Genomic DNA, 280,835 nt, shown 5'->3' on the forward strand with positions numbered 1-280,835 from the left:
TGGACTTCAGAGATTCTGAACTGGAAAGTGCACCTTTGGGACTTGGATGTGGTTGCCAACAGCACTGACACCTTAGAGTGGGTGCCTGTAGGCTCTTCAAACATTATCAGACTCCAGCTCCCATCAGGCCCAGTCAGCATGGCCGATGAGCATGACTGCTGAGCATTATAATCTAGGGACACCGAAAGAGCCACAGATCTTCCTCTCCACTTCCTCGGAGGAAAGCCATCGCTCAGTGTTTTGCACTGCCTTTGCAGGCAGCAGGTCTCATCTTTAATTCCTCAGCATCTCCAGGTAGGGCTGGGGAGAAGTCCTGCCTGAAACCCTGGAAAGACACTGCTTGTCAGTGTGGACAAGACTGAGATAGATGTACCACTGGTCTGGCTCTGTGTGAAGCAGCTTCTATGCTCCTTCGCTCTGCATACAATCGGCGTTTCCATGCACTCTGGTTTCTGTCCGTTGTGCCAGAAGTGGTTTAGTCATGCTGGCCACATGACCCGGAAAGCTGTCTGTGGACAAACGCTGGCTCCCTCATCCTGAAAAGTGAGATGAGCACCACACCCCATAGTCGCCTTTAACTGGACTTAACCATCCAGGGGTCCTTTGCCTTACATACAATATAGTTTACATTTTTCAAAGGAACGGTAGCGCTTTCATTCTCCAAAACAGGAATCTGGTACAAACAAGTGCTGCCTGTCTGACATCACACAGACTGAGAGAAAAAATAGGGTCAGTAACTTGGCAAGGATAGTTTTCTCTTGAAGGAGTGTAGTTCCACACAATGAGAACACATTCCTTGATTCTCCGCCATATGAACTACTCATTAATGAGTCATGTCTTTAACTGCAGTTCTTATTATGAATGTTTTGAGTTTCTGATTTGCCAAGGACAGTGGTTTTAAAATGCTCTCTAGTGAGCATTAGACGTAAAAGGTTGAGCAACCTTTGCCTAGTCAAGCTACTCATTAAATTCATTTTTTTTTAAAAAAAAAGGTTCATATGAAAAATAAGGCAACTGTGTTTTTTCCACAGGTCTCCTACAGAAGCAGGAGCAAAACAGTTGAGGGAGAAGGTCCTTATTCCAAGGATGGGAAACTGGTGGACCCTGCTTATGTTCTTGGACTTACCTGGAACATTAGCCATGCTGGCTGCAGTTGGTGGGACTTGGCATAGCCACATGTTCCCCCCTCCCTACCTTATTCCATGCTTCAAATAAGATGTATATCTAGTACATGGATATGTGGTAGTAAAGAAGCAGGTTGACAGACATTTGAACAGAATGCTGCAGGTACTCCTGGTCATAAATGTGTATCACATTGTATTGTTTCCCCTCCATTATATTTTTTCTCTTGCTCAAACCTCTGGGTTTATCCTCCATTGCTTTCAACAGCATTCCCTCTATGAGAGGCCGAAAAACCTGCCTGCCTCCTCTTTCCCTCCCTGTGTGGTGAGCAAGAACAGGGCATGTTGTGTGAAAGGATATAGCCATATAGCATCAGTTCACACAGCATGTTATAGAGTAGCATAAATACAGTGTGTGATTTAAATTCAGAGGGCATGGGTGAGAGAGAACAAAGAGAAGGAAGAGAAAAGGTTAATAAGGGATACGTGCAAGTAAGAGCGCCAAGAATTCGTTTCATTTATATTATGGGTGAGGATTGAGATGTGCAGTCGAAGGCTTCATAAAAGAGGGGAGCCAGAGGTGCATATTTCAATAGAAATGGTGTTTCCAGCTGGCTGCCAAGAAAGACCCATCTCAGGCATCCAGCGTGCCTAAAACCCAGCTGACTGTGTGACATTCAGCTTCTAATCTACACAAGAATGCCTGCAGGAGAATCACGAGATGCTTGCTATTTGGCAGGGTCACCTAGAGCTGCTAGCAAACTCACCATAAAGGACACAGAATTTAACTGGCAGTTCTCATGGCACCTGCTCTCCTCCTCCCTCCTCCTCCTCCTCCTCCTCCTTCTCCCTCTCTTGCACTAGTTGACCAGCCCTGTTTTTTAAATGTAGCTTACAGCTTATCAAAACAAGCCTGCTTACTATCTTAGTACTATTACTCAAGCTAAGTGAAACAAATCACCACTACTGCATGTCATAGTTTGAGACCCAGTGTGGTGTTTAGTGGGCAGAGTGCTGGACATGGATTAGAGAAACCTGGGCTTTTTTCTTTACCAATCTAGCTGAGTCCCTGGGCTCAGATCCTTGCCCAGCCATGGAGTTCACTGTATGGCCTTGCATGACCCACTTTATCTGCAAAATTGCACCTTGTGTGACATCTATATTGCTTTCAGACTCCTAAAATTTAATTTTTCCTCATGCTTTTTTCTAACAAAACATATTCTTCTCCCCTCACTTTGCTTAGTCTTCCTATTCCTACTGATGATTTCTGTAACCTATTGATGATTCTAAGACTCTTACTGCTCTCATGTGCAATGTCTACTTTGCGTTGTAAGGTTGCAGTGAGGATTGTATCTAGCCAACATGGACTAGTGAGTGCCTGGGAGATCTGGGTTATAATGATCCCTGCTTGGCCATGGACTACCTTGGGCCAATCACATTCTCTCAGCCAAACCTACCTCACAGGGTTGCTGTGAGAATAAAACAGGACATCGTCCTGAGCTCCTTGTAGGCAAGGTGGGATGTAAATGAAATAAAAACTAAACAAACTAAACAAAAACTAAAGTATATACTGCCTACCACTTGAAGGTAGGGCATCCAATTGTGCAAATGGAAATCCTTGCACTAACAGGCCAGTGACTTCACACTGCTTTGGATGCAATCCTAAATACTTTAAATTATTAACTCTATGTATGCCACCTTTGCCAGAGTTTACCAGAAGAAAAATGAGAAAGATAGAGAGAAACAATACAATACAATACAATACAATACAATACAATACAATACAATACAATACATGAAGTCAATACAATACAGATTAGAGAACTGGGCCAAAACAAACAAGATGAATTTTAACAGGGAGAAATGTAAAGTATTGCACTTGGGCAAAAAAAATGAGAGGCACAAATACAAGATGGGTGACACCTGGCTTGAGAGCAGTAGATTCTAAGTCAATCTACTTTCTTAGTAGATTCTAAGTCAATCTACTTTCCAGCTTGTGACTTCTAGACACTTCAGAGATTGTGTTTCTGCATAAAATAATGAGTCCTATCTATGGCAATATTCATTCCTTTCTCCACTGTATTAACAGATTTGAGAAATATTGCTGTTATCAGCAAAAGTTTTTTTAAAAAGTTTGCTGATGGGACAAGTACAGTGCATTTTAGTATATTGATAACCTTGATATTTGGCAAAAGAAGATTCTGGAAAGTCAATGAAATTATCTCTGAAACAGCATTAACAGAGAATAAAATAAAATAGAAAGGTTTCAAAGTCACGAAATTAGGAAAGAATTCATAACCTTGGGGAAACTGTTTTGAAAGAGGAAGGCCACGTGGCTTTCAGCTAAGATATCTAAAGGCATGATTCAGAAAACAATCAAATCAGCCCATTTTTTAAATAATCTAAATATGTATACACAAAAGAAAAGGACTAATCTGATTCTCAGATCAGCAGCATGACTTAGAAGAAATGCTATGTTGTAAATCAGAAATGTGAACCAACTATCATGTCTTACCTCTTATAAATCAGGTATCTTCATAAAGCAATGTTAATCTTTACAGTGGTATGATGGCATCTACCACAAAAAACCACGGGCTTCAATCTCCAAACCACTTGTAACATTCAGAAACACATGGAAAATCTCAGGAAAATCTCTTTTAATTATCTTCCTCCATAATCTCAACAAAGGACAACGGAAATTTAGTTATCATGTGTATTTTCCATTATTTAATATGAATGTACACTTTTCTTGAATGAACTTGCTGCAAACAGCGGCTATAACAGATAAAAATGGACATTTGCCATAGATAGCAGTGAGTAAAATTACTGTTCCATCCATGTCCTAATCAACAAATACCTTTTGCCAGGTTGGATTACTACCTGCAATAAAGCAAACCACCTGTTGGTATAAGAGTGGGTTTTTGGGGACAAGATATGCTGATCTTTTACTTATATTTGGACTACTGCAGGCTGGGAAAACTCTGACTTGCAAGCCAGTCTTGGCCCACAAGGCCATTTTCTCCCAACCATGCCCACCTGTCAATCAGCTGGTATCACTGGGTAACATAGAAGCCAACTCCTAGGGGCCGAGGTCCCTTCAGCGCCCAAATAAAATATTTGAGGGCCCCCCGAAAAAGTTGATGGGCATTACCATTCATTCAAATGGTGTGTGTGCTGCGACTTGTGATCAATTAATCAGGGCAGGACTTACCTGCCCCCCCAACAATATTTTATTCAAGTTGGCACTCCTGCTAGATAATATCAGCTGATGAGTGTAGGGTGAGATACAATCCTTCTTCCCCAGTGTGTTACTTGTGGTAACTGTTGGGAAATCCCATTCCACCTTAAGTTGCAGACATGTGAGATTGTTACATGTCACATGTCTGTTTACATTCCAGCACAGTTTGCTGGGAACTTCCCTTGTGTATAGCTTTTGCTTTTGACTCTCTCTCTGAGGAGGAGATGGAAAGAGAGACGGCATGTTTCTTTTGTCCTGATTTAGGCTTAATAAATCCGTAGCTTGTTAGTATGTTTCCACAAGCCTCACGCCTCGTACAACTCTCTAGATTCTGTTTCATGGAGACTTTGGCTACTTAGACCTCCTGATTTGTAATCCTCTCTTGATTCTCATGCGTACCAACATGCCATGACTGAAAGTTCTGCTGAAATGTATCAACATTTTTAAATGAATTAAAATGAATTTTACTAGGGGGTGATTGACCCACCTCTGATGTGTTCCTTGGACTGCTAGACCTTAATGTTCTCAACTATGCAGCATGTTGCAAAGTAATAGCAGCACTCTATCCTGTATTCTTCACCCTGGTGGACTGTCAGGGACCGTGCTGAGGAGGGCTGCACTGAGGAAGAATGGTGGGAGCCACCCCTCCCCCTGATCCTGATCCTGAATCTTCCCAGGATCCTGATCCTGAATCTTCCCAGGACACTATAGATTTGGAACAGTGGTTTGCAGAGGGGCATAGTTCAGAAGGCAGAAGCTGGGAAATCCTGGATGGAGAACAGCTAGGAGAAGAAACACTGGAAGAGAGAGGGTTATTCACGGTCTTTGGACAGCATTCCTCCAGCACCTTCCCCAAGGTCGAGGAGAGCTCAGTAAGTCTCAGAACAGAAAGTGCAGAGGGTACAAGGTCAGATTACAAGACATAGGAGTGATGTAGATTAACAGGGATGGAGGGGATGTGAGCCTTAATTGGAAGTACTGCCATTCTAGGTAGATGGATTCTTTTGTCTCTCACTGTGATTACTAATGAATCTAACTGGTAAGAAGTTCCTTTTGTTTGATCTCTTCTTATTTACTGCCACAGGGAGGAAGCCAATTCCCCAAAGCCTGACATGGACACTGTTCAAGGGCAACACAACTATACTCTAGGAGTGTCTACCTGAGTTGAGGAATCTGTGGCTCTTTGAAACACTTGGAGAGGCACAGATTCGCCACCTTTCCCCAGGTGGTCCTTTCCAAACATTGCATGTATATGTTACCCAATATTCTTCTGACTGGTCCCTGTGCCTTTGGATGTGCTGGCATTATCTCTTGGTACCTTCCCCAGATTTTGTCCTGTTCCAGAGCCAGTCAACTCTCACCCTTTGCCAAGAATGGCAAAAGCAGACTCTGGCCATGATACAATCTTGAGTAAACACTTCAAGATTAAGAATTACACTCATTGTGATTGTTCTTTTCTGGGGTAAAGGTCTTGTTTCAGGTCTTTCTGCCTCTTGGATTCATTTAATTGCTGCTTTTGTGGGTTTAAGTGGGTTGTAGATTTGCAACGCAGGTGCTGCACTACCCTTCTTCATTAAAAAAATGAATTCCACCTTTCATGTTTGACAAATGAAATATTAGATCTGTAGACATGGAAAATATTTTAAAAGATCAGCAGTGATTATGGAGATAATTGTATGGCTCTGCCCTTGAAGAAGGCTTCATTAAACCACCATTTAGAAGAAGGAGACATGCCAATGATAATTTCATAAAGTGTTTTTAAATGCTTTTCATTAGCCCAGGAAACAAAAAAAAATCTCCTTAGATGAAAATATAATATTAATATTTTGAGACATTTGCACAATTCTTACTCTTTAAGTAATGAGATAAGCTTTCTTCACATGTTATACATAGAGGATAAGCGTGTTCAAAGCAGGCTCAGGGCCACAAATTTAGCCTTTTCCCCAAAGCTGCACTTGCTCCTACTGTTGCTGACATCGTATTCAATTACATATCTGTTGCATAGAGGAGGCTCCCTGCTGGATTTAGAAAACTGGAATGTATGAAGTGTCCTATGGGTTGGGAAGAGAGAGAGAGGTCTTTTTCAGTGATAGTCCCAAGGTTGCACAACCTTCTTGAGAATTCATGGATGGCTCCTTCCTTGCAGACCTTTAAGCAGGCATTAAAGAGTCATCTGATTCAGGCTGCTTTTTCATAAACACTATTGTGGTGCTACAGGATTTTAAATTGTCTCTAAGGTTTTTAATGCTTAGCTGGTTTTAAATGGTATTAAGTTGGTTTCATATATTTATCATTTAAGTATTTTTTTAAAAAAACTGTAATATGTTTTACTGGGTTTTGTTTTTTGTTTTTAGATTGAATCCATCTTGTGAGAGTAGTGTTTTATCTCAGAAGGCGGCTTATAAATCTTTTAAATACGTAAGTAACATAAAAATTACAGGACATCAAAGAATAGGGCTGGATATTTTTAATGGGATCTATTGCCATCTCCAAATGTCTGCACAGAAGTTCAACATCTCTTTCTTCTGGTGAGATGTCTTTCTGTCTCAGTTTGTGACTTCTTGATTACTTATATTTCTAACTTTTAAAAATGCTCATCTGATTCTAAGGGAGCAATATGATGAAAATTTCAGCTGGGATGAGCAGGGTTGGGATCCAGTGGATCTCCAGCTGAGAAGATAGGTCCTGGTGACAGCAAAGTCAGAGCATTTTTCAGCCAGAGCTCAGCTCTGGCTCCTCTCAGATGGGCGCCATTGCCATTATAAGAAACAAGAGAGAAGTTCATTTTCTAGAAAAATAGCACTGAGCAAAGCTATGCTAGCTTAACTACCTCATTCTCTGCTCAGCAGGAGGAACACCAGCATACAATATCTCCCATCTTTCTTCTTCTTTTTGGTGATCACTCATAGCCGAGTAAGATTGTCTTCCATAAACACGGTTTTAACAATGAGCCCATAAGTGACTTTGGAGGCCAATTCTGGATCCACACATCCTTCCACAGTGGGGACATTGGTTTTCGGGCTGGAGTTGATCACGGTGTGGATTTGCCAAGCATGCCTTCCTCTTAGCATGTTTCTCCCTTGCGTCCTGAGTTCGAGTGTCTTCAAAGCCCATGTTACTTTTGGTAAAGGCTGTTCTCCAGTTGGAGCGCTCACAAGCAAGTGTTTCTCAATTGTTAGTGTTTATACTACATTTTTGGGATGTGGGTGGCTCTGTGGGTTAAACCACAGAGTCTAGGACTTGCTGATCAGAAGGTCGGCAGTTCGAATCCCCGCGATGGGGTGAGCTCCCGTTGCTCGGTCCCTGCTCCTGCCAACCTAGCAGTTTGAAAGCACGTCAAAGTGCAAGTAGATAAATAGGTACCACTCCGGCAGGAAGGTAAATGGCGTTTCGTGTGCTGTTCTGGTTCGCCAGAAGCAGCTTAGTCATGTTGGCCACATGACCCGGAAGCTGTACGTTGGCTCCCTCGGCCAATAAAGCGAGATGAGCGCTGCAACCCTAGAGTCAGTCATGACTGGACCTAATGGTCAGGGGTCCCTTTACCTTTACTTTATACTACATTTTTTAAAAGTAAAGGTAAAGGGACCCCTGACCATTAGGGGAAAAAAATTGCTTATATCAGCTCAGTCAAACCCAGTGGACCAACCTAAACCTAGTGGATCTCAAGGGGGTATAAGCCATGAAAAGGGGTGTTCCAGGCAGCTGGATTTTGAGTTCTTTCAGCTAAGTCATTGATCTGGCAAGCTGTTGTTAGGTGAAGCCATGAAAAGCGTAGTGCAGCTCTAACACTCCTTTAAAGGCTTGTTTTCCCTTTGCCAGGCTTTGACCAACAGTAGCCCTGCTCCAGTGTAAGCAGATTTGGTGTACTTATGCCACCAAACCTACACTAGGCTTGCTTTACACCAGCTTCCTGTGTATAGGTTGCTCTCCAAATTAGTTAGTCTTCCAGTTCACTTTCAGCTTCCTCCTAAATATATTTTTCTCAGAAATAAATCCCCTTGATTTAGATCTCAAATTGAACTTCAGTGCATGCAAGGGTTCAGGGAAGGGACTCCAATCCAGCAGAAACTCCTTTGGCAGAAGGGGGGAGGCAAAAAATTTACCGATTCCCCATTCCTCCACAGTCCCCTCTCAACCTATTTCAGAAGTTCCCCCCAAACTCCCTGGAGCAGATTTTTATGGGGCACAGGAGAGTGCAAAAGAAAGGAGGAATCTGTTTGTCTTAAAAAGACTATTTTTGCCCACGGTAGCAAAGAAATATATGTGGTGTGCAAACAATGTATTATGCCAAGTTTGGAACATTAAATAGGAAGGTGGATGTGGTGATGTGATAAAGAAATTTTGCTTTTCTATTCACATCAATCCCAAGACAATTAAGGCAGGCAGGCAGAAAAAATAAAAATGACTTCGTCTTGTCATCTGAGGATCTTAATTGCCTTGGAAATTAGGCACACAAGCGTTTCAAAGAGGCCTTAAGCACTATTATTCTATTGAGGCTCAGAGAAACAGGATAAACTTTTCTAAGCAATTTAGCATCAGAGCAAAAATTGCTTTATATGTTTCTTTAAAAAACATGTCTTTGGTAGCATGAAGAGTGGCACCAGCCTCTGTTACGTGAGCTACTTTTCTATAACATAATAACTATAGCAATGTTATCGATGGAGACATTGTGTTCTTTAAAAAGAAGAGAAAAGCATCTTTGGGTGTTTTAGCATGCACTCCTTGGTTCATAAGCCTATTTAGTTATTTAAAACAATAGTCATTCAGTGAATAAAACAAAAGAGTTATCTAGATAAAAGGAGTAACAACAGCCAGTGGAGATACGAAGGTCACTGGCCTGATTCAGCAAGCTCTTCTTATGTTTCTGTCAGTTTTGGTTTCTCTCAGTTTCTCACTTTTACAGTCTTAAGTTCAGATCACCACATCAGATTGTGTTTATAAAAAGGTCGTCAAGGACATTTGTCAGCACTTTAGTGTGCATTTCTCATTATATGGACATTTTTGAATTCAATTTTGCCTAATACAATTTCTTTTGCAAAGAGTCTCCCCTAAAAAATAGGAGAGAAGGATAGATTTCTTTCCAATTGTCTCATCAGTCAATGAGTAGGGGGTTAAATCCCGTTGCTGATGTAGAATTGAACCCTGCCCCCATCCATAACATCAGTTGATTGACAGGTGGCATAGTTTAGGTAAAATAGCCTTGCAGGCAAGTTAGAGCTCCTGGCATATCAAGGGAGGTTCCCCACCCCTGACATACTATAAAAGCCCCCCAAGGTACTGGAGGGGTACATGACATAGTGAAAAATATATTCATTTACACACCGCTTTGTATGTGAATTTGCTTTGCACAGTTTATCAGATAAATTCTGATGGCTAAGCTGAAACTTGAATAAAATGGAAGCACAGGTATGCTGGCAGGTTGGCGGGGTGTGTGTGTGTTAAAATTTACCCCCTAGCTCGACCTTTGTTTTAACTTATATACAGTAAATTGAGATTCTGGCCTATTAAACATTAACAGTACATAGACAACAACAATACCCAGATGATAGATAGATAGATATAGATGATAGATAGATGATAGATAGATAGATGATAGATAGATAGATAGATAGATAGATAGATAGATGATAGATAGATAGATGATAGATAGATAGATGATAGATAGATAGATAGATAGATAGATAGATAGATAGATAGATAGATAGATGATAGATAGATAACGCACTATATTGTACTCAAAATATACACAAGGGTATAATCAATACCCAAAGGAAAACAAGTACAACTTATTGAACTTTAAACCATCTTGACTTAAGACAAATGCTTAGAGGGTTTCTTCTGGAGAAACAGAAGGGGGGACAATAATTTCTTTCACAGCTGTTCCAAATTAAGCACCAAGCAAAGTTTAGTCATTAATGCAAATAGAGCAAACAGTATTGTTTACCTTGGTCTTACATTCACCAAAAATGTGCCTTTTCGTCACTAGTGACCAGACTTCCCATTATATTTATATAAAATGAAACAATCAATGTCTTTGTTCTCTGGTAATTAGATAGATAGATAGATAGATAGATAGATAGATAGATAGATAGATAGACAGACAGACAGACAGACAGACAGACAGACAGACAGACACAGGAAAAGTTTGCTGTCACAACTGGCCTCTTTTAGCACAGCTTTCCATTTAGGCTGAGAAATGGAGGCTGTGCAAGTTCATGATGTGTGGACTTTATAAAAGTGTTTGCCTCCACTGAGGAAAAATATACGGGATCCCTTTAATACTGATGATGTCAGTGCATGCAAATGAACCTTCAGAGTCATGTCAGTCCTATGACATTTCCAACTTACACATAGCCTTACTTCTCACTAATAGCATTTGAAGTGGTAAATATGTTTAGTGGCTGTACCACTTCAGACCGCAGCTGAGGGCTCACATGGCTCCATGCAAAATCAACAACACATGTGGAAAACGGCAGAGTCTGGAAGACATCTAGACTTTTCCCTGACATGCTTGTGTTTTCTATACAGAATTTCTCTGTGTGGAGCAACATTTAATCATACAAGCCCCACCTGTAGACTGAAATGGTACAGTCCATTTATCAGCTCATCTTCAGCTTGTGGGGGGGAGTCTTTTGCCTTTCTACAAGAAGTCCATGAAGTAATGATTACCGTAGATTTATTAGTTGCCTGGAAACTAAGTTTCCAAACAACTTACATTTAAAAACAGAAACATATGCCCTACAACATTCATTCAAAACACTTACATTCTCATATAGACACCTGCAATTCACACACAAACACATACAGAGAGGGTGTGTGTTAAATATGAATAGGCCATCTTTGCTATGTCTGGACCATAGACTTTAGGCTTTAATGCACTAAGGCACTGAGGTTATATGCAGATTCAATATTTCCATTCTGGCACTTGAATAATCTTGTTGACCAGCTTTGTGTACCTTTAAGATGGAGAGGCAATTATAATTAGAAGATTTGGCAACTGGGCAGTTAAGTGACACTTTTCACCTGTGTTGCTTCCCTAGAACTCTTAGACTTGCAAGCAAAGTTTGTGACCATAGGTCCAGCAACATTTTCTGGAATGATTCAATATGCGAAGTGGAAGAAGAATCAAGCTATCCCAGCTTGAGGAAGTCTGACTTCAGCTCACACAGGAGCCCTGGGGGTTGGGTAAAGACTCTGGGTGGTGAAGAGGCGAAGGGCAAAACAGGACTGCCTCATAAAGGCATGCTTCTACCCCCAGCATCCCAAAAAGGAACACTGCACTATCCTGCTCATGTGCTCATTTCTGCCACATGGAAGGGCCAAAACCACCCACTGTGTAGCTCTGTCAGAGCACCCTTCTCCCAACCAGAGCCTCTTCTGTCAGAGCTCAGCAGAGGGAAAAGTGAGTTCAGGGGACAGATTGTGGAGAGGTGCCCCATTTCCTCATAAAATGGAACCCCCCACCCCTGTTTTTTAAATGTTTAGGCCAAGCACCCCTTTAAAGAGACTGGTCCAGCACTGTCAAGCTTTGCTTGGCGATTCAATTCCCAATTTACTCAGCAGTGTTTCTTTAACTTCCCTCTTCGGTTTAATAGCAGATGTTTTCCTCCAATAAATTTGGCATGAAAAGGAGCTGCGAGTGCCTCAGCTTCTGCTGCTAAGGTATTTACAGCCTTCAAAAGTGGTAGCACTTGGGACAGCATGGAGAAGAACAGAATGTTCCTCTCACTGCCTTCGCCCTATATTCTGATGGGAAAGAACCAGCCCATTTGTACTATGTGGTAGCGACAGCAGACAGGGTGGGCTAAATCTTCATAGATACAAAAAAAGTCTGGTTTTCCTGAAAATACTGGGGAGTTTCTGGTCATGATTGCCATTAAAACAATCACTTACATTGATTGTAATTAGTGTGTATTCCGATGAAATGAACCCAAAATGTTCCCTTGTGGATGTTCTGCAGTTTGTAGGGTTATGCATGTAGCACAGTGACCTAATGCAAAATAAAAAGGTGCTAGTGGAAATTGGTAGATGTTTTCTCAAGGCTTAAAATAATGATGATGATATAGATTCTATGAGAATATTTCCCATTTAACCCAATTTGTCCTTCTCTTCATGACCAAACCAATAAATGTTGCTACCTGACACAAAGTCTATGTACACCCAGTCTGTGTACAAAAGCTGACAAGACTGGCTGTTTAATCTTACTTCAACATTTCCTTCACCTCACCTGAGGGTAGAAGGCTAGCTTAAGGGGCACAGGGAAGGCCAGGTGGCACACACAGCTCTGTCCAGTTCCCATTTGCCACCTGAAGCAGTTGCCTCACTCTGCCTTGTTAGCACAGGCCAGAGCTGGCTTTGCCATTAAGCAAACTGAGGTGGCTGCCTCAGGTGGCAGAAGCCAACAAGGCAACAGCCCCACAGGTGTATTGCTGTTGGCACAGAAGCGATGCCAGTATCAGCACCAATATTGGCACTGAATTCAGGTGAAATTGCTTACAAAATTGCATGAGATATTTTCAGCACACAAAATCCTGTGTGATTTTGGTGAGATGTCACCTGAAATTGGCACCAATTCCAGCACTCCTTTTCTGCCAGAAGCCAAGACAGCAGGGAAGGTGGAAAAGCAATGCTGGCAGCAACAGGTATGGTGGCGGGAACAGAAGTGGCAGGTCAGGTCAAGGTAGCACTTCCTGTTTCACCTCAAGGGGAGAAACAGGACACACCACCCCCTTGCTACTCCTGTGTTGTGCTTCGCCCGTATTAGAGAACATGAAACCACAAGGCTCTTTCAGACAAACTAACCTTTAGCCAAATTCTGACTTTCGCTCTAGCTTACATTCCAGCAGCATGATACATTGTTTTGCTGTGTGTTTTTTTTTAAAAAAAAGAAAAATCTCCAAGGCAGGAAGAGAAGGAAAGAAAATCTGACACCAAAAAATTCTATTCTCCAGAAAAAGAGATTTTAGTAAGGAGCCCAGAAGAACACCAGATTAACACATTTGTGGAAAGTCAGGCCTGGTGAGAGGGTCTTTACCGGAGATCACCAGCTTTCCTAAAAAAACAAGGTGCATTTTGTGGGTGTACAGACCCTTTCAAATCTAAGTGTTGCAAGGAGTGTTGTTCCTTGACTGTCTTGTGCTACACATGAGTTTAGAGACTGATGTGAAATCCAGATAGTTTTCTACTCCTGCAAACAGGTATGAGAAGGAGGAACTGCTGGTTTTGCAGCACTTACTTAGGCAGCCTTGCTAAGGTTTTCTCCACTGTTAGAATTCCAGGAGGCCTTCCTTACAAGTATTCTAACATTACCTCTCATCTCTTTCAGGCTGCAAGAGACCCTGATCTATGTCACTGGAGGTAGTTAGGATTTCGCAGTCATCCACATCAACAGGCCTCTGTCAACAGGGAGATTTCACCACCACAGAGGCTCCTGTTGCAGAAAGCATGATGAGGGGTGGCATTATCAACAGTGAAGTGCCACAAAATGGGTTGGGGGCAAAGCTGGGAGGGCCATGGATCTGCTGAATTCTTAGCCAGTCTGAGCCCTTCCACAGCAAGGAAGACACAAAAAAGACCCTACCGAGGAGACAGAAAGTTCTGGAAGGGGTGGAGCATCTGCTGCCTTCTGGTCCCTAGTTAGGATTCCTCTGTCCTCCTTCTTTCCCAAGTGGGTAAACTTTACACACTGCAGCTTGGGTACTTAAAAGAAAAAATGTTTGCTTAAGGTACAGTAATTTAGAATTCTGAGGCAGAATCAAGAAGCAGCAATTGACAGTGGCACGAGGATGAAATCAAACTGTCTAGTCAAGCAAGATACATCAAAATAATTTCTGGATGTTTTTGAAGAGGCGCTCTTTGCCATCGTATATATGTACTGCCTGAGGCAGTTGACTGGGACCTAAAATTGGAATCAAAAGCTTTGTGCCCCTCTCGACTGTCGAAAAAACATACACAATCCTCACCACCCAGCCCCATCCTTTGTAAAATGTGTGTAGATAAAAATGATAGAATGAGCACACATTGTAACTTTCCTCTAATATATCCAGTCTTGGTGGGATTTGCTAAAAGCAGCTCGGCTTTGTCTTTAAAATCTATAACATTTCTTTCCTTTTTAAAAAAACATGCACACACTTGAACTTTTATCTTTTTCAAATAACATGAGAAGCATAAGGGAGAAAACAGCTGTGCTCAGGGGTGTTGTGAGGAAGGGGCACAGACGGCTGTGTCCTAGTCTTATGTAGTTGAGCTGGATCCTCTTTGAATCATAGAAATGTAGAGTTGGAAGGGACCACATGGGTCATCTAGCCCAAGCCCCTGCAATTTGGGAATCTTTTGCCCAACATATGACTTGAAGCCATGACCCTGAGATTAAGAGCCTTATGTTCTACCAATTAAACTATCTCCTCCCCCCCCCGCCACTTTTTAAAAACTTTTTTAAAAAACTTTGCTTAAGAGGACAGTTGAGTCACCGAGTATCTTAATTTCACAGAGGCATGTGTACCCATAAATCAGCATGTGTGTATGCAAATTTTTTTCATGGGGCTGCACCCTGAGTCCATTAAGTAGCTAGCCTTGGTCTTGTACACCTGAAGGAGCGTCTCCTCCCCCCATCGTTCTGCCCGGACACCGAGATCCAGCCCCAAGGGCCTTCTGGCGGTTCCCTCATTGCGAGAAGCAAAGCTACAGGGAACCAGACAGAGGGTCTTCTCGGTAGTGGCGCCTGCCCGGTGGAAAGCCCTCCCTTCAGATGTGAAGGAAATAAGCAGCTATCTTCTCTTTAAAAGACATCTGAAGGCAGCCCTGTTTAGGGAAGTTTTTAATATTTAATGCTGTATTGTTTTTAACACTCGAAGCCTCCCAGAGTGGCTGGAGAAATTCAGCCAGATGGGCGGGGTATAAATAATAAATTATTTATTATTATTATTATTATTATTATTATTATTATTATTATTATTAACACTTCAGACTGCCATTAAAACAGCAGGTCTATTGATATGAGTTCCACCAGGGAGAAATGTGATGTCTCAGGGATTAGACCTCATACCCCAGACCAGGCATAGGCAAACTCCGGCCCTCCAGATGTTTGGGACTACAATTTCCATCATCCCTAGCTAACAGGACCAGTGGTCAGGGATGATGGGAACTGTAGTCCCAAACATCTGGAGGGCCAGAGTTTGCCTATGCCTGCCCCAGACACTAAGGTGGGAAAGAGAGGAACCTTTAGCAGCCTGGCATTTTCAGGCCTGTTCATATTTCTGTTGTGGCATATAATAGGGACAGAAAAGAGTAACCCACGTGAGTCCACCACATATGAGAATCATCTGCATACTTCTTTTCCTATGTGTACATGTGGTGTGCATTATTGGGAAGCTGGTACCAAGTGAAATGTATTTTTGTGTAATCATTATGCATGATCTCAGCATCTGGGTTGCATGCACAGAAATGTTTTCTTATTTATTCATTTTTAAACAAATGCTTTCTGTATATTTCAGCTTATTTGAAATGGCTCTCAATGACTAAGCAGCCACCAAATCAATGAATGAACAAATGCCAGCTATCACTATGATTAGCAAGTTTCAAAAATGCTATCAAATAAGCATATTTTGGTAGCAGTTCTGCCTTCATTTGTCCATGATAAAAATAGGGACTTGTGCAGAAATCCACAAAACCAAACTATTCCCTTATACCCAGCTCTACCTCTATCTTAAATCAGAACCAGTGAAGGTGGTGAATGTCCTGTGTGAGTGTCTGGAGGTGGTTGGAGGATGGATGCCAGCTAACAGATTGAGGATGAATCCTGGCAAGACAGAAGTACTGTTTTGGGGGGACAGGGGACGGGCAGGTGCATGGAGGACTCTCTGGTCCTGAATGGGGTAACTGTGCCTCTGAAGGACCAGGTGCACAGCCTGGAAGTCATTTTGGACTCACAGCTGTCCGTGGAAGCGCAGGTCAATTATGTATCCAGGGCAGCTGTCTACCCGCTCCATCTGGTACACAGGCTGAGACCCTATCTGCCTGCGGACTGCCTCGCCAGAGTGGTGCATGCTCTGGTTATCTCCTGCTTGGACTACTGCAACATGCTCTATGTGGGGCTACCTTTGAAGGTGACCCGGAAACTGCAATTAATCCAGAATGCAGCAGCTAGACTGGTGACTGGGACTGGCCACCGGGACCATATTACACCGGTCCTGAAAGACCTACATTGGCTCCCAGTACGTTTCTGAGCATGATTCAAAATGTTGGGGCTGACCTTTAAAGCTCTAAACAGCCTTGGCCCAGTATACCTGAAGGCATGTCTTCACCCCCATCGTTCAGCTCGGACACAGGTCAAGCTCCGAGGGCCTTCTGGTGGTTCCCTCCCTACGAGAAGTGAGGTTACAGGGAACCAGGCAGAGGGCCTTTTTGGTACTGGCGCCCACCCTCTGGAACACCCTCCCATCATATGTCAAGGAAATAAACAACTACCTGAGTTTTAGAAGACATCTGAAGGCAGCCCTGTTCAGGGAAGTTTTTAATGTTTGATATTTTATCATGTTTTTAGTATTCTAATGTTTTACCATTTTTATGTGCTGTAAGCTGCCGGTTATGTACTGTAAGTTGGCTGGGGAAACACAGCCAGATGGGTGAGGTGTAAATAATAAAATTATTATTATTATTATTATTATTATTATTATTATTATTATTATTATGAAGTCACTTTCTATAAAAATTCAGGAGAAAGCCATATGGCAAAAAAAATCACATCTGGGTGCATTTCTTCCAGGCTGGATATTAAGCATGCTAATCACTACAGCTGTCACCTCATATGCAGCCTAATTTACATGCTTGTAGAACATGCAACCCCACAATGTAAGGAACGTGTTTGTTTATTTATTTAAATGCATTTCTATCCTGCTCTTCTTCCTAAAGCAAATCAGTGTGGCATACAATAAAAACATTATAAAACATTTTAAAAATTACAGAAAGCAATATAACTCACAGCAGCCCAAATAACTAGGAAGGCATAAAAGCCTGATTAAACAGGAAATGCCTCCAAAAGAGAAGCACTGAAGGAGCCATACACTTCTCCCAGGGGAGTTTCAGGGGTTCACCACAGAAAAGGCCTTCTCGCACCATATGAAGGGACAGTAAAAAGGGCCCCTGAGGATAATCTCCATTCTTGGGCAGGATTATATGGAAGAAAGTGATTCTTCAAGTAGCCTGTTCCCAAGTCATTTAAGACTTAATAGGTAAAAATCAGCAATTTACACTCAGAAATGAATAGGCAGCCAACAACAGGCAGTACAAAAGGGGGTTTAACCAGAGTCTTTTTTTTTTATTTATTTTGTAAAACATATACACCATTGTTTAAAAAAAAAAGCCTGAAAGCTGTTTACAAAAATAATAAAACAATGCAATTCTCAGTACAGTAGTACCTCGGGTTACATACGCTTCAGGTTACAGACTCCGCTAACCCAGAAATAGTACCTCAGGTTAAGAACTTTGCTTCAGGATGAGAACAGAAATCATGCTCCGGCGGCGCAGCAGCAGCAGGAGGCCCCATTAGCTAAAGTAGTGCTTCAGGTTAAGAACATTCAGGTTAAGAACGGACCTCCAGAACGAATTAAGTACTTAACCCGAGGTACCACTGTAAATGCAAAACACTGGGCCAATGATATGCTGGGACAGACCCACAGGTGTCAAGGCAGCCATGAAGTCCTGAGCTGTCCCAGAGTTAATGGCTTTAGTGTGACTGTTCAAATCCCTCAGAACCAGCACTCTGGGTGTCTGGGTATATTAACCCTATTGATTGGCAAGAGGAATCCTGTTTTAGCAGGAAACTGACAATGCAACTCCAGGGTGAAGATTCAAAGCAGGGTCTTCACAGTCCCCAAAAGATTCCCACTTGAAGAGTCCATGGGCAAAAACCCCTCTTTCATTATATACCTCAGCTACTTCCCCTCCCACTCCCCAAGCTGTGACCATGAGTTCCCTCCCACCTAGTCTGAACAGCAGCTGAGGATATGGCAGTGCCTTGCCTTTATGCATTTCAGCTGTTGCTTCCTGTATGCGGGCCAAAACAAAGCAAATGGGAGGCAGCAGCTGAGCTTTATAAGATGAAAAAAGAATTTCCACTGCTATTTTCTCATCTGGTGAAGAGACACTTGACATAGCTGGGACTTTCAAACTTAACTCGTGCATTCTCACAGCAGCCTTTCGAGGTAGGCCACTAGTTTTCATATTTTTTCCAGAATGGAAGCAAAGGCTGAGAAGTAAAAACTTGTCCTAGTAGTGTTCATGGATTGGAGCCCAAGATGCATTTCCCCAGTTTAAAGTCCATCTGGGGAAGTGAAGAGAAAAGAGAAATGCCATATTAAGACTTCCAAGGACAAGCAGAAACACTACACTAGATTTAATATAAAGAGCATGCAGGGCCCTACACAATGTACTATTTGAATAAGACAAAGTGGCTGCATAAGAGGTATTTAATTGTGTTCCATTTCCTAAGAAATCTGTTCTCTTCTTACAATCCATGAAATTCACCAGAAGAAAAATACTAACCTTTAATATTCATCCATGCTCCTAACCACCAACTTCTCCAAGCTTGTCAAGATAAAATAAAACAGGAACAAAAAATTTATGTGCTGACCTTCTAAAACAATCCCTTGTTTTATATAAGTTAAAAGTCCCTCTTTTCACATTCGGATGGGTACTTAAGTTTGCCCTTGATTTTTACACAAAGCTCAACCATCTGTACGAAGGTCTAGATACATTTTCCAGGTTTAAAGTCCACCTGGGGACATGGAGAGGAAAGAGAAATACCACATTAATGCTTTGAAAAATCTCTTCTGAATAGCTGAGAGCTCCTGGAAAGAGGTAATTTTTAAAATTTAAAGCCTACCTGAGAATTGGCCAGGGAAAAAGAATCACCAGATGAGGGCGGTTTTTTCCCCAAAATCCCATCTGATTAGCTGATGGTTCCTGGAGACAGTTAAATTAACCACTTCCTCTACTGGGGAAGGGTTATAGCAACAATTGCCAGCTGTCAGACAGATAAGTCAGACAGAAGCGACATGCTATGTCACCCTATGATTGTTCACTCAGATGGCCTGTTGTATTCAATGGGATTTCTCCAAAGTAAGTGTGCCTAGGGCTGAGATTCCCATCACAATGTCCTTAGTAATACCTAATTACAGTGGTACCTCAGGTTAAGTACTTAATTCGTTCCGGAGGTCCGTATTTAACCTGAAACTGTTCTTAACCTGAAGCACCACTTTAGCTAATGGGGCTTCCTGCTGCTACCGCACTACTCGAGCCTGATTTCTGTTCTCATCCTGAAGCAAAGTTCTTAACCTGAAGCACTGTTTCTGGGTTAGTGGAATCTTTAACCTGAAAGGTATGTAACCTGAAGCGTATGTAACCTGAGGTACCACTGTAGTGAGAACTACTTTTGCCCCTCCATCCTCTGTATTTGGAAATGCAAGCAATAGTGTTCATATATTATTTTAGCCTCATCATTCTTTATATTTCGTGTTCTTAGAAGGGTTGCTCTAATGTCCTGTTTTGGACAGTTTCAATATGAAAAATAGAAAGATGCCATCCATCAATTATAAAACGTAATAGTCGCTCCCATGTTTTTGGTATTAGTGTTTGCAGTGCTCTTGCCATAACATTTGCAAATAAATTCTGGAATCACAATATACTATACTATAGGGAAGCTATGGCTTAGTGGTAGATCACATGTTTTGAATGCTCTTAAATGCGTACTCAGAATTCGTACACATAGAGATCTCATTGCGTTCTTGTAGCAATCCTGGGTCTTCATGTAGATAAATTGGCTGAGAAGCTGTGCTTACATTTGTAGGAAATATCCACAGTCCATATATGTTGCCTATGAAAATAATGTCATTAGTCATTATATCTGCCTAACCTTTACTAAGTATGATTGAACCCTTTACCCTCAAGAAATATCCACATTTACTCATAAGTAGTCCCATTACGAGCCTTACATGAGATGTATGAGAGAGTTTATGTTGGCTAATTTGCAGATATCCAATATGCAATTGGGAGCTGGAAGTGAAATATTTTTGTCTTACTTGTTGCTAAGCTCTTTACCCTATTTATAAATCAGGAGCAACAAAATGGCAGATACCCAACTGCGACTATTTCTCCCTTGTGTATTTAAAACATCACCCCAGAATTGATGGAGTTTTAGTGGTAATTTCACTTGATCAAACCCTGGTCCGCTGACATTCAACAATAGCTTAAGTTAACAGAAATTGAGATAGGGAAAAGACGTGCAGCTGAGCTGTGCCTATCATTGCTTGGCATTTTGCTCACACATCTCCTCCCGAGAAGAGGTCCATATCTTTGGGATACAGAGAAAGCACAAACACTTGTGAATGAACAGGTCTTTCACAGCAACACCACAAGACCCAGAACTCTTTTGTTGACAGAATAAAATGACCCCCACAAGCAGGTGAGGTATTATGAATAAATTACTACAGAAACTCAAAGGCAACAAAGACGATGAAATGCTACATCTTCGCCAGCATCAGGCATTGCACAGTTGCACAGCAGGCAGGAGACACTGAGTTCAACCCTAGGACTGCTAACTGGCCATCAGCACCTTGCGTGGGCTGCTGACATTAGCCATCTTCAGGCATCATAAAACTCTTCAGGCTGATGCGGCTCTTGCCACCCTTGACCATGTGTATTCAAGTAAACATACCTGCAAGTGTCTTTGTGACTGGGAATCTTGACAGTGTAGGGCTCTTGACTGCAGGAAGGCTTGTCGGCAGGTTCAAGTGAAGACACCCACAAGCCCCTATCAGACCTTGCCACTAATTGTGGCAAAGTTGGGGGTGGCGGATAAATGGCTTGCATGTGCTGCCCCATGCATCCAACATGGATTCAGTTTCATGAAGCCTGAAGAGGGCCTAATGGCTGTGTGCACGACCAGTGCACTGCTATGCACCTGTACCGTGTTGACCTTGCCACTCTGGGGCTCAATGCTAGTTCTCAAAATCTTTCAGTAAGGCAGAAATGGCTAGCTCATTTTATGGGGAGTCATAGGTTAGCCACTCCTGCAGTCAGAGCACAGATCCCTTTCCATTTCAGTCATTGCAGACTGACAATTGTCATTTACTCACTAAAGACTAATGAAATTGACTCCAGAAAAGTATTGATTAACTTTTCCCTCCTCAGACATAGGGAGAGACAGAGAGAATGGAAAAAGCCCATAATGGTGTAAGCCAACGTTTACATATATGAAAAAACAAAAAAAAAAAATTCCTTCCAGTAGCACCTTAAAGACCAACTAAGTTAGTTCTTGGTATGAGCTTTCGTGTGCATGCACACTTCTTTCGTGCATGCACACGAAAGCTCATACCAAGAACTAACTTAGTTGGTCTTTAAGGTGCTACTGGAAGGAAATTTTTTTTTTGTTTGTTTTGACTATGGCAGACCAACACGGCTACCTATCTGTAACTGTTTACATATATGATAACTGTCTCATCATGTGTATGCAGTACATGTTAATAAAAGTTGGTTTATCAGTGCATAAACCTATGATTTGATTACTATCATTTGACTGTATGAATTGGCCCATAGCCAGCTGGGACTATTATATTGACTAGAGAAAACGTCAACAACTCAAAGGATGGAAGCAAAATTTGCCTTAAATGTTCATGTATTAAATCCCCTCTTTGAAACAAGCATTCATTCATACTCGATGTGAAAAAAGCAATACACGCATCCCCAAATTGGTCTGTATATTTTCATATCCCAGTGTATTCCTAATGCCTCGGCTTCCTGTTGCTTTGTTTTGAAAGCCTTTTCCTTCTATTGCTTTCTGCTCCTCTAATGAAGGCAAATGAATAAACAAATGACATCTCAACCCCACTTCCTAACCTCCCACTGACAATCCCACTTCATTCTGATGTGGGATATAGCATTTAGCAGAGCTAGCCATCTGTGATGTGGCAGGATATGTGGTGTGCGCTCCAGGGTAGCACAAATGCTGTCTCACTGGAATATGGCTAAGAGAGACTGAATAAGCAGAATTTAAATAGTTCGAGATCTAAAAAAGACCCCATGCAAAATCCTTTTTTTAAAAAGTTGTTTTGTCCAAGAGCAAGGAGGAGCATTATCCATTGAGACCTTGAGGTGTAGCAGGGTGGCTAGTTCAATGAAAAGGCTGACCAAGTGTGCAGTAGCTGTGAAAAAGCTAGGTATCATTGGGGAATGGAGTAAAAATGAAACTGCCAGGATCATAATGCCTTTATGCTAGTTTAGGATGCTACTGTGCACATTTCTGGTCATTGCATCTCAACAAGGATCCTGTGGAACTGGAAAAGGTGTGGCCAAAGGCAACCAAAAGAAATAAAGGGTTAGCCAGAGTGACTTCCCCATGAGAAAATGTTTCAGTGTTTTGTGCCTTTTCCCATGAGGAGACACAACGTTACATGCATTTTTATGCACACTCTCCCCTAATATATGTACAGTGGTACCTTGGGTTACATATGCTTCAGGTTACAGACACTTCAGGTTACTGACTCCACTAACCCAGAAATAGTACCTCGGGTTAAGAACTTTGCTTCAGGATGAGAACAGAAATTGCGTAGCGGCGGCACGGCGGCAGCGGGAGGCCCCATTAGCTAAAGTGGTGCTTCAGGTTAAGAACATTTTCAGGTTAAGAACGGACCTGTGGAACGAATTAAGTTCTTAACCCAAGGTACCACTGTACAGACAAATGGATCACAAAGTTTCAGTTTGCAAATTGTTTCAGAGAGTAGGTTCATGGGGAAAAAATGCAAGTCCTCTCCACCCTCAGTTCACATGAAGGGCAATTATGCCATGATTCGCAGGGAGCCTAGAGAATCAAATGAGATACAGGATGTGTGCATTTGTTTGCATTGATGTGCATCAATTTACGCTTTGTCGCAGTTAAACTCCTTGCATGTGGCCTGAGAATCCTGCTTCAGTGCAAGGCACTGGAACAGATAGCCTTAGGGCTTCCAGCAATACAAATCTGTGCTTCCATGATTCTGAAAATCCATTTTCCCCTCCCAGTTTTCTATGTTTAATGTGAATGTGATGTTTGCATTTCTTAAAAGCATTCCATGCGTAGCACAGAGTCCTATTGGGGAGAGTCTACCGATTTCTTAAATTGCATTGAGAATATTGACTAGGATTCAGTACGGTTGGTTGCCATGGCTGCTGCTTTCCTATTTACTAATATCTCACTGAGAGACAATGGTGGGTATTACAGAGGCATGGAATAAACACTGCATTTATGTGTATATTGACAGAATCTCTCTTTAAAATAATTTCTTTGTTTTGCTTTCTCCCTAAAATGGCTGATATTGCCAAGGCTTGAATCGAAGCAAACATTACCATTGTTCCTATTTGCTTCAACATCTTAATAGTTAATTCCATTTCCTTCAGGCTAAATGTCAAATCTGATAGTATTATGTCTGTAATTGATCAGCAAACCAAATTTCTTGACAGTACTTTACATGTTTTTTCCAAAATATTTCACTGTTGTCTGTGAATACCTATCTATCTGTTATTTCCATTCAACCTTTCTTTCAAGATGGCATGCATGCTCTCCCCCCCCCCCTTTCTCATTTTATCCTCACAACAAGTCTGCAAGGTAGGTTAGGATGAGAGACAGTGACAGGTCCAGGATCACCCAGTGAGCTTCATGGCCGACTGCAGATTTGAATTGTGGTCTCCTAGGTCCTACTGCAACATTCTTTTTTTTTTTTAATGATATTTATTCAGAATTTCATCAATACAAAAACAAAAACAAAAACAAAAACAAGAAAATCAGAAAAATACAGCAAAAAATAAAACAAAAAGAGAAAACCAAAAAAAGAAAAAAGAAAAATACAAATCTCAAATTACAACTTTCCATTTGCTTATTTCTTGAACCTCCTCACACCTCCCTTTTTGTATTCTAGTTTGATTCGTTATTCCAGCAAATTCTTCCCATGTTTCTCAATTTTAATTTAAATGATTAATCTTCACAATCTATCTTATCAATTAATTCAACAACACCTTTCCATCTTTTAATATAATCTGTTATTCAATTTACCTTAATCTTTTTAACCTTATCTTATCTTAAAAATCTTAAAATTTCAAAATTTACATCATATTCATTCATATCTCCTTAAATCATTTCTGCTAAAGCCAATTTGGTTCCTTTCCAGCATGTTCCCTGATATTTCATTAATGTTACACTAATTCCAAAATTAACAAAAGAATTTCCCTTAATTTCTCTAATTTTTATCCAACGTCCCTTCTTCCTGGTTTCGGGTCATGTCAGTCCTTTCTGTCCATTACATCCAGTCCATCAATCTGGTGTTCTTATATCCGAGGCCCTTAAGTCTCTTCTTGGCCCCCTCTGCACATTTTCTTGTCCTTGTTTGTGCTTGCGCACTTCTTTGTCTATTGTTAGCTTCTTGGGGAGTGGGTCTCCGGAGGGTTCCATCCGGTAATAATTTCCATTTTCCTTCGTCAGGCTGGCCCCTTCCCCCCAGTCCCACTCCCCGTCGTCATCTTTGTAATCCAAAAAGTATTTATCCAAAAGATAGTTGTTCACCTGTTTCATAGTCCCACTAGAGTTAAGAGCTTCCTTGACTTCAAACACTTCCCAGCACTCTCCAAGTTCAATCAATAACTTTTGTTCCTGCAGGACTTTGGATCTCTCCATTTGTGTTGTTTGAGGAGTAATCACTGCCTCTTCCTTCTTCATCTGCCCTTGGACTTGCCTTGTCAAACCAGATTCTTGAGTTGGTCGCTGTATAACTTCTTTATCCTTATTCCCTGTTAAATCATATTCGCTGGCCACAGCGCTCATCAAGTCCAATTTTTCATGCATCAAATTCATTTTCTCATGCAGCTGCTCCAGCAAGGCATTTGTCATGCCAAGGGCAGACACTAAACCTTCCTTCCAACACATTTCTGTTCAAGGTCAAACGGCTGGTCCCACGATCCAAATCTTGCAGCTGTAGAGTCCAAGTAAACTACAACAACAAACTGACAGGCTCCCTCTAGGGGACACAGTTTCTTTTTGTATCCATTTTTAAAATGTATCCAACAAAGGAGATTACTTTCGATTTCAAATCCTTTCGATTTTCAAATACTTTGTATCTTTAAAATACAGAAATGCAGAAGGTAGCGTTGAAGTTAATTTGTTTCTCTTCTTTTTTTAACTATCTGTCAAAGCACTCAACTTTCAATCAATGGACGTCTCAAACAATTTCTGTCCCGACACCCCGTCCCCAGGTTTGGGACGATGGAAACTTAAATTCCTTTACTCTCCTCCTGCAGGATTAAACAGTCAAATTCCCCCCCTTTCTCCTGCTTCCAAGGGGGTTTTATTAGTTGTGGATGCGGGAAATTTCCAACTTTAAAGCAGTTTTCCAGGCTGTTAGTTTGCAAGGTCTTTGCTTCAGTCTATATACAAAAAGCGGAAGGCGGACTTCCTGTTTAAACCTTCCCGCTTGTGCCTAATTCATAAATTTTGCAAATTTCTTGATCTAATTCTCCGTTTTTACTCACGGGTACTTGATTTAGAGTCCAAATGTCATCAGGAAAAAGTCAGCGCTCTCCGGCGATGGCTGCGCGGCTTCCCTCCATGGAAATAGCGATCGGTTCGCAGCACCGCGCTGCTCACCCCACTTCACTCCGGAGCCCCGAAAAGGGGTTTCCTCGTGAGTAGGGGAGGCGCTCTTGGTGCTCTGCCGAACCCCACGTTCCCAGGCTTCTCCGCCTGGGATTTCTAGCGGGCCCCCACCTTCACCACGGTGGGAAGACCCAATTTCCACGGAGCCCGTTCCTCCGATCGGAGGAACTCCGCCATTCGTCGTTGGCGCTAACCCGGAAGTTTCCCTAGTGCAACATTCCAACCCAGAGATCACCAAACATGGCACAATGGGTATCGGTTTGCCCAATAGCACCAAGTGTGGCACCTACAAAAAGTCTCGGTAAATATCCCCTAAAAAATTCACAGTGGACAAGAGACAGTTTGCTCTTCCTGTTCACTTCCTCTTTGCATTGCTTCTGCCTCTTCTGCACTGAACACATCTCCTTAAACATACTCACATTTCATTGGATTCCAGGATTCGGTTCTAAATAGAGGAGAGGTACAAGGAACTTCTGTTTGCGAAAAAGCATGGGGTGACATGAGGGACTTTTTTCTTAGCAATGGGGAGTGGATGAAGGTACCATTTTGTAGTATGAACTCTTTTTCAGCTCTTTTATGTTCATTTATTTTATTTATCGAATTTATATACCAACCTATACCTGGAGGCCTCTGGGTGGTTCACAGAAAAAATCACAATATATAAAATCAAAATAAGAACAAGAACCCAATAACACCCCCACAAAGAGAGCCACATTTTAAAAGGGTATAGGATGTCAATCAGGTCAACCAAAGGCCTAGTTAAAACGGAACATTTCTGCCTGGTGCCTGAAGGTGTATAATGAAGGCGCCAGGCGAACTTCCCTGAGGAGAATATTCCATAGATAGGGAACCACTGCAGAGAAGGCCCGTTCTCGTGTTGCCACCTTCCAGACCTCTCAAGGAGGAGGCATACGAAGAAGGGCCTCAGAAGATGATCTCAGGGTCCGGGTAGGTTCATACGGAAAGAGGCGGTTCTTGAAGTATTGTGGTCCTGAGCCGTTTAAGGCTTTATAGGTCAAAACCAGCACTTTGAATTTCTATGTGATAGCCATTTTGTGACTGGCACCCACAGACCTTTCTCAAAACTCCAAATATGCCCACTGGACTCTGCTGCAACCACTACACCACACTATTCCCTCTCTGTCTGAAAATAGGCAGTGGAAATGTTTCTCTGCCTTTGTGACGGCTGGGCATTTTGGTGTCCAATTGCTCTGCAGGCACAGACATATGCCTCCCATACAGCTCTGGCCTGAAGGGAGATGACCAAGGAAGCTGGAGCACCAACCATCAGGCAGCACATAGACAGAGACAGCACCTCCAGGAGTGACTTGAGAAAGTGCTTCTCCTCACTTAGCTTTTCCAGTGGAGGAGGAAGTGCACATCATTTGCATTCATACCATTTGTAGTATTAAACAGACATGGTGGCAGACAGATCAGTTTATTTATGATCTGTGTCACTGTTCCCTTAAAAGCCCTTTCTGTCTTGCTTCCATATTAATCTGCAAGAAAGAAAATCATTTAAATGCTTGCTTAAAGTGCAATGTATTTTCTCTCAAAATGCTCATTTCTACATGTAGGGGTTTTTTTTGCAAAATATTGGGTGGTATGCAACTAAACAGTTCCACTAGCATTAGAAGTCTCAGCTGCACAATGGGACTTCCCTGCCCTCACCACAGCACCCCATAAATCTGCTGTAGGGGGTTGGTGAGACCCCTAAAATTGACTGTTTATCTATCATCTCTCTTCCACACAGCTCATGGGGATATAGGTACAATGAAAACAGGTTCAGCGCCGCTAAGAAGGAATCAGAAAATATCATGCACCCACAACAATCCAAAATATACACCCATGGTAGAGACCCATTCATCCTGCTAGGAAGGCTCTTCACAATAAGACTGTCTTCAGTTGTGTCCCGTACATACAGGTAGTGGTTACGAGCTGAATCTCAACATGAATGCTACTTCTCATAATGGGGCGGCCAACTAAAAGCTCTGCTCTGAGTTATGGTATCCTTGGAGCTTGCAGGAGAACCTCTCGTGTAGACCACAGTGACCTATAAGGGATAAGGTGGTCTCCCCAGAACCCTGGTCCTGGCCTTGTAAGTGAGGGCAAATCCCACAAGCAAAGTGTTATATTCTGGTGGTAGTTTGCCCCCACAAGCAACCTAGCTGCTGTGTTCTGCACCAGCAAGATACATGGGGATAGCAGAGGGTAAGCAAGTTCCATTGTGCAGCTAAAACACTTCACTGTTTAGCTGGATACCCCCACTCATTTTAAAGAGCATTCGGATGCATTTTTGACCCGAGAACTACATCACAGCTATTAAAAGGAACACTATCCAGCCATGTCAGACAGGTGTGGTTGTTTTATCTCCTAGAAGTGTGCCCAGGAACGAGGCATCCTTCAATTTAAAACCAAGTTTGCCAGACTTTTTAAGCAATCCATCTTTCCCAGCAGTTGCTGCTCCCTTCCTTTCTCATTTACTGACCAGAATGTGTGGCAGTTTACCACCCACATATGCAGGATCATATGGTCTGGCCGTTAGTCACAGACTTTAACAGAGTTCAGTGAACCAGAACTGTAGAGTCACTGCTCTGCACTGTGTGATTAAGTGAAAGACTCCACTTTGAACTTACAGCACACAAATAATTAAAGGAGGGAGAGAAAGGAAGTGAGAAAATGAGAACCACCCTAAACTTTAAGGCTGCAGCTCTGATGTTGCTGATTCTGAATGTCTGCTTTAGCCGAAAACAAATGCTGTGTTTAAAATTATCCTCAACCCTATTTTCCAAATATGACATTTCTAGGGCAATCTAGTCTTTTTTCCCTCAAGAAATGAGCAGAGATTTTTTGCTATAGGAATGTTGCAAGACAACAGCAGGATAACAAACAAGAAAGAACATTTCCGCCATCAGTTTGTGACATGGTTAATCTCTACGATTTAATCCTATCAGCTTCAGAATAATGAGCCGTCCAATTTATTCCACAGCCGGCTTTAATGAAAATACAAAGTTCTATTGGCTGAAGTCCAAAACAATCACATTCTGGTCCTGTTGTAATCAATAGGATATATTGAGATCTTTTTCTGGGTATCCTCACTGAGTGAAGTGTTGTGGGTGGTGACAGGAAAGAGAGAGCCTTTTCTGTGATGGCTCTTCACCTTTGGAATGCCCTACCTGAGAAGGCTCACCTATAGATCTCATTACTATCATTAGGTGCCAGGTAAAAACATTAGTTTACCTAGGCTTTTAGGAACTGCTAGTGCAAGTAAGCATTTTCCACTGAAATCACTTTGATTTTACTGTCTACTTGAATGGCCTGTTACTTTTTTTTTTAGTTTGTTTCAATTTTCTGTATTACTTTGTAATATTATTGTCCATTTTGTTTCTTACTACTCTGTTAGCTGCCCTTGGAACATGAATTTATGTTGAAGGTGTGGGATCCACAAGATGTAAATAAATAAATAACTGAATGCACAATAAAGCTGAACCAAGTTTTCGCAAATACTCAAAATCCGACAGAATTTCCATTTTTGTTTACTTTCTTAACAAGCAAAATCTAAATTCACATTTTGAACGTCAGCTTTTAAAACTCTAAAATGTTTTATACTTGTTGGCATCTCGTGGTTATATCTCAAAGATGACAGGCCTGGCCACTGCCATTATGCCTTCCTGGTTATACTATTCTAATAAGCTCTACATGGGCCTGCCTATGAAGTCTGTTATACCGGTTTAGATTGCAGCCAAGAGACTGTCAATTAGAGGAAAGCAAATAATGTGGGTTACTTCAGTAGTGTGTTTTCTTCATTGTTTTTTTTTTTCCGGGACCCAACTGGCTTTTATCTTTAAGGTTCTAAATCCGGGATGAGGAACCTGTGGTACTCCAGATGTTGTGGGACTCCAACTCCCATCGGTCACAGCATTGCTAGCATGGGCAACAGTCAGGGATAAAGGAAGGCCCAGCAATATCTAGAGACCCACTTGCTTTTCTATCCTTGCCCTAAGTAGTGTAACAGCACAATCCACACCCAGTATTGACCAGGGTGAGAGGGTTTGGATTTGGTGGATCTTGGGCTTTTTGCCAGAGCACGTGCCTCACCCTGGCACAGCTGGGAATCAACTGGCGTATCTTAAAATCCTGTAATTTATGCTGGCGTAAGTCCCCGCAAAGGGGCATTTAGGGAGCGTAGCAGAGGCAGGACAGGACAAGATGAGGTTTACAAATATTCTAAACCTTGTACGTTTTAGTCATGTCACCTTTTCCTTGGATATTCATGATCTCAGAACAATGTGTCCTAGGACCTCTTTGGATTTACAGTGATGCTGCAGCCCAAGACTGCCCCATGTGAACTGAGTTTGCATTCTAGGACAGTCTTCACCAGACTGGTGCATTCCAGCTGTGCTGGTTGGGAACTGCAGCCCACAACATCAGGAGGGTTTGCGAAACGGGCCATGCAAATCTCAGAGGCAATGTGGCCGTCACACAACACCAGCCTTTGGTAGCTGATGTTACAAAAGGGCTTGTAGGAAGTTCAGTTCTGGTGACCTAGCAGCTGATTCAAGTTTCAGCAGGGTTTAGGTCTGCTTGCTTTCCTCTGGATTTTGCTCATTCCCTTCAGATAACCATTCTGGAATAGGCTGAATCATGTCACTTCTGTTCAGTGTTAAGTGTAATTTAAACGGATGGGATTGTCTTGGTTAATCTGTTGGACAAAACACGGTCACTAACCCCCATTGCTTTTTTAAAAAGTGTCATCTTTTAAATACATAATATAGTACTGGTGAATTCCTGTCCTCAAATTACTGTGCTTAGCATAGATTATTTATTAAGCTTAAAGGTTTACCAGGTTCCTGCCTTATCTGAAGTCTGTTTTCAGAGCAGAGGGAGTCTGTATAACTTAAGCCTCTGAATTACTCTGAAAAGCTGCTAGTCGTTTGGCTAGAATGTGCCAGTATTTTTACATGAGACAGAAATAACATTCCACATAAGAAAGTTGTTGCTCAACAGAAAGTACTCATGCCCTTATAAGGCTACTGGAAGTATTGCGTGAAGGTAAAGCTCCCCCCTCCCCAAAGTTTCAGATTCCCAACCAGTGGAAAGACGATTGTGTTTCCGAGTGACGTAGTTATAGTCGTAGTTGGGAGTCCTGTCTAATGGGAAGGGGGGAGTCAAGGCCCAGATTAGTAACATCAGCAATGCTTCCTTTTCCTGTAAATGTTTGGGAGGGGAAATGTGCACTTATTCACAGAAAGCAATAGAAATATGTACCACATGGGAATGAAACATTAATGGAGCATTCTCGGATACTTGGAAAGTTATTTCCTGATGCAATTCCTTACGTCAGCTAAGTTTTTGTTCACTCAAGCTTCTTTTCTTTAGAACCCTTAGAATCATGAAGGACTGGAAAGGAAGATGTTCATCAAACTTTGGAGAATAATCAGAATAACGACTACTCACCCATGCCAAATCTATTCATAAATAAAGGACTTCTTGTGAGGGGGAAATAGGAGAGCTGGTTCGTAGGGTTTAAAATGCTTTTGGGGTTCCTTTCTACAGTGTGTAAACTAACTGATTCTTTAAAAGTGTACAGTGGTACCTCGGGTTACATACGCTTCAGGTTACATATGCTTCAGGTTACACACTCCACTAAGCCAGAAGTAGTGCTTCAGGTTAAGAACTTTGCTTCAGGATGAGAACAGAAATTGTGCTCCGGCGGCACGGCGGCAGCAGGAGGCCCCATTAGCTAAAGTGGTGCTTCAGGTTAAGAACAGTTTCAGCTTAAGAACGGACCTCCGGAACGAATTAAGTACTTAACCCGAGGTACCACTGCACTTCCACTGATAAGCTAACAATTTCAAGGTATTATATTGCATTGGGATTCCCTGCTGATACCCTAAACATTCTCAAAATATAATCTTGCATAAGGATTTTATCTCCAATGAAGTCCTGTTTTTAATATTTATATATAAAAGTATTACCATACCACAATATCATAAAATATCAAGGCGGTGCACAACGAATGTTAAGACCATAAGAAGAGCCTTCTGGACCAGGCTAATGGTCCATCTAGTCCAGCATCCTGTTCTCACTGTGGCCAACCAGATGCCAGTGGGAAATCACTAAGCAGGACCTGAGCATAAGAGCACTCTCCCCTCTGGTGGCTTCCAGCAACTGGGACAAAAAACCCCCAATTTTTTAAAAAATGCAGATAATCATTAAGGTGAATGGCTAACTGGGGGGGGGGGAATCAAGCAGCTGCAAAGGCCTGTCAATATAAAAAGTTCTTCAAGAGACACTTGAAAAGTTAGGATGTCTGCCAAATCTCTGCTGGAAGACTGCTCCATACCACGGGACCAGTGACACTCAATGCCCGCCTTCTACAATGTGCTGTGGTGCAGAAACCAAGGAATATTAGTACCAAGCAATGTTTTACTAAATTGATTGTTTGTGAAACAAATTTAATCATTAGCATTTCTAAGTGGTATGCATAAAAGCGAACCGTAAAGAGAATAAAATAATGGAAAGTTATCATAAAACCAAACGCTACCTTAAAATGCCTGATGGAACAAGAAAGTTTCTGTGATACCCCTAAAGTTCAGCAAAGTGGGTGGCTGTCTAATCTCAGGCTTAAGGAGTTCCACAAGTTTAGGACCAGGACACTGAATACACAGTTTAAAGGAGTACTACAAAAGAATGTGAGAAGAATCAGAGAGCATAGCAAATGGAGAAGTTTTTAATGTGTGACATTTTAATGTATTTTTAATCTTTGTTGGAAGCTGCCCAGAGTGGCTGGGGAAACCCAGCCAGATGGGCGGGGTACAAATAATAAATTATAATAATAATAGTCTGAAATGGCCTTTGGTCTTAGCACATAGTAGGATCCCTAGTGTGAATGGTTAGAGGAGCTTTTCCCAAACTAGTGCCCTCCAGATGTTGCTAGTGGAGTACATCTCCCATAAACTCTAACTACTGGTCATACTGGCTGGGGTGGATGGGAGTTGGAGTCCAATGATGTCTGGAGGGCACTAGGTTGGGGAAGGCTGAGGTAGAGATTTGTGATAGAATACTTGTCACACAGGTCCAAATATATGATCAAGCTTCATGGTTATATTAATGAAGTGTGGGCAAATTTTTGCTGTAGCCTTTCATCTCGTGATAAGCTTCGGTGCAGGCGCATTTTCCCACCCCACTGATTTGAAGAAGCTTATGCTGTCATTCACTGTTTGTAACCTGTCATTTGGAGAGGACAGTCATTTTTCCTGCTGTGACGCTGCCACCAGCACTGAAATGATGATGGACAGTGAAAGCTCTCATTAATGTTTCAATCCCAAACGTTACATTTCTGCCTCTCCCTCCGTGGACCTTGGAAGTGAATGCTTGTCACACACAAAGTGCTGCTTGTAGCTTTTTGCAAAGTTTCAGCACACTGAATAGTATTGTGGCAATGTGCTTAATAAAGCATTTTCTGCAAATTACGTGGAGAATTGGAATGCACTTGAAGAGCAGCTTCAGCTCAGGCACAGAACATCTACTTCCCAAGTTCAGTCCCTGACTCATTAAAACAAGGATGAGGAACCTGTAGCCGTCCAGAATTTGTAGGCCTTCAACTCCCACAAGTATCTCAAGTGCCCCAAGTTCATCATTCCTAAGCTAGAAATTTCAGGTGCCAGGGCTAGGAAGGGCCTCCACACAAAACTTTGGGGGGTTGCTGATACTTAAGTCACATGGTACTAAAATACATTGGATTATTGCAATGTGCTCTACACGGGACTGCCCTTGAAGAAGGTTCAGAAATGTCAACTGGTCCAAAACACAGCTGGCCAAGTTTTCATTTATAATGCACATTGTCCCTGTTTAGAAGCAGCTGCACCGGTTGCCAGTGAGTGTCCGACCCCAATTCAAGGTGTTTACATTGGTGTTAAAAGCTCTAAATGACATAGGCCTCAAATATCTGAAGCCCTTCCCTACAGAACCTTTCGAGTTCTATAGGAACCTTGGAAACATGGGGGATGGCAGTCCAGGAAAGGGCAGTGCCCAATGTGTGGAACTCCTTCCCCACCGAGATGCATCAGGCATCCTTATTCAGTTTCTGTTATTTCTCTGACACTTCAGATTTGTGGGACCACCTCTGTTGTTTGCTGGCTTGTTTTAAATTGTTTTATTGGGTTTTAAGGTTGTATGGTTGTAACCCACCGGGGGATTATATAGTGAAGAGTGGGGTAAGAAAGACCTCTATATAACGTATTAATACTTATATTTCACCTTTATTCTGTGAAACTAATTATAGCATCTTTAGGATTCCCAGTGGTTTCCCATCCAGCCACACAGAAGCCCAGTGTAGTTTTAGCGAAGTTGCTACACCATGAGTCTTCCAGCCTTGTTCTGGAGCTCCATTTGTTTGGCACAGGGTCAGAGACAGTAATTGTGCTCTACAGCACACCAGCAAATGATTCCCGCCCCCCCCCCCCCTGCAGGAATGTTTCCTTCAGGAGAAAGGCACCACTTACTGTACTTTACGACGCCTGAAACAAAAACATGATGTCATCCCCTGAAGTTTTAAAACCTTGTAATAAACTAATTGTCAGTGTGCAATTTCATACCCCAGATCTGCCTCCTGACACAGACTGCCTCACCCTGCCTAATGATAGGGCTGGTTTTCAGCCCTGTTTTCATAGGGTGTATTACATTCCCTAGCCTCCCTATTAGAGTGACCATGTGGCCTGCTTTACAGTGGGCAATCCTCAATCTGAAAGCTGTCCTGCCCCAGGTCCAGTAAAAAGTACCATAAGATGGAAGAGCAGGAGCCTTGAAGTCATCTGGTCTTCCCCACTATGATGTAATGTATTGTATTTATTCTTTAATTACGATAATTATTTTTATATGCTCTCCAGGCCTTTGTATCTGGTCCTCTCTTCCTAGGCCCGCCCCACTTTTCTTTGGCTCTGTTTTGCATCTTCCAGGAGCGTTTTTGCCTGGCTGAAATATGCCCTTGAACTGGAAAGTGTCCTTGCTTGCCTGGGTGGAAGAGAAAGAGGGGTTTGTGACGGTATATAGAAACTAGCTTACTGTAAAAAGCTAAAATTAACATTCATTGCTCTGCTCATTTTTGCCTCTGGCCCTGCCCACCTCGGGCATGTGGCTACCCAGAAAAGTACCCGAAAGGGGGGGGGATTCTTATATAAGCAAATTGTATGCGGATCTGTGCCCTCTTTTGTAATGATGCATTTCCTCTTTTTTTGGCGATGCAGAAGTGGATAGCCTGCTGCCCACACTGTGACAACCTGGGCTCTGTTATTCTGTATAAGCATATGCTCAACTCTTGCACAGCTCCAAATCCTCTTAAGAAAGCCCAAACTTTGTTCAAATTCCTAAGTATCTACGCCTATAATTCTCAAATGATGGGTAGGAGCATTTCAGTAATCTATGGGAATTTTGTGAGTGCTTTTCTTTTCGGCAATAGGTATAGGGGCAATATATGGTACAAGGAATAAAAGTGAGCATAATTAAATATTAGATATGTAGATAGTTTCAATTAGATTTTATATATATATATGAGCCATAGCTAATCTCAAAGGAAGGTAACAGTTCACATACTGTACATAGCAATTTGTTTCTTGGATTTCAGCAGAAAAAACAGCAACCTCTCAGCACTTATCTCTGAGATATGAACAGGACTAATCACTTGTTCCCAAATAAAAATTAATTCCAGTAAGTGCATGCTCTCAGAGGCATACCTCATAGTTCAAAGTTCCTGTATTAATTCACAAGACCCTTAGCAATTTGGCTCCAGGGTACTTCCAAGGGTTGCCTAATCCCTTATATTCCTGCCTGATCACTGAGCTCTTGGAGGAAGGGACTTGGATGCATGGTTTGTACCCACCAGGAGCTGTGTGTTTAGCATTATGGACCCAATTTTATGGATTTCCCTTCCAGTTAAGGTCATACAGGCCCCCTCCCTAGTGAATTTCTGGTGCCTATTAAAGACTTTGTTATTCCAGCAGCCATTTTAATTGTAGTTTGTTTTTATAGTTTTAACTATATATTTTTTTGTTTTTTACTGAAACTTTGAACATTGCTTAGAGACTATTTAGCAAAGCAGTATATTGCTTATGGACTATTTAGCAAAGCAGTATATAAATAGTTTAAATAAACAGTTTGTAAAATAAACTGGTACATTTTACAATGTTTAAAAATGTTGTGTACGTTTTATTTTATAGTATCTCTTCCAAAATGTCCAGTCTCCCTTTCTTTTTCATTTCTGATCCACTTTGAAACGGATCAAGCCACATTTTCAAGCACAATTTAGCAAGTAAATGTTACCAATGTTTCCCTCTATGATTGAAGCAGTCAGGATGAGACTTCCCATCACTGTTTTCTCCTTGCTCGCCTATGTTACGTTCTTACAAGACAGGAACAAGAGGCTGCTTATTGATGAACAAGTTAGCACTCAACTGGTTAGGAAACAAAAAGTAACCACAAGAACAAAAGGTCTTAGCTGCAACCCTTAATAACTGAAACTCTATCTCACCTATTTCTACAGCCTCAGTGCTCTAGATGCAACTGTCCAGAAAGGAGATGTTAAGCTCAAGGTACAACTTCTTCTATTAAGACAAACATTTGGTCAGGGAATGTGAGCTTTTAGTTTTCAAGAATTTTGCTTCATAAGGAGACAGGATTTTCTTTTTTCTGTGAGGTATTCTGTCAAGTTGAATATATAAAACTATAATGATTCCTACAAGAGATAGGACTGGTAGAGGCAAATGTAACTATTAAAAAATGGTAGTTGATAGATCTGTTTGAGGGGTCAATGTCAGGGTCTTCTCCTGGCACTCCCCCCGCCAATTGCCCTTTGGTCATGAGGCTGTGAGAATGGTTGCCCTTTTCTCCCTTGTGTATAGTTACATAGATGTTAAGGTGGACCTGTGCTACAGGCCTCCATGTGACTGTACTATCCCAGAATGCAAATCAGAAAAGTGTATCCACATAAAAGCATCTTTGTATGAGAAGAGTTACAACTCCAACGGAATGCTCGGCTAGCAACTTTTATTCTGGCATGTAAGCTTTCCTTGTGCAAGCAAATTTGTGGGTGGTGCTGGTAAACCACTTTGTTGAGAAACCAAAGTGATATCGCTGTGTGGAGGACTATACAGTGCATCTTTCAACTTGTGAATAAAATGGAATTGGTCTGTGCTACTAACATTAAAAAATAAATAAATAGCTGGTTTCATTAGCATAACTCTCTTCTTATGGAGATCTTTAAGAAACAGTGATGCAACTGGAAAATATTTTGAGTCTCTTATTTTCCTCTAGTTAATCATTTAGGGCTCAGTCATAAGCAGACATATGACTGGGGACTTTGTTCTGAGTAAACGTGCCTCATTCTCAGTGGTATAGGAACTAAGAGTAGTATACCTCCAGGAATTAAGAGAAGTTGAATAGCACAGTTAGGTAACCCGTGGCCTTCCAAGATGTTGCAGAACTACATCTCCTACCATCACTATTAGACATACTGGCAGGTGCTTATGGGTGTTAGGACTTCAGCAGCATTATGGAGGGCCAAACAAGATGCCCACCCTTCACTCACGATGGAGTAAACCCCAAAGCAATGCCACACTGCTCCTACATTTCCTATGGAGATAATCACCTCAGTGTCTTTTCAGTTGGCGTACACTTAAAAACAAGGCCAACAATGCTTGAGAAAAATAAGAACAAAAATGCCACTGCCTCCCACAGTTGCTTTGAAGGTTTCCCGTTTGACATCTGAGGGTTTACTGCAGTGGTGCACCTGGCGATCAAGAGGTGTGACTCAGAACTTGCGTCTACAAACGAGAAGTGGAAATCCCTACACCTGGTGAAACGGCAGGGCCACAGGCACATTCCTCATGAGCCCCACACAGACAGTGCAGCAGGTGATGGAAAGGAGCGACATTCTCTTTGGACTTATAAACAATAGGACCCCATCTGACATGTGGGTAGTTCTAGGGTTGCCATACGTCCAGAATTTCCCAAACATATCCGGAATACAAGCAGTGTCTGGGCAGAAATCAGCTAAATGTCTGGGAAAACTGGACGTATGGCAGCCCATGTTGGCAGTGCATTTCCCCTCAGAAATAGCTCAGAAACATCCAATTTCTTTGCGATTTTGCAGAAAAAAGCTGAACAAGTTTGGGCAAAATGAATAAAAGCTAAACAGCTTCACTGATGAGGTTTTAGGTAGGGCTGATGGGCGCAGTCCATGGAGAATGACTGGCATCAAATTCCTACTCAGTTCCATTTGCATGAGGCTCATCTGCAGGCTTCACTGAAACAAACAGAAGTTGTGCAGAAGCAGCCCTTGGTTTGCTTGAAGGCTACAAATAAAGCAGGTAGAATTTTGAGGAACCGGAGAGAACCTAATACAGCAAGGCAAGCTGCTGCGGCAACCTTTGGGTTTTCCTTTCTCTGATCCTCCCACCAGCAGAGTAAGATTTATTGCACTGCTGTAAGTTAATTGCTTTGTTTTGAGCATTTGCTAAACCTACTCTGATTAAGACTGATAAATAAAGATGACGCTCGTCTCTCCTGAGGATTCGTGGCATATTAAATTTGTGTGTGTGTGTTAGCAATACTGGAGCAGAAAGGTCTCTGAAAAGATTGCAGGTTTCATATTTGCAGAATTCAGAAACAAGAAATTTGACAACTGCACAGACAGATTGCCTGCGGTTCGAGTTATCACTTCCTTTGACATTAGCAAGGCTAATTCAACTGAAAAAGGGGAAGCCCCTGAAGGCAAAAACATCATGGACACTGACTGTTAATCATTTAATTATATCTGTTTACAGTGCAATCCTCCAATTGCTCTGCTTGAAACACAGACACAGCTCCACACAAAAATGTCTGAAACAACTGAAGCTTCAGAACTTCAATTCAAAATATGTCAGGAGAAAACAACACAGGATTCTACTTATCATTCTCCCTCCCCTTTTTGAACTGAAGATAAGCTCACATGGAGGTTTTAAATCTGATGTGCTATGCTTCAGATACTGTCACATGCACAAGATCCAGCATTTTCTTAAATGAATAATGATATCTGCATCCCACCAGAAGCATCTTAAAGGCGTGATATTTCAGATGCAAGCAGCGTGTCATTTCTGAGAACTAGTCCTCTTCTTTACATATTTCCTGGCCCTCCCTTGCTTTCCTCAAATGTCATATTTGCTTTTGCGTGCAAACCTGTGGGTAGAGCTCATGTCTACTTCTGTGCACAGCCAGATGCCCTTGATAAATATTATGCTGAAGAACCAAGGCATTAAATCACATTCCATGGTCTGAAAAAATGTTATTTACTGCATTTGTTTGTTGCTTTAAACAAAAATAAAAATTATAAACAAAATCAATTAAAAACCAACTCAAAATAAAAGAACAATGTACAAATTCCCTACCCCCAAAAAAGTGTTCATCTAACAACATACTATTTATTTATTTATTTGTTTACTTACTTACTTACTTATTTACTTACACACACACACACACACACACACACCCTGCCCATCTGGTTGGGTTTCCCCAGCCACTCTGGGAAGCTCCCAACAGAATATAAAAAACATTATAAAACATCAAACATTAAAAATTTCGCTAAACAGGGCTCCCTTCAGATGTCTTCTAAAAGTTAGATAGTTGTTTATTTCCTTGACATCTGATGGGAGGGCGTTCCACAGGGCGGGTGCACTACCAAGAAGGCCCTCTGCCTGGTTCCCTGCAACCTCACTTCTTGCAGGGAAGGAACCGCCAGAGGATCCTTGGAGCTGGACCTCAGTGTCCAGGCTGAATGATGGGGGTGGTGACACGCCTTCAGAACAAACCCTGCCCCACTAAAAAATGAGCAGCACAAAAGAGACTAAAATAATGCATTGATGAAGTGATGGTGCCAGGTATGTTTTCCTGGGAAGAGTATTCCACAAATAGGGAGATACCACTGAAAAAAGCATGTTCTCATGTCACCACTCTCCACATCTTTCTGAGATGAGGTACAGGGAGAATTGCCTCTGATGAAGTGGCCAAGGGTCCATCCTGGTTAATGCGCAGAGGGGCTGCCCTTGAGGTATTGTGGCCTTGAGCTGTTTAAGATATTATGGGTTGAAACCCGAACCTTGAAATGTTGACTTTAGTTGTGTCAATAGATCTGACTAATGACATTTTTAAAGTAAACAAAAAAGGTGAGGAAATTACCCCTTGTATAAGGGTTTTTAAAAATTAAAAGTACAGAACATCAGTAACTCCATGACGGTTCTACTCGTAACTGTTGTGAAGTAAGTAGCGATGACCACCAACCTCAATACACAAATACAAAATTCTGCAAACATTTCTCAGAATGAATTATGTATTAAAATCTATGTTACTGATAAAATATGAATGATGCTCTATAGATTTTAATTAGGCTTCATCTCATACATACTGCTGTTAAAAGTAGAGATTGGGAATAGTAAAAATAATGCAAAGAATTGGAGGGATACAAATGAATCACCAGCAGCCACGGTTGGAACTAATACCCTTCCAGCCTGCTGAAAATTCAAAATATTAGTCATCCAAATCAAATAAGTGTGACCCATTACCAACACCCTTTTTAGTATTATTGAGCTGTCTGCAACAATCACTTGTCTTTTTACAACGTAAAAGCGATTTTCACTTGGTCTTCACTTTAAGACTTGCAACTTCAGTTCAGTACTAGGGTAATATATGCTGCCTTTTAATTTAAATCATGACACAGCAAAAATAAACAGATAAGAACAAACGATATGTGTTAATCAATGTTTATGAAAGGAGCGGTTGGCTGGTACAACTCAGTGGTCATGTTTTGTAAAATGAATATAGTGCTTAAAGGGAAGAATATATCCCCAATAGTAGCATGAATATCAGTTTAAACAGACTATGGCTTCAGATTGTGATTTGCTGGCAGTAAACGAAGAATAGCTAAGCCACTGGACAAACTTGACATATAACACTAAACCGTGGTTTAATAAATCATAGTGCTATGCTTAAACCAGGCCTAACAGGTTTTGCAAAGTATCCTTCTTCATAACTCTCAACCACAGAAGCTAATAATCACATTATCATACTGGATCAAGCTTGTCAGGCAGAAACATTATCACAAATGTTTGGGCTACTGGAGCAAGAAAAATGAGTATATTCTGGTAAGCAGGCAATGAACTTCATCTTCTTTCCCTCAATTCCCTCAACACCGCAGGTGAGGAACTAGAAAAGAGGAAACACATTTTAATAGAGGAAGTAAAACAGCACTGCCCAGCTTTCTTGTCTGTCCAGTTCCTCTTTAATGAGTCAAATTTTAACCTCTGGTTTACTGTTGAAGAACCAGAAGCTGACGGTCGCTCTACAAAATTCCTTTATTGTACCACAGCACCACAAAAAATCATAATAATCAGAAGGTGCCATGCTAATCAATGTATATACCGAAACATGGCTTCTTCCCTAGAGGTGATACTAGCAGGACTGACCTTACTGTGTGACATGGTCACTTTGGGGTGCTAACTAGGGCCAGGGGCTTTTCGGTACTGGCCCCGACTTGGTGGAATGCTCTGTCACAAGAGACTAGGGCCCTGTGGGACTTGACATCTTTCTGCAGGGCCTGAAAGACAGAGCTGTTCCGCCTGGCCTTTGGTTTGGACTCAGTCTGACCCTTATGTTTCCCTCCCCTTATGGTTTTGATCTATGGGCTACTTTTAAAATGAGGCTGCATTTAAATTGCATTTTAACCTGTATTTTAAATTGCCCCCCCCGTTATGTTTTTACTGTAATTTTACTGGACACGGGTGGCGCTGTGGGTTAAACCACAGAGCCTAGGACTTGCCAATCAGAAGGTCGGCGGTTTGAATCCCCGCGACGGGGTGACCTCCCGTTGCTTGGTCCCTGGTCCTGCCAACCTAGCAGTTCAAAAGCACGTCAAAGTGCAAGTAGATAAATAGGTACCGCTCCGGCGGGAAGGTAAATGGTGTTTCCGTGCGCTGCTCTGGTTCGCCAGAAGCGGCTTAGTCATGCTGGACACTGAGCTGTACGCCGGCTCCCTCGGCCAATAAAGCGAGATGAGCGCCGCAGCCCCAGAGTCATCCGCGACTGGACCTAATGGTCAGGGGTCCCTTTACCTTAGGTGCCCTGAGCCAGGCTCTGGCCGGGGAGGGCAGGGTATAAATAAATATTATTATTATTAAAGAATGGCAAATTGTCAGTTACTGGCAGAAGACATCAGGCTGCAAGTGGGATAAATGGATTGGGGTAAGCTAATGGTATATGACACAAAATTCAGGAGAGAGTCAAGGTTGACGTAGGACCTTACCTTCAGAGCCTCTTCTTCATGTTACAGAAGATGCTGTAAGGGAGGGCAAGAAAACTTGGTACCTGGCACTATGGGTCAGTGTGTCTGGCTGTTAACCAGAAGACTGGCAGTTTGAGCCCACCCAGGGCCAGCTTGTGAGCAAGACTCCTGCACTGCAGGGGGTTGAATTAGATGGCCCTTGGGGTTCCTTCCAACTCTATGATTCTGTTCTGTGACCTCAGATAAGTTTGCAGTCAGTAGCAGGGCAAAATGTCCAAGAACTTTATTTCTGACCACCCTTCCAGTTCTTTGCAGGGAAAGAAGCCATTTGGATTCTCCACCACAGAAGACCAGATCTTTGGAGCGCAGACAGTAGTGTACCACACGCTTGGCCTAAAAGTAAGCTTGGTGGCCTGGACTGATTCTAGTGTAGAAATCTCCCTGCCACAACAGGAGCAACTTCTGCTGGGCAGCCACTTTTATTCTCCGATCCAGCTCAACATGAGTCAGCTGAGAGAAGTGGAACTGCATGTAAACCAAGGTCGCAGGGAACAATGGATCAGATTGCTTTTTCTCAGACACCTTAAGAGCACTGGAAGCTGAGTCAGACTGGTAGAGCCTCTCCAGGATATTAGACAGGGATCTCTCTCAGCCCTACCAGGAGATGATGGAGATTGAACCTGAGTCCTTCTGCATGCAAAGCAGATACACTATCACTGACATACAACCCTTCCCCCAATTCAGCCTTGTACTTTAATTGAATGGAAATGTAGGCAAAGGTCTTCTAAAGAAACCTTCATTACTGAGGTCCATGTCCAGGAGCTTAGTCATGGTGTCAATATGGCTGACGTGGTGCAATTTTCTTTTTTGCAACTTAGCTTATTGTCACCAAATTCGTTCTTTTGCTCCATTTCCTCCTAGTGCCCAAGGACGTTGCTGTTCTTTGGATATGGGCCGTTGCTGGCACACTCTTTTTTTCCTGCAGTTTGTCCTTTCATTCATCCTGAAAAAGCTATGTCACTGCTGTTCAGGGACATTAGTATACGGATATCAAAAGCAGTTCTTTCCATCATAACAGCTGCGTGAGGGACGGATGGATGGCACTGAGTCATTTGGCTGGCTAATTAAGGGCTTAACCTTAAAAGAGTTTTCTTAAGGATCTGACTCAGCTTTATATTTAGGACGGCCAAAAATCCACATGATTTTAAAGCTCCAGGGAATTATTTTGGCCAACATTACCAAACTTTTAAGTGGGACTCAATAAATAAACTTCAACAAGTCTTAGCAGATGAAAAAGTTTCTCGTTTTTATATGGATGGAGATTCATTCAGTTCCTAGAGCTGAAATTGAACGTTAAAAAATAAAAATAAAGTGGGGTCCCCAAATTGTCATGTCATATTGCCATGCAAACATTCTGATATTCAGGCTGTAAAATGTGGTATTTGAATTTTTAATTGTGGTGTGTTTGGGGTTTTCCCCCCTAGTGGATGGTCAACATTTGACCAAAACTCTAAGCTGAAAAATATATAGAATTACTCTGACTTTTGAGAGACCGACAGTCTACATCTACTCAGAAATAAGTTCACTGAGCTTGATTGGGCTTGCTCCCGTGTATAGGATTGTGCTTTTAAGCAGCAACAGGGAACTATTCTTCCTCTGAAATAAATCAGACTTACTCAAGTGATGCACTTTAGCTAGATGGTGCCCAACTGTCACACAGCTGCAAGCACTGTATCCTCACAGGATGTGAACAGCTAAGCTAACCTTGTTCTAAGGAAGTGCCTTAACTGCAGAATGCATTTTTACAGTCCGTACTGACAAACCTCCCTGTGTAATCTGTTAGCTGTGATAACGAAGAACTCATTTCATGGAAGACTTCGTTTCTACACCAGAACTAAAGAAAATGTTGGCCTTTGCTTGGCACATTACTTGACGCTGTTAAGACACAGTGTAAGTAATAATGTTGACACTGGACTCTTTGTGACATGATTGGGTGAAGAGAGCTTTTGGGGCAAATGCTACAACCAGTGAAATTCTGGCATGTGTAAAAAGCTGAAGAACAAATTTACAACATCATTCTGTGGCTTATAGAGTTGTAAAATCATTTTGCTGGATGCCAGCTGCATAAATATGAACTGCTTAACCCTAAAAGGGAAGATTAATCCTTAATCAATATTAATACACTGGCTGCCAGCCTCAAATGCACCACACCTTCTGCTAGGCGTTTGCTTCAAATCCACTCCCAAACACAGGAACACATTCAGAGAATTTCACATCCCAATAATGTGAAATCCCAACAATATCCCTATTTGCTCCAACCACTCTCCCTGTAACCAGAAACCCTGCACTATCATGGTTATTGATTGTAGGCAGGTTTGTAAGTGTGCTCAACTGAACATGCTTAGAAATACAACTCTTCTGACTTCCCTGCTCAATGCAGGAAAGTTGAAATTAGAATGGGCTGGTGTGTGCAGTGGAATATGCAGGCCAGCATATTCCCTTCATACACATTGGCTAACAGCAAACCATTGATTGAACGTAATGGATCCCAGTAATGAAAATCTGTATTCATAAATGCTATTCACTCTTTTTCATGTGGTCATTCAATTTGCAAATGTTTAGAATCGCTCTCGATTGTGAAAGGTGCTTTGTGATCTACATCTTATGAATCTGCATGGGTTGAATATGAGGCAGTGATTTACCTAAGACCACCCAGCAGTAGTCCTAATAATCTGGCAGTGCAATAAATTTATCAAAATATCCTAGGGTAAATAATATTCAGTGGCTTTGGTTTTCACACTTTCTACAAATTAAAGTTTCAACATTGACTTGGCTTCCTGGTAATTCCTGAACCTCAGCCACTGAACCTTTGCAGAAGATTCATGCGTTTGTGTGGGATACTGGCCAATCACAAGTTGCCTCACTACATGAACTAAGAATGTGCTCTGGAACATTCCCAAAGGCCACATATTTCAAGTGGATAGAAAAAGCAGTGGACAAGCTCCTTTCTTCAAGGAAGGTTGTCTAACTGATACCTCTAAGAGCTTCATGGAAAACCACTAGGGCAGGTAGACCCATGGCTTTAAAACAGCTTTCCAGATATGCAACATGTTCAGCCATTTGCTTCAAATATAAAATCACTTTAATTAAACAGTGCTATGGAAGCTGGATAGGATGATCTACAGCCTGCTGCATATAAGTACACATTACCCCTCATCCCAGACTACTTCCCCCCACAAGACCAGTAGGACTATTACACATTTTTAATACGTTATGGTACATTATCCTTCAATTTAATGTTTTGGAAACACATCCATTCATTTTATATTCCTTAGAGCGGCACAAATTTCAACTATGTCCTTTACATTGCATGTTACTATCCTCTTAAGCAATGTAATTCTGCTTTCTGCAGAAGCACTATAAAATGACTAGTTTGCATGCAACTTGGTGGGTTTTTTTGAGGGAGGGCGTTCATTCATGTTGTAGACTACGCATTCACTGCTGCAGAAAGTATGAATACAAATGATTCCCATTAAATAATATCTAATAATGTATTTAATATAGGCAGAAATAATTATAATTTCAGATAAAACAGAACTGTCGCAACCAATGTGCCAGTAGGACTTCTTACAAGTAACGGGTTTCATTCCAGTGTACTTTGTTTTTTTAAATGAAACTTTAAAAGCAGAACTGAAATCCTGCATCTGGTAACTTCAAAGAAACTAATTATGTGTAACTGGGCATTAAATTCTGAAAAATAACAAGAGCTGCATCTTAAGTTCACAAAAAAAAAAGAGTGCAAAGGAGTTCGCAAGGGCTGAGCGGCATCATAATATTAGTCAGAGTGAAAACTAGAAAGAATTTGAAACTGCCACTCTGCATCACTGAAACTGAAACATTTTGAAATCATTCAATATATTTATTTAAAAATAAATGCAGGGTCAAAATTTCATTTTACCATATTGAAGTGTGTGTGTGTGTGTGTATGAAATAAATGTTTATGCACCATTTAGAGTTTTCGGAGTAGTGAATGCAGTTACAGGTGATGGAAGCTTCTGTGACATTCCAAGGAAGACTTGATAAAATAAAGAGGTGGTGTGAGGCATCAGAATGCATTGCAACATCTTGGTTAGAGCCCTCTGCACCTGCTTCAGCAGATGGAATGGAATTATTAAAAGAAACGACATGGCAATGAATACAAAAGTATTCCCTCAGGGGCAAAGATGTTTTGAAATTAAGTTGACACATTTTTATGTTATAAATTAAAAGGGAGGTGCTCTCAAGGAGTCTGTACTTTTATAGCCTCAATGTAAACTTACTGCTCTCCGTGGTGTGTTATTGTAATGCAAGGGAGCACACTTTGGCCTGCAGGTACAGATGCACTCTAAGATAAAGCACCATCTAGCCAGTTAATTGCCCAAGCTATGCATGTGTGCATATGTAGAAGAGGCAAGCAAAGGAAAGGCTCTCCTTGCCTTGTTCCATCTCACTCATCACCAATTTTGTATTTGTGCAGTTTTAAGTATATGTTAGTATACGTGTGCAGGTGTGTGTGTTTTTATGTGCCTACATGAGTATTTATGTACAGGTGTGTGAGCAACACTTGCATATTTGAGCCAAAGGAATGTCAGAATCCAGATTCATCTGCAGTGCAGGTAAGATGTCCTGTAAGGGGATTTCTTTTTGGAACAGCCTATGCATGAAGATGAAGTCTTCCTGCTCAACCAGACCTTAGTGCAAGCCCTTTGTTTCCAGTAATACCCTCCCGAGGTATATTGATGTCCAAAGGGTGGCTGTCTCTCTTCACCCAACTAGGGCCTTCACATTAGGAAGACTTGCATCTGAGTTCACACATTAATTCCTGCCTTCGATTCTGCCACCCTCATATTATCATGTGAAGCAAGTTATTTCACCCTGCTTGCATTATTGTGCAGCCCAACATGTACTATTAGCTCCAACGTTAGATGATTCCTTTGATTTTGGCAGCTAAGTAGTTAGCCTGGGTCACTGTCTAGTCTGAGAAATTTGAGCAAGGTACCCTCCCTGGGCACTAACCTTATGTCCCCCACCCCCAAAAGAGCTCACTAAGGGGCAGTATGTACAAATGGGAATGGGTGGTAGGATTGGGTGGGTAGGGGTACACTTTCATCTGCCCGGTATTCTGAATGCTACTGAAAAGAAAGGCCTCTGGACCCCAATGTTGGGGCAGGGCTCAGAGACACTGTAAATGTTCTCTTCTCGGGGCGTGGCCGTCATCTTCTTCTTCTTTTTCTTCAGAGCAATGCCAGCAGATGTGGGGTTTATTCCCTAGCAACTGTTTTTAGCATTGTAACCCAGATCATGTTATGCTGCTCTTTTTTGTTGTTTAAAAACTATACATGCTAGTGAAATGTTTTTGTTTTAGGAAACTAAACATGTATTTGGAAAACTCATAAAGCTACAATAACCCTCTTTATTTTAGTAAGTGTACTGCTATTCAGGTTGAATTCCTTTCTATTAGTTACAAGTTGTGGCCTATTTCTACAAAAAGCAGGGGAGAGTTCCAGTGGGTGGAAGTTTTGAGTTCTAACTACCATTAAAGCAGCTACTCTTCTTAGTGAGATACAGTCAGATTATATCAACACTTCCAAGCACAGTAAAAGATTTACTATATATGTTCTCTTTTAAAAGACTGAGTTATACAAATATTCCGTATACTGAAGAACAAATGTAATTCAAAACATTTTGAGACAGCCAAGAGAGATCAAATTTTTCTTACAGAAACAGCAAGCTGAAGATTGGAAATAATTTCCCCTATACATAAAATGAGAGTTTCACCAAAGTGCTGAAAGCTATTCTCTCAGGAAATAACCCATTTTGAAATAAACATTGAAGGATGAAGTTCTTCCTTTACATCTACACAGCAGATCTAAATGCTTTGCCTCCTATTCCCAGGCTATATGAAGCTTATGCTTAAACCAAGTAACATTTAGTTTCTCTGAAGGGATGAAGATATTTTCAAAGCCCTCTTTTAGCTGATTTTTATTCACACTTGTCAGAATGAAATTCCATAAACTGTTTTTGGTAATGCATTCAAGAGAAATAGAAGCACAAAAAGGGATGAATGCTGAAGTCCCTAAAAATGTACTGGTAAGTGATTTACCTTTTCTTCATATGAATTTACCCAATATAATAGAAATACTTGATATTACTTGACTAGTTTATGGTGGAGTCAAAATTGTTATGGTACTTAACCCACACATTCCAAAATCTGCAATTGGCGTGGCAGATGAAGGTGATGGACTATATGGAACTGGCGGAAATGACTGGCAGAATCCGAGACCAGGGAGAAGAGTTGGTGGAAGAAGATTGGAAGAAATTTAAAGACTATCTACAGAAATATTGTAAAATTAATGAATGTTAAAATGATGATTGGATTGAATAGGAGGTATTAGCAACAAAGTTAATAAGAATATGCAAAAATGAATTGATAATGGATGAAAATATAGTGTTATAATATGTTAAGATATAGAGTTAAGATAAATGAAAGAGGGTAAGGATTTGCTGATTTGATTATCTAAATGGGAATACAAAAAGGGGAGGTGTGAGGAGGTCAAGGAAACAAGTTAATGAGCATAAAGTTATAAAAAATGGATTTGTTCTTAATTCTCTTTTACCTATTCGTCTTTTGTATTTTTATTTGTATTTCTTCTTTTTTATGTATTTTTTTAGGTTTTCTTTTTTTATTTTGTTCTTTTCATATGTTTTTTTTGTATTTTGTAAACTGATGTTTTTGTAAAATTCCAATAAATATAATATATATATATATATATATATATATATATATATATATAAATCTGCAATTGGCGCATGCAAGAAAGGCCTTAAAATAAGTGATTTGTATGCTGCTTCCTTTTAAAAAGTTTTTTTATTTTTTATTTTCATTTATAACAAACATTTCAACAAAAATAATCCTTACATATCAAGCCTCAACTTCCCTCCCCCTCTTTCTGTGGTTCCTTAAATTTATTCCCCACCCCTACTGCATATCCCCATTTGTATGCTGCTTCCTTGCTAAGGTAGAAGCACGAAGTGTAGGTAGAAGCACCTCTGTACTAGACAGAAAAATGCAGGTTTATACATATAGGTATGAAACATTCCTATGTGAATTCATTTAAGTGTAAGCACCACAGCTGAATACAGTGGAACTTACTTCTCAGTGAATATGCATAGATTGCACTGACAGTCTAGGGGAGTGGGGAGCAAGCCCAAAATTTCTCTCACACAGCCCTTGCTCTGCCTTCCCAAAGCTGGCTAAGCTGGGTGCCAGGCTTTGGGATGGAGGCACAAGGGTCTGGCAGGGTCTCAAGAGCCCTCCCAAAGCTGGGAAAGTGCAAACTAGGCTTTGAGAAGGAGCTGTGAGCACTTTAGGACCCTGTCAGAGCCCTTGTGCCTCCTCCCCAGAGCCCAGCGCTTCACTTACCTGGTTTTGGTCTAGGACACAGTAATACATTGAAATGTGAAAATGGCACTCTTTGACATCTAATGGTCAACATCTGTGGTATCAACTGTATCTCACAGTAAACTGATTACTTGTTATGATGGATTCTTAACTCCAAGAAAGCAACATTAATATCACAGATTATGTTTTAAATGAAAACATTTCTCCCTTCCTTAATCACCCTTTTGGCACTTTGTTCTAACTCTGGGTTGTTGCGAGTTAAACGCATTGCTTCAAAGTGCCCTTTTTGAATTCACACACTATTAACTTTGGTGGGCGAGATCAAGTAACAAGAGACATTGGAAAAAACCACGCATGCTGTTCTATGGGGAGCAGTGAAACTTGTGCAGTGCACACTTCTAAAGTTGCCCTGCTGAATTTAGTGGGGCTCACTTCCAAGTCGATGCGCAGGAGACCTCAGCCATTGATTGACAGGCAGACCTAGGGTGATTTCTGCGGCACACAAGGTTGTGCATGTCTATTTCCTCAGAAGTAGGCACTGCTGAGAGTTCGTGTGGGTTTTACTCCCCGGGGCATGTTGACAGGATGGCAGCCTGATGTCGCCTGGAACAGATGGGAGGGAAGGAAATGTTGAAAACTGACGTGCTAGTTTTGCTCGGGAAGCAAGCCCACTTGACCTCAGCGGCACTTACCTCTGAGTAAAGGCGCCCGAGGTCGAGTTGCTTTGCTGCGGTTCTCGTGCCCCGCAATCCTAATGCGAAGCGAAGCCCCGCAGGCTGAGTGTGCCTGGCAAGAGCGTCAAGTCAACTCTGAGCAAATGTGTTTAGGATTAAACTGCGCGCGGGACCTGAACCAGTACGATCGCCGGGGGGGGGGGTAGGCCTGGTAACACGCTACTGAATCCGGTGTGGGGAGCTTACTTCGGAGCAAAGAAACACGCAGAGGTCCTTACGTAACACTCCGTATCCAGACTCCCCCCGAGGCGGTGCCTATTCCTATTCCCATGAGCCTCCCTTGCCTCAAAAACCGGATACATTTCCTTGTCTCTATCATACCGCCCCCCCCCCCTCGCCGGCCTCCTCGGTCCTCTTTCACCTGCTTTCCTCACTCCCACAGACCCCCCGTATACTTTCCGGAGACGAAGTTCCTTTGGCTCTCTCGGCCCGATTCAAGAATCACAGTCGGGGGAGGAGGAGGAGGGAAGGGGGAACCCCCCCCTCAGCGCCGGAAGTCCTTCTCCGTCCTCTTATTGGCCTATATCCTTATCAGTCAGGAACTGGAGGACCAACAAACTGCCCCCTCCTCCCCCGCCCCCAGAATTCTTAAAGTTGGGCGGGGTGGGGGGTGGGGAGCCTTACCAAGTTGTCAGCTTGGGCTTTTCTTTCCTCCTCCTGACTCCCTCCCCCCCCCCATCAGCAGTCGCGCGCTCACCTTTGATTGGGTAATGTCAAGGGAATTGAACCTTAGCACCGTTAGAGAGAGAGAGACAGGCACCCCCCTCCTCGCTCACAGTACGCAGGCGCGGCTGGCGCCGGCTGCACGAGCTCTTTGCCCACTCGCTCGCCTCTTCCCGAGGAGGGCTCGGCTGCGGGCGGGTCCTAGCGCCGCCCGGCCCGGCCCCTCGAGCGCCGCCCCCGCACGCCCCTCACCGGGGCAGAGCGATGAGCGAGGGCAGCGGGGCTGCTGCTGCTGCTGCTGCTGAGGAGACGGCGGCGACGACGACGGGCCCGCCGGGACGGATTAGCCCCCCATGTTTCCCCGAGGAGCCCCAGCGACGGCACAGACTGTGGTGGGGAGCGGCGTCCCGTCCTCTTTGTTGGCTGTGCTGCTGCAGTCCTCGCCCCTGAGGCTCCGGGCGGGGGACGAGGCTTCGAGGAAGGGAGAGTGCCGTGTGGCGGCGGCGCCCGCCGCTGCTGTTGCTGCGAGGGACAGAAAGCGCCCGAGGAGCAACCGGAACCAGGAAAACTGCTGGGATTTAATACGGCGGGCTGCGCCGAGGGATGGCGTGTGCCTGAAGGAGGACGGGAGGCTCCGCGAAGAGAGGGAACAAAGTGAGGGGGCCAGAGAGACTCGTCAGGGGCTGCTTCTTGGGGGTCCTCTTTCTTCACCCCCGACCCCTCCGACATTCCCCGTGAGGGGGGACTTTGCTGCTGCTTGAAACTGACCTTGGAGAGAGTTGGGATCTACAAAAACTAGCAACGTTTTCCTTTGGATTTTCCTTTCCCCCCACCTCTTTTCCCCCTCTTAAAAACCACATTTTAAGAATACATATCTACAAATATCGTTCCAGGTTGCTAACTTGTAGGTATATTGAATGTAGCTGGCATAAGAGATTTTATTGTATTTATTTGTTTTAAATCCCCACCCCACCCAGACTTGGTGTTTGGGAACTTGCCACTTGAAAACAACCACCACCAGTGCCTTGGTTAGGTATTGGGTGTTGTGTGGCCCTTGCAAACCATGTGTGGACAATCATTTATCTGTGAGAGCATGTAGGAGGGAGACAAAGCATGAACTTAAAAAACGGAGGACAGTGTTTATCACTGTTCACCAGTGACTTTAAATTTTGAAGGTATTAAGGAAGTTGATGGGTAAAATCGGTGGTGTGGGGTTGTTGTTTTTTTTGTAAGATTGTTAAGGCGGTATATTTCCATAAGTTGTGCTAAGGTACCGTCAGTGACTGTGTATGACGTGATCCATCAAAGATCATTTCCTTCTGACTAAAAGTTACCATGGGTGGGTGATGGGAGGGGGGCTTATAGTCAAAAGTTAACCTGGTCTTTCACTATACTGTGTGTTTGCCCTTTGGTGATTAGCTAGCTGAAGGTGGGGTGTGGGTGTCAATTTGGGTGAGGAGATTTCATGATATTATACATTACTCTTCTTTTTCTTACAACATTAAGATCCCAGATGGCCAATTCCCTCAACGGCCGGAACCCAGGTGGCCGAGGAGGAAACCCCCGCAAAGGGCGTATTCTGGGCTTCATTGATGCTATTCAGGATGCAGTTGGCCCCCCCAAGCAAGCAGCTGCTGATCGCAGGACTGTAGAAAAAACTTGGAAATTAATGGATAAAGTGGTGAGTCTGTCAGTTGAGTCCTTGTACCAGAAAATAGTCAAGACTATTTATATGTGTACATGTATGGTCAGATCAGTTTGTGTCCTTGTTTGGAAAGAGTGAGTGTTTTCACATTTATGGCAGATCCCCATTTAACCTTGGCTCATGTTTTCTCCTTAATACAGATGAGGGGAAAATCCATTTGTTTTAAATGTACCTTTTGATAAGCACAGTTCTTTAAATAGTAGAGATTTGTAGGGTTGTGAATAAGCAGCTTGTTTCCTATGAACCAAATGTTCTTTGGTTCCCCACTGGAACATGTTGTTACAATATCTTCTTGAAAATGAAACTTCAGTTAAGGTAATCAAGTTGTGAAGCACTCTTACGTTAATCATATGCATGCAGTTCAATTTGCAGTTTAGGGGAATAAAAAACCCCCTGCTTTCTCTTATAGGAATGAACAAAACTTAATGGCCTTGGCTTTCAATTTTAATGGTTCCTTAAAATGTATTATGTGATTTCTTGAATAGTTATTGGAGAGCTGTTTACCATGGAGGCATGGTGTACGACTCAAAAATTATCTGTTAACCTGTATTTGAATCGGAATCACTTATTTTGTTAAATATTGCTGTAGAATAGTTAGCACGTTTGGTCATTGCAACTTCTACTAAGTTGTATGCAACATCCCTTTTCTCACTGCAGAAAAATATGGTTCATTACTAAGGCAACAGGACAGATATTTAATTAAGTGTGCAGCATTGGCTATGAGGATGATTGATGGCATTCTTTTTAATCCTTCACAACTGAACAAGCAACATCAGTTGGCATTAAATTCTTAAAACAAAAGAATAGTCTTTACTCATGGCTTTATGGCTGGTATTTCACCTACAATGAATATATGAAGTTTCTATATAGGTAAAGAATATTATTGCATATAACTAGGTGGAATTCTTACAACTTTGAAGTGAACGTTTATTGAGAGAGCAATAGAACTTTCATTTGTCAAGCAGTAAATGTCTCCATGAAGATGCTTAAATAGCCACAACTGATTCTTAGGCCTTTTACAATTATTATCAAGCCTTAACTTGGAATTCAAGACTAATGTATTGCATAAAAGTCGCACATTTGATTCCTGGTGTTGAAGTCTAGAAATAAACTTCTTTGGAACTCAAGTTCTGATTGTATGTGTTGCCAGCCTAGAGATTTCAGAACAACTTTAAAGGTTACTACTACTGCTAAGACTGGCAGTAATTCAGGCTAAAGTGTGTGCCTGTAATACCTTATCTACCTACCTGATTAGGGCAAGTTACTTTAGTCTCAGTTTAGATATCCTATAGATTTTCCATAATTTATGCTATGCAAGTTGCTCATCAACCCTCTTTTCTTTCTGGAGTTACACTTTTGTGCCTGCTTGATACAGTACAAAATCCATAACATGAGAACTGAGAAAACTGCATTGCTTAGGCTGCAGTGCTATGGACATTACTTGAGACTAACATCTTATACCAGTTCATGTCTACCTTAGAACAGTTCATACTATTTGTCAATTTAGTCCAGTCCTGTCTGCAGTAGCTCTCTAGGCATTTTTCAGGTGGAGTCTTTCACTTCATTTGCTATATAATCCTTCTAACTAGAAATGTCAGGGATCATATCTGAAATATTCTGCATAACAAACATGTGCTCTACCATTGATCTGTGGCCATGCTTTCCAGAGTAGCTCCAGCTGGATTCAGTAGAACTTGAGTAAAAAATGGTTAGAGTTGGGCTGCTCAGTCCATAACACAAAGCAGACATCTCTACAGACTCTGTGGATCTTTGTTTTGTGACATACATTGAGGCCATGATAATATAGACATTCCTTATTGTGCTGTTTGAGTTCCATGGGTCAGGTTTTTTTTAATGTATTCAGTTTAAAGATGCAGATATCTTTTTGCTTTTAACATGTTTCTACTAAATTAAGATTTCATTTTTAACATTTCCCTTTTTTTACATTCATGTTACTTCCCAAAAGCCTTCCTGGAGGAAAATGAGGATTTTTTTTAGTTGCCCCTTGTGAACCTAGGTTCATTTATCCCTTGTGCATTGTTTCTATATCTAGCACTGTCACTTCCTCACAGCTTTATCTTGCCAATCTTGCTAACCATATTTATCTGATTTCAATGGGACTGATGTCCAAGTAAGGTTTTTTTTAGATTTATAACTTTAAATAGCAAGCCTCCTATTTATATAGCCAAACAAACGTATGATGGAAACAATCATAGTTGTCTGGGATATATGTACAGTTAGTGGTGAAGTAGACTGATTAATTTACTGAATTATACTTGCGTATTTGGTTATAGTAACATCATACTTAAGGTGTTTCTCTGAAGCAGCAACTGTTGCCCCATCCTAAGCACTGATTTGCTGACACTTCAAAAGTAGTATGAATGACTAGTATTAACATAGTATCAGTTCATAGAATGGCTAAATGCAGTACTGTAGTTCATTACAGTGGCCCTATCCATACAGCTGTAATTGAGCCCAGATTTAGTTACAGTACTTGTGTCTGTGTGCTGTAGCTGTAATGTAGGAGAACAGGAAGTTGCCTTGTGGGTATAGACTTTAGCAGGTGTGTTCTGAATGGCAAAAAGATACTGTTATTCAGGTCTAAAAATTAATGTATTGCTAAATTGTCTATGTAAGGTTTAATTTGGACATAACTTCTATAATGCCTTATAACTGGCATTCAGTACTATAACACTTGGAATGTAAAATTATTAGCAGTATTCATCAGATGTAGGGATGTAACCTGAGATTTTTTCTCTAAGTGGTATTAGGTCTAAATCTCAGAAAGCTTTCTAATGTTGTTTTCTTGTTTCAGTTACTATGCAAACTGTGAAAGATCTCATTGTTTACATCATTACTGCTTGATTTTTAAAAGCCTTGCTACAATGGCTTGTATCCCTTTAAGTTATGGAAGTTCATGAAAGAAAAGTTTCCTCATCCCTCTGTCTTTTCCAGAGGACTCCCCTGCCAACAGTGACAAGGCAATTGTCACAAATTGACTTCTTTAACTTAACTTATTTTAGGGCCCAAGCCAATGTTTTTGCCCACGAGAGTATAGGGTCTGTTTTACAGAAGGCTTTAGGAAGTCTAGATGCTATACCTTCCCCCACCCCCCTCTTCCATTGGTTAAGTGTCCTCAGTTGGATCTTAATGTATCCCATTTAAGCTTTTGTCAGTTAATCACATTTTATCTCCAGATTAAATTAAAGTATACCAGACAGGATGATGTCATGATGTTAGAATCCTGTTATTTGTATCTAGAGTTGAGTATTTGGTACTTGTAGTGGAGGAGATGCATTTGAACAAACTCTATTCAGCCATCTTTTGTGTTAGCAGATGGCAAAGGGATGTTTTTTCATAGTTAAAATAAATACTAGATTGTAAAAGCATTTCCAAAATTAAATGCAGCTTATGATTTGATCCTGCAATGCAGTTCCTGCAACAGAATTCTGTGGAGGAAAATACCAGAGACTGCTCAATATGATGAGGTTGTTTTTGTGATTAGAGTCTAACTAGCCCAAGTACAATTGTAACACTCAGCCATATAAGAATAAGCCATGGTAACCCTTATTCCGCCCCCTCCCCCCTTTGAAAGTTCTATTTTTTTGTTTTGAGTAAGATCATTAGCTTGGTTTGCACAATATGGTAAACAGAACTGTAGCTTCCTGGGGTCACATAAATGCATGGGCTCCCAAATAGGAATTCACAGCCCCTTTGGTCATCTCCAGGACTTTTTGTTGGCACATTGAGCTTGGTAAGTGTTTGGTTTAGTGGGTTTTCCAAACCCAGGCTTGTGTTTAAGCTTTCTCCTAGCTATAGCATGTGCTTAGTGGGGAAAGAGTTTAAGTATACTAACCTGCATCTTCTTTTTATTATCCTTCATTAAATTTGTAGACTGCCCTTCCCTGGGAGATTCCAATGTAAAAATACAAAATGAAAACGCGAAATAGATAATAAAACAAACCAACCCCCCCACAAACACATTTAAAAGAGCATAGAATGTTAATCAGCCAAAGGCTCAGTGCAGGGAGGAATAAAGTGGCTGTGGCTGCAAGTTTCTCTCTAGGAATCCACATGTTTGTGTGGTCCTGGTAATGGTAAGCTGTAGTTTCACATAGCATGTGTTGCAAATGAAGCCTTTATGCCAAATTTTGGGAAGTTTGGATTATTCTGCCAATGCTTAGTTAAGAAAAAGCAGAATCATGTTTGCTCCAAATATAGTTAGATTAAGCTACTCCCCCCCCCCTCCACCACCACTACCTTAGGTAACGGGCACATCAGATTTTACAGAACTGAAAGTGGAAGCTTTTAAACTCCTTCCCATGTGTGTGGCACATGAGGGTAAGGCTTGCCATGGTTCATTTTCAGTCACATAGTGCTAAAGGCTTCTCTGATTTGGAGCTGTATTTAAAAGCCTGTTATTTATCGTCCAGATGATCTGATAGATAAGCACAAGTTTGTTGCATATTCTACAAAAAATCACTATACAAATTAAAATGATGGTCTATCTTTTAAATATCTAAATAGTCACTATGCAGTTTTTCTGTATATATTTCACTCCAAGCGTTTCATAACAAAAATGACAGATTATTGTCCATAGCTCCATATTAAAAAGTTTCATAATAAGAGATATGCAATAAAAGTCTGTTAAAACAAGCCATTAATAATTCCTTGCAGGAATGGTGTGATATCCTGTGTCCTAAGAGATGGTAGCACAATCGCTTAAGATGTTAATGCTGTTTTTTGGTTGTGATAGTGGTGGAGATAAACATCCCTAGACAACTTTGGAGATAGTGTTTGGAACTCTTGGAAGCTACACAAATTATTGTTCATTTCAGTACCTTATTATGTAAGCAGAAGGTAACAGGCATTTTGATTGTGCTGCCTGAATTTGATAGGATTCAGTAAGTTTGTGTCCAGTGCTATGTTCTACATGTCAGACAATATAAATCTATATGGATGGCAAATGTAGAACTGTATAATGTGAAATAAACAAATTGCATACACTTCATAAAGGTAAAGGTAAAGGTACCCCTGCCCGTCCGGGCCAGTCGTGTCCAACTCTGGGGTTGCGCGCCCATCTCGCTTAAGAGGCCGGGGGCCAGCGCTGTCCGAAGACACTTCCGGGTCACGTGGCCAGCGTTACAAGCTGCATCTGGCGAGCCAGCGCAGCACACGGAAACGCCGTTTACCTTCCCGCTAGTAAGCGGTCCCTATTTATCTACTTGCACCCGAGGGTGCTTTCGAACTGCTAGGTTGGCAGGCGCTGGGACCGAGCAACGGGAGCGCACCCCACCGCGGGGATTCGAACCGCCGACCTGACGATAGGCGCTGAGGTTTTACCCACAGCACCACCCGCGTCCCTGTTATACACTTCATAGGAGAGGCTAATTGCAGTTTGAAAAGCCACTTGGATGTTTTGCTTGTTTATTTAAAATATTTATATCTTGCATTTCTGCTTGACATCTGGCCTCCAGGCTGGATGACAATAAAAGAAAGCTAACACACAGTGTAAGAATAGGGGATGGCTACAGCTTAGTGGTAGAGCATCTGCTTTGCACACAGAATTCCTGGTTCTATCCCTGGCCTTTCCAGGTAGGGTTCAGAATACCCCCTGACTGAAAGACTGAAGAGCTATCTAGATAGAACTAGATAAACCCAACATTTGAAACTCCCATTGTTCTCGGCGCGTTTTGCGAACGGGAATTTCATAAATGCGAGCAGTTTCTGAGTTCAGGGTGCAGTACTGTGCCTAAGATTGCCACTGTTACTTGGAAGTAAATCCCAACCAAGTTCAGTGGGGCTTCCTCCCAAGTAAAACGTGCATGGATTGGGGACCTAAAAACTTTCTTTTCTTTTAAACCCAACATGTTTTGTTTAGGTTTAAGTTGTCTTGTTTAATGTACTTTTAATGTATGATGTGCTTTTAATTTGAAATACAATAGCCAGTTATCTACCTCACACTCTCACAAATTTTGGAGTGGGATCATTGGAGGACCCTTAAATCTTAGGTTTGCGAACTGAACACTCAAGGTGGGTGTCTCTGCCATCAGTTGTAGAGGCCTTTAATATGTGTTCATTTTGGTGCCAAAAAGATATATTTATATGAAGGAAAGGGAGTGTAGGGAGAATCCAGGGCTTGTCTGCAGAGTGGAAGGAAAGGAGGACCTTTTTCTGCCTCCCCACTTCCAGCCTCTTAAGAATATTAGGGGGGCAGGCAGGGGAAGCATGGCTTTGTTTTTGAAGTCTTCAGATGAGGACTAGACCATGTGAAAAATGAACATAAGATTTTAGCTGCCGTTCATTCATTTTCAGCTTTGTATTCTTGTTATAAAAAAGTGCACCTAGACATTCTGTTGTTGAGCCCATAACCTAGGTTTAAGGTGCCATTTAGCTCCTAGCTTTCATATCTCAGTTTCTAAACTGGATAGACCAATGATTTGACTAGGGTATGATGTAAAATATCCAATCCCACCGTGCTCAGATATTGTTGCTGCTGCTGATTCCAGTAGGAAACTATGTTTCCACTGTGGACACTACAGAATATTTAAAGAAGAGTAGCTGGAGGAGTTGTGTGTTCAAATTTCACACTTGAAAGTTAGAATGGAGCTCTGAGAGTGTATTATCTATGACTGGGTTGCTGCTCAGTATTTTGTTAGTAGATGAAGTAAGTGCTTCAGTCGTTTACATTTTTTCCAGCAATGACTTAGCATTTTCAGTTTGGGATGGAGTTAGCCCTTTGGAAGAATGGTTTAAGGTAGAATGCTTCAGAGGTGCTATTATTACTATTATTATTAGTGTAAGGTGGCACATGCACTCCCCTCCAGCTCCATTTAACACTGTGAGGTAAGTTAGGCTGAGAGATATTGTGAGTGGCTCAAGGTTACCCAGTGGGCTTTGTGGCTCTGTGGGGATTTGCACCTTGGTTTCCCACTCTAACCACTACACCACACTGGCCTGGGACGAAGATCTCATAGAAGCCTGGTCAGGCACTCTCAATCCTCATAATGTCTGAAGCAGGTCTTGCAGCTTCAAATATTGTGGTTCTTCTCCCTCAAAAGCTCAATATTGTGATTTCACAGAACCAGATATTTGACCCTTGCTAACATTTTAACTGGCCAAATATTTATTTCCTGCATAATTTTGATGTAGTCAGGAAAATATTTATCACTTGTTGCATGCATGTTGTTGTTTAATTGCATATTACTTAAAGCACTAGGCACTTACTAGAAAAGAAATATCCAACCAGTAAAAGTTAATGAACACTTACTACCAGAATAAATGTTTCCTCAGTTTGGAGCATGTTTTGTAATTGGTAACTAAGCTACAGTTGAATGGGTCAGTTTTTTTATTGCAATAGCTGATGACTTCTTGCTTATTGTTAACGCATATATGTTAATGCATATATTTGTCATGTTGGACCATCCTCATAGGACAGGCATAGGTAATCTCTGGCCCTACAGATGTTTGGGACTACAATTTCCATCATCCCTGACCACTGGTCCTGTTAGCTAGGGATGATGGGAATTGTAGTCCCAAACATCTGGGGGGGGGGCAGAGTTTGCCTATGCCTGTCATAGGATGTAGAATTAACAGTGGTGTTTTATATATATTCCCCCTTTCATCTTAAGTCTTGATTTCAGTAGTTTTCTATTTATGCATTCCTGCTGTTGATAGCTTTTCACATGTTTATATCGCTAAAATCTTTATTGAAGTTTATGTCAGCAATGGATAGCATCCAGCATTGTTGCATCTTGAATGAAGAGTTGAACTTGTATGAGTACAACTCTCATTCCATGAATGGTAGCTCCTTTCCTTCATAGTGTGACATCATCAGCTGTTGCCTCATAAATATACTTAGTCATGCTGGTAGTGAAAACAATGTTAAAAGACTGCTAAATTCCCCCCCCCTAAATTTTCATGTCATTAACCTGGCATCAGTTATGTGTTCTGTAGTTCTTTTACTTCGCTTGATATACAACTCATTGGTCTTGGATACTGCTTCCAATTGTTGCTTGGGATTTATATTTTTCAGTCTTATTTGAATGTTTTATCTTGTCAACTCCATTCACTTTGACAACTTGAATCAGTTCAGAGGTAACAGGAAATCGTTTCCCAGTATAAGAATAAGCTGCAGTGGGCATTGGGTTCACATGCACTCCCCTTCTTTTCTTTCATGTCCACCAGGAAATAGAAAGCATTTGTTCTTGATTTTGAACTAGCCATATTTCCATGTGACATCTGAACCAGGATCAAACCATGTTTTCGGCCCCCCAAGTTTGGACATCATGTGGTATTCTTAGTTTTCAAATCAAGATTGGGTTTCCTTGCAGGAATGAAAGAAGAGGTGGGAGGAGGGAGTGTGAAAGCTGTTGTTTTCCTCTACGTTTGAAATTAGGTATTTTATGTTCTTCAATGCTACAAATGTCTGCAGCGCATTCCTGACCAAATGGTTCTTGTTTCATCAGCAAAGCTAGGATTGCTTGGGACAATATACAATGTGTTGGCTTAAATATATGCTTCCAGATGCTGTCTTTGATATACAATAAAGTTTTATCCATTTAGATAATTTATCATTCACGTGAAATTTAATTGTTCTTTGGTTCTAGGTGAGACTGTGTCAGAACCCCAAGCTTCAGTTGAAAAACAGCCCACCTTATATACTTGACATTTTACCAGATACCTATCAACACTTGCGACTTATATTGAGCAAGTATGACGACAACCAGAAACTTGCACAGCTCAGTGAAAATGAATATTTTAAAATCTATATTGACAGTCTCATGAAAAAATCAAAACGGGCTATAAGACTTTTTAAAGAGGGGAAAGAGAGGATGTATGAAGAGCAATCACAGGACAGGTAAGAAAACTTTGTTTGGCCAATTGGTCATGGCCAATTCTAGCACAACTTTATTTGTATATTTCAGCAGTATTTGGATACTTAACTATTTAAGGAATCATGCAAGAGTGAAGGGACGTGGATGTTAAGCATACGTGGAAGATTCAAATGGAAATTAATGTCTCAAAGTTTTTTAAACTATGGAAAGGGTGTTCTTCATTTCTGACTTAAAACAAATGCACCCATAAAGAGTTTATGTGTAATGGAGCATTTGTGAACTTTTGAGTGTGTGTTAAAGAGCATAGTAAAATAGTAGTGCTTATGATACTCTTTCATTCTCAAAGTGTGGTTCTGTTGTTGACTTTAATAGGCCAAGCTGCAAATAGCAAGTTAGTCATGCTACTTTGCATTTGACAGGGACATTCCTCCTCCTCCCCTTTCTTTATAAAATCCTTACACAGTTTGTAGATCCCATGTAATGTCAGATGCAGGGGAAAACGTCACTTCAAAACACAGGTTTAAGAGTGGGGAAGTTTTTCTATAATAACTGTGGCTAGCACCATGTGCTGTTGCATTTGAATGTATGCATCATTGAGTGATGCCAAGTAAAATTCAAATGGAAATAGATGATGTAGGTTGCTATCCGAAACATACTTAGTAGGGAATAAATCCCATTGAATCCAGACTTACTTCTCGCTAAACTTGCATTGGATTGTACTTCTTATAAATCCAGCTTTGGGAAACAACAAGAGCCAGGTAATAAGCATTCTCAGTGAACCTGGACATTTACAGATGTAAAAAAAACAACAACCTTAAGTTCTGCTGCCACCGCAACCCAACCTAATGAAATCTAAGGATGCTCAGTGTCTTGCTGGAGTGGGGGTGGAAAATCAAGAAAGAGGAGGAACGAAATGGAGTACAGGCAACTACCCATTTGTTTGGGGGTTCCATTCCGAGGCACCGTGCGCATCAGTGGGATGCGCTTAAGCCCGCCCTATTCTATCCTGCTTCCTTTTCATGGCAAAAACAGTGTGCAAAAGAGTTCATATGCGTGCCAAACGCATGCAATTGGGAAGTGGCCTGTATCTTGAAAGAGGAAGTGATTGCCCGGCATGAACACTGAAAGGGAACACTGTGTATATTTATTTGCAAGTCCCACTTCTGCCTCCATATTAGAGAGCAACTACGAAAACCAAGAAGCAGTGGAAACATAAGTGAGTAGTATACTGATCTGGGTCTTCAGTTTCTTTGAGAGAGGGTAGATGAACACTGTCTTCTTCATGATGAAGGACCTCTTCTTACTCAATGTTAGTGACTCAGTTCAGATGTAACAACATACCATGGGTGAGCTGGCACATGCTCAGGCAAGCTTGCTCCCCCTTATTTGTGTTCAGTAGGAGGAGTTTTGAAGTTTCCTAGCTTATTAATAAAATTGGTTGAATAAATTACCATTTGCCACTTGAAAACAGCAAGAAACTACAGTTTGTTACTGTTAATGAAAGCTTTGATCTTTGTCCCTTGCATACACAGGGGGAGGGGAAGACACATTTACTTGAGGCTTGTGCTAGGTTCTTGCATCTGAACTGGACCACTGACATACATAACTAGAAGCATGAAGTCCTCCATTTATATTCATGTAACAAACTGTGGTTGGCTTGTTATGTCTGAACTTGGCCAGTGATTCTCAGTTTACTTCCTGTTGTCACACAAATCATTTCCCTGTTAAAGCGAACAGGGTAATGTTTTTAAAACATTTTTAAAAATGTTTTTAAAATAGGTATGGCTAATCCTTTGTGAACTTTACAATTCATGGCAAAGGAGAGCTCAAACTGGTGAATAAATATCCCTAAGCTGTGTTTAGTTGTAACTTAATGTTGCTTATTTGAACAGTTTTTCAGAACAGAATGTCTTAATTAGAAATATGAAAGCCTGGTAGAATTTTTTTTAAAAGAGGAAGTACTTTGAAGTGGCACATTGCTGTCTTTTTCAGAAATATATTCTGGCAGTCTATGAGAAAAACACATCAAAACCTCCTTAAGTCCAGGCATACTGCAGTGATGAAGTTATTGCCTGAGTGTTTTATGTGCATTCTAATGTTAAAATGTACTTCTTAAAATTGCTAATTTAAGCATATTTAGTTGCTGTTAAAGAGTTTGATAAGAGAGAGAATAGGAAATGATTCATATCTGAAAACATGGAGGCCAGCCAATTCAGCTGACAATCCCACAAAATCCCTGGTTGATCTGTGGAATGGGAAGATGACCTGGATTGGTTGATAGGATCACTCCCAAGTGCCCCTGCTCATTGTATTGCACTCTGTTCCTTGGTTATTTAATGAAATGCTTAGGAAGAGGACTAAAACAGCAATTAAACACAGGTGATTATACAACCTTTTAACCATTGCCTGGATGCCGTGATGGACTGTAGATGGCTAACAGGTGGAAGCTCAATCTAGACAAGAGAGAGGTATTGATGGCCAGTAGACAAGTTGATCTGGATTGGGAGTACATACTGTTCTGGATGGAGTGGCATTCCCTGTAGAGGATCAGGTTTGCAGTTTGGCTGTGCCTCTGGATGCCCAGGTGAATGCTGTAGCCAGGAGTGCTTTTGTTCTGCTTTGGCTATTGTGCCCACTACAGCTACACCCTTTCTTGGAGAAGACAGATCTGGTCATAATGTTGCATGCCTTGGCCATTTCCAGATGTTACTATTGCAGTGAGTTCTGGATGTGCCTTTGAGAAGTGTTAAAAAACTGTGGCTGATGCAATGCGCAGTGGCTCGGATTCTTCCTAGTATATGTTTCTCAGATCATGTTGGGGGTGTTGTTGGTTTGCTTTTGTTTTTATTATGTATTTTGGTGTCATCATTTTGTCAAAATTTCCTGAGTGTGCGTTAATCCAGGACAGGGGACTTGTGGCCCTCCAGTTTTGGGGATCTAGGCAGCATGATCAGTCGTCACATCTGAAGGATCACATTTCTCCATCCTTGTCCCAGAGAAGCTGTTTGCATGCTGCCTTAACATTAGAGTAGACACAGATTTTATTTGAAATATGAAAAGGAAGCAACATCCTGATGGTATTGATCTTTTACTTTTAATCCTATTAATTAATACTCTGTGAAGAATGAATAGTAATGTCTTTCAGAGCTTCATAATAAAATCAGTGCTGATCACATTTAGTGATATAGTTTGTTGTTGACTCAGTTGGTATCCAGATGAGAGGTTGTCGCCTATACAGTAAATGTTTGCATTATCCCTGTTGTTCATGTAGCCCAAACTATATTTTTCCTTTTTAAAAGCACCACATTGTTTGCAAGCAGTGATCCTTCTGATGCCAAATAGTGTGTAATCTGGTTATGTTACAACCTGCCTAATCATTGTTCTATGATAAGAGCAATAAATAATAATGTGCTTGTGGAGTTAAACCCTTTCCCCTCCAAGTTAGCTATTAAGATTACCAGTTAACTACTGTTTTTGCAGTGCAGAAGCAATGAGCTGGTGCCGTTTATGAATAAAATCACTAGGTCTAGTTCCTTCTCTCAGTGATTAGAACAGTAGATGCTTTAAGGTCTGCAGTGCAAATAATCACCAACAGTGCCTCCTCTAAAACCCCTTAAGCTAATCAAAATGTATCCAATCTTCAATTAAACTTAATAAATGAGTGTTGCTTTTATGTTTCAGAGCTGTTGATAACATTTGGATTGGGAGAACCTTAAAGATAGGCAGCATAAATTAAATACATTAAGTCAGTCTTACTGCTAAGAACTTAATGATTTTCTTTTTCCTGTCCCTGCTCACCCCACCCCACTTTCTGTACTGTATCTGTATGGAATATATGCATTCCTTTTATGGTTAGCATTGTAGAATTGTAGAGTTAGAAGAGACCCCAAGGGTCATCTAGTCCAACCCCCTGCATTGCAGGAATCTCAACTCAAGCACACATGACAGATGGCCATCCAACTTCTGCTTAAAGGAGAGTCCATCACCATTCCATTGTCAAGCAGCTTGTGCTTAGATTTTTCTCCCTAATACTATATGCTGAGATACTAATAAGATAAGCATAAGCAAGGCAACCAACCCCCACTCCCATTAGATATAAACTTGCTGTTGCATCTGTATGGGGAATTTTTTTAGTTTCTCTTCTGTAGGGAAACTCAGCAAAATGGTCTATCCTATAGCTTTTTGTTTAGGTTTCTGTTGAACACAAAAGCCTGGAAATGTGCTGTGTGTGGTGTTCTACATGCACACTGTGAATTATATTCGTCAAGTTGTGAGGAGCTGCAGCTGGAAAGGAAAACTGGCAGTTATCCCATAGGTACACACAAGTGCTTCCATACAAGTGTAGGGCTCTTTGGATCCTGGTCCAATTTAAAACATTATTGAGGAATTTGCCGTATGTGTTTACAGTGGTACCTTTGGTTAAGTACTTAATTCGTTCCGGAGGTCCGTTCTTAACCTGAAACTGTACTTACCCTGAAGCACCACTTTAGCTAATGGGGCCTCCTGCTGCCGCCGTGCCGCCGGAGCACAATTTCTGTTCTTATCCTGAAGCAAAGTTCTTAACCTGAAGCACTATTTCTGGCTTAGTGGAGTGTGTAACCTGAAGCGTATGTAACCCGAGGTACCACTGTATAGAATTGGCCTTTCATTGCCAATCTGATCTGATCTGAACATTTTGTTCCCTTTGATAGCATAGCAGCACAATTACGTGCATGTCTCAGAAGAAACTCTCATTTAGTGCAGTAGGACTTATTCCCAGGTAAGTCCCTTGAATTCAGTGGGTTCTTTAAAGATAGATATATTTAAAATAACAATAAAATAATAAACCGAAAAACCTTGCCTAGAACAAATTAGTGGAATGTATTTGGGTCTTAGCAGTATAGACCTGTAGTGTGAAGATAAGTGTATCAAGCCTATACAGGTTTCTGAAATCTTAAGCTGGAAAAGGGACGCTGTTGGAAGCAACTCCACTGCAGGTAAATGATAGGCAGGAATGGCTTAGCAAAATGCAAATTCAGCAGTAGCAGCGTTTTGAACAAATGAAGAGTGTGAGCATTCTGCAGGCCCACAGAATATTTTTTCATAGACATATAATTTGTGGTTGGACATGGGATTCCTACTGCAGTGGAATTTCTAATTACCTGCACACATTTCTTGTAGCTTTTTCTCTAGTCGTTATTTCTTCCATCTTAAGCATCTGATGTAACTCATTTATACACGCTATTTGTGGGCTTTTGAATCTGAGGAAAGAGTGTTAGGGAATATAATGCACTGCAGCTTTCAGAAGAAAAATGGTCATACTGACTTAAATTATTGGTAGCATATTGCAGCTTACACATCTTTCACTTGAGTTCTGGTATAGTTTGCCCTTTCAACAGTAGACACTATGCCTTCTGAGTTTGAAGACTTGTATCTGAACCATTTTCATAATAGTCAGGAAATCAAGATGTTGGGAACTGCTTAGTAAGCTGTGTTGGCTCTGGCACTGTGAATACATAGATACTCTTGGTAAATGGGATATATAGATATTCCTCCCAAACAAACGTAGTGCTTGGGAAATTTTGTTTTTGACATGTTCGCTTTGGAATAGAAGAAGAAGTTGTTTATATGAAGATTAGTGAAATGGAAATAAAGCAAGTGCCTTATTCACAGCTTTTATCATGATTTGCAAAAAGTGGAATATTTGTTGTGTATGAATATTTAAAGTTGGTAGGCAGTCTCAAGTAGCACATCATTTAACAATCAAGCAAAATACTTTTGCAGCATGTAGACCTGTGTCTGATTATTTCCTTGTATGACTAATGCCCACAGTTAAACAAGTTGCAGTCTATTGATAATAGATTTCCTATCTTATTTCCTGTGATTATTTGAGAAGAAGGTGAGTGGCTCAGAGGTAGTGGCTTGTACTAGCCAATTACAATTTGACATGCTAAGAGACCAAATGGCCAGCAATGTTACCGTGCTGAATGCTTGCGCTGAGTTTGGATTATCTAGTTGTATGACTCATACCAATACCTTAATGAAAATGCCCATAGCCTCATGGGGAGATCAGGCCTTCTCTCCAGTCTTACATTGAGTAATATGGCTTATAAGAAATTAGTGTTGTGAGAAGTTGTGTGGGAGATTCTGTATCTGTAAAAAAAGGTTCCATAATGTGAGCAAGATGCTTGAGCCACAAAGTGGGGATTCAGTCTTGAGAAGGAGAGTGTAGGAGGGTTTTCCTTTCAGCTTTATGAAAAGAAACAAAACTCCTATTTTCCACTTTAATCAGTGCTACAAGCTCATTACTGAAGAGCAGTATTCAACAAGATGCTTATGATGAAAGGAAAACTTGCTCTATTATTTCCTTTCACTTTTGAAGTCTTCAGAATGATATTAAGAGAAGACAGAGCACTTCATATGTGTGAAGATGGAAAACATACAGGTGAAAATAATAAAGAATAGTGGGATTTTGGTCCTGAAATAGCTTTGTAAGACATATGTGCCTTTCATGATATATAGATCAAAATACTGAGTTGTAATAAGAACCCATTATTTCATTAGAAAGTTAAATGTAATCTGTAGTACTTATTTTATACAAACACACACACAAAATTTAGACAGGCACTATATCCGATGGTATTTTGGTACCTCCTTAAAATATATTTATTAAACTAGACTTTTGCAGTTAGATAATTCTGTTTCTGTTCTTTTTGCTTCTGCCTCATTGCAGCTGCATTTTATTTTATTAGTATTAATTTGTATCCTGTCTTTCCACTCAAAGGAGCCCAGGGAAGGAAGCAAACACCAACATGATAAAACAATGCAATTTAAAATAAAATAAAAACATATTTGAAAACATATAGAACATATAAAAACATTTAAATACAATTGCATACCCAGTGCATGATTCAGGATTGCTGACACATGATCCCATAAGGCTGACCCACTTACCAACCAAGCAGTCATATTCTGCACTAGCTGCAGCCTCCAGACTTTCAGGCCAGCCCCACAAAAGAGTACATTACAGTAATCTAAGCAGGTCACCAGAGCATGGACAACTGAAGTCCCATCTATTCCAGTCCAGAATAGCTGTAGCTCTCAAACCTGCCTAAGCTAGAGGATAGTAACTCTGGGCCACAGAAGTTACTTGAGAATCCATTGACAGGTTAGGAGAGGGTGAGAAGAAAAACTGGCCTTTTTGTCCCTCCTGGGATTCCCCACTCTACCCTATGAATTCCAGACTGGCTTGTGTATTGAACATGAACCCTTTTATTGAAGGCTTGAACACACAGGGACGTTTTGTTGCAGATACCTTATTTAAAGTATTTTAAAGGTATTTATTCATGTATGTTGGTGCTCTCCTCCTTCCTGCCCACAGTATATTATTTCAGGTTGTGGTTGTAGTAGGGTGAAATAAAATGATTTAATTGGTCAGTACAGAGCACAAACAACACCTGACTGAGGGGAGAAGGGAGGATAGATGTGAGTCCCATCCTGACCAGAGCTGGAGTCTGGGAAGAAGGTATTTAAAGAGAACCTGTTACAGTATATTTGTCAATTCAACCAAGTTAAAGTCTGCTTCAAAAGCTAAGCTGCAAACACCAGGACTAAAGGAAAGTGATTGCATGCTGAAAGCTGTTGCCCCTAGATGTGTGTTCTCTGTAGGCTAGTGCGGGTTCCTTGAATTGCATCCAGTATACAGTGGTGCCTTGGTTTAAGAACAGTCCTGTTTATGAATGATTCGGTTTACAAACTCCACAAAACCAGAAATAGTGTCCCGGTTTGCACACTTTACCTCTGTCTAAGAATGGAATCCGAATAGTGGAAGGGCACCGGCAGGAGGCCTCATTAGGGAAACTGCGCCTTGGTTTAAGAACGGTTTTGGTTTAAGAATGGACTTCCAGAACAGATTAAGTTTGTAAACCGAGGTGCCACTGTACTTTATTGGCATATTAAGGTTATGTGTTGCTAAAATGCATTACATAGACATGAATATTAAAGATAGGTATCAAGAGCTGTGTTGAAGCTGAATAACTGCCCCCCTTTGATTTCTGGGCAAACAGGTTCGGGGGCGAGTGGGGGGGGGAACTGTCGTTTCTCCTGCTCCGAAGTCTCTTCCCCACCCTTTCCTGAGTACCAGCTTGGCTTGTGGTCTGATCAAAAAAACACTTGTTCTAGGGCAGGCATAGGCAAAATCAGCCCTCCAGATGTTCTGGGACTACAACTCCCATCATCCCTAACTAACAGGAACAGTGGTCAGGGATGATGGGAGTTGTAGTCCCAAAACATCTGGAGGGCCAAGTTTGCTAATGCCTCTTCTAGGGTCTGTGCATGCAGATACATTTTCATCTGTGTTTCATTGGAGTTTCTAGTGCTTTTGGGGTGGGACATTACAAGGAAGGAAAAGAGCATCCTTTCAAATTATGACCACATCTGGAATACCACGTGGAGCTGTGTATATTTTTGGCAAATTGGAAACAATATAGTAGATGAGTTATAAAAGACTATAAATGTTTCAAAGGCAAATCTTAAGAAGAGCTAAAGAAACTGGGTAAGTTTAGCCTAGAGTAGAATATTAAAGAGAAAATATTAAGAGGTTGTCAGGGGAAAGATAACAGATCATTTATCTTATCTGCTGAGGTTACAAACAAGATGCAGTGGTTTTCATCTACAAGTAGGAGATGATGGTTACACACTTTGGGGGGAAATTCTAGCTGTTAGAGCGGGTCAGGGCATGCCACGGTTGACATTTAGAAATAGTTGTTTGTGCTTACATAGGCTGAAGATCTAGTCACTGATATCACTTATTCACCACCTAGTTGTTTCTCACCCCTTTTCTATCTGAGTTTAACTAAGTTGTTTAATTATGTTGTTTATCTACTATATATTTTGGAAAGTAGTTTGTCCTTTATGAACTTGGGTGCCTCTTGATGTATTGTCACATAGATGGTTCCCAAGATAGAGCTGTTTTTGTCTACATTTTGAAACCACTGGATACCATTTTGAATCAAAACGGTGGGACAAACCTTTACAAATGGCACCATTTTGATACAACAGTTCCCGAGCTAGAGGGGTAGATTTGGGTCTGTGTTTGGAAACCATTGGATACCCTTTTGAATCAAGATGATGGATCAAATCTTTCCAAAATTCATTGATTTGGGCACCTTTGAAGATACTGTTGCTCAGTTTGGTATGACAGTTACTGAATTGGAGGGTTGGGTTTTGGTTTACATTTGGATATTGTCAGACACAATTTTGAGCATTACCAGAATATGTGCATTAAATTTGCCTTTGGGGCTCAGGCAGCTCCAGAACCTTTTCTGGGTAGTAAGATATTTAATTAACACTGAGTTTCTGGTACAAGCATTGTTTAGGACGTGTCTTAGCACTTTTCCTTTTCTTAGTGGACCAAGATGACTTTTTAAAAAATACAACTTGATTAAAGAATAGAATTTACACAAGAACGAAAAGGAAGAACACTACAAAGTTAATAATACATACACTTCAAATATCAACGACATACCACAGACTACTTTGAATAAGAAAAGTGTGCTAGTTTGGAGAGAAATATATGTTCGAACGCACACAGGAGAGGCATCATTGGCCATCTGTCAGGGTCTCACTCTGATGCCAGCCTTGTGCCTCCCTGTTCAGGGTCTGTGTCTCTGAGCTGCCTGTCACTTTAATTAATCACAATACCCCCAATGTAACATCACTCAAAGTCATCATGGGACATTAAAATGTCAACCTTGCTTTTCCAGTTTCTGAATGGTTCCCAGATTTTGACTGTGTGCTCCCTGGGGTCAGAATTTTTCTGTTTCCTTGCTAATGTTACTGCGTGTAAAGTACTATGTACGTTGAAAAATACAAGTCTGTGAAGCTTCCCTGTGTGTTAATCACTGAAAACTGCAGGCTGTTGAAAAGCTGAGATCAAGGCCAACCTTGTAATTTGCTACTTGCCTAAGACAATTAGCAATTTTTATCAAAGCAAGAAGCTCTCTGGGCTCACTATCTGACCTGTGACATGCATGTGGACATTAGTAAATGGGCTAGTAAAGTATTTTTGCCTGCATTTCTTTTTGTACACCTGGAACATGTTTCATTTTTATTTGAAAGTAAACTGTGCCTCTGCAGGAAGGAATGTGAAATTTAATGTTATGTGTACATTAAATAAATCTATGCTAGAAAGAACTTTGTGAAAAGCAGTTTTGCCCTTAGAATAACTTAATGTGTGGTTTAAAATAAATTCCACTTCCTTTTGTAAAACCAGTTGATTTCCCTGGATATCATTCAATAAGTATCAACAAGTTGTTTTCCTTTGTCTTACTATGTCTTACAAATCTTCTCTTATATGGTGCTGATTGCCTACAGTGGCTACTTGAGGCATTGTTTTGTAACAATAGAGCTATCAATTTTTGCTGTTTCTTATGACATAACCTCAACAGTTTTATGAAACAACTGCATTGAATATGGCTATATTTCACCTTTTAAAGTGCAGTAACTTCCCTTACCGAAGATTTTTGAATCTACATAAACAATTTATCAAATTTAATATATGGCTTTTGTTTTTATTTAAATACCTTAAAATGTACCCAAGAAGTGGCATTATTATTTAGCAAATGTTTTCTAAAGCATTGTTTAATTGTGGTATGAATGTGGTCTTAAAAATAAGAAAACGTGGGACACATGTTGCTCTTTGAATTTTTGAAATTCAGGTCTTCATTTTCCTTTCAAACAAGAGACTTCTTTGGTATATTTTGCTTAGTTTACCCCCTGTTTTATTTCATTGAAAGGCGAAATCTTACAAAGCTGTCCCTCATCTTCAGTCACATGCTTGCAGAAATCAAGGCAATCTTCCCTAATGGTCAGTTCCAGGGTGACAACTTTCGTATCACAAAAGCTGATGCTGCAGAATTCTGGAAGAAGTTTTTCGGTGAGAAGTAAGTATAGTCAATTTTGCAAAAGTTTTTTGTGTTGCATATGATTCCCTAGGATGTCCTGAAGTCTCTCCCCCCGCCCCATTTTTAGTATCCTTTTAACATTTATGTATAAGGACAAGTACATAAGAGACACTTGTCACGTAAGGATTTGACCAGATGTGGTTAAAGTGCCTTGCGAACTATTCATGGCAGACTTAATTGCCTGAAGTAAATGTTAACAGACCCCAGACAATACAAAGAAGGTGTGCTGGACAGTTACTTGAGGATGCAATGGAGGAAGAGAAGTGAGACACCTCCTCGCCACCACACAGTAGGCATGTTAAACTTGTACTCAGTGAAATTCACAACACATCTTTTGCCGCTTGTGTTCTAGCCTTTGTTTCTAGACCAATTTGCTATATAATTGTATATGTTGAAGCAGATTACAGTAAGGAGTCAGAGACTCAAAAAACCCACAATAAAACTCAATATTGATATTCAGGTAATTGATATAAAAGTTCAAAAGGAAAATCAAAAGATGTTAAACGATATAAAAAGTTCAAAAGGAAAATTAGATTACTAAAACTAACAATATTGAAACTAACAATATGAGGCTGTACATTCTAGTGGTCAGCAGTTGAGGAAAGCTTGGACAGAAAGGTCCATTTTCAGTAGCTGTATTCAAATGGTAGGAGTGGGTTTGTGATTATTGATAACAGGTTTTATAAGGTAATAAATTTGAATATTCCACAGTTATCATGATAGGTGTTATCTAAGTATTACATTTCCTGATGCACAAAAATACTGTATTAAAATTCTCAGAAAATATAATACCCCTGAAAAAAACCAGACCATATATAAGGTAACATGTTGACTTTGCACAAGTAAGAAAATGTGCCTTTATTGTACTAGGAAGAGTGATTATGATCTTATTTAGTGCTGAAGATTGTGTTGAAATTCAGCATGATCTGGAAGACTGAAGCTAATTTCTATGTAATCCATATATTAACGAACCTGCTCACCTCTGCGAATTTGATCCCATCTAAAATTTCATTCTGTGAAGTTTACTACAGAGTTCTTACACAGCCACTCCCTGTGAGCTATTTTTGCTTCAAGGTAGGAAATTCCTTTGGCAAGACTGCTTATGGCAGGTCTGTGACTGTAACTATTTGAGTATAGGCTCTTCAAAACCTCACACCCTACAACCTATCTACCTACTTGTCTTTCAGCAAGTTGCATTATTGAAACATCTGGGTATATTAGGAAAGAATACATGTGGTAATAAATCAAAAGGAAAAAAATCTACACTATATATTAGCTGGGAAATTTGCTGAGATGGCACTAAGACTTCAGAAAGCTTACTGCTAAAATTTAGCATTCAGCTACTGTCTGGATATGAATCATGATGGGCAGCATCTTCCTGGTTTTAAATATTATTTAAAGGTGGGGATATTAACTTTGAAGCCAATAGCAATATTTTCCCCTGTAGTCCACATTTTCAATTAAATAATTGTTATCTATTTATTTAGCATTTTAGTTACTCTGTTGTCAGAGAGACAGTTGAAGTGTGAACAAATAACAAGAATAGCAAATGGGACATGAAACAATTTTGCAATGTCGGCTGCTCTTGTACAGTGTTTCCTTCAGTCAGCCAGTGCTGTTCACCCAGGATGCTCCATTGCTTTCTCCTTCCATCCAGTTTTCCATCCTCCCTCAATAGTCAGTCATCCTTCAGTGTTCACTGAGTCCTTGGTGCTGTGTTGGGTTCTCCCCTTCCCTACTTTCAGTTTCTTTTCCTTCTGCAAGCCTCGGGGCTTCCCCAAATGTATTGCTGCCTCTCATTTGTGGGTGATGCATTCTGGGATCTGAGCAATAGTACTCATTCCTATAAACTGGAAACCACAGGAATGATAATGTCATCATACAAGTGGAAAATATTTTGAAAAGAATTATGTGAAGATACCAATTTTAAGAAGCCTCCAAAATCTGCACATTATTTAAAGGGCTGTGAACCAGTATTAAATGTTTTTTTCTGGGCAATCTATTTTTTACAAAAAGGAATTGGCCAGGTATATTTTCACTATGTTCCAAAGTGTGGCTTGCCACCACCAAAGGCACATATCCATGCCTTTGTGTATCCTTTACGTAGACACAGAGCCATGTGCAGTGCTGACACAAGTAATTTTGCCCCATGAAGTAGACCTTGAATGGTGCTCTCCCCTCCCCCCGGTGCCAGCTTAAAATCTTGCTGCGCCGTTCAGACACCAATTCCTGCCATCATCTATCTTCTCTCCTCGCCCCTGGCCATGGTGTTGCCAGAAGAAGGTTGCTGGTAGCCCTTTACCTGGAGTTGTAAGCGAACATGATGTGTTATCATGAACCTGCATGGCTCTGATTTTACAGGATGTGATGTTACTTAGAAAATGGTAGCGTATTGTGTAACACTTCAATACTGTTTTTGCATTACAGAACCATAGTGCCTTGGAAGGTGTTCCGTCAGTGTCTGCATGAAGTGCATCAGATTAGTTCTGGTTTGGAAGCAATGGCTTTGAAATCTACTATTGATTTAACCTGCAATGACTACATTTCAGTCTTTGAATTTGATATCTTCACCAGATTATTCCAGGTAAAATATTCAGCCTAATATTGAACATCCTCTTCCTATGTTGTCTACAACCAAGTATGTTTCTTTAAACCCTACAAAGCATTCACTAATTGTTGAAGTCAATATGCCATTTTGTTCAGTTAAAAACAAAAATCTTTGCCACGTTTTGTTCAGAGAAAATGTCAAGAGAAAAGTCTGATTGAAACTGAATAAAAGCTGAGGCTTGGTTTATCGTGGAAACTTTATCTGTGTGAATTATCTTTGGCTTAACTTTTTAAATAAAAAAACAGTTTGCTTATTATGCTTAGAGCTCCTCTATTACTTTTTTCTCACCTTCACAATAAATATAATGGTGTAAGGGGAGAGTACAGATGAGAAAAGAAAAAAATTCTTCCCTTTATGAGGGCAGCTTAAAGACTCAGACAAACTAAACATCTGGGTATGGGAATATGAGATAGGATCTGTTTATATTCTTGGAACTTTATATACCTCCAAATAACAATTGTAATAGTTGGCAGGTTTAGTATATTACCATGCATCACTGCTGTGATAAATTGCATACTTAACACTAGGTAAGATTATAGAAATTGCTGCTGTATTCTTGGGCCCCTGATGTTGGGTACTACAGCTTTCTATTGTGTTTTATTGCATTGTTTTATTGTATTGTGAATCATGTTAATATTATTTTTATTAAAGACAGTATATAAAGAGAGAGAGAGAAATAGTTTTGATTGAAGATCAAAGTTTTGATAGCTGCTTCATGAGGACCAACAGTTTATATTTAGCTGACAGTAGGCTTTTCTTCACCTGCTGTGAACCTAGGCATGTTTCCCCCAGTTAAATTGTATCAAAGTTAATCACATATCTTGCATACATTGTGAGACACTTTGATATGGTGACTGTCTGGAATGTTGAGGATAGCTGAGCAAAAATTCACATCTAGCCATGAAGTTTACTGAGTGGCCTTGGCCCAGTCACTATGTACTGGTTTAGACACAAAGATCCTGGCTTAATAAACCATGATTTATTAAGATGGATACAATTCTCATGCTCCCCGTCCTCTCATGTGCTGGTTTCAGTGTTTTTTAAAAATCATGCTTACTTTAAAGCACTTTCCCTTTATTTCCAAAATGATAAACTGTGATTTAAAGTAATCATGGCAGAAACCAGTAACACAGAGAGAAATGCAGGGAGCCCACAGGCATGAAGCTCATTGCCTGCTTTACCAAATCATGGAACAAAATCCTGACTTACATGTTTTAGTAAGCTTGTTACATTCAAGCTGGCCCTCTTTCTCAGCCTAATCTACCCCACATGGTCACAAGTGTAGTGGGGAAATAGCAGTGTATGCCACCACAATGATTGGAGGAAAGATGGGACAAAAATACAGTATTTTTTTCACTTTGTGTTTAGCCTTGGGGTTCAATATTAAGAAACTGGAACTTCCTAGCTGTAACGCATCCTGGATATATGGCATTTCTGACTTACGATGAAGTTAAAGCACGGTTACAAAAATACAGCACCAAACCAGGAAGGTAATGCATTTTTGCTAATACTTCTTAGAAGAGAGTCATTTGACCTTTGTGTTCAGTAAAACCTTTTGCTCTTTGTGCTATTTTGACCAGTGTTCACTTGGTATATTTTCTGAGATTCCTATCTACACCGGAAAAACCTGCAATCCTGGTGTTGCTCACCTGACTGAATTTGCATTTTAAAATTATAAAATGCACTTATGTGAACATAGTAAAGTCTAATAAACATAGATCCCTTGTTTTAAGTGCTGAGCCTTTTAAATGTGCTGCTTTCAGATTTTTTTACCTTTCTTTCAGAACTGGGGGGATTATTACCCCTCTTTCTATTTTTAAATGAAAGTTTTATTAACTTTTAACAGGACCCATGTTTTTCATGTAGAGGGTGGGCTATAGGCACCACATACTGCAGCTTTAGTGGAGAGATGGTTAACCTCTGGCCCTCCAGATGTTGCTGGACCACATCTCCCATCATATTTTTGAGCTAATGGAAATTGAGGGTGAAACAACATGGAGGGCAATGGGTTAGATGGGCCTTTGGCCTGATCCAGGAGATCTTTTCGTATGTTGTTAAGTGTGTTTTTGTAACATTGCCTTATAGCTACATTTTCAGATTAAGCTGCACTCGACTAGGACAGTGGGCCATTGGATATGTCACTGGTGATGGAAATATTTTACAGACAATACCTCATAATAAGCCTTTATTTCAAGCTCTGATTGATGGCAGCCGGGAGGGATTGTGAGTATAGATGTTTACTACTTTAAATACAGAATCTTGGTTCTTTGACAGATGGGATGCGCCTAAGCGTGGTATGTACAGTGGTACCTTGGGTTACATACGCTTCAGGTTACAGACTCCGCTAACCCAGAAATAGAACCTCGGGTTAAGAACTTTGCTTCAGGATGAGAACAGAAATCATGCTCTGGCGGCGCAGCGGCAGCAGGAGGCCCCATTAGCTAAACTGGTGCTTCAGGTTAAGAACAGTTTCAGGTTAAGAACGGACCTCCGTAACGAATTAAGTACTTAACCCGAGGTACCACTGTATTTCAGTCTGACCAATGTTTAGTTATCCAATATAAAATTAGATCTTTATTGCAATGAGTGCTCATAATTTTCATGCAGGGAAAGGGAAACAAACACTCTTCTTTAGTGTCCCAAATGTAGGCAAACTAGAGTCTATGTTGCTGACTTAACAGTAAAACAAGGAGACGAGAAGAGGTGAGGGTGAACTTATATGCGACAATGAAATGAAAAATGGGCTACAATTATCAGCAGATAGTGCATATAGAAAAACAACATAAACATGGATATTGTAATGAATGGCAAGAGGAAATGGAAAAAGTTGTTGGAAGCAAATGCTTAGTGTGGGGTGAGAAAACCTTTGGAATCCTCATCTAAATTTACCATTCATGAATAGCTTGGTGGTAGAATGCTTTCAGGTGTAACTATTGTGATTTGTGTTGTCTAGTGACCTTGTGAACTAGCCCCAGTTTTAGCAAATTCATTCAGAAAGCCATATATTTGGGTTTTCTTAACTTGTAGCTATATACATGTTAGTGCACATTGTGTGATTAAATCTTAAAAAATTTAGAAGCAATGTAAAATTGTAAACTTTCATTTCTTTGTAATCCAGCTATCTGTACCCAGATGGAAGAAGTTATAATCCTGATCTGACAGGACTGTGTGAACCCACCCCACATGATCACATAAAAGTTACACAGGTATGTTGCATATTATCACTTCATTTATAGCAAAAGCATTAATAAAAAACAATGCAACAGATTTAAATGCCAGATTTTAGTAAGATGTTCATTGACACCCATTATAATGGGCACTCACTATTGAGGTGTGGCTGGGGAGTGGAGGCACTTTTGGTGGGAAATATGAGATGGGTTTGCATAGGGGCTCTCTGAAAAAGTTTGGATTTACTGTATAATTAAACTAAATATAATATAATCATTCAATAGTCTCAAAATAACATCCAGATAAAATCATCCTTAACCTCAAAAATATAATTAATTGCTTTACAATCTCTATTCAGTTACCTTCATGAAAAGCAATTAGTGTGTTTGTTGTGCACTGTAGTAGGGAGGGTGTTTAAAACCGTAATGATCTTGGTAGTGAATTTATTTTTATCAAGCGGCTTGACCCCTCTGGATGCCTCTCTGGTGATAATTACATCTTAGGGCTTGAGTGACCTTTGGTCATATATGGTGAAAGGATAAAAAAATGAGGAAGTGTTGGCCAGAAATCCATATCTCTTCTTCTCTGCACCATCCATTGGTAGTTTTGTCATATTGATGAAGGTGGTCTATTCATTCTCTGTAGCTGTTGTGGACTGGCCAATACCCTGGCTGCATTTTGAATGTTTCTGATGCATATGTCATGTTGTTAGACTTGATGTTTTGATAGGCATTACAAAGTATTTTTTCATAGTAAAGATAAATCACTATCACTTAAAATGGAAAAACAATAACAAACAAACCCTCAAATACCCCCCAAGTTGCCTATACATGCTATGTGGAGTATGCTAACAATGCTGTAATTACTGCTTGCATTGTGACATTATTTTTTCTGACATTTAAGGAAGAATTGGCACCTAGAGTACAAATGTTATGAGCACTTAGGAGATAATTATCCTTCTAGCAGTGATGACATGCTGAAGATGATATTGGAAGATTATAATTTCCTTACACATCTTTGATTGGTATTTCACCTACTATAAAAATGAAAAGACAGGAAAATTAAGGAAGAAGAGCAGAACTTTGGCAAAGACAAGATTTTGTTAGAAAAGACTAAAATATAAGCTAGAGATACTTCATGCTGTCATGCAGTTCTAGTTCCCAACAGGGGAAATGGATACAACTTTCTAGCTGGAACATGAACTTTCACTTGCCATGGCAAATTAGGAGGAATTAACAAAAAAGATAATTCCTTTGCTGCTTTCAGGTATCATTTCCAGGTCTTCTGGGTATCTCCCCAACCCCATTTGTTTTTAAGTTATGCCAGTTTTGAAATAGTTTTCTATCATAATGTTAACCAGTAACTGTAGCCAGTAACTGTGAGTTATTTTCTGTCACATGAATGTCTTCAAAAATAGGTGATCTCAAACACTGTTTTGCTTAAAAACCTCAAACTGTGTTAGAAGCAAGCTTGTAAACATACCATCCCACAGAGCCACTTAACTGCAATAGTCTTGTTTTCAGGAACAATATGAATTGTACTGTGAAATGGGTTCCACATTCCAGCTTTGTAAAATTTGTGCAGAAAATGACAAAGATGTGAAGATTGAGCCTTGTGGGCATCTGATGTGCACATCTTGCCTTACAGCATGGCAGGTAGGTTGTCTTTCATGTATTCATTCACCATATGTATATATTTAGGTAGGTTTATTTTCCAACTTGTTGTGGTCCTCTTTTCACTGTTCATTTTGCTGGTTTATCAGCAGTATCGGCTTCAGGAGTATGCTTTGAAATATTGCTACTTTGCTTCCATTTTGTCAGGCCAGTCCTATAATAGGCAAAGTGAAAGGGTCACCTCAAGTGGCAGATGCTGAGGTACAGAGTGGCAGCTATTTCCCTTTGTTGGAGGACAGACCTGTGTATGCTACATGGACTGTCATAGCCACTTCAGACTACTGTGCTGCCTCAGGTGCTGTGGACAATGCTATCGTGTTACCAGCATTGAAATAAGCTTTAGTTGCCAGCCCAGTTGTGTTCTTTATATGGAATGGGGTGGAGGGCATCTGGCCCTGCACTTTGACACACTTTGTCATATATGAAAATAAATGCAGGGCTCTATTCAAAGCTAGATCAATAAGCTATTGAGAATCACAAGTAACAGCATTATTAGGTGTGAGCTTGTCAAGGAAGATGTTTAAAAATTATTGGATGGAGAAGATAAGTGGCGGTGTATGGGTGGAGAAGAGAGAGACTTCTCAAATGGTCAGCATTCCTAAGAACTTGTATGATAAATAACTCACCCAGCAATAAAACACCAGCCTGAGGAGGAAGCTAAGATGAATCATCTCTCTTTCTCCTACCCCTCTTCCTTTGCTTACCAAATCTGGAGAACCCTTACTGTAGGGATGGGGAACCGCTGGCCTCCAGGCCAGTCATAGTCCACAAAGGGATCCAATTTTGGCCTGCAAGTCTATTTTTCCCAAATCATGCCCACACTAACGGATCAGTTGACATCACTGATGGACAGGATTTATAATTCCGCCATGGCTTTTTGCTGTATACCCAGCAGAGAACATGATCATGGGTACAAGGCAACAGGATGTAACCTCTGCTCGTCAGCTGATGGACAGAGATTAAATCCTGCTCAAAATGGCTATTTGAAGCAACTCACTTCAAAATAACTTTTTCGGCTTCTCAAAATGAGAAAACTTAACCAGGAGTGAATGTTTATGTGAAAGTACAGTACGCTCTGCTTGTTTCTAGTAATGAAAACAAAATTTGCTATGCTCAGTTGTGCTCAGAGGCTATATGTTAGAATATTGTGCCAGGCTCTTGTTGGTAGATCTTGGGGTTCTCGGAAAAAGCAAAATTAATCTGACAAGCCTGAACTCTGCCTACTTGTACCTAAATTGTACCTAAGCATTTAAAATAGAAACCATTCAAAGAAAGTTAAACACACTTAAATCTGATGGAAGCTACCAGCGAGTCCAGTCCTATTACTTCTAGCAGACTCTCAGGAAGTAAACGCTCTCAGATTGCACCCAGTGTGGTCTTTGTGTGTATAAATTTTAGGCTCTGTTTTTACATGCTTTTGTTTGTCTGGTGGAATCTAAAGAACTATTAAGGATGCTAAGAAGGCTGTAGAAATGGTGGCAATTGAATTAAAAATATCCCTTTCCTCCTTTCACCAATGGGGATTGCACTCTCTGTTGGGTCTTTAGGTGTAGCAGCTGTAAAAACAAGTGCAGAGGCAAATTGCAGGTGTTAACTTTCCATTGGAGTGCTGTTCCCCCTTCTACGCCTCAGTGGGGATGAAGAATATGGCCCAAACCAAACACACAGATCGTGTATTTCCAGCTAAAGTGTAACCCTTAATAAGTGAATTCTAATGAGAAAGAGAGCATTGGGCTTTTCTTGCATTAGCAGCCACATTTCCTATTTAATCAAACTTCATTGCAAATTTAACTTCTGTATAATTAATGAGTTGATGAAAGGAACATACTGTAGCAATGTCAGTTGATACTTGCTAGTGGTTAGTGTTTAATTGCTGTCATAATGGCTCATTAGACATGCCTAAGGAGAAATTGCCAGTCCCCTTTTCCCATAGTGAAACATCTGCGTTATTAAATAAAATAAGCTACTCCATGTCTTCAGTTATTCTGGGTATTCTGTACTGAATGTCAGCTTTCTCAGTACTTTTTAATGGAGAGAAAACTAGGATAAATAAACATTGAAATAAAAATTAAAATGTATAAGATAAGAAAAAGGAACTTATCTTGGGTTTTTTTAAAAATAGTTTCTTTCTCATACTCATGCACTGCCCTAATATTCCTGTATGCTTATAACATTGAATTGAATTTATATGTGTGCGTAGCTAATCACTCATTTGTATAGAATCATTGCTTATTTTAAAGCCCAAAGTGGGTATCTACAAATACATTGTCAAGGTTGCTAGTAATAGTCATCTCTTTTAATGTGACTACCTCCTGCACAAAGTGAGACCAAGTTCAGAGTTTATTTTTTTGCATTTTGCTTCAGAAGCATTCCCTATGCCTCTAAAGCTTTGAGCAATTTCAGACACAGGACAGCACTCCTGTTCTGATTTTGAGGATAAGGCAGAGTCAGAATTTGGTAAGTTATCAAGGCCTGACAAAATGTGGAGACTCCTTTCCAGTAGGCAGTGTGGAAAGTCACTTGTATATTGTCTTATTTTAGCAAGTCTGACTAAATAGATATAATTTACATTCATATTGGTGTGAGGATGCATGTGATATAGAAATAAATAAACAAGAGAGAAAGAGAGAAGTTTCAAAAGCACTTGATAAAGCATAGAGCCTCTGGTTAAAAAGCAAAAAATATTTCTTCTTTTCCCCTCAAATACTACCTCTATACTGTAAAGTGATATTCTCTGCCTGCCTGCCTTTCTTTTGCTCCATTCTTTAAAACATGTATTTTTTCTCTGGTTGTTTATGTTTGTGTTGCATTTACTTATAAATGTAAAAAACAACCATGCACAATTAAAAACTTACTTCTTTAGGGAGAAAAACAGATTGGGTAATTTATGTTTATTCCTCTTAACAATTTTGGTAACATAATACCAATGATGTTCATGTGCAAGGTAAACAAATATGACCTTTTGAAAGCTATTAGATAATATGTCCCTAATTGCTTAGAAATGTTTGTGGAAATTCATTGGTATGAAAGCTTTTGACCTAATTTTTGGAATTCTACCAAATGAAAGAGGTTCCCATTAGTGTAGCTATTCACAATACTGCAACATGTTAGTGAGAACTGCAAGTCCAGATGTATATCTGAACGTTCATGAAGAGGCAAGCCTGGAAGACAAAATAAAACAGAACTATATTTGAATAACAGACATTCATTTGGGTTTTCTTTTGCAGTAATTTTAATTAACAATTAAAATTCTTTCCACTGATTTCCCTTTTCTTGAGGAATGTTCTATACATACAAATAAAAATAGTGCTCAGAAATTAAGGACTTTGCTTTTCACCCATATAGGAGTCTGATGGTCAAGGGTGTCCTTTCTGCCGCTGTGAAATCAAAGGAACTGAACCCATAATTGTGGACCCCTTTGATCCCCGAGATGAGAACACAAGGTGCTGCAGCATTATGGATAGTTTTGGTATACCCATGCTCGAATTGGATGACGACGACGACAGAGAAGAATCTTTAATGATGAATCGATTAGCTTCTGTGCGGAAGGTATATATATATATATATTTCCAGATATATCATGTGCTTTAAAATATAGCTCTGGAGGCTGACATGGGAGTGTCAAGGCTGTTTTAAGCACTTTGCAAAAGTGCTGCTTAAAACAGCTGACTGTTCTTCTTTAAGTGAATGGGCAGGCAGCAGCCAGGTGTGTGAAAAGAGGAGTCTCTGCTGCCATTACTACTTACTGATGAGCAGGGATTAAATTCTGCTGCCTTGGCTATTTGATCCTGTTCCCTTCAGACAGGATACACAGCCAATGTAGAATTAAACCCAGTGAGGTCAGTAGATGGGCAGAAGGGAGACGTTTGGGGGAAATGGCCTAGCAGGCCAAATTGGAACCCCTAGCAGGCCAAGATTGGCCAATGGGATGGAGTTTCCCCACCCATCTCCTAATTTAATAAAATGAATCCTGTTTACCTTCTAAAGCACAATTTGCACAATTGCAGACAGAAATACCTAATTTCATACTCAGAACATTTAACAGAAATCATGATCTCCCTACCCACTTGCTGCAGTCTCAGAGCAATCTGGGAATTCCATGGTGCTGTGCATCATGCCGAGTCAGTATCCAGATTGCTTTGCATTGTGAAACATTTATACCATCTGGTTTGCTACTCTTTTGCCAGAACCAGAGCAATTGCCTTGAGCATATTTAGTAGCTGCTTTGTAGTGTCTGAAGAGAAAGTAATGAGTTTCAGATATGTTTTTCTGTTTCATGCAAAAAATGCAAATTTGTAATGTCTGAGGAATAAATCACAAAACCAAAGTGACAATCTTTCTCGCAGGAAAACTCTAATGGGAATAGCTGATACATTAAACTTGTATCAACCCAACCAACATACCATGTGCAAATGCTCTCAAAGCACAAGTTGTCATACAATATTAAAGTCTAGCTACTGTAATTGGTCTGGATTCAGAATGCTAAAGCTGATGATTATTCAGTTATGCCTTTTTTCTATGCCTCCGTTCCATGTAGTCTAATTTGGGCTCAAGCCTGCAAATTCTTAAATGTCTATTCATTGTGTACAAACACTAAATAACAAAGTGTGGACATGTTATTTCAATTGCAAAAGTTTTAAGACTGAAACTGTAAAGTATTTCATGTTTTACAGACTTTGTTTACTTATAAGAAAGTGGTAGAGATGGGCAAACACTCAGCTGCTCAGCTGAACTTGCAGTTTGACTACTTGTTTTCAAGTTGAAAGTTTGAAAAACCATGATGGGCTTTACAAGGGCTTGACTTATAAGCAGCCTGATTTCCTATGCTCTGCCCCACCCTCCCAACTGTCATATTGAAATAATGCTTACCTTAATGGAAAGGGGCATTGCTCAGCAGCAAAGCTTCCTAGATCATGTGCCACCATATCATGAGACATTGTGCATCTCATTACAAATGTTGTATAAAGCAAGATGGCCACCAAGAAGAGGCCCTCTTGGGTTTCATCTGACCTATCATCCTTCCCTTCTCCTCCTGGCACCTCCTTCCTGAAGGTAAGACCCCCCCCAAAGGGCAATAGCTCAAACTCAAAAAGTAGTCAGTCAGTTTGAGCAGAGGGGCCATGTGGAATACTCACCTCATCCACAGAAGTAGGTTTTAAAGCTGATAAGCTACTACAGTGGTACCTCCGGTTGCAAATGGGATCCGTTCTGGAGGTCACGGCCGCATCCCGAGGAATTCGCAACCGGAGGACCGCTTCTGTGAATGCGTGCGGCGCGTAGAGTGCTTCTGTGCATGCGCTCGGGGCGAAACCGGAAAAATACTTCCGAGTTTGCCACATTCGCATCCCGAAGATTACATATCCAGAGGGATACGTAAGCGGAGGTACGACTGTACTATTGATGTGATAAAAAAGGTAAAGGTAAAGGACCCCTGGATGGTTAAGTCCAATCAAAGGCATCTATGAGGTATGACACTCATCTCGCTTTCAGGCTGAGGAAGCCAGCATTTGTCCACGGACAGCTTTCTGGGTCATGTGGCCTGCATGACTAAACCGCTTCTGGTGCAACGGAACACCGTGACAGAAGCCAGAGCATACAGAAATGCCGTTTACCTTCCCGACGCAGTGGTACCTATTCCTCTGCTTGCCCTGGTGTGCTTTCGAACTGCTAGGTTGGCAGGAGCTGGGACAGAGCAATGGGAGCTCACCCTTCGCATGGATTTGAATTGCTGACCTTCTGATCGGCAAGCCCAAAAGGCTCAGTGGTTTAGACCACAGTGGCACCCATGATAATGGAAACAATTTAAATGCATTAATACTAGTTAGGCAATAATGGCTCAGGAACACAACTGAAGAGCTAAAAAGCTCAGCAAAATTACAAATAATCACTTATTGTGAAGGATAGCATGCACACTGCAATATCTCCAGCAATAAATATTTTCCAAAAACAACACAGGTTAAAAAGAAGTATTCAAAATGACATCAGTGTCAGATAATGTGTGTGAATTAAATGTTTAGGCTTCTGTCTATCACTGTGGAATATATGAAATATATGTATATTGTATATATGTATATATATGGAATACATGTATATGTATATATATATATGGAATATATGTATATTGCAGTGAATGCACATTGTTGATATGTGAAATACCAAGGATTTGATCTTCAAGCAACTTTGCAGGTGTTCCAAACATAGTAACATTTCTTGGGTATAGCCCTACTTGCAGAAACCAAGTACTGCTCTAATAAGTTTCATTTCTAATTAACTTAAAACTTCAATGGGATTATGTATCTAAGAATTCCAAGATATTCAAGTGTGATCAGTTTTAGCTAAAGTGTCTTTCTTGTAGGCTTTATTAGTACATCAACATTTAAAAAATGTAATATAAAAGAGCAAAGAAATTGGTGTTAAATTAAATTATTGCCGTGCATTAAATTAACTGTATTTTGAAAATATTGCTGGAGTTTGGAATAGAACTCGACTACAGAGGCACCAGATGTCGTCACTTGAAGCAATATGCTACCCTAAAAATCCCCAACTGAGCAATCTTAAATAATCTTAAAATTAAAATCCTCAGCACTAGAAAGTTCGTTCCCCTGAACTCAGTGGGATGTTTAGTGTGAGAGTTGCCACCTCCAGCAAGTGTATTTGTTAAGCCCTGGTGTAGGGTATATTTATGCTCTCATATGGAACCAATTTGTAATTACATTTATTTGTCTTTATTTCTCTTTCTTTGAGCAAATATCTTTATCTTCCTCATAATATGAATCTATTTAATACTTATTCTTCAAAATAAATTGTGAGCATCATAGCAATACAGCCAGTGTAATTGTTGATAGGTGCAAAAGCCATAAGAATTTGAAAGTGTATATGAAAGTATCCCAATAAACAAAACCAAAACCGTTTTATAACCCTTATGAATACTTTGTTGCAGTGTACTGAAAGACAGAATTCCCCAGTGACATCTCCAGGATCTTCTCCACTTGCACAAAGAAGAAAGCCACTTCCTGAACCCCTCCAAGGACCTCATCTTAGCCTCCCACCAGTGCCTCCTCGACTAGATCTAATTCAAAAGGGAGTTGCTCGATCCCCTTGTGCCAGCCCTACTAGCTCACCAAAGGTAGTCTTATTTACTCATACCATTTATGGTTTTGACACCCTCACCCAAGAAATTAGATGAGATCCGTAAGTGTTTACATATGTGATGCCTCCTGGTACATGGGTAGGCTTCTCAGGTTGCCCTTGCTACTTTCACCATTCTTGCAAACTACTGCTTTAGGAGCAGGCTGCAGTGCACCACAAGAGATTCAAGCCAGCGGTGAAACTGTTGTGTCAACACACAAATCCTTTCTCTGTCTTGATCACTGTCTGTCTAGCTAACTATAGAGAGAGAGAGAACATCTATTGTATTTTTCACAAGTGACTACATTAACTAAATAATAAACATAACAATTCTAATCAAATACAAATAACTCATATACCCATAAAGAACAGTGTTATTCTTGTTGAATCAGTAATAATTGCTTCTACAGCTTCCCAGTCATTTGGTGCTGGCTGCTGCTGTTGCATGACAATGTTCTCTCTGGCTGAAGACTGGTCTACCTCTGCCTCTTTTTCTTTCACACTTAGATTCTCATCCCCACTGCTTTCCCTTTGCTTTCTCCACTGCTGCTCCTCTTCATCTTTGATCTTCTCTGCTTTTCTTCCATCACTCAACTGACTTGTCATCTGTCACTCCATACCTCTTCCTTCCCCCATCCAATATTCATTTGCCTTTGCAGGAGCAGGCAGTACAGTGTGAGTTCCTATCCTCTGTGCATGCACTTGGTAAGGATGTAAGAAAAAGGGAAATAAATTTTAAAAAACAGTTGTAGTTTAATATGGTTTATTCTGGACTGTTCAAACCCCCTCCCCACAAAAAAACACATATTGTTCTCCCACTTTGTAGACCCGCATACCCTGCATCCAGAGTTGTGTTAAAAGTAATTTTTACTTACAGAGCTATAGTAAAGATCCCCAGTGACTTAGTAAAAATACCACAAAGCATACATTAAGTTGGGCATTAGAATCTAAGCTATATGTTTGACATAGGCATCCCTATGACATTTTAAAAAAACATGTTTCTATTGTAATATCCCCCATCCCATGCCATACCAATTTAACGCAGTAGAAATACTGGTGTCAAATTTTACTTGTATCTCACCTTCAATGAATACTTAAGTATACCAAGAGAGTACACTATTTATTATTCCAGTTTGCAAAACTAAATAGCAAGTGAAAAACAGTGGCCGTGTTCACACATAACACAAAGTCATAAAGCTTGGCTTAATCATTTGTGCACAAGCTACATACTGGTGCACACAGTGCAAGCATTCCCACTTTTGGCCTCTTTCCAAAGCCATGGAGAAGCCAACTTAGTGTTACATCTGAATTTGACCTCATGGTTTGCTTTGCCCTAACAAACCACAACCTTGGGTGCAACACTAAGCTAGCCTGTTACATGATTTGTTTACCCCCATGAAGGAAGGGAGAATTGTGTACCAGTGTATAGTTTGGCTTAATAAAAGATGGTTCTTGGCTCTGCATTACATGCAAATGCAGCCTTTGAAAAATTGATTATCTGACTTACATTTAAATTGTACAATGTTTTCAAATTTATCTTCATTTCCATATGCATAGAGTGGTATCAAGTGAAAATGTTTCATTAGCAGAAGCATTTCCATTTGCACAACAGATTTTCACCTCCCTCTCCTCTTCCTGCACATACCCTGCACCTTCTCCAATTCCATTCCAGATAGTTGGAGGGTTCACCAGAACAGATTTAGAGGGTTTGGTGGGAGAGGAGGGGGAGATGAAGCTCCACTGTGCAGCTGGAAGCTTTTGCTCTACTTCAATGAATACCATCCATAATTTGTACTTGTCATATGTTGTTGAAATTAAGGTGAGAAACTGTAAACCCATGGTTTACTTACAGTTACATAAAGGGAAAAGCTGTACTCTCAGCAAATTGTAAATTCTCTTTAAGAGGGAAAGCATTCAGAAAAATATGCTTTCTTTAGGGCAGAAAGAATAGTCAACAAAATAGTACAGTCATGCACAAGCATTCTTCCTAAAGCAAGATCACTTGGGTTGTAATTGGTACACCAAATATAATTAGATTTTTAATTGAATGTTGAAGGCATGCTTTGAAAACTGTATTAGTGAGTCTGTGTGCCTGCCTGTATGTGTGTGGATGACCAGTGATAACTTACAATTTACTTTTTATCAGCATTTTGCCTTCAACTTGGTAGTTCTATTTGCAAATTAAATTTCATTCTAGTTGCATAATGCTTAGACAACTGAAGTACATAAAATATTTATTCATTGCTATCATAATTTTAATTAACTGTCATTTAAACTGGCAGTGAAGGGTCAGTGTTGCTGGTTTTTAGCCATGAGTACAGACATTAGTTTAAGATGATGAACATGATGGTGTATTCTGGGAATTGAGTATATTGCTGATTTTCTGTAATGAATACTTTATAACTCACATTACCTATTTTATAGTATTTTTATTTTTAAAATTTTCAACTGGTTATACTCTGATCATTATTACTTAGCAAAAGTTTGGTGCTGCGTGAACATGCAAAGAATATTCTATTCTCTTGCCAATAAATGTCATAGATGCAGAATATCGCTTCCCACTTATATGGGAAAGAAAATAGATCTTTTAAATTTCAACTTCCTGTCAAGAATTATTATTACAATCTCACTTGGAATAATTGGGATTGGGCTGTGTGGGAAATGAAAAACATTGCAGGTAGAGAATAGTTTTCCCAGCGCTTTAAAGCCTTGCTTAGTTTTTTTCTGAAGATAATTCTGTGGATAAAGCAAACCTGTTTGTAATGCATGCAGTTATAGATATATTGCTTTCTGTTGCGTCTCCCTAGTCTTCTCCATGCATGATGAGGAAGCAAGACAAGCCTCTTCCTGCACCACCGCCGCCTGTACGAGATCCTCCCCCACCTCCGCCAGAAAGACCCCCGCCCATTCCACCAGATAATAGGTTAAGCAGACACTTGCATCATCCTGATAGTGTGCCTTCCAGAGACCAGCCTATGCCGCTCGAAGCCTGGTGCCCCAGAGAGGTGTGTGGAACAAATAATATCGCAGGATGTCGAATAGTAGGAGGCGATGGTTCTCCCAAACCTGGACTCACAGCAAGCTCAAATATTAATGGTCGGCACTGTCGAATGGGTTCTGATCCAGTATTTCTGCGAAAACACAGACGCCATGATTTGCCTTCAGAAAGTGCCAAGGTGAGAGATCCATGGTGCATGAAGCTTAATTTTATTTCACACTCTGGCACTGTGGCCCACAAGTTCAAGTGCCGTTTTATTGTTCTTTTCTTACCATTTGACAGATATATAATTGAAATTGAATTGTTAACAATCAAAGAATAATTACATCTACTCATTTAAAGTAACGCTACAGCTTGTACACTTTAATTTGTGGGTTACTTGGTTACAAAAAAAGGCCAGAAGAGGGAGCTATTAAAAACTTTAATCAAATTATTATGATAGTGACTTTCTATTGCTAATAGCTTCATTTTTTCCTGTTTTGTGGTTTTCTGGAGATTTCTTTGTGTTTTTATAAATACATTTATTTAAGTAAGAGAGAAGAGTAAGACAGAAAGGAACATAGAATAAATATATAGGCCTAGTTTGCACATCAGATTAAGCCAAACCATGGGTTGGTGCAACCTCCTGGGGAAGAGATTGTGTCTACTTTGCTTCTTCCCAGTTATTTTGCTGCTTTGCCATAGTGAGCTCAGCAATAGTTTAGTGTGTCTTTCAAACTCTGGCTCATAGTTTAGCTCTCTCCAGACTAACTATATGCTGTGAACAAAGAAGAAACCTTGGTTATGATTCATGGTTACTTTGGAGAGAGCTAAACCACAAGCCCTGGTTCAGATTACATATGACTTAGCTTATGTTGACACACAACAGCTGAACAACCAGAGAGGAACAAAGCAGCCACAATATTCTCCTCAGAAGCTTGTTTGTACACACTAAGCTGTGGTTTGTCTTCGCATGATGGCAAACCAGTCTGTGTTAAATGCCTGGAGTTCCGAAGAAGACCACTTTTTGTGTAGAATTATGAGCCTAGGGCTTGCCTATCAGAAGGTTGGTGGTTCGAATCCCCACAACAGGGTGAGCTCCCATTGCTCGGTCCCAGCTCCTGCCAACCTAGCAGTTCGAAAGCACGTCAAAGTGCAAGTAGATAAATAGGTACCGCTCCGGTGGGAAGGTAACTGGCGTTTCCGTGCGCTGCTCTGGTTCGCCAGAAGCGGCTTAGTCATGCTGGCCACATGACCCAGAAGCTCCCTCAGCCAATAAAGCGCGATGAGTGTCGCAACCCCAGAGTCGTCCGCGACTGGACCTAGCGGTCAGGGGTCCCTTTACCTTTACCTATATTGGTATTGGACTACAAAGAGCAGATTGAGATACATTAAATTTGAGGGGAAGGACTTAAATAATGCATCCAGTTATTGATTTTACCTACACATTGTGGAGGAATTATAATACTGAGAAATCCATCCTGTGCAGATATTTTCAAATGGCCATCTAGGAAATGAAGAGTATGATGTTCCACCTCGGCTCTCACCACCTCCTCCAGTTGCCTCAGTCTTGCCGAATATGAAGTAAGTTTTATTTTAAAGTTAAAAATACTGCTTACAAAGTATGAGGGAAAAGAAAGTTGGCTTGATTAAGTTAACAAATTAAATTTCTGTTAAAACTAAAATGTACCTTGTCTAAATAAAAAATTAAAAAATAGTCCAGTAGCGCCTTATAGACCAACTAAGTTTGTTCTGGGTATGAGCTTTTGTGTGCATGCAGAGTTCTTCAGATACACCGAAACAGAAGTCACCAGACCCTTATATAATACCCAGAACAAACTTAGTTGGTCTCTAAGGTGCTACTGGACTATTTTTAAAAAAAATTATTTCGACTGCGTCAGACCAACACGGCTACCTACCTAAATCTATACCTTGTCTGTGTGTGATTTTAAAACACCCTAAAAAGATGCATATTTACAAGAAACTGGGAATGAATTTCCTGCTGGAGTAATATGAAATGAAAAATCAGTATGCTCTAGTTCCTCCAAATCCCATTGTGGGACAATGTGTCAATTATACAAGAGATGAGCATCATTCTTTGGTCAAGTTCTGGAAAAGCATGGATTTGGTGGCGCATACGACAGGGGTGTTGTAAAAACCAGAATTAGCATGTGGTGGAAATGGGAATTTTGCCTCTCAAGGAGATACTCTAAAATATGAAGAGACCTGTCAGAGCTACTCTGCTTCTTCCCCTACTCCCAGTTCATTGTGATAGAGGAAATAAGCATGTTAGCAGTTCATTTTTTATATTTTGTTGAAGCAGCTCCCCAGGAGGCATTTTTGCCAGGAGGAAAAAACCCACCAAATGTATTCTATGCCCCATTCGATTAGATCCTATGGTTTGCTTCTCATAATTGAACAAGAAATACACTCTTCCCCACCCCCATCCTTTATTTCATAGAAAGATGCAGCCCAGCCTCAGATACTAGCCAAAGGCAAATGGGAACTTAGGGTAAATGCATACTAATGAGCCCAAGAAACCGCTTCTTTCAAAGGAGTAATAATGAAGTGTTTTCTTGGGTTCATTAGTATGCTTTCCCTGCCTTCTAATGGTCACAGTTTTTATCTTGGTTTCCTACTGGTCATAATGCGGCATGTACATTCTTTTATTGTGCACATTTGTATTGAATTAATATAAAGTCAATGCATCATGTGTGGAATGTGTTCTGTGTTTAGGTTATTGTTCTTGGTAACCTCTTACGATACTAATATTATGCTGTGTTTCCAGATGTTCTTTGTTTTAACTTCTTGCTTTGCTGACCCAGTAGCAGGCTCTCAGAACATGATACTTCCTCATAAATAGCAAAAGTGTTATATAATAGTGTAGTGGTAGCGTAACAAGTGTCAGCATACATAGGTTAGTAGTTGCAAGAAACAGCTTTTTGCTATATGTTTGTTGCCTTGTAAGCTGGATGTGCCATGCTGTTTAAGCACAGCAGATCCTGTTAATGGCAAACAAACACTTTCCATGAGCTTTTACTCATTGTAAAGCTTTGGAAGATGGAATGTTCCTTTTCAGCTGATTGGAAAACAATTAACATTTCCAGGGCAAACTATATGATGTGACTCTCTTGTGGAACTGTGGAACTTTAATATGCTTAGAAGTCATTGTATTGGCTTAACATTATTGAGTGCAATCAATCAATCAATCAATGCTGGTTTGTTTATTGATATGTTGCCCTTAATAGGTTTTTTGAAGAGTAGGATATAAATGCTTAAAATAATTAGGAGTACATTTTAAAGCATACAACATTTCTTGACATGTTTATTAATAGCATTGTAAAATTAGCCATATCCATTAATAATATTTTATGGCTATTGTAACTTAGACGGAAATTCAAAAGACTGGTGCAAATAGATTAGTAGGGAGATTTGATGAGGTTTCAAAAGCTATTTGCAGAACATGGGAGTCACCTTTAAATAAACCAGTCCTACATGGTTAAGGTCACAATCCTAGACCTACTTACCTGGGAGTAAGTCTCACGGAGTTCCATAAAGCTTAAAGCTTCCTTCAGCATAGTTGTGGGTAGGATTGCAGCCTAACATATCAATGTATGCCAGGAAACTCAGTGAGATCCCATCAGATAAATAAGAGGCTTTAGTAAGCCTCTTTGAGTTCATTAACAATAAGATCATTTGATGGGTTCAAAGTTAAGTTAATTTGGATGTACCAAATTGGATTGAGTGAACTAAGGTGGGTAATTCCCCTGAAGTAAAAATACACTAGATTTTAAGACAAAAATTAATCTATTCAGATGCAATAGTCAACCTCATTTAAGGAAGGAAAATGAGGATTCAACATGGTTTAAACTAAGTCCAGAGAAATGGAAGGGCTTTAGGAACACACAAAGCTTTATCCTGTGCTCCTGGTTTTGTGAGTTAGCAACATTAAGTTTAAAATTATGCTAACACTTTTAGCTTTGAATATTTAGTTGGGGGACAGACAAGAGGCAGAAACCTCTTTGTTTGAATATATGATGTGCTTTGGCTCCCTCTACAGAAGGTGGTTAAATATTGCACTGCAGGAATATTTAAATTTCAGATTCTCATCTTCTACTGAAAATCCATTTTCTGTTACTGTCAGTTAAATTTCTGCTTCACATTTTTTAAATGTCTTGAGTTCTTTTAACTGACTTTCTTCTTCTTTTCTTCTTCAAACTTTGGAGTATGTTTAATATATGTAGAACTCTCACTCTACTTGGCTTTTACTCTCTTAACTTCCCCATAATGGCCAGGTTGAACATGTGGAATCACCTTACACAGTTTATGTAGTGCATTGAATGAAGTGTAATAGTTAAAACAGATATCTGGAACCCACCCTGCACAGAGGATGGGAAGAAATTTGAGTGGAAAAGCCATTGATAGGAAACAACTAAGCATTTCCTATTTTACCCTTCCCTAGTTCTTTTCCACCCAAAATGGCTGTTGCTTGTCTTTTTCTTGAATCAGGCTTTCTTAAACTTGCATGTAGTTTGTTCCTAAACTAATGAAAATGGAAGTGTGCAGATCTTGCTAAACATGCCATCTCTCTGTCATTTAATATTGGGCACCTACATTATACATTTCAGGATCATTTGATGAATGATTTAAAAAAAAATTAAGTTCCCGTTATCTCTCTCTCTCCTTTGGGACATCAGCTGAAGATAAAATTACTATGTTAAGGGTCAAGTGTCCACTGCTTCTAACATCTAGCTGAGGGGGCACCAGAAATCTCATAATTTTCCTTAGCTTTAACAGGAAAACGTTATGTAGCTACCTTATCAATAAGCATCATATTCCATTCATATTTATGCTGAACTTATTGCATATTTTTGTTACACGCAGTGTGAAAAATCACCAAATGAGTGTTGCATTTGGATCCAGGAAAGTTGTTGGTTCAAATCCCTCCTCAGTTGGAAAGCCTATTAGGTGACCACCTGCTAATCTTAACTTAACAGCCCTGGAAAAAGCTCAATTTAAATCACCAATAAATGTCATCAATATCTGCTACTATAACAAAGAAACTTATCTGGGTTTGATATACTTTTCTCTTGAGGTCTCCTGTTCCTGTTAAAAATTCCCTCCCTGAGAAACCAAGAGAATGTTTAGAAGAAGATGAATACAAGATTCCTTCATCCCATCCTGTTTCTTTGACTTCACAGTCACCTCATTGTCATAATATAAAGTCTCACATTCGGTAAGGCATGGTTTGAAGGCAATGGTGGAATCATTCTTTGGCATGATAGTATATCTAGTTTCAGTTTAATTTCATGTTTTAATTTATTGATGCAAATGTTCAAATTAGGGTGATACCAACTACTATCATTTTCATACAAAATATGATGTGGTCAATATAACTTTTTAAAAGGTGATCCTCCAGATGCTTGTTTGTTTGCTTAAATAATGTCTCCATTGCTTTATATTTAAAACATCATCATAATCTCAAAACTGTTTACAGACTGAATCAAGGCATCAAAAAAAAACCATTACAAAATAAAACAAAACATTACAGTACAAAGTTAAAATATTTAAAAATGCACATTTAAAATAACTTAATTAACAGGAAAACAAAACATAAACATAAAATATTAGATAAAAATCAACTGACTGCAAAAGAACTACATAAAACAGTATAATTAGTAACTAAGCAAAATAACTGAAATAGAAGCTGCAGTTCCATTATACCCACACATCCCTACACCTGTAACCACTCCCAAATACATCCTTAACCATCTTCCACAGCCAAACCTCACTCACATTCATTTATTCCAGCCATGCAGATACCTCAACTAATCCCCAGTCAACCAGTTGTTACAGGGCATTAAAACCATATAGCAACATTAAGCATAATTTAAAACCAGCTCATTCACCCAGCTCCATCTGGGGCAATGTAATGCCATGCAAACAGCCACATGACATCTCCCTCCCCATCTCTTGCCAAAGTAGGGTCATGCCTATATTGGTTGGGTCTCTCACACTGTGTGGTGTACAACTCTGAAAAGCAAAAAATAAAAAATAGGGCAATCCAGACACTTAACTCTGGGCAGCAAAATTTCCATTTTCCAACCAAAAGGGGGTGGCACCCTCACATTGCTCTTGAATTATTTTCTGGAGATAGTATTTATTTATAAATAATTTTTTGTACCACTTACTGTTACAAGTGCACCTTGAAGTAGATTACAAAGATAGGAATAAAAATTACATTAAAACTATTTCAATTTTAAAATTTGTTATTAATTAGTAATGTTTTTAGTTTTCTGACCCCCATCCCCATTTTAGAAAGGTGAACCAGTAGGTTTTTTTAGAAACACAATGGCTTAATGAATTAATGATCATCTATGGTGAATTTCCTTTTTCTGTTTTCATATAACTAACATGCCAGTGTTCAATCTCTGCTTTCAGTGTGTGTGAGAATGGAATAATGAGCGAAACACACAATTCTGCCTCTGAGATGAAAAGATTGAAACATCCAGAGATGGGTATGACTTCTAAACTTTGTTTTTCCATGCTTAGAAGACAACCAGATTATTTTTTAAGGTGCAGTTTTAAGAAATCTGCTTTTGCTATTTAGGTGATACCTTTGAGCCTACTGTTCCAGTACCTTTACCACCTGCCCGACCTCCTTTGAGGGAAAACTTAAAACATGGCTCAGTAGTCAACAGGACTCCCTCCGATTATGACCTGCTTGTGCACCCTCCAGGTAATGCATTATTTTACATCTAATTTTGTAGCATAAATTATGCAGAGGAGAGCTGGTGGAATAATGAATTTCTATTCTTTTATGAATTCATAGTTGGGCTACTTAAACATATTAGACCAAACAATGCCACAAATTGTAGGTATATTGTATATGTTTAAACTTGACATAAACGAACACACATGCATATACAACTAGATATATTTTAAATGATAAAATGTAGCACAGCAAAAATATCTTGTAGTCAAACAGTTTAATACAAATGACTCTAACATGATACTAGGTGCTGCTTTTTAGAAGGGAAGAACTACTCTCCTGCACGTGGACTTCCCTACATAATTCTTTGTATCCCAGGCTAAGTAATACTTAAGTAATGCATTTGTAGGTGAGAAGATTATTGCATAAAGCAAAGTTTTAAAAGCACAATGGAATTCAAAAGCTCTTAAGAAATGACATCACAAGCCTTATTCTACTTCGTTATACTATGGTGCTCGTTTTAAAGTCATTAAGATTTCTTGTTTTGCTGCCACTGTATTTTCCCACTGAAGATGTTCCATGGCTCAGTGAATTGAGCTGACAGGTCCATGGATCCTGCCCATGTTTCTTCTTGCTGTTTAGACCCTTGCCTTGTTAATAAGCATTTCCTGGTAGTGATGCTACGTGCTAAAATTACAGCTCATGTGAACATTCATATATGTACTTGTTTGTGGGTTTAATTATGATCTGTCATAATCACCTGAAAGAAAATTCATCCTGCATTCATCATTGAACCCACAATGCATGAAAGCTCAAATGCAGATGTACAGATAATTTTACAACACAGAGAAAACTTCTAAAAACGATACAGCGAAAGGTCATTCACAGCATGTGTTAAGTGTTGTTTGGAAGCTTCACTTTTATGATGCACAATTTCATTACTGGAGTCACTGAACTCCTTGATAAACCTTTGGAGGAAGCACCTCTCTTCCTGGCCAGAGAAAATCAATTTTAAGATTCACTTTTGATCATAGCATTAATGAAGATTCGCTTATGTAATGAGTTTTCTCTCAATGCAGGCGAAGATGCATCTGACAACCCGCCACCCTCACTTCCCCCTCCGCCACCCCCTGCACGCCACAGCCTCATTGAGCAATCAAAGCCACTCATTGCAGGAAGCAGACCTTTGTCGGGACACGAACTCTACCTTCCTCCTGCAGGTAAGAGTTTAAAAGGGAATACATTTTTCATCTTCTAGTAGAGACATAGACAGACGGGGGTGGGTCATCAAGTGCTAGCTAGCTTTGGTCATATTTCTAACTATAAACTTACCATTTAGACATCGTAAGAAAATAGATGATTTATGTACGGTATAGTGAATGATAAATTGCAAGGAACTTTGACAAAAACAAATGTATGCACCACTTCTGGATAGGGCACTTGAGGTTCAAAGAGGCACATTGGAGAAATCACGCAGCAGGTGTCTGTGTGCACGTAACTAAGTCTCAAACTGAAACTCTTTTTCTCATTCTGAAGATGAAGAAGCATATGTTACAGAACTATTGCAAAATTATAGGTTTTTTTTTCTGAAATGGTGAGGTAACAGTGTACAGCACCTACCACACAACATTGTCCAAATCTCTTGAAGTAGCCTTATATTGTCATAAACCTTCAAAAATACCACCATTTGGATCTGATTCTGTTCTCACTGTTTACTGTTGATACATACCACTCTGTTGCTATACTACAGCAAAGAGCATCCCATCTCATTTTGGAGAGTCTTGTATCCTCAAGAATGACTTTTCAGGGGAACTTGGGAGCTGTAGTGAGGAGGAGGAGGTGGTACAGAAGCCCTGTTGTCTGAATGTATTTCCACTCTTGCTGTTCAGAGTTGTTTTTGTTTTTTAAAAAATGTGCTGCTGCTCAGCGGGTGGAGTGGGGAGCAATGGCTGCAGTACTGAAAAACAGCATGAGAAGGTTTGATGTAGGGTAGCCACCAGAGGCCTATTTGTATTTTTCACCTTGAGATTTGGAGGCAAAAATGCACAGCCACTCTAGCCCAACCTTCCTTTGAAAGTATATGTTGAAATAGGTTTGCAAACCATAGTTTAGAAGAAATAAATCCTTTTTCGTCTGATTGTGATTTTCATAGCATGGGAGGAAAGGAGAAATCTGCATGTAGGTATGTATGAGTGCACAATTCCATAGCACATTTTGTGACATTTGAATTAAGCCTATATTTATTAGTCCACCAGTGATCTCATTTGTATTCATTTGTGATCTTCATATTCTTTGATTACTATAATTGTCCTAGGAACATAAAATTTCCTTTTGTTTTAAAATTGTATAGATCTTTTCTTTGATCCTGTAAATGGCTTAGTTCCTTTACCTCCAGTTCGAAGATTAACTGGTGAAAATATGAAAACACACAGAACATCGCAGGACTATGACCAGCTTCCATCTTGTTCAGGTAAGCAAAGCACAGTATAAAGAACCATTTCTTTGCCACCTTCTCCCCCAAAGAACAAATTGATAACTTTGTCCTTTTTGTGATACTGAACACAATGAATTTCTATAAGGAAAGAAAACATTTGAAATTGGTGATCTATGGCATTTACCCTGTCCATCTTTATCTGAACTTCTATTGTAATTACTTTATTAGAGAGATAGCTGTGTTTCTCAGGCCCACACTACATACTGGTTTCCCTCCCTACTCGAAGGTAATATTACATATAGACAAACGGAAATCATACTATATGAAATAAGGTCTAGGAAAATATTGCAGGAACAGCACGAGGGGTGTGCCACAACTAAGAATAGCCTCTTCTAGTCCCTGCCTGTCACATCTCAGATGGCAGGGCAACCACAAGAATGCCTCAGGAGAAGATCTTGGTGTATGGTCCGACTGATGGTTTATTACTAACATTATGTATATACCTTTCACCACAAGGCCCCAGGAAGGGTTTCAACAATTTAAGCTACAATGTTAAAAGCAGTTTTAAACAAGTTACAATCACAATATAGGGTGAGTCATGTAAATATACATCTCAGATGTCAAAAGGCCAGGATAAAGAAGTGTATCTTCAGTATGTGACAGAAACTGTATGATGAAGATATGAAGATGCAAGATGCACCTCTGTGTGGCCATTTTAACATTTCCACTGCCTCACCTGAATTGGGTGTGTTTGTTCAAGAGCCTTGCCTGTGTCCTGCTGCTACTGCAACTGAAATTCATCCAGTAACAGAGGATCAAACGGGGCACTTTATCATGCTGGAACTTTCACAACATTAGCATCAAATCACAGCGTACATGAGTGAGCTTGTCCTCAAAGTAGTATACACATCATCACTTAGTAAATGCATCAAACTTGACTTTGTCAGCTGGGCCAAGTCAAAGTAGGCCATGAATCACTCAGAAAAGCTCTTATAAGAAGCACTGTAAGGACACAGTAGCCGTGGAGAAGTATTACTTCTTCACTGTCATCACCACCACAGAATAGGCTTGATAATGAGCTCTGAATTTTGTTAGGTCAGAGTCACAGTGAGTTTTGCTGCTTATTTTCTGGCATTCTCCCTGCCTGCTTAGTTATGTGAGGTAGCTGAACAGGCTCTACCTAGCAAGAGAAGGCACTTGGGAGCCATCCTGTCAACCACTTAAGTGATATCAGCATTCCACAGAGTAACCTAAGATATTAAGAAGAGTGCCCATTATGCCAACCAGAATTCTCCCAAGATCCCTCAGGAATGTGCAAAGTATGTGATTTGTACTCCACGAGTTCATAGTTTGGACAGTTATTGAATGCAACAGCAGCTGCCTAGGCAGCATATGCACACTGTGAAAACTTGACCCTACATTCCCATGATGTTAGATGGAAATGTAGTTCTGCAAGCCGAAGCCTAGTATTAATATGTATATTTTTAAAAATCGGACCTGGTTGTATGAGGCATTTAAATACACTTGCCCGTTTATCATTTACACACCTTAGAATACAACACTTGAAAATAGAAAGGCCACCAACATAGATATATATTGCATTCCACCAAATAAGATTACACAGTGCAGTGTATTGAATGTTCATTTGTATACCTAGACTAATGAAGTATAGTTTCAGGTACAGTAGTACCTCAGGTTACATACGTTTTGGGTTACATACGCTTCAGGTTACAGACTTCGCTAACCCAGAAATAGTACCTCGGGTTAAGAACTTTGTTTCAAGATGAGAACAGAAATCGTGCGGCGGTGGCGTGGCAGCAGCGGGAGGCCCTATTAGCTAAAGTGGTGCTTCAGGTTAAAAACAGTTTCAGGTTAAGAACGGACCTCCAGAACGAATTAAGTACTTAACCCAAGGTACCACTGTAATTGGAAACAGACATTACAGACAAAACATACCTAACTGAAGATAGTTCCTTTTTAGATAAACATAGCTGGTGTTGGGAAATGAACTCCTTATTCCTAAACATTTCAGTGATAAATATTAACTGGGATTTTAGAAGTTTTCCCCTCAGAAGACCATGGCTGCAGCTGCGCTTCTTTCATTATATTCCAAGAATTGATACATTATTATTTTTTTACTCCAAGGGGCCAAATTTGAGAGGTGGGTGGGCCTGCCTAACTCTCAGTCACATATTGTCATTATTGCATGACAAGATGAACAGGTTGGTTGTCCCGCTGACCTGCCAAAAGCCCTTGCATTGTGTTCCCAGGTGCCTCACAGCCAGCTTGCTGTCAGGCTTTTAGAAACAGCAGCACAAATGCTGTTGTGAGCCCTATGCGCAGCACTTCACAAAGCACAGGGGTAGCAAAGCCATTATTTCTGCTCTACCCATTGGAGGATGGGGAGAAAGAAGCCAGCATTTAACAGTCATCTCATAGCCAATCTGTCACTCACCTGCATCCAACACGGCAGGATTTAACCCATGAATTGGTGCCTGTTCCCTGCTGGAATTCAGCATTGCTCAACCTGCAGGAAGTGCTGAATTCCCTGCCCTCCCACCATCCGCTGATGTCACAAGTGATGCCAACTGAGGCAGTGCCAAATTGGACTCCCTGGTGGGCCAAGATTGGCCCGTGGGCCAGAGGCTCCCCACCCCCTGCTCTAGTCCACAATGAACACAAAACAGTTCTCTTTATAAAATGCCACATTAAAGCTTGCATAGTTAACTTTATCCATGCTTTAACTTACTTAGGGTATGATTCTTTAACTTGAACTAATTGTTTTCCATTATTGGTGGTCCTTCTGATCCCAGCCAAATTTCTTTTTTAAACGTTAACCAAATTGCTGCATGACGTACTTATAGTCGTCTTGATATTTGTGTGGGCTACATTATTTTGAAGATTTCTACCACAATCTTCTAAAATACGCACGAGTTTCAACCAGCACTACAAATAATGATGCAGTGTGAATTGTATCAATACTTTCAATTTAAGCTGAATTAAATGAAAATCTGTGTACTAAATCATGTCATAGTATAAACTGGAAAGTTTTTTATTGGATTTATAGTCTGTGCAATTAATAATATTCATGAGGAACTGTTCCACCTTTAACCTGAATTGAATAAAACACTTGTGGATAGCATTTGTATTCTGGAACAATTCAACACATAACGCACATTTTATATTCATTCCAGCTCATTTTATGGGCGATCAGAATCTGTTTAATTATTTGGCAGAATAAGAACCTTAAAATATGACAAATTAATCACTAATTTATCATGTGTAAAAATGATGGGAGTGGTCACACTCCAGATGTTCTAAGACTCTGTGTTCCCCATCCGTGATATATAAGAAGACAGCCCTTGCCCTTGGGTTTATAATCTGAGAGACACAACCCAATAGGAAAAAGGAATTTTTTTGGGGGGGGAAGGGGGGGACAAACTCAAACACGAGGTAAGAGCTATAGAGCCCTTGTAGTGACCAGCTGAAAGGCAACAGTTCAAAGAGACACCAACCTTTGCTGGTTTCTCAGCTATGTCAATGGAGCTGTCCCCCAGCCTTCTCTCTCTTTCTCTCCCTCTAAATTTATTTTTATAATTTCCACAAATTATTACAAATTAAACGAAATTATTTTAATTTAATACAATTTCTTAAAATCAGGTTTTCCGCTCCTGTTGCAAACACATGTTGATCATTCCCTCCCATAGCAACATCATTTCTTATTTAGTGTCCAGTTGTCATCCTTCACTTGGTCCAGGAGCGCCTCTTGATTAAAGCCAGTTGTTCAGATTAAGGAGGAACCATCCGCAAACCATGCCAGTAGCGGAGGATCATCCATAGCAGGGACACCCCCCAGGTCACTCCCACTCTGCCTTTCAAGTTGGCAGACACAGGATTGCATGGCACTGCAAGATATTGTAAACTCCCCAGACTCCACTGGGGAGCATTGCGAGGATTTATGCCTCATAAATCCTCTCTTTCCCCTGCCTGAAATTCTTTGCAGCCCCCAGAGGGCTATGAAGAACATCCGCCATTGATCATGGGTGTGGCCGGAAACCCCAATCTTCTCTCTTCTTGGAATGGCTGTTGCAATGAGGGAGGAGCCTGATTGGGCTAGTTTTTCAGGAGAGCTGATAGACAAGGTCCTCCAGTGCCATCTCTTCCTCTTCATTTACTGGCGAATGGGTTGGCCATGCCAGTTCCTGCTTCTTTCCTAAATATCAGCCATCTCTCACCATAGAAATTGCTTTCATGGTTTTTTATGTTCTTTGTAAAATTTCAAATTGTGTGGTGAAGACATAAAGATGAACACTCCATAGTTGATATCCATGGAAGATATTTAAACCCTAGCTTAGTTCTTGCACTGAAACCAATCGGATTTAAGAAGCTTAATTTTGACTGATTGTGTCCTTTCTTTTTCTGCTGTTGGCTACAGGCACGTATGACTAATTCTGCCACAAAATAAAATGGAAAATCATTTTGATCTTACCTATACAGAATTTAAATGGAACTGTGGATTGTTTTGGTACATGGCCTTGTACCAGATTTCCAATTCCATTCAGGTTTCATTGTGAGCTTTGATAACTATGTAAGATTGGTCCTTAGATTTAAAAAGGCAAGAAGCCAAATTTAGTCCCAATCTTGATTATCAGTGATCTGCTGTCTCATATAACCTTATTCTTCATTAAGTGTAATCGTATGGTGCATTTAGGAAACAGTATGTGTAAAAATATAAATGACATATGATGATTCAGGTTTGCTGCAAACATTTCCCCAGCACCCTAACAAATTAAGCTAATTAATAAAAAATTCCACACAGAAACATTGGCTGTGAATAACTATGAATGTTGGTTCTCGTTACATTTATTGAGTATCAAATTGTGTTTTTCTTTTGATTTTCTTCTTGTGCAGATGGTTCACAAGCACCAGCCAGACCTCCTAAACCACTGCCCCGCCGGACTGCTCCAGAAATACACCATAGGAAGGCACATAACTCTGACCCATCTATAGAAAATGTTGATGCAAAAATTGCAAAACTTATGGGAGAAGGCTATTCCTTTGAAGAAGTGAAGCGGGCGCTTGAAATAGCCCAAAATAACCTTGATGTAGCACGGAGCATTCTAAGAGAATTTGCCTGCTTTCCTCCGACCATTTCCCCACGCCTCAATCTATAGCAGTGTGGAAAACCTTGCAGCAAGCCTGTCCTTCTGAAGTTTGTGAGTGTGAACTTGAGAGCTAACATGCAAGTGCAACACTGCGTGCAAGAGAGAGCTTATTCTCAAGACATTTTCAAAGAGTAGAGTTCCAGCAGTTTTTCAGGGAGGGGAAACTGCTCCTTTCAAGACATAAGTGGATTTGATCGTCTGTATTTTTGCTAGCCATACTTTTTTGAATCAGGGTTGAACTGACAAATAATTTAAAGAAGTTTACTTCCCATAAACTTTTAATCTGTGAAATGCATTTTCATGTTTACAAGGTGGTGAGTGACCATTTTCAAGCTGATAGTCCTCTTTTGTTCTTGTTCATATTTTCTACTCTTGTGTAGCATTTCCAGCTGTTTTTGTACTGACTTGCCCCATCAGCTATAAGTCACTTATTTCTTCTCTCCATTTTTTCTTTTAAAGAAGCTTTAATCTCTCCCCCCCCTTTTTCTTTTCTTTTGCATTTTAGCATCAAGCAAATGCAAGGGGAAATGTGGCCTTCACTACTGATTTTTCCCTACTGTTGTATCTTTGCTATTTAGAGAGAGAAAATTGAATGTGTAATACATTGTTTTGTCTTTGGTCTGCCTCTTGGAGGGCATTTTGACTGCAACAGTGGGCAGCTTTTCTTTGACATATGGCCGATAACTTTCAAGGTCTAGATGGCTTCAATTTTAAAATAAATTAAACGTTCACAATATTAAATTGCATTATATGATAGTTTCCCTGAAATGTAAATTGTACCTGGAACATATACTAAAAATCCATTTGTATGCATTTCAGATTAGCCCTTCATTCCATGATGAGCTTGATGAAAGGTGCCCATGTTCATGCCTTGAATATTATCAGGCATGCCAAATAGATCCATTGTGTCGAGTTATATTAGCAGTGACCAGGTAGACCAGGTGGGATCAGTTAATTTCCTGTGTGAAGAATTATTTGCTGATTCATCACAGCTTTGGGGACAAGTTCATATTAACACAGGTGCTTTGAATCTTTGCACTGTTGAAACCAAATGCAATTATTGTGGCACTATTTCTTCAAAGCTCACATTATTACCTTAAAAGCACATTCAGTGCCAAGATCAACCAATTGCGCAAGATTTTCCTTTTTGGAGATACTTTAAATATGTTTGCCTTGAGTTCCTAATGGTGCCCCACACTGTGACGTTCCAAAGCACAGGCTAAATCAAGACCTTCAACTTCTTAAATGAAGTGTTATTGGTAACTCCAGAAAAAAATCCACATGTCCTCTCATTCTTCCTTCTCTTGTCAACATTGAAGACCCCCCTTTACTTTCACATACACTCCCTGACATTGTTTAGCCGGAATGACAGGTGGTCCAAATGAATTCAAGCTTTGAGATGGGGAAAATGCATATCGTCTATTGCTCATGCAGCTGTTGTGAAGAATACAGTCTGAATACACTGACTGCTCTGATACCACAATTGTGTTCAGAGCAGGAATGAAGGAAGGTGTGGCTACACAAATGTTGCTGGACTGCAACTCCTTTCCTCCGTAATCGTTGGCCAAGTTGGCTTCGCCTAAGGAAGCTGGAGTTCAACAACATCTACAGCGAGGGGTGGGGATCATTTTTCAACCCAAGGCCTACATTCTCTTGTGAGGAACCTTCTGGGATCCGCATACTTCTGAAGAGTGGGGCAGCAGCAAAAGTGGTGAAGCAATGGATGTGGCTCTTACCTTTGAATAATAGGCTACATTTCGTCCATGCAGACAGAAATTTATGTACACATCTGCATCCTTGATCAAGGCAAGCATGACATGGTCACTGTTGAAGGCTACATTCCAGATGAGCACAAGCACTCAAGGAAGGCATGGAGCAGGTCCAGTGAGGAATGTGGTCTGAGGAAGGAAGGGTCCAGGGAGTGTCCCAAAGCCAGACAGAGAGGCCTGAGGGTTCTTTTCTAGATGTTCATAGGTTCATTGCCCCTGGTTTAGAGCCAATATAAGGCACCCATCTCTTCAGCCCTACCACCATATGTGACATGCCCAACATCACCTGGCCTAGTGGTTCAACATCCAATGAAGCTGTTGTGACTTTATAAAAACAGATGCAATCATTCAGAGGAACTCCTGTTCCTAATTGAATATAGACTAGTGGAAAAAAGTACTGCAAGGAGGGAATCAGGAACCAGGTCTCCAAAATTAAGGCTGTGACCCAATTTCCAGAAATCAGATTAGGCAAGATCAGCGACATCTCAGTTTGTGGTGCACATCCTCAGCCCTTTCCCTTGGGTCAGTTTTGAGAAGGGCTTTCACCTAGCAACCCATTGTCACAACACTACTTGATTTGATTTTGGCACTCTAGCTCATTTATGGTGACAAATTCTAAATATAATTTATATTGGAATTCCAATTTTTCATATCCTATATTCTTTCATAAAGATCTGAACATATGACATACCCACTTCTAAACTGTTCAAATTGTAATTCTGTGCAATCATACTTGGCTATCTCTTTGGTCCTCATGAAGAGACTTTTGGATAAGTCCCGAAAAGGATCATTAAGAATGGTTTTGAGCCTTCTAATTCCTTGTTGATGTGCTGCTAAGTTAAAAAGCTGCAATTTTCCTACAGAAAACACAAGTTATATTCTGCCATTTTAAAAGATTAATATATTATAAAGAGGGAAAGGACTACTTGCCATAGCACAAGACCTTCAATTGCAGTAGAGACGATTGTTTTTAGCATAGGTCAGTGGGTCCAAAACTGTTTGGGGGCACCACTCTCTGGGTTCCATAAACTCAGCCCCAGTGCCCTTCTACCCTACCTTATAAAAAGCATTATTCAAATAGTGGTATGTACAACCCACAAAGGAAGAGAATAAACAATAAAATTCAAAACAGTAACGATTAATTGCACATTTATTCACAATCCGATTAAATTATTTAAAGTAAATTTTTTTGATGCGTTTGATCCAGTGATGCCTGCTTTTCAAAGTCTGACAGTCATTTACACCTTCAGCATGCCCTTGCCTCTTAATGCCCACGCTAGGTCATTCCACCATCCCTTCGCGGGCAGTACTGCCCACTTTGGGAACCACTGGTATGGGTATTTAGGAAAAGCACTAATTCTACTCTCCTAAAGTGCGCAGTGGGGTGTTTTGTGTTACTGGGATGACTCCAGTAGATGAAGGCTTGTGAAAGAATATGTCAACATACTCATAAACCAGGCTTCCTCAAACTCGGCCCTCCAGATGTTTTGAGACTACAACTCCCATCATCCCTGACCACTGGTCCTGCTAGCTAGGGATCATGGGAGTTGTAGGCCAAAAACATCTGGAGGGCCGAGGTTGAGGAAGCCTGTCATAAACTGTCCCAAGTCTGGATCTAATGAGTCTAGGATTCATAAAGTCTTTGAAGAGGTTACAAGGCCATCATATCCCAGTGAAGAATGTCCACATTAATGCCTACTCAATCTAAGTCACCCCATGGATGACAGAATGGTCCTGAAAAGCATTCTTAATAATATAGCCATGCAAAATTAGCTCTCTGATGGTTTGGTTATTGCTCATGAATTAGCAGAATAATATGGCAAGAGTTCTGTTCTGAACAAGGTCTCTACATTACCACAGAAAAAGGGCTTGTTCATACAAATATTCACACATATTTAAGCACACTGTTGTGTTTGGTAGCACATAATTCTCAATGAATTTCAGAGGTATTTAAGCTACTCAGAATGGTGGTCCTGTTCCTACATCCAAGACTCACTCAAGAGCTTTAATTAATCATTTCAACATAATGTCAGCTTTCTGCTAAAGAATTCTAAAATTGCTGACTCAGATGATGGGGCACATCGACAATGCAGACATATGTAATGCAAGCAAACTCAACGTCTGTTAAATGAGCTGCTGTTTTAGTGCTTGATCAGTGTCCTCAAATAGCCAACTAGTCTTGTGCCAGGTTTGCTTAAATCCCATGTGTGTGCTTGAGGATTTTTCATAATGTGAATTTATTTGTACCAGAATCATATTTCCAGCTTGAAGCTTTACTTTGCACTGACCTGGTAAATATTTTAATTTGTGTCTTAAAAGCTTGACAAACTTGGAAGCAGATAAGTGTGTTTTTAATCAGGTACTGCCTGTTGACCTGGAACATAGTGCTTCTAGGACTGGTTTCTTGAAAGGACTGCAATAGTTTTCATTTTTGAAGGTTTATCTTCTAAATAACTATTTTATCTGAAAAAAGCCTTTTTATAAACTTGTCTAACGTGGCAAACATAGTGATGTGATCAATTCCTATTTTATTCAACATTCTTTTTTCAATTCTGAATATTATGTAACCTCAAATTACTTTATCTGTTCTTGTAAGGTATTTTATAAAAATGTTAACAGAATCATACATTTTCTTGGAGTGTGTTTATTAACTTGTTTTACCCAAGCATCGTGTCATTTCCACAGTTAACCTGCAAGTGGATGGATTTGATATTATTTATATGGACTTGTGAAGATGAACAATTTTTTAATAATATGTTGATATCCAGGAAACCTCTGTACCACTGGACTTAATAATCATGTTCTCAAGTTCATGTGTGTGTGTTTGCATAACAATTGTGAGTTTCCATTGGTCTTGCATAGGAATTGTGTTCTTGTTAAAGTTCTGGTTATAGTCCTTGTATGTTGAGTGAATACACCATTTGCATAATAGATTCCTTAAAAAAAAAAAAAGGTCAGACTCCAAAGAGCGATGATAGACATATTTGAGGACTTCACATCATGGCATTTCCGCCTTTAAACAACAGACCACTGTGCCATAACACAGACTACTTTTAAAAGGTGTATCAGTTTCAAAAGTGTCTTCCTTTGTGGCATGGGGGCCTATTTGAGAAACTCAAGTTTGATGAGCAAAATAGGATTCGTTTTGTTTTATAAGACTAGGGATATGTAACAATAGTATGTTATAGTGTGTCTGGGACTACCTCATAAATTGTCTAGTGACAACTGTATATAGAATAACTGGCTTCTTTCTCTGAGAATGGGATCACTGATGAGATACAATTGTTTTATTCTCTTCTATTATCTGGTTCCTCCAGCATCGTAGCACTTCACTTTCTCTGTCCGAATCCTTGTAGGGATGTGATCTGTGTGTGTGGACTTCTTGCCCAGCTTAAATCACTTTGCATCTTTTTAGTCCCTATCTTGGTGGCTGGCATTTCAGTTTTCTTAAGGAAAAGCTAGCACTCATTCTGGTTTCATCTTCAGAGGAGATGTCCACTAGATAGCACTCTTAACACATACTACTTTTGGCTTAGAAGAGAGTTGGGCATTTCATCTTCTGTTAGCAATTAAAAGTTGAGTTGTAATAATACTATGAAGCTATTCAAACAAGTATTTGAAACAACTCAGTTCATGGTTTTCAAGAACCCAATGTAAAACAGAAATCAGATCCATTCTCTTAAGTTAGAATAGACTGCTAAGTCTTAATGCAAGATAAAGGGTTCTGCTGAAGCAAGGAACCTTAAGTGCTGGGGAACGATAAGCAATCATTTTACAAAGGAATTGCATAATGCTCCTTTTGACAACACTTTTGAGAATGCTATGGAGCCTGTGGAAGGCTATCAGTTGATATGAATGATGAGTAATGTACCAGGTGGAAAGTTGGCAACTTACTCTTTAAACAAGTTACTGAAACGTGGGGCTTTCATGAGCCTACAGTAAAAATAACATTGATAGCCCCAAACTCCATTCTTGAAGCAACTGTATACTATACCTTGTTAGATTTGTTTGTAATGCAGTGGTAGCTTGGGTTACATATGCTTCAGGTTACATACTCTGCTAACCCAGAAATAATACCTCGGGTTAAGAACTTTGCTTCAGGATAAGAACAGAAATCGTGCTCCGGCAGCGTGGCAGCAGGAGGCCCCATTAGCTAAAGTGGTGCTTCAGGTTAAGAACAGTTTCAGGTTAAGAATAGACCTCCGGAACCAATTAAGTACTTAACCCGAGGTACCACTGTATTTGTCACGGGTTGTAATGTGAACTTTCTCCATAAAATGGCAGGTCAATGGTTGGCAGCTCTCATCCACGGCAGCCAGCATGAGGATCTGCCAATGGTGCAGTTGTTGGAATCAGACTGAAGAATTTATTTTTAATTCAGCAGATTTTCAAATGTGCCCCATGTATGATGTCCGTCATACAGGGAAATGTGGCTATCCACAACAATCAAATCAGAATGATCCACAATAAAACAAGAATTGTTGTCTAACATAAGCATTTTCCCCACTCATGCTTTCAAGGGTAGGTATTAGACCAAATGGAAAATCAATAAACTCTGAAGACTATTAGGTTGTCATGTATTAAGATGATTGAATGCACATTTATCTTTCATGGGCCCCTGTAGTTGGGCCAGCTGAAGGGTGTCCGTGCTCTTTGCTCTCAGGACCTGTCGGACTGTCCTCCAAATCTTGGCTGTGTGCTCTGCATGAAGGCTAACCATGCCCTACTTGGTGTCTATCACTGCTGCCCAGTGCACCATGATCCGTGCTGAGTCCCCCCCCCCCATGTTCACCACAAAGCTGTGGTTTTGTAGACACTAGGGTCTCTTATATACTTGCAACTTGTTGAAGACAGTCTGAGCAGATATCCTGGTTCAAATACTGATTGACCCTCTTGCGATCCAGGATGGCCTTCCATTTTTACACCTCCTTTGGAACCATTAACAAAATGGAGTAGCAGCCAGATCACCTCTGTGGTTCTGCCACATGCTCTGTTGCCCTGATATCCAGCAAATGCTGGAGTGCCTGAAGCATCAGGAGCAAAGGGGGGAAATGGGGAGGGAGTAGCTGGTCAAATTCTATCCTGTAATCCTGGTGGATGGTGCTGAGCAACCACCGGTATGTACCGTATTTTTTGTCCTATAGGACGCACTGTCCCATAAGGCGCACCTAGTTTTTTAAGGGGGAAATAAAGGAAAAAAAATTTATTTTCCCCCCAGGTGCAGGGCTGGGGCCAACAGAACAGGCAACTCTCCACAAGCCGTGGGAGCCCACGCCAGGCTCCCGCGCTTTGCAGAGAGCTGCGCAAAGTCTGGGCGCGCTGAGCTGAGCGCGCCCAGCTTTCAGCATGCAGGCAACTCCGCAAGCCGCGGGAGCCCAGCTCCCTTGCGGAGAGCTGCGCGAAGCCTGGAGAGTGAGAGGGGTCGGTGCGCACCAACCCCTCTCGCTCTCCAGGCTTCAGCAAAAGCCTGCATTCGCCCCATAGGACGCACACACATTTCCCCTTCATTTTTGGAAGGGAAAAAGTGTGTCCTATAGGGCAAAAAATATGGTAGTTGTGGCCTCCAGTAACTGAGGAAGTGCTGCAGCTTCCCCCTTCCCTGGAAGCTGGTCGGAGTCAGGTCTGTTGCTGCGTCTTGTAGTAACTATCTTAAGGCCTGTTGAAGAAGGAGTTCTGGTTATTCTGGTTTCTGTTTGAGAAGAACCCCACCTGCCCACCCAGAGGACTTCTAGGCCTTGTTGTTGAAGGAGACTTTGTAGGCGCCAAAGGAGGAATAATTTCCCTTCTTACCCTTTCTCTCAATCCTTACTTCAGAGTTAACATGGTCTCTGCCAGGGTGTCTTCCAGCCCCTCCCCAAATAGCTTGTCTCCTTCGAAGGGGTCCCTGGCCAGAATGGTGTTGGCATCTGCCTGCCACTGTTTAAGCCAGAGCTGTCTGCACACTGCCATGGCCCTTGCTGAGAATGGGTAGTGGCAACCCACACAGGACCCCCTTCTTCCCTATGGAGAAGGAACTTATCACAGTAAGTACCAACATGCACTTACCTCTGATGAGGCACTAAGTCTCAGTGAATCCAAAATTTGCAACTTAGCCTTGATGTAGATGCTGAACATGACGTAACTTCATTCAAGTTGGTTTTAGTATGTGATAGTTCCTACCTTTGATTGTTCAGGCCAGTGCTACTCAAAGGGGTGGTCTGCAGACCAGTTCTAAGAAAATTTTGCAGAAGGGAAGTTCACAGAAGGAAAATTTCCCTGGCTCCTACTTCCCTCTGTAGCTACCTGCACCCTCAAAAAGTCCTACCTGAATGTTCAGATAGCTTGAGAAGCACTAGTCTAGACCATTTCATCTTACAAACTTGGGCCACAATCTACAAAAGCGAAGACTGCAATAAAATGCTAGGATGCAACAGGTTTTCCATTGTTTTTGTTGCAATAGACTAACCAGGCCACTCTTCTAAAAACTTGTGTTGCATATGAATCGTGTACTGAATTTTGAAGTAAATCTATATGTCTATCCTCACCCTCAAAACTCATGCCTGGCTCTGTGCTTTTGTGAAAGATGCCTGAGTAAAAGACGTATTGGCATCTGGACAGAGTAAGCTGTCTGTTTCATTTCGAGTTATTTGAAATGCTTGCCTTCAGCAGCGGTAGTCAATACCTAATATATCTGGGGTAACACAATGGGAAAGAAGAAAGGCTGGACGGAACAAAAGCCCCGGCTCACCTATGCTATTGATTTCAGTCCGCATCCTCTCATTAGTTTCAGTTAAACATCTTGTCCCACAGCTCATATCATAAATTAAATCAACTGACTTAGAAGGAAAGCTGCAGCTCTGTCAACTGTCCCATAATGAAGAGTTCAACTGAGAGGTGAAGGCCGTGACATTCCTCTCATTGTCTCAAGAGCACAGGCATTACTATGTATTGCAAGGGCTTGGCTCTTCTTCAAGCAGGCCTCATCTCTTTCCCTTCCTTTGTGCTAAAGAGCTGGCCTTCCTTTTCAAGAGCTTTTTTTAAATCGAAGTTTGAAACTCCTTTCAGCTGCTGCACTCTTGCCTGAAAACACCGGTCCACAACCCCTCCTGACCAGTGTTTAAGGTTTCTCTTAAAAGGCTCCTGTGTGGGAAGAAGCAACATTGTGGGGGCTGCAAAGTACAAGAGGGTTAGATACTTTAAAAGATTTAAATGCATGTGTCTTTTGTTTAATTGCAAGTCTTCTATTGTGACAATATTGCTTCAAGCACCTTCTAGATCAGTGGTTCCCTTTTTTGGCCATGCCCCACCTAAACATCTCTAAAATCCTGATGCCCCCCCCCCCCCCGGACATATAATTCTTACTATTCAATAAGTAAGAATTCACATGGAGGAAGCCTAAAAGGCCACTCACTGTTAATAACTCATTCTCAAATTTCCCCCCTTAAAAATCAAATTGCCCCCCTGTGGGGCGTGTGCCCCACGTTGGGAACCTTAGATGGAAAATGTGATATTGATGTAATTCTGTGTTCATAACCTCTACGGTCCTGTAAAGCACTCTGAATTGAATGAATCGCTCCCCACCAGCTTGCACCCTCAAACTGGCCAACATAACAAGAAACACACAGGAAGAAGAAAGTACACATGGGCGTTTCTTATTTTCAGCATGATAAACAGATTTGTCTGGAGGATGAGGCAGTAACCAGCTTGCAGGTGAGTGCATCTGGCTAATCCTCAAATCAGATGATGGAGGAAGCGATGTTGATGGAGGGTTTCAGCCTAAGCCTAAGGGATGGTTCCCATATGAACGGTCAACACTTCATGACTGATGCATCAATGGTGACTTCTGTTATGTGTGGGAATTTTAATTTCTCGCATTCCTTAAACAAGGCTTCACCAACCTGTTGCCTTCCAGATGTTGTTGAACTACAACACACTGCTGGCTGGGGCTGATGGCCTTTATAGTCCCAACAACATCTAGAGGACAGACCAAAGTTCTATTGAGGTGTTAAAATCATAGCATTACAAGGAAGAGAACCAGACACTGCCTTCTGGTCCTGTCATTGCTGCTTTGACTCCTGCCAGCTGCAGGACTCCAGATCACAGAGAGAGCCTACACATCTCAGGTGGGTTTCCTTGTTGGAAGTATTCTCCCAATGTGCTTATGGTGCAAGATCATGGCAGGCCAGTAAGGGCCATTCCACAATATGTCCTCATGCAACGGGGTGATTTTAAATGCTTGAACAGGGCAAAAGTGGCTCCTAATGGAGCTGGTTGCAATGAATTTATTGTCAAGTGATCAGAAATCAAGTGATTTAGACATAGATTTCCTGCTTTGTCTAGCTAACTCTCATCTCAGAGTGCAAATCAATCCTAATGACATTATGCAGAGGTCCTGTTCAGTTTTGTGTCTCAAACTGCATAGGACTTTAGCATAATGTCATTAAGGATTGTATTATTAATGTTGAAGCTCGTACTGATTACTCAGTGATTAGTGACATAATTGGAAATCTGTGTTTTGTAACAAATATCTTGCCCCGCGGCTAACTATTATATCTATGTTTTATGAAGTGTATTTCCCCTTCTGCCTTTTTTTTTAAAGCACCTGAAACCATGTAAAACTTTTAAATATATCTGAACAGCAGCAAAAGCAACAGGCAATAAAGGAGCACAAAATATGACCCCAAAAGACTTGCACGTTGATTTAAAATACTTTTAAAATAAAATAAAATTTTGGTCTGCACTGAACATCATTAGAAAAGGTGGTCAGGTGATCTTCACTAGCAGGTGCAAATGCTGTGGTACTTGTAGACTATAGATCTCTGCTATGCCTCGCCATTCTTTTGTGAACAATAAATAGTTCTGTTCATCTCCAAGAATAGGGTTAACATACTTAAATAAATGTGTTGTCTTGCCTTTCCATTAAAAATTGGGGGAAAGCCCTGAAGCTAACTTTGCAACCAATAAAGCAATATAGGTAAAGGTAAAGGTAAAGGTACCCCTGCCCGTTCGGGCCAGTCTTGCCAGACTCTAGGGTTGTGCGCTCATCTCACTCTATAGGCCGAGAGCCAGCACTGTCCGCAGACATTTCCGGGTCACGTGGCCAGCGTGACAAGCTGCATCTGGCGAGCCAGCGCAGCACATGGAATGCTGTTTACCTTCCCACTGGTAAGCGGTCCCTATTTATCTACTTGCACCCGGGGGTGCTTTCGAACTGCTAGGTTGGCAGGTGCTGGGACCGAACGATGGGAGCGCACTCCGCCACGGGGATTCGAACCGCCGACCATGCGATCGGCAAGTCCTAGGCGCTGAGGTTTTACCCACAGCGCCACCCGCGTCCCATAATAAAGCAATATAAGGGTTATCAAAGAATAAAAATCACAAACAATAAAACAAGATGTTTCAATTTAGATGGAAAACAAACTAACAGAAGGATGCCAGACGAAACCTGAATAAAAGAACCAATAAAAGTTTTAGTGGTATCTTCAGAGATATTAATGCAGTTTAGAAATATTAAGCAACTGCTAAGCTGAAATGTACTGTAACATCAGTGGACTTGCTATCTATGCAGGCATACAAACCCACTAAAATAAACCGTTTGTGTATAATTTCAGAACTGGCGCCCAGCTTCTAGATTCAGCTTTGGAGTTTGATGCACAATATTAGCTTGTTGATGTTGCCTTTTTACAGTTTGGAACTCATTTCCTTCAGATATTCCCAGGCTCGCCACTTTCCTGCTCTTTAAGGAGCATCTCAAACGCATCCCATAGGTTTTATGTCCAAAGTTAACTCAAGGACATTCGCAGTAAGAAAATAAACTGGCTCTTTCTCCCTCCTGCAGCAGCTTGTAAAGCCTCCCTGGAGGCCAGGGGAACCTGAATGAACCATCTGCCCTGTGGACCTGTGATTGGGTCCTGTTTTTGGGTATCCCACAGGAATCTGGATGGCCACCATGAGAACTGGATGTTGAACTAAGATGGACCTTTGGCCTGATCCCGCAAGCTGCGCTTATGTTCTTACATTAGGGCTGTTGCTGTACTGTTTGCTCTGGTCGAGTGCCTATCCTCTAAACCTATCCTGATGAATCTAAAGCCATACAAACCCTGTGGATGTGTGGAATGATTCCTCAATTGCCTTTAACTTTTGTGTTAAAAGCAAAACAAAGAGTTGATCAATTTTGTAAGTAACCAGCCATCAGAACTGGACCAGTAGTGACGAGCTTTGAGGTGGAACTGGGGATCTGTGAGATTCTGGTTTTTGCAATTCTGGCCAGTACTGGAGAGAAAAAACCCTCCCGAACTTGTACTGCCTCTACGTGCATCTCTTTGTGACAGACCACACATTGACGTCTCTAGGCCACTTTATGTGCCATAAGACCTTTGAGCCCCCGTGACCAATAATTGCAAAAAGATTAAGTTTTTCCATACTTCTGCATCCTTGGGAGTTCTTTTCTATTCTTCCCGTTTTAAATGTAATCTCATGCTCTTTGGCTTGTGATTATTTTTGCTATTGATCCACTGTGGGAACGAAGCCCTGGCAGCCCAATTTCCTTTCAATATTCTCCCGTGAACGTGATTAATTTTGGTTGCACGGCTCTCCTGTCTCTGTGCTACTTTCAGGCTGTCATGCCTGCCAATGTGTGTTCACCCCTTCCATCTTTCCTTTCTCTCCCCCTCCCTCCTCCTTGTGCCATTTCGTAATGGGGAGCTTTTATCCACCTGGTGTGCCCTCACTTTGAGTCTAACTGCCTGTGCCAATCACTTTTTTCTTTCTTTCTTTCTTTTGGAAAGGAGACTCCCAGATTGTCTAATTAACAGTGTTTGACCGTTAAACTGAAAAAAGCAAAACAAATTAGAGATCAACTTAGAAGAAGACAAATGAGCGGAGGGAGGTGTAGGGAAGGATGGGGAGAATTTGCACCACGAGTGAAGATAAATGATTTTTTTTAAAATCCCAAATATGAGTCCAAGGGAAAAAAGATTTATAGGCTTCTCAAGATCTGAGAGAGGGAAGTTAATGACTGGCAAGTGGTGCTGCTAGTGCAGACGAGTGAGCGGCTTGGATTTTCTTTTCGTCCTGTGAAAGGAAGCAAGTCCTTGAGACATAAATTTCTACATGGGTCGATCAAACTGAAAGTTGCCAAATTTGAGATCGGCTCTTCCCCGGTTGTGTTTAACAATATAAAAGCAAGATAAAAAATTTAAAGGGATGCTGGATAGCTCAGCTGGTAAAGCATGAGACTCTTAATCTCAGAGTAATGGATTTAAGCCCCACTTGGGGGGAAAAGATGGTCCTTGTAGTCCCTTCAAATTCTGCAATTCCATGATTGGGGCTTTATAAAATAATAGGCATGTGTTTTGCACAAGTGTTTCACTGGGTGAAATGAGTCCTTTAGTCCTGTGTACTGAGCAGGCACATCCTTCAAGGAATGGCCACTGGGATGTCTTAAGCACATCCCTCCTCTTGTACCAAGCACCCCTTCTCCATCCAATTGCACACAAATAAAAACGTGAGAAACGGTCACGGTTGAATTCTGTACCACCTTGGGAGAGCCGGCCCTGAATATAAATGAGGCAAAATGCTTTCGTTGATGTGCTTCCATTCCTTCCCATCTCCCAACAAATAGCTTTGCATTAGTCATCATAATAATGATAAGTAAAGTTGCTGTTTAAAATCTGAGATATGTCAAAGTGTTAAACTCGGGGTTTTAAGCTGTCGTGCTTGACAGATTAATTACAAGGGCTGGGGATGGCAACTCAGGAAAGAGATGCCATAACCTTTCTTTCTATCTTTCATTTTAGGAAAGCTCCCTTGTAATGCGAGATGCATCATGCCATAACGTAACTTTTCTAATCAGAATGTGTGTTAATTTGGAGAGATGAATCCTAAATCCTTTTAAACCTTCTGAGATTTGCTGTAAATAGAATGAGTGTATCATACTTTGTTTACCAAGCTAGCTATCATGCCACATTTGAAGAAGGATTTGTTTACAAGAAGGCTTAATTTCAAAATGAAAAGCACATCCCTCTGGTCGTTTGGGGAAGAGGAAAAAAAAGTGTCGCAATTGCAGCGCTGCTTTCAAATAGTGTCCATATTGACAGTGGGATGTGGAAGGGAAGCAACACACTCCCTTTATGAACACACAGACTCCCTGTTCCTTCAATCTAGAAATTCATAGCATGATTTGATGCTCAATTGGAGCAAATTTGCAAAATCGTTTAGGATCAAATTGTTGACTGTTCGCTTCATGCTAATTTGCAGCAGTTGAGGTTGTGGCTCATAAGCTCTGAGAGAGTGCTGTTCTCCTTCTCTCTTAGAAATGTTTAATGAGTTATTGCCACAATTTGATTTTGTCATTTAAATGTTCAAATGAGTTGAACAAAGATCTCGAGCTCCTGGATCATTGCAACTGTTCACAATCCAGTGTGTGGTATTTGGCACGCTAAAACACTCTGTGCCTAGGCAGTTATCTACCTGCACTTGAAAAAGAGAGAAAGCAGTGTGTATGAAAACTGGCTACCTTGGCAAAGGCTTCCTGGATATTTTCATAGTTAACTTTTTGAAGAATTCTGTGTAGTTCCATAAAAATGTAGCTTTTTGTCTGAAAGTAAACTGATAACACTTGCACACATGCGACTATAGGATACTTAATCATGGTTACATTTTGTATAAAGCATACATGATTAATTCCTTTCGCCAAGCATAGGAGAAATGTTAAGCATATATGGAGCCTGATATCTTCAAGGTTCCATAAAAGGATACACCTTTTGAGGGTTAACTATTGTTTTATGGGGAAGGACATACAGGGAAGTAGCCAAACAAGAATTGAGCATGCTCAGTGAGCATTTCATGGGTGAGGCAGGAAGAATGAAACAGTGTGTCCTGGAAGGGGGATGCCCCCATATATATATATATATATATATATGGCAACATTTTGTAGCAGGACTCACTTGCTGATTTTCATTTGAAACAAAGATGAAGCAGCTTGCCTTGACGATCCCCTTTTCCCCAAGTTGCTAAGCAACAGATTGAGTCGGCAGTCATCGACAAGCAACTGGGCTAGTGAGAAGGGGGACTGAGAAGGAGGAGGAGGAGGCTTCTGATTGTGCCAGGGACAGGGCATAATTCCAAAAGTGGACGAGAGAAGTCTGGGGGGACTGCTCTGAGAGGGGTGCTGAGGAAGTCTGCATGGGACAGAATCTGAAAGATAAGTGCTAGCAGCCTATGACAGAGAGAATCGTCAGGAGCACCACAGCTATCTAACCCCGGTGGTGAAGTGCAGTCTGCTGGGTTTCGGATGTTATTGATGTTATTGGCCTTTATTGGCATAAGTTTAAACAATAAAACCATACAAAGTCATGTAAATACATTAATAATCCAAAGACATGCAATATAGAAAAGACTGGATAGCCACCACTGAATAAATCAGGCAATTTTAGCTTTAGCTCTAAAGATCTCTGCTAGATACCCCGAAACAATCTTCTTTGTTCCGGGCGTATCATCCTTCAACAAATATTGGATTACAGACTCTTTGTAAATCGTTTTCTTTTTTTTTAAAGCTGTAAGGGAGTCACTAGGAGATCTTTATGAAGGGTGTTGAGAAGAGGGCAATCCCAAAACAAGTGATGTATTATACCTGGTGTTTTCTTATTACAGGAGCGGACTATGTTCTGGAAGGGTTTTTTGTTTTTTTTAAACCTACTGAACAAAGCAGATGAGGGGAATGCATTTAGACGAGCTAGCACAAAAGCTATGTGATGGAGTATATAAGTTATAAAAGTAATTAGGCATTATTCCATGGTGGGGCTGCAATCCTAAGTAAGCAGATGAACATACAAAAGGCTGGGAGGGGTAGAATTTTTGGATCTCATGGTCTAGCAGTCTCTGCTTGATGAGGGAGAAAATTTGTGGCCATTCCTATAGAAGAAGGGAATCTATTGCAATCCCTATATTCCTAAATTTGAGGGCAACATGAGAAAACCACGTAAAATTATGTGTATTTATCAACAAAGAGGTTAGTGAACTCTCCAGGTCTGTATTAAAGTGAATTTTTAACAAGTATTTGGAAGTCATAATCCAGCCCCTAGATTCTAAGAGATGCTGGCCTAACTCTGCACATATAGCCAGACAGAAGAAACATTTTGGAACTCCTATGGTTTGTTGGAAGAAGGATGCCTGTACACCCTTAACTTTGTTGTTAAAGTCAGTTATCCATAAGGGAATCCCATGAAGGAGTTGCAAAACAGTTTTTTTGTACTATAGGTCCTAACCTAACCACTGCAGGCACATTCTGGTTACCATCCAAAAAAAAAAGAATCATTTAATTCATTCTGCAGAGCATTTAGCTAAGTTGGTTATCCTGTTATGATGGGTCACCCATTTTAGATTGTAATAAAAGGTGATCCCTAAGTATTTAAAGCTTTTAACTTGTTCAATTTCTTGATCACAATACACCATTTAGATCAGACTTCCTCAAAGTCAGACCTCCAGATGTTTTGAGACTACAATTCCCAGCATCCCTGACCATAGCTAGGGATTGTGGGAGTTGTAGGCCAAAAACATCTGGAGGGCCGAGCTTGAGGAAGCCTGATTTAGATGGATGCCAACTCTTTAAAAATACCAAGATCTTGGATTTTTAGTAATTAATTGCTCGGTGATTTCCTTGGCAGTAATGAAAGAATGCTTTTAGAAACCTTTGGAGCCCAACTCTGGTGCAGGAGAGGAGAGTGTCGTCTGCATATAAAAGTATAGCCACTGCCTTAGGTCCTAACCTAGGAGGGTGGCCATTCACGAGGAGTAGATGTTGTTTCATATCTTTCAAAAATAGATTAAATAGATGTGGGGCCAAGAATACAGCCTTGTTTGGTGCCTGCTGGGAACTTTACTGGTACTAATAAAAAGTGGACATTGTTATTATATTTTGGTGACGGTTCTTTGTTATAGATTCTACTTTCATTAATCTCAATTTGAAACTTATCTGTAGCATTGTCGTGTTGGTGTGTGGGTGGGTGTTACTCAATTTCTCCTCTCCTCAATCTGTTACAAATAGCCCACGTTCCTTTTTTTAATGTACAGTGGTACCTTGGGTTAAGAACTTAATTCGTTCTGGAGGTCCGTTCTTAATCTGAAACTGTTCTTAACCTGAGGTACCACTTTAGATAATGGGGCCTCCTGCTGCCGCTGCGCTGCCACGTGGTTTCTGTTCTCATCTTGAGGTAAAGTTCTTAACCCGAGGAATTATTTCTGGGTTAGCGGAGTCTGTAACCTGAAGCGTCTGTAACCTGAGGTACCACTGTATATAACTTTCTTCTCCTGTTTTGCAAATTTTGGATGCTAAGGTAATTGCTCTTAAGGAATATAACCTTGGCCACAGGATCCAGGTTGCAAGGAAGTCTGTTATATTTGTAATGTAACCTGGCCTTCACATGCCACAATAGCAACAGCTGAGGATACATATGGAATATTTAGTCACTTTTCTTGTTGAAGAATATCATTGCCACACTGTCTACACTGGTGGGCCAAAATCTGCTTGCAGTCCAACCTACTTTGTGCCACCTTTTCCAAAGGTCTCAGTTGACATGTTGCCGCTTGGGCCCTCTAAAACCTGGGAGTGAGGAACTATCTCCCTCCTAGGCAGAGCTCCAAAGAAACTATCACCCAATCCCACTTAAACTTGCAGCACTATTAACATTTAGTACAACCTGCTGTTGGCACCTCTGAGTCTGTGGAATGTAGCAGAATATAAATAATATAAAACTTAATTATAATAAAAGCCACATGGGTTTCTGTGCCTTTAAAACTTGCATAGGTGGGGAAATCGGACCAGCTGCAACTTCTCCCATCACTTCAGTTTTTATGGGGAAATCCCATAATCTGGATCAAAGAGAAATAACTCAAAGACCACTCGGGCTTGTAATGAATACAGACAGTGTTTTGTTAAAAGCAAATACAATCGATACTTGTGGATACACAATTTCACAGTTCTTGCCAGAGTTATTGGAGACTGATGGGAGGAGGGCAATCAAAATTGTTGCCAGGCATCCCTGGGGAAGAGTCTGATTAACCATAGATCGATCCAATACATTAAGGATATAGGATGCAAAGCGGGAGCAGATAGGCACAAAAGCAGCATGGATCAAAACGACATCTTTAGTGTGGCCATAGGCTTATATGGAATACTACTATGTTCTGCAACAAAATGGTGTAGTGTGGTGTGTTCCTGTTCAGCGTTACAGCTAATCCATCAGTGCTGCCTTCTAGGACACTATTCCATTCACTCTATATTTCTCTCTTGACAGGCTCAGCCCCTCACACCACCACCACTACTACTTCTTCTTCTTCTTCTTCTTCTTCTTCTTCTTCTTCTTCTTCTTCTTCTTCTTCTTCTTCTCCTCCTCCTTCTCCTTCTTCTCCTCCTCCTCCTCCTCCTCCATTTTGCACTTCCCCAAAACCAGCTGACCACTCTCTCTTGCACCATTTTGGCTATGTAAGGAGCAGAATTTGGAACACTGAGTTTGTTTTTAGTAGATACAATGCCATTGCGTAGGCTGCCCTGAGAAAAGGTGCAAAATGCAGAAGAATAGAGAGTGAGCTAGATAAAGGCACTAAATTATTGAGAATTATTGAGCTATCTATTTTTGAAAAAGGCTGAAAACCCTGTTCAGGCCTTATGCCCAAGCAAGATGTAACACTCTAGCTAGGAGCCTGAGGCCCTGCCCCCAAAGGCTACATATGCTTGAACAAGGAAAGAGCTGTGTAAGGAGCCTTGGGTGGCACATGGCACCCATTTCGCCAACATCTGTGTCTGCTGAGCCCCTAACTTTCCTGCTTCAGAAGTCTGGAGGGGGCTTCTATGCACATTCATTTCAACGTGAGTAGAATTTGCTGCACGATTGGGAAGCTTGCTTTATCTGGGTTTCTGGTTGCAGGGAGAGTTCTACTCTCATTCAAGCAAAAGTGGGTAGAAAGCATTGTGGACAGTGAGGCTGATTTGCATGGCACACCCAGTCTCACTCCCATTGTGAATATTTCCTGTTCCTGTATGGAGCTTGAGTGACGACAGTTGGTAAATTGGAGGTTGTAACCTGGTAGGGACCCAAAGTCACTTTCCTAATAGAGAGGAAGCCTCACAGCCCCTTTTTTGGCTTTGTGCCCCATTTCATTGCCCTGTGTGGTGTAGTGGTTAAGAGCAGTGGACTCGTAATCTGGTGAACCGGGTTCGATTCCCCGCTCCTCCACATGCAGCTGCTGGGTGACCTTGGGCTAGTCACACTTCTTTGAAGTCTCTCAGCCTCACTCACCTTACAGAGTGTTTGTTGTGGGGGAGGAAGGGAAAGGAGATTGTTAGCCACCTTGAGACTCCTTAGGGTAGTGATAAAGCGGGATATCAAATCCAAACTCTTCTTCTGTCCTTCCAAGGCCTAATCCATTCTCTTCCTCCTGTCGCTCCAAACCTGCCTACTGGCAAATGTGGTACTTCCTTTTCCTACAATCTTTTTAATACTGTAACTGAATTTAACATAGCCCAATTTTAAGTTTCTATATTTTTAACAATTTTTTTCCTTGTCATCTGTCACCACTTACAAACAGCAAAGGCCTCGTCTGAGCATTTACCCTGTCCTCTGTCCATGAGTCAGACTCATTCTTTAATCACAGAATGAAAGGGAAGTCAAAGAAGCCTGCTTACCATTTTCCAACCAGCTATACTTGCATGCACAGGTGCATAAAATATGAAAACACACTGCTCTACTGACCCAATTAAATCAGGACATCCCGTTTTGGGGCACTGTGTTCTTGTGGGGGAGCATGGCCGGGAAGATGCACATCCCAGTTTTTGGCCTCAATATGTTGGAGAGCCTTTCAGAGTTCTCTGGGTAGCTTGCATCCATGAGACTTGGACCTTTCCCAAGCTCTTTTCTAGTCTTTCTACCCAGTATGCAATATGCATAATTATTCTTCCCTATCTCTTCATGGGCCAGACCCAAGCCAAGGGACACCGGTGGAGCTGTGGGTTAAACCACAGAGCCTAGGGCTTGCCGATCAGAAGGTCGGCGGTTCAAATCCCTGCGATGGGGTGAGCTCCCGTTGCTCGGTCCCTGTTCCTGCCAACCTAGCAGTTCGAAAGCACGTCAAAGTGCAAGTAGATAAATAGGTACTGCTCTGGCGGGAAGGTAAACGGCGTTTCCGTGTGCTGCCCTGGTTCACCAGAAGAGGCTTAGTCATGCTGGCCACATGACCCGAAAGCCGTATGCTGGCTCCCTCAGCCAGTAAAGCGAGATGAGCGCCACAACCCCAGAGTCGGTCATGACTGGACCTAATGGTCAGGGGTCCCTTTACCTTTATCTCTTCATGGGCCAGACCCAAGCCAGCAAAAGTTAAGTTCTTTTAAAAAAAATCCCAGTGGAAACAATAGTAGTTGAGTTCTCCACTGTATGCTGTGGTTCCCTGATTACCATAGGACTTGAGTCTGTTACTTTCTCTGGGTTGCACCTGAATGTGTTTTCTCTGCTACTTTACTATCCCCTTTTGTCTTGTCCATCTTTTTGTCCTGCTGTGTGCATGAGTAATACATTCATGGAGCTTCCCAATGTCCTCTGTACTACACCTCCCAGCTGTCCAGTCTCTTGGCACTAACAAACTGAAGTTATGCATGTGCAAAAGCATCTGCCTGACCGCAACCCATGCCAACCAAATTACTGAGCTATTTCATGCAGGTATGAATATCCCACTTGAACTGAAATGTCAGACAGGAATGTGAAAACATACTTCACTTTTATTGTCTTTCAGGCATGAATTGCAACAATTAATTTGTACTGTTGATTCCTGAAACATGTCTGATGTCAACAGTGAAGAAACACCCCCCAAGAATTACATTGGAATGGCCAGTAGGAATTCAAAAGGTGAGAGTTTGGTTTCCCACAATGACACTGGATGCAGAAGTTGAGCACTTTCAATTTTTGGTGTCCACTCTTGTTTCAAGTCTGGTCAGTTGCATGGCTCTCTTACAGATCAGGAGAGATCCTTTGTTAATGGGACTACTTTTGTATGCTTACGTTTCATAAAACTTAAAAGACATGATATTGCAGTGCAAGTCTTTTCCCTTTACTGTACTCACACCAATTGAATCTTCTCTTATAAGCAATGATGTCTTCACGCCAAAACAAAATTATATATAATCTTTTTTTGTGTGTGTTCACATTTTATTTTGGAAAACAGGTGCTTAAAAATTTTAGATTTTTTTTAAAAAAAACAAAATTCTAAAAAAAAAAGAAAAGAAAAAGGAGAAAGGAAAAAAACAAACCACAGTATTTACAAAGATATCATAAATGGCTTTGCCATGCAAAACAAATGACTTTGGTTTTATCCCCCTTTTAACTTTGGTTTAAACATTGACCAAGATTAATTTTTTTGTTCCCCTGCCAAATAAAGCCTTAACCAATGCAGAGAGGACTTTAACAGTTTTTTTCTGTAATATTTTATACAGTATTGAATTTATAGGACATTTCATGTATTTAATCCATGCCAGTACACTACAGGAAGCTTTTATTTAAGACATCAGTCACTACTGCCCAGACATTTAACATTTTACAAATTTACAACAGTGTTTTTCCCCCCTAAGTGGCAAAATACATTTCCTAATTTCCATCTCCATTTTTCTTCTTCTTAAACTCCCCACAATCTACAGAATCTTCCTGTTTTCCTGGCTCGTAAATCTGTAAACAGAAACTTCCATTCCAGTAATATTTTCCTGCCGTTATCAAAAATTATCTAGCACATTCTCCCAGATGCTATTCTTCCGCTAAAAGAGCACTGCTAAATACTGCTATTTGCCCCAATCTATTCAAATGTTTCTTTTTATGCTAACTTTCTAAAAAAATTCTCAAGCATAAAACAGGTTTATAAAGTTACAATCTTGAATGTAACTAAAGATACATAGATTTCATTTCATTGTTACAATTTCATGTACTTTTTTTGATAAATTATGTACCAGTTAAAAACACTAAAATTATCTCAAGGTGCAATATCTGTAGTGTAGTTAACAAAAACGCACACACACAAAAATATATATTCTATTTTGTGGAAAAATGCAGCTTTGATATGACCACTTAAAAAAACCCAAAAACTTCCAATTTCAACTGATCTTTTTTTCTTTTAAAATAAAAAGATAGATAATATTTAAGGCAGTGGATAACAAAAATATTTCAGAACTAATTCTTAATTTCAGTCATTCACACTATATATCATGGAATTGCAATAACAATTAGTTTTCCAGAATGCTATCAATAAAAAGATTTTCCTGTCTAAAAAAGACTTGTTAGTAGGACATCTGTATACATGACAACATGAATCTTGTTTAATACCTTACTCTCCTTTTGTAAATTATATACATGTCCTTTGTAGTTGAGCAGGTGTTCATTATTTCAAAAACCGGTTAGTTTGCTTTTACTTACTTTTTTTTTACAGATTTATTCCCCCCTTTTTCCTTTAGTGGTGATTGAAAAACATAGAGAAGTGTCTCATTTTCCCATAAGGCAATCTTATAAATTAGATACTTGCTGTGCAAAGTAAGAGCTTTACTGATAGCAATCAGAATTAGAAATGTACCTCTTTAAAGGGTGCAAAAAACAATGGAAATAAAAACATTACACTATACATCAGATTACCAGCGACTCCCAGAACAAAGCCTTACAGTGTATAAAAATAGCTACGTAAAAAATTTACATAAAGGCAAACCAAAAGAAATCTTCAGTGCAGACATTTACAAAAAAAGAAAAAAAAAGAAAAAAGATATTCAAACAGAACACAAACTTGTGACCTATTATCACGGCTGCCGCCAAAATTAGTTTTGCTGATATTTTTGTAAGCTTGAGATAACTGTGTAAATTCCTCTGAAAACTTGATAGAATGATCTGTGTAATACTTGAACCATGAATAGCTGTCATGTCTTTGTATATATCTTAAATACAATCCATGTTCATGCTTCAGTTGGTCTATGTTTATTCTCTGAAAATGAGAAAAAACAAGGTCAGTCAAGATGAACTTGTATGCTGATGATAATACACAAATGGGGACGATGACGACGGATATTAGTTTTCCCACATAAAATGCATGCCATAAAAATAAAAAAGGAAGAAATAAATGAAGGCTACCATAGAACACCGTGAAACGCACAACAATGAAGGGTGCATTATAATTTGCCAGCAAGTGTTAAAAATATTTTCCAAAATCATAAATGGTTTTGAATCTCTCGACTGACTTTTCAAAAGTTGCCATGACAGTGCGGAGCAAGCCCTCGATCAGTGCTGGCCCTGATGCCCGAGGCTCTGTTCCTGAGGCTTTCCTAAACATTGCCTGCCTTCTCTTTTTTGCCTTAGCTCTTTGTCTTGTCTTGCATATAATTAAAGCATCCTTCCCCCACCCCACCCCCAAATATTGGTAACTGTAGATTGTAAAGTGTGCTGGAAATTGCAGCTCTCTAAGGGGTAGACTACACTTAGTCCAGGATGTACTTTTAATGCACACAGTCTAACTCTTGAGTCTTGGTCCAGTGTTACTCATTCTGAAATGTTTCCAGATTATTTTTTTGGACCGAAAATCTATTCATACTTTGTTTCTGGAGAGTGCTAGCACAGGGCTTCTGAAAAGAAAGTCTCCTCACAGTGGTATCAGAACAAACCCAGAACAACCACCATCAGAACAAACCCAGTCCAACTTACTGCTTTGAAGCAGTACAACCTACATGTAATCTGTCATGGCTAGATATTCTTTGGAACTTTTGTCCTTCAAGAAAAAGATTAAATAGCACTGAGCCCCTGGTGTACAGAGACATATAGATAAATTGCAGTGATTGGTGGTGGACAGAGTGGCCTGTTTGAACCAGGAGTTCATATCCAGTCAAAACAGGCACACTGGTTGACCTAGAAGACACCCAGGAGTTTATACTTAGCCCTGGAGTTGCTTCCGTTATTTTAGTGAACAGTGTGTGTTATTTTAGTGAACAGTATGGTGCTAAAGTGCTTAGAGGTCTTAGGAAGTCCAAGATAGATTCTATTGATAGCAGATTCTATTGATAACAATTGATAAGATTCTATTGATAACAGTTTGTCTCTTGGTGAGGTGACAACCGTTGTTTGTTTTCCAAGTAACACCACAGAAAGCCCCAAGCAACTGAAAGCATTTCTGAAGGCATTCCAAATGTTGAGCAGATAAACCTAGGTTCATCTTGATGTGAAAATAGTACAAACACTTCAGCAATGCAGAGACTAAAAGCCATTCAAATCATATACAGAGTACAGATAGACGACATTATGAAGTTGTTCACACCTACCTGGAATGGTGGTGACTGACAAGTTCTCAAGCTTCCGATTTGTGATTGTTTTCTTCTAACTTTTTGTTTTCCTCTATATTTCCAAGGTCTTTATCTACATGTTTTGAGGCTGACCTAAAATGCAAATAAAAGTAGTGTGACATCTTGCTTTGTTATTACCCTTTGTTGCATCAATGAACAATGTTTCCTGCTTTTCAAGAGAGAGGATTCTTACAGTTCAGCTATCAATACATGAACATTACTACGCTAGCAAATGAAACAGCTTAATGTAGTGAACTGTGCCATAACAACACATACGCTTAGTGTGAATTGAGTTTAAAATTTCTGCCACCCTCATTTATAATCTACACATGGACTGAGCTATGCTTGCTTTAATAATTTGTACTTCTTCATACAAATTCATTAGCAAGATTTTCTTCATGTTTCCTTGAGAAGGTGTTGTTGCTAACATCAAAGTGGTTTTTATCAACATGGCAACCCCTCCTTGTGCATTAAAAACCTTTTTGAAGTTTAAATCATACAGTGGAAAAAATAATAATGAATGAGGACTTGCAAAACACTTTAAAAAAGAATACACACCCTTTTCTAATCTAGCTTTTGCACAAGAAGTAAATTTGTGTGTGGGATTTCTATTCATTATGCATGATAGCTACTGGGAACAGGAAAAAAAAACCTAGGGCCCATTTCATATAACTGGAGTCTCCATGTGGCTTCATATGTATAGAATACCTTGTCTGCCTGTACAGGTCTCCACATGACCGTTTCTCCAAGACAAGGTTTGCACTATAATACCTTTTCCCCACGGACATATTTAAGCAAGGATACTAAACACACTTATTAGGAAGAAAACCCCACTGAACACAGCAGAACTTTCTTCTGAGTAGGGGTCCTCTGCCACTACAATACATAGTTCTAATCTTTTAGCAGCCTATGGCCTCTTATCTCCTTGTCTCCTCCCACCCTGTGGCAGCTCACTTGATTGGGTGTTTGCTTTTCTAAAGAGGAAACCAAATGTTTTCAAAGCGGAACCTTGGTTCTCAAATGCCTTGGTATTTGAACATTTCAGCTTCCGAATGCCGAAACCTAGAAGTAAGTGTTCCAGTTTTCGAACATTTTTTGGAAGCCAAACGTCTGATGTGGCTGTCGGCTATTGTTTCTGGGGTGCCTGCGCCAATCGGAAGCCACACCTTGGTTTTTGAACATTTCGGAAGTCAAACGGACTTCCAGAATGGATTACGTTCGAGAACCAAGGTACGACTGTATCCTTATGCTGAAGTGACCCAGGCTTTTCCTGCAGGGAACAGTGCAATCCCGTTTGGGCTTGTGAGTGTCTGATAGAGTATACCTGACACTCGTAAGCACCCATGCCTGGAAATGCCTTGAATATTCAAGAGAAAAAGGAGGCATGACTCACTCAAACCAGAAGGTGCCCTTTTTATAAAGGTAGATGTATTAATTGAGTGCAGGAACAGGGTAGCTTAAACATAATGCCATACAAAAGTTTTCATTACATGTGAGAGCAGCTTTCAGAGACTGGTGAAGTGAAAGACCTCCTGTATTAGTGTGATAACATTTTAAAGACTTGGGCTTTAAAATGTAAATGCACAAATCCATATAAGTGATACAAGCAAAATCCCTTGTGTCAAAGGCAGCTTAACACCTGCACACCTTTTATGCAGAAAAAAGAGTTGTGACTGCAGATGCTCAACATGGCCTTGGGTGAGAAGGCTGAAGTGGCTTAACTTTTCAAATGCATAGCATACAGAGAGCAGCATATACAGGTATGCTGCAAAGTAGGCTGTAAGTGTTCTGCCTAATGGTTAAACCCACTAACAACCAGAATTTGCAGGATGCATTTTAACATTTCCAAGACTAGGCAGAGTACGATGTTTTCTTTTTCTTTCTCTGTTACCACTTTATTCTACAAAAGGATGGTTTCCTAGGTTCTTTTTTGTGCTGATTCTATCTCTGAGTGGTGCTTTCACCATGCAGAGAGGATAAAAACATGCAAAGTCAGGTGGCTTTATCTTCTTCCACCAACATATTTCTGCTGCTTTTTCTTGGCACTGTGATAGTGGTGCTTATTGTGCTTTGCATGTTCCCTGTGGTATTCTCACCACATAGACCAAACCAGCACAAAAGTGAAGGGATGAAGCTGCTCCCTGTGGGAACAACAGGAACAGAGAATCTATTTATGACAACTGGGGAAGTGAAAGGAATAGGGACTAATTTCAGGAACGAAAAAACATTGAACTCCCAAGTCCTGTTATGCGTTTGTTCTGCACCATCCATGGACACACATCAAAACTCCTGCCTTAAAGTTTGCCTTAACCACTGCAGCCTCTTATGCCCAGCAATAAGCTAGGAGCTTAGGATTCAAAATGAGGCAACATTACTGCCTCCTACTAGTTTTTATCATGCTAGATTTTTATATTGGAGTTGGATAGCAATTTTCAAAATGACTCATTAATGCAATGGCAGTCCTTGTAAATGGGCTCCACTTAAGTGACCTGCATAAGGTCCTTAGTGGGAGGGGAGCAGCAAATGGGACCTCAGGTATCTGAAAAGCCTGGCAAGCTTTTCTTGAAGGGCCATTTACTCTCAATTGAAAACAACTTGGTGGGACTAATATTGCATCATACTAAATAAGTGATATGGCGAAATGCAAAGCCTCAAAATGATGCTCAGGCTGTAAACAGACATCAAAAGAATCAGTATGTCCACTGCGTTTCAGCATACTGTCTTCTGCGGGAGAATAATAAATTTGTTTGTGGTGGTGATTCATTGAAAGCAATGTTTTGTCTATTCCCAGCACTGGGTAGTAATAAATGAATCTGTGTTGATCATTTATTTGAAGATGGACTCCACTCTGTGCAGCTCCCTGAGTAGCCCCAATCTGCTCCTGAAGGTCCCTGAATCCCCCAGAGAAGCTTCTGAGAGTATGCAGGAAAGAGAGAATGGGGAAGCCCTCTTGCGCAAGCAGAAGTCGTTTCTGCCGGTGGACAATCACTGGTGGATGATACTGTTTAGAGACTCTGCCTATTTCCTGTCCTCCATTCCACTTCAGCTCATTTCTTCCTTTTTCTGCTACAAGCCTGGGATTTAATCAGGTGGGAAAGCATGGGAGGATGTCTGTGCTGTGCTTGTAATGGGTTACTATGTGCTTTTCCTTTATACAAGTATTATTTGTTCATATTTTGCTTGTTTCTTATCATACTATAATCTATCTAATTGATAGCTATTACTCTATTGGAGATGTCTGTTTCAGGAAGTTAGCTGATGCCATTGCCTCAATCACCCCCAATAATGGATATGTCATCTCAGAGATTTTGTTTGCTAGCAAGATTTGGATAATGCACTGAAGTGGGCTTTCAATAAAAATGGCAGAAAATTGGAGTTGGATATATGAAATGCAGGAAATGAAACAGTGGGTACATTTCTGATATGCTCCTTATAAACAAACTTAGGATATAGTTTTCTATTTCGGACATGTGCAGAGAGAAATGGTTCTATGAGCTGTTCCTCACAGATTCTGCATAATCTGATAAAAACTCATCACTATTCATTACTTGAAATAAGGAAAAGAGGATGAGCTGTAACAGAAAGCAATGGCCAACGGCAATGATTTTAAATGAGTAAATGCTGAAAAGGTTGTTTTTAAGTTTCAAGCTGCCCCACTCCCATCTCCACAGCAATGACACCAAACTTTCTATAAACTATTATTACAGATAATGCTTGTAAAAGACAGAAAAGGACATGGCAACATACTCCATTATGGGTACTCAACAACAACAGAAAAGCAGTAAGTTTGCACCTCCTAATCTCTACAGAAAAGGCACATTTGCGTTAACCTATCTTTATCTGTCAATTATTGCTACAATATCCAGGCTACGGAGATTAGCTGGACAGAAAAATGAGTCATTCTAATAATATACTTAAGCAAACCCCCTAGGATACTAATGAAATGTGTCATGAAGTTTGAGAAGTTAGCCTTTGTAAAAATATAGCACTTGGGAGTTTTTACTAGATAAAGTACCTAGGACAGAAGTTATCTATCTCTGACTATGTAATTTGGTTACATTAAGGGACATTAAAGGTTAAGGCTCAATAGCCTTTTTCTGGTTTTCCTTCTGTTGTCACACAAAAAAGTAGTATTTCCACAAAAGTTTTCTTGTCATCGACTGGTCTTGTGAGTTGGTTGGGGGGAAGGAATTTATCCAAGTTATAAATGCCCCTCCTGAAACATAACTCTTCCCAATTCACAGGGTTAACATGCTTACTGTGGTGGTGCTTTATTTTATTATTATTATTATTATTATTATTATTATTATTATTATTATTCAGGAAGGAAGGAAGGAAGGGGGTCTGTGGCACCAGCAGTCACAGCAAAGGAATTTTTCCAATTGCCATTCTGTCCCCTTCCCTCCCTATCTCATGCCTATGGAATGGAAGATGAAACAGCTATTTATTGTAAAATATTTATAGGCTGCTTTTCTGATTCTAGGTGGCTCATGGGATAAAATAATAATATTAAAAGACATGTACAATACAAGATACAAAACAAGATAATTTTGGACAAGTTATACGTAGATATTCAATGTGTCATTCCAGAGGAATTCAGGGAAGTGTGCATGTCTGTGTCATGGGGGAAGAAGAAGAAGGAGAAGGAGAAGGAGAAGGAGAAGGAGAAGAAGAAGAAGAAGAAGAAGAAGAAGAAGAAGAAGAGGAGGAGGAGTTTGGACTTGATATCCCGCCTTTTACTCCCCTTAAGGAGTCTCAAAGCGGCTAACAATCTCCTTTCCCTCCCCCCCCAACAAACACTCTGTGAGGTGAGTGCGGCTGGGAGACTTCAGAGAAGTGTGACTGGCCCAAGGTCACCCAGCAGCTGCATGTGGAGGAGCGGGGAAGCGAACCCGGTTCACCAGATTACAAGTCCACCACACTTAACCACTACACCACACTGGCTGGTAGTTGCTGGATGAGAGGCCACAAGCTGTCTTCTGCTGCCGCTACACATAAAGTAGGAAGATTAGATCCTATGCATGTAAATGAAGTCAAGCATGCTCCTGGGACATTGCCATTTCCCCTGGCCCCGATATTGTGTCCGGCTGAGGGACCAAAATTCATATTTCCCTGAAAAATCTTTGCAATCCCAGCCCCATACAACACCACTGGCATTGTTATATGCATCAGTGTTAAATCTACCATCAGCCCCAAATAATACCACTAAACTGAAAAATTACACATAAACTGTGATTCTGGTACCTAAACCTCTCCAGTTTGGTGTTTTGGTTGGCATATTCCACAACAGGTTTTTGACACAATAATAGTGCATGAATGAAGGATTTAATTCTGCTTCATCAGTTGTTCTGCAATTCTTCTCCAATGATACCACATTATTGCTGTCTGGAGGGGGCGACAAACTATCTCCCCTCTCCAAAAACAACAACAAAAAACCCGACATTTGTGGTATGAAAAGGATTTCAGCAGGAAATCCCAATGCTTCTGAGGGGGATTCGCTTCTAGGTAAGTATGATTAGCACTGCAGGTGATGTTTTTAGTATGGAAGAAAAGCATGAACATTAAACATGTTTCTTTTTTGAAACACATTGGGATAGTTATATGAACTTGTTGAAAAGTAGCAATGGGGATGCTTTAGACTTCAATTCCCATCACCCAAGAACATTGGCTATGGTGGCTGAGTTGATGCGAGTTGTAGTCCAACAACATCTGCAAGTTTATGTGAAGCTTATGAACTTAAGAAGATCAGAGTGTGGTTAAACTGCCTCACTATTTTATATATCATTCACTTGCTCAGCAGGTCTCTCTCTGTATCATTAGCATCATTTGAAATATATTTTACTGAGATAAAGGTAAAGGGACCCCTGACCATTAGGTCCAGTCACGGACGACTCTGGGGTTGCGGAGCTCATCTCGCTTTACTGGCTGAGGGAGCCGGCGTACAGCTTCCGGGTCATGTGGCCAGCATGACTAAGCCACTTCTGGCAAACCAGAGCAGCGCACGGAAACGCTGTTTACCTTCCCACTGGAGTGGTACCTATTTATCTACTTGCACTTTGATGTGCTTTCGAACTGCTAGGTTGGCAGGAGCAGGGACCGAGCAACGGGAGCTCACCCCGTCGCGGGGATTTGAACGGCCGACCTTTTGATCAGCAAGCCCTAGGGTCTGTGGTTTAGATCACAGCGCCACCCTTGTCCCTACTGAGATACTAGCAATTAACTCAGATGCCAGGTGAATGGCTCCAAGGCCTTTCTGTGCATTTTGTGATAAAAGTAGCTGCAGTTCAGTTTTCAGCCAGGCATTCCCCACAACCCCCATCATCCCAATATATACTAAAATTAATTTGAACCAACTCTTGTCCTAATGTAACCTACTTCCAGTCTGTTCCAGCTACGGCCTGGATAAAATGTTGAGTTCAATTTATGTGTACATACACATGTAAAACAAGTATTTCTGAAGGAAGAATGACCTGTATTCTTAGTATTATTACATTTCATTGGGAGAGATGATCTGCAAATGAAGATGCCTAAAGGGACGCTTGTCTAGACAACACCTGACTGCTGCCTACACAGGGAATTTCTTCGTACCTCATTTATATTATAGGTTTGACACTTAACCTTTTAAATAAACATGCAGACAGAAACAGAGATGTAGAAGGGTAGGCCTTCAGCATTTCATTCAGACAGAATTGGTTAATGTATGCCCACCCACCATTTGGTTTAAGAGTGCATATAAGCCTTACATGATGCTAATATGGTCATGTGTAAAATCAACACCCAAGGGGGGACAGGACCATGCTGAAAACTTTTGCACCACAGGGTATACACATATACAGTACAAACATCTGGAGGAGGGTTCTGTCGTGTTTACAGCTGTTCACATGAAGGCTTCCACCTGACCTAGAACCCTGCATGATCAGTGTTCTAGGCTGGGTAGAAGACTTAGTGCATGCAGCTGTTTGTAACACATCAGGGGAGGGGCTGATCAGTGTTGCCCCACGATCCATTTGTGTGTTGATTTTATACACAAGTGTAACATCCGAATAGGGTGAATGTCTACTATGAGCACCATAACTACACCCTTAAGGGAACCATATTCAATATTTGTTTTCAGATTAAAATCTGAGCATCCGTCAGGGTCACATATCAAGTTCTTGCTACAGGGGTATGACAAGACAATAGAGATTCTACAAACCACAACACACATAAAGAAGTAACTTTCTTGCCTCGGGAGGGTTTGAATGTTCTGTGCTGCTTCCTTCTGAGACTCTCCGTTGACATCCCTTTGGGGACAGAGATCATGTGAATAATTGTTCAATGGTGGGTTCAAAAACTGTTTGAGAAGGGGAGCCTATATGGACACCAAAATTTGTAACTGATAGAGTGTGCCAGGAAAGATTTCCAAAATGGACAGCATTTCCATCTCTTTGGGCATTTGCTTCTAATCCTTCATTTTATTAAATAAATATGCCCCTGCTCTTTGCACAGAAAGCAGCAACAATGATTTATACTAAGAGATAGTTATGCTGAAAATAGAATACTGCCTGCAGTGATAATTCAAGTTATTAGGCTTTATTCAAAAGTGACAGGTATAGTAATTATCTATAATTTAACAACAAATAATTTCACTTAGTTCCCAACATAATCCGTCTAAGCTCTGTTAGCTTCATTATCTGCTTTAAGCATCTTGAAAATAAACCAATTGTTCCTTTTCTTATTTAGTCTGAGCAACTGACAACCTTGTTTGGTGTTCTTTTGGACTCTGCTGCAGTCGACTGCGCAAAGAAAAGGCCAATACTGCTGTTTCTTTTGCTACAACACAACACTGGAAGCCATGGCAGCACTTGGATTGCAGTGAGTGTCTACAGCTTGAACTGTTGCAATTGGGCACAGATCTAGTCCTATAGCTAAAGAGCCCAGCAAAGCAATGGAGACAGAAGGTGGCGGAGCTGACAATTTTCAGACATTTAAGAAAAGGAATCTGGAAGACAGAACCTGAAATGAAAGGAGAATGGGCTATTTGAGAGACAATACCCAGATAATCTCAGCATGTAGAAAGGAAACTGAGAAAAGACCAACTAATTACTGGCTGTTATACATGATGGAGGCCCCCAAACCAGGTTCTGGAGCTAAAAGAGTGGATTGTGAGGACAAGGAAGGTCTGAAACACCTGAGTTACAGTGAGAGTGGCTAACATGAGAGCCGCTAGCCTCATAATATGTAGTTAAAACACAAGATGTGACAATTCTATGTTTCTTTGATTCTATGATCATGCTTGACGTTTTGATTTGTTGGAAGCCACCCAGAATGGCTGGGGCAACCCAGTCTGATGAATGGAAAAATAATTATCCCTGCCTTCCACAAACAACAGCCAATGAAGGGCAGTAATAGTCAGAGAAAGGGTAATTTGATAATTTCATACCACACACTTTTCAACTGCACATTAGTGGGTGTATGTAGTACCGTTAGCATACCTGTAACCCAGAAAGGTGATACGCAATCATGTAGGTTTGTAATTATAGGGTAGTAATCTTAAAGCTAGTATTAATTGAGAGGAGGAACATTAGGCATAGGGGGATAGTTCTCTAGAATAGGAATATGCACTTTAAACAGGGATAGGGAATCTCTGGTCCTCTAGAAGTTGTTGGGATTTCAGCTCCCATCAGCACCAGCCAGCCTAACCAATGGGAATTGTAGTCCAGCAACATCAGAAGGAAAACAGGTTCCCCCATCCTTGGTTAAAAAGGAGTTCCTACATCTCTATAGCTGCAGCTCTTTGTCAAGTTCCTCTAGGGACATAGAAACCTGCCTCACACTGAGTCAAACCTGTGTCCATTTAGCCTTTTGCCTACACTGACTAGCAGAAGCTCTCCAGGGTTCCAGACAAGAGTCTTTTTCCAGTCTTACCTGGAGATACTGGGGATTGAGCCTGGGAACTCCTGCAGGCAAAGTGGTTGCTCTACCACTTAGCTATGGCCCTTCCCCTTGGCTAACAAACTGGCTTATTCCTCTGCTACTTGCAAAACAAGGCACTTGTTATGTTCCAAAGAAGCAGGATGAAATGCAGTGTGGAAACCAGAGAAACGGCCAGATTTGATTTGCTTGTACTTTAGAAAGAAAATCCAGGAATGTAATTTAATTTTGGCATGCAAATTAAATAAGCGCCTTGCAGCAGAGATCTAGTCATTCTTCTACTTGCGTCATTTCCTTCTATCCTGCTCTCCACATATGTTACATAGATTATTTGCTGGATGAATAGTTCAAGCATCTTCAACACAGAGTGCACAGACAGACCCTATGTGAGTAGTTCATGTACTTATGTCGGTTTAGCTCTAAAGCATAAATCAATGCATAAAGAAGAGGCACAGAGCTAGCAGGCATGAACCCAGTCCCCTCCTCCCTGTGATTCTACCTCTATTTGTGCTTGGAAAAGAGCTAGTCTCACTCATGCTCCATCTAATGAAGACAATGGAGGAATTCAGGCAATTGGATGGGACAAAAAAGGGTCCAAATAGGCAAGGGAAGTGCCATACTTTTGACAGTGGCTCTTCAAGGTTTCAGGTGAGGGACATGCCCAGAGCTACCTGGAGATGTTAGGGGTTGCATATGAGCCCCGCTCCATGCAAAGCAGAAGCCACAGCATCCACAATAATACTCTCTGCTCTAATAAGATATCACACTTCCCTCCGCTCATCGTTGAGTAACACTCTGCTGATGTGTTGGTATAAGGAGAATGGTGTAGAGATATGGGTTATATAACAGAAGGTGGGGGAAAACAACAACCTTGCAATAGGTAGGTTAATGTGAGGAGGAGCTTTGAATCAAACTGTGGTTTTGCAGCAGCTAGATTCAAAAGCATGGCAGTGGTGGAAGCGGCAGGAGATTCTGGCCAAACCAAGACTCCATATTGGGTGCAGTCCACCCATTACAGAACCCATGGTAAACAACTGTGGAAAGTAGCCTTCAGAAAGGTAGTTCCTGTGGGAAGACTCCAAACTTCCAATGCCCCTCCAAACCGTATTCCTGGAAAGGTAAAAGGTAAAGGACCCCTGGATGGTTAAATCCAGTCAAAGGCGACTATGGGGTGTGGCACTCATCTCGCTTTCAGGCCAAGGGAGCCGGCGTTTGTTCACAGATAGCTTTCCGGGTCATGCGGCAAGCATGATTAAATCACTACTGGCGCACAGAGGACCGTGACGAGTGCCAGAGTGCATGGAAACACCATTTACCTTCCTGCCTCAACAGTAGCTATTTATCTACTTGCACTTCTATGCTTTCTAACTACTAGGTTAGCAGAAGCTTGGACAGAGCAACAGGAGCTCACCCTGTCGCATGGATTTGAACTGCTGACCTATCAATCGGCAAGCCCAAGAGGCTCAGTGGTTTAGACCACAGTGGGAGTACCCAAATGCAAGGCGGGTCATCGTTGAATTTAAATTACTAGACCCCATTTCAACAACATGTAAGAGAAATTCAGGTAGGTAGCCATGTTGGTCTGACACAGTTGAAATAAATAAAAAAAATGTCCAGTAGCACCTTAGAGACCAACTAAGTTTGTTCTGGGTATAAGCACACGAAAGCTTATACCCAGAACAAACTTAGTTGGTCTTTAAGGTGCTACTGGACAATTTTTTAACTTTTTTTATTTATGTAAGAGAGAGTCCATGTGTGCTTTTCTCACTGATGACAAACCCGTTTTTCTCTGAAAAACAAACAAACCCAAGCTTAACTAGAAGATCACCCTAGTTAGGATGTTTTAAGTAACTGTTCACTTGCAGTAAGTGAGAGCCTTTCATATTATCAAAACTGAACTTGTAGAAGAGGACTTAGTTTTCAAATAAGTAAATAGTTGAAACATATTCTACTGACATTGCTCTGAGAGCTTATCTTGATGCATTATATACAAAGCTCCTAACAACAGAAGTTCTCATACACTGAAAATACAACTTCCATGATATTAATTATACCACATTATATTACCTGATACTGTATTGTTTTTAATATAGCACTTACCTATGGAGAAAGTATCTGAACAAGCAACTATCTCCTACCCCACACCTGCTCATTCCTTCTTAGAATTACATGAGAGGCAAGCCTAACTTGCTGTAAGGTTCATGCCTCTAGTAAGCTCATGTGCACTAAGGCTCAACTAAGGCTAGATTAAGCAACGAAATGACAATCCATTTACATTCTGATTGATTAAAGCTAATGTGAAGTTCCATGGAGAACTATTATTCTTATGAGATGTAATACATGCCATTGTGTGATGAAAACTTCAAATGCTCAGACTATCATGGAATAACTGTAATCTTTACATGACCAATGAGGTTATCTAAATCCATCTTAACAGTTATTTAAAAACATTCTGCTTTCTATCCTCAGTCATCATGTAATGTTTCAAACTATCAAGGGATGACTGTATTCGTGTATATAATGTAGTGGACTAAGCTCCCATTCTCATTTTTGCATATTTCATAACTAGCATGCTTGCCCTACATCCATATCAAGGAGTGAAAATATCTAAAGCTGTACTTATAAAAGTGAAATTTTCGTTTCATATTTATTGGTATGTATAAAAGCTAGTTTTCAGCATCCCCCCTTCCTCCAGCATAACAAATAAACAGAACAATGGGAAAAGCTATGCAGATGAAAAATTGGGATTTATGTAAACGGTAGGAGTTGGCTTGGTTTCAAGAGCACCTGTTGAATTCTATGCTTGGGACATAGGGGAGTGGGGACACAACCTGTCCGCCACCTTAGGTCAAGGGTGGCCTGCTAAATGTTGTTGAACTGTAACTCCCAGAAGCTCCAGCCAGTGTGGAGAATTGTCAGAGATGATGTCTGCTGTAGTCCAACATCATGGGGGTGGGGGCGTGCAAACAATGTTCCCTGTCATTGCCTTGGACACTGGGCTCATGAGAGGCAGGCAGATGGTTTACGCTCTACCCCAGTCTCCAAGTGTACCTATTTATCCTACATGAGTGTTCAATCTGTACCTTAGCTTTAAATGGTTTGTGACCCAGGTACGTAAGAACCAAGTCCCGTAAACAACCTCTGCTGGTGCCCTTCCCTATGTCTCCCCTGTCAGAAGTAAAATGGGTGGCAACTAGAGAGAGGGAATTGTCAGCTCTGTGGCAGCCTGGCTTTAGAACATGCTTTCCTCAGGAGGCTTGTTTGGAAGCCATGTTAGGCAGCAGTCAAAATCTACACAGGCACCTAAAGTTCTTTTTGCTGCTGACTCATCCTTGTCTGTGTTTTAGTGTATTTGTATTCTGTTCACCTTGCAAACCACCATGGGATCAATTCTGATGAAGAGCCGTATCAAAATGTTTAAAATAAATGAACATACAGAAGGCCATGGATTGGGTGATCACATCCACACTCCTAACTATGTTTTCTGAATGCTAGATAAAGTAAATTTGGCAAAGAGAGTGTATCTTTTATAAAATATAAAATGTTAAAGAATTTTATCAGCAAAGTCTTACTTTGATTTCTTCATGTATAGCCAGTAAGCAACACCAGCAATCAGAGCTGCTAGAAGAAGACCAACCACGATTCCCACTATTAGCTTTGCCTGGTCATTAACATTTTCCCTATTATCATCTAAAACAAAAGAAGAAAACGATGATGGAGTGTTTTGATCAAACAAAGTATGGAAAACTGACTACAGATTATACATATCCCAAAGTGTTTCTAAACTAGAAAAGTTGATCGAAAAAGAGCATTATGATAGCATGCACATTTTATGGTACTGACAGTGATTTAACTGGCTGCAATCCTTAACCCATTTGCTCCACAAAGGTCCTATAGCCCCATTTTATTTCAGGGACCACTCCTAAAGTTTCATCAAGCTTTTATAGATAACTGCAGTCTACTAACTGTAAAAAGACCTGTGGTTTAGAAGCAATTTTTTAAAGATAAAAAATCCAGAATCCTCTCTTTCCCGATTTGCCAATGTTTGGCAAATATGGAGAGACTTATTTAAAGCATTTTTACTCCGCTCTTAGCTGAAAAGGGACTGCCAGAGCAGGTTACAAATATCAACAATAAGGGGGTCATGACAGAACAGGAAAAGGGATTGGGGAGGGGGTAGGAAAAAACCAAACTCAGGCACTAGTTCATTGTTAGAGAGTTCTAGAAGCAAGAAGCTGGAATGGAATGAGTTCAAGGAGAGGAGGAGCTGAATGTTACTAGTATCTCAGTTGAGCCAATGGAGAAGCCATGCAGTGTATGTTCTCCCTCTACTATGGCATGATGGAATGATTGCTGTTAGGTGACAGTTAAGGGAGGAGCCTGATGGAATGGATAAAAAGTAAATAAGCATTCTGCAAAAACTGAGATGTGAATGGGAGCACATGAAAACTTGTTTGATCTGAATATTCTCTTCCCTCACCTTTTTTCTGTAGTCTGGAAGTGTCTGTGTCAAAGAGTCCTACCCTTAGGCTTTGGGGCACATTCAGAATTAAGGGAAAGTGCCATTATTAAATACTTGCTGTGGGTGGCATCACCTATCATGAAATGGCTGCTGTGCCCAGAATCAATCAGAAATGGACACTCAATAACTTGCATGGATATTATTACATGGGAAGCCCATTCTCAAATAGCCATCAAATTAAAGATTGCTTTGGTCACAGATCCAGTGCCCACCAGTGCAGCTATGACACAAAAAACATGGATCTAATTACAGCCCCCCCCATCATGATTCTCACACAGGATACTAAAACGTCCCACCATCAAAACACAGAACACATCAAGGGACAAAGTGGTTATGTATGATACATTTCCTGGGTTTGTCTCTCTAAAAATACTGAGCATCCAGAAGGATCCACGCCTTAGGTTCCATCTGCTGTGCTGGCAAGCACTGGCGATGTTGGCAAGCACTGGATCAGTGGCTTTTAGTGTGCAGACCATATACGTCAATTTCAGCTTTAAATCTGATGGCGGTTCTGAGACAATGCCATGCAAAATAATTCTAGAGGAATTCTACAGGTTGCAACTTTTGCCCAGACCACACAGAAAAGCAAGAGATGGGAGAGGGGATGTGCTCTCTCTCTCTCTCTCTCTCTCTCTCTCTCTCTCTCTGTGTGTGTGTGTGTGTCAGATGCTTGCTCACTCTCTATGTGGGTGCTTTTTGTCCAAGAGTGTGTCTGTGACACTTCCTGACTCTCTGTTTAGGGTATCTGTGCATTTTTTGTATTATGAGGTGCTTTTTGTGAGCATGAGGTGCTTCATGTATGTGTGTGTGCTTTTGCTGCCACACTGTTGCCTCACTTTCCCTCATCTCAGGACGTACTCATCTGCGCACGCAGCATTTCGACATTGAGCTATTCAGATCCCATGCTGAGCATGGGATCTGAATAGGCTGTACATTTTGGGGAATACAAGACGGCCTTTGCTTATTGAAGTCAGGAGATGAGGGCCATCATTCAGAAGCACCACTACTGTTTGGTTCTGAATAGAAGAAAAAAATGCTTCTAGAACACAGGAAATTGATCTTTGGACAGTTCTACAGACTGCAGATTTCTTAGACCTTAGAGTAGCAGCACCTTAGAAACTTCTAGTGAATGAATTTTGATGTTGGAACTTAGGATCATAAAAAACTGCCTTATGGACTCATAGACTATTGGTCTGTGTCTAGTTCATTATTGTTTATACTGACTGCCAACAGATAGAAGTCTCTTCCAGACCTCACTGGATATGCTGTGGACTGAACATATATATGATTTTCTACATACAAAGGCAAAGCTCCACTAGTGAGCTATGGCTTTAGGAACTTGTATCCCTGGACAAATCTGACAAATCTATGTTGTTGCTGGCAATGTTGTTGTCATTGTTCTCACTGACCACAGATAGATTATGAATTACTAGGATTCGACTTCCTTCTAACCCTGGGTGGTATTTAACCAGGTTTCACTCAGAGTGGACCCACTGAAATTAATGGGTGGAATTAAATGTTAAATCCCTTGATCAATGTGTATGCTGGAGTCAATAAACAGGCCAGGAAGGGATGCCCATGCAAGTCCCACTGCAAATTCAACAGCAAAGGTTGAAGTAATACAATTATTCCTTCAGTGCGAACATTCCTGTCTGCCCAATGGAATAATCTCCCTTCTCCCCCCATTCACTGTTTTGGGGGTTCTCCCAACCCCCCAACCCCAAACTGATTGGGGTGGCACGAGGAAGGAGAGTGGGGGGAAGCTGTGTCGCACAAGCAGGACTTGTTGCACTGGCTCCCAGTAGCTCTACTATTGAGTTGAATCTGGCTCATTAGACCTAATTTAGCAATGTTCATTAATTTCAATGGGTGTACTCTTGAGTAAAACAAAGCTGAGTACCATCCTCTCTATCTGCTCTGATGCTACATATGTGGTTGTGTTCCTTACTCCAGAACTAGGTGAGGGATCAGCTTATAGATTCTGGAATAAAGCATTTGAGTAGGGCAGTCTTAATATCTTCTAGCACTCACTTATAGTCCAAGACCAGTAATATTATAAACTGGTGGACGTGCAGCTATCCTTTCAGAATTTTAAAATTTATGTTAAGGGTGCAATTTCCCTGGAGAGCCTTCTAGAGGTCATGGGATATAGTGGATATATGCAACATCTGAGACAGAGTTCCAGTTTTGGAGAGGAAGATCCCCAATTTTATTGGCTTCTCTGAAGTCAGATGTCAGAAAGGCTGAAAGGGGGCATCCAGGAAGTGGCTGGGATCCAAATTACTTCTGTCCCCAGCACTCTCCAACCAGGGATGGGGTGGGGGATGGGGACTAGATATGTTTTCTGAGCAAGCTCATCTCTCCCCAAAAATAAATAAATAAATAAATAAAGTCTCTAGAATACATAGGCAAGAGACTGGATAAGCCAGGTAAACTGCCTTTGTAATTTGCTCCCTCTATTTTAGGATTGCAGCCTTAAAATTTAACATTTTATTTTAAGAAGAAAAGAAGCCTGCTCTTTCCTATGAATGGAGCAGGCTAGGAAAGAGAATAAAACATTTTAAAAATCTAACTGTGCCAAGTAAGTGGTGTTCTGTTTTTATGTACTTACCACTTTTTTCTTCTGGTTCGTCAGATTCAGGAATACTTACTGAAAAGGGTGGGAAAAATGTGTTTTTTTAAAAAAGCTGCTGATGTATGAAAGTCACCTTCAAAGCTTCCAATCTGCTCTGATATTTATTTAACAATAAAATGATCTATTTTTCAGCTGAGCCAGAAGTGTTCATACTTAATGCAGCATCAGCCACACAACAAAATGATTAATCTTATTTTTTTAGGCAGCAATCCTTACTTTATATCTATAATGTATCATATGAAAGCGCTTTATTCCAAAAATGACAAGTTTAATCTTACAAATGCTTAGTCAGAAGAAGTATTTATGTGTTCCCCTGTATTGCACGCTGACTTTTCATCACTTGATTATTGTAGACAGAGAGTTGATTAAACTTTAGCACCCTGGGGTGAATTCATCCAAACATCCCTTGATCAATGTGTGTGCTGGAGTCAATAAACAGGCCAGGAAGGGATGCCCATGCAAGTCCCACTGCAAATTCAACTGCAAAAACTGCACTCCCAGAAACTGATGTAATTTACAAAGCTGGGGGATCTAGAAAAGACAGACAGTGCAAGGCACGCTCTCTAAATTCAGGAAATTAAGCTCCCCAGCCAAGGCTTCATGATAGGATGGTCATTATCTCATGAATAGCTAAGGACTGGTCTTCTAAGCCAACCTGTTTCTTGTGCAGCAACTGGGCATTTAATTCTTATTGGTTATGCCCAGCCCTCACAGTTTATACTTCAGATGAAGGGATTGTATATTTTCAAAGCCTTCAGAACTCCAGATTTTTTTATCTGGGAAACTTGATAATTCACCAGACAGAATTCACTACTACTGTGATTTCCTCTTGGAATGTGGTTGTGTGTCACAGGTATCTGGTGGTTGGTTTTCTTAGTGACAAGCAACCTAATTATCCTCTGATGGCCACAAGGTATTGTGAACCCATTGCTTTTTTCTTTTTTAAGGCAGCAAGCAGCAGCACAGAAATTCACCATAGCATGGCTGGCCTCTCACACATGGATATGGCATTTGGCACTGAATAGTGACTTGCGGATGTGTCATGCAAAGCTTAATATGGAAGATTTCCACTTTTATCGCGGAAATGCCTGGTATACCCATAGCTCTGTGTCACAGGGGAACAGTTCAGAATAACTTAAGTGCATGAGTGGCACAGCCTCTTATGGAAGTATGAGGAGAGCCCCTAAACATAACTGCGTTCCCGGTGAATTGGTTGTATGATACTTTCAGCTGGAATGCCATAGCTCAATACAGAATGACACCAGACTGATTCTTTAAAATGACCATTGGTTTTCCATTTGCCCAGGTCTATTCAGACCAAAAAAGAAAAGCTTGCATGGCTGTTTGCATGAAAGGGTGGTGGACTGACCATACAGGGGGACAGACTTTGCCCCATCTTGAACTCTGAGGGCTACTAATACATGTTAAAAATTAAAACTGGGATTCCTCAGTATATTTTTACAGAGGTCATCTGGAACCTTACAGGGTATAGCTGGAAAGATAATTTATTCTGACTCAAGCACTGAGGCAACATCGTCGTCACCTAGAACTGATAATTGATTATGGCTGCAGTCCTACATACATTACCTTCACAGTGGCTCCCACTGAATTCAGTGGTACCCTCTGCTAAGTAAACGTGCATAGAAGTCATTTGCTGGTCACATTATCTAAATTACAAAACACCAGGGAGCAGGAAAATGTCAGGTAGATCTGCCTAGAGTTTGCTATAGGCAGGCTGAGCCGTTCCTAAATGAACAAGTGTCCAAACTGATGAATTTAATTAGAACACTTATTTGGTCTTGCACAGAAGGTAATGGTGACATCTCAGATAATTCTGAAAAGCTTTCAAAAAACAAAAAAAAACAAAAAAAAAAACAACCAATGACAGAACAGAATGCAGCAGGCTGTGCATGAAAAACTAATAGTTAACAAAAGCCTGATTTATGATGGGCTTCTGTGGCATGGAGACTTATCAGCTAGAAGTGTATTAGTGTAGCCAAACTCATTTTGCATTTCTGGGCATCTTCTCGAAAAAGAAACAAGTGTCAGAAATTTACCATGGCAACCCAGTTCTGAGAAATGAGTTGCAAAGTGTACGCTTCCCCCTTCTCCTTGTCTATGAGAGGACAATGAAGCAACTTGTAAACAACATTCCACCACAGAGCCACACACGAGAGAGTGAGGACAGTGATGGATATTTTATGTGAAAGTAGATGAAAAGATGAAAGAGCCATCAGTCCTGCTCTTGCCATTTTAAATCTTTTAAAATAAAATAAAAGTACTTACTAGCAGATACGTTCAAAGAGGTCACAGTTCTTTCCAGCTGATTTTCCGCAATACACGTCAGCGTAACATTCTCTTCAGGAGCAATTTTGATTTTACTAATAAACTTTCCATTTACATATTTGGTCTCCTCTGTCTGGAAAGAAAAAAAGAATATTTTGAAAGTTTGTAGAAAGAACAAAGACTTTGTGTGTGTGTGTGTGCGCGCGCAAAGCTACATTAGTAGCTTTGCTTAAATATCTAAATTAAGTACTCTGCATATGTGTACTTTTGTATATATACACAAATGGTAACACTGTTTATCATGGGAGTTTAGGTTTCTTTCTAAAATTTCTAGAATGAAACTCAACCTAAACTCTGAATTAAATTTTAATATCTGCCTTCCCCCAACACATTTTCTCCCAATTCCCACTGTAGAACATTCTACTTTCTGCACTATTGGAAGGAAGATATAGAAAGATTCCTCATGGCAAGTGTTTCTGCTCATGCAAGAGTGGTCAAATTGAAACAGTGGGTCATGTTCTATTCAGGCTCTGCTCAGCGCTCCCTTTAAATAATATTTTTTTCCTTGAACACCCCCCCCCCCCGCTAAAAAGTAGGTGCGTCTTATGGTCAGGTGCGCCTTGTGGCGCAAAAAATACGGTAGATGTCTATTGCCAAAGGCAACCTATACGTATTATAACTGCAATCCTAACCAGAAGTCATAAGTCAATGATGTTTACTTCCATGTAAGTAGTGTTAGGATTTCAGCCTTAAACTGCTTCTCACTCTGAATTTTAAAAAAGCAGTGGAAAGCATTATTCTTTTCATATGGAAAGAAGTGATATATTTTGTTTCTTAGCCTCTTTAGCAAAGTAAGAAGAACCATCTAGATTTGACTGGCCGGTTTCAACCATCCTAAATCTTCATTTCAAAAGCAAAATGAAATGTTAAATTATTTCCTTCCCACTCTTACCTGAAGTTTTCTTGTCTTAATATAACTAAACTGTCCTCACTGCCAGTGCCTGAAATCAAGGCAGTGAGGATGGCTGTAATCCTAATCCCATTTGCTTTGGAGTAAATCCATGGGATTTACTTCTGAGTAGAAACATTTGGAATTGCAGCTGTTGATAGTTTCATGATTGGCCATTAACCACTTGATTAGCTTTGTCTTTAAAGTGTCAGGAGAGAAGAGTTGTTTTGATGTGAAAGTCTAACTGACTACCCCTCTAGAAACTAAATTAACTTGGAAAGGGAAGACACAAGGAACATAACTGATTTGTAAATATCTGTTGATAGCTGAAACATGTATCTCTACTGTGCTACAAAAAATACACATTAAAATATGTATATTTCCTCATCAGCGGATGGTAAACTGGGACACAGACATGTGCAAAATAAATCAATTACAATGGAATGGAATACACAAGATGGAAGTGTGAAGAAATATTGGAATGGATTTAGGTATGTTTGCATGCCTCTAATATTTGTCTTTTGCTATGACTGAAAGGAATATGCAAGAAGTAATGAGAAAATTACTTGCTTTATTTATGACACCTCCACTGCTAGTCCATTGTACTGCTGGTTTGGGAAACCCTTCCACATGGCAGGCTATCATTTTATATGATCCATCTGTGCTAGTTCTCTTTGTCATTTTGATCTGTGGTTTTCCTTAAAAACAAAATGGATAATTTCTCGAATTAATGTTCCGTTTGTTCTTCCTACTAAATTCCCAAGGGATTCAAAAACAATAACAAAATGGTAATACAATTTAAAAATAAACCAAGGTATAAAATAATTCACTTAAACTATCATATTTAAACCAAGAAAGACCAAAAGTTTGAAAGCTGTACAAAATAATTTTTAAAAAACCAGGGAAACATACACATTTTTATCTTTTAAAAATATGCAGGCTCAGACTTGAGTGCTGTTTTTCTGGGAGGGCATTTCAAAGTGATGAAGCAACATGAAAATTATAGTCAATATTGTAAGATAAAGAGTCAGCCTCACATACCTTCCACTATCAAGGTAAGAATTTGCCTTTTCTTTAACCCTTCAACTTCCTGTAAAGTAGTTTCGCAGATGTAATTTCCTGCATCTTGGTACTGTAAACTTGAAAACGACGGACTTGCTCTCATTCTTGTATTGTCCTGATAAAAAGGAAAAAGCTAAGCAGTGCAAATTGAAGTCATGCACACCTTTGGACAAGGTGGTCAACAGGTTTATTTTTTTTAAAATGCACTGTAGTACAACCAACTCACAGTGTTAACTACTTGAAGAGACTACCTAATTTGCTAGCAGAGGACCTTGGATTTTGCTTCCCCTACAAAACTGTTGTTATATATTGTTGTTGTTGTTTAGTCGTTTAGTCGTGTCCGACTCTTCGTGACCCCATGGACCAGAGCACGCCAGGCACTTCTGTCTTCCACTGCCTCCCGCAGTTTGGTCAAACTGATGCTGGTAGCTTCGAGAACACTGTCCAGCCATCTCGTCCTCTGTCATCCCCTTCTCCTTGTGCCTTCCATCTTTCCCATTTGTCCCCCTCCCCCACTTTTTTTAATCTAAAAAGCAAACAATCACACCTTGATATTCTCAACCTCTCCATCAGTTAAAGTGATAAAATGTTTATTTTGAAGATTTATACCATGTCTTGAAATACAATGATTCTCAAGTTGCCCAACAGCAGTTTGTAATTATATCCCCAACCACCATTAAAAAAACCCTCTCATGTGTACAAAAAACTCAGCAGCTTTTGTCCTTTTCCTGATGGATGGGAATCAGGGGTGCTTCCCTTCAGTTATTCACTCCCAGAGCAACCAAGAGTTGAAACAACTTTTTCTTTCTGATAGGTGGGGGATGTAGTTGGGGATGAAGTTGCTTTCTTCATTGGTTGATAGATGGGCCAGACTGGTATTTCCCTTGCTAAGAAACAAGCGGTGTAACCTCTCAGTGGTCCTTAGACCTGGTGAAGCTGAATGTTTTCTTTCATTCATAAGGGTTAATAGCTATGACACTTGCACATTACAACTCCTGGGGACCTGGCATCAGCTTTGAAGGCAGAGACAGTACCACAGCAGTAATGCTGCAGGATGAATAGCAAAGATAGTTACTAGAATTTCTTTCCTGGGTGAAATTGGAGCTGGCTAGATTGGCACAAGCTTATATACCCAAACAGTAGTGGCCCACTGTTAAAACTAGGCTAGGGGCTAAGGCAGGCAAAGGCAAACTCGGTCCTCCAGATGTTTTGGGACTACAGTTCCCATCATCCCTGACCACTGGTCCTGTTAGCTAGAGATCATGGGAGTTGTAGTCCCAAAACATCTGGAGGGCCGAGTTTGCCTGTGCCTGGGCTAAGGCTTCTTTGCGAGGCACATGTATTCTCCTGATATTGTCAGCCTTTCCTGCCTTCTCTTACCCTCAACTACAGCTGGCTTGCCCTGACTATAGAGCTGGAATGAGGGGACCTGTGGTTCTCCAGGTGCCACTGAACAACAACACCCCCATCAATCTCAGCCTGCATGGCCAGTAGTCAGGGATGCTAGGTCTAACAACTTCTTGGAGAACACATGTTCTCCATCCCTGCTATTCACCACAATCTGTAGGTCATTTGTACCCTGCTGTTCCCAAAGAGCAAGTATGTGAGGGGAAACATAGAAAGCTACCTTATACAGCGTCAGACCACTGGTCTCTCTAGCTCAGTACTGTCTAAGTTGGCAGTAGTTTTCCAGGTGTTCAGACAGAGCTCTTCCCCAGCCCTGGAGATGTTGGAAACTGAACATGGAGCATAGGAGAATTGCTACTATCTTTTGCTGCGGCAAAAGTAGCCAGAACTACAAGTATCCAACCCACTCACACCTTTGAGCAAGGCTATTTATTCCTGTGTGTTTCTGGAAGCCGTTACAAATATATAATTACCTAATTTTACAAAAAAACACACACCCAAAACTGATCAGATTTGAGCAAGCTTCCACATTCGCTATTCTTTAAAGACCTGATAGTGCACTACATCTTAACATATTCAAAATGATATTTAATCATATTGATATTGAAGTGTGATTTAATTTAATTTGTATGCAGATAAAAGCCTCCTTTTGAAGTTCCGGGTAGAATGCTGCTTATTGTTCTTTAAAGCCAGATGAGATCTAAAGAGTTAGCAGCTGCATGAGCAGGTTGACAATAGCAGGGTTATTAACAATATTTACCTTCAGCCAGAATACGGTGGCATTTCTACTGGAAGAGATTGTGCAGGATACAGGCAGTGCTTCTCCAATCTGCTTAATAACTTCTCCACTGGGAGTAAGTGACAAATCCAGATCTATTGGGGGAGAAAGCACTGTCAGATAAAAGTCTCATAAATGTGGCTCATTTAGTGAGCTTACAGAAGGGGGGGAAACCCTGTCAGCTAATTCCAGTTAAACTGCATTTTCTCAAAGTCTCAGTCAATTCCCTCATACAATAGGACAGAAAATAATCTCCAAAAGAAGGAAGCAAAAATATTTGCACATCTATGTAATTATTCGGTAGTAGAAAGTGAAACACCACATTTTCCTTGCTGTATCTCTTGACAAACGAAAGGGATTTGCGAAGAAATAAAACTATGTGAAGTGGGTAGATGGTGGGAGGCATACAAGGAGGGTATTTGTGTGTGAATGTTTTTGTTGGATGTGAGTGTTTCTGTTAGTGGTGAAGGTGAAACCTGAATAGTAATCTTAAAATATAAAAATAATCTTGTATAATGGTCAGAAGGATGGCAGGTTTTGTTTTGAGATGTGTGTAGCATTTCCTTACTATGGGATTAATAATAATAATAATAATAATAATAATAATAATAATAATAATACCCTGCCCATCTGGCCGGGTTTCCCCAGCTGCTCTGGGCAGCTTCCAACAAAATATTAAAAATACAATAAAGCATCAAACATTAAAAACTTCCCTAAAAGTCAGATAGTTATTTATTTCACTGACATATGATAGGGCATTCCACAGGGCAGGCACCACTACCAAGAAGGCCCTCTGCCTGGTTCCCTGTAACCTCACTTCTTTCAGTGAGGGAACTGCCAGAAGGCCTTCGGCGCTGGAGCTCAGTGTCCAGGCTGAATGATGGGGGTGGAGACACTCCTTCAGGTATACTGGGCCGAGGGCATTTAGGGCTTTAAAGGTCAACACCAACACTTTGAATTGTGCTTGGAATGATGAAAGTGAGGGTGGTGGTGGGGAATAAAAGGCATTTATAAGCAGCTTCCTCCTCTACTGGCTTTGCTTTCAGGGGACACTCTGGAACCCCAACAACTTCACTGAAAAAGATATAACCCCCAGAAAATTTGCTAGATCACTTTGCCATCATTTGAAGTGAACTCCAGTTGAAGCGACACATATTTCCATATTTTAGTTTAGCACTAGTAATTACTTAAAAGCTATGGAAACAGATAAAGCGCCTTCCACAGTCTCTGGTCGCCTTCTCTCATTCCACTAGACCTGTACAACTTTGATAACCACCCAAAAAGTTTCAACGTATCTGGTTAGGCAGACCAAAATTCTCTAGCTTTATTACATTGTCAGTACTAAAGTGCTTCATGTTCCTTAAGCTTGCAAACTCCTCTTCCTGTATCTTCACCAGTGGGAGTAGCGAGAGCTCAAGTCTCTCAACAGGAAAGTGACATCATCTACATTTTTCATTTATGAACTCCATTAGGAACAGTGTTAAAGGAAGCACAGAGCCAGAGGGTGCAAGAGAGAATGCAAAGCTATACGCTGCTACCGTAACTGTCCTTATTTATAGCTAGTAATACCTGCAACATGACTGATACAGGCCTAATTTCTTTACTGTCAGTGGACCTAGGAATGCTTATCTTATCTGCCTCTGCAGCTGCTTACCTAGCAGATCATAAGCATATACAAACACTCTAGCAACTGCTGTCAAGTCCCATCCTGCTTCTCCCCACACCTCCCCCCAATGTGATCCCCAAATCAAAGCCATAAAACACAGGGCAGCATATCCCTATGACTACTACTTCTTTATCCTGAGTCAGGGACTGAGCTTGCTCTTTTAAGTCCCCCAAATTTCCTCTAAGCGCTATGTAACCATGGGAGGAAAGCGAAGGTAATTTTCTTTCTATGTTTCCTCATTTATTTGAAGCAGGCTAAAACCTCAGATTGAGTGCCCAGAAAAGATGTCCCGCATTAAAATCTTGTCACACACATGAGATGAAACAGGAACGCATTAAATTATTGGCCTCCACCTAGGAAAGACTGAAACTTCGTGGACTAATCCTTGCATCACCAGCCAGGCCATCACATGCATCTTTCATGATTAAGTTGAGCCCCCACTCGGCCAATGCCATCATCCTTGATCTGCTCTTCTACGCAGGGAAATTTGGTGATGGTTTATCCCAACTTGGTGAAAATACAGACATGATGCTTAATTAAAGTTATTGCCATCTAATATTATTTTATATTGAAACAAAAGTTTAAAATACAGGCAACAAAAAAGAACACCCTATATTTCAATATAACACTGGCAACAACCCCGAAAAATAAAAATTATTATTATTATTATTATTCCATGGATATGCCTGTAGGATGAGTGAGACTAAGAAAATGCCTACTATCTAATGAAAAATAGGTAACTAATATTTAATTAATAAGGGACATAGTACTATATAGCACATTTCAAATCTATATTTAACATAACATATATAATAATAATATAATAATATATATCATAATCAGAAAAAATTAGAGGGATTTGTACTTGACTGGCTTTGATCAGAAGCTGTAGGAGCTTCCACATGGGACATAAATGGAAACCATAGTGCCACAATCCCATTTTGTTTTAAAGGATTCGTGCCTGTTGCATCTGCCAAGCAAGTTTGCAGAGTCCCAAATTTTATCATTCCATTGCTGTTTCGATGGTTGCTTTGGAAACTTCTAATTACATGCTATGCATGACTTTGCCACTGTATGCAATTGCTTAAGAAGCTTTTTATGCAGGAAGAGTCCACAGCTCTGAGAAACACTTAGAGATCATGGGCAGGGGGGCCTTGATATTCTTTCTATCTATGCTACACCCCTTTTCCAATCAATTCTGTAAATATATTTTGCACTGGTGATCCTTTAATCTACAGGTTTGTTTGATAAAACTTGCCTTTGATGTTGCATGAAGAGAAAAAGGAATGTTTGAAAAATTACAAAAGATTGTGGGTGTTTTGTTTTTTTAAAGAAACAACCTGTATGATTGCTACATTAACAGATTATTAGAAAACACGGTTGTCTGTAGCTGCTGTATTTAAAACAAGTCAACTTTTAATTTAGTGCTAGCAAATAATCGATCTCTGTTGCAGTGTGCATGCAAAGTAAGAAAGCGACAATGCAAAAACTGGATCCTCCATGTTGCTAAACCACTATGAATTTTAAGCATTATTTAAATAAATGTGTGAAATGCCTACACTTGTTTATATCGTTACATTAAACATTAGTTTTTGTCCTGCTGAGTTCTCCTTTTTGTATTTTGTTGCCATAAATCATATTGGATGGACCTTCTCTTGAAAGTCAGACCATAAATATGGTAGGGGAAAGTGGGGTTACACTTGTTTGCAAGTGCCTCCATAGCAATGCCCCTTCCATTTGGAAATCTTAAAATGTCAGGAAAATGATTAGCTTGAAGCTTGCCCCATACAGTGGTGTCTTTAGCCATGCATCTTACAAGATAGATAATCATTTGTGGTACTAGTTTCTCAGGTAGGAAGCAGCAAGAGGGTTGAAGACAACATTCAAGCCTGAATTTTATTATTAAATCAATAACTTTAAAAGATGATTTCCTGGTTATAAAATGCTGGGCTATTTTACATCCAGCAAAAACATTTCTAAAATCCAATAGCTGAAAGACCACATTGCAGCTGCTGAATAATACATTTGTTCCCCCTTATCCAGTTTTTTAAATTATCAGATTTGTAAAATCCCAATAGAAAGAAATGAAAATAAATTGCATGAAGTTTTAAAACGAAACACCAGTGAATCATAGAAAAGGACATAGCACATCACTAGAAGCAAGAAGGAATGATATGTGTATATAATTTAATCACCAGCCTGAGTTGCACATCCAAGCTTTAAAAAACTTAAGTTAGCACATGAAGACTGCATTCTAAATCAAGCTAAGCTATGATTTGACCCCAGCTGCCTCCTGGACTCTCAAGTTCCTCCCGTATGGCAAAGTTTAGAAGCTTTTGCTTCTGCTTTTACTTAATTGCATTTTTTGTGTGTGTTATCAAGACTGACAAACTGTGGTTAGCATTAACAAGCTCATCATTTCAAACCATGGTTTCTGAAGCTGACTTCTTTAAACTAATCATATTTAACATGTCCTGCAGTTCTGGGTGTGGAAGTCAAAGCTTCTGAACTTCTCCTGACTGTGTGGGAGGCGGGGGGGGGGGGGGGGACGGATAAGCCAAGAAAAGGCTATGCTCATTCATGTCTCATTAAACCATGGGTTGGCATGATGTCCAAAAAAAGCCATTGAGTTTCCTTGACCTGACCCCTATAAAAACACTTAGATTTGGCATGGAACATGCTAACAAAGGACATCTGTTATGAAATAACATGCACTTTTAAAAGGAAAACAAAGACAAAACTACTTACAATGTACTATAATTATAGTGGAATCCATCAAACTCTCATCAGTCAGTGAACATCTATATTCCCCTGTTGCATTTCTTCTAACATCAGTCAGTACATAAAGACTTGAACTTCTTATAGGGTCTGGTTCCCCCTTTTAGAGAAAGTTTAATAGAGAAATTTACTAATGAATGAAAATCATGTTTCTTTTTTCTGCAGCTACTTTTATTGCAGCAAGACTATAGTAGTATGACAGACTTCACTACTTTTTCAATTAAGAGTACAAACCATCATGGTCAATTTTTAGTGATCAAATTTATAATTTGATAAGTAGTGTAATTATCTGGATTTTCACCAGATAAAATATGTAAATGTCCACACCCAGACACTGCATTAGATTTTATATTACCATTGCTAGATGTGTAATATCATAGAATACATTCACTGCTGCACAATTTCAGAACTATTGAAAATGCCAAAAATTTGAGAGATAGCTTGAAAATAAAGGATTGGACTGTGTAAGTGGAAGAAACCCACTACAAAGAATTTCAGCTACTTGCTGTTTTAAATACCCAAAATTATTAACATGCATATTCTTTCATGTCTTAAAACAATGTCATTTTAGGAAAATGTGCATAGAAAATGCAGTAAGTCGAAAACTGCTACACCTAGATTGGCAAATTATAAATGTTTCTTCAGAGTAGTGTTTGGTATAGGCCCATTTTGTATGTAACACTAAACCATACCACCCCACTCCCCGCCTCACCACCCAAATCATGGTAGGTAGGCAATACTTACAGGAATGTAGAAGAAAAATTCCTGAGGTGGAGGATTACCATTTCCTGAACATTTTAGGGTGATATTATCACCTTCTTTAATGGTATTTCTTTCTGTAAGTACTTGAATTTTAACCTTCTCTGTAGGATCTAAAAAGAAAGATGTTTCAGTTTTTTTATTTAAAAAAATCCTCTGTTTCTTCCATATACGTAAAGTATTTAACAACATTAAGTATCACAATAATGAAGAGGCTTACACACCCCTTTCTGTTTCAAGAGCTACATGCATAAAAAAGTTAATGAAAAGCCTATTGCATGATTCCACCACACAGTCGCCCTAGCAAGAACTAAGGCCTTCTACTCTCCAAGCAGGTAATGACACAATATGCCTGTGTTTTGTGAGTCAATGGGCATTGCTCAAATGAGTTGTTTCATTGCAGAATTGTAATCTGTGACTTTTTCTCCAGGAAATGTGTGAACCAGGCCAGGGTGGTATTAACTACAGAATACTGTTCAATAATTGCCTACAACAGTCACATCCAAAATATGTGTGACTATTGGAGCCATGCTGGTAATGCTTCCGGAAGATAGTTCAGGTTTTTGCCAAGTACCAAATGGAATACCAATTTAACCAGTAATCACAGCAGGGCAGAAAATGCCCCTGCAAGTGAACATTGCTGTAACATTGCTGGTGTTCTTTTGGGTTTGGGGTTGTGGGAATAGTGCAATGGAACCACTCAGTTTTTAGAAACAAAACAAAACATTTTTAAAAAGTATTGGAATCATGTGGACATGGGATAATATTTTCTCATTGCTGGTTGTGCAACAGGTGCCCCAGGAGCTTGAACAAGAGAACAGAATAGGCATTCCAAGCTGCAGTAGAAATGCTAATTTGGGGAAGGCGGTTAGCAACACATTATTTATGTCTGAGTGCATTTGAAAATGGAATTTTGCTGCAGCAGGCAATGTCAAACTCCTTGCTACACTTTCCTTTTCAACCATTCCCTCCCATCTTGGAACCTTCTTCCACACTGCTCCATGTCCCTGAAACAGTCTTAACAAGTCAAACCCATCCTCAAAACACCCTTCTGCAGTGACGCCTTCCCTAAATAACTATAGGGCAACCTATTTGTTCACCATCCTTCCTGTCAGTTCCTGACCCCTAATTTGTTAATCCAATGAAAACTGCAAACTTATGTGCTAGGGAGAACCAATCCTAAAAGCAACAACCACCACAAAACAATAATAGGAGGATCCCTCAAAGCAAACAGATGGTCTTTTAATGGTATAGAGACAGGTACTTATGAACTTACAGTGAATGTCAAAGGTTACTGATTCCGACCGTATTGTTTCTTGTCCTGTTGGTCCAAAATACGTCACCGAACAGGTAAACTGTGCATTTGTATCATCCTTTGTTGGCTTATATTCCAAAGAAGATATCACGGTGTAGAGTCCAGTTGTTTGATTCACTTTTGTTTGTTCATTTATAACAGCTTTTGAAAGAAAATGTATGATTTTCACTAACTTGAACAACTGTTGATTGTTGGGTTATTTTTTTAGCCTGTCCTAATGACATTTTTAAATATATGATGTGATAGTCACAGATACTCTTAAAAATGAACTGCCACTTTTGGGCAGACTGCAGAAAAAAGAAGAAAGTAAGGAGACAGTGTGTACAACCTAATCCTAAATATTTAGGATTAAGGTATAGCTGTTACACATTATTGGGATCAAAAACTTACAGGTATGACATTATCAAAATAATATTTTGTACACTAATTACATTTTAAAACCCTTACATTTTCTGGGTCAAGTTACTGTGGGGATGGAGGGAGAAATGTGTATATCAAATTACAACATCAAGATGCAGCCAAAGAACTAAGTACAGCATTTTTGATAAAGATGGATAAATGCAGTCTAATTGTGAATTGTCTAAATGACCTGCTAAAATGATATTAGCCAACACCAATTTGTGAAGGAATGCAAGTAAGAAGAATTCACACTCAATTCTAAAACTTACCTTCTTCAGTGGGCTGCAAAACAACTCCATTCTTGAACCACGTAAGGTTTCCCTTTGGATAACCATCTTGAGAGATACATTCCCCAAGCTTAAAAATGCAAAGAATGTTCAAATTATTACAGTTTCATTTTCATTTATAGCTACATTTATAGCCATTGGATCCAACATATCCAAGGAATTTAATTTGTTCTCTGCATTGCTGCTGCTGTAGTAGTAGTAGTAGTAGTAGTAGTAGTAGTAGTAGTAGTATTTCTTACCCATCCAGAATGGGTTACAACAATAAAACATACAATTATAAAAGCAAATAAAACCATTAACTATAAAACACATAAAGATGATGTAAATATAACTGAACAGTATAAATTCAGCAAGAGAGTTTGGTGCCTCAAAACAAAATACCTTAACTATCAAAGGTATTTGAAAGGTATCAAAGAAGTCTGTCTTCAGTATACAGCAAAAGCTGTCCCACGAAGATTGCTTAGATGCACCTCTGTGGAAACGTAGTTCCACAGTTTAGGGGCTAGCACAGATAAATCCCTCTTGAGGCCATCATTCCACACTCCTCCTCCTCCTCCTCCTCTTCTTCTTCTTCTTCTACAAGAAGCTGCTTGTCTATAGAGGGCAACTTACCTGACAACTGGTTTAATATTATAGTACAGAGGGTCAAACTGGATGAAACAACAATGGACATATTTTCCCTCCATGTATCTCCCCAAGAGGTCCATAAGAAGCACCAATCCTCCCCTTCTTCTTTGCTTTACCTGTCTGTTGCTCCACCCACTTCCCCACCCTGATTCTCAGCTCACTTCTAGTATTAGAAAAGTGACTAGAGCAACCAAATGCTCAGAGCTAAGACACAGGACATGGAAAGATTCACCACTCCTTTCCTGCTGATATAAGAAAGATGGCCCTGCCCCATGTTGCTTCGGCCTAAATCAAAAGTGAGGGGAAATCACTGGGTAGGGGGAAGAATTAACAAAACAAATGGGCTTTTATGGTGGTCACCCTCATTGATGCTCTTAGTGCGGCTGTATCTGGAAAAAGCAGGTATCTGAACAGCATTATTTGAGACTCTTCAGGGTTTATAGGTATAAGGTGTGCTGAACATCCCAAACCACCTTCTTCAAAAAGCAACTTACACAATAAGAAATAACAATTAGGGTGGGGGGGGAATTACAGTGGTACCTCGGGTTAAGTACTTAATTCGTTCCGGAGGTTTGTACTTAACCTGAAACTGTTCTTAACCTGAAGCACCACTTTAGCTAATGGGGCCTCCTGCTGCCGCCACACCGCCGGAGCACAATTTCTGCTCTCATCCTGAAGCAAAGTTCTTAACCTGAAGCACTATTTCTGGGTTAGCGGAGTCTGTAACCTGAAGCGTTTGTAACCCAAGGTACCACTGTATTAGCTTCTATATGGCAGATTTTAATGGCAGACTTGTCCTGCCAGAGTTTGATCATTGCTTGAAAAAAACTTCTCTCTCAATTTTCTTTGGGGAATGTGTTAAGCAGTGTTAAGTTAGTAGCTAGTCAGATTTGTATTGTTTGTACAATCACAAAAACAAACAGGAGAACCCAAAAAAGCTGTATGTTGGCATTTGCTGAGCTCTCATCTGCTTTTGACTGGCAGTGTCTATGGGAAAAATCAGTTACTTCATTGGGTCAACAAATGATGTTTCTTACACAGCAGCTGTAGCCCAACAATAATGTTAACATTTGAACGGGACCTGTGTGTTTTCTTTCAGATTCAATATTTACAAAATGGAACAGGTAAAACATGGATGCGCTTTATTTATTCACTACATAAATGATGCAGTTGAGCAACCTTCTTCCCCACCCTAATAGAAATCAGCAAATGCCAGCACTCCTTTATATAGACATAGTGGCTCTTATTTCATTATCCCAAGCAGGTATGAGAAAACCTACTCTCTTAATTTGGGACTTATTGAAAGGAGGAATTACGGTAACACCAAATGGCTGTGTAAAAGGCAATAAGGAGCTTAAATGAGTCTCATTCAGCAGCATCACTCATTTAAGCACTGAGGGCCATAGCATATGAAACATCCTATGGCACACCAAGGCAATAAAATTCAATTTGCTCATTTGTTGGGAACTATAGCAACTGATGGGACGCGGGTGGCGCTGTGGGTAAAACCTCAGCGCCTAGGACTTGCCGATCATCAGGTCGGTGGTTCGAATCCCCGCGGCGGGATGCGCTCCCGTCGTTGGGTCCCAGCGCCTGCCAACCTAGCAGTTCGAAAGCACCCCCGGGTGCAAGTAGATAAATAGGGACCGCTTACTAGCGGGAAGGTAAACGGCGTTTCCGTGTGCTGCGTTGGCTTGCCAGATGCAGCTTGTCACGCTGGCCACGTGACCCGGAAGTGTCTTCAGACAGCGCTGGCCCCCGGCCTCTTAAGTGAGATGGGCGCACAACCCCAGAGTCGGACACGACTGGCCCGTACAGGCAGGGGTACCTTTACCTTTACCTTTTATAGCAACACTTTACTATACTAAGGGTCATTGTCTGCTAGAACCAATGATAAAAGTTTTTGTTACTACAGCCTTATCTTGCTTGTTATATGGTGGTGAGTTAGTCAAAGGTTGGTGGATTTTTCATATGCATACACTGTGTTTTAAGTTAATTATAACATTAATTTTTAATAATAGGGGTTGCTTTACATGTTAGCCAACCCCACTAACAACTTTGCAACCCCCTTGCCCCACAGCTGGCCAACCCTTCATTCCTTTACACCTGACAACCTTTATAACCCCACACAACTTGTTCCACCTCATTCAGACACAGTTCAACCCAAACCCTAAACATCTCGCCCTAATCCTCAATTTAATGGGGGTAGGTGTAGCTTCTGTAACTTCACCCTCTGAAGTCCCTCCTACCCACCTTTGAACAGCTTGCTTGGGCCACCTGCTACTTGTGCTGCTTGCTTGATCAGCTGCCTGCTGTTCTGTTGTCATGCTGGAGCTATTGTGGCCATGTGAACTGCAGCTGACAACAGCCTTACTGTTTTATTATATAGCAAGGTTAGGGGTATTACATAATTCTCTTTAATACAGAATACTCAAGTAATAAATCCATAATAGGCCAAATCCTATCCAGTATTTTGTTTCATTTATTTATCAACCCCTTTTTTGTTTCAACCATTAGTGTTTTATGTACGTTCCTCAGAGACTTTGGGTTTGGAGATAACAATATACATTTGTATGGAGCTTGCAGGTTGTATTAATTAGCCCAGGGAAGTTTGTATTGATGATTGTTTACAATGGCTGTTTCTAACACGGGGAGAAAAGCAGACAATTTGAAGGAGTTTAACAGAGAAGGCTCACTTACCGTTTTTAGCTGTTCTGTTTCTAAAAATGTTGCTCGACTTATAATTTCAGGTTGTGATGGTTGTTCTGTAATTTAGATAAATAAATATTGAACTATCACATCATAAATTGTTAAGATTTGAGCTATGTTTCCAGACATTTAGTTATGTGCCATCTTAATAATAATAATAATAATAATAATAATAATAATGTGAACATACAAAAAGAAAATCTAAACATATAAATAAGAAGGATATTCAAACATACATATTGTATTTAGCTTTAATAACAAAAAGGGAAGGGAAGAGAGAGAAAAGGGTGTAAGCAAATCAAGTGGTAAGTTACAGAGAAACACCCGTTGTTCTATAAATGGTTAAATTGTTTCCAGTATTATATATGAGTGAATCCATAGATGATGGAATCACTCCGTTTCTCAATAAGTACGTTATTGTTTACCTTCTCTTACTCTTACACTATTGGTTAGCTTTGCTACATGTAGCAGCTCCCGTATTCTTATAATTCACTCATCCAGATGAAGCACAAATGATTTCTTCCTACCAACTATAACAAAAACTAGGTTTGCTTCACACATGATGGTGGTGGTGTTGTTTGTTACGTGGAAATAATGTTTTCATGGGGAAATGATGCAAAAACCCCTAAACTGAGCAACCTGATGCTCATTGTAATCCATCTTGAATATCTCCAGTTATAACAATCTTGGGTAGCTGGACAATGAACAACCAAACCAGCCAACTAAACGAACAACCAAATATTCCTTAGATTCTTTAGAGGCTATCAGGATAAACAGTAGTAGGTAGTAGTGGGTTTAAATGACTAAAGGCCTTTTAGCAACAAAGATCCAGCTCTGCTGGCACAATCTTACATACCTAATATGCTTGTGAGATTGTAACAAAAGAACAAGCTTGCTGCAATTGTCTCACTTACTGTACATACACTGGGGCAAACCGTTTTCTGTGCTATCACCCTCTGGGTTTGGAATGACAGTCTAGTCTAGTACAAATAAAGTCTATGTCTTAAAGCTTGCATGGACAGAGGTGTTTCTGTTAAAGTACACTCTGGGCTACTAATTCAGTAATAAAACATTGATTCATTTGATTACCAGAAACCATCAATACGGAAAGCAGATTAACCATGAAGTCATAAATCTCCCATTTTAAAAAAATAAGGTTAAAGTGCTATCCCTTTATTTAAAGTTTATGCATTTTTACTCAAGAATGCATTTAGGGCAGCATTACAGTGGAAAAATTAAACTTACCTGCAAAAAAAATAAATCCCAGATTTACAGTTATAATAGACATTTCTTAATTTTAGGCAGTTTTCAAAGCACGGAACACTGTTTACAGGATTTTAGAACAATCAGCAAGAGAGGAGAAAGCAAATGCTTAAATTATAACAACTGGTGATATGGGAGTGCTTATTAATAACCATTTTAAAATTTATATATTACATAGCACAAACAGTTTTAGATTTCGTCTGTCATCATTTCAAAACTCTGCATTTTTAAGGCCTTGCTTTGCTCTTGATAATTAGCACCAAAGGGCAGTGGGGTGGGAAAAGACGCAGATGGTAGCAAGGTCCATCAGAAAAAGACATTCCAAGCGACTTGAGGTAAGATGGTTGGCACCTTAACTGCTGAAACTGCATAATTACTGTTAACAACCACACTGCAGCCTATGGGGGTTATTGTTTTTATTTTGATTACGTATTTTGTGGTTTTATATTCTGATTTATTCTGTGACCCGCCCTGAGACCTGTGGCTATAGGGCGGTAAATAAATCCAATCAATCAATAAGGCAATTATGACTTCTGCAGCCCATTCTTACAGGCTAAAAGAGGTATTGAGGAAAGTATTATATTATATATCTCATTAATTAAAATCATTTATATACCAATTTTCCATTCAGTAAACAAAGAAGTATACTGGGGCTTGTCCCTAATGTTTATATATTCTTTGACTGCAGTCCAAAACAAAGCTATTTCTGCAAAGGGAAAATTCTTCATGGAAAGGGTTTTCAAGCCCTCCACCTTGCTTACAGGATTGTGGCAAGGTCTCTGGAGGCTCCCGTGAGATCTTGGACAGCCCCATGAGATCTTGCAGGAGGTTCCCAGAGCCCTCATGAGAATGTTCCAGGGCCTGTAAGCAAGGTACAGGGCATAGAAGCTATTTTTGTGCAAGGGAAACCCTGTGGACGAGATCTCATGACCGCCCCCAGACAAGAGCCTGATAAGCAAGGATCTCCTGCCATTTATTTGCAATCTGTGTAAGCTTGCAATTGCATAAGTGAATTAAGTTTAAATCGAGATTCATCTGTATGCATATATAGAATTGTACCATCACGCCTTTAACACATTGCTTGCTTGGAGCAGAAGTGAACATTTGAAGTTCCCTTGTAGACACCAGTAGCTAAAAATTCGGTTATACGAATGCTATAAACAAAATTACAGAACACCTGACCCATCTGTATGGTTTATTGAAATCTCATGCCAGGAATTTTCTATGTAAAGGCCACACACTAGTGAACATCCCTGTTGGTAGGTAATAAGATTACTTGGTACTTACTGAACACCTTTACTATTGTAGGTTGTTCAAAGACATTGTCCTCTGTTACAAGCATGCACACAAATCTCTTTTCATCACTGATTCTTGCATTACTAATTGATAGTGTATAATTTTCAGAGAGATTTAATCTGTCTTTGTATTCCAGGACATTGTCATACTGTACGGTTTTTTTGGTTGCAGATCGGAAGGCAATAAACTCCGAAGCCTTGTTTGCCATTTCCTAGAATAAAAGAGTCAAAGTCTATTAGTGTATTCTTATCTATCTAGTACCCTCTCTAAAATTACATGAAAGTAATTATGAACTGATTAAATCATACTGGATTTGTAAGGGCACTGCACCAACCATTCATTCAAGAGCAATACAACTGCAGATTCCTACGAGAGGTGGTGGATGCTCCTTGCAGGTTTTTAATAATAGCACCTTGAAAAATGTGGTGTCCTCAGCTAACTTGGCCCACTCACTGCTCACCTCTAACTCCACATTACTTATGAACATTATTTAGCATTATTTAAAGCATCAGTCCCAATACAAATCCTTGGTGGACCCCACTACCATTGTGAAAACTGTCCACTTATTCCTACTCTCTGATTCTGGTTCTTTAGTTGATTCTTAAGGGCAACCCTCCTCTCATACCATGACTGCTAAGTTTACTCAGGAGTCTTCAGTGAGCGAGTTTATCTAGGGTTGCCATGCATCCAGAATTTCCTGGACATAGCCAGTATTCAGCCCTTGTAAACAGTGTCTGGGCAAAAATCACTAAAATCCGGACATATGGCAGCCCATGTCGGTAGTGTGATTTTTGAGAATCTCCAAAAACAAAACAAACAAAAAACCCCCCCAACAACTCAAAGCTCAATAACTTTTGTGTCTGGATTTTCACTTTTTGAAATATGGCAACCCTAGTTTATCAAGCTTTTTGAGAGTGCACAATGTATAACAATGTGCCAAGTGTCTGGTCCTTCAGTAGCTACAATGGTACCCCTCACAATCAAGAGATATCAAAAGGCTTGGCAAAACCTTGATCCACGTGCTTATTTGACAAATCCCAAAGAACTCCAGAAGCTTAGTTAGATAGGATTTACTTTGTAGAAGCCAGGCTGGTTCATCAACAAAACCTGTTATTCTGTATGCTTGGTAATTTTATCTTCAGTAATGCTTTCACCAGTTTTTTCTGAAAAAATGTTAAGATAACCAGCCTGCAATTTCCATATCTCCCTGGGTCCCTTTTTCAAAATTGGTGTTACTTTGGCTTCCAAACATGAGAATTGGAAAGTGACCGGTCTTAGGAACATATTATTGGTAGAAGATCACAATTTCACATTTCACTTTTCTTGGATGGGTGCCATCCGTACCTGTGATTTATCCCATTTATTTTATCTTAAAGCCCCAGAACTCTCTTGTCACCATTATTTATTAGAGGAAAGACTGAGAGAGATATATACTAAGGCAGTCCAATGAGAAGTGAGCATGTTCAGTAAGCACTGAATGGTGAAAAACAGCTGAGGGTAGGGGAAGAAAAACCAGAGGTATAATGAAATTGAATAGCTGGAAACCTGAACAGAGAGCATACCACGTTCTGACATTTGGTACCAGGTCTACTTTAATCTGATCTCCATGTGCCAAGTGTCTGGTCCTTCAGTAGCTACAATGGTATCCCTCACAATCAAGAGATATCAAAAGGCTTGGCAAAACCTAAGTTTGCTGTGTACACAAAACAATTAGGGGGAAAAACCCTTGGTGGGGAGAGACAGAGAGATCAAAAATGGTGTGACTGACTTTGAGGTGATAGAGTAGGGAATTGAAAGGTCTTTCCTTGAAGGAACACTGAACAGGAGCACTCCACATGGCAACATTTTGTCGCAAGCCCTACTTGTTGGTCTCTATCAGAGCCTAGTCCTCTTTTGGTTACTTTGCTGTATCAACCAAACAACTGCATTGACACTTTGGTTTGATACCAACATCAGCTTGACGTTTTGCATTCCTAAAACCTGTGTGTACTGCACTGGGCTTATTCACATCAATGCACATACACACTCCTCTACACCTATTTTTGCAGAGACCACCAAGGAAAGTCATTCTGTGACCCTGAGCATGATATACATCACAATTGTAGGTTTTGTTAACATCAGGGAGAACGGCTTGTTTATCCTACAGTAGCCTCAGGGAACCTCGACAAGTGTATCACCACTCTGCTGTGCCTTTATTAGGTCCCCTTTGTAAACTCTATGCACTTTCAGATGCAAAATGAAACACATTCATTGATTCTGTTGACTCAACTCACATTACTGTAGTGAGCATAAAATGGAGCAGTGTGTGCAACATTCTGAACATAATAAATAGATGCTGATAACTTTTTCACTGCAATGAATCACTTTCTATAACAAGCAAATTATACATTTCAAAATTACTCAGTGCATATTGATGGCTCTTATCTCCCTAATCGTGACAAGTCCTTAACATGCATCAGATCAAATATACTTATTCTCACCACCAGTCTCACAAACTTGTCCCCACATTGCAATAACAGAAATAACTGGATATAAGCTATACTTACATATTTCCATTTTCCAAACCTAAGATCATTAGGAACTTCTAAATGGCAAGGCAAAATAATGGCATCTCCATATACTGTGTTTACTGTGTACAATCCAAGTCCTATTAAAAAGGAAGAGAAAGGAATATTTAATGCACTGTATTTTATATTTATGGATTCCAGTTAATAGTTTGTCTACGGCTAAAAACAAGAACTTTTGTCTTCAAAATCTAGTAAATTTATTATTTAATTTACTAGGAAAAAGTAAACTAAACATCCATTTCCTTTATTTGTACAACATACTGCACTTGGTGGAAGATTTCTTCATGGACATTTTAAAAGAGTGAGACTAAAGTTGGTTAGATCCCTGGGGCAGTAGCTGCTTTAGGAGAACAATGGGGGACAACAGCCTCGACATTTTGTAAAGTAGAAGAATCAGTTCAATTTAGCAAACCCATTTTCACTTATCTTGAAGACAAAATTGGCACAGCCAAGAGCAGATTCATTTATAGGTCCGCTCCAGAGTAACTAACACACCTTCGGCTTGGTTCAGAGTGCATTACAATTAACTGAACTCCGTGAAGTGTACTGAATTATATTATGAGGCTATTTCTTTGTCAATGGAAGAACTGACTTTTTAAAAATACAGTGGTATGGAATTCATACATTACAGAAAGGTTGAAAGAGCAAACAATAAGTTCCCTCTGACCTAGTCACAGCAGAAAACATAGGCAAATGCTGGGGTCCTGGGGTCTCAGGAGTCCTCACTGCTACCAAGACTCACCCCACCCTCTGTTTTTTGGGGGGGCCTTGTGCCAATTTGTTTCAGCATTTTTGTGTGGGTGGATCAATTGTCACTTTCTGCTTCTCCCCTTTCCACACCCACTATGTCCTTCATGCTTTCATTCATTTTGTGGGTAGTGCTTGAAACTATTTCCAATGTGCTTCTGAACAATGGAGTGTAGGCTTGTCTTTCTTTCTTTCTGTCTTCTATCTATCTATCTATCTATCTATCTATCATCTATATCTATTGATCTATCGATCTATCTATCTATTGTTTTGAGCCCTTTGATATGTGCCAATCCAGAAACCGGCACAAGCAAGCCAAGTTAAAAATGTCTACGCCAGTTATTGCACAGCAAACCAAGTGTCTGTTGAAAATTTGCTTTCATTTAATCTCCGGCTCTGCTCATAACTATTTCTAGCTTGCTCCTGAAGGAGGAGTACAGCCTTATGTTTCGATCCCTCAGCTTTGCACAGTAAACTGCACAAGTGTGTGCTGAGAATGCAGAATAACTATGTCCTTTTGTGACGATTTAAAAAAACCAAAACAAAACAAAAACCCAAGGTGCACACACAGTTTTCTGCACACATGCCCCTCGGTTCTTAATCAGCATAACAGAATCAACCATTTGAAAGCCAGGAACAAACACAAAAAGAGACACCTACTGACATGAATGGGAGACCAACATTGCTTCTCATATACAAATTCAAATACATTTGGGTGTGAACTACTTCAGTCTAATCCAAATGGTTGGGGGAATTGCATTAACAGTTAAATAATGCTCATTTGTGGACAAGCCCTCACTGGGCAGGTAGACAAGGGATGGACTATGCCATTCATACTCTACAGTCCATTTTGGTTGCATGCCAATCATGGATGAAGGAAAATCTTACATAACCAGCAGAGAAATGTTTGGGCAGCAGAGGACACTGGGTGATTTATTAGTCCTTCAACAGCATCCTTGGTAGAAAACAAATAATAATAACATTTCATAACAATTTCAAATCCAATATTGACAGCAACTGGGACAGAAATATCTACCTAGAAGGCTGGTTGAAAGAAGAAGGTCTCCAACAGATGCCAAAATGACGAAGAGGCTAGTATTTCCATGGTGGCCATGAAGCAGAGGGCTTCATTCTTCAGCAGCTAGCATGGAAACACAGTTGACTAGTCTCTTAGAATCTAAGACTTAGATGACTAATAAGAACTTTTGCAGGCTAGTAATTTTGTGGGCATAAGGAGTTTGGCAGCAAACACACTGTGCCAATTTACCAAAGGCATTCCTATTTTCTACTACTAGTCCCTGACAAAACACTGCCTCTGTTGGGCAACTTGGGGACTGCTAGTATTCCTATCTGTCTGTTATCCTCCAACCCAGGCTGTAAATACTGCTGAATGGATAGCTATTCTATAATAAGCATTTTCAGATCTATTGAGAGATAAGCAGTCTGTTAAGCATTCTTAAATTCTGAAGAATGCAGACCCATAGGGGGCCACGAATGAACACATAAATGTAATGATATACTTGGAAAACTGCTATGTTCAATTTGCTAACACAGAAGCTGCAGGAGCCAGCTCAGGAAGGCTACACCAGCATAAATGACCACATACATACAAGCAGACAAATAATGGTTTCACTCTGCGCAATAGGGGGAAATACGTATGAAACAGGAGTGTTACATATACTCAATAATGTCCCTATTTTCATCTATGTACAGAGATGCAAAAACTCCCCATAAACTGTGTTGCACTCTAATTGCCATCATAGACTTCAATTTTGTCAGCATTTGTTTAACATAAGGCAAATGATTGGCAATTTTCTCCAGCATGTGAGCAGTCATGCATCCAGCCAAAATATTTTTTGTCATATTCTAAATTAAAAATTGTAAATCTCATCTAGAGCTAAAGTTGAAAACAGTTGTTTTCTAATTTAAAGGATGCAACACTAAGTCCACTAGATGGCACTAAAGAAATGCAAAAATTGCAAGTTACATAAGGATCCATATAATATTTATAGATTAATGACCATTTATCTTTTAAAAAATCCCAAAAAAAGCTCACGGAGGAGAAAAACCATTCCCTAACATCAATAAAATTGTATTGCGAGGGTACAGGAAGAAGAATGGCATTTCAGTTTGGCACCTCAAATCCTGAAATTCTGATACAGTGCCAAGAAGAAGAAGAAACACTGTTTAGAGCCATTTCTCTCTTGAATAACATCACAGCAAAGTCCTGATCTTTTTTTTTTTTAAAAAAGAAAACAACACCACAATTTTTTTAGAATTTTCACTGGGATGAACTCAGGTTGGAGACTGAACATTTTTCCAGCTGATAAAAAAGGTTATTTGCTCTCCTGCTAATGTACACTAAATGCCATCATGAAAAAAAATAATGTCCCATGGGACTTTCACTGTTGATCTTTTTGCTTTGCTTTCTAACAATACATTTTAACCCCTCCAAGTTGCTACGGTAACAAGCGAACACTACCAGTCAACACAGACCTTCAGGAATGTGAATGAAACCACTTTTAGGGGACGATGTAGGCTGTCAGGACACAACATCACTAGTGAACATTCACACACACACACACACACACACACACACACACATCCCTTCTGATTTTTTTTATAAGCACTTCAAACACAGCAAGCTTGAAAGCAAAGACAAATGACGTGTCTTTGTTTGAAAGTCTAATACACCCAACTGTATCTAAGTGACAAAACTGAACACAATCCATGTAGCACTTTAAAGGCTAGCAAATGTATTGTGGTGTTAAGCTTTCTTGGGCTAAAAACCTCCTTTGTGAGATGCAAGGACGATTATTCTTTACCTATCAGCTATGTCTGTGTACACACACGTATTTCTAAGTAGCACTGAAATGTGAACTAGATACGAACAGAAAGAAGCGGCTGCAAAGGATAACATTTCATGCAACAGATTAAGTAGTCTCTAGTTATGAAGGCTGTCATAAATGTGGAAATTTTTAAGGAAGAGCATTTGCTCTCCTGCTAATGTACATTTCGATGCACATTACAGAGGGTTCAATTGGAAGCATTCTGGTTAACTAATACAGCTACCTTTCTGGAATTAGCTACCCAAAACAACATGGCTTGAATATGGGACTACAGCAATTCCACAAAATGCAGAAGTACTTTCAGTATAAATACCCCACCACATTTTTGCAGTAAGTCCTCCAACCAGTGGTGCACAGGGGGCAGAGAGCAGGTGGAGGCATGGCTCGTGCACATCCTGGGGGCGTGGCGCATGTCCTGGGGGCATGATGCGCTGCCTGCGGGCACGTGGCGCCCAGTGCGGCGGGGGCAGCCACAATGGCACCCCACCAGGATCGTGGTGCCCAGGGCGATGTGCTCCCCCACCCCCTCTTCCTCCGCCAGTGCCTCAAACTCAAAGAAATGGTTTTCCAGTAACTAGTACATAGTACAATAGCATAAAACATCTGTGCAGAACTTTGTAAAATAGCATGGTGGTCCCTAATGAACTAGTTTCTATCAGTAGGGAAATGTGGTGGCATTGCCATAAAATAGACCTGGAGCATAGGGTTCTTGCACTGGTACAAGGTGATCTCATAGCAGCCCAAATCCCCACAGTGGTACAGCAGAAACTTACCTATAAGGTTTTGTGTTAGAGCGGCTGTGCCATCCATGGCTTCTTGCATAGCAGCTAAAAGTACCACCGAAGTGCTCTTGGCAACCCAGAGCATAATGATTTGCTGAAAGCACATATATCTATTAAGGTGTCATGATGAGATTTTAATGATGGATGGGGCTGGTGTTTCATACTCTGCCCTATGGGGTGCCTCTTCAGAGACAGTGAAACAAACCTCTATTTGCACTGCTCCAGAACTATAGCACTGAGTTCCCCTTCTATATTTATTCTTGCAGAGAGTATAAATACGTGTTGGAATGCAGACTTCTGTAATAAATATTGGGTCAAAGTTCTACCATACCCTGTTCCTCTCCAGCATATGATTACAGCCTGGCAGGGAGAGAAACCTTTCCCACTTCAACCAACTTCAGCTGCTCTTTCCAAACACTTTGGGGTTAAGTAAATCTAGTATATATTTGGCAAACACACAAAAATCTTATTACTTCACACATTCAGTGTCAAAGTCCTGTCATCGAAGATATTTAAAGTATTTATAGGGGAAACTCATTTGATGCCTTCACTGAGCCAGAAAATGTACTATGAAATAAAAATTCAGAATAGAGGACGACATGGTACATAGGCACCAGGCAAAGACGTTCCTCTTCAACTTGACCTTTGGCTGATTAAACAATCTATGGCCTATTAAATGTGTTTGTGGGAAGGGGATTATTGGGTTTTGTTTTGTTTTGTTATTATGTTATGTATTCTGTGTTTTGATTTTACAATTTTATATTGTAAACTGGCCTGTGAATAATGACAATAATCCGTTTACCAGTGAACAAACAAGCTGGCATGTGTGTTCAGGAGCAGTGCTCTGAATCACCTGAACATATCATGAGTTTAGTCATTGGACCCTCTTATTCCAGTACAATCCTATTATAACTTCTCAGAAGTGTCCCACTGAGTTTAATGGGGTTTACTTCCACTCAAATGGACCTCAATACAAATTAGCAGGTTTCCCTCTGTACTGGTGCTACATGACACTTGACACACAGATCCCAGCTTGTAGTAATTTGGCCTCTTCTGCCCCATTTTCTGCAATTTTCTACATCAATGATTTAAATATATATATATATATTGCATTTTTCTTTCTCAGGTGGATTCTCAACCCCCACCTTGTCATTTCTGTGGGTCCAGCTTCTTCTTCCTTCCTCCACTGGCTTGCACTGGGGATAACATTCTCTTTATTAACTTGCACAAGATTGGGGTGGTGGTGGACAAGTGGCTGTATCCCCAGAAATGGTCAGGGAAGGCGGTATAATCTCACTCTTCCTCAAAGATCCCTTTAACTCTAAGGGTCTTTGCAAGAGAGTGAGCTTCTTTCCTCCACCATCTAGAAGCCATTGCTGGGGATCCAGTCTTTCTCTTTTTCCTATGCAAGTTGATGGAGACATACACCTGTCCATTAAAGTGCATTTACTGTCTGTGCAGGTGCAGAGGTAAACATGCATGTGCATGATTTAGATTTCAATTACCACAGGGCCTAGGCCTTCCCATTTTTTCACTGCCCTTTCCAGTGGCACTGTATTCCATAGTGTACCCCTCGAGTGGCAATTATGTTTGCAAAATACAATACAATGATGTCTCACAAATAAAAGTGTATTCAGTGTGGATTTCACCCCAGTGTCACAGATAACTTCTCCAGTAAAAGTTGTTCATAGCCATCGCTGAGAAAAGAAAGAAAGAAAGAAAGAAAAAGAAAGAGAGAGAAACCATTTGACTGAGTAGGTGTACAACTTGTGTACCAAGTTGTAACAAAGATTTCTAAGATTCCAGAATTATGGTGCTGGAGGAGACTCTTGAGAGTCCCATGGACTGAAAGAAGATCAAACCTATCCATTCTGAAGGAAATCAGCCCTGAGTGCTCACTGGAAGGACAGATCCTGAAACTGAGACTCCAATACTTTGGCTACCTCATGAGAAGAGAAGACTCACTGGAAAAGATCCTGATGTTGGGAAAGATTGAGGGCACAAGGAGGCAGGGACGACACAGGACGAGATGGTTGGACAGTGTTCTCGAAGCTACAAACATGAGTTTGACCAAACTGCGGGAGGCAGTGGAAGACAGGAGTGCCTGGCGTGCTCTAGTCCATGGGGTCGCGAAGATTTGGACACGACTAAACAACAACAACAAGATTTCAGAAGTGCAAAAATTAAAAGGGAGCATGTAAGTCTACTGGAGTCCCTTTTTAAAAAATATTGCAGGTTTTTGTTTTTTTAAATCAGAACTGGTTACCCCTGGATATCCCTTAGCTATTCAGATAATAGCTATTTTTGTTCCTTTTCTGTAAGCTAAACAGCTTGGCTTCATCAACAGAAAACAGTATGTTTTGGTTGTTGTTGTTTAACTGCTGTTCGGTTCCTCTTAACGGTTTATTAGCTACTGAGGGGAGGGGAGGAATATCAGAGATAAATTAACCAAAAGTCCCCACACGTGGTCAGTGCATTATTTTTTTAAAAGTTACTTGTCTCCAGTGCCCACTTCTAAAAAGTGGCACTATGTTTGTATGTATAAATGATCTCCCCACCACCCTCGAAATTAATTAGGCCAAGGGAAGGCTAAATAGCTTGCTTACTTGATGTAAATATTTTATTACCCAGTACAGATTCTGCTGTGAGCTGAAAAGAAAATCTTTTCATCTGGCTTTCCCTTCTAAACCCTGGGGAGGCTGCCAATGCACGTCTACCTGCATATATTCCTTATTTCTACACCGGGCCATTATTATGGAGGAAGTATTTTTTTAAAAATAATGAAAACAATTACATCCTGCTTTAAAGCAGAGAAAATGGTCTTTTCAGCAAAGTGGAATGATAGTGGAAAGATAGTGGAAAATGCAGGCTTCCTGATGTAATACAAAGAAGTATCGGCATGAATGCAAAAGCTTTTCGTCAACTGCATGGTGTGCAGTTGTTAGAAGTTTTAAAGGAACCAGGTCAATTAACAGTAGGTAATGTAATGACTGAGGAGATGATGCCTTGTGGTATTACTGCTACCACTGTATTTTCTCATTTAGAAACAAATGAGATTCTGCAGGGAACTGCCTACATTTTGGTAAAGACAGCAAGTCCTCTTTAGTTGGAGACTCTCCTTACCACCCCACCACCACCAAAAACTCCCTCTTTTTATTACAATTTAATTGCGAGAATTAAAAAAAAGGAACAACAGGGAATACTGGAAACATGTGTGCAATTATTAGGCAGTGTCATGCATTATCTCCAGCACCCTAACACAAAGCCATTTAAAAATTAAATTATATTAGGGCCCTAAAGTTTCAACTGCCTATTATGAGACAAAAGATAGTCACTATGAAATTCACCTTGACACTTAATAGACATCTTCCATGCCATGGAGCCTCTTCTTGTTCTTTTATTTAGTGATTTCCAATAAAGATGCCCTCTCTTCCCCATGTCCCCATGAATGGCTCTACTCTATGCTATCTGTCATGGATGCTTTAATTGAGATTCCTGCACTGCAGGGGATTAGGAACCCTCTGAGTCTTTTCCAGCTCTACAATTCTGTGCTTCCACTTCACACCCAGCAACTTCCTGTTGCTTTTCTCCTTTATTTGTGCTTCACCATGCTTCTTATTTCAAAGCACCATTTTAACCCCTTTCAAAATACTAGCCCAAATCTATTTCCGCCCACAACGCAGAAGAAGAACAGTAACCAAAAATGCAAAGCGGTGAGCAAGCTTCCAGGTTCTCCAAAAGTTTTCTTCAGGCTCACTGTTTATTTTATTATTGTTAATATTTTATTACAAGAATTTCAGTTACAAAAATAAGGCGATAAGGCTCAACGTTCAACAAGAATTGGAGGGGGGGGGGGGAGAAGAAAAAAAAGTTTTTTGCCCAGTCTGAAATATTTGAACATTATTATTATTATTTCTTTCGCCAAACCTTTATTAGGCATTACTGATGCAGACCACCTTAAAACATCCATATACATTTATATAATATATATATATATATATATATATATATATATATATATATACACACACACACACACACACACACACACACACACACACAGAAGCAGCCATATAAGATATACAGTAACAGAAATTTTAATTGGAGTGTCTTCCTGCTAAACTGTGCTATTCTCCACTCTAATAGATACTATTGACAGACTCAGCTAACTAATCCTTGCACTTAGCTCCAGGTTAATATCAGACAGGTAGGATCTGATATTTTCATTGTGCCATGATGTTAGACTACCTCAAAAGGGGAATAACACGTGTTTACGTAGCTGGTTGTACAGTGGACAGTAGAAAAGAATATGTTCTACAGTTAATAATAATAGTTGTTGTTAACATTATTATTATTATTAGACTCATTAGTCACTTAGGGACGCGGGTGGCGCTGTGGGTAAAACCTCAGCGCCTAGGACTTGCCGATCGTATGGTCGGCGGTTCGAATCCCCGCGGCGGGGTGCGCTCCCGTCGTTCGGTCCCAGCGCCTGCCAACCTAGCAGTTCGAAAGCACCCCCGGGTGCAAGTAGATAAATAGGGACCGCTTACCAGCGGGAAGGTAAACGGCGTTCCGTGTGCTGCGCTGGCTCGCCAGATGCAGCTTGTCACGCTGGCCACGTGACCCGGAAGTGTCTGCGGACAGCGCTGGCTCCCGGCCTCTAGAGTGAGATGAGCGCACAACCCTAGAGTCTGGCAAGACTGCCCATATGGGCAGGGGTACCTTTACCTTTACCTTTACCTTTACATTAGTCACTTAAAAATTAAGTGACATCAAAAAGGTGAAAAGCAAATAAAAGGTAAAACATGTAAAACAAGAAAACCATTCTAATAAATCCCAAACAAACCCAGCATAAAAATAAGTTTATAGGGAAGAAAACAAGATCATATATTTCTGCATCAAAAGATCAAAGTTTGCACCATGGAATACTGGGACTGGGAAATTTGACATTAGTCCTTTATACAAAGTCCTTCATTAAGCTACCACAGTGCCTCTATCAGCTAATCTTCTTGATCTCCATCTTCTTGAGATATACACTCTTCCTTCATTTCTCTTCGGTCTGTCCTGAATCTCATGTACCGTATATACTCGAGTATAAGCCGACTTTTTCAGCACATTTTTTATGCTGAAAAATCCCCCCTTGGCTTGTACTCGAGTGAGGCGGGCGGTGGTGGAGGAGGGACGAGCGGCCCGAAAGGAGCCCTTTCTCGCTGCTGGTCCCACCGCCGCAGCCCACCTCTCACAAGGGCAGGCACAGGAGCAGCAGTTGGGAGAGGTCCTGCGCTGTGCAGTGCCTCTCCCAACCGCGGCTCCTATGCCTGCTTTTGCGAGCGGCAGAGGCGGCGGCAGAGCAACGAGCAGCCTGAAAGCAGCCCTTTCAGGCTGCTTGTTCTTCCTCCACCACTGCCGCCACCACCAGGTTTGTGGTGTGGTGAACTGGCTTATACTCAATAAGTTTTCCCAGTTTTTTGTGCTAAAATTAGGTGCCTCGACTTATATTCGGGTTGGCTTATACTCAAGTATATATGGTATATATTTTATAGTGACGAATAAGAAATATTGCTGGCTGGATAACTTATTTTATGGCAGCATCTTCATGTGTAAAAGCATAGTTTAGTTTATAGAGATATTCTTAGTATTCTGTTTCTCAATTAATGGTTCTTCTTGTCATTCAGAGCATACTATGATATGGAAATGGTATACAATGTGATTTATTCGTCATGGCTTCTGCCATCTATGTTCAGTAAAAGCAGTCAATTTTAATTTGTTAGTTAAAACTCCTTTCATATGGTCTGAATGCTAAAACTGTCGTGTTCGCTTCAGGATGCTTTAATGAAAATTATTAATTTCCAAGCTAGAGTTAACACACTGCATTTATCTTGTCCTGCTGTCTCAGCATAAGCCTACAATATTTTCCACTGATTAGCTATTTATAAGATGGCACAAAATAAATGTGGTGGAAGGCCTAAAGTTAGCTCTTGATGGACATTTTGTGTGTGTGTTTTCTCCTTCCTCCCAGCCCCATTTGTCAAAAATAGAATTTCCCTCACCTAGACCCAAAACCGTTTTGTTTTTTTACATGTGAAAATTAGAAAATGCATCTAAGAAGTGGAATACTTTCTAGTCCTTCTAATGTAAGCAATGAATCAGTTCTGCCAGGTGTACCAACAATGACTGAAGCAAGGAAGGCAAAAAAAAAAAAGAGAGTTCCCATTGAGCTACAGGAATGAATACAATAGGAACAAAGATGGGTCAAGTGAATTATAGGGTGTGGTTGTGGCATGCTGCTAAAGGCCAAAACTAATTGAGAAGGCCCTTTTTGTTTACAAGGGTCTTTGAGGAAGAGGGGATGCTGTGTGGCTGGTAGGACACTACTGTCTGAAGGATAGCCACTGTAGTGTATGATACTTGGAAAGTGCATCATCATCATTATTCACAACATTTTTTATTGTTTGATTGATTAATGAATTGCCTTCTGCATGCGTCTCAAGGCAATTTACAAACATACCATAAAAGCTGCTAGAAACTGTTTTAAAAGCTGCTAGAATTGTTTCGAAAACAGAACAAAAGACAAAGGTTCAAAAACAATACAGTTTACATGGATTTAACTTGTCAGCATTCAGTTTTACTTGTGTGGCAAAAAATTAAAAAGGGGGTGGAATGGGGCAAGGTTCTGTGGAAAATGACACTGGCAATCCCACCCACCACTGAACCCAGTGGGTTTTGACTGTACATGAATTTAGCTTTAGGAATGCTCCATGGAATGGAACCCCCACACAAGTTGTGGGCTTGTTGTACAAAATGAACAGCTAAGGCAGAAACATTTCATTGACCTGGAAAAGCTTTCAAAAACAAACATGGCACCAGTTGTTTCTGGAAAGTACAGACTGTAGGCACAGTTGTATCTCAACAACATGAGCAGTCACAATGAAAACCCTGTTCCAAATTACTGTGCAGCAGACATCTGATATTTTTGAGACACAGTGATAAACTGGTTATATAAGGAATCAATACCTTGAATTTGGCCTGGTAGCAGATTGGTAACAAGTGCAAAACCCACCAAGTGTTATATTCCCCTTCCAAGCAAATTAGCTGCCATACTCTGCACTAGCTACAGCCTCTGGACCAACCTCGAGGGCAGAGTGCATTACTCTAATACAAGAGCACACTATCTTCTCCCATTTAGTTTTCTCCTCTCACCTCTCTACCTCATAATATTATTTAGATGGAATCTTCTCTTTTATTAGACTTTGCATTAAAATAAAATTGCTCTAGAGTTTCTATTACCTACATATTTTTATTGCTGCCGGAGGGTGTTGAATGAAGAGTTTCTAATCTGATCAAATTTCTCATCCTAGCCCTTCTCCTGGGCCTTTTGTGTGCTAAAACTTTATTAGTTGTTTATTTGTTTTTATGTAGTTGGCAGAACAAAATCATCAAACTGTGCTTCATAGAAAACATGATCAAGGATGTTGCTTCTGAATTTCTGGAAGCTTGGCAAAAATGTGTTTCCATAAGAATTGGGTGTAACTTTGTAAAGCTACAGCCCTGGAAATCTGGCGTCAGTGATTTAAATTATGGCGTATCTTTGAAGAGCTATGTGGTGGGAAAGTGTCCTTTCCAAGAACAGAGTTTGGAAAATCATGATTGGAAATGTGTTTTCCCACCACCAACCTTTTCCTTAGATTCTAGTGTGTGCTGGTTTAAAACTGTTGATGGTGGTTTCTGATGAATAATGGAAAAGACAAAAATGTAACAAAACAGAGGAGTAATATTATTCCAGTCATTTTCTATTGCGGTTTTCCTCTTATCCTGCTTACCACAATCACATACATCACAGTAAAGGATTTTATGCCTCAAGCACCCATCCACCATGTTCTCTCCCAACTTCTTTTATCACATTAAGCGCTTTTGCATTTTGAGATCAGTTCATATCCATGCATTTTGTATGAGTGCAATGTCTCCTGAAGGCTGAATTCCTATGCACACCAACCTGAAAGCTAAGTCCATTTAAAGACTTATTCCCTCTTGAGTAGAAATGTATAGAATTGTTCTGTAAATTATTTATGATTCAGTAATGATAGTGTTGGAGTTAAATTGGTTTTGCAGTTGCTACTTCTCCACTGAGAATCCTGGGAACTCGGAAAGAAGTTCGGCAGCACCCTGGCCAAACTACAGCTCCCAAGAAAGTCAGATTCTCCGGATGATGTGGACAACAATTTCCATCAGTCTGAGCCAAGATAGTTAATAGCTAGGGATGATGGGCTTTTTTGTCTAAAACATCTGGACTACCCTGACATACTCTAAATGGAAAAAGGTGTCCACCGGCATAGATATTTAGCACAATCCTGGACTTTCTTTGTAAAAATGTGATAAACTTAATAAAAAATCTCTAAGCAGCTTAAGCAAACACAATAAAAATACAACAGAAACATTAAATAAAGACAAGATAAACACAAAATGCAACTATATCACAATTTTAGTGTATGTGATATACGACAATTTTTTGCATCAAAGTTGTTGTTACTTCCTCTTCAGATCCTGCTAGCCTGCCTGTATTATCTACAGCAGCTAGCATTAGGAATAGTCTTGATGCACCTCTGGACTGCAGGTGTCTAGAATTCCTAACCACTTGCAAAGTCATCCCTGTCTCAGAGCACTCTATGGGAATAAGGAAGACTGCCAAAGAACAGTGTACTGTTTTCTCTAGAACAGGAGAGTGACAACACCCTGCTCAGCAACAGCGTTCGAAACTCCCATTGTTCTAGACACATTTTGCGACAGGGAATTTCATTAAAGTGAGCAGTTTCTGAGCTCCTGGTGCAGTACTGCGCCTAAGATTTCAGATCAAAACTGGTGCTGAGGGTGTGGGAGGAGAAATTCCTCCCTGCTGGACTTCCAAGAGATCGCTGCAGCGTCAGGCAAGCTGATAGGTTCTACCTGTCAGCTGGCCTTACAGAAAGGCAGCATTTTGCGCTATGTGGTCTCGGACTGGCTTAAATAGGTTTGGTTTAAGTAGTGATGTTAAAATGTTATCTACTTCAGACTCTCAGAGTGGTGTTTAAAATCGAAACAATTTTTGGAGTGGGATCATTGAAGGACAATGTCTTAGGTTTGTGAACTGGACACTCAAGGTGGGTGTCTCCGCCATCAGTTGTATAGGCCTGTAATATGTGTTAATGGTAGTGCCAAAAAGATATATTTATATGAAGGAAAGGGGGTGTAAGGAGAATCCAGAGCTTGTCTGCGGAGTGGAAGGAAAGGAGGACCTTTTTCTGCCTCCCCACTTCCAGCCACTTTCTGAAGACTGGAGAAGGAACCCCCTTAAGAGTATTAGGGGGGCGGGCAGGGGAAGCATGGCTTTGCTTTTTGCAGCCTTCAGATGAGGACTAGACCGTGTGAAAAACGAACATAAGATTTTAGCTGCAGTTCATTCATTTTCAGTTTTGTATCTTCTTATTAAAAAAAGACATTATGTTGTGGTGCCGGTGTCAGTTTCTAACACTGCTTACTAAGGAACTTGACCCTTTCCTTCCATTTGATGCTGTCATTAATCAATTATCAAGTTGATGTGGCCTTTATCTAGGAGGCCAGAGCCAAATATAACATTCAGATGGGAGGTAAGAAGTGAGAACTTAAGATTCCTAAAAAACTTATAAAATAAACAGAACTCTAAGAGCTTAAAGGAAAATATAAAAGTGGAAGACTTTTGAGTATAATTATTTGATACGCACCTGCATATCATGGTGGCATTGATATGCAAAACCAGCTCATTGAGAAATGCAAAAAAACTAAGCATTTTGGAAATGTATTTTCCTTTTTATGCACCTGGCACTCTTCCAAATGTTCATATCCCTTCTGCTAAAGGAGTATGGAGGTTTGTGTGGCCCACTACAGAGAGAAAGCAAGTAGAGTGTACAAGGAGCCAAGATAAAAGCTGGGAGATTGGAGCAGGAAGGGGTAAAAGCAGGTGAGCTGACCTTGGGAGAACAATCTGCTGGCATGGGACTGTATTCAAAATGCCTTAGTGGAAAGAACTTCTGCACTCTGATCCCCTCCACCCACTTAAGCCTCTCGTTTCCCCAGAAAAGCTGCTTCTGAGGGCTGGAATATCCTCCAGAACAGAATGGGATATGGCATGGAGGTCTGCAGTTAGTAGCCTGGAGGCTGGGTGAGGAAAATCAGTGCACTGATTTGTGGAAGTGGAAGGACATTCTGCTAAAAAAATAAGCTGCCACTGAAGACCAGCTGAAAGACAGGATTCCTTGATCTGGATGAGGATGCTGCAGGTCAACAGACAGACAAGCATAACGATACAGTAATTCAGAATGCAAAGGCCAGGAGCACATTACTGGCAACATGTTACTCCACTGCTAAGACAGCTGCCAATTTGCTACTGGGACAGGTTCAAGTACTTGCCTCAGTTCACAAAGGCCTAAGCAACTTTGGCCCAAAATACCATAAGGACCATCTGATTACTTATACTCCATCTTGATCACTGAGATCCTTGGATGGAACACTTATGGTGATTCCCTATGCCCCTGAGGTTCTGTTCGCCTTCTCTAGAGACAGTTGCGGAAACCTTGGGATCCAACCGGAGCTCCAGAACAGATCCTGTCCCAACCAGAGGTACCACTGTATAGGCAAATATATATTAGAGAGTACGTTGTAAGCCACCTTTTTATGAAAGAGCTGGGTTATAATTTTTCAAATAATATATAAATAACATACATCATCCATTGAACACATGGATATACACACACCTCTTAGCTGCTAATGACATTCTTTATGGGAGAGCAGCAACATCTAGTGTTTGTTGTCCTGATGCCAAAGATCATAATATTCTTATAAAGTACCTCAGCAAAATTATCCCAACTTGGATAAAGAGTATGTTAAATAACTTATTCTGCAACTATTTGTTCATTGTAATACCTGGCTATCCTTTGACCAGAACTCTCTCATTGTTCAACTTCCAGATCACTCTTTTTTGAAGGCATTGGCTGCAACAGATAAAACATGAGCCACATTTGCAGCACCTGTTGTGTGTACAAAATACTAACTGTTGGAAACAGCCAAGGGAGCTACAGTTATTTCCCAAAGATATAATAACTTCAACAAAGCCTTTTATAAACAAAACCCTTAATGAGAAGAGAGCAATGTAGATTGATCCTATTAAATTTGATTGCAGGAGAATTGCATAAATATGTTCTCTGTGGTAGATAAGTGCATGATGTGGATAATGCAGCTATGGGAGACTTGTTGATGAAAATAGGCTTTCTGAGATTATGTCTGTTTTCAAGAGCAATGACAAAAATATGCAGATGAAATAATATAGCTTAATTAGAATCATCACAGGGTCTCGGTTGCCTAGAGACAAACCCTATCATTTGACTAAACATAAAATATTACAGGTAACAGAGAAAGGAGGGGAGCTCTTTGAAAGTATAATGCCATGAGTCAGATTGGAATCTTCTGATTTATGCTAAATAAGTGACTCTCTGAGCCTTCCTTAGATTTAAGCAACTCCTCAGAGATGGGGTGTTTTTAGCCCTCTTAAAATTTCACTCGTACCTGAAGTCTTACTTGTTGAATGACAATTAGCTGAAACACACATGATGGGAGAAATCAGTCTTACATGTACTGCTGAATGTCACGAGACAAGAAAACTCCATCTGAATACAAGGACAATATAATATCCTTCTGGCATAGATGTAATTCATTACACGTAAGTAGCAGAATCCTGGTAATGATGTTGTTTACCAGGAGGCCAATGTTCATGAAGCTACTAAAAATTCACAGTTAGTCATTCTGCAATTGTGTGATGTACGGTTTAGTTGCATTGAAAGTGGCCTGGTATTTGGGCATGATCTGGGTTCTTATCTGCAAGTGCAACAAACCTTAAGCTTGAATTGTAATCTGCAAAGGTTGTAGCTGTGGTTTCTGTATTTAACTCATGAAATCTTCAGTGTAAAGAAAAGTGATTATGGTATAAAGAATATAAATATGAAAATATGTGAAGGGAATAATAAAGAAATTAATCCTTTATGCACAACTTCATTTAGAATTTTCAATTAGTTGACCCCAAGGTTCAAGAATTTAGATACTGGGTATGTTTAGCTATGTTTAGCGTGCTATATTTTCACTTTTGTATCAGTACTAATAAGGTTTTTCTTATATGAAGGATATGAGACTTGATTAGGAGAAAGAAGCAGACAGACATGTTAAAAGACACACTTTTAAGTCAGACCTAATGGAATTGTTCTCAAAAAATGGACTGCCTATATATATGCTTCATTTTTTTTTTGAAAATATATACTGCTTAATATAAATACATGCTGGGGTATTTATTATTGTTTTCTATAAGCTATGAACACATGACCTGCCCTCCTGAAAACATGGTGCAACTCGGACCTGGGAGGCCAGTGTATGAATCTCCACTCGTCCATGAAGCTTAATGGGCTGTCACTATTCCCCAGACTGATGTAACTCACAGGGGTTTGTGAGGATAAGATGGAGAAGGATAGAACCATGTATGCCACCCTGAGCTTCATGGATGAAAGATGAGATACAAATGTAATAATAATCTGATAACTCCTCAAAATTCAGGGTTTACTTGCAGACTGACTCATATTTCTGCTATCTGTTATTGATGCTGTGCTGTTTTGACATCTGCCCAACAAAATTAAATAAAATTACTGTAAGCTGCCCTATGATCCTCGGATGAAGGGCAGTATAGAAAATTAAGTAATAATAATAATACAGTGGTACCTCAGGTTACATACGCTTCAGGTTACAGACTCCGCTAACCCAGAAATAGTGCTTCAGGTTAAGAACTTTGCTTCAGGATGAGAACAGAAATCGTGCTCTGGCGGCGCAGCAGCAGCAGGAGGCCCCATTAGCTAAAGTGGTGCTTCAGGTTAAGAACAGTTTCAGGTTAATAACGGACCTCCGGAACGAATTAAGTACTTAACCCGAGGTACAACTGTAATAATAATAAGCAACTTTCTTCTCTTGCACCTTATTCCTTCCATATGGTTATTTATAGCACAATCTTATATATGTTTATTCAGAACTAAGTCCCATTTCCATGTCCAAAGGATCTATGACCATGTGCTGAGGATTGCATTATTTTTCTACGGAATATTTAGCCTACAATATAATAATAATAATAATAATAATAATAATAATAATAATAATAATAATTTTTATTTATATCCCGCCCTCCCCAGCCGAAGCCGGGTTCAGGGCGGCTAACAACAATAAAACAGTACAAAAATACAACACAAACAACACTCTAAAATCATTCATTATAAAATTAATTCAAATCAAGCCACTGGCAACCATTGGGCCAGGGCTCCGCGAAGATTGCCGAGGGAGGGAGTCAGGCTGTGTCCTGGCCAAAGGCCTGGTGGAACAGCTCTGTCTTGCAGGCCCTGCGGAAAGATGTCAAGTCCCGCAGGGCCCTAGTATCTTGTGACAGAGTGTTCCACCAGATCGGAGCCACAGCCGAAAAAGCCCTGGCTCTAGTTGAGGCCAGCCTAACCTCTTTGTGGCCTGGGACCTTCAAGATGTTTTTATTTGAAGACCGTAAGTTTCTCTGTGGGACATACCAGGAGATAAGTGAACAATTACATCTGCAAAGGAAAAACAACAACCCAGCACTGTACCACCGTGACTCATTAACACCAGAAACAGCTGCTGCTGTGGCTGCCAGCCCATTTCACTGGGAAAGACCAAGGCTGATGGGCGGATTCCACTTTCTGTCACATTTCTCCTACAAACTCCAGTGGACAAAAGGTGACAGACAGCAAGCCACTATACTTTATTAAGGGGTGGGGTGGGACTGATGTGGATGACTGATGCATTCCAGAACTCAATGTATTTGCCTCAAGGTTCAGTAACCACAACCACTAGGGGCAAGTGTTCTGACAGATCAAAGCTCCAGCCTCTTTCTTTTTAGAACTTACTAATTCCCTTCCTAGCCAATGGTGCTTTTTGTGCTTGGAAAATTACAGATATGGGCTTTTTGTTTTCTGAAAAAGGACCTAAACCTCACTTGTGAAAAAGTCCCAGTAGCTCATAAATTGTTCAGATATTTTCCCCAAGGAAATTTGTAGACTATTTCAGTAGTTTCACAGATGTAGTGTGCTGATATTCTTGTCCAAATATTTGCTACACTAAAAGTCATGCTTTAGAGATTAAGCTTGGATGGGTGCCGCAGACAGAGAATTTGTGTTATGTAGAAAAACCTAACTTTACAACAACAACTGCCACCACAACAAACAACAAAAGTAGATAAACCTTCTGCAGGAGAAGGTAAGACAGCATTCCTACAAAAGGATTTGAATTTCTAGTTTTCACTATCTATAATAGAACAGTAAGTGAAATTGACAATACTGTACAATCCTACATGTTTATATTGAAAAATAGCCCCTACTGAGTTCAGTGGGGCTTACACACAGGTAATTAAAAAGCTCAATAGAGCTTATTAATGAGTAGACATATATTAGAATTGGTACTGAAAAATTTACAAAGTACTATACTCTTAAATTAGTATCACAATATAAATATACTTTTCAATATCTGAACATATATTACCTCAAAATCACATAATGGCATCACAAACATGCATTTCTTTTCAGAAGTAACACTATGATGCCCTCATTAATGCATGATTTAAAATCAATATTTAGCACACAGTGCCCCATTGAAAATTTCATAGGAGAGTAATTGCAATAAAGGTCCATATATAACTTGAATTTCATTGCTTTTACAAAAATATGCCACAGTTCATTTACTCCAGTATTACAAAGCATTAAAAGATGTTAAAGTCCATTTGCCAGAGTAAATGAACAAAGTACATCTTGTGAGGCATTATCTTTACTTAGTTCATTTACTTAACAATTTCTGCAATTTGGTAATTTACAGTGGAAGTGCCAGAGAGCCAATTGCCAAGTTACTTTGGTAGTCCATAATAGGAAAACAATGTAAAACTGGCAGTCACAACAACCCCCAAGATGTAGAAAAGTAAATCTCAATGGGGAGTGGAAGAACACTGAGCCCACAACTCTGAGTGCCTGCAATGCCCGCTTGGTCATGTAGTGGTGAGAGAGTTTACCTTTATCTGCCTTGAAAAGTACATGGAATTGAAGCAGGAGGAAAGAAGGGATGTACCCAGGTCCCAAGCCACTAACGGATTCCCTGACACTTGAACTGAGTCTAACAACTAATTTGCAGCCACGTAGAGCCAATCAGACCCCTACCTCTATCAACGTTATGGCTGCACTAACAGAAGTTTCCAAATGCTTTTCAAGGGAGGCACCACACTGTACATGTTGCAACAGTCGAATCTGGAAGTCGGTAGAACATGAGTGCTGTAGCTCACTGCTAGAGCACACATAGCTAGGAAGAGCTGGGGAAAGACTTCTGTCTGAAATGCTGAAGAGTTGCTGCCAGGGAGTGCCAACAATATTTACATGGGTATGGTCTGATTCCATAGGTCTATAATCTTGGTGGGGTATAACATCTATATGCTGGCTAGGACTAGGAAATTCTTAGCACTATAGGCCAGGGCACTGCATTTTAGATAAATTTAAATGCCAAGTGGTCGCTATGGATGGCAACTAGTTTAGCACCCATTCAAAAATAGTACCTCCACTTGTCTATTGCTAAAATGCTGTCATGAAGGCCAGCAGGTAGGGTTGTGAGTGGAGCTGGTGTTGCAGCTGAAATATACATTTTTGTGCAGTTGTGACCATGTGGGGCATGCCCCACCCTCTGAAACTGACCCTGACCTGTACACAAAATAAAAGCTCAAGATCAAGGAGGGCTCCATGCCTGCTCTTTCAGGAGGAGTGCAACCCTATTCATAACTGGTTGATTAATCCATAAGGGAAGGCTGAATTTCTCCCTGTTGAATTTATCTATTGAATTTCTGCTTTTTGTGAAAAATGGGTGGTATCCCTGCAAAGCACTCCAGTTCCCTCACATTGTCCATTATAATGCATTTTAAATGCATTTTCTTCCTGTTGGTCCCTATTATGTCAGGTACTTGCAAATACAGTAGTACCTCGGGTTAAGAACTAAATTCGTTCTGGAGGTACCACTCGGGTTACATACGCTTCAGGTTACATATGCTTCAGGTTACAGACTCCGCTAATCCAGAAATATTGCTTCAGGTTAAGAACTTTGCTTCAGGTTGAGAACAGAAATTGTGCTCCAGTGGCATGGCAGCAGCAGGAGGCCCCATTTGCTTCAGGTTAAGAAAAGTTTCAGGTTCAAGTACGGACCTCCGGAACGAATTAAGTACTTAACCCAAGGTACCACTGTATTACATACAGCAAATGAAAGCTGGAGGTGATTCTGGGGTATGTTCATTCTATTGGTGAACTGCTTGGCATTCACCTTTTCACTAGACTTTTCACCAAGGTTCTGTTGGCATTTCCTTGTTCCAGTGACATGGTGAATTCTCGTCTTCTACCTAATGCCACAACACCCTCTTGCTTGTTGCAATAGGCCTTTTGAGTCTTCATGAGATAGCAGAGTTGCCAGAGCTAATACCAAGCTTCCCAACACTTTAAATTGTGCCATATGTTACCAAGAGAAAAGAAGCCCCACAAAGATATCACACAACAAACTTCAACATTTGGGCAGAAACATAACATATTCCCTTTCCTTTCTAGTTATTCCAAATTCAGTGCTTGCTGATACACAATGGCACAGCTTATCTTGGGAACAAATCCAGAACTCCAGTCTCTGTTTATGAAAGTTGAACAGCTGCTTTAAAATCGTGCTCACTTTTCATGTACCCAAAGGGAGCGCTAAAACACCAATCTAACTACCGCATATTGTGATCATAGTTTTTTAAACTCTACACAACTTCCAGCATATGGTTGATTTATGTTATGAGAACTTTTGATGAATTTCCTATTTAGCTACATCATCAGTAATTTTCCCTGTTTATGATCTGGTGAAAAGTTCTATAAAGCTTTTCACTAGCTGACATAATTTAAAAAGCACAATAAAAAAAGTTTGCACTTCTGAACTGCAACATGATCCCTGGAATTTACAACTAAAGTAATATATATTTTTTGGTTCTAATATGTGTGATAATGTAAGTATGAATGTAGTACCAACTGTATCAGGAGGACAAAGCTAACGCTGTTCACAATTGGATGAATACTTTTTTTGACAGAACACCTTCAAATTTTCTAAAAACTGTTCTTCATCTATTCATTTACATGGCACCGATGTCATTTGCCCTATGAAGCCAAATGTAGTATTGCAGTATCAGCCTGGTCATTAGCATGAAACTAATTACTTAAAATGATCAAAGCCCAAGCAAACTGAACTAATTGGTGGCTTTGTTTTAGAAAAACAAATGACCACAAGCAGAGAGCAGGTGCACTGCAGCCTAAGAAAAATCAATGCAATGAACCAAAGTACATTCTGCGGGAGAATAAAATGAATATAAAAGCTTACCATGTCATGCAGTGCAGTACTAGACACCTAGGCAGTGTATACAAGTGCCACACTTTTTATTACAAAATAAAAGCAGACGTTCCAATACATGCTTTCAAACACATCACACAATCACATCACCATGTGGAGGTCAACTGAAGGCTACAGGACTTCTTCTGGAATCAGAGATAGAATCTTACAACATCTCAGTCTCAAACTTATCAGCACATATTTCCAACCCCCTGGCAAAAAAAAATAAAAATACTGTCTTGCTCTTTGATTTCAATGAAAAGAGAGGGGTTCTTTTTAACTGATTCAATACAAATCTCACATGCAAATATACATTTAATAAAGTTACCAGTACATGTAACTCGCTCCCTCTCTCTCTCTCCAACACACACACACACACACACACACACACACACACACAGAGAGAGAGAGAGAGAGCGTGCTACAAAAACATAGGGCTTAACTCTATTGTATTGTATGTAAAATATACATATTTATTTGTGGATAATTTTGCATAGAATTAGTTGGGCTTGACAATGCATGAACAGATTGGATATAAACAGGCATTCAATGTAAGAGGCGGTGCAATGCAGGCAAAACTCGACTGAGTCAGAACTGCCAAATTCCATGTATAAATCAGTATAAAATAAATCACTCCTAAATTTACATATGAAATATAATTTATATACTCTTCAAGGGGAAAAACTGCTAAAGGGTTTTCAGCAAGATAATAATTCATATTAATAGTTCATTAACATAAAACTATTCAAGGAACAAACGTTGGAAAACCTTACCAAGAACTCAGAACCCACTTTTAACCCAAACTTGCATTTGTGGACCCATTTCTCAATATTTTACATTATATTTGTATGGTGGAAGTGCTCCTGTTGTGACCCACTTTGGATAAGGCAATGACACATTTGTGTGTCCTGACCAACCAGTTGAAGACCAGTGGCTTAGGACAAAATGGAGGAATGATAAACACCAACCTTACTTTAGGTAAGGTAAAGGGATTCCTGACCATTAGGTCCAGTTGTGGCTGACTCTGGGGTTGCGGCGCTCATCTTGCTTTATTGGCCGAGGGAGCCGGCGTACAGCTTCCGGGTCATGTGGCCAGCATGACTAAGCTGCTTCTGGCGAACCAGAGCAGCGCACGGAAACGCCGTTTACCTTCCTGCCGGAGCGGTACCTATTTATCTATTTGCACTTTGACGTTTTTTTGAACTGCTAGGTTGGCAGGAGCAGGGACCGAGCAACGGGAGCTCACCCCATCACGGGGATTCGAACCACCGACCTTCTGATCTGCAAGTCCTAGGCTCCGTGGTTTAACCCACAGCGCCACCCGCGTCCCTACAAACTTACTTTAGGGGATTTATTTATATTTCTGATAAATGTACACACTGGAATTGTTGAAATTTGGAATCTTTTCCAAAGTAACCACAATGATATGAGCAGGAATGTAACAGTTTTAAACTGTGTTGGTTTCAACGGGAGAGATCAAAGCACATGCTTATCTTTTCGACTGAAATCAACGGAAACTTCACTTTGGCCAGATCACATACCTACATACTGTGAATCAAAAATTGGGGAAAAGTCAAATCAGCTCCATCTAAATGTAATAAAAATGGTTCTGTAAATTTATTTTTAAATACAAATCAGTGCTATAAATTTAAAGATTTAAATGCCAGTCATTCCCATTTCCAAGCACAGTGCATAAGGTCTGAGGTATAATTCTCATTGTCTTCAATGAAAGCGGACAGGATTTCAAGTTGCAGGGTGAGGAAAGACCCATGCTTGAGATACTGGAAGAGAAATCTTGCTAGACAGAGGAGGTATTATTGGCCTACTAGACAGTTTGGACTCATAAACTAGACAAACCAGCTTCATAGGTTGATGTTCCAGGAGTACCATATTCCATGACCCTCATTTACTTGAAGTCTATCCTGCTGAAAGTAACATGACATTTCTCAATAAATATAAGGCATAATCCATAATCATTGGAGGTTTTTAAGCAAAGGTTTAATGACCATCTGCCGTAGATGTTTTAGCTGAGATTCCTTCATTGCAGGGGAGTGGACTAGATAACCCTTAGAGACCCTTCCAACTCTACAATTCTGTAATTCTATCTTTAGTAAATTCTGCTCACATTCCTCCGAAATTCTCAGTACTCCCAGAATTTTGGATAAGCCTTGTTTTGTTTTGAGTGTGAGACTAAAGCCAAAGCACTATTATTATGACATGGTGATAATGATAAATTGTTATTTTATCCGCAGAGAAAACCATATTCTATTCTCACCCATCAGAGTTTCTCAAGAACCTATTCAATCATATTTCCTTTCACGTACATTTCCCAAGAAACAATCTGGAATGGCAGATATATGTTGCTGCCAACGACAAATCTTATCAACAAAAGTATATTTATGCCATGGCTGAAGGAACTTGAACTTGTATGCCTGCATGCAGCACCTCTGAGCAATCCCTCCAACAATTATGTAAAGTCATGGTTGTGTGATGGTGCAGCAACTGAAATGTGCTGTTTTAAGTGATTATTACTATGAGACTACTTGATGAGAGGTATAAAATGAAGTGTCCTCCATATGTTGTTGGACTCCAACTCTAATCAGACCCACCCAATGGTCAAGGATGATAAAATACGCAATCCATAACATCTGGAGGGCACCAGGTTGTCTACCCCTGTACCAGACAAATACATCAAATAGCATTTGGATCTTTAGCCAAGTCCCACTGTTTTCAGAGTTCTTTTCACTTGAAATATGGCACCTATGAGTTTCTGGACAAAATAAGAGCCAAAGCTAGACTGCTTTACCTTCCTTCAACTGTCACATCTTCCAACAACCAGCTGCTGCGAAATGCATCCCACAGATTCCAAATTTAAATTCCTAATTGAGTTACCAATTTAAGACAAAACTCTGGGAATAGGAGCCATGGCTTATATTGTTCACTCATTTTTCATGGTGATAATGTGATTCACTGCTGTTTGGTAAATTACACAAGTAATTTTGTCCAGCGATGCATCACTTGCTTTGCATGTGGAAGGGTTAAGGTTTAATCCCCAGCATTTCCAGGTAGGGCTGGGAAACACCCCCCACCTGAGACCATGGAGAGACACTGTGTAGAGCAGGGGTTGTGAACCTGGTCCCTACCGTCCACTAGTGGGCGTTTCAGGATTCTAGGTGGGCGGTAGGGGGTTCTACGGCACAAGCTGAATCCTCCTTCCATTGAGCACTGGTGGGCGGTCAGGAAATTTTACCATCAAGAAAGATGCATTAGTGGGCGGTAGGTATAAAAAGGTTGACTACCCCTGGTGTAGACAATACTGAATTAGGTGGGGAAAATGGCTCCATAGCATTTTTATGAATGGCTGGTGAAGACCAGCATGAAAGAACTGAAAAAAGTCTAAGTGGCAATGGATTCAAAGAACAACAAGAAGAAGGGAGAAATGAAAAAAGTATTAGTGCTGTCCCATGAGCTTTTGCACAGACATCCACAGTGCATTAGGAGTCGCACTACAGTACAAGAAACAGTGAAAATGGAAAACAGACAGTCTATAATGTTTGGGAAGCCATATTATGGTCTTGAGAATATCCATGTGGGTGGCTTTTCATGTCCCACTTTTCCAACAGTATGGATTGATCTTCACTGATGCGTGTACAGATGTACCTAAATTTGGGGTGGCTGGATTGGATGGTCTTTGGTTCTACAGAGTTCTTCACTAGCTTACACTTCTACTCTAACTGGAGAATGTAACATGGTATTGGGTAAATTTAAGAACAGGAATTACGTGCCCAGCCGCAGATCCCCCACCCCGATGTGCCTAATCTGGAAGAGGTAAAATGAATGGACACGACAACTGTCTGGGATTTAAAATGGCCACAACGTTATGGATTTCAGATGTAAGGGGCCTCAGCATAGGCACTGGGCATGTATCCCTCTCAGCCTCCTGCTGGGGGTCTGAAGCATGACAGGGTCTATTTGGGAAGGTGGGTCCATTGCAACACATAGGTTTACACAGATGGCCTCCCCCCATGCTGAGGGTAGTTCTATGGCCCACTAGCCAGACACAACTGGCTCTTTGGACAGAGACTTCCCTCCTGACCCCTCTAACAGGGCACCCTGTCATCGCCACCACAGAAAAAAGGGGTGGGGTGAGTCATCACTTCACTCCCACCCCGACTGGGTGAAAGACTACAGGATTCTGCCCAAGGCCTAAACTGCCACCTGAGATTATTAATCAAATAAAGCAAAGACAGAAATAAACATATTAATTATTCCTGTGTAATCAGCTTTAATAAATATACAGTTTATTTTTGGTTTAAAATGAAAAGGGCCTCTTAACGGTCAGACAAATTCTGAAATTCTTGTGAAGGTTTAATGTTTCTAAATGAATCATCTAGGATGGATGTGAAAGTGAGGCAAAGCTTTACCTACAGATCATGTGCATCCATTAGAAAGATGCAAGACCCTTCTGCTTATAGATAAGGATGAAATCACTCCACAACATCAGCTGACAGTATTGTTAAAGCTTTCTATCTGAACAGACACTGAGCTAGTAGAGTTCACAGGTAAATGCTTTTAGGGACAAGACGTTTTCTGTTGTGACCCCATGATATATGACTGAGTAGCAAGAGGAAAGCTAATTTAGCGCAAATCATTCCTTTCCATAATGTCTTGTATTGGCAATACCTCCAGACTGATAGTGTCAAAGTCTGCTTTGAGATCTAATACTATTAGCTTGGATGTATGGCCTTTGGCTGCTATCCTGAAGTGTAAAGTGTTCAGAAGTAGATTATCCATCAGAATAAGCACTGAAGCAGTCCTGTTTCATTTCTGCATCTAAACCTGAAGACCCAGAAAGAGTTATCATAGAGAGAGAGAGTTTGTATTTCAAATAAGATGCAGTTTTAGCTCCCCACTTGTGGAATGCTTGTGGAAAGTTCTCTCAGGGAGTGGCACTTTGCCACCTTGTTACATATATCTAAGTACCAGGCAAAAACATTCCTCTTCTCCCAGGGCTTTGGCTGATTAAACTATCCAGGGACTTTTAATCTATTGTGGGTGGGGATGTTTTTGTTTTTGACTATGTGGTGTATTTTTGTGTTTTTATATTGCAAACCACCTCAAATGAAGAGCAGTATAGAAAACAAACAAACAAACAGTAGGTGTGTTGCTTATATATCTTGAGGTCACCCTCCATCTGGTACGTAGGCTGAGACCCTATCTGCCTGCGGACTGTCTCGCCAGAGTGGTGCATGCTCTGGTTATCTCCCGCTTGGACTACTGCAATGCACTCTACGTGGGGCTACCTTTGAAGGTGACTCGGAAACTACAACTAATTCAGAATGCGGCAGCTAGACTGGTGACTGGGGGCGGCCGCCGAGACCATATAACACCGGTCTTGAAAGACCTACATTGGCTCCCAGTACGTTTCCGAGCACAATTCAAAGTGCTGGTGTTGACCTTTAAAGCCCTAAACGGCCTCGGTCCAGTATACCTGAAGGAGCGTCTCCACCCCCATCATTCTGCCCGGACGCTGAGGTCCAGCGCCGAGGGCCTTCTGGCGGTTCCTTCATTGCGAGAAGCAAAGCTACAGGGAACCAGGCAGAGGGCCTTCTCGGTAGTGGCGCCCGCCCTGTGGAACGCCCTTCCAGCAGATGTCAAAGCGATAAACAACTACCTGACATTCAGAAGACATCTTAAGGCAGCCCTGTTCAGGGAAGTTTTTAATGTGTGATATTTTACTGTATTTTTGGTTTCTATGGAAGCCGCCCAGAGTGGCTGGGGAGGCCCAGCCAGATGGGCGGGGTATAAATAATAAATTATTATTATATTATTATTATTATATAACACTGGACATCTGCTCTGTCTCAGTATATGTTGGCTATCATTCAGCTCTTCCAAAGAGAAAAAAAATCCTTATCTATTTGCATTTTCTGTTGACTGTCTGCACAAAGCACCATTAGTAGCACCAATGCCCCATTGATTTTGACCTACTACCTACTGGCTTTAAGTAACACTAATGCACATTCAGAATTATCACTCTGTCAAGCAACAGCAGCCACACTAATCTTTTGTAGTGTGTACTGCTGCAATCCATGGAGAGAAGGAATTAAGGAAATTTCCTGCAAATTGCAGAAGAGAGCATCAAGAGAAGGGAAAAGCCACACAGAAATGTCCAGGCAATGCTATTTAAGTGTACATCGCAGCATAAGAAGAGTTACACACACACACACACACACACACACACACACACACAGAGTCAGCTAAGCTTTGCAAATTCTTAACTCAACAAAGTTAGCCTCTGAGCACTGTGAATTCTGTGCTGAGGAAGATGCAAACAAGACATGGTACAATGGTTCTAACTCCAGCACCATGGGACAATTTCTCTCATCTCTTCAATGCTGAAATTGAACTCTGTCTTCCATGTGGTGTAGCAACTGCTACTAGCAGCTTCCCCAGTGCCAGAACAAATTACTTCACCAGCTATTTATAAAAAGGAATAAGAAGAGAGAACAGCTTTGGAGCATGCCAGAGGCAAGTTGGGAAGCCTTATGGCTCTGCCCCACTCATCTAACAAAGGGTTGCGCTTTAGTTGCATTAGAAATAACCTCTGCTAGCTAAGATTATATTTGTTAAAGTTTGTCTCCCTTCTAACAGCCAAAGAAAAACCTAAGGATGGATCCATACTCGCTTGCAAGTTGATTGCCTAAGACAGAAAGCAAGAATATATGTGGAGTCTTATCCATGACCAAATGTATTTATTATTAAAGGCCATAACATCATTTCTACACACATGTACATAATATCTAAGCTATGCACAGTAAAGTAGAAAACAAAAGTATTACATAAGCGATAAAAACAAAAATACAAAGCACCACACATTTAGTGGCATTGGTTCACACATCACACTAAGCCACACCATGGTTTAGCACAAACGTGCAGCCTTTCAGAGAGGAGGTCATGGTTGCTTTGCTTCTCCCTGGTCATTCTGCTGCTGTGCTAAGCCATGGTTTGGCTTAACATGTTATCCATAAGCTATAGAACATAGGACGAACCTGTGGGAAACCCTCAAGCAGCACCCAAGAGCTCAAGAACACTGTCCCCTCTAGTGGTTTTCTAGGTAATTAATGAAAGATTCCATTTAAATGTGCTCTTTTCATAAAGGAGAACAAAACCTACCATTTGTAAACATTTCACATAATAACATAATAACCACCCTACTGCATTAGGCCACAGCTCACCAGGTCCTGCATCCTGTTCTCACAGCCAGAGGCCTATGGGTGTCCTGCAAGCAGGGCCTGTCTATGTAGTCCACACCACTAAAACGTATCAGTATCAAAACAATTGTTTAAAAGTAGCAGTGATGCAGTAAGATGGCACATATATTAATCTCAATTAAACTAAGAGCTGAAGAAAAAGTGTTTGTAGTCCCCTCAGCTACCCACACGGTCTATGCCAAGAGAGTTCACCAACACTCACCAACAGCAGCTGGGCAGGTAAGTCTCTTACCTGGGCCACTCCACCCATTTGCTTTCGCTGAGGGCAAATTTTTTTTTGGGGGGGGGAGGCTCTTCATCTCACCAGGAAGCTCCCCCCAAAAACATTTCTTCCTCTATCACATACCATATGGAGAAATGCATTCTGGGCACCTTTAGCAGCAGCTGGAGTCAGCCAAAGACAGGATTTACTGGCCTCCCAGCAGGTGAGATAAGAATTTGAAGTACTCTTTCAATGAAATAGGCTGCATGGTTTTTGTTGCCTTTATTTATATTTATAGCTTAAATAAAAGTTTAAAAAACACCAAGTCATAATTATACGCGCAAAATGGTTTGTAGCTTCTGCAATATCCTGGGCAGGCAAGTGAAACAAATACATGCAGTAATGGTGTCTGTCAGCTCCAGATCACATATAAAAATACTATTCTTTCTTTCTTTAGAAAACTTTTAGACATGATAATCATAGGGTGGTTTCCAGTGTATTAAATACAATAAAATGACAAGGCTATAGCTTCAGATAAAACCAATTATAAAATCTCACACAAAAATGACAGCAGCTCAGAATAATAATAAGACCTATGACAGCATTGTTAAATTCCTCCAAAGTCCTGGGGAAACAGATACATTTTAATCTCCTACACTGGTGGTGCCTGCATTGTGGAATGAAGAACAACTAGAGGTAGACACCAATTGTTGGGGGCTTCCACCACCAACTAAAAACATACCTCTTTGCCCAAGTTTTTTCCTGACTCTTGAACTAGTTGCTGGCATCTATAGTTATGGATGTCTTACTGATATGGTTTTATTGTTCTCTTGTTTTTATTATCCTGTAAAACGACATTAGTATTCGTTTGAAATGAAAGGCAGTATGCAAATAATTTAAATGAACAAAGAACACTGGCAATAGAATCCCACCAAAGTTGCACCTATCCATGCTTCTAGGGGGAGATAATTCCAACAGCCACGGAACTGCTGCAGAGAAGGCCCCTATCTTATTTTGCCATGTCATAAGCCACCTTGAGCATGGTTTGAACTGTGGAAAGGCAGTAAACATATAAAATGATATAGTGGTACCTCAGGTTAAGAACTTAATTTGTTCTGGAGGTCTGTTCTTAACCTGAAACTGTTCTTAACCTGAAGCACCACTTTAGCTAATGGGGCCTCCTGCTACTGCTACTGTTGTGCCGGCGCTGCACGATTTCTGTTCTCATCCTGAAGCAAAGTTCTTAACCCGAGGTACTATTTCTGGGTTAGCGGAGTCTGTAACCTGAAGCGTCTGTAACCTGAGGTACCACTGTATGTATTTATGTATGTGTTGCTAAACACTCGCCGGTGGGACAGCTAAAGGGCCACCCAGGTTGGCTGATTATGCATAGAAATCCCAATTCAAAGAGGTTCATGCTTAGCTCAGCATATTTGGCAGTCCCCAAATCCTATCCTTTTGTTGGCAGTCCCTTGCACAAAGCGACAAGTAATGATGATGAACTAAGAGCTCCATAGACAGCTTACCTGTAATTCAGGGCAAGTTTGGGAACATCTTCTGAAACTGAGTGAGTGAGGGGATGTAAGATGTCTCACCATAAAACAACAATCTCTATGGTTGCTCCATGGCAGCTAAAATGCTTTTAAGATGCATTTAGGTGTGCTGACCTTAACTTGTTTAGCCTTAGCTGACCAGTTAGGCGTGCTGACCTTAGCCTCAGGAAATCAAGAACCTTCTCTGCCGCGTGACAGTTTTATGCACAACATTGGCAATGATGGTTCTCACTGGTGTTGAAGCACTGATCCACATTGCTGTGATGTCATGGCTCTACTTGGTTTAATGTCATGCTCGGAGATGTATTTTGCTTACTAAGAGGCACTGTAGTTCAACATCAGTTGCTTTTATGATTGTTAGGCTAGTTATGTTGTCTGGCATGTGTTGCTACATGAAGCTTGCAGATATGAACTTTTAAGCTACTTGAAGGGCTTTGTCTCTACTCAACATAATGGCAGACTAGTCTGGCGATCATTATATCTTCTCCTAACCACTCATTTGCTGGCTTATGTGATTAAATAATAGGTCCATTACAGAGTCTTGGTACTAGAAAAGCAGCCCAAGACATTTTGATTTGTCATTCTTATATTACAGGAGAAATCTTTTTTAAATAAGGTTGCCTCAAAGTATAAAAATGTCTTTTGCATTGAACTCTGCCCTTGATGGCTAAAATAACCACGTCTGAACATTAAGTGAGGTGAAGTATGCATAGTTATTAAAACTCTTTTGGAGAGAATCCAGGTTCAGAAGCTACATGTTAGGATTGGATTAACTCGTTCCAAAGAATCCATGGACACCTGAGTAGGCCATACTAAGCATGGCTATAATGCTGGACAATTCTAAACAAATGCCATTACTACTACTACAGAGTTACACTCAAATAATTTGAAAAACGGGTTCCAAAGATACATACATACACACCTAATTTTATGTTTACTGCCTTTCCACAGTTCAAACCATGCTTACAACATGAAAATATACATAACTACAGCCTGACAAAAGTAGTCATAAACAACAAATAAAAAAAATAAAAAACCAAACAACTTCCACATAAATCACAAAAATCTAAAATAAAGATACAAAAAACTAATAGCAACAACCCCCCACCCAAATAAACCTCCCCAAACAAGACCCTAGTAATCAGAAATATTTCACCTGCTAAATGCTGGGTCCCCCCCCCGACATTCAATCCTAACATTTCTTCAAGCCACTGGTTGATTTGGTTACGTAAGTCCATTTATTTAAATGGGCTTCATCCAAGTATTACATGAGCTGGATATCACCCACTTATTTGATCTTAGAATCAAACCAGATCACCATTTTACCAGCTTTTACCACTTAAAAATGTATATTGATATTTCTCCTAAAGAGAGGGGAAGTTTGAAATCCACTTTATTGCCAAATAAGTCTTCATAGCTGAATTGTAACTTACTGTGGGACTTTGGGAGTTTTGAGTGAAAATGCTGGTATAAAAGTGCTCCCAGTGTCAACCAAACTAATCTATAATACTGCACCAGGGGAGGTGGAAATTGCCAAACCATTTAATGAATCACTGTCCTGCAAGCTACTTAGCATCACTACGGTATCTGACAGATTTCTTTTCCCTAAGATCAGCAGATATTTTGCAGACACCAAATGCGACAAATAGGTTGCATATGTATTGTACCAACTGGTAGTGCTGAAGTAAAATCAATGCATTTTTAGATGACTCTACATCAAAGACAGACATTTCCAAAAGTATTAAGGAAATCCTCAGTGAGGGAGTATTTTTTTCCTGGAATATAGCTCCCTGAGGAGGCTGACAAAGCTCTGTTCAATTCCTTGGAAAACATTTCCAGTCACAATATAGGATGCTATCATAAAAAGATTGAGCGAGTTCCACGGGAAACTAGTTGAGATTTTTGAACAAGCAACTCTGAAACACAACGATCCTCAACCAACCAAAAGACTGGTACACACTAATGCTCATGTTTAAATATGGTAATATAATAAAAGGTAATGGTCCCCTGCACGATTAAGTCCAGTCAAAGGTGACTATGAGGTGCAGCACTCATCTCGCTTTCAGGCCAAGGGAGCTGGTGTTTGTCCACAGAAAGCTTTCCGGGTCATGTGGCCAGCATGACTAATTCACTTCTGGTGCAACAGAACACCATGACAGAAGCCAGAGTGCATGGAAATACTGTTTACCTTCCTGCCACAGCGGTACCTATTTATCTACTTGCACTGGCATGCTTTCGAACTGCTAGGTTGGCAGGAGCTGGGACAGAGCAACGGGAGCTCACCCTGTTGCGGGGATTCGAACCGCCGACCTTCCGATTGGTAAGTCCAAGAGGCTCAGTGATTTAGACCACAGCGCCACCAGTACTTTGATATAGTATACTTTAATACAGAATAGTATGCTGAACGTATTATAACAGGGAAAACTATAAGCATACAATATACATACAGCCAATGAATTGGCAGAAGAACTGCAGAAGCAAGCATAGATTTCTACTACAAGAAGTAAAGCAACTGAAACAAACATATCTTTCCAAGTTTAATCTTGCTTTAAAAGGAGAAGGTATCTGGCATTTACAATTGAATATGATCATCTTCCTGGGATGAACTAGGTCTGTCTCCTTTTTCTAGTCTCTTAGAATATACGTTTTGTCCGAGAGCATAGCTCAGTTGAAGGTTCTGGGTACGATTCGCTGGCATTTCCTAGCAGGGCTGGGAGAGACTTATGTTTGGGGAAGGGCTATATCTTAGGGGGGAGAGCAACTGCACTGAATGACGGTCCCAGGCTCAATCCCTGATGTCTCCAGGTAGAGCTAGGGAAGACACCTGCCTGAAATCCTGGCAAGGTTCTGCCAGTGAAGTGTAGACAACAATGGGACAGCTGGGCCACTGGTCTGACTTGGTATAAGCCAGCTTCCTAGAACGACTCCTTTGTGGCTAAGCATATCGTATTCTTCCTATCTTATAAAATCCATTTCATGTACCCAACAGATGCATCATTCAACTTATTTTTTAAACTCATGTTTTCTGTGTAAGTTACACCTCCAGCACTGCAGTAGTTAACTTCAGTCAGCAGGGGTACAGAGGCTTAGTCACTAAACAAAAGCATTCTTGGTATTTCCCAGAGTTTTTGATAATTAGTAACTGTAGCCTCTCAAGAGACTATTCTTTGCCAAGATTTGCAATCTAGGCCTACCTCACACAAAGGGATTTTACAACTTCAAACTGAGCATAAACTCTTGTGAACATGTATTGATTGTAAAAAGGTCTGTCACCTATAAGAACACAGTTACCAATGTTACCAATGATGGCATCTAAATGTGTCCTACAGGTGCAACTGATTATTACTATTTTTTTTTAAAAAAAGAATAAATTAAAAACCTTGGGTTGTATTTAATGAAGCTGTTCCATTAGCACAAAGGACTTCTGCATATGAAGCAAGACTTCCACTCCTTCTCTTTGTATAACCTCCTAAATCTACAGTGGGTTCCCTCAGCCCAACCCTCCACAACGAAGTGGGGAGGCATGAAAGGAAAGCAGAGGAAGCTGTTGTTGTTACAGTGATGTTTTAAAAACAAAATTTTATGAACTTTATTGAAAAGAATCAACAAGTTTCATTCCAATTATTTCTCCCTAATACCTTTCTATGAACTACATAAATGCATGTACTGATGCTCTTTTTGGTTGGAACTCTGCTTTTCCCTAATGATGCCAGATGCCAAGAGCTGACACAGATGTCGCTGAAAAAGCAGAACATACATAAGAATTTCAGCCCTCGCTCTTCCCTACAATGTCATCTGTGCATTGTATGTGGTTTTTTTTAAAAAAAAAACAACAGCAACAACACACCTGATCACCCAATTTTACAAGATTATAACAAGTAAAATAAAATTCTTTCAGAAAAACTCTCATTGATGCCCTTGTGCCCTTTATGGAGCACATACATATGCAATATTTGTAATATTTTATGGAAGACAGGCATTTTATTCAGTCATATGGAAACCAGTCCCCCCCCCCCGTATTCTATTTGGTATTGTTTTTATTTTTGTATTCCTTTTATTACTTGGTCTGCAGCCAGAAAGGAATAGCAATTGAAACTGCAAATAAATTATTGTATTAATCATGGTACGGTCTGTCATCGAATACATTTATTTTTCTTGTCTTAAGCACTTGATTAGATAGCTCCAGCAAACAATTAATCAGTAACTTTCAGTGTAGCTCCTGAGCATTGTTTAATTAATCTGCTTTGTGCAAAACCTCTCCATCTCCATCTGCTAAGGAAGTCCGGAACTTAGCCATGCAAAAGCTTTCTATCAAAGTCAACTGAAGGTTGAACTATTACTTCTTTCTCATTCCCTCCTTACTTATTAACGTATACAACAAACCAGCTTTCCAGGATTTAAACCAATATGCTAGGGGATTTCTTGGACCACATCCAATGGTCAAGAAGGCAGTTTCTGCACGTACTGTCATCAACCTGGGACAAGGAAAACTGCCTTGTGGGATATGTTTGGGAGAAGAAAGGGCTAAGGAGTGAACCATACACAAATCAGAAGTTGAGTCCCTAAGATGGTCAGATGGTGCCTTGTACAATTCTTTCCAGCAATTCTTGTAGCCAAGTATATTGCCCTGCTTTCTTTTGGACTACATCAGTGAAGCCAAGAGGGGGGTCTTGTTATCTGGGCAGCCCAAGACCTTCATACATACTTGGGTGCTTCTAATGTGGACTTTGACTTCACCACTGGAGGAATACACCATTGTGTCTCAAGACCGATGAATGCCAACAACAGCAATGCATGTCTAGTCTGATGTAAGTTCCACTGAAGTCAATGAGACTTTATTCCCATGTATGTATAGGACCACAACCTAAATGCATTAAAAACTTTTCTATTAAGAAAGTCAAGAGCACCTTGCTTCCCAGTGATAAATATAATTATTTTAATTCATCATTTCAATAGCACTATTAACATTAAGTTGAAATAATTGTTGTTGACAGATACATTAGAAATATGATTTGTCATCAATCTTCATATCTTATTTCACAAATTTGTTGATAAGCATTTTGATACACACTTAATTAGACCAATATTAATGCATCCTACATTTTCCTTAACCGTTATGGATACATCCCGAGAGTTCCAAAACTTTGCAAAAATGTTCATAGTTGCTACCAATATTTACCTAACTGGAATCTGAACATCAATTAAGTCTGGGGTGGGAGGATACCATCTCTGCAGTTAAATCCCTATAGGTCCAGTACTATGAAAGTATAATTATTCTCCTTCCATAAATCATTGGGTAACTGGCAAACATGCCAAGAATCTTCATTTTTCTATACATTAACAGTCAACAATACAGTGCTTATTTTAACCAGAATAGTTCTTTTTATAAAGGTTTATGGAAGTGGACACAGAGAATACCAATACATTATGGTTTATTTCTGTTATCCAATCATAGAACAAATTATGGAAATTATTAGGTCTCAAGAATCTCCAAACTGGCATGATCTAAAGGCGCTGCTTATGCATTCAATAGGCTTCACTGAATTCACTAGGGTTTTATCTGGCTCAATAGGGTGTTAGGGACACTAAAGCATAAATGTCCATGGATCTCAGTAGGATATAAAAGGCACTCAATACCAAATACATATGTACACTTATTTAACCGATTAGCAGTATACTACTTTTTAAAAAAGCAATTATCACAATGTTTTATAGCATTTTTCCCATAAGCTTTACCAAACAGTTGAATATTACTTGAAAGTATAACTGTGGGACTTTTTCCATTTTATATTTTACATACTTTGCATTTGCAGCATCAATGTGGGTGGGTGCGGCACCGCCCCACCCCACCAGCTACTCCTACTTTTTCCAGGAACTATCTTCAATCAATTTCATTGGGCTACCCCAGGTTCTGTAATGATGAGACGGAATTTATCTTGCAACTCACTCAATATTTTTCATAATTCTAACTGTCTGATGAAATTATAGGCACGGTGAGTGAACATCAGTGTAAATTTTTATACGAATGCCCCCTTCCCATATATGTTCAAGGCGGACTATATCAAACTGACCAAAATATTACACACACACACACACAAATACAATATAAAAAGTCAATCTAGAATTGTTGTAAACACAAATTCGTAATAAAAAACCCATAGCTATTTATTAGATAGCCATCCTACAATTCATAATTACGAAAACATAACATTTCAAAAACAATTCGGAAGTCTGACAAATCATAATAAAGGATCTTCCAACAGGGAAATAAATACCTCATTAAAGCAGATTTACAGGAGAATCAATAATCGTTATAACTAATGCACACATCAAAAATGTGTAAGAGACAATAAGACTAACAATTATATAAAGCCACCTGCAGGGCAGAAACCCTCATTAGCATATTGCATTGTTGTTGTTGTTTGCATCCATTTATATTGGGAGACAATACAGTGCCCCTTGGGGGTTGAAGTCAAATTGCTGAATTAGCAGCATGTTGAGTGACGTCCCTGGGGCACAAGCCTGGGCAGTGTGTATGGCATAATTTTGTTGATATACAAATGACAGCATTTTAAGCGCTTCAGGAAAAAGGACACTATTAGTTTGTATTTATATTCCACCGTTTCTGTGCCACTCAGGGTGACTTGATAAGGTATAAGAGAGTTGGTTCATATGTAACACTTCATCCCCATGTGTATGATCATCCAGAAAAGCCAGTGTATTAACTGGGCAGCACAGACACAAGGATCAGCACTCACTGCCTTGATTATGGCAGCTGGAAGAAAGAAGTGCCACTAACAGCAAGGAAATGGCTAGTGACTCTTGTAGGTTATGACCAGATCAGATGATAAGCAGAGCCATTAAAGGAGATTTCAAAGACATTCAAATGTCTGTGCATGCAAGATAGGATGTGTGTGATTGTCTGGGATCTCTTGGTGGGCAATTAACGGTGTTGGCATGGCAATTAATGCTGCTGACATACTAGCCCAGAGACTGCCAGCGTGATGCCTTCCAGATATTGGACAACAAGTTCCATCAGCCCTGTAAGCAAGGCTAAAAGGTATGGAATGAAGGAATTTGTAGTCCAACAATATCTAGTGAACTCCACATACAGAAAGTCAAACTGCTGCCAAAGGGAACTGCAATATACTTCCAGTAATGGTCAATTCTTAGGTCATATGAAGAGCATGGATTCTGTGGCTCTATCAAAATCTAGGAAAATGAAGATCACATGAGAGCGCTAACAGTGGGAAGGATCCAAAGAACTAATTAATACATGTCCAAGGACCACTAGAGTATTATTATTATTTACTTTTTTCATTTGAAACCACCGGACCACCATGCCGTATCACAAGCTACTTTTGAACTCTCCTCAGTTTCAGAAAAGAGCTCCCATGCTGACTGGAGAAGGCACAGCTGTAGTTCAAAAAACCTAGGAAGCCGATTTATATTGAGGTTCTTTGCAGATGACCTATTTAATGAGTGCTCAGTCCAATTTGTGGTGTTCTATCAAACCAAGGGCTATCCTGTGTTTTCTTGTGCATTTTCCAGTCATCACAAAAAAAAGTCCAATCTGTTGGGGAAGTGGGCTTGTTTCACAGGAGCTCAAAATCAACTTAAATTGTGTAGCCTGAATTTGTTGGGGTGTGATTGAATCTGACCAGGAAATAGTGACAGTCAGGAAATGCCCTGAATCAGAACCCTGGTTCATTTCTAGATCAGTATTGTTTGCACTGACTGGCAGTGGCTCTCCAGGGCTTCAGGAACAGTTCTTCCTTAATCACCCCTAGATATTCATACATACATACATACATACATACATAATTTTATTTGTAGGCCACTTTTCCACTGTCCAAATCATGCTCAAGGTGGCAAGGTTGAATCTGTCTGTCTCGCATCAACAATTGAGTGCACCTCCGGAGGCAAAGTCAAACCGCTGCATTAGCAGCACCAAAATGACCTACCTGGGGCCAAAGCCTTGTGTAGTGTGCCTAGGCAACACCCCACTCTGGGCCTCACTGATGTGGTCCAAAGGAAAGCCGAGCAATACATTTGGCCCCAGCTTGGCTGCAGGAGTTGCCAGAAGGAGGCATACAAGATGCCATCCAACTCTCTTAGGGATTCCATTCTGGATTTGTGTAGGGTTTACTCCTTAGCCTTTTCTTCTCCTGAAGATATCCCACAAGGCAGCAGTGGTTTAGGATCAGAGTCTTCTTCTCCTAGATGGACTACCTTCCCAGGTTGATGAGCTCCATCTGCCCATCATTTCCCTCTACAGCACATAAAGAAACCACCATCTTGACCTTTGGACCCACTGTCTTTACATGCAGGGGAAATCCCTCACTCACCAAGGGTTTGAGACTCATCAGCTACCCTCACTTGGCTTAGCCAGTTGAAGTCGTTCCAAGGGTGTGGCTGCTGTCACATACTGACAGCTTCTAGAAGCCACAGGTGACAGCTGAGTGCAGGGTGGGGACCAAAGGTGGACAAACTACACCAGAAGGAGCATGACGTGTCCCCTACCCCTCCCAAGCTTAATAACTACAACATACCAAAAGTAGTCATAAACAATATGCATACTGCATCTTCCCCAAATGAGCAGACAAGTAAACAAGTCCATCCTCTTCCTGGCACTGCCTCCTTCTTCTGGTGAAAATGAACAAAGCACCCTGTAAGCTGGTGTCCAAGATGGTGGCAGTTCACTGTAAGTCATTGTGTAATGTTTCGCCAGATGGAACAGAAGGAAGAGGAGGCTGCAGACAAGGGAGGAAGGGAGCGTGCAGAGAGGACAGAAGATTGACATTTGAACCAATACTTCACCTTGTTGGCATGCTTGTCCATCATTTTAACTTTGAAGATGTGCTGGCAGCATGTTTGAAGAATGTGCTTTGAGCCCTCTTTTAATATTACACCAAGTCTTAGACTGTGTCAAGCAGAGCATTTCCACAGCATCCAAGAACAAACAACCAGGTCCCTGTGGAAATTCTTCTTACAGAACACTGTGACAACTTGGCAGGAAAAGAATGAGTAGCCAAGACACAGTTAAATGCCCTTTTTAACTTTTCTTGTCAATTCTTATATGCTCCTGTTAGCTCCAGAAAAAAAATTCAGAACACTCAGGTGAAGTTTCACTTACTGTTTGGATGTCTTATGAATATTGTAAGCTACAAAGTAATAAGCAATTTCCTTACAACATGAAAAATGAAACATATCCTTAAGTCCATAGCACTGCCAACAATCTTCACCTTGCCCAAAGGATAGCACAGATGTTAGAAATTTCTACAGATGTGTCCTTTGCAGCAGATAATGTTCTTGGAACTATGATTTTAATTTCCAGCTATGATCTGTTAATGGATGGAATAGCCAATAATGCTCTTGATAATGATTACTGTGGTACCTCTGGTTGCAAAGGTGTCTGCTGTTCACAACATGAAAGGAACGCAACCTGCATCTGGGCATGCATGGGTCGCGATTCGCCACTTCTGCGCATGCGCGTGACATCATTTTGCGTGTCTGCGCATATGTGAGCGGCGAAACCCGGAAGTAACCCTTTCCGGTACTTCTGGGTCGCTGCGGGACACAACCTGAAAATGCGCAACCTGAAGCAAATGTAACAAGAGGTATGACTGTATATACTTCTATACTTCTCCCAATATTATTTCATAATTTCACAACTTACGCAGAAAACTTATACCAATCTTTCCACATTTGCAGTACAAAACTGAGGATAAATATTAGCTAATCTATGAGGTGTCAAATACCAACAACATAGTAACTTATAAGTAATTTTCTTTTACCGATGGAGATATTATTTAAGTTGGTAACATATACTATATGCAAATATATATAGAGAGAGGGGGGGGGTTGTATCCAACATACCACTGCCATGGTCCCGTCAACTCAAGGACTTCCACATGAGCAATGGGACCCACTTCCATACACATTCACCCTAAATCTGTTCTAGGGATTCCACCAATGCTCCAGAGAAGATTCAGGAAGGGCACGGGGCACATACAGGGGGAGGAGAAGGAGTTGAAGTCCTGTTGCATATGCAGAAATCCTTGCACTGACTGGGGCCACAGTGATGAGGCCACACAAATCTCCCTAGGTAAGGAGTTCCAAAAATGTGGGGCCACAGCTGAGAAAGCCCTATTCCTGTTACCGTATCAATACCTCCTTCTATGAGAGACTCCCCACGCCCTCAACAAAAAAATCTGCAGCTGGAATAAGAATTAGGCTTCATCATATGATCTCACCTCCCCAAAAAATAACTGCGCTTTGAATAAACTCTTGAAAGTAATAATCAATCCCCCCCCCCCTCAAAAACCGCAGCAAGACTCCGCAAACCTGCTGTTGAATTTTAAGGTCAATTTTTCCTTTACAAAAGCAGCAAAATCTGTCCCTTTCTTTTATTTCTGTGCTGCAAGAATTCTTCTTCATGTCATGGTCATTTCTCATCTTGATTACTCTAATGTCCTCACTAGCTTCTCAGCTTCTTGCCTTTTCAATCAAGTCAAAATGCCGCTGCAAAACTATTTCTTTCTCACCACTTCAGTTATGCTATTACACTTTTAAGACTTCACACTGGCTCTTCTTTGTTCTTTACATCACTTTCATAGTCCTTGTTCTTACATTTTTTTTAAAAAAAGGCTCTTCACCAATCTGTCCTGATTACATTTCTACCATCATGTTCCCTTCATCATTATCTTATTATTCTGCTGAAGCTCAAACACCCTTGTTTCTTTTCTTCCATCCCACTTTCATGCCACAATGTTCTATATGCATGGAAGTGGCTTCCTTTCACAATCCGTCCAGCTATTTCCCCCATTACTCTCACTTTAAAAAGGAAGCAGCACACCTTTACAAAAGTTATTTTGAGGACGTCTATCCTTCCTTTCCATTCATGAGGCAGCTTATATTAAAATTATAAAACATGCCCCAACATAACAAAAAAAACAACCCTAAAATTTAAATAACCTTAAAGATAAAAATGATAAAAGCATTGTGCTTATATCGGCATTGAAAGCTATTACGAAAGATCAGTCAAAAGTCCCAGATCATTAAATGCTTTTGACCTGAAGGTGCCAGGTTAATTTCCCTATGGAAATTCCAAATGCCACAATAGAAAAGAAGGTCTATTCAGTAATCATGTGATAAATGGATGTTAGGACAAACTGGAAATGGGCCTAAGTGCAGATCTTAAATGGTGGGAAGATATATACAAGACAAGGCCTGATTACAAGTACCTCAAATACAAACCATTTAGAGGTTCTCAAATGGTATCTTCAATCATACCCAGAAACAAACTTGAGGCTCTTCCCTTAAAAATAATTATTAAAAAAACATTGTCCCTTAAACTGGCTGCAGTCAACCATCTCATCAGTATAGTTTGAACTAGCTGAAGTTCTGTTAACCAAAGGACGTTCCACATAGGGAATACTGCAATCATCAAGCCTAAAGGTAAAGGTACCCCTGACCATTATTAGGTCCAGTCGCAGATGACTCTGAGGTTGCGGCGCTCATCTCGCTCTATAGGCTGAGGGAGCTGGCGTTTGTCCTCAGACAGCTTCCTGGTCATGTGGCTAGCATAACTAAGCCGCTTCTGGCAAAAAAGAGCAGCACACGGAAATGCCAGAGCGGTACCTATTTATCTTCTTGCACTTTTGACATGCTTTCAAACTGCTAGGTTGGCAGGAGCTGGGACTGAGCAACGGGAGCTGACCCCGATGCGGAGATTCGAACTGCCAACCTTCTGATCGGGAAGCCCTAGGCTCTGTGGTTTAGACCACAGCGCCACCCGCCTCCCTATCATCAAGCCTAGAGTTTACTAAAGCATGCAAAACTCTCACAAAATCAACTCCTTTCAGGAGAACCTGCAGATGGCACACCACTCAAAGTTGTTGAAGCACACAAAGTTGGTATAAGACACTTTGTACTGCAGAGGCCACTTGAGTCTCTGTAAGTGAAGCTGAAGTATTACAAACTTTCTTTGGATACAGCCCCTTGCTATGAATCTTATACAGCGACTAGTAATTGCTTAACTTTAATAAAACATAATAAGGTATTCATAACCAATGAAAATTCTATCATTCTGTAATTTGTTTGTGTTTTAAAAAATCTAAATGTTGTGCAATCCTCCAACTTCTAGTTCTCAGTACTGTGAATTAATTACCATTGTGACTAATTTGGAAATAATATTTTTCCTACACTTAATTTCCCCACATAATTCCATTTCCCAACTCATATTCTGTCTCTAGTAAGCCTATGAAATCCAATTCTACCTAAAAAACAGAACAAACAAACAAAAAACCCCAACAACATCCCTTAAAGCAATAGGGAAGTATATGTGCAAGACATTTTTTAAAATGCAAACTTTAAATAAGAATGTAGCTGCCACTATTACAGCTTCTAGTTAATTTGATGTCTATCTTTCTCTCCTTTTGAGTTTGTAGGCAGCTGTAATGAAACAGCAGTGCCAATATGGCTGTTTGAAGTTGATACTCAATTACCAATGCCGTACATTTAAATTTTAATAAAACATGCAAATGCATACAAATGGAAAACAACCTTATTTATAGAAGATGAAACTATTAAAAAATGTTTATTTAATTTTTAAAAAATTCTCTTTCATTAAGAAACCTCATTTTATTTATTGGATTTCATATGTTTCCAATATTTTGGCTCAAGGCAGTGTACAAAAAACAACTCAATGAAATATAAAAATACGCCAAAGAAATATCACCTTAAAAGTAACAAAAAAGTAAAAGCAGCCTTTTCCTGTTCCCTGACTCAGTTTCTTAAAAAGGTATTGCATTTTGTTCAAAATAAACTAGGGACGAAGGGGCTTTCCAAGGATAATGTGGCCCATAATATGGTAAGTATTATGATTCAGTTGGCAACCTACCCAATCCCCAGTTATTGACACAATGTGCCAATAGAAACACAGCTTTCTTTTACTCTTTTCTGAAAGTTGTGATATAGTTCTCTGACCAAAAAATGTGTGCAAAAGCACATATATATATATTAGAAGAAAATGTTTGTAAAATGTCATATATTAGTAAACGTATACTAGTAAACACAACACACACACAAATACATTAGGGATAACAGCATATAAAATGTTAATGTTAGGAGAAATGCACATAAAAATGTTTACAAATTTTCATGCATGCTTTAAAAAAACGACACCATATCAGACTGTGGTGTGGAAATGTGATAAAGTAAATTTAAGACTGAAAAAAATGAGAGCTAGTCCCTGTCATATGTGCTCTATGTGATTTCTTCTTAATGTACAGCTGGTACACCCTAGGGGGTTAAATCACCCCTAGGATATGTCAAACAATGTGGTTTGGCACACGGCAGAAGGTGAACCTTAAATTATGTACAGTGGTACCTCAGGTTACATATGCTTCAGGTTACATATGCTTCAGGTTACAGACTCCGCTAACCCAGAAATAGTGCTTCAGGTTAAGAACTTTGCTTCAGGATGAGAACAGAAATCGTGCTCCGGCAGCGCGGCGGCAGCAGGAGGCCCCATTAGCTAAAGTGGTGCTTCAGGTTAAGAACAGTTTCAGGTTAAGTACGGACCTCCAGAACGAATTAAGTACTTAACCCGAGGTACCACTGTATTGTCCACCTCACATAGCGCTTTATGGTTAAAAATCAGTACTAAGAATTAGGCGGGATACAAATGTATGAATTTAAAAAAGGCAAGCTGTAAGGGGATACAGATAAAGAGTACAATTTTTAGTATTAGATTTGCATGCATTGTTGTAAGATAAAAGATTTGGCTATATTTTCATAGATAAAAGCATAGATGGTCCTTTGCCTATTTGAAGCACAGCATTAAGCTGCCTTTTGTCCCGCTGCTGGCATTTCCTGCTTCAAAAAGACATTGCCAGGAGTGCTCAATTCTGTGCAGGGAACGAGCCCTTGAAATTGATGTGCTTTTGGCTGTGGTAGGTGATGAGCATCTAAAGCAACCCAGAGCTCTTTTCCACTTAAAATGCAGCTCTCTGGATGAGTGGGAAGTTAAAAGAAAATAAAACGATAAGCCTTGCAACTCTTAAAACAGTAACAGGTGAAAGAGCTAACGAACTTTAACTTCAAATGAAGCTGGTAAAGCTATTTAGGATGCTTCATTTAATTTCCTTAACATCCAGCATTTTCTCCTATTTAAAACAGCAATCAGTGTATAGAATCACTATATACAGCAATCAGTATACAGTATAGGAAGGCAATCACCCATCTTCTTTTAGAAAATGTCATTTCTTCTTAGGATGTTATAAGTACCACACTATTGGGTTATTGGGGGTGATTTGCTCGCTGATTATGTATTTTGTTGGTATCATGAACATGCTGAATATCATGTTCTGTGACTTGCACCACACATATTCAATGTAGCATGTTTTAGTTCGCAGCTTCTAGATGTTGGTGATACCCAGAACTGTAATCCATGAATTTAACTGCAGGCTGACATACACCAGCATGCAAACAGCTCAATTCTCCACAGATGCATGGCTACTCACTGTTGCTTCTCTTATTGACTGCAACACAAAAGAGGAACTTGGAAAATATCATTACATATCCTGTGGCAGATCTGCAGTGTCAACACTAATTTAAATTTAAATATCTAGGCTCTGTTGGTGGATATGACTATCAATAAATTAAAGGCTTCAGCTCCTTAACCTTAGCATCCAGATGTAAACAGGCATATGGTATTTTGAGACTCAGATCACTACTTGACTCGGCTTAATATAGCCTAGTGTAAAGGTTTGTCCTTGGACATTTGTCTTCAGCACCCTGGCTATAGAACACACTCCTCCTGGAAATTTGGTTGGCACCAAAACTTCTTAGTTCTCGGTGCCAACTGGAAATGTGTATTCTTCATCAGGCCTTTGATGCATAATATGCTTGGGCCACAAACTGAAGTGCATTGATGGCTTCTTTTCACCTATATTAATATTTGATAGTCTGCATTTATTGTTGTGAGGTCTAAAAGCAAAATGCACAATATACATTATAATAATAAGATAAACACAACACACTCCAGAATGAAAAATGTTGCAAAAGCAAATACATAGTTAAAAAAAAAGTTCATACAAGCTAGCAGCATAAGTCATAACTATATCACTAGAATCAGTGGTGTTTTTCCACCCTGGGGACACTATTATTATTATTAATTATTATTATTATTATTATTATTATTATTATTATTATTATTATTGCTACTACTCAAGGGTACACAGTACCATGCATCACCTTTTAAAAAAAACATGTTAAAAGTTAGGCACTTACTGCAGTAACTTCATGTACTTACGTACTGGCACCTTTCTTTTCTAAAAAAAGAAGAAAAAGCACTGACTAGAATATAGCAGTGCAAGAGTTGCAGCGTTTCTGTTGACCTAAGACATGCAAAACATACATTCTTTGAAAACACCTGTGTGAAAACAGTTTCATTTAAGATGGATACAGTGAAGCATCCACAAGGAAACCCCTTCCATGGCTTTGAAAACATTTATTAAGGAACTAATAAATGTTTTTGTCAAAACAGGAATTGTTTTCTGGGAATTAATCATCCAACACATGGTGCTTTATAGTGAAGCAATGGAAATGTTTAAAAGAAGATTGTGGTTCTATAACTAGACCTATTTTCTTCCAAATAAAATGGATTTGTGCACCTCAAATATACAACACTCCAAGTAGTTAGATAGGAGTCTGAATAATGCCTATATTAGTCATAACATTGAAGAAGTGAGGAACTGCTTTAATGGTTATATTTATATATAGTATACTATACTAAATTCATTTACAATGCTATCCTATCCTTAACATACGCTCTCTGTTTTTAAGTCCAATGGACCTTAAAGATACACCAGCATTGTGGGTCTGTGAGTCTCTACCACATGATCTGGGGTGGTGTAATTTCCATCTGCATTGCAATGCAGGAGGAAAAGGAAGGAGAGGGTATAAATGTTAGGAAAGAATGCGGTTTTCTGACTCATGCACTCCACTCTTCCACTTCCATATACTTCCACTCCTGATGTAATTCCCCCCCCCCCCATTTCAAGTATTCATATTCTGCCCTCAGAGTTCAACTTATAAAATATTATTAGCTTTATATACATAGCAGGAACATTATGCTTCTAAGTAATTTACATTACAATCCACTTGCAGTACTTAAATCTTCCTTTTGCCCATCGACCTACAGTCCATTCTGCCATGACTGTCCATCCTAGCCCTTTCCTGGGAATCTTTTTCATCTGAGAGGCTGCATTAGCTCAAAGGCAATCTTCCAGGGACTGCACACAAGTGGTGGGCAGGCCCGATGGAAAAGTGGGCAGAGCAATGGATGGGACTCTTACCTTTGTATGGCAGGTTACATTTCAGCCATGCAAAAACTAGAGATGTATACACACAAACCACACATCTTTCCACCCTCCCTCCAGGGAAGGAATAGGAATTATGACAATTTAAGGACCTATTCCATCCAGGGGGGAAAGCACTGAAAAGCACACAGTATAGCCTTGAGTAGGGGGCCAAACAGAGGGCCAAATAAAGAGGCTAGCCATCTCCATATGCTTTGCCCTGCCCTGGTTCTATCTTCCTCCTTGGATGGTTTAATGCATTAGTCTTTGTTGTAACAATGGAAGATCTTCGGATCTGAACAGCATTTACTTTCAGGTGTGGTTTCTGGTGCAGACCCTGCCCATGAGTGGTAGACTTGATCGTGCCTCACCCACAGCCTGGTGCTTGCACTGGTCAGGACAGAAGGAGGGGGCAATGCATGAATGGATTTATAATGCACCTTCACAATGAAGAGGCTCAGATCAGGCACACTGCAGTCATATTTCTGCAACATGATTTGCACAGAATCCAGCAGATCCTTTACCAGCCCAGCCTCTCTCAGGCTTCTGCTGGGGTCGTCTGTCTTGAGAGACAATGGATGAGTGTGCTATTGGGGGTAAAGTCAAACTGTTGGAGAGTTACAGCGCCTGCTGTGGCTGTAGAAACCAATATGGGAGAGAAATGCTTTACTGCAGCTGGGGCAGATGAAGGCATCCAGTTTTGCTGGCACAGATGCATCGTGACATTTCCTCTCTCTGCGTTCCTCACTGTAGTAACTCCTCCTGTGGTCACTGCTGTGGATATATGACCTGACTGTCTGTCTCCAGCCCCTGCACTTGTCTGCAAGGGATTCCCGCATGGCAGGGTTAATGTTGCCAGCCTTCCTGTCATGTCTGTAACAACTTTATAATGCCGAGTTGGTCTGCCAACAAGCCTGGCGCCTGAGGCCAGCTCCCCATAAGGAACTCAAATCCATTCCTACAACTAGAATGTTTACAATATGTACCAATGCTGCTGAATAAGACAAAAATTACAGGTAAGGAAAAAACTATGTAAAAGAAGGGCAACAGGTAAATTAAAGTGTCACTAAGTAATGAGTGTGCTTTTACATTTTCTTGAATTTGTCTTTAAGTCAGAGATTAGGTACAAAACAGTGGTGTGGGAAGAAGCCAGAACAAGCTTGGAACCATGTGATATCTCCAAAGTCTACACCATCTTAAAAATGGAGCATAGTGGATGTAATGTATATTTAACTATACTGACTTGTGTTGCGCAAAACAAATTTTAGAATATGCCAAGTCCAACCAAATCTAGCAGGCGAAGATACTCCAGTAAGTAGCATGGTTGCTCCTATTTTTAGCTCCTGCAACATTTCACAGGTACAATGGTAAATATCGCTTTTCAACCTCTATCACACTGCCACTCTATGTTAGTAGAAAAGACTTGTTCCTCCAACAAGAACCACCCACTCTATGGTGACTAACCTCCTATCTTTATAAATGGAATAAAGCAAAATTGGCTGTCATTGGAAAAAACCTTTATTAGCATAATCCAAACCTTTTTGCTTTCCCCTGCATTGTCACCCTTCCAAAGTTTCTCAGCTAAGGTATGCGAAGTGTCTTCAGAGCCAGAGCTCTGCTGCATATTCCCATCAAACAGACAGAACTGTCTTTAAAGGATCCTTATCAGAGCAGAAACGACTCTGAAATGTTTGTTTTCCATTTTTCATATATATATTAAAAAGTCTGAAGTATTTATGTAAGCAAAGTTGAATGCCTGAAGTATGGTAAGCAAAGTATCTGTTCGAAAGCTTTAAGAAAATATCACCATAAGCATAGATTTTCAGTCATCCATTAAAAATGAAATTTGTGATATTCCAAGGCTCAGCTTTAGTGGGAATAAAATCTGTATAGCCACCTGCTACATATGCCTTGGGTACAGATGGGGAATGAGAGAGAGACTGTTTACTTTGAAATTATTCCAGTTAATGAATGCATTGTGTCATCTGCAGAAGTTACCATTAAGTTGCAATACTGAATTTCACTTGAATGAAAGCAGATTATGGTATGAGATCATGTCTTCCCCTTCTTCCGTAACCTTCCCTCAGTGCAAGATCTTCAAGGCCAAAGACCTCGATTTTTGTTTGCCATTCTCTCCAGCAACAAACTTTCACTTTAGAACATTTGTTTCCCACAAGGTGGCTTTCAATTTAAAATGTCAACATAACACAAACATAAGTCAAACCCAATTCCAGCTACATAGAGCAGCAGGAAGCAAAATAGTCACAAAGACCCCTTACATTGCTAAGTAAAGCAGCAGCAGAAAACAACAACAGCAGGGACGCTCACTTGGTACAGCATGAGACTCTTGGATATCAGGGTTGTGGGTTTGAGCCCCACATTGGGTGAAAAGATTCCTGCCTTCCAGGGGCTTGGACTAAATGACCCTTGCAGTCTCTTCCAACTCTACAATTCTAATTTAAAGCATGGATGGATAAAATAAGTGTTAACTTGGTGCCAAACACATCAAGGTGAGTTCCCGGGGAAGAGTGTTCCATTACTAGGGCATCACCAAAAAGGGGACCCTATCTACATATGTATCCTGTGCACATGAATCCATATCTTTCACACATGTGTGCGCCCTGTTTTAGAAAAGATACCTCCTGGTTGATGTTCTAAAAGGGTGATCTTGTGTTTGATTGTGTTGAAGACAGGTCTGGAGCAAACAGACATTTAGTGACAAAAGATACAAGTAATGAGCCACCAATATAGATCACACTAAGATTTCCCACCAGAAAGGTCATGAAAGGCCTTTGAAGAAACAGAACTTGTGGCTAGGTTTCTGAGATGCATGATGCAAAGTGGAGACATTTCCCAGGAAATCCAAGTTTAGACAATCTAGCTACCATGGGTAGGTGCTTGCTGGAGGAAGCCCACTGTAACTAATTAAGGATACATTCATGTTAACACCACCATTGTGGGAATATTCCCAGTACCCCAGCCACTATGCAGAGGACCTTTGGTGGGAACCACTGGGTGATGAATAATAATGACACACTCATTGCTCTGAATAAAGTCAAAATACACACTGTCTCAGGTCATGGGCAGTGCATGAACAGAGTTCCAGTTTACTTAAGCTTCTTGGTAATGTCATCACCTACAAGCCTCTAAAGAGAAGGGCACTAAAAAGCAGCACAGGCAATTCTTGATGGTGGGAAATAAATAAAGAATCTTCCAACTACATGTCCTCATAATAAATGTCAAATATTAGACTGCTACCCATTGAAAAGCAAATGCATGCAATGAGGTTAGGCAAACAAGCCTAACAATGAACATGAAAGCTACAACTGAAAGAGATGACAACGCACGCTGAATAACAAATAATACATTTAATAAAAGTTCTCAAATATTTAAAGGTGTGTCCTTTTATCTTCTAAGTTCCTGTTCTTTGCAGCACTTGTTATTCAAAGGTTTGTAGGAGCTACATATTCAGTAGATCTACTGCACATTCAGTAGATCAAGCCAGAAATGAAAATCACTGCAGTCTTGTACAGGGCTGCTTTATTTAAGGGGTTTTGCACATTTTCCGTTTATTGCACAAAAATACATAGATGTTACCTCAGATTCTTGCACATAGTTCATGTCTTTGATAAAAGCTGCACTTCTGTAGCAGTTAGTCCTATGCCAAAACCCATCATCCAATTTGTGGAAGGTTTTCTTCCCCCACAGGAAGCCAGAGAAGCTGGCAGCCAACTGCCATGAGAATTTCAGCAAAAGGTTTTCTCCCTCTTCGTGATTTTTTCATGTACAGTTGTACCTTGGGTTACAGACGCTTCAGGTTGTGTATTTTTGGGCTGCGCACCGTGCTGAACCTGGAAGTACCAGAACGGGTAACTTCTGGGTTTTGGCGCTTTGCGCATGCACAGAAGTGCCCAATTGCAACCCATGCGTGTGCAGACACGGCGCTGCGGGTTGCGAACGCTGTAGGTTGCTAACGTGCCTCCTGCACGGATCACGTTTGCAACCTGAGCGTCCACTGTATTTTGTTTTTGCACTAACTGATGGAGAATGGTAGAGAAACAAACACTAACGGAAACACTGCACCAGATCTGTGGCGGGATGCATGTAAAGGGTAAAGGGACCCCTGACCATTAGGTCCAGTCGTGACCGACTCTGGGGTTGCAGTGCTCATCTCTCTTTATTGGCTGAGGGAGCCGGCATACAGCTTCCGGGTCGTGTGGCCAGCATGACTAAGCCGCTTCTGGCGAACCAGAGCAGCGCACGGAAACGCCGTTTACCTTCCCGCCGGAGTGGTACCTATTTATCTACTTGCACTTTGACGTGCTTTCGAACTGCTAGGTTGGCAGGTGCAGGGACCAGGCAACGGGAGCTCACCCCATCGTGGGGATTCGAACCGCTGACCTTCTGATCGGCAAGTCCTAGGCTCTGTGGTTTAACCCACAGCGCCACCCGCGTCCCTTTACTGCATCCTTTAAAGCACCCATGTACTGCATCCTTTAAAGGAGGATTGGACAAATTCAATGGTTACTAGTCATGATGGCTTTGTCCTGCTTCCACAGGCAGAGGCAGTAATGCTTCTAAATGCCAGATCCTGGGAGAGGAGAGTGTTATTGTGCTCAGATCCCGCTTGCCAGTTTCCCATAGGCATCTGGTTGGCATCAGTGAGAACAGAATGCTGGACTAGATGGGCCACTGGTCTGATCTAGCAGGCTCTTTTTATGTTCCTACTCCCTTATCTCATGGAAATAAATTTTGTCCTCCTTCCCCTAAGGGACAAAGAACAGCAAAATTATTCTGTTGTACCAAGGCTATGCACATTCTTCCTTCTAGTACATTTGAACAGGTTTGTCAGGAAAGGGGACATAAATAGACATGTTTTGACTGGTTCTGCTGACAAGCCCCACTGATTTCACTTCAGTATGGTTTCACACTATGCAGTACTGTATTCAGTATCACTTCAGTGCAAGCTTGCAGAGCCTGCATTACCTTAGCATCTGATTAATTAGCAAAACTTCTGCTAAATTCCAAGTGAATGCTGTGTTTACTTATTCCACCTACTTCATGCCAGAAAGCTGTTTCAATTTCTTCCGTATTCTATCCCTTCCCAATAATGGAGGGAAAGGCTGCTTGTTAGCTACCTCATGAATTGTTGCTTATTATGCACCCTTGAAATCTAAAATCCGAAGAGTTGTTATTAGAAATCAACATACCCAGCATCAATTGCAAGTAGTTACAATGTTAGCCCATTAGGAAGAGAGAAAATCCCAAGAAAAACATCAGCAAAACTAGGGGCAAGTGAACTGTTATGGAATAGTGAGAAAGCTTTCAATTTCGTCAGAACTCTTCTTCAGTTGGATATTAAGGCAAAATAAAAGTGAGTGAGAAACAGAAGGAAGCTTGTGGCTGAGAGAACCACAATATGCAGTTAACAGTCTTTAAGATGAATGGAGGAGCTGCTTTGCAGACTCAATTTAGACTGTTGCAAACCAGACTCTGCCTAGTGTGAAAAGATTCCAGCTACAGCAAGGGATTCTGGATAAGCAGTTTATCATTACCCTTTTGAGATAACTAGATGTTGCGCTTGTATTTGTGTTCATATATATTTATATTGCTAAATCACTGCTTTTGGTGATCATGACTGTAAGGTTTAGATTTAGCCCTTTAGTCCTACACCAAAGTCCTGATGAAAGTCATTCTCAAAAACTGCTATTTGCATCAAAAGGGGAACCAATTGCTGCCAATGTCAACTTCTCTTCCAATGAAGTATAAAAAAGCAAAAGCAAGCCATATGCCTGTGTTTTCCCAGATATGTCATCTGCCTAGTTCATATCTTCAGCAGGGGCCAATGTTCAAGTAGTGAGAAGGAAGAGTAGCATGAGTCCGACCCTTTAGCTTAGTAGGTAACCTATCCTCTAAGCTTAGACATTACCTTAAAATATAGAGAGAGGGGAAACATAGTAAGGAGGCGCCTGAGTAACTGGCCATTGGCATATAAGCCCCAGCTTACATCAGGGTTCTCCACATTGGTTGGTTCTTCACATTGTCATTGCAGCACTGGCCTGACTGAGCTAAAGCTAAGTGTATGTTTCCGCTGCTCTCAAACTAGGCATGTCCTGGTTGCATAGTCAGCAATTGGACATTGCCACTGACCTTTAAAATTTGTTAAATACTCATTCAAAGGAAGTTAACCATTTTAAAATATGCACAAAGCCATTTTCTCTTAAAGTTTTCCCATATCTATCATGAAGCAACTCACCAGAGTAGTTTTAAAATAAGAGTCCTTAAAGATAAAACTGGAAACTGCAATTCCTTTATTCTCTCCCCCACCCACCCACCTCCTCCTCCAGTCATTAAAAACGAATGCTGATACACTGTAAAACTTTTCTATAAAGGGGCTTCTTAAGAGCACAGGTTTGCACACCTTAATTTTTATTAGCATCTAAAATTGTGCAACATTCAATTTACAAAACACACAAATGTAACGCATACAAAAGAGTGGGAGTCAGCTTCCACTAAATTCAGCCATCAACCCACTTATTTTATCTATAGTTATCCTGTATCACTGGTTTACTCTTCCATTAACCAATAATTAAGGTAACTATAAATAAAACAGAAAGAAACATGGAAGATCATGTAATGTGTAGTCTAGCCCTAAGTGGTGTGGTTATGTTCCTGTGTCTGCATTTGTAGACACACTGTTCTTTGCGTCTATCTATCTTGAGCTGCCATCAGAGAATTGCAGAACTGAAGAACTGGAAGGTAACTGGAGGGTTATCTAGTCCAACCCCCTGCAAAGCAGGAATTTCAACTAGGTCATACATGACAGATGGGCATCCAACTGCTTAAAAACCTCCAATGAAGGAGAGTCTATCACCTTCCAAGGGAGCCCGTTCCCCTGTCACACAATTCTTGCTGTCAGAAAGTTCTTCCTGATGTTTAGTCAGAATCTCCTTTCTTGTAACTTAAAGCCATTGGCTATGCTAAAGCTGAAGTGTCTATCACCCCATCAACATTGAGGACTAGTAGGTACTCTCGAGGCAAGTTGCTGCTAGTGTAGAGGACTCTAGAGATGTCGACCCTTTGTGAATCTCCTCTATGGCAGTTCACTGGAATAAATTCACAGAGAGCACCTTGAAAGAATGGAAGGTATTAACAATGGTAAAAACTAGAAAACAAAATTTGCAGCAAGGAATACCAAATCCAACTAGCAGGGCAGGAAAACTTAAGCTATTCTGAATCTAGATAGCTTCAAGTTTGGGCAAACTGTAAGCAGACAACAATTACATACCTGGGCAGCCAAAGGCACCACTACAAGGGGCAGTGACCTAGTGACAATGATTGATCTGTGTGTTTTTCATCATTTAATAGGTCCTGTGTTTCTTTTTGGCACTTTGAGTTGAGGCTGCATAGACATACTTCAAGTATGTCCAATATTAGATATCATACACATAAAGGCAGGATGGGCTGCACTGCATGAGGAAGAGCTTTTCTTTATCTGATATTACCATGATCTTCCTTTGCACTTGGGAGAACAGGCATCTTAAACACTATGCCCAGTCCAGGTATAATCACAATGTTCTAGCAGATGCTTTCAATAATACTGAAGCATTGCAACATCTCTTGGGCTGGGGGGTGGGGAGTGGTACAATGACATACAAATGACAATATAATTGAATTAGATTACGAACTGAAACCAAAAACAAATAAACAAATCACAAGCTCCAATAGCCATGCATTTAATTAAATATATGCTGATCGCAAAACTAATAAAGATAAGTATCTGTAAAGACATGTCTTTCACAAAAGTCTCATTAAAAACAGCCACCAAACCACAAATCTGTGTTAAGGGACTTCTTTGTATTTTAATTAAACATAAAACAACTGTGATGAGATAATCGTAGCAATTTGTACAGACTCATTTTCTACCTTTTAGTTATGTTCTCAGCCAAAAACTGTTAATTGCATACTCCTAGCTGAGCAGTTTAAAATGCATTCCTCTTCCTTTTGCATATTATGTTCTCACACATGAAAAAATGTCCAAAGCAAATAAACCTTAAATGCTCAGCCACTGAGCTAAATCGCTCACACCGTGAGCACTCAAGCAAATGCACTAAGCCAGGACAGAAATGGATCAGAAACCGACACTTTCTAATTTTAGAGTACGAGTAATCGCAGAGATAAAATCTCTGTGCCATATATGAAAGAATGAAATCTCAAATGGACAAGAGGCTTAACAACACTTGGTTTGTATGTACCAACAGCATAATGGAAAGTACTCCCCCAAAGTGTGGCCCAGCATGACTCTGAAAATGTATGTATGACCTCATGAGCAGAGCCAACAGCCACGCTCCTTCCTACACAAACACAACTTCCCTTCTTTCCCTTGTCGGTCTGGTGTGTATCACAAGGCACATAAAAAGGAACTGCAGTGGGTTGGCTGTGCGTCACCTTACAAAAAGGGTGCAAAAGCAGGAACTGAAAATGGGTTGAAAAGAGGAAAAGGTGGGAGAAGAAACAGAAACATTACCTTTTAGTACCTTTTAGTATTTACACTAGCAAGTTAAGGATAAATGGGAGGAGAAGGGCAGGAGACAGGATTCCCATACGTCCAGACATAACTGGAATACTGCAGTCTAAAACAGTGTCTGGGAAGAAAATGGCAAAATGTCTAGGAAAATCCAGACGTATGGCAACCAATGTCAGTAGTGCCATTTTTGCTTTCCCTAAAAAATGCTCAGAAATGTCCAAATTCTTGGTGATTTTTTTTTTTGGAGGGGGGGGGGAGTTCAACAACCCCAGCAGGAGAAGAAACAGCTAGCTGCATCCTCTTCCACAACTGTGGATCTTCTAGACTAGGAGGCAAATTCTGAAGGATGACTGCAGCACCACCTGCTGATGAAAGCATTGTGAGGAACAACTATCGGAACAGACATCACAAGCATGTCATTTCAACCACGGTACTTTTCAATGGAAGCAGTTCATCCACTGAAGCAACGAATGAAAGAGCAATTAAGGCAGTGGAAAAGAAATTCAGTTCAGTTCATCTAGCATTTAAAGCCCAATCTACTTAATTCACACATTATGAAACAAAATGAATGCTGGTGAATTTTCATGAGGATTTCTTTGAATTCCACTGTAGAAATGTGGAGAGCACACTGAATTTAAGACTGGAAAAATGAGAAAATGAAGAAACTGACACATCCTTCCATCCCTAGTTTCAATGTTAAGTGATATTTTCAGTGTTAAGTGATGTGCATGTGAATCAGTTATTAGTTTTGGACTGATCTATCAGGGTAGCTGTTCTTAACATATGTGCAATATAAAACATACCAAAGTAAGTAGCATAACCATAGGTTGCTAACTTTCAGTTGATAAATATGATCTCCTAAACACACGTGGGAGAAAGTGTACAATGTAACTCAGTAAGATGTATATTTAGGATTGTGCTGTCCAAGTTACCTATTTGGATACTACAAACGACAACTATGAGCAAAAATGTATACAACATTTCCATCAAGCTTCCTACTATGTAAAAAGCCAAACTGAGAAATGCAATATTTTGCTATAGGGCAGAAAAATGTAATCCAAAGAGTTTACAGGTAACCAAAGAGTGGACTCATTTCATAATGCTGGAACCGTTCCTGGTTTCCTTATTGACACTAAGCCATAAGATACCGTTATCTGTAACCCATGGCTTTGAATACCTCAGGCTGACAAGGACGTATTGCTACACATTGGGGGCACATATTTCTATTCCCTTCCATATGCATTAAAGGGAGCATTACATATTTCCAAAAGGTTGCCAGTCCTAAAAGAAACTTCACTAGCCCACAATGCAGCCTAGTCACGTATCTTTTCTGGCAAGCTACCACAAGTGCGAGGCATGCGGGTGGCACTGTGGGTTAAACCACAGAGCCTAGGACTTGCTGATCAGAAGGTTGGCGGTTCGAATCCCCGTGACAGGGTGAGCTCCCGTTGCTCGGTCCCTGCTCCTGCCAACCTAGCAGTTCGAAAGCACATCAAAGTGCAAGTAGATAAATAGGTATCGCTCCGGTGGGAAGGTAAACGGCGCTTCCATGCGCTGCTCTGGTTCTCCAGAAGTGGCTTAGTCATGCTGGCCACATGACCCGGAAGCTGTATGCCGGCTCCCTCGGCCAATAAAAGCGAGATGAGCACCGCAACCCCAGAGTCGGTCACGACTGGACCTAATGGTCAGGGGTCCCTTTACCTTTACCTTTACCACAAGTGCATCAGGATTAACATGGAATAGGTTCCTGGCTCAATGCTACAGCACATGATTGAACATGAAGGTCCCAAATTCAATCCCTGGCACATGTAGGTTTGGTGCTCCTCTGCAACAGACCAGCAAGCAGTGGGGAACCAGCTCATTTTCACTGACACAAACTCAGGCCTCTGCCAGCCTCAGAAACCAATCAGCACTCGTGTCTGACTCTTGGAATGAGGAGGGTTCTGGGTGTGGACCAAACAGAAGAATATGCTTCCTTGGTCCATGTTGCCCAGGTTATAAAAGGATGCTTCGGCTGCAGTGGCTTCAGTGTTCCTGCCACTTCCACCTGACAAACCTACACAGCTTCCCTCGGTTAAACTCACCTTGCTGAGAGTAGCAATTTGTTACTGGCTGAGGGGAACAGGAAGGAATTTTACTCACAGTTCAAACTGGCCTAAATCTGTGAGAATGTTGCCTTCCTCGAAGCAGGGCCAGTAGCTGTCAGTTTATCTCACTTAAAATACATGTCAAGAGGGGATCTGACCGAATGCCACACAGCCAGGTATTTGCAGGACCTAATAAACTAACAAACAATCATGGTAGGAACTGCTCAACAGCAACTATTCAGCCTAAAAGAAGGCTTGGTGAAAGATCGGGCCAGCAGTTGGACTGCTCAGGTGGGCATATTCTTACTCCATGCCACACCAAACCCCAATGTTCTATAGCCAAAAAAGTTATTTACTTGTTTTACTTCTATGAACCTGTCTCCCTGCACCGGGGGCACAACTCCAAGCACGAGGATTGGCGAAGACTTGCCTGAAAGTCTAGCGAGTATAAGCAACCAAGCAGATGAACCAAGACATTTGCTTCAGTTTAAAGCAGCTTCCTATGAATCTTTGACCACTATTTATTTAATTGACCTATGCCTTTTAGAGACCCACACAAGGCACCTTACAATGAGCAATAAAAATAAATAATAATGTAGAACACAGCATTGTAATACAGGCAATTTAAGATAAATTCAAGCCAGAAAGGTCTTCAATAAAAAGGAAAGTTGAATCAAAAATGGTTTTTCCCCCCTTCAGCTTGAAAGAAACGAGTGAGGGCACTGTACCTATTCCCAGATGAGGGAATTTCACAATTGATGGACCGCCGCTTAAAAGGTCCCCACTAACCCAACAACTCTTAGTGGTAGACCAGCAAGAAGGACCTCTGGGGTTGATTTCAAGCTCCAGACAGGCTCTTAAGGGCAAAAGTGGTACCCTAAGGTCACTGAGTCGTCTCCATTAGTTTAGACCTTGTATATAAAAAATACCATGTAAACCTGGATAATAAAGTTATAACTCCAGCTACAAGAAAGGGTAAAGCTTGTCAGTGCTGAGATACACAGTTTTCTTTAGTTTATGGTACTGGAGCAAATTCCCACAGGAGGTTTAAACACACATCATTATGCTATCGTTTCCTTCACACAAAAGGCTTACTTATACTCTTAGGGAAAAGAAGTTATTAAATTCCATTTTGGGGGAAGAAAAACAAAAAGTGAATATTATATAGCAAACATGAGACAGTTTGTTCAAAGGCACAAATATATTAAAAACCTAAAAGAACAATTATGCAGCAAGATTCCAACAACCAAGGGAATTTTATATCATTATTATTTTTATACAGTGTTTAAATACCTTGCATTTGAAGGTTGTCGAAAACTTTGAGACACAAGCATAGGGGATTTATGTCTAGTAGATCTACGGAGTCAACAACAGCATAACACTGTGTATCTATATATGGTTTGCAATAGCCACTTAAGATATCGGTTGTCCAATTATCCTGTCCTGATAGTCCCTTTGTTGTGGGCAAGTTCTATGTCTATCAGGATTAATATGAGGCATCACTGTTACAAAGCTCTTAAATGACTTCCTATGTACAACCGCTAAACCAGCTCTAACATATTAACAGAGCAGAACTAAGTACTTTACTTGCAAGGTGGACTTTTTCATAACAGAACCACAACAAATACACTACACACAATTATAATTCGATTTGGCCTCGGTCCTACAAGCCAACGTTCACATTAATCAGAGAACAGTGCTGCAAAATTCCATCCAACATGGGCATAAAACCCATATATGGAAATTTTCCACACGTTAATAAGAGGTCCATTTCCTTCACTGGCACTATTGCCTGCTTCTGGGCATATATGTTTGGGCCAGTGGCCCAATGGAATATCTATGCACACCTGCCATCCAGACATTTCCCTTTGCTTAGTGCATGCTACTATTGCTGCACAGCACAGCAATTATCTACTGAGGGGACATGGAGGGCTCAGAGTGGTATGGGAGGTTCATGCAGAGATCTCATTCCCCTCAACCATCTGCTTGCACATACCTTGGCAGTGAATGGAAAACGGGGCTTACAGAGTTCATGGGAATTCTGCAGTGCACCTGCTATGCCCACGTAGACTGGACCGCGCTCTATATATAATTGTTCTAGTTCTCAAACTCAGACTTGTGATGAGGTTATGAAATTGCATCGGAATGTATTAGAGACCTTAAAAAAACTATCCTTATATAGTCTGGCAGCTAAAAAATATCATTCAAGTAGCATTTAGAAGATAAAATCTATTGAAGGAAAATTAGTCTCACATCAAGGATCACACAGGAAAATATGGAAAGTAAACTGTAGCTTTGTATGTGCACAAGCAATATTCTTTAATTTTTAGAAAAGAAATACCTATGCAATTTTATTACTGTGTAAAAATGGGTTTATCTTCTTAAAACCATAGCACTTGTCTGTTTTGTAGCTGATCAGGGAAAATAAAAGAATAGGCAACTAAAGATAAAATTAATTTGTGGTCTGTGACATATCAAATAATAGGATTGTAGCAATTATATCTAGTAGTACTTCCTCCAGTGCATAATTATAAAAGAAAATTAAATCCTAGATGTAAACCAGATGATTACTCACTTACGTGGACAAGAGAGAGGTTGTAGCCGAATGATGAATAGTATCTTGTCTGGCAGTTTTTCTTGAAAACTTTGCAAGTTAAACAAAAATATCTCAGCACATGCTTCAAACTTTAAGCACCTGATTATAAAAAGCTAAGAAATTTATGTGGCCATTCTGTCACGCAGTTACAGAGTTTATTCTTTTGTAGTCAATTAACTGGAAAAACAAAGGTTCTGTCTCTTGATTATCATTTACATGCATCTGTATTCAACACTGTTAACAACCAATAATAATTCACTACAGATGATTCATAGCAAGAATTAACTTTTAAAAAATTAGCAGATGTTTCACTATTGCAGATGTATTATATCAGTGCTTGATGTACTTGAGAAGTATTTGGTTAACTGATCGAGTATTTCCCAACACCAAATGACCAGCCTTAACCTACCTTGATGTCAATGAGCTTTAAGAATCCAAAATTATGCACCGGATTATACCCATTGTAACAAATCATTTTAATGTGACTTCCCGATCTTATATCATGCCAAGATAGAGCACTAAAGCAGAGCCAACAGAGTTTCTGCTCAGCTAATAAAAGGGATGCTAGCGAGGAAGTGAATGGGGTGCCCCCAAAAGTATGTATTTGTGCTTAGCTTTTCATAATAAGCACAAGTTAGAAAGGGCCCAGTGCTGAGACTCTCCTGTCTCAGAGCCTAGAAATTACATCAGTGGGGCACTGAAACATTTATGGGTGTTCCAGCTCTGTGATGGAGCAGAACTGCTACTGAGGAAGGAACTGGGGCTGCATTACTCACAATCTTCAGTGTCAAAATTACCCTATTCATGCTAATTTCTACTAGGGACAAGGTTCTCTGAATTTTGGAAGGCCTTTGCCCTGCTGGAAACTGATGCAAACACTGACACTTTGAGAGCCTACATGCTTTATGAGCCTGCAAGAAAGATTGAGCCCCTTCTAGGGCAAATGCAGGGATGCTTATGCATCCCTAGTGAAAAGCACTTGAAGAATCATAAAACATCATCATCAAAAGCAACCCAAAAGCAATTTTAAAACAGCAGCATAAAAACAAAGCAAAGGCGAGGCATATACCTAAAAACACCTTTAATACAATTTCAGAGCAGCGGCACCAGAAGGCCATCAATAAAAGCTACCCAGTACAAATGTTTTTCTACAACCCATTTAAAGGTCTTCTCTGTCAAATCACTCCAAAGGGAATTTCATATCTGTCGGACCCCTGCTGAAAATGTCTGTCTCTCATATGGACAAGTGAGCCTATGAGCAAGGCCTCCAAAGCATCGCTTGCCCTTCTACATAGTGCCCAAGCTGTGAACTTGGTGTTTCAGGAGGAGGGCAACTCCATCTAGACAGGACAATTTCCTTGTACCGCTGCCTCATCTGGATTAAGTTTCAACTTGTTTGTCCTCGTCCATCCCAAAACTTCCTCCAAACATCTTCTCAAGAGGATTTTGGCATCTTTAAGATGAGCAGCTGGAAACAGAGGCAAAGCTATGTGTCATATAGATGACACTACAGTCCAAACCCCACGCTGTCTCTGATACCGGAGGTAGCATAAAGCCCTCTTTATAACGAACAATTAAAAAAACCCAAACATTGAACCTTTTCTCATATGGGAGCTGCTCCAGCCCCTTGATCATTTTGGCTGCACTTTTCCACCTTTACCAGCTCTACAATATTCTTTTTTGAGGTGCACCAAGCAGAACTATTTGCAATATTTCAAGAGTGTTTGCACCATAGGTTTCTATGAATGCATTGTGATATTGGCAATTTTATTTTCATTACCTTTCTTAATGAACCCGAATGTGCAGTTTGCCTTTTTCACAGCTGATGTATATACTAGGTTGACATTTTTGTGAAGTTTTCCACCAAGAACACAATATCTCTTTCTTGGACAGTCATTACCAATTTCAGACTCTGTTACTGTTTCTGGAATTAGTGCTCCTCTTGAGGGTGTGGTTTAAGAGCTTGCATTTGATGAAATAGAAACAGGTAGTCTAGTTTGTCAGGTGGTACTGGTTTGCTACCTATTACTTTATACTGTCCTAGCAATAATGAGACCATATGTCTTAAAAGCATTTTTTTATAAAGGGAGGGGCACAAAGGCACACACTCCCATAGTACTTATCAATTGTTAATATGAAACTCAAGTATCAGTCTGAAATCTTTCTTCATAGAACCTGCATTTCTAAAGATATTTTTTTAAAAATGTTCCTAGGTTGACATACTTTTAATACCCTTAGGAGGCACTTCTGTCATTAGTTACCTTGTGTAAGTCCCACAGACTTTAAATTTAATATATGCATAGGTAATGGACAGCAAATAATAGCCTTAGAATTTTAACTTTCGTTCCTTAAAAAATACCTCATTTCCCACAGGGCAAGTCCCATCACATGGTTCCTGAAATATAATTAGTAAACCTCTTTCTGCAACATAGATGAGATTTCGAGCCTCCGGGCCTTCACATATCTAATATAACAGTAGCATACTTCTGTTTATGCACATTAAATCCAGCAATTTCTATTGAAGCATTTCAGGTTACTGCATTTAATAAATGTGTATGCAATTATACATAATTCATCATTAATACTAGTGTGATTACACTTCTATTACATGTGGGCTATCAATAACATAAAATATAAGACTTCTGAAATATTCATTTTTGTTAACTGGCAAGGAAATAAAAGCTAATGAAATAATGCATTTGTGCTGATTATGTGCAAAGACTCAACTCCTTAAAAAAATATAAGTATCTACATATATTGTACTTTGTGGATATCAAGATTTTAGATTCAAAACGATCCTTAATATTTACTTACATAATTTAATTAGAAAGTGGGCCGATTCAAAAGGCCTTTCTTATTAAGCATACAAGAAAGGTTTTTGACAAAAACCACAATGTTTCAAAATGTTATCTGGTATCCGTCTAAGCAAACATTCAATATGCCAGTCTGACATCATGTTTCGCAATACTGTACCAAGTTTCTGTTTATATGTACCTAGCCCTTTTTACAAAACACCAAAGTCTATCCTGCACAATCAGTAATGGCCACAGAGTTCTGGGCACAAAGGAAGATGTTATGTGAGGTAGAGATGATTATTGATAAGGGAATTCTATATGCAGAGCAGTACGTGTATGGGAGAAAAAAAAGAATGGGACATGAGGCATTTCTCAATTGTTAGTATCTGAAACTATGTGGCACATTTTACATAGTAATGCTGATCATGTTAAAAGGAGTCATGCTCCAGTGAAGCCAATCAGACTAGTTTCCAGCACTGTGTTTAGGATCCATTTCAACTTTGAGCCTAAGCACATGAACATGGTGTATGTATGCCCAAGTAAAGTTGCGATCAGGACTGGATTTTTGAGAGCTACACAAGTTTAACCTCAAAAAACCACAGTTACACTAGTGTTATTGGGATGCGGGTGGCGCTGTGGGTTAAATCACAGAGTCTAGGGCTTGCCAATCAGAAGGTCGGCAGTTCGAATTCCTGCGACGGGGTGAGCTCCCATTGCTTGGTCTCTGCTCCTGCCAACCTAGCAGTTTGAAAGCACATAAAAATGCAAGTAGGTAAATAGGTACTGCTCTGGCAGGAAGGTAAACAGCGTTTCCGTGTGCTGCTCTGGTTCTCCAGAAGCGGCTTAGTCATGCTGGCCACATGACCCGAAAGCTGTACACCGGCTCCCTCGGCCAGTAAAGCGAGATGAGTGCCACAACCCCAGAGTTGTCTGCGACTGGACCTAATGGTCAGGAGTCCCTTTACCTTTACACTAGTGTTGTAGGTGAAATATGGCAGCATTGCCCAACAAAATCTTTATTACCAAGTTTCCAGTCGCAGTGATTTAAATAGTATGTGAAGTTCAATCCCAAGTCACATCTACCATGACACAGCACATTCTGTGTGAATAAGGGGTCTGTGGCGAGAATACACACTACTTCCCCATTCTTTAATGTGAGAAGAAAAGCTCATGAGATTAGCATGGGAATTCTCCACTGTGCATGTGAACATTGAACACTCCCTGACATGGAAAGCAGCATGTGAAACTCCATGGGTGGAAAAAAGACCTACTTCCACAAACAGAAAGGTTTTTGACCTGTGGAGTAATCCTGGTGGTATGTAGGTGGGGGTGGGAGGGGGAGGCTAGGCAACTTTTGCGAAATCCTCCTGCTCTTGCAACTCCTGGATCCCTCAGCCTTTAGGTACACACAGAAGGTGGCGCTGCAGCTACAGGGGAGTGGGAATTGCTAAAAGTTATCTCCCAGGAGGAACAAAGTCTTCATCCAAACCCATATAGGCACAGGAACCCTACAGAATTTTGAATCATGTCAATTGCTGGAAAGCAACATGTGTTTCAAGAAACACGGTTCCTGGGCATGTCAAAAATTCTTGCCCAAATCTGTTTCAGTGATTTATGCTATGTTGTATATGTATATACAACAGAACATATTTTGAAATGTCATGGAAAATAATTAAAATCTAATCCAATCCCCTGCAATGCAAGAATCTTTTTGCCCAACGTGGGGATCAAACCTAATCCCAGGATCATGGGTTTGAACCCCACATTGGGCAAAAAGATTCCTGCATTTCAGGAGGTTGGACCAGATGACAATTCTATGATTCAAAATCAAGTCTCTAACCGCATACCACTATGCAGAAGTGTGATCCACTACAATTTACGGATGTTAGTACTTGAGGAAAATACTTAGTAAAATTATATTCTATGCCCAAATGAATGTCTCCTTCAAAATGTCTGAAAACCTATCACAAGCATCCATTACAACTGTATGGTTTTACGTTTAATTTCTGACATTACTATCTATATTGAAAATTGTAGCGCAAATCTTTAGATGTCTCCTGGATTTCTACAGATTTCTACAGATGGGAGAGTGCTCGGCACTGAAGTCTCACTCTCTTCACTTAAATACCTTCTTAAGAACTGGTGGGGTGGGGGTGGGAGGAGAACACCACAACTGAATGTGGTTTAAAATAAGAGCAGGATGAGAAAATGTAATAGAGCTGCGGTTTAGCTGCAATTAAGATTAATCTTAATTGCATTATTCATTTAATCTGTAAAGTGGGAATAAAACAAACAAATGCCCTTTGTTCACTTTCTCATGCGCACCTTAATATTTCCTTACCAAATCCACTGAGAAAACTTCAAATGCTTTTAACCAAACATTATAAAACCATTCCAGACATGTGATAACCTCTGTAACACAGCCCAAAACTTTACACTCACTTTCTCTTCAACAGCTTATCTATCACCTTTTCAAAAAAATAAAGCAAAGGAAAGACATATTTCTTATCTGCAAAGCAAATAGCGGTTGAGCAAACAGATATATATAGACTTGCTGTTCTGGAAACTTATACATGTGCTAAGAAAATCCATTTAATCTCAAACCAAGCAGACATTCACCAAAGAACCATCCTTTAGAGTACCAGATTAACACCCACCAGAATGCAGACGAGTGGAGATTAGACCATGCTCAATAAACGAACATGTTATGTTATCTTTCCTGGTTCATATGCCACCAATACAAATGCACTTACCATTCTCCCACCCCCCAAAAATGCATGATGTCATTTTAAGATTCATGCCAGAATGTTTTTAAGTATGCCTCAAATGGAACAATCACTTTACCAGTATCCTTGGCCTCCAGTTGGGTCTTGTTACATTATGGATGCAGTCAAGACTTTGCACAGGCTGTATCCATACTTCTGTACACAATATTTTTCTCTATCATCACACCTCAAATCTGAGACACTGAACATCTCTAGCCAGTCCTAAATTTACTGGTTTTCAAAGAAAAGGTAAGACTGACATCGTTCACACACCACAGTTTACCACTGTGATAGAGGCCACTTTCTCCTCCGTGTTCATTCTGGGAAGAAGCAAAACGCAACCCTCAGCTTGTTGTTACATCTGAACTAAAGATTGGAATAACTGAGTGACCAAATTATTAGCTACTGAACTATTCAGGGTCTTGTTATTAATATCTAAAGCCTGGAATAACTCAGAACCAGGTTACCTGAAGGTGCATTTCCCCCCAATATAGGCTGAGGAGATCATTAAAATCACCAGAGAAGACCTTGCTGATAATACCATAACTTGCTATGTGTCATCTGGTGGCAGTTCAAAAGCTGACTTCCACCGTGGTGACGTTCACCCTTTGGAAAACTCTCTCTCCCTGTTATTTGGAAGGCATGGGCTGTCGAGTCATTTAGTAAAAAAACCTGTTTGCCTGGGCTTTCCACCACCCTTCTGCCCAATATTTGTGATCATTTAAATTGTTTTAAAATGCACATTTACACTTATGCATTGCTTTGTAATAGGTGCAGTACAGATTTATTTATTTAATACTATGTATATAATGCTTACATTCTCTAAGAATAGCTAATATGCATGCCACAGTCTACTGGAGTATATTTGGCAGCAACATACACGAGAACCCTTTTGGCGGCAGTGCTCCAAATGTGGGGAACTTTTTGATCCCAAAGCTTAGATTATCTTCCTCTTTACTTGTGCCCTGGAGAAATTTGATGACTTTGCTTTGTTAGCATGCACTGTAACTCTATTGCTGTTTCTGCTACGTAGAAGTAGGCCATAGTGAATTCAATGGGGCGTACTCCCAGGTAAGTGAGAGTAAGGTTGCAACCTAATTGCAGTATCCAACAAAGTAGTGCCAGTTGGCGCAAGGACATCGTGGCACAATGGAATGTCCTCTCCCAGCTTTTCCCCCCAGCAACCCCAGCTGTGGGGCTTTCCACAACCCTCTGGAGCAAAATTTGGGGAAGATATGGGGAGGAGTTATTAGTACTGAGTTATTATTTTATGCTAGTTTTATTCATTTGACTCTTTTAACTGATGAGGGTTATTGTTATTTTTACCTGTGATGTTGCTTGTTGCACTGTTAGTCACTTTGAACATCTCTGTTGCAAAGCAGAATAGAACTGGTATAAATTAATAAAATAAATAATAATAAATAACCATGTGGTGGTAGTATTATCTCCCAATGTTCCATGAAAATCTGAATATAAGCAGAAAATGTCTTAATATTTGCAGAAGGTCTCCCTCTTCCACCATGCAACGAAGTACTGTACTATATATTCTGTTGCCTATATACTTACTACGTGACATGTCTCAGCCTAAGAAACAGGGTGGATTCAATAGGCCTTGCTTCCAAGTAAGCATGCACAAGATTGCATCCTCACAGCAGACCCCATTATCTACTCAGAGGTGAGCCACCGGGTTCAATGAGGCTCCCTAGAATGGTGTTTAGGCTTGCAGTCTCAGTGACTTACCATAGAAACACTTTGCTATTAAATGGGAATGGTTTTCAATGGAACTACTCAAGAAGAGCAGGTATATTCCAAAGGCTGCAATTCTATGCACACTTACCTAGGAATAGACGCCACCAAACTCAAAGGAATTTACTTTTGAGTAAACATGCATAAGACTGGGCTGCAGGTCAGTGGCAGAATTTTGAAAGAGTCAGTGTACTTATTTAAGTAACATTGTAAATCAGAAGAATTATTTCACAGTGGAATACCTTCTGCTGCTCTATAGCGCAAAACTTACTATGCATCCTGTATATAATTTCCCGAAAAGAAAACTTACCATCTTCAATGGGGCTTACTCCTAAGTAACCATACATAAAATTGCAGCCTTGATCCATGCATTGTTCTTGAGCTTACCTAGATGCTTTCATGACACACTGTAATTAGTTTCCTTCTAAATACAATAGGACTGCTACTTAAAGTCATGATAATAAAATACTGCAGTTAATGGCATAATGTAACAGGAAAAAAATGCAATGTTGTTGTTACCAGGCTACTTAGTGGCATTCATTGAAATTAGAACTTATTCAAATCAGAGTATTGCTAGGCATACGTGCCCTGAAAAATGTGTGCCTGCTGCAAAGTTCATTTCTGCTTTCCCAAGTTATAAAGTGGCCTTTATATGGTTAATAGGGGAGTTCTCAAAATGTACAGTCTGGTGACTGAAAAACACTGCAACCCTTCTGTCTTGACTCTAAAGGCAGGCACACAAAGCCTCTCTCTTAGAGCAATACAAAATGTCACCACAGGCTGACGCTCTTTCTACAAGAATAATGAGACATTCTCCACAGTGAAGGAAGAACACAGTTCACAGTTTGCTTCCCTTGATTTCAGTGCATGCACAATGAGACAGATAGAAAATCAGAAACAGAACTGCCCAGGTTGTTTTGAAGACACTTCAGTACTTTCCTGTTTGCTGAAATCCCAAGAAGCTTGAGCAAAACTCAACTTTCACTTACAGCCCGCTTACTCCAGAGATTTCCAACTGACCTATTCTGCTCCAGAAGAAAAGGAATGTAGATGGGAATCCACATTCACTTGCACGCAATACTACTCATAATGTTAGAAGAACTAATATTCATAGAGTTGTTTTCAAAAATTCAGTGGGCAAATTACAGCTCTAGGAGGTACTGTCAGGAGGACTTTGACATAGGAGAGCTTCAACCCTTTGCAGGGGGTGGGAGTTTAAAGACTCGCAAAACAAACAAATGAGCTGCATGCTCCAAAATTGCCAGCCCTGAATAACAGCCATAGGTATTGCAAGGGAGCTTTTCTGGCTCAGCATGTTGTGATCAGTCGAATTCAATCAGAGGTGTCTATCCTACCACCAATGCAATGCTCAAGCTGACTGACTCTGGATGAGAATTAGAACAAATCTCTCTCTCACTCATTCATACATATGAACGAAGTCTAACCCAAACTGTGAGGTGGAACTATTCCCAGAAAGGCTGGAAAGCCTTTCTGCTATTCCTATGTATCCACATTTGGAGACACAGATACAATAGAAAGTCTCTCTAAGGGGCTTATTATATTGATGCTTAAAGTATTAGTGATTGAAAATGCACAATCCAAAGTGACACGCCTCACAGATCTGCCTTTAGCTGGCAACTAGCGTCGGTTTGAATTATCTTGGTTGCTATTTAAGAATCTTACCTCCCTCCCCATAGCCCCTTCTCGCTCTCTGTCTCCTCTGTCTCCTCTCTCTCTCTCTCTCTCTCTCACACACACACACACACACACACACACAGCAAATCAACACACACAGAGATCTGCTTGTCATAGGTTTCCTAACAAACGCAGGTGAGGTCACCTCTTTCTGCTCCCTCTCCAGCAGCAGAGCCAGAAAGGCAACTTTGAAAAGGAGACGGGTGAAACCCACCCAGCTAGAGGCTTTTCTGTTTCCGACAGATCTTGGAGGATTCCTCTGGGAGCTAAACGGGTGCTGGCAACCACAGAAAGCAGATTTTGTTTGCTTTCACAATAAAACGAAAGCAGCCGGGGGGGGGAATGGGGGGGGGGGATAGTCCACAAACTGTAATGGAGAAAATGCTGAAAACTTAACCAGCATATATTCGGAGGTAGGGTGAGGGAAATAAGAAAAGAAAGTATGCAGGGAGAAAATATTTAATACTGGTTTCTACGTACTAATTTGAGCTGAAAATGGGGTACGTTCCAAAAGGACTACAAATCGCAGTGGAAGTGTCATGTAGCCCGATCCTAAACCAGATTACCCCTCCCCCGTTTTCAGTGAGGCTCCTCCAAGACATGTAACAGGATCGGAGCCTTGCAATGCTAGAGGGTGGGTAGGTGGGTGGGAAATGAACACACCATAAAAACAAACAAACACCTGAGCACTATATGGAAGAATTAAAGCATCCCTCAAAAAGCACCCACTACCAGTACAATCCAAAGGGTCTGCGCAGCAGCCAGTCTTTCTGAGTAAAGGGGCGAAGTCCCACAGAGTTCAATAGGCACAGAGCTGAGGGTTTGGGGGACAAGCCTGTTTAATCGGCAATGCGATCGATCCTCTCCAAATCACAACTACGTACTGCCGCCGCAGCCACCACCAAACGCTGGAAATCTCCATCGCCAGGCGCGAGCCTGCCACGAGAAAGGGGATCGCGAGGTAAGGAGCCGCTCTCTCCCAGACGGCAGGAGGAAGCGGCGAGTCCGACGGGGCGCGCGACCCGGTGCCAGGCAGACCCACCACCTGCAGCCTCCTCCGCAGGGCTCGCCCCTGCCCGCCCCCACCGGAAAGTTCCGGAGCAGCTCCCCCGCGCGCGGCTATCGGGCGCCCCCCCACCTGCGCCTCGCCGGAGCCCCGCACTCACCTGGCCGCAGGCAAAGGGCAGAGAGCAGCAGGCTGAGCAGCAGGAGAAGCCGCGAAGGCGGCTGCAGCGGGCGTCGGGGGCAGCAGCAGGCGGCGGCGGCAGAGGGGGTCTCCATCCCGCCTCCCCGCCAAGCGCCAGGCGAACGGCGACTTCGGGCGCTGCCACTCCTCAGGCGAGGGGACGAAGGCGCGCAGACGGCGGCTCCTCCTCGCGCGCGCTCTCTCTTTCGCTTTCCCTCAGGCAGCACGGACCACGACGACTACTTCTCTCTTTTTGCTTTTTTTACTCCCCTCCACCCGGTCCTCCTACAAAGCGAAACTCCCGCCGGGAACTTTCTAGGCAGAAGTTGGAGGCGCGGCGGGCGAGCGAGCGAGCGAGCGGCAAGCTCCGGCGGTCCCTGCGAGCGACGAGGAGAGAGCGAGAGGCAGCGAGCGGCTCGCCGGCCCCGACTGCACACGAGCAGGTGGCTCTTTCCCTCTGGCAGCCTAGCGGCGCTCCAGGACCGAGAGCGGCGAGCGGAGGCGGGGCCAGCCCAGGGAAGGCACGCCCCTTCCCCTCGCTCGCGCGGCCCCGCCCGCGCCGTCTGCCGAGAGCCCTCGGGTCCGCTCGGCTCTCCCGAGTGCGAGGTGCTCGGCTGTGGGAGGAGGGAGCCAGAGGCCGCGGCGACTGCAGGGCGGGGGGAGAAGCTTTTTCCATTCGCCCCGCAGGGCGCGCTCGAGGCGTGGGTGGGTGTGGGGCAGAGAGAGGCTGCTTAGAGCCCTTGCTGAGCGGAAGGAAACGTTGCTGCTGAAGCGTCCGTGGGGTTTGGGGGGGGGCGTCCTCGTGCATCATAGTTTTAAATCGCCGCTTGGGACCCGGGGGTAGGGCTGGGGCGTGGCAACTTAGGGGACGAGCCGGTTGCAGGAGGCTGGAAGTGCATCGATAGGGAACAGCGCGGTTGGGATTCCGAGCTGGAGATCCTCACGTGCTGTGTGGGATCCCATAGGCGCGTTTGCGGAGAAGCAAGTCCCACTGTGTTCAACGGAGCTTGCTCCGAGGGAAGGGCGCGTAGGATTGCAGCATTATAAAACTCCCAGATCGAGCGGAGAAGTGCATGGAGACGCGGTGGGTGAAGGAAGCTTGACCATTTCGAAGATGAAATGGCTGGCACGTGAATTGCTTCTCTAGATTGTCCTCCCCGTGGTCTGAGCTGGCCTGGGCTTAGACCGTCCTTTGTCGGAAGCAGGAAGCTGGGCGATGCAGGATGTATGTACAACGTTCATCGGGAAAAGTAGGAGCCAGCAGAAAACTCGAGCCACCAGGAATTAAAAACCCTAGACGCATCTACCTGAAATCCTGTTCACGCTTTTTTGATGGTAAATCCCAGTGAATCCAGTGGGACTCCTCTCCATACATAAGGGCAGGGCACTAAAGGGCCAAAGAGCTTTTGGATGCTTTAGCTACAGCAGACTTAACACGGTTTCTGTTCAGGAGCTTCATACCAAAAGTGCTTCAGCAGCCTGACTCTGCAGCGAACAGAGTCTTTCAATTCTTAAATTGATCTTTTCCCAGGAGTTTTGCTGCCTCTGTGATCCCAGATCTTACCAAAGACTTGACAGCTCAATCGGTATGAGATAGATGGAAAGGGTGAGTTGGGTCTGGTTTAGTTAGGGAAACTGTTCTTACATTCTCAACTCTGCACTGCCAGCCCCTTGATCCTTCCCTGGAATAATCTCATTGATTTTAAAAGGAACTAAACAGAAACTGGTTTCAGGGCAAGTGCATCATCTTTTGCGGCTTTCCTGGATTGTGCCTCTTAGCCTTTTTATTTTGCTGTCTCTGATGGCTTGGAGTAGGTCACACACACACACACACACACACACACTGCTGAAATGCTGATATTATATTGGGGCACAGTTTTCCTAGTAAAACATCTGCCCACAGCCCAATACACACCTGTGCAATTGTTGCACCGCTGATCTATGAACAGACTCTACGCTTATTTTTCCTACGTGATATCCCCTCGCTTGTTAGAAAAGCAGAACATGTGAAGTGGTCCCGGATGCTTTGCAGAATCAAGCGGATGGGGGGGGGGGGGGAGAGAGAGCATCCTTGTATCTCGGTAGCACAGATGTACTTTGCCCTGCAATGCCTTTGACTACAGCGATTTAAGACAGAATATTTCTGTTTTATCTGAATGAAGCCTTTCTTGTGGCAAAAGCTCTTAAAAATATCAATTTAAAATGCTTAAATTGACAATTCACATAGGTATATATAATATACCATGGGGAAATTTGCACAAAGAGAAGAGGAGGCTGAATGCACACAGGCTAGGGACTCGCTAGGGATCACACACACATGAAGAGGATAAACAACTGGGAAACTTCTCCTTCCATATCTCAGGAGTCTGGAACTGCTGGGCTCTTTGGTTATCTGCGTAGCTTCATAACCAGAGTGGTTTTGCACTATTGTTCACTTGCCTTATACTGCTGATTCCTGAATTTTACGAGTGGTTGAACAGGAAGCTGCTCATTTAGCCCCAACTCTTGAGTGGTTAATGTGGGGTAAGGGAGTATATTTGCTCTGCTTCCACATAGCATATGTGACAGTTCCAGGTCCTAATGGCATTCCTCCTTCCAATATTTTAGACTCTGTTCCCTCAATGTAAAGACTTATTTGAGGGGTGATTAATTAGGAACATTGTAAATGCTTCACTCCATTCCATTCCAAACAATCAGAACCCTTAAAAACATATAGCATAATTAATGGTGGCAGTAATGCCCACCTCCAAGATACCATAAACTGTTATGAACACTAACAAGCTCTTTTCCTCAACTCCCCCCAGCCAATATCCTTAACAGCACCTGCCTCCTGGAGAGCAATAATTATGTTCAGCCATCACTGTGTGCTGAGTTTTTCTAATACAAATTTAAAATGTTCATTTTTTAACACACCTATAGGTTCTCTTGAACACCCCACAACATTTTTTTTTTCCTGGAGGGCATCCCATTTCCCTGTTGAGCTGATAAGTACGACACCACCTGGTATGGTATGAAAAGTGACAAATAGTGATCTACAATGGGAGTGCTTCTATTAAGGAGCTTAGTAGCACTGTTCAGGGTTCATGGGAAATGTATTTGGGGGAGGAGGAAGGAAAAATCATAACAGCCTGCACAAGCTCCTAACAGCTTATAGTAAGCATCCTGGAGGGATGAAATTCTTAATGTTATTGCTGGGGTGTCCCCTGAGTATGTGAAAACTACTCCTTTGTCTGTAGGTGGCCCTGTTTCACTGCCCAGCAGTTAGGAATGGGACCACCAAGTTCAGCATTAGAAAGGATGATTGCAGAACAAGATTTAATGAACCAGTAAGCTTCCTTGCACCTAAGGCAGCAAATATTTCTTTGCAAATTAATTATAACACAAGTGAAGTGATTTCATAATTTCTTATTGAGGCAGGTTGGAAATGATCGTTTTTATGGTGAGATATAGGTGGTCTTAAGTTGGCACTGTTTGTTATACGATGAGCCGACACCACTTGAAAAGATGGTCTGAAAAGACATAGCACATTTCCCTTATGAATAATCTTTCATGTGCTCAGTGTGGTTGGGCTTTACCAGAAGTGATCACATCTTACTCTCAAATGGAAAATATAAAATGAGGAATGGGTGAAAACCCAATTGTAGACAGCTTGGTAACCCAAGTCACCAAGTTCATTCTATACCAAGAATGAGTCACACAGCTCATGCTTTGGTATACTCATAATAATTTCACTATGCCAACATAATATGAAAGTAAGCAGTGCTTTTTTTCTGGGGGGAAAATATGTTTAGGGGGTACTCTCATTTTCCTACTCATATTGAAATACTGTCCCTCAATGAGGCCAAACTTAGATTCACAAAATGTTTAAGGGTATGCTTTTCCCTGCATCCCCCCAGAAAAAAAGCAATGAAGGTAAGTAAAATAGTTGCAATGCAATAGTGATACTGGGGTATCTGTATTAGAATATTCATTTACTGTATGATGTGGATAGAATGGAAGACTATACTCCTATACTTAACTTCCTCATCTCTGCCCACCTGCCCCCAAAATCTGCTCCTGAAAATTCTCTCAAAAGGGTGGGGGGCAGTGGAGAAGAGGGGGAACTTCTGTTGCAAGCAGAAGTCTTGTGTGAGTGGAATGGCAGCACTGAATACAACCTGTGTTTGTATGTGTGATTATCATGAAAGGTACACAAAGCAGGAATGTCACTGGTTCATCAAGGATTAAGAAAGTACGGACTGAAGCCTTCAGTGAACAGAAGAGCGGGTGGTGCAACACACAGTCTTTGCTAAGAGACAAGGGTGTGCAAATGGAGAGAGGAAATTTTGAGGTGTCTTTTTCTACCGTGAACATTACATCGACTTTTGTTTCCTAAAATATCAAATCATTACTGCGATTACAGAGTTGGGATGTGAAAATTATTTCAGATACTTATTTGAAACATCTCACTTCCAAGCTGTACAGCTCCAGTGAAAATCATGCATGTGTTTTGTAATGTGTTCGTAACATGAGGAGAGCGAATAAGACCACCACCACCCCAAACCCACCCATGCACACCCACCCGCACATACATAGATACCTCTGCTGTGTTTCTGGATTGCTGCCAGTTCTGTGCTTGTAAGTGAGGTTAATGACTGCAGCAGCCTCTTTTTTAGGGCAGATGGTGCAATCCATGCATGGAAATCTATGCCTCTTATTAGAAGAGGGGAAATCACTAGATGTGGCACCTTTCAAATGCCTAGCAATTACCCCCCCCCCCATTTTTTTTGAAGTAAAGCAATGGAAGTAACACAAAGATTAACCAGCATATAAACAAGGACTACTATGCACAGCTCTTACAAATAACCCCCAACCTTACATTTGGATTTTTTTTTTTTTGTAGTGGTGAATGTATATGTTAGACTCTGGCCCTCATATATTTGTCAGTAGTACCCATATGTAGCACCACTGAAAACAATCCATGGCCTTTCTTAATAATAATAATAATAATACCCAGGGGAGCTAAGCCCAGTAGCATAGGTGCAGTGCCGGCACAGAGAAGATTTCCACTAGGAACAACCGAGACTTTGTTTTCCCCATTCCCTTCTCCAGCCATATGCCTGCAGACAGCAAGAGGGAAAGGTCTGTGTTTGCTTCCCATAACTCCATTCAGCCATCTGCTTCTGTGCCATGCAAATTTTTCATGCTCCAGTATATGAATAATTTGCTTGGCACATGGAAACAAGATGAAATGTGGATATGGGAGGTTCACTTGGATTCTCCATACCATGCAATGGCCTTTTGTCACATCGGTACATTGATTATTATATTTTTACCCCCATTTTCTCCCAGGGAGCTCAACAAAGCACGTGTGGTCCTTCCCCTGCACACATGCTTTTATATCCAAAACTTGAGAGAAAATAACTGGCCCAGGATCACAACCCAGTGAGCTTTCTGGCTGAGTAAGCAGTTGAACTTGGCTCTCTCCTGTTGAAGACTGTGTACACCTTATGTCTTTAAAGCACATCCTTTTGCTCAGAGACTTCTGGGCACTGTAGTTTATCCCTTACAGAGTTAAAATTCCCAGCAACCTTTAGAAAACCACTGCACCCAGAATTCTTTGAAGGAAAGAAGGTGCTTCAGCATGTTTTAAAGATACAGTGTGTACATAGCCCTAGCCTTCATGCAGATATATCATATTACTTGCAGTATGTAGAAATGAGCTTGTGTGTGAGACTACTGCTGCTGAAGTGCCTTGTGCAATGGCTGCTTTCTTCAGCTGTTAAAATATGAAGAAGATGGTGTTTCAAAAATTCATTAAATTTACATAGCAGCAGCTAAAGCTGCAGTCTTGTATACCCACCTACATTGTACATAGAACGGCAGTCTAAACTAAAACAGGATTTCCTCCTCAACCCCTGAAAAATGAGAGTATATAAAGCAGTTTAATAATGAGAAAATGTTGTTCAATAGTTGTTTAATCCCAGCAGATTACAGGGTTTGCCGTTATCTGACACAATAGACAATTGAATAATCCATAAATGATGAATTATGTATCAATAAAAAAGTTGGCTAAAATTTTCAATTGATAGCTGATTAATGAAATGCTGTGCTGACATTTTAAAATCAAATATCTACCAGGAGCAATGGGAAATATTGATGAGCAGAACACCTTAGAACGCTACTACAGTCTTGTCTATTAAATTCTGTGCCAAGTCCTATATCCCAGAAATTCAAGGATGAAATGAAATGAGGATTGGAATATAGATTCAGTGAATTTGAACATAAAAGGTAAAGTATTCAAAGCCAACTGTCCTGCTCTTTCTCAAAACTTCAAAGAAGGTAATTATTTGGTTTATGTACACAGTGTGTTTCACTAGCAAGGTACCTGCACAACTTTTACAACAATCTGAATTGTGAGCTGCATACTGAGTTGACATCTTCATCAAGCAATGCACTATATCTTGCAGTATTAAATTGCATGTGTAGTTTGGGCTATATTATATGTCTGTATTGTAGGTAGGGATGCAGGTGGTGCTGTGGTCTAAACCACAGAGCCTAGGGCTTGCCGATCAGAAGGTCGGCAGTTTAAATCCCTGCGATGGGGTGAGCTCCCGTTGATCGGTCCCAGCTCCTGCCCACCTAGCAGTTTGAAAGCACACCAAAGTGCAAGTAGATAAATAGGTACCACTCCGGCAGGAAGGTAAACGGTGTTTCTGTGTGCTGCTCTGGTTCGCCAGAAGCGGCTTAGTCATGCTGGTCACATGATCCAGAAGCTGTCTGCGGACAAAAGCCGGCTCCTCGGCCTATAGCACGAGATGAGCGCGCAACCCCAGAGTCATCTGCGACTGGACCGAACGGTCAGGGGTACCTTTACCTTTACCTATATTGTAGGTAGTGACTGAATGGCATACACATCATCTACCTTTTTTTTACTGTTCTCCAAAATAATTCTAGTAGCACCTTGCACAACAGAGACATGCCATAAACATTGGCTTGGATCCATACTTTGTCCTGACAGGCGTCTCCCAAGCAAAGTTTGGCTCAGAGGATGTTTCCACTGGCAGAACAGGGGAAAGTGACGTTTGTGAATGTCTCCCACCTCCTTGCTGTCCCTGCCTTCCTCCAGAAAATCTGCCCAGGATGTTTTTATGCCCTCCAGAAGAGGAGGAATTAGTGAAATAGTTCTAGAGAGAACCCTTCCGTTCATGGGCAACTCAAGAATATTTCCAAACCATAACATGGTAATTCAGTTAACATCCAGAGACAAGTAAATATTCCAATTTATCCAGCTCCGCTTACATGACATTTCAGTTGAATTTCTTATCCAAGTTGGTTTGGATAATGTCAGAAGTCAACTATATTATTATTTATCTAGATTTTTCGTACATAGCCTGAGGCTCCGGGCAGATAGTCACATTTTCTTATCACCTCCTAACAGCCTTCTGAGCTTTATTTCTGTTTTACAGTTAAGAAAACCAAAGGAAAGTGTCTTGCCCAAGGCCGCAGAGTAAAACCAAGTTTCCAAGATTATGTCCACTGAACCGCAAGAGCTCAGAGATTGACCCACTGTGCATTCATTATTCAGCTACTATACCAATTATCCAGTCTCTATTAGGTGATATTTTCTTTGACTTGGTAGAAATTGCACAGTGTACTGTGCACAATAATCCAGACAAGTTGGATACTGCAACTATTAATTATAAATTATCAAACTAAAGTTGGATGACACTCAAAGTCAACAACACTATCCAGCTATTTTCTCATTAACTAATTCAAATCGTATGATTTGGAGATGCAGAAACATTGAAATGAAACGGGCTAATGCCCACATCAACAAAATAAAGCCTTAAGGTCACTCAATGAGTGTTGATAGATGATGTGGGTGTTAGCCAAATCCCCCAAATATTTTTTTTCAAATTATACTTATGGACATGCAAAGTCTGTAACGTGTAGTTTTTATTTATAAAAGAACCTGCTTATCTTTCCTCTTACATTGTTGCTGTGAACTGTTGTCTGTGCTGCTGTTTCATTCTTCTAATGCTGGATATTGTTTATTTTTTTAATTTTCAATTATTTTAATTGCACATTCTACTTATTTTAATCATTCTATTTTTGTAACCCACTCTGGGAACATTTGGTGAAGGGAGAGCTGTAAGTACTAATAATAAATAAATAAGTTATATTTCTGACTTTATAAATTACTAAGCAAAATATCAAACATAGGAGCCACTCCTAAAGTTCTGTTATCAAATGTTCTTCCATCTTCTCTTCTTCCTCCCTTTTGTTCACTTTCCTAATGAATGAATTCCTAATGAATTTTCCTAAATTCATTTTGGGCAGTTTCCTAATGGCAAAGTAGTAAAGTAAGCAAAGTTTACCAGGATGGTAACTAGTGTTCTTTATGAATGTCTTTTTTCTGTTTTTTTAGAGCAAGAACACAATGATAAGAAAGCTAGGAGTATAAAGATCCTGCAGAGATGAGAGGAAGAGCTAGCAACATATTGTTCTTAGATCAAAGATAGCTGAAAAAACATTTTACCCAGCATAATATTGATTGATCTCGAATTGCTGCAGTTTTGGCACCCATATGGTGCATTTCTTCTCAGTTTAACATTTGGTTTCATTGACAAAACATTATTCATAGCAAATGAAATGAATGTACGTTGTGTTTAGTCCTGTTAAATTGCTACAGCTCTCCAGTGATTTGGAGGTGGGGAGAAGACTGGTTTGCCCATTAAAAAAAAATTGTTTCTAAAATGTTGACTCATGACAAATATAAACAAATAAAATTAATACCAAACAGTTATTAAAAAACTATATATCAGAGTTTTGCCATAAGTCTAATACCACATTTTTATTTATAGCTGGTAGCATTGTGAGGAAATAAAACATTTCCCCTGTTCCATGTGCCCACCAAAATTGCTGCGCTATCCCAACTTGCACCTAAAATAGTGCTTCCCTCAGCATCAACCATCTTGGGCCCTCCAATTGGCAGGGCCCCCCAGTGCTGGGTGCTGCCCTGTTGGTGTTCACCACTGCAGGACCTTCTCAGTGATGGTTCCCGCTTTGTGGAACGCCCTCCCTGGTGAGGTGCATCTGTCTCCCTCATTAGTAACACTGAGGAGGAATTTTAAGCATTGCAGTTCAGCAGGGGCACAGCATATGCCTGCACTGCCCAGGGCGGACATGTTCCTGAGGGGGGCAGAGCGTGCTGGCGTGAGGCGTGCCTTCCCACGTGCCACAGTTCAGGGTAGGAGAGGGGCAGGGAAGCTGCTGCTCACTCTTCTCCTGTCCTCCACAGCTGGGTCAGACATGACCCAGCAACGGAGTTGCTGTAGCCAGGTGCGCCTCGCCACGGCTGAGGGGGGCGGCTCTCTGCCACTGGGGCAGAAGAGCTGCTGCCGCCAGGTGCGAGGTGTGCCGCCCACTCCCCTGCCATTTTGTCACCCCCTCAGTCATGACACCTGGGATGGACCGCACCCCCCGCACCCCCCTTTCCTATGCCTCTGCTGTTTAGCCAAGCATTTGAAGCCAGAAATACACTGTTCCTGGCAACCTTGAAATTCTTAGCTGAGAGGATATGTTTTTAGATGTTCATAATGTCAGCAAACTTTTTCAGTAGGGGTCTAGTCCACTGTCCCTCAGACCTTGTGGGGGGCCGGACTATATTTTGAAAAAAATAAATGAACGAATTCCTATGTCCCACAAATACCCCAGAGATGCATTTTAAAATAAAAGCACATATTCTACTCATGTAAAAACACCAGGCAGGCCCCACAAATAACCCAGAGATGCATTTTAAATAAAAGGACACATTCTACTCATGTAAAAACACACTGATTGTCTGTGGGCCGGATTTAGAAGGTGATTGGGCCAGATCCAGCCCCCAGGCCTTAGTTTGCCTACCCATGTTTAGACGTTCATAAAGTATTTGTTTGCTTATTGTCAATGGTATTGTTTTCTGCATTGTTGTTTACCTCTGTAGGCTCCTTTGGGAGGAAGGTTGGAATATAAATGTACTAATTATTTAATAATAACTTTGCACTAAGCAAAAAGGACGACAATGTAAGAAATTGGGCTAGCACTACTACAGTTCATTGAAGAGGTGCAATTGAACGGTATACGGATACTGCCCAACCTGGAGGCTTAAAACAAAACAAACCTGCATGGCGTTTTTGAGCTGGATACTTGAAAATGTGATGTATGGACCTTATAGATAAATAAGTTCATTAGCAATGTTTTGCATGCAGAGAAAACTACCTCATTCAAGTTTACAAAAAAATATTGGTACAATCTGTGGTAGAGTCAAATAGAATCAAGCACATCAAGTATTTCTGAATAATCTCTCTCTCTCTCTTTCCCCAAAAGGAGTATTATTGCTGAGATTATGTTTTCACAAGATATCTGAAGTAGCAACTCATTTCACTGCTGCTGCGCTTAAAATGTTATAATTTAAGCAGGAGATCACATGAGATTAATGGTGCTTCCTTCTCTCCCCCCCTTGAGGGTTGGAGTATAGATAATCCTTGTATCAGAAGAAGAAAAGGGAGCACAGTCTCAAGGAAGTGTTTATTGACAGGAATACTTTTGGTGAATAGCAACTCCATATAAATGAATTTATTTGAGGAAGAACACAAGAAATGAGAGTCATGCATAAGATAGATAATAGAAAGCATGAGATAGAAATGGAAGATCATATCAGAAATGCAAAATTAAAAGTATATAACTTTAAAAACAGGATGAAAGAGAAATTGGGTTTATTAAAATATGGAAAGCAATAGATTTTGTTTGTGGGGCATAACTCTAGCTCACAAGAAATCTTAAAAATTATCTTATTGGAGATACCACTTTCAATCCTAAGCACCCTTACTAAGCAGCAAGCCCTCCTGAACTCAGTAAGACTTGTTTCTGAGAAAAGCAGAAAATCAAGTTGTAACTTGCAGTTAATGCAGGTAATGGTTTTATCTTTCAGAGTGAGGGGAATTGAAAACAGCGAGATAGAAGGGGAAGAAAGCTCAGCAGCAAAATAGCTAGGAAAAGCACTGGCCCACAATGTCCTCTTTATAAAGCCATAATACAAGCTACACCTTCCCCTCACCTACTTAAAACACAATGACTTATTTGGTCACAGCAACCTGCTGAGTCCATTGCCAGGTTATTGGGACTGGTGATTTTGGGTTTACTGAGAACATAAATGGGTAACTGACAAAGACCAAATTCCATTACTGAGTTATTTTCATTCAACAGTTTAGGACACCAAGGACAGTTTCCCACATTGGGGGGGGGGGCTGTTTCTCTGCAGTATGAAATGGGGAAATAAAACTCTTAAAAGCAAATCCTGAAGTTCATACCAACCTGGGAGAAGGAAGTGCATTTTACTCACCTTATAATTACCCTAAAACAAATCTATCCAGCATGTGCCAAATTTTGGCATTGCTTCCTTGAAAATTTAACTCCCTTGGGAATCTTGCAGTTTGCCACCCATTCCAAGGAAGCTGCTGGAATCTGACCAAAAAGTTGATAAAGCCTTAGTGTTTTCTGCCCCTGTTGTCTTGGCTTTGGCACACTAAGGGATTCAGCTACTTTTGAACAGCAGTTCCTTGGAGTAGTCGACAGAATGAAGATCCTTCTGATGCAGTCGAGTAGGAACAGGCAGGCTAAGTAATGCAAAGAAAGGATAACTGCTCAAGCCAGCCATTAGCATGCAGTGCTAGCAGCAGAGATTTAATAGTGTGTGTGTGTGCTCCAAATTGGTATGCTGGGCAATTATGACAGAACTTCCCTAAAATCCTTGTGTTTGTCTTGCTTATCGGCATCTTCCCCAGAATGCTGATGCAAATAACAGATCTTTTTTGGGCATAGGCCTGCCTCCTGACACAAGTAGATTTCATTCATTAACTTGGGAAAGGGGGTCAGCAGGAAATCAATGGGGCCTTTTTATCTGGCTACGCGCAGGACCATGTAAATTAATCTACCAACTATGTTTCAGCATAGTAATAACTACTTTATCACCTTTGTTACTGTTGCCTGTCCTTTACTGTGCTGCATCAGCATTTCCAGATTGGGGTGGGGGGGGAGAGAAAACCTCAGTTCTCAATAGGAAACATTTCTTTTGCAAATGTGCCAAGTGCATATAAAGCAAGCGGGGTGGGGGTGGGGGGAGGAAAGGCGGCTTTAAGGGCCCAGTAGCATGCAGGGACGCTAAAATCACAGAATACAGGAAGCATACCTGTCACATTACCTGTGAGTATGAATCTAGACAGGTTGACTTTCTGGACATCACAGCACAGCTGCAAGATGGATGGTAATGTCTATCTTATACCAAAGCCCCTCATTCCCATCCCCAGCCCACTTCTCGTTTCTATCCAAAGCATGTTGCATGTCCCATTGTTTATAACCAAGGCTGACACACTGGCATTTATTCCATTTTTATCAACAGTCGCACATGAAGGATATATATTAGCTGTTCTTTAAAACTGCCATTCCAGGCTATCAGAGCAAAGGAGCAGATTCATATGATACTTGGAAATTGCCAATGTGGTGCCTTCTAGGTGTTGTTGGACTGTATCCTCTCCTTAAGAAGACCTCATTGTACCCAGAAGTAACTCTTGCTCAGCATTTAATGTCTCATTTTTGGACTAGGTGCTTGAAAGGGTGTGTCACGGTCCGGTCTACGGGCGATCGAAGTCCTGGCTGAGGACGTCGGGACTGGGGGCAAGATGGCGAGGTGGGAGCAGGAACAAGAGTCCAGAAGACAGGGGTCTGAGGGTCAGGAAGCAAGGAGTCACAAAGCTGAGGGTTGAGAAGCAAGGAGTCACGAAATCAAGGGTTTGAGGGTCGAGAAGCAGGGAGTCAGGAAGCCAAGGTCCGAGGATCAGGAAGCAAGAAGCCAAATGCAGCAAGGCAGCAAACATGTTGCTGTGGCAAAGAGCCAAAGGGAAATGCTGACCTTATATACCTTCCTGGCTCTTGCCACCACGTGCAGTGAGTTACCAAGCAGCCTCACTTGTGTGGCTGCGCCTTGCCTCTCCAGAACAAACTTAGGAAGGCCCCAGTCCTGCAAAGCCCTACTGGTCACAGGGCCTGGCTCCTGCACACACTCCTGACAGGGTGGTTGGCGGTTCAGCTTCAAGCAGGCTTGGAAGAAAAGAGATGGCAGGGTGGGCTCTGCTCACCCTCCTTGATCTCTTGGAGGCTTTTGGTATTGTTAACCATGGTCTCCTCCTGGATCCACTCAGGGAGGTGGGAATATAAGATACTGCTCCTATCTATTTATTGGTGTTGTGGGAGTTGTCCTTATCTTGTCCTCTGTGCTATTTAACAATCAATGAAGATACTGGGAGTTGTCATCAACAGATTTGGAGTGAGGCACCTAGCCCTGCCTCTCTGTTTCATGTGAATCAGGAGAGGCAGTCAAAGTGTTAGAACAGTGTCTGGAGGCAGTGGTAGAGTAGATGTGGGCCAAAAAACTGAAGCTGAATCCTGAAAAGATAAAGGTATAATATGACCCAGGTTCTCGGTTTCAGGAGGTGGGGAGACAGACTTTTCCAGATGGTGTTGCATGCCCCTGGAAGGAGCTTTTGCTGTAAGAAACAGTGGTAACCCTGGAGAAAGCAAAACACAAACTGCCTCAAGCAAACACAGAGTCAAAAGCCTATCTTATGTATGAGATTTGCAGAGTAACTCTATGCATGTTTACACAGGAGTGAGTTTCACAGGGTTCACTGGAACTTGCATCTAAGAAATGTAAGTTGGATGCTGCATTAAATTGTTACAGATATTCACTGCTTTGAAATTCAGTGTCAGCAGTTGCTGCTTGCATTTGCATGAAGCTGATCTCGCCCAGACAAGTGAATAGACAAACAGTGGCGATTTCTTCACCCATTTCTGTTTTGGTTGGAATTCTCTGACACTACTCAGTAACACTGATCTCTGCAGTGGTAGACAAGCCCCGGGACTAAGCCCTGTAACAAACTATAAGGTGTCAATTCCATCCTTTTGTCTATGCAGGCAACACATAACACTGAACCTAATATCAGTTATGCCATCAGAACCAAGGGTGGTGGCCATATTTGCTTCCTGGTCCATTTATGTATAAAACAGAAAATTAAGGACTACTTTTTACATCAAAGGGATCATATTAGAGAAGGAAGATTAACTTTCCCTTCCTCTTCACTTTGTCTGTCTGTACTCCATCACTTCAGACACTTTTATCCTAGCCCATCTCCCTTCCCCTTATACTTCATAGTATAAGTAAGCCTGGCAATGAGAATGTTCCCTGCAATTATGCTCTACCAGGAGGTAAGGTAGAGGAGATGTGAGCGTTCAGCTTCTTTCAGCTGTTTGTACCTGGTATAGAAGTTGGATCCTGCCGCTCTTTATATACAAATCTGTGTGACATTAAACACACATGGTTCCCCCACCCCATCATGTTCAAGCTTGGCTCTGTTCATCCTCTAGTGCGGTGTATGTCATCACCTGCCAATAATGCCCACCATCTGCTGCCCACACAGGAAAAACACAGGGACTAAATGGACAAAACTGACACTTAAAAAGTCAGCATTCAGAAATGAGTGGGAGATTGTTTCACTCTCCCAGGGATACCCTGCTGATGATCTGAAGGTCACCACCATTCAATAAAGTTTTCAAAGGAAAGCTTACGCATTAAATTGGGTTTCTATCTTCCAGAGGTGTTAAATTAACACAGTGTAGCTAGAAAGTAAAAAATATACCCTGTTCTTACCTTGTACATTTGAGCTTCGCATAGAAGTGTCACAGACCAGTTGGTACCCTTGCATTTGATTGTGTTTGGAGCCCATCGGTTACAAAACATGTTTTCTCTGGTCATATGATATGTGTATATAATGTTTGTAGCTGATCCTTTCTTTGATCCAGGCCAGAATTTCAGGATGCCCTGGAAATTGGCAGACAGACTGGTGGCACATTGAAGGCTAACACATTTGTTGTGGTATAAGTTTTTAGTGACAAGAGTCCGCTTCATCAGATGCATGAAGTACAACCCTCAGTTGCTCTTAGAAAGGGTTACCATGTTAACCTTGTAAACATTCTAGCTCACTTGGATTTCTCACTATACTTTTTGCATTTCATTTTCTTCTCACCTCATCACTTACACCTTTCTCCTCAACCCTTTACTGATATATCTGCAACTTAGGGCTGATTTAGTTGATATTGCTGCAACATGCCTTCATGGTTACTGCTTTGGAAATGCCTTCTACAGTGGTACCTTGGGTTACAGACGCTTCAGGTTACAGACTCCGCTAACCCAGAAATAGTACCTGGGGTTAAGAACTTTGCTTCAGAATGAGAACAGAAATCACGCGTTGGCAGTGCGGCGGCAGGAGGAGGCCCCATTAGCTAAAGTGGTAACTTCAGGTTAAGAACGGACCTCCAGAACGAATAAAGTTATTAACCAGAGGTACCACTGTACTACTAGTCTACTCCAAGACATATATGTCACTGTCAGGGCAAGGGGGATTCTGGAAGGAAGGAAGACAGTCTGATTGTGGATCTCTGCAGGGAAGGAACTATAAAATGTCCTCTATTAAGCTTAAGCCTGAATATAGATTATTGTTTTTCAGTGTCCTGGGCATCTGAGCACAATAGTCTATATCAGGGGTGCCCAAACTTTTTGCAAAGAGGGCCAGATTTGATGAAGTGAACATGCGTGAAGGCCAACTGAAGTTGTTGAGCTTTTTTACAATTTTCCCCCAAAGTTGTTGAGCTTTTTTAGTTGCTGAGCTTTTTTTAAAGGATTTTACCCAAGGACGTACATGGGGGCCAGATTAAATTTGGTGAGCCAAATTAGGCCCCTGAAACGGACTTTGGACATGCCTGGTCTATATCTATCTATTATCTATCTATATCTATCTATCTATCATCTATCTATCTATCTATCTATCTATCTATCTATCTATCTATCATCTATCCTCTAATACTTATATCCCATGCTTCTAATATAAATACAGCACTTAGGAGAACTTACAACATGGGCCCTGCTAAAACAAAGAGTTGCTACTTGATGTGTTGGGATGAAGAGGAGGGTTCCTGGATGCATGGCTGCTGAACCTCAGTAGTAATGTTCTACCCATGTGACATGGATGCTCTTAGTTTGCAGATGACTCTGTTGGTTGTATTCTGCTGTTATGACTGAATTGTCCTAGTCGGCAATATGTGCTTTGGTAATGCTTCTGTTGGGGAAGTAGCATGCTCCACTCCAATGCTCCACTTTTAGAATCTATTTTATAGACAAATTCATGAAGGATAAGACTATCATCTAGTCACGATGCTTCTGCACTATATCTGGTATAACAAGAGCACCATTTCTCTGAGTAGCAGTCACTTGGGGACAACAGTGTAAGAGGATTTTTGCCCGCATGCCCTGTTTGTGGGCTTCCATAGACACCTAGCTGGCTATTGTGGGAAACACAATACTGGACTGGGGAGGCTTTTCATCTAATCCAACAGGGGTCTTCTTCATAGTGAATGATACTTGCAAGTACGTGCAAAATTATGTCATAAACAGCAGCAATATTTTCAACACATCACAGATCAAAGGAAGTATATTCTTCCCTCCGTCTTCAGACTTTTGCTGAGGAAGAAATTGAATATGCAGGAAACATGTACTTTAATATTAAAACAAATTAACATATTCTTTACCTTTATTCCAAGAGTCATGCTTTAATCAGGAACCCAGTGTGTGCATTGGAATATCTTACTGTGTGGATTTAAAATTTAATAATAAAACTGAACCTGTCTGGGGCTTTGTTTTGTATTGGTTTGCTCATAGCACCAAGTCTTGACAGTACAGGTATCCTGTTTTGCAAGGGTCCAATGCTTACTTCAGGGGAAACTTAGCAGCTAGCATCTCCTCAGGTATAATCCCTATAGTTACTTGCTCAACTCTGTAGCAGTCTCAATAGGTTTAGTCATATAAAGTATAATCAGAGTGTACAAGTTCTGGTAACGAGATGAGCAATTCAGAGAGCTTCCTGTGACACAGCATGGGGAAATGTTGTCATTACAGCGAGCAGTTGGGGTCATCCGAGGCCTTATAAAAACCAACAAAGCCTATTCTGTAGTAGACCCTGCCCTCTGAAAAAAGCTGGTCATACTCTTTATAGAAATCTTGCCTGGTTTTCTTTTCTTTCTTCTTCTTTTTATTACTTTCAAAATTAATTTACAAAGAATAACCAGAAATTAAAAGAGTGAAAGGGTAAAACACATAATTACCAGCTAACTGCATAACGCCCCCCCCAAAGAAGTAGCATTGATTACTGTAATTAGAAACAATATTGTCTTTCTGCGATCCTACTTAACATGACATTTACAAAATTGGACAAGGGACAACTTTGTGGAGCTTTTGTATTTTTAAACTGCAAAGCTGATGAAAAGGCTGTTTAGCTGGGGGCTAATCCTCTGAGTTTGAAGGGAAGGTTTTGCCTGGAAGAGCACTAAGGTCCCCTCAGGGATTGAATCCTGAATCACCTTCACGTCTGAGTCTTCCTCCATATCCTGTGAGGCCCTAGGGTCTGAGGGATCATGACAACATGTTCCCTCCTCATTGATAATATGTTCTTTCCAATTTCCAGAAGTTATAAGATGTAATAACCAATTTGTCTGGCAACAGTCCCCTTTGCAATATGGGTTAACATAAGAAGTAGCAGTGTGCCTTCTGGCTATGCCTACACACCTACATAAATCCATACCCTCCAACATTTCACCGATGAAAATAGGGACATCCCATTCCATAAGGATAATTTTACTATTTACAACCCCATACATCACACTGGGTTGCCCCAGCCACTCTGGGCAGCTTTCACCACATATAAAAACATAATAAAACATTAAACATTAAAAAAACTTCCCTGTACAGCATTGCCTTCAGACAGCTTGCGAGTCAGATAACTCCATACCCCTCAACATTTCTCCAGTGAAAATAGGGACATCCGAAATAAAAGTGGGACATTCTGGGATCAAATCAGAAACCAGGATGGCTTCTGTAAATCAAGGAAGTTCCTGGAAAATAGGGACACTTGGAGGGTCTGTCAGTCTAGCCCCTCTGAGCTCTCTGCATTAAGCAAAGAGTTGAAGAAGGAGGTTCTTGTAGATGTATAGGCTCTTTTATGTGCTTGAAAGCCCCCATCACACAGGGTTCTCTATAGTGTGGAGAAGTTTATGCAAGTACAACCCACTCCCACTTTAGATCATTGCATAATACATGGAAGTGACAGGCTCACAGTGTTAGGGATGGAGCTAGAAAGCACAGCCCTCTCCCATGTGTTAGTAGCTCTCCATACATAGGACAGAGATGGCTTTAAGGGAGTATGACTGGCAAGGGGCACCACAACAATGACGTAGAATGGAAGGCAAGAGGTGGGGGTGCTGAATTTTGGTACCACACAGGGTGCCACTAAAATTTGAGACCTCAAGGTCTGCCACGGCATAGGGCTAACAAGTGGAAAAGGCTAGTGGATGTTTATTATGTACATCACCATTTATTTACTATGTGCAACATCTTCCTGCTGTTGCATAAGTTGTGATGTACAAGCATGTGGTTGAATTTGTTCATATTTCTCCTTAAATTTAGGTCCCTTTCCTGCATTCTTTTCCAGCCAGCACTTTATGGTAGGGACCTATTCTAGATAACATTTTAAAATATTCCATCCCATGGAGGGAAAAATCTCCTTACAAATTGTGGAGGTCAGAAGCTGGTGATGCTGAGCAAATGCAGACAAATACCTGTGATTCACACCAAAGAAAATTACAAAGTGTTTCTCCACCAAGCTCATTTGCAATTAACTTGCATTGAATATGGTGCTGATTACAATATGGATACAGCGGAGAGAATTCCTGACCTCATATAGAGCTGGATTGGAGGTGTTCTAAATGTTGGAGGGAGTGAACATATACCAAAAGTAAACATCACATGTTGTAAGCACATAATTTGCAACTGACATTATTAATGTTTCCTTTTTAAAAATTGAAATAGCTCATAACCCCATTGCTTTGATTGTACATTCTGTTTAAAAGATTGTCGGATCCTGAACACAACTGCAGATCTACCTGCAAAAGGGCACACTCGCTAATTTCCACATTGTCATTCTGATGGCAACAGGAAACTGATGGCTTCAACAGGAAACTGTTTACCAAGCCAAGTCTTTCCTGAAACTTGGCAGGGGTGGAGAGTTGACATAATCAGGACCTGAATAGAAAATAGGACAACATGGGATGAGTTTCAGTACATTTGAATACAAACCAAGGAAGAAAAAGTATTCACAGAAATGTTAATCACTAAAACGGAATCTTGTTGTTAACTTCAACTTCTGAAGTCTGACAATATACAGGCAGGACAAGCTGGTGGTATTTTGAATTCCAGTCGCAAATACAGTGGTACCTCGGGTTAAGTACTTAATTCGTTCCGGAGGTCCGTACTTAACCTGAAACTGTTCTTAACCTGAAGCACCACTTTAGCTAATGGGGCCTCCTCCTGCTGCTGCTGCCGTGCCGCCAGAGCACGATTTCTGTTCTCATCCTGAAGCAAAGTTCTTAACCTGAAGCACTATTTCTGGGTTAGCGGAGTCTGTAACCTGAAGCGTATGTAACCTGAAGCATATGTAACCCGAGGTACCGCTGTACTTCTAGCACCCACCTTGCAAGATTGAGGGAACCATCTCCCAACCATCCTGCATTAGCCTTGGCTTCATTAACATAGCCTGGTCAGATCATCCACAATTGTTCTTGAGAGCCAGTGTGGTGTAGTGGTTAAGAGCGGTAGTCTCGTAATCTGGGGGTTACCGGGTTCGCGTCCCCACTCCTCCATATGCAGCTGCTGGGTGACCTTGGGCTAGTCACACTTCTCTGAAGTCTCTCAGCCCCACTCACCTCACAGAGTGTTTGTTGTGGGGGAGGAAGGGAAAGGAGAATGTTAGCCGCTTTGAGACTCCTTAAAGGGAGTGAAAGGCGGGATATCAAATCCAAACTCTTCTTCTTCTTCTTTCCTACAGCAAATAACAAGGGACACAGGTGGCACTGTGGTCTAAACCACTGAGCCTAGGGCTTGCCGATCGGAAGGTCGCGGTTCAAATCCCCACTATGGGGTGAGCTCCCATTGCTCAGTCCCAGCTCCTGCCAACCTAGCAGTTCAAAAGCATGTCAAAGTGCAGATAGATAAATAGGAACCGCTCTGCCAGAAAGGTAAAAGGTGTTTCCGTGGGCTGCTCTGATTTCACCAGAAGTGGCTTAGTCATGCTGGCCACATGATCCGGAAAAACTGTCTGAGGACAAACGTCAGCTCCCTCAGCCAGTATAGTGAGATGAGCGCCGCAACCTCAGAGTCGTTCGCGACTGGACTTAACTGTCAGAGGTCCTTTACCTTTTTTTTTTTACAGGAAATGACTGCCAGCGACCACCCTCTTATAAACTCCTGATTGGTACTATTGCATGTACAAGCTATGCATGTAGTTAACGGTTTGGCAACAAAGCTTGCTTGCTGGACTAAGGCATTAACTTTTAAAGTAGAAAATCTTACTTGGAACTGTGATGCATTTTCATACCATATTGGGAGTTCAGCTGGGATGTGCCAACAGCTGAAACTGCTCATTAACAAGATGAGATGATCATGAAAGACATGATCATTAATGTACTTTTCCTGGAAATTCACCCAGGTATGTAGGATTGCTTTTAATACTCACCTCCTCCCAAATCTTGGAGTTTGAATTGTATTTCCAGTGTTGATGGATGACATTTAGTGCTGTCTTCTTCTTTGTGCAATGAACAGCCACTCATTCAACTGGACTTGCAGTTTCTCTTTGCTCCTTCCAGCCCCTTGCAGACCTCTGGATCAGATTCTGATGTGTGCAGGGGGCTGCAGGGGAGGGGGCTGAGTTCCACATACACCCTATAATCTTACTTTTAAAATATTTTGATATTGTTTAGCATTATATGTTTATGAGAAAGAGGAATGAAATGATTGTGTCAACAGGAAAATCTATTTTAGACATACTAATAAGCTTTAACTGTCATATTTCATGTTAGAACTTGATAAATGTCTATGAGTTAAAATGAGAAGAAAGAAAGCAGGATTCATTTGATTGTATGTCACTCTGCTGGTAGCAATATTTTAACATGTTGTTTAAAAATCTGAACATCACTCAACAGGCAGCCAATAAACTATAATCCTGGTTCAAACTGTTGCATTTGAGAATTCAGCAGTTGAGGCTTTAGTGGTATAAAGACTCAAGCTTTCAAATAAGCAAATAAAATACTGTGGGTAGAATGAGATCAAATCTGTTGAAACTTTCATACATCAAAATAAAAGTTGGATTGGGTGAGATTATTTCTAGTAAAAAAATACTTCTTTATGGGTTATGAAAACTTCTATGTAAGAATTCCAGAAAGTGTGTAAGGCCAATCTGACTATACTGAGAGAAAACACAGATCCTACAATCTCTTCTAGTTATTGGGGCATATGAAATGCTGTCTTCCTCCTGACTTAAGGCTCTTAAGGCTCTATTACAAAAAAGGGGCAATTCTTTGTTCCAAATTCATTTTCATAATATTACTGGCTTCTTCCCAACTTTTATTACAATATTGTGTAACTGACAAAAATTATAAGAGGTAAAAGAGCTGAAATATTCCAATTAATTTGTCTTTGGAACTAGATATTACCTACCCTGTCACTTTCTATTAAAATTATAGGCCCACTGAAGTTTTTGCAAATCCATGATTACTAATCACTTTGGATGGAACAGGGCAACTATGTTCTTAGACTATTGTTTAAATACTATGAGGACATTAGTTACAACATTAATAGGATTTGCAGCTGCTTGCTGCTTGAAGTGCTACCACCTCAGCAGAATAAGCCCACTAGGACTCATTCATGGAGAAAGTCACTTTGCACAGGATGCTGTTAAACCAGGAATTGTCTTAATCTGTGACCCATTTGGCTAAACATAGCCCAACTGCCATGTTATAACAGCCACTTTATCCCAGAGATCCAATAAACTTAGCTTGTGTCATCAAAGGCTATGGAACTATCAAGCACCAGGCAGGCTACAACTTTTTTATCAAGTGGTAGTACAATGATTTAATCTTGCTAACATGGAAGGCAACACCTTGGGTATGCATTATATACATGGGACATATTACTTCTGTTGTTTCAATTAAGCCAGGGGTGAGGAACTGGATTAAACTAGTGACATACCCTACATTTCTCCAATGAAAATAGGGACGTCCCATTCCCTAATGATAATTTTACTATTTATACCCCACACATCTTACTGGGTGGCTACCAGCATATATAAAAACAATTCACAGTGGGATCAGGTGTTAAACAGGGTTGTGTTATTGCCCCAACTCTATTCATTATTTTCATTACCATGATCCTACACTTTGTCGAAGAGAAACTCCCCACCAGAGTAGAAATCATTTATCGAACAGATGGAAAGCTCTTCAATCTGAGCAGGCTGAAAGCAAAGAGTAAGATTACCGTAACTTCCGTTATAGAGCTTCAGTATGCTGATGACAACGTAGTGTGCACACACTCAGAGGATGACCTCCAAACCATCCTAAATATCTTTGCAGAAGCTTACGAAAAGCTTGGCCTATCACTCAACATCCAAAAAAACCAAAGTGCTGCACCAACAAGTACAAAATAACCCCTCTGCGGTGCCACAAATCCAACCCAGTGGTGTAACATTGGAAAATGTTAATCACTTCTCCTACCTAGGCAGTTATGTTTCCACAAGGGCCAACATTGATGCCGAAATCCAGCATCGCCTGAGCTCTGCGAGTGCAGCTTTCTCCCGATTGAAGTGCAGACTGGGACATTTGCAGGGAAACCAAAATGCTTGTTTACAAAGCACTGTAGACATTATTTTAAAAAAACAAGATCTAGAAATAATCCCATCTATGATTCATGCTAACTTCAAAAATAAAAGTAAAAATTGATTAGATTATTATTAATTGTTCCAGCTGCAGGCTGTCACAATAAAAATACAATAAAACGTACCATCTTGACAAATATCAGGCTTCCTTCCAGGATATGACTTTTTGAATATTTGCAGTCTTTGAAGGCAGCACATCATAATATTTATCCAAACTTGAGTACCAACTGGCACCAGGATGAGCCAAATGTGTGTTTTTGTTCCTCCTACTTTAAATGCCGGGTATTGCCCCTTAGGATGCAATACATCTTGCCTTGAACATCTGAAGCTTCCTTCTGTTTGATGTTGAAGCCTTGTGGGAGTTAGAAGTACATTCAAAGAAAGGTGGTCCTCAAAGAGGTATTCAGCCAATGGCTTTCTCCAGCCAGTGGAACCCAGCACAACTCCAGTTCTGATTATCTGCAACACTATAGATCTCTGATAATACTGTGATGAATAAAAAGCTTGGAAGCATCTCTGCTGCACAGCAAAGGAAGAAACTCCGAAACCAGAATATAAAGAAGCACAGAGCTTATGTGAAAATGTGGTTTGTTTTTCTTTTCAAGCCTAACTCCAGCCTTGCTTTACATTTTCCCTGTCAATTGTTCCTAATCCAAGCCGGGAAATAAAACAGGATTGCGCTGAAGTAGTACAGATTTTTTATCATCCTTTTTTAAAATAACAACAACAACCTGATGTCTTCAGAATGTTGCAGATTGTTTGAGGGCACAAGCCAAAGCACCTGCAGAACCACTTTCTAGGACTGCAGCTTTCGTTGCGATGTACAACTTTTTGTAGTTCTCCCAATCTGACAGTTCTCAGGTGCCACAATATGTCTTGTGCAGACAAGGTGGGCTGAGGAAGACATAATGATCTCTGTGAAAACATCACTGCCAGTTGCAATGAATCAGACTACAATCAGTTACTTTGTCCAGCTGGCAGAAAGGCTGGCCAGGGCTGCAAAGGGTTGTTCTGGTGGCAGAACAAAAAACACACACACAAAAATAGCATATCTTGAGTCGGAGAATTATTACTTTTAAACTAGCCTTTAAGACATCTCAGTGGAACTTAGGGGACAATGGCTTACATTGCTAGCCTTCAAATATTCCAGCACTTTTCTTTTTTATTAATTATTTGCTTTATTAAAAGCAGGTTTGAGCCGGATCTGGTTGTACTTGAGAGTAAGCCCACAGAAAGCAAAGAGATGGTATCAATCATGACTAATTTAAGTCCTGTTGATTTCAGTGGAACTACCTCAGTGGTACCTCAGTTGAAGAACAGTCCGGTTTAAGAATGATTTGGTTTACAACCTCTGCAAAACCGGAAATAGTGTCTTGGCTTGAGAACTTTACCTCTGTCTAAGAATGGAATCCGAACAGTAGAAGGGCACCGGCGGCAGGAGGCCTCATTACGGAAAGCCGCCTCGGTTTAAGAGCTGTTTTGATTTAAGAATGGACTTCCGGAATGGATTAAGTTCCTAAACCGAGTTACCACTGTATTATTATTACTTATAATGTATTGGATTTTTATCACACCCTTCTTCCCTAAAGAGCCCAGGGTGGCTGGCATCAGAGTTTAAAATGTTGCAAAATTTTAAAACAGCTCCTGTTATGTACTGAAGTTCTCACCCTGGGCCAGCAGGGGGATACTGTAGATAGTTATGCAAATGAAGGATCGAAAGTGACGTTCAGTGATTGGATAGTTTGTATGCAAATGAAGGATAGAAAGTGACATTCAGTGATTGGATAGTTTTAGAAAGTTGTTACAGTAACAAGGTACTGGAGCTCTATATAAGCAGGCTGACTGAGCCCTTCAGCTCAGTTCAAATGCTGGGTGAACTAAAACATTTCATTATTCTGTCTAAGCACACTTTGTCAGGAAGGAAGGACCATAATCTGAGTGCCATTATAGAGAAAGCCATCCCCATTATGTGGGGTGTCATTATGTGGGCCACCCCCACCATACCCATTGGCTGCACTACCATCAGGGCCTGAGTTAGTTGATACTGATGGAGGTGATCTTTGAAGTAAATTGATCCAAAGCCTTTTAGAGCTTATAGCTAGTATCCCAAAGTCTGAATCCATCCTAATATTTATTGTTGTTGTTTAGTTGTTTAGTCGTGTCCGACTCTTCGTGACCCCGTGGACTAGAGCATGCCAGGCACTCCTGTCTTCCACTGCCTCCTGCAGTTTGGTCAAACTCATGTTGGTAGCTCCGAGAACACTGTCCAACCATCTCGTCCTCTATCGTGCCCTTCTCCTTGTGCCCTCAATCTTTCCCAACATCAGGGTCTTTTCCAGGGAGTCTTCTCTTCTCATGAGGTGGCCAAAGTATTGGAGCCTCAGCTTCAGGATCTGTGATTCCAGTGAGCACTCAGGGCTGATTTCCTTAAGAACAATGCTCTTTTGGTGGTTTACATTGGATTATATCCAGCATTGATCATCCTCAAGAGTAAACTTGTTGAAATAAATGGATCTACTCTGAATGTGACATAGTTGAATAATAACAATAAAGTACAAGTCCAATCAATAAAATTTATGCAGCATAAAAAGCACAGAAGCAGAGTATAAAATTAGCACATTGAAAGCTTCATAAAAGAATGTTGAGATTAGAGGGTGGGGTGGGGGTAGAGAACGAGATTAAATGGGAAATAAAAAAGAAATAAAGAGTTATCCCCCTGCTGCCAGAAAGACTACAAAGAAGGTCTCAGGTGAGACGTTCTGGTGAGACAATTCCACTGAAAAGGACTTTTCTCCAGTAGGCCCACCAAACAACATTGGAAGGGACATGCAGAGAACGGCCTCCAAAATTGCTCTCAGGGTCTTGATAGGTACAGGCAGATAGACGATCCTTTGGCCTGGGCCCAAACCAATAAGAACCTCAAAGATCAAAACCAGCATTTAAAATGGACTTGAAACCAATGTAGATGAAGCACTAGCATAACACGATAGTTGAATGGGACCAGATCAATCTTGCAGCCTTATTCTGAACAAACAAGTTTCTGGACAGATTTCAAAGGCAGCCCTGTGGAGAGTGCATTTCAGTAATCTAAATGTCAGAAAATAACTATTTTAGGATTCATTGAAAATGCAGGTACACTTTTATTTTCCATTCTGACAAAGACCACTTACATTATTACTACTATGTTTAAGACAGGCTTATATAAAACCTTTCATAATTGTAGTCGGTGGGTGCAATCAGTATCCAACTGATGTCACTTGAAAACCTTTCACTTTTGTTAATGAACCCAGATTGTACCCTATATAGACCAAGATGTATTAAAGTCACACATCAATCACAAATGTGGTTTGGTGGGGTGTGTTGTTTTTTTAACCAGATTAGAAACAAGAACAGTTGCAGTTGTTTGAATTTTGAGTAGCTAATTCCACAGCTGCAGAAAATAACTATTGAAGGCTCAAGACCTATTTGTTTTTGGAGGTAATACTGAAGACATAATGCAGCATAAAATAAGCAGATGTAGAACAAAGTGAGCAAGTGGGAACATATGGTGGAGAAAACTCTGAAAGGCATACTAGATGGCTATAATTATAACTTTGAAAATGCTGGGGGAGACATTACGACAAGTATGGACTTTTAGGTTGAGCCAGCAAAAGGAGAGTGAATTCACAGTGATACTCAAATCACAATCTGGACACACATGGAAACGTTGGGTTTAAATTTGTGGCTATGCTAAGCAAAACAGATGGTGACTTAGATTTTTCCAGAGGTGGAATTGTTTGGCAACCTTTATTTATTGATTTACAATACACAATTTGTATACTGCTTGATTGGTTTAAAAACACAACCACCCTCAAATAACTCTAACTGTGCTTTCATGAAAAATGTTGTTGGACTTATGGATTTGAAAAATAAATATATCACAGTTTTACTGTTTGTTTATTTAAAATATGAGTACCTAGTTGGTCTGAAAGTGGCAACTATAGAGGAAGAAGCAGGAAGTTCCCAAGCCATAAGACTCTTGCCTTTGACACCTGTCCTAATAATATCCCAATATGCTCCAGTAGACAAGAAGGGAAGATTAATTATATTTGCCCAAATGCAGATATTGGAAGAAATATGTCCAGAAATTGGGGCTAGCAGTAGTGGAACAGAGAAAAGACAAATTCTGGTAAATCATGTCCTGGAGTTTAAATGAAATGAGATCATCACATGCAGCTTCAATTGCTGCCTCTGATGGGGTTAATTATTTCTCTAATATCTGAGCAAGCACATATACCAACAGTGTACAAGGATTTCACAAACCTGCATGAATAGCAACCAGCTCCTGTAATGAGGTAAAGGCTCTTATTTCTTGCTTGAAACTGCTAAAGCACCTGGAGAAGAGGTTCGGAGGTTTAATCTGAGATCAAACTGGATTTGAGTTTGCTGGTGTCTCAGTTAACTTCTCTCTCTTACATCATGGATGTTGGCAAATTGGATTTTAAAAAGGCAGAATAACATTAGAATTGGAGCTGTCAGAGATGCACAACGGAAACTATGTTTTAAAGCTCAGGAACTTGGCAAAGTCTTTGCAGATTTCTGTATTATGGATGTATGTTTTGTATTATTTGATTAATACTATTGCTTAATACAAGTTTATCATCACCTTTGGCTAGAACAATAATCATATGAACTGAACTATTCAAAGTGCTCATCCCAAGCAAGTTAGTCAGACTATAAGCTATGGGTCAGCCCAAACATGTAACACACATTTCTATGTTGTTACATCAATGAAATGGGTAAATGTAATGCATATCATCACTATTGCTTGTAAACACGTCCACACCCAAGAGGGGGACAGAGGCTGGCCCTGGTGGCATAGCAGGCATTTTAAACTGTGCTTATGCTCAACTTCTGGCCATTGCCTGCTGCTCTGAATACTCACTATACATGGAGCTACAATGCATACATGTGCAAAGCCAGAATTATTTACTTAAAATCAATTAATGGCCACAGTAAAACAGGTTGAGGCATTGGAGTAGCATCCATTGAACTCAATGGGACTTACAACTGAGTAGTCATGCATAGGGGTGTGCTATATAAACAGTGGCACTATCAGCAAGGTAACAAACTTCAAGTGAACTAAATGGATTTCATTTTCAAAATAAATAAACCCAGCATTCTACTTTTGAAGCTATTAGAGATATGGCTGACCAAAAAAGAACAGGGAAAAGGGAAAAAGAGAGGACCTGGCTATTATTTGATCTACCAGAGGAAGAGAAAACAACAAAACAAAAATGTTCTTTACACAGTGTCAGAGAGGCTTGAAGTGTGTGGTGCATGCATGTAATTGAGGTGAAAGGCACACCGTTCCTTCTGTTCTGATGCAAGATAAACACCAGAGAAACATTGTCATAAGAGAACATGAAGGTGCACAACAGCCGGAAAGCCAACATGTGATACGCTTTTATCTCAAAATACTTTATTCTCAGGAAATACGGGCCCATTCAACAGTAACATAGCAACAAACAAAAAGTTAAACTCACAAAACTGAAAATATAAATCACAAACATAGTGATAGCTTTCATTGGTCCGAGTAAAGAAATTATGCTGCTTGGGTTCTTTATTCTCTCAAGAAAGAATGCCAGTCCAGTCTTAACCATATTTAGCCTGACCCTCCCATGATGGCAAGCTATCATGTTAGAGATTTGTGATCTTCCAGAGAGGCTCTTTTCATTGTCTTTTCAGGTATTCATAAACCGACAATGCAAGAGAGAGCCTTTTCTGTGGCGGCCTTCTGCTTCTGGAACTTTTCCCGCCCCTAGGAATTTTCAGTGTCTCCATCCACTCCAATGGCTCCCCCCCCCAGACACGTGCCGCACACCCTCCCACCACACCGGGCACCATGTACCCCCGGGACGTGCACCATGCCCCCGTGGGTGGCTCGCCACGCCCCTGCCTGCTCTCCACTCCTGGTGCAGGAGCATGCAGCTTCGTCACTGTCTCCATCACACCTTATACAGTGGTACCTTGGTTCTCAAATGTAATCCATTCCAGAAGTCTGTTCGACTTCCAAGCTTCTGATTGGTGCAGGCGCCCCGGAAACAATAGCCGACAACTGCATCAGATGTTTGGCTTCCGAAAAACGTTCCGAAACGTTCAAAAACCAGAACACTTACTTCCGGGTTTTTTGCGTTTGGGAGCCAAAATGTTTGAGTACCAAGGCGTTCAAGAACCAAGGTATTTGGTAGGGCACTTTTAACCTTTCATCTTAACCAGGCTTTTGGGCCCTCTGAGATATTTTGGCTGCTGTCTGATTGGCAATTGTTATATTTTACTCTTTGTTTTAACTGTGTACCGCTCAGACAGAAATTATTGTAAAAGAAGCAAAGCAATGTTATACCAAGTGCAACGACTCGCCCTACATTGGCTCCCATTCCATAGCACGGCTGCTGCTCACTGAGGGAAGCATGGCCTGGGGCCAGGATGAGGTGAGTGAGTGGCCATGGCAGCAGCAAGCAGCGACAGTGCCATGCTGAATTTCTGATGGCAGTAAAGGTGGCAGGGTCACCCAGTACCAGGTGGTGGTGCCATTGGGTTGGCAGGGTCAGGTCAGCCCTGGGCTCTTCAGAACCCCTAGGCCCTGGCATGTGCCTTGGGATGCTAGCCCACAACATCTGGATGTGGAAATGTGTTCATGAGCTTTGAATGGGGTTTGTTCTCTTAATGGCTCTTGCAACCACAGCATACAACATTAGGAGGTGGTATTTTCTCTGTGAATGCTCATGCATGCTGCAAATATGGAACCTTGTTACAAAAAAGCACTATGTTCTCTGTTTTGCCCTGGTAGCTCAGTTCACGAAATACCAGCAGAGTCCATTGTTTTGCTGTGTGTGTGGATTTATACCTTTTGGATGTTGGGTACTATTCCCAGGAAAAGAGGGGAGAAGATTTTTCAGGAGAGGATTAAGGAACAAAATCAAATCAAATCTGAAAGCTCCTCTTTGATTTATGTAACATAGTTGTGCATTCATTTGCATTTTAACATGAGTGACGTGATTTTCAGACAGTCTGAAAATATAAACACATTTCCCCCCTACTAATTTGTTTTCAGGTGAATAGGATTGCTTTGAGTTTACTTTGAAATAATTGGTATGCTAATTACATACTTGGCTTTATGCATACAGTAGGCAGAAGAATATGGCCTTGCATTCTAGACCTCTTTTATAGTGATCAGTTTAGCTGAGTTTTAACACTGCAATCAACAAAGCCCTTTAATCCCAGGGACTGTGAAATTCATAAAGTTGGAGGAATAAAGTAGTGAATTTTGCGAAGGAAAACATTGTTTAAGAGAAACAATGATTAAGTGGGAGAGAAACGATGTTCTTAACAAAAACAATTTATTGAAACTCTGTGTAAATGGAAATGCCAACAGGCAATTTGTTTTGTTTTGAAGCTCTTCCACATCAAGAGATTAATGCATGCGCGGGTGTGTAGTATTTATATATGTTTTATTTTTCACCTTGAAATAATTCTTAGAACTTAACAATAAATCTCACAGTCTTTCTATATTAACGTCTTATTATTAACATCTCTTGACAGGTACAAGGTGTGTGTTACAAGGCAGGGAAATAACATAGTAAGAAATGAAAGGGTTTTGTAATTTCTTGACTGAAGTTTATTAGCAGTTCATTTTGCAATACATATGCCATCACACAAATAGCAAATGGTTTTAAAAGCGCATTTTGTTTCACAGGGCATTCAAAAGTTTTGTGAATGCTATGATGAATGTGTTACTTATATATTGAGGCAGTCATAGATTGCAATAGCTAGGCTATAATTCCTTGGGATGATCGAAGCCTGGGGTGAAGTGCATCATTATAAAATGGAAGGTGTTCACTTCAAAATTTAACTTTATGGCATTCATATTGGGACTGTCAATGCACATTTTAAAAACATTTCCTTCTTCACTGCATAGTTCTCATAGCTCATTTCTGCCTCATGCTGGAAACTTTAAGAGAAGAGAGGAACCTAAACCCCCTGGCCTGAATGTAAGCCTTGAGAATTTTTTGTCAGGCGCTTGTCAGAGGCTTCAAGATATGCATTTTTACATAAAGAAATATGACTTGTGGGGTATGTTTGTTCACTGTTTCAGTCAGTCAACCATGCCAACCATCATAATATTATAACCTATCCCCTCTGCAACCTAGTTTGCCACCCCCACCCTATTTTATTTTTAACATTCCTTGAGCTCAGTCTTCTTAGTCATCTTTGGGGTGTTTTTTGATGCTCTCCCTAGGTTTTTTTTTTATAATTGTACTCCTGAAAAACTTGTTCTGTTTATGTTGATTGTATACATAATTCTTGAAGCAAATACTTTAGGCATTAAAGAATTTATCTCAAAAATTATGGGCATAACTGACCTAAATAAAATAAATACACCTGAATTAAGGGCTTTGGGAGGACAGGCTAAGAACATGATAAGGAGTGATGCAGCATTCTGGAGGCATTTTATCATCCTTACTCCTAGGAACAGTAGCACACCAAGGCACCACTATTCCCTTATAGTAAGGGAGGGATATATATGGCAATTTGGACAAAGTGCACCCGTCTTTAGCAGGGCTGACCCAAGACAATATGCTACCTGAGGTGAAGAACACAGTGGCGTAGCGTGGGGGGTGCAGGGGGGGCCGGCCGCATCGGGCGCAACATCTGGGGGGGGGCGCGCTCGCACTCGCAGCTCTCTGCCCCTACCTGGCTCACTCACTCTCTCTTACTGCAGTGCTGGCTGTGCGAATCCGATCCAAGCCGCCGGATCGCCGCCCACTGTGGAGGGGGTGGGTGCCAGGTGTGCGGTGCGGAGAGAGAGTGAGGGACTATCTGGGGGAGGGACAGTGCAGCGGCCGCCCGCAGCCCTGAGCGTGGGAGAGAACCACATCAGACCAGCCCAGGCAGCAGCAAGAAGAAGCTGGCAGTGGCGGCAGGTTAGGGGTTAAAAAAGGTAAAGGTACCCCTGCCCGTACGGGCCAGTCTTGACAGACTCTAGGGTTGTGCGCTCATCTCACTCTATAGGCCGGGAGCCAGCGCTGTCCGCAGACACTTCCGGGTCACGTTAGGGGGCGCAAATTACTTGCCTTGCCCTGGGTGCTGACAACCCACGCTACGCCACTGGAAGGACAAGATGGTGCCCGCTCATTCCATGCACAGAAGTCAGCTGGATGAGCAGTTGAATCTTATTTCAGCATCTTCCAGCAAACCTGAGTGAAGTGAAGGCCCAAGACAGGTGTTGATCATGATGTGAGCTGCGCACAGGCGGTCTGAAGCGAGCGAGCGAGCGAGCTACCACCATTCCTGTGGAGCCTCTTTTTATTGAGACAAACATGCAAGCTAGGCAAATACATTTTTGGGCTGTGACCTTTACACTTCTTCCGTCCCGAAATCGTGGGGTGGTACAAAGTTATTTTGGCACCTGTTCCACAGCGTCATTTTCCCCTTGCACAGTGTATGACGTATGAGACAAAAGGTCTCAGGGGAAAACTTACAGACAGGACACTGCTGACTCTGAGACCGCAAAAGGTCAGACATAGGGGACGATGTTCTAGACAGCTTGTGGCTTGTCTGAGGGGGGGTTGTGCCCTGCACCCCAGGGTCACGCATGCAGGCAGACTGTGGCTGCCTGCTGGTGGGGACGTGTGCTCCCTCCGGACCCCACTCCCCGCTCCGCAATATCCCTACACCTGAGGGCGGCAGTCTAGCCTAGGGAATTAAAAGCTGAATGCATAGCCAGTACATCTCCATTTTCCATTGCTCACTGTATCCCATTATCTACTGCCTGAGGCAGCTGTCTCAATCCGCCTGGTGGTAGAGCCAGCTCTTCTGACCCAGCTGCTGCAAACAGGACACCATTTTAGCTACTAGACCCAATTACCCATTGAAATCACAGCAACTCTAGGAAGGCAGCCATACAGCTGCCCAGTACGTACAGTCGCAATATTGCACCACCATTCATGAACCCCACCCAGCATTATATCACAAAAATCATTAAGGAGGTGGTGCTTGAGCCTAAATGGGAGGTGCAATGAGTCCTGGTTACACTCACAATTGACATGATGATGAATGAGGCCCTAGTGGTTTTTTTTTATATAATGAGGAATCTGGTTGGAGGGTGCTGGGGAGGGGGAACCTTTCTGTTTTTTTAAATAAAAAATATAACTTGTCAGAGTTATGAAGAAAAATAAAAAAGGACAAGAAGCGGTTTTGCCTCTCCATTCTGTCCTGAAGGTTTAAAATACCCCCGAGAGCAGTCATAAATGGGTGGTGAGAATCTTACTCTCCTGTCTTATAAATCTCATTTTACTGGAATATAAAACAAAGAGGCGCAATGTTGCCTTACTGGCATATAAAACAGTGGTATCTCTTTAGTTAGCTAATAAGTTTCAGGATATAACAAAGATGGAAAGTTATGGAAGTAGTGGAAAAGACAGCAAAGTGAAAATGGACATATGCAGATCATGTGGCAAGAGAGAACTCAGTTTGGTGGAATAAAGCAGTGCTAGTGTGGAGACCCTCTCATTTTAAAAGACCAAGGTGACAACCACCTATGTGATGGGTGGGCTATCTAAAACTCCCAGCAGGGCTCATGTGGATGCATCAAGTTATCAACCTGGAGGGAACTTGATGAGGCACATATCCAAAGATGGATCTGAGATGCTCTAGCAGCAGCAGCAGCAGCAGCAGCAGCAACAACAACAACAGTGAAACACCTTCTCCTTTCTGGGTTAGATACATATCTAGTAAAATTTAGAATAGACCCCTATGAAATCAATGGGATGTAAGGTAGTCGGAACTACCTAAAGCCCACTGATTTCATTCTTAGTTAAGGGTTATCCACACTTACCTTTCCTCTGCTCTTTTCAGGTATGGTCCCTGCTTTAAAGCTCCATGTGTGAGTGCCTGCCCTCTTTTAGCTCCAGAGCTTTCCCTAGTCGAAGCAAGAATGTTAGATTTGGCAGAAAGCTCAGCAACTGGCTTGCTATATTTGAGGAGCAAAACTGTGTAGTTTCAGGTGTGAACAGCATGTTTCCGAACAAAGCCTTCACAATTTCAGAGGATTGCTATGCAAATAGAACCTCACCGGCACAATACCATTATCCATTCTATGCATTGCATTTCAGAATAAAGCACTTTTAACTTGTGATGAAAGTTAAATCAGTTGGGATTAGGCCACAGGGAAACGCTTTACCTTCTCAGTCCCCGCAAGGCAAATTGTTTCAAGCTAGATAATTATATTAGATGCTTTCAAGAAACAGACACTTTAGTATATCTTCTTCAGCAGCAAAGTTTTGCCTCCAAGGCTGGTTCCACACTTTGTATTTCCTATAGAATAATCCTACCTTGTTCACTTACTTTTTATGGGACTCATCATGACATTGTGAACAAAACACCCACTCTTCATTTTTCTTCTTCTTCAGCTTCCTTTTTTTGAATTAGGAAAATTTATTTTTAAAAAATAACTTTAAAAACTCAGAGCAATATCTGTGCAATTTTGCTAAGTGCAGATGGCCAACACCATTGATATTCTGACTCATTCTAGCCTGCAAAGTTTTATCTTACAATTTCTTTCTGTATAGTCTTCCCATCACTTGCGAAGACAGGCAAACAAATGCCAGTGTACTGGAAGAAGCAAAGATCACCAGTGTCGAAGCAATGATTATTCAACATCAACTTCGTTGGACTGATCATGTTATTTGGATGCCTGATTACCGTCTTCCAAAGCAACTACTCTATTCTGAACTTAAAAATGGAAAGCCTAATGCAGGTGGTCAACAAAAGAGGTTTAAAGACTCTCTCAAGGCAAATCTTTAAAAATGTAGTATAAACACCAACCACTGGGAAACACTGGCCTGTGAGCACTCCAAAGGGGTCATGGACTTTGAAGATGCTTGAAGTCAGGCAGAAAGGGAGAAATATGCTAAGAAGAAAGCTCACCGTGATCAACTCCTGCCCAGAAACCTATGTCCCCACTGTGGAAGGACGTGTGGATCCAGAATTGGCCTCCACAGTCACTTACGAACCCACTGTTAAGACCGTGTTCATGGAAGACAATCTTATTTGGCTACGAGTAATCGCCAAAGAAGAAGAAGATTGTCTCTCTGGGAATCCACTCTATCCGTTGCCTTTATTTTCCCACATAGCATCTTTTCTCACACTCTAAACTGAAGTGGTGGAGTGGGGGCAGGTGGAACTAATCCATTCTCAACCCAGAATTTCTCCATTATCTGGCCTGGGCACAACAGCTCCCTATCGCCCTCCCTGGAATAACTCCTTGGTTTCTATCAGTTCTCCACTTCCCAGTGCTGCTTCATTCTCCATCCCTCTGTATCTGAGCTACAGCTGACAAACCCCTGTTCAAGAAAAAACAACAGCAGCTGATGATGATGTCCAAAAGTCTGATATCTCATCCAGCAACCAGGGAGTGATTGGAAATGAATCCCTGGGGCCTCTTTTCCTGGAGGTTGCAGCCCAGGAAAAGAGGGAAATACTGGAAGTAAACCATGAGCTGCACAGGTGGCATTGTCAGGAAAGGTTTGGCTTCTTGGACTATGGTCTCCACTACCTTGAGGAAGGACTTCTGGCAAGATAGGGGTTGTGCCTTACAGCAGTTGGCAAGGATGCGTTTACTAAGAGTCTTGTGACCCTGATCAGGAGAGCTTTAAATGAAAATCTGAGAGGGAGGGAGACAATATTACAGACAACAGGGGATACTTGGATACTTGGTACTGGGGACAATAGCTTCATGGAGGCATTTAACCCCCTTTCCCACACACATAATTAAAATACCCCCTCCTCAACATTTGGAATTGTTTATCCTGCTTGGCTAAAGAGTATTAGGAGTCTGAAACAGAGTTGCTATTCCACATCTGGCTTACAGCAGGACAGCAGTGAAATAGTCACAGCACATTAGCTGAGGTGCTACTGCTGTGCTTCCCTTCTGCTGCAGCAAGGCTGCTGCTCACCAGGACCAGTAGGGGGCAGGCAGAGTGGCAGCAAGGGTAGGGGACCACTGGTTTGGTGGTGTTGGGGAGGGCACAAACGCATCTATCCCCGTGCCTGCCATGACTGCCAATCAGGGATGGGAGAGAAATGCATTTCTGTTTACCCTTAAAGGAATGCCTACCTAATTCACAATTTGTGAAATGATATTGATGGATTCCCGAGAGAACTTTTTAATTCTTTTTTTGCAAACTGTGAAGAACTGAACTTAAGATTGGAAACAAGAGAAACTGTAACTGACAGATCAGCCCATTCCTACTGTCACCCCAATGCTTTCCCTTCTTTTGCTGCTGCCCTACTATGCTCTATTTCCTATTCTGGTCCACAAAAGTGGGCACACCCGCCAGAGCTCCACACCACCTGAAATGTCGCAATTGTTGGGTGCTGCCAACAGTTCATCCAGTCCTAGAGGAGCACCCTATATAACCTCATGGTATGACGTGTTCTCAAGCCTTCAGTGCATTAAGCTTATTGGGGGGGGGGGTTCTCTTGCTTTAAACAGCTGCACCAGGGCAACTTCCATGATGATTGATGTGGTGGTCGTGCTAAGGTTGGTGGGGTCAGCAATGCTTCATCTTGTCTATGTGAGCATCCCTCCTCTGGATGATGAAGAAGCCCCTTGTAATAATGCACCGCTGAAAGACTTCCGAAAAATGCTGATTTAGACAAGCTTTACTGTACACATTGATTTAGATAAAAGGTTTCATTAACCACATATTCATTGCATTGGAATTTGCGGCACATTTTACCAGATATCAGTGCAGATTCCATTACTTACATGACATGCATATCAATCTTCCTAATGTTGCAGCTTTTCATATTCAAGGAACTTAAAAAAACACCATTCAATTAATTTTCAAAACTCTTGAGAGATGAAGGTGGCGAGGCAAGTGAGGAAATTCCACTTTACAGCTGAAATACTGGGGGACAGAAATGAAAGAATATGTTGTAATGCCTTTTAATTAAGACAAACAGTACTACAGACCAGAATGCATCTGCTTAAAGCTCAAGGGTCCAGCATGACACAAGAGTTATGAGTCTTGATGTTTCTGCGGGGGAAGCAGGGTTGTAAGGGGCTACAGGATCTCTCCCTTTTTCTCTTTCTAAAGTACAATGGAACCTTGGTTCCCGAACGGCTTAGTTGCCAAACAAATCAGCTCCTGAATGCCGCAAACCCGGAAGTGAGTGTTCTAGTTTGCGAACGTTTTTCAGAAGCCAAACATCTGATGCGGCTTCTGCTTGAGTGCAGGAAGCTCCTGTAGCCAATCGGTAGCCGCACCTTGGTTTTTGAATGGTTTTGGGAGTCGAACGGACTCCCGGATCAGATTAAGTTGAAGAACCAAGATACCACTGTATTTGTTTACTCAGTTTAGACTCTGCTTCCTGTCCAAAAAATCTGGCCCTTGAAGTGACGTCCAAGACAAACATTAAAAAACAACATTAAAACATATTTGAAAACAGTTAAAACCCTAACAGCGGAAGCCAAAAGTGACTAGGCATACATAAGCCCCATTGAGTAATCTTACTCTGCAGCAAATGAGAACAGGATTATAGGCTAAATTATCTAAAACAGAAAGCTGAACTGTGCCATCTAGGATTAGGAACATAGGATTGTATCTAGTGCTCAGTGTAGACACATTAAAGTTAATGAACATTGCTAACTTAAATACATTAATATCAAGGGTCTACTCTGGTTAGGACTCAGTTGGGTATAATCCATGAGAACCTGCCTTATTCCAGAACAGACAACTTGCCCAGGTAGCCAGAATTGTCTACTCTGACTGGCAGTAACTGCCTTGGAGCTGCTACCTGAGCCTTCTAACTGGATATACTAGAGACTGAACCTGAGGCTTTCTGACTCAACTCATCTATTCTTCTTTCTTTGGTGTACCTGCGACTCGGGTAGGAGAATATGATAATAACATCCCAATTGCCTGCAGTTCTTTAAGCTATCTTTGCCATATTCTGTCACCCCAGTTCCTTACACTGGCCCAAGCCATCCCTTCTACCAGTGCCTTCCAGATCCAAGCTCCCTGCATGTGCCAGCCCAGGTCCAGTCAGCACCAAGTGCTTTGTTGCCTATTGAAGAAACAAGACAGTGGCCCTTGAGATCCCATGTATAGAAGCCAGCCAGTCTGATGGGAGAATCTGACCTCAACACTGGTAATAGGCTAGAGTACCTGAGACAGTAGGTTAGTTTAGGGAGGCCAAGACAGTGTGTGTAGCACATATATTTCTATTCACCAAAAGAAGTCTCTAGATGGAAGGCCTGGGAGGAGGTGATGGTGGTGATAGTGATAGTGATGGTGATGGTGAGATTGCCATTGCTCCTTCCCATCATATGCTGCCAGAGGTGGTCTCCTCACTTTGCCTAATGGTAGAGCTGGCCCTGTGCCACCCAGGAAAGCACTTTCATAAAAGGAAGGAGAGAATTCAGAAATTGCCCTCCCAATTTGGGTAATGGTATAGGGCACCAGGACTGCATTCCATCTAAAGACATCACACCCTGGGATTTCGTAAAATAGAACAAAAATCATGACACTAGGCAGGATTTTTTTCCTGCTATGTTCTGACCTTTTCATCAACACAGTCTGCATTTGGCTGGAAGGTCTCCTAATGCTTGAACAGCGTATATTATGGAATAGTTACACTGCCTCTTGGAGGATAACCAAAACTCCCTCCTTGGCTGTGCTGGCAAGACATATGAGAATTCTGAGTGCTTCTCCGTAAGAGAAATAAATGTACTATACAAAGAAAATAACTACTGGGGCCATAGATCTCTGTCAGAATCTCCCACCAGCAGCAGCTTCTAATGTGGACATAATATTCTGCCTCAAAATGTGAAGAGTCTTGACAGCGCACAGGGAACATGCTCCAGAATTGGAAACTGAGAAATTCAGAGTGACTGACCAGCACTGAGGATGCATTCAAAGGAGTAATAAGGCACTGGGCCACTTGCATTCTGCATGAGGTCAATCTAGTGAAACATCCTAGGCAATTTTTCCCTCCTTTTGTTTTGTTACAGAGCTTCAAAAGCACTCATCAACCCAAAATGTAGGTTTTCTACCTTTAAAAAAATACCAGTTGTTGATTAGTTAATCATTTCTGAATCTGTAAGCCTAAACTCTGTTCCCAAGATTTTAGTGACATAAGAGAATAGAGTTTGTACAGAAAAATATATATGCAACCTTCCATTTGTTTTACTCACATCACAAGGTCTCTTGGTTTTCTTTTTCCTGCAGCTACTGAATGGGCTGTGCAACTGTTTTCAATATGTTTGATTAATTGGATGACAACGATGGGATGCAAACAGAGGGCATTAATCCTCACATCAATGCTAGCATGATAATAGCCTGCCTTTCCAGTGCCCTATCTCCTAGCTAATGGCAGGAAAAAGTGCTGACTTCACTTCAAAACACTGGCTGGTTGCTCCTAATGAATGGAGTAGTAAAACAACAACAACAACAACAACAGTTTATACCCCACCCATCTGGAGAATAAAATGGAATTATTTCTCTCTGTCCTTGCAGAGTATTAGTTGGGGTGTGCAAAATGGGCCTTTACTGGTTGATGGACAATAGAAAGTTAGCTTTCTTTAAACCCATTTATGAGAGGGCTGCCTGGAACAAGCTAGTGGCTGGTGAAAGGGGACAGAAATTGTACTTTCAGCATTGCTTCTTTCTGTTCAGAAGGACAGGAATAATACATTTCTCCAAATCTTTAAACATGCAGGTAGGTCTAGGAGGATCAGACAATTTTTATTATTCGGTTTCTGATTTGCCCAGTTTTAAATTCAGTTCTCTACATTGTACAGCAGTTTGCCATGTTATTTATCTATCTGTTAAAAAATGCTCATGAAAATTCATCAGCATTTTAGGACAAATTTCTCCTAACAAAAACTTCTGTGTATGCGATTTTGACAATGTGCATATTTTTGCAAGCAATTTTTGCTAATACGTACAATGCACCTTTTATATGTTATTTTCACTAATATCTTCATTTTTATGCACACTTCCCTTTAATATGTGCAGTTTTGTTAGACTGCTTCACATTGCATCACAAAATTCAGATAGGCGTGAATTTTGAAGGATTGTTGACGTCTCTTCAGGTGACAAAGTCTGGCTTTGCATAGTTGAAATTTATGTAGTCATTTTAAAGGTAGTATGGCAGCTAAATGTCCTACACAATCTCTTCAGTCAGTTAGATTTTGAAATGTGAAATAGCAATAGTTTACGGGCTATCAGTGGTTATTACTCTCTCCAGTCACATGGCTGTGTTTCAGACTCAATTTCTTCTTCTTCCCTGACTTCCAAATCTCTTTGTGGCTTTAAGAATAGGTTTCTATGAGCTGCTGATCTTGCAAAGTGGCCAGACATTGTGTCATGGATCAACACCATCAACACTATTCTGTCACTTCAAGCGGTTCAATACTGCCCCCCTCCACAACCTAGTTTCTTTCTCTGTACTTCAAAGCTTTGCAGTCACACTTTCCTGGAGAGTTCATATTCTATTCAAGTTAGAAAAATAAACTGGAGGAAAATATGTTTTTTCATGCGAGTTCTGCATCAAGTTATATAACTTTGTCAAATCCTTTTTCTACTTTGCAGAACTTCTGAAAGCTTGAGAGCTGATACTGTTGATAAGGACAATGAATATTGTTTTAAAAACTGTATATTTTTTATCCAACCCTTCCTCCGGGTTGCTCAGCTGGGTGTACGTGATTCTCACAACATTGTAGGGTAGTTACATGGAGAGATAGTGACTGATCTCCCCCATTTATGCTTTATTTTTCCTGTAAACATACTGAATTAGACTGAAGCATGATGACCTCATGTCAGTCAGTACAACTAAATTCCCAGATGCGGGGTGCCAATGACTTAGTGAAGTTGTACTTGTAGCAGGGTATATGTAGCGGGCTCAATGCATTTTCAGACTCTTAAGTTGTAGAGTCTATAGTTTGGCCTGGATCTTGCTTAGTCTACTGCCATGCCCACTGCAGCCAGGGACTTGGCTGATTCTCTTCATATCCATTGCAGAAGCACATGCTCAATTGATGCTGCTGCGCATGTTAGCCTGAAAGAAAGATGGTTGTATTCATATCTGTACTTGATGACCTTTGGCAAACTTCCAGAAGTCTTTGCGACCCTTTCAGATGCCAAAGTATCTCTCTCTCTCTCTCTCTCTCTCTCTCTCTCTCACACACACACACACTATCTAGAGATATATATTTTCCTATGTATATAAAAGCAAGGTGTCATTCATCATGCTATGTAGTTTGAGTGAACTCTGGTGAGAGGCCACACCTTCTGCAGTATGGGTGTACAGGGAGGGGAGTTGGCTAAGTGTGTGGAAAAGGCAAAGGGGTAGGCAGGTTTGGCAAGCAAAGTGAGCAGGGGCAATAGCCCCTAATCTCTCCCCCCCCTCTCTCTCTCACACACACACCCCTTCCCTATTGTGAAATCCTCAGATTAGTGTGTATGTGTATCTGGCCTTACATTTTGATAACAGACTTTTTAAAAATAAAAACAACAACAACAACACCTGTCTTCAGTTGCCTATAGCCTAAGGCTGACTCTTCTACATGATGAAAGTGCTCAAGAGAAGCTCTTTTGCTATTATCATTTCTTGCAGTCAGTATATGCACACCACTGCATGGTGATATTTAAAATTTCATTAATATGTGTGTGTGTGGAATAGTTGGCAGAGAATGACACCTTGCTATGGCTCACAGAAATGCACACCTGCATTCTAACGCAGCATTGCTTCTCACTGTCGTTGCTGCTCCTGTGAGCATACAGAGAAGGGTGTGTGTCCAGCATGTGGCGAGGAAGCACTGCAGGCAGCCGAAGTCTATGGGCTGTGGCAGAGGAGAAAGAGAATTGTCAGCTGAAATGTCTCACCCATGGGGTTGCAGACAGGAGACCACAAATGGGTGAGTAGACAATAAGAGCTAAACTTCGTTCAGTGCTAAATTTCCAGCTAGAAGGCATAGATTTTGAAAATGTTATTAAGTTTTATTGGCAAATGGCTTAATCAAGTGAACAGTATCATGCATATTGTAGGAAACTAATGACAGTTCCCCTTTAAGAAAACTATTATCAGACATAGTTATGTTTAAAGCTATTAAATTCACCCAAGTAGAGGTGAGAATAATTTTAATGGTGTGTGTAAATTACTCTGGAGGGGTGGAAAAAGCATATTTTGTAATGATTATTGAAGATTGCATGGCACGGCATTATTTCATTATTAAAGAAGTATTAACAATTTATTAGTCTAGAATAAAAGTACCAAGCCGCTTCCGCAGCTGGCTGAAATTGAGGGTTCTGAAATATTGTCTCAGGCAATGTTAGAAACCAATTAAAAGTGTGCATGGGTGGAAGAATATAAATGGTAAGACAGGAGCCGGGGGTTCTTACTTGAGATGAGCAATAGATGAGATGAAGTGTTGAATGAAGAAATGTGTTGTGGGTAATGACTAACAACAATAAGTGGATTTGCCTAGATGTATCCAAGGATGCTTCCTACCCATGTATATCTTTGAGCAACTGCAACTTCCTGCAGGCTGATCTATATTTTTTTATAGCCAGCATGGGTTGGGCCAGCATGCTTCATCCTTAGGCAGCCACAGTAGGCATGGGGTCGCCATGGTAGGGGCATAGGAAGCAAGAAATAACATGGCAACCTTTGTCATTGGGCATGTATCCTGAATCAACCAACCTGATTGCTGATTCATCACTTCATCACTTCATCAGGATCTCCAAATGGTGCACAACAAATATGGGTGACTCTTCCAGGACACTGTTTGGAGAGTTCTATAGCCATTGGCCCCTGTCTGGGCACACGGACCCCTTTACCAGTGACTCCGATACTATGATCCAGAGGAGGGTGGAGTCACTCCCTCCAATTAGACTAAGGATCCAACCCAATGCCTTTTCCCGCCAACAAGTTGTGACAATTCCTGTGAGGTAGGTAAAGCCCCCAAAACTAGCCCAATTAGTTTGAAGGCAAATTCCTCCCTGGCACCGAAAACGGAAACTGAGTCACTCCACAGCAAGGCCATATACATGCAGCACCTGCTTAACTTCAGGTGGGGTGAAATTTATACCAGTTGGGTGGGTGGAATGTCCAAAACTGACTGTGCTGCTTGAAGATGGTGCAGCCAGTTTTTATGCTCAGGAGTTGAAACAGGCTTGACTCAGGTCTGTTCTCAAAGTCCTGCCCCGTAGTCTGGCCCAGATTGGCCAATTCCAAATTCCAAAGTAGGAGAGTCCTGCCACTGCCTCTTGAGGTTGATGATGCTGTTAGCCAGGTACACAGGAAGTTTTTTGCCACCCCCATCACCTTGCCCACTGCCAAGCAGAAGAAACAGCATGGACTTTGAGAGGGCTCCTTGGTAAAATGCCTGTTGGTAGGCCTCCT

General features: G+C 40.8%; 2 protein-coding genes and 1 long non-coding RNA gene across 13 annotated transcripts; 1 reads left to right on the plus strand and 2 right to left on the minus strand.

Moving 5' to 3' along the window:
* Positions 1 to 49,226: 49,226 nt before the first annotated feature.
* LOC310761619 lies at positions 49,227 to 50,868 on the minus strand. Its single transcript, XR_014547580.1, has 2 exons — positions 50,472 to 50,868; positions 49,227 to 50,382 (listed from the first exon to the last, which is right to left on the minus strand). It is a non-coding gene; the product is annotated as an uncharacterized lncRNA (long non-coding RNA).
* A 257-nt stretch (positions 50,869 to 51,125) lies between these two features.
* Positions 51,126 to 108,916, plus strand: CBLB (Cbl proto-oncogene B). 2 transcript variants are annotated; one of them, XM_083611516.1, is made up of 19 exons: positions 51,126 to 52,080; positions 52,683 to 52,857; positions 61,491 to 61,741; positions 72,494 to 72,640; positions 75,089 to 75,245; positions 76,638 to 76,759; positions 77,355 to 77,492; positions 78,388 to 78,475; positions 79,961 to 80,092; positions 83,456 to 83,659; positions 87,051 to 87,236; positions 90,046 to 90,414; positions 91,705 to 91,799; positions 95,311 to 95,451; positions 96,657 to 96,733; positions 96,826 to 96,954; positions 98,007 to 98,147; positions 99,278 to 99,397; positions 104,273 to 108,916. In XM_083611516.1, exons 2-19 carry the CDS (start codon positions 52,690 to 52,692, stop codon positions 104,533 to 104,535), a joined length of 2,928 nt encoding a protein of 975 aa, XP_083467642.1. In that variant the 5' UTR covers positions 51,126 to 52,080; positions 52,683 to 52,689; the 3' UTR covers positions 104,536 to 108,916. The 2 variants fall into 2 exon arrangements, with proteins under 2 accessions (XP_083467642.1, XP_083467643.1); XM_083611517.1 differs by having other exon boundaries at positions 51,293 to 52,084.
* A 16,107-nt stretch (positions 108,917 to 125,023) lies between these two features.
* ALCAM (activated leukocyte cell adhesion molecule) lies at positions 125,024 to 238,101 on the minus strand (the record flags this gene model as incomplete). Of its 10 annotated transcripts, none has more annotated exons than XM_083611579.1 (17): positions 237,479 to 237,991; positions 166,817 to 166,917; positions 164,262 to 164,481; positions 161,703 to 161,767; positions 158,358 to 158,445; positions 157,651 to 157,830; positions 156,360 to 156,487; positions 155,586 to 155,715; positions 151,154 to 151,266; positions 148,966 to 149,101; positions 148,495 to 148,622; positions 146,976 to 147,108; positions 144,666 to 144,704; positions 141,105 to 141,222; positions 135,846 to 135,902; positions 128,599 to 128,712; positions 125,024 to 127,274 (listed from the first exon to the last, which is right to left on the minus strand). In XM_083611579.1, exons 1-16 carry the CDS (start codon positions 237,591 to 237,593, stop codon positions 128,625 to 128,627), a joined length of 1,839 nt encoding a protein of 612 aa, XP_083467705.1. In that variant the 5' UTR covers positions 237,594 to 237,991. The 10 variants fall into 10 exon arrangements, 8 of the variants coding, with proteins under 8 accessions (XP_083467705.1, XP_083467706.1, XP_083467708.1 ...); XM_083611580.1 differs by having other exon boundaries at positions 146,976 to 147,104; positions 148,491 to 148,622; positions 237,479 to 237,988; XM_083611582.1 differs by lacking the exon at positions 135,846 to 135,902 and having other exon boundaries at positions 237,479 to 238,101.
* Positions 238,102 to 280,835: the final 42,734 nt, after the last annotated feature.

The sequence above is a fragment of the Podarcis filfolensis genome (assembly GCF_964270895.1).
Source record: "Podarcis filfolensis genome assembly, chromosome: 4".
Classification (NCBI taxonomy): domain Eukaryota; kingdom Metazoa; phylum Chordata; class Lepidosauria; order Squamata; family Lacertidae; genus Podarcis; species Podarcis filfolensis.

What these genes read in the sequence shown, in the direction of transcription:
- CBLB (XM_083611516.1), top strand. Translation starts at nt 52,690, where the DNA reads ATGGCCAATTCCCTCAACGGCCGGAACCCAGGTGGCCGAGGAGGAAAC. An exon ending in GAAGAGCAATCACAGGACAG is followed by an intron (nt 61,742 to 72,493) that starts GTAAGAAAACTT and finishes TTTCATTGAAAG; the next exon opens with GCGAAATCTTACAAAGCTGT. An exon ending in GATTAGCTTCTGTGCGGAAG is followed by an intron (nt 83,660 to 87,050) that starts GTATATATATAT and finishes ACTTTGTTGCAG; the next exon opens with TGTACTGAAAGACAGAATTC.